The 288,358-nt window shown below is 40.4% G+C and overlaps 1 protein-coding gene and 1 long non-coding RNA gene across 5 annotated transcripts; one reads left to right on the forward strand and one right to left on the reverse strand.

Moving 5' to 3' along the window:
• Positions 1 to 3,945: 3,945 nt before the first annotated feature.
• LOC115520874 lies at positions 3,946 to 72,960 on the forward strand. 2 transcript variants are annotated; one of them, XR_004344020.1, is made up of 2 exons: positions 3,946 to 4,037; positions 72,463 to 72,960. It is a non-coding gene; the product is annotated as an uncharacterized LOC115520874 (long non-coding RNA). The 2 variants fall into 2 exon arrangements; XR_003970883.1 differs by lacking the exon at positions 3,946 to 4,037 and adding an exon at positions 71,461 to 72,098.
• Positions 23,303 to 228,300, reverse strand: CHN1 (chimerin 1). Of its 3 annotated transcripts, XM_030325608.1 has the most exons (13): positions 228,221 to 228,300; positions 181,220 to 181,258; positions 178,300 to 178,355; positions 158,599 to 158,630; positions 156,178 to 156,291; positions 112,516 to 112,804; positions 72,412 to 72,489; positions 47,433 to 47,517; positions 36,539 to 36,712; positions 35,703 to 35,780; positions 32,702 to 32,839; positions 25,580 to 25,685; positions 23,303 to 24,197 (listed from the first exon to the last, which is right to left on the reverse strand). In XM_030325608.1, the coding sequence occupies exons 1-13, from the start codon at positions 228,237 to 228,239 to the stop codon at positions 24,026 to 24,028; spliced, it is 1,380 nt and encodes a 459-aa protein (XP_030181468.1). In that variant the 5' UTR covers positions 228,240 to 228,300; the 3' UTR covers positions 23,303 to 24,025. The 3 variants fall into 3 exon arrangements, with proteins under 3 accessions (XP_030181468.1, XP_030181469.1, XP_030181471.1); XM_030325609.1 differs by lacking the exons at positions 158,599 to 158,630; positions 178,300 to 178,355; positions 181,220 to 181,258; positions 228,221 to 228,300 and adding an exon at positions 156,368 to 156,513; XM_030325611.1 differs by lacking the exons at positions 112,516 to 112,804; positions 156,178 to 156,291; positions 158,599 to 158,630; ... (1 more) ...; positions 181,220 to 181,258; positions 228,221 to 228,300 and adding an exon at positions 110,423 to 110,446.
• Between the last annotated feature and the right edge of the window lie 60,058 nt (positions 228,301 to 288,358).

Consider the following 288,358-nt stretch of genomic DNA (forward strand, 5'->3'; position numbering starts at 1 on the left):
CTGAGTCACTCCCATGGACTTTGTGTCAGGGAAAACAATCCATGCCTTCAAGAGGACGTGGGGCTGAAGGAAAACCCTGACTGCTTGGGGTGTGGTGGTGTGGGGGCTGAAGATGGTGCGGAGGAGGGGTAGCTGGAGAGACAAAGCAGGCTGGGAGTGAAGAGAAAACTCCGCAAGCCAGGCGGTGCTGGGCTCTCCGAGGACCCGTGACCATCCCGTGTTTTTCAGGTCCTGCATTTTCTCCTTTTCCAATAAAGTAACTCTTCTACCTGGATTGAATGGGGCGTATACATACCCTCGTTGTGCTCCCGGACACCCCCAAGGACAGGAGGCCGGGACAACTTGGTTGTGCGCATAAACTCTCATGCTTGATTCTTAAAACTCAGTTTCCTCACCCCAAAATTATCCTTGGTGTGTTCGTGGTGTGCCTTTATGCTCTCTGAAGTTGCCTTTTCAAAGCCAGGCTCTTCTCCAAAAATCCACTCTGGCAGGAGATCAAGGGAGGGCCCAATGCTCTCCAGCTACTGATAAAATTCCGAAGCGAAGCTTTCTCAGCATCACCCAGAGAAAGAACCCAGGATTAGCAATCTGGCTCTGACAACTGCAGCATATGTTCCCCCCCCACCCACCCCCAGGCCATGCACCTTGTCTGAGCAACATCTCTGTCCCCGGCCAGCAAGAGGACTCACTTGGCCTGGCATGGGCAGATGGCACCGGGTAGGACACGCTACCCAGGCCCTTCTCTGTTGTGGCCGACAGGCTGCTTGGCACAGCCCCCTCAGAGCCCTCCCTGTAGGCCCAGAGCCACAGCCTTGCCCCTTGCCCCAGTGATGGGGCTGCGGTTTGCTTATTTTGACATGTTCCTCCCAAACATGCAAGATGAAAGGCAGGAAATGTGCAGTTGTAGTTCCCACAGCAGGAGTGGTTTGGCCACATTGTATCACATTTACAGGCCCTTCATGGGATCTTGGAGGCCAGCGTGAGTGCAGGCGGACCTCAGGCCAGGGGCTGGTCTGGAGTCGCCCACACGGGTGCAGCCAGCCCTGTGTGGATCCCCTCCTCCCCGCCCACTCTCACAAACCCCTGTGGAAGCCATCTCCTCAGAAGGTCACGCCCCCTGGGGCCCCCTGCCGCCCAGAGGGCCCTGCCCTGGAGAGGGCCTGCTTCCTTCTGGGCCACTCCCAGGCCCTAGTGGCCTGTTTCTGAGCAATTAATGTGGAGCTTTCCCTGCTTTTCCATTTCCCTGCGAACAGGAAGTGACTCCAGGTCTTCCAGGCAGGGCTTTGGAAACCCCCAGTGCTCTAAAAAAGTGGCAGAAATTGACCTACTAAGACCCAAAGCAAAAAAAAAAAAAAAAAAAAAAAAAAGAAAAAAAAGCCAAGGCCTTGCTGTTTTCTCCTAGTGACCACTGGCCCTTCCTGCAATCACCCCAGTCAGATTCTTTTATAAACACACCATCTTTTTCCATGAGACGTAAGTAAGCATTGCTTCCACCCACACTCAGGATGTTAAAACATTGGAAAAATGGATTGTTCTGAACCAGAAAAAAAAAAAAAAACTTGCAGGAAGAATTCCATTTCTCTTCCTCCAGGTGTGTGCCATGTGGCTGCGTTATGAGGGCAGTGGGGACCGTAAGTGTCCATTTTCTGGCTTTGGTGCAGTTAAACCAAACCCTCCATCATTAGGCTGCAGGAAGAGCATTTGCGCATTTCATTTCCTCAGGGATGATTTTTTTTAAGTGGCTCAAATGCACCTGATCACATTCAGATGTGTTCCATGGGAAACAGGCAATTTGAAAGTGCAGTAAAGCCAGCTCATGCGGTGCCCAGATAGAGCTTCAACTTCTTGTTCAGCAGAAGTCACTAAAGGCAGGTACTCAGGGACGATAATGTCCTCTTGTGCCTTTGTCTGGGGGAGCTCATTAAGGTAGAGACCACCTCCGCGTTGACAGGACAGCCCCTTCCTGTGTGTTCCAGGAGAACATAATTGACTACAAAACCTTTTTTTCGATGTCACCACTGCCAGATACAAACCCAATTAGCAGCAGAGTTAACTCAGATGAATCCTGGGAACAAGGAAATAGCACGTTCTACAGCTAATCAGCCCCCTGGAATGCTGGCACATCTGGATGTTGCCGGGAAGGTGGGATCGTGGGGACCGCAGGGGGCTGGACTCTTGCAGAGTCCACATGTTCCATTGATTCCACAGCCTTGCCTTCTGGATGAATGACACAGCCTTCAGGGATTAACCATCAGAGACGGGCTTCTGTCTGCTCAAGGTCTCTGAGTATAGGAGTACCACAGTTTTATTCTGAGGCTGGAGATAATCCAAAAGAAGTCACCCAGGTCTTAATTCAAGTACAGCCCGTGACCTCTTCCACATCTCTGGATGGACTTCAGAAATCCTTTGTTTCTGGTTATTTGAAACTTCTCCCGAGGGCCAAGGAATCATACATTCTGAATCTACTGAGGAAAAGCAAACAAATCATTTTGTTTTGGCACCAGAGGGATGTTCTGGGCCACCCATGCCTCAGTGTCAATAATTAACATTGCCAGGCAGGTGTTAAAAGCTTGGGCAGAGAGAAAAATACCAATGCGAAAGAAGTACAAAAAGAAATGCTTGCCTAGTTTTCTTACTGTTACCATAAATGGGATTATGGTGATTACTAATCATGGCAATGGAGATTGTAATACTGGATTGTAACTCTCAGCTCTGGACACCTTGCTTTTAGTGATGAAAATCCCATTTAGAAATAACTTGGGACTTAAGCAACCGAGCTTGAATCAACCAGTCAGAAGCCAAGCCGGAGGCTGGTATGGGGGCTTCTTAGGAGGTCACACTGCGCATTGTTTCAGGGGTCCTCAGCTGCCTGTAAGACATGTTACTCCTGGTATTCAGCTGGTTTTGGGGAAAAGCCCCATGGGTAGAGGAAGCCTGGCTATCACGGTTGTTTGGAGGGAGGGACTAGTGCTTGATTTAGAGGCTTTTCTCCCTCTCATCTGATAAGTGGGGTGCTCGGTTTGTGTAGTGGAATGGGTCTACTCTGGCCTGGGGCAAGCAGAAAGTGTTTAGAAAGGAGTAGCTTGGAAGTCTCTGGAATCAGAGCCCAGAGGCCTGGGGAATCAGTGGGAGCTCTCACCTGTAAACAGCAGAAACCAAATCTGGCTGATTTAAACAGAAAAGGGTGTGTCGAATGGTGATGGGATGGCTCAGAATTACGGAGCAGGCTGGAGAGCGAGCCTAGGAAGACAGGCATGAGGGTCTGTCTCAGCCAGGCCCACAGGCAAAATCACACCAGAACCCTAGTCCCACAGGGACTGGGCAACCCCTGCTGGGGACATTGCAGCCCCTCCAGGTACCACTGGGACTGGACCTGGCCGTGTGCCTTTGAGCCCATGCAGACACAGGACTCCCTCACAGTGCCTCTTCAGGGTCCTGCCTCATCACAGCCCTGGATCCTTACTCAAGCCCAGGGGTGCCCTACTGCCAGGTGATAAACAGCCACACGTCTGAGTTCTGATGCAGATTCCTCCAGGTTCCAGAAGGGAAACTACAGAGCCCGCTTTTTTATCGTCCATGGGCTATAGTGAGGACGAAAGGAGACAACGTCCTGACCCTGGGAGGTTTGCCTCTCCTCTCCTCTCCCCAGCTGGCTTTGGTCCAAGCTTGATATTCTACTCGGTGGACACCCAGGCTCTCCCCTTTTCTTTCTCTCTTAGGCTGTTGCCATTTGTATATTTCTCCTTAGACTCTGCACGGGGAGCGGGGGGTATGAGGCAAATCAAATGTGCCATTGCTCTGGAGATAGCTTCGAGGGGGACAGGGTGGAACTAGCAGTCAACCAAGTGGCCAAGGCCCAGGTGAGACTTGGTTAGAAAATGCCAAGCACCTGTCAGAATTCTCAGGCCCAGCCTGTGAAACAGCTTCAGCTGGGGTCTGAAGCTCCCATGAAGAACAAGGGAGCCACGGCCAGAGAGACCGTCTTTCAGATGCGGCATGGAGCGGTGGAGGCCGGGCAGAGCTCCTCCTCCGACAAGGTAGGAAGGAAAATGGAGTGGGCTGGAGGACACGGGGAGATTTTGAAAGATTCTAACTCGACTTCTCTGTTTATCTTCTCCCCAGCTCTGCAGCCGGTCTGCAGTTAGGATAAATTCAGTACAGGAGGAAAAGAAAGCATTTCCTCCCCCTCTCTCCTCCCATTTTAGGTGAGAGGAGGAGGTGGCATGGGGGATAGAGAAAGATCTGGCACGCTCACCAGCTGGTGCTGCGGCTGGAATGAGCACAGCGAGCTTACTCCGTGCCCCCACAGAGAGGGGCCCTCTCTCTTATCCTTGTCCCCAAACTCCTTGGAAATCGGGATGGGCTCAGGCATGGCGGGAATAGGTAGCCCCCTACGCGGTATGATCCGAGGGTCCCCACAGCCAGCGTGCCCCCAGCAGAGCCCCGTCCACCCGGCTCAGGGCATGCAGCCTCTGGCGGGGGCCACGTTTTTGGAGGACAGTTTTGCTTTCGGAAGGGCCCAGGTGAAATGCAGTCGTGTTGCCTGAGCACAGTAATGTATAAACAGCTCAGTCCCCTCCACGGGGCTGGAGGGCTGACGGGAGCTGGAGAGACGGACGCTGATGAGGGGGTATGCGGAGGGCATGTAGGGGTGGGTGCTGCGTGTATAGGGGTCACACGAAGCTCTTGGGTAACAAGGGGCACTGGAAGATTGGAATGAGTGAGGAGTGCTGGACAGGGCACTGGGGTAACTGGTCAGGCCTCCTGACCCCACCTGTCTGTAGCACCGGGAAGAAGTGAATCCGGTTTTCCAAAGCCCTGTTAAAGCCTCTCACTAGAGCCTGGGTCTGGAGGACAGACTTTGTGCTGGCCAGGGAGATGAAGCTGGTGGGGCACAGAGGCTTCAAGTGGGCACAGCTCCCTTCGTAGTCTGGCTCCAGGGACGCGACAGCTAAGTAGAGTTGTATCGGTTCCATTTCCTCAATGCTTTGTTGGAGAATTTGGTTCAAGGCCTTGTAGCTATGGAAACGACATACTCTGTCTCGACTTTTGTCCTGTGCTTTCTCGCAACCATGCGAGGGGCGGTCACATCTGGCCTGGGTGGACAGTCACCCAGGCTTGCTTTGGAGACTGTCCCTTTGAGCTGCCGTGTCTGTACTCTGAGAGCATTAATGCAGTTTATTGCCCTGATGGTAAAATTCGAATTACTGTGTTAGTTATGGTTAAAGGATTGTTGCCATTGGGCTTTTCTGTGGATTGAACTGTACTGCTTATCACTATAAAAAGAGGTCAGCCGTAGCTTTGTTTTGCTTCATATACATACTTCTGTGTGTGGCTGAGCACAGAAACCAAAATGCAGCCACCAGCCATCTGATGAAGGAGGGCTGGTCCATTTGTCCTCTTGGCTCCTTATTGGGAAGTGTGAGATTTGGTTATTATTGAGCCCTGAGTGGATAGGAGGGTCGTTTTCAGGAAGCCCAGCCCAGGACCCAGAGGCCAGCATTGCCAGGGAAGCCCAGGCCACTGGGCAGTTTGAAAGCCTAAAAAGGAGCTATGGACCGGACCGGGCCGGGCCGGGATGTGTGCGCGCGTGCGTGCGTGTGTGAAAGCAATGTATTGCTATGTTCGTTTGTCTTGTTTTGGTTTTTTTGCTATGCTATTTTGATAAAGACTTTACAAACAAGTGACTTATTACATTGTATATATACACCTCTGCAATCATGCTCATAGAAATCTGGTGGTGGAACGCAGATGATTTTCTTTATGATCTATGATTTCTAGGCTTCTGCATTGAGAATATCTTCTCTTATAGTTGGAAGAAGAAGGCTGAAAATATTCGTAAAGAGAAGGAACTAACTTCTGTTTTCAAATAACATGTAGAGTAGGATTTTTTTCTAGAATTATATGTATCACTTATGTATCCATCTACCCTCCCACCCCTCTGTGTATTTGTACAGAAAGATATCTAGAGTGATGTTGACCAAAATGTTTGTGATACTTCTTTCTGGGTGGGGAGATTTCAAATGCCTTTGTTTCATTCTCTTTTGTACCTGACTATTGCTTGAAACTTGTAATAACGAGGTGCTTTTTGCAAAGGGTAGTGCGGCATCTCTGCTCTATTCCTGGGGTGAACCCCAGGCGCAGAGCTCAGGTGAACCCTCCCAGCTGGTGAGGCTGAGCGCAATTCTGACCTTACGCCCCAGCTCCCCTGGTCACTTGGAGACTGCCTGTTGAAGCCCTGGTCCGGGCAGGTGCACAGCTCAGCAGGGAGCAAAAAGGGAGCTTACAGGTCACACCTGGGCTCTGTTTAAGCCCGCAGGCAGTGGCTTCCTGAGGCTTTGATGTATGTTTTATGACCGGCTGGCTGGGTTTGTAGCTGGCTAGGGCTCTGTGGTTCACAGCTCCAGGGTGACAGCAACAAGCCCCTGCGTCCGCACCCCCCTCTCCCCCCGCCCCCGAGATTCTTATTCTTGCGCCGTGTCTCTCGTACCCCTGACACCCCCAAACTGGGGTCGGAGCTTCTCCAATAGTTTCCGGGGTTCGGAGGTGGCTAAGGTCAAGGCTGTCGGTTGAACGGTTTTAGCTCCAGTAGGATAGGACTGGGGGCCCCTCCTTGCGTGTAAATTTACAGAGCATTTTTTGAGTTGTTGGAGAGCTGGGATGCAGAGACACTGTCTCATGTGGGGTAAAAGTGAGACTTAGGAAAACGGGTTGGCATTCATTGTCTAGTAGAGGTGAAGGCATACGGACACCATGACCCCAGCAGTCCTGCTCCTAGGCAAATGCATAGGAGCGTTCTTCCTAACAGCCCCAAGCTGGAGAGAACACACTGTCCATCAACATTTATGGTGCACATGGTCTAAATAAATTGAGCTGTGCTGTACAGCGGAACGTTACAGTCTGTCCAGATAACCCACTCCAGCCTGGTGCAAGGACCTGGGTATGGCTCACAAACACGAAGCCAAGTGAAGCAAACCCTGAAAGAGTATGTGTGGCATCATTTCACTCGTGCAAAATTAAAAACAGGAAAAAATCATGCTTTTTAGGGATGTGTATACAAGTGGTAAAAATGTGAAGAAAAACCCAAAAAACAATTTTTATAAAATTCTGGATGGGGTTGCCCCAGGGGGAAGGGACAGGTCAGAACTGGCCTGGGTTCCAGGTTACGAGGGGTTCTTGGGGGCATTCAGTGTTCTTCTTGGGTGGTGGTGACCAGGATGTTGGCTTTATAATTATTTATTAAACTATTCACTTACATTTCATGTGCTTCTTGGAGTATGTTCTATTTCACAACAGGAGTGTTAAAAAGACAAAAAGCAAAATGTAGCAAAGAGATAGTCTAGCCTCTAGGTCCAGAAATGGCCTCTTCTGTTACCCACAGGCTTCCTTGATTTGGGGGACCCGAAGCAGCATCTTTGTCCAAGTCTCTGACCAGGGTCATAAATCAATATGCTCTTATTTGCCAAGTTCTGTGAGCTCAGTCTTGTGCCAGTTATTGGTGAGCGTCAGGGTGGGAAATGTGCTGTCCCCTGAGAGGACAAATCATTGGAAACAATAGTGAAAACACTAGACCGGGCTCTAGAGACCTCCGGGGCTGGGGAAGTCCTTAGAAAAAGGAACCGTGTGAAGGTGAGTGGAGACAGAGGCGGCGTGGGGAGTCAGGGTGTTGAGATGAAGGAAAGGATGTTGTGAAAGGTGGCAGGAGATGATGGGGTGTCAAGGAGGCAGTAAAGGCCTGCCTGCCGGGCCAGATGCCCAGGTCCCCATGGGTGAACAGTAGAAGCCAAGTATTGTGGGATTGACAGGGTGGCTCAAGAGAGTTTGGAAGACCAGGGAGATGAGTCTCCGCACCCCCACCCAAAGTTGCTAGTCTGTCGTCAATCAACAGATCATCAATCTGCTGCTGTCAGACACGTTAAAGTCTAAGCAGTCAATAGAAGAGAAGTGAACTAAGAAGACCTACAGACACCATGACCCTGGGAGAGAAATAGGCGAGTGAATGTGAGAGAATTAAAAGACAAAGACCGTGATGCTCCTTGCCAAACTTCCTTGGGAAATAATCTCCACCTGCCCCAGGAAACCCACTGATTGTAAGCCCGCAAAGTCTCGCTGTGAAAACAGCAAAAAGTTCAATAGAGAGTTGCCACATGGTCCCACAATTCCACTGCTGGGTATATACCTAAACAACTGAAAATAGGGACCCAAACAGATATCTGTATAGCCATCTTCCCAGCAGCATTGTTCGGAAACAACCCAAGTGTCCGTCGGCAGACGAGTGGATAAATAAAACACGGCCCCTCCATAAAAGGAATATTACCCAGTCATGGAAAGGAATGAGGTATTGGTTCGTGCCATCGCATGCCTGAACCTCGAGGGTATTACGCTAAATGAGATCAGCCAGTCACAGAATGACAAGTACTGCATGATTCCACTTCTCTGGAGTGCCTGGCACTGGCAAATTCCTAGAGATAGAAAATAGAACGATGGTTGCCTGGGATGGGGGGAGGCTTCGTTCAACGGGAACAGTTTTCGTGCAGCGTGACGAACACGTGGGGGCAACGGTTGCACAATCTTGGGAAGGTACTTAGGACCACTGAACTACACAGCGAAAGTGGTTAGAATGATACATTTTGGGTGTTTATGTGTATTTTACCAGAGAGAAGTTCACAGGGGCCACTATGTCCCCAGATTCATATGTTGAAATCTGAACCCCCTCGGTGATGGTTTTAGGAGGTAGGGCCTGTGGGAGATCATTAGGTCATGAGAATGGAGCCTTTCTGAATGGGATTAGTTCTCTAATAAGATGAGACCAGAGAGCTCGCTGCTTCTCTCTTCCACGTGAGGACATAAGAAGACAGTCGTCTATAAACCAGGAAGTAGGCCCTCACCAGATCTGCCGGCACCTTGATCCTGGACTCCCAGCCTCCAGGAGGGTGAGAAATTAATTGTCGCGTAAGCCACCCAGTGTGTGGCACTTTGTTTTAGGAGTCCAAATTGGCTAAGACTGGCTCAAAACAGTGTTCCTGCATGTTGAGCTAGAGGAGAGAGGGAGGGAGGCTATGGAGTCATTTACTGAACAGCAGGGAAGGTAGAAAACGAGGTAAAACTTCCTCAGCAAAGATGGCAAGAGATGAAAATGCTGTCCTTGGCTTGTCTCTAGAACTCCTCCCACTCTTGGGCCCAAATAACTGGGCAGACCTTGCTGCTTCCCGAAAAGGAGCCCCACGCTCTCCTTCCTACACTCAGGCCTAAACAAAGGCTGAGCCCCTGATACCCTCCAAGGACCTGTCCCCTGGAAAATTACCTTTCCTAATTCTTCTTGGAATGTACGAGCCCACTCTGGATGCTCTCTGAAAAAGAAAACGAATTTAAAAACTAAAGATGCTGCAATATGTTTACATACACGCAGTGGAAAATTTGCTCTCAAACAGCTTGAGCATAAAACCTCATATCCCCATGGCAACTAGATTCCACCGTGACCACGCATCTCTGCCAGGTCACCCACCCGTTTGTAAGCCTCAGCTCCTCAGTCGCTCCGGGAAACACATGGGGCCCAGATGATACCACCCACGGCGGTAGTTTGCTCGGCTCTGGGACTGCTGGCTGAGGGCTCTGTCCTCATCTGTAAGGGACATTCCCAGAGACCCATCTAACCTGGGGCAGCAGGGGACTCGGGGGCCCGCCGTCACCCTGTGGCCTCCTCAGGGTTTCAGAGGGCTGGGCCGAGTGGATGGAATTCCAAACAGGTGCTGCCGACCGGAAAATGGGCCCTTTGGTAATCACAGGAACTGCAGGTCCTGAGATAACAGCTAGATCCTTAACGCTTTATTCCCTTGACCATTTGCACCATCTTCCCTTTGCTCGATCAGAACAAGTACTTCTTTCAATGCGTATTCTCAGTGCCATTTCCATGTAGCATTTTTGGAATGGCGGACCGGCGATAAAGCCACGTTCCGCTTCCCTCCAGGAGAGGCTGGAGCTCTCTCTTGCCTGCTGCAGTAACCCTCCCCTCCACCCACAAGGGAAGCCTTGCAGAGGGTTTGGGTAGAGAAGAAAGCCTGCAATTTTGATGTTTCAGGGCCCTCAGCCCCCAGCTGACCACATTCCCTTCTCTCTCCTGTAATACAGTTTTTATAATCAGTAGGTTTTGTTTTTAAATTCCAGGCCTGAAGTCTCTTTCCACCCCCCCCCTCCCCCAACATTGTAGAAAGCTGTGGGCACTGCAAAAACTGATTTAGTATGCTTGTGCTTTGGATTATATTTGATTGGGCCAGGCTTTTGGTACAGGGAAAACAGACAACTATCCGTGCTGTTAGTGGATCACATGGGTTTTTTTCCCTTCACCACTTTGCCTTGCCTTTGAGCCGGTTTCCAATGTGCAGGCAGAAGGCCATGCTTCCTAACTGACTGAGTTTCTCGAACGCTGGCCTGGGCCAGTCCTCTGCTGGGCAGTCCCTCAGGCTTCTCAACACCCAACCATCAAGCGATGCAGGGCCATTTGGCATTCATTTCTTGTGAGAAACCCCCAGCTGCCCCTCAGAATGACCTTCCACTGAACACTTTGTCCCTCCCCATCCTAAAATTGGAAAAAGAAGAAAGAATAGTGGCTTGTGGGGGTGTAGGCAAGAAAGAAAAACTTTGGCATAATCCAAATTCACGTCAGGAGATCTGGAGTGGGATGAAAACCTCTGACTTCCCTCCACAGACAAGACCGCTATATGAGTGGAGAAGCTCCCCGTGATACAGAGAACATAACGTGGGTGAGGGATGGGGAGCAGTGTCCCCCAGAGCCCAGACCCTAGCCCAAGCATTTTTAGGGAATGCCTGCCTTATTTTCCCCTTTCCTTCTTTACATTTATTTATTTTGAGAGAGTGAGAGAGAGCACATGCACAAGTGGGAGAGGGGTAGAGAGAGAGAGAGAGTCCCAAGCAGTCTCCAGGCTCCACACGACCAGTGCAAAGTGCAATGCAGGGCTCGAACTCACTAACTGTGTGATCACGACCTGAGCTGAGTCGGACCCTTAACTGACTGCACCATCCAGGCGCCCCCTTTCTTTAAGACGGTGAAGCTTCTTCCCTTTAGCAGCTCTGTGTCCTCTTGCTCCATCCAGCTGGAGCCATAAGGATTCAAACCTGTCTTCAGATGTTTCCTCTTAATCACTATAATTCATATTAATGGTGATTAATTTTTAATGAGGACATGTCAAAGAGTACGCTGGCAAAATGCTCACTGGTAATTTGAATAACCTTGATTTCGTGAGGCCAAGCACCCTCTTTGTTTGGCCACCTGTTTCACAGGCAAAGCATTGGATCCTAGAATTCTCTGATAATTTATTAGTTTCTTCTCCCAGAGCTGGGAAAAAGCTGCAGGGTGTTTCCAGAGAGGACACGGCAAGGAAGTTAGGCTCCCCGACTGATGTCTCCTCCCACCTCTGAGAAGGCTGTGAAGTGACCAGATGGGGATTTCCTCTGATCTCTCCGTGGCACCACCAGGAGCAGGAATTGTTATCTGGCAAGAATTCACTGAGGCTCATGCTAGGCAGCGTGCACCTGCTCGAGTGGCTTTGGGGCTCCAAGACAAGAGAGTGTCCTGCCTCCCCCTGCCCCGACAGAGTGAATGGAGGCCTCGTTTGGAGGTGTCTCAGTGGAGAGCCCTCTGCACACACTGGTGGATTCCAAGAAACCTTCCTTCATTGATCGTGTAGAAACCACACATAATGTGGAAACTCCTCTCCACAGGACAGCTGGCCCAGCACAGAGGCTCTGATGTGTGAGGACACTTCCGGGAGGGGGAAGCCTGGGTGCCCTCTCGCTCACCGTTAGCTTCAGGATGTCAGGTTCATGCTTTATATGCTTGGTACTCCTTAGTTTATCTCAGATCACTCATGCCTAAATCAATGCTTTAAAACCTATGATTAGGGGGTGGGGGGGAATGTTCTTAGAGGAGTTAGTAGGCCTCCTGTGCCTAAGCTAGTTTGCTTAATATCCTGAAGTTTTATTTTTATTTTTTTAAATTTTTTAAAAGTTCATTTATTTTGGGGCACCTGGGTGGCTCAGTCGGTTAAGCGTCCGACTTCAGCTCAGGTCACGATCTCACGGTCCGCGAGTTCGAGCCCCGCGTCAGGCTCTGGGCTGATGGCTCAGAGCCTGGAGCCTGCTTCCGATTCTGTGTCTCCCTCTCTCTCTGCCCCTCCCCCGTTCATGCTGTGTCTCTCTCTGTCTCAAAAATAAATAAACGTTAAAAAAAATTTTAAAAAGTTCATTTATTTTGAGAGGGAGCATAAGCAGGGTAGGGGCAGAGAGAGAGGAGGACAGAGGATCTAAAGCAGGCTCTGTGCTAAAAGCAGAAAACCTGATGTGGGGCTCGAACTCATGAACCAAGAGATCATGACCTGAGCCCCCCAGGTGCCCTGTAAAGTTTTATTTTTTAATGTAGAATTTTCAGAAACTTTATTATGCTCACATGATTGCAATTGCCATAAACGTGGAATTAGTATATAGTATACTAGTATATAGTATTTCCCCAACAAGAGCCCTTGGCTCTTTTTTTTTAATTTTTTTAATGTTTATTTTTGAGAGAGAGAGAGAGGCTAGAGCATGAGCAGGGGAGGGGGAGGGGCAGAGAGAGAGGGAGACACAGAACAAGAAGCAGGCTCCAGGCTCCGAGCTGTCAGCACAGAGCCCGACACGGGGCTTGAACTCACAAACCGTGAGGTCATGACCCGAGCCGAAGTCGGGCGCTCAACTGACTGAGCCACCCAGGCGCCCCAAGAGCCCTTGGCTCTTGAAGTAACTGTTGAGCTTCCTAAAATATTGTCTGACTGCCTGCAACTAAAGCAAAAACTAAAGTTAATTGGAACTCAAGGCAGTAGCAGGCGCTCATACTGGGGAGTCAGAGCAGGATTTTGTAGGGTTTGAGGTGGTCTGGGCTCAATGGTTAAGACGTGTCTTTTGGGGCGCCTGGGTGGCTCAGCCGGTTAAGCATCTGACTCTTGGCTCAGGTCGTGATCTCACAGTTCGTGGGTTTGAGCCCCATATCGGGCTCTGCACTGACAGCACAGAGCCTGCTTGGGATTCTCTCTCCTTCTGTCTCTGGCCCTCCCCACCTCAAAAAGAAATAAACCTAACAAAACAAAAGACGTGTCTTTCGGGGTGCCTGGGTAGCTCAGTCGGTTGAGCATCCAACTCTTGATCTCTGCTCAGGTCATGATCTCAGAGTTCCTGAGTTTGAGCCCTGCATCAGGCTCTGCGTTGACAGTGTGGAGCCTGCTTGGGAGTTTGTATCTCCCTCTCTCTTACCCCGCCCCACCTTGTGCGTGCACTTTCTCTCTCTCTCTCTCTCTCTCTCTCTCTCTCTCTCTCTCTCTCTCTCGCACGCGCACACACACACACACACACAATAAATGAATAAACTTAAAAAACCCTATCTTTCATGATGCGGGGATATGGCAGCATTAAGACTGGTGAACATGGCAAAGACCTCATCGGGGCTCTTGATGGGTAAACTGTTGTTTGATAAGCAAGCTGTCTGCCCAGGTGAGCAGTCCTTTGTCTCGGGTAAACTTATGCGCAGGAACTTCTGAAGCAAGCAGTCTCGGCTTCCAGGGGCAAAGGTCTCCTGGGACAGACAGCTGAGCCACGTTGACAGGTCTTCTGCTGGGTGAGGCTGATGTGGGTTGTCCGAGTTCTCAGGACAATTTATATTTCTTACATTTTGTGTGATGCTCGTCTCATTAAGTGCGGTCCGAGAAATCGAAATCCTTGAAGTGATCCAACATGGTTCATGCTCGAACCCATCTCGTTTTTCTGACTTGACGTGTAATTTAGGTTAAGCTATGCAATCTAGAATAAAATTTGAGCAGAAGAAGGAAGGATTGAGGACACAGTCAGACTTAGATCATAAAGTAGGAGGTGAGACTCTGAAGGGAAGCAGAGGTAGCCAACTATTTGACTGTACTTTCTTGTTTTCTGTACTCTCGATGTTCTGGTTTTAGAGCCCTGATGCTGCTCCTCTCGGGGTAGCTAGTTCCTAAAGCAAAGGACGCCCCTGCACAAGCACGCGTGATACACTAACCAACCAACCCATTCCCAACAGTCTCCTTTATCAAACTCTCACACACCAAGCCGAAATTCCTCTGCTTGTGTCGGCCCAGGGTCCTGTACTGGACAACCAGGGACCATCCCTGTAGTCCGGAGCCTGCCAAAATTATTCAAACTGCCCAATCCTAAACTGACACAGAGAAAGTTCCAGAGAGAACCCCAGGAAAATTTCTGGGCCATGCTCTGACGTGTCCCTTTCTGCCTGGCCCTGGTCTGTCCCCATGTGGCCCTGCATGGCGTGATGCCTCCTGTTTCTAGAGGCCTAGGAGCGTTACCTTTCTCCTTCCTGACAATCATTTCCACGTCCGTGCGTCTTACCGTACGTGGTTAAGAACAAGTCCTGGGTACATTTTAACACACAGAAAAATGAAGCTGAATTCATTTAGCACAACAGGGACGCATTAGAATCACGTGGGGAGCTGCCTTCCCTGGCCTCGCCCACAGAGCATTTGATTTAATTGGTTTGCAGTAGGGCCTCAGGTGAATCTACTGGACGGCCACCGCAGAGAAACACTGAGCCAGTGGTTCCCAAAGTGTGATCCCGGGACCAGCAGCAACGGCATCCCCTGGGAGCTTGTTGGAAATGCAAATTTGGGGGCTCTACCCCAGCCCTCTTAACTCAAACTGTAGGTGGGGCCTGTATCAAGTTCTCCAGGTGATTCCGAAAGATACTACAGTTTGAAAACCGTTGCACTGGGTAAAGTGAGGTAGGGTTGGAGAAGCTGGCCAGCAATGGGCTGAGGGCCCCGGGCCCTCCGTTTATAGCTACACTGAATGCCAGCTCCTGGAGCTCATCGATAGTGTCTGTCCCTAGAATCTTGCTGTGTCCCGTAGATTTTAGTATGTTGTTTCTCCATTTTCATTTGTCTTGAGGTTTCTTGATTTTTCTTTTGATTTCTTCGTTGACCTGTTGGTTGTTCAGTAGCATGTTATTTAATCTCTACGTATTTGTGGATTTTCTAGTTTTCTTATTGATTCCTAGTTTCATACCGTTGTGGTCAGAAAAGATGCTTGGTATGCCTTAACTCTTCTTAAGTTTATTAAGAGTTGTTTTGTGGCCTAATATATATAATCTTGCCTGGGGAAGGTTCCATATGTGCTTGAGAAGAATGTGTATTCTGTTGCTTTTGGGTGGAATGTTTTATGTATCTGTTAAGTCCCTCTGGTTACGAGTCGTTTAGGACCAATATTTCCTTATTGATTTTTGGTCTGGATGATGTATCCATTGGTGAAAGTGGGGTATTAAGTCCCCTTCTATTATTGTATTGTTATTTCTCCCTTTAGCGTTGTTATTACTTTATACATTTAGGTGTTTGTGTTGGTGCATAAATATTTACAAATATTATATTCTTGTGTCGGATTAACCCCTTTATCATTACGGAATGTCCTTCTTTGCCTCTTATCACAGTCTGCTTTAAAGTCTATTTTGTTTGATATAAGTATAGCTACTCCAGCTTTCTTTGTGCTTCCATCTGCATAGAATATCTTTTTCCATCCCTTCATTTTCAGTCTGTGTGTGTCCTTACATCTGAGGGGAGCCTCTTAGAAGCAGCATATAGATGGGTCTTGTCTTTTTTATCCATTCAGCCACTCTGTGTCTTTCGATTGGAGCATTTAGTCCACTTAAATTCAAAGTAATTATTATTGGGGCGCCTGGGTGGCGCAGTCGGTTAAGCGTCCGACTTCAGCCAGGTCACGATCTCGCGGTCCGTGAGTTCGAGCCCCGCGTCGGGCTCTGGGCTGATGGCTCGGAGCCTGGAGCCTGTTTCCGATTCTGTGTCTCCCTCTGTCTCTGCCCCTCCCCCGTTCATGCTCTGTCTCTCTCTGTCCCAAAAATAAATGTTGAAAAAAAAAAGTAATTATTATTGTTGTTATTTTTAAAATTTATTAATTTAGAGAGCGCACATGCCCTTGTGTACAAGCAGGGGAGAGGCAGAGAGAAAGAGAGAAAGAGAGAGAATGAATCCCAAGTAAGTTCCGAGTTCCACACTGTCAGTGTGGGGCTCAAACTCAAGAACCTGAGATCATGGCCTGAGCCGAAATCAAGGATCAGTCATTTAACCGAGTCACCCAGGTGCCCCTAAAGTAATCACTGATAAGTATGTACTTATTGCCATTCTGTTAATTGTTTTCTGACTGTTTTGTAATTTCTGCCTTCCTTTCTTTTGCTCTCTTTATGATTTGATGACTTTCTTCGTAGCATGCTTTGATTCCTTAATCTTTATCTTTTGTGTATCTACGATAGGTTTTTGCTTTGTGGTTACCCGGAGGCTTACATAAAACAACTTATATTTATAACAGCCTATTTTAAGATGATAACTGCTTAAGTTTGAATGCATTCCAGAGCTCTACATTTTTACTCCCCCTTCCTCCACACTTTGGGACATCAAAAACAGTGTTCCTAGAATCTGGGGACAGAGAGCTGATGCGCTTGAACTTAACCTTCGTATGCCCAAATCATCTCCTTTCTCACATAGTTTGCATACAGTTTTTAAAAAGAAACAATAAATTCTTCAATATTATGAATTTTCTTTGGTTAAAAAAATAAAAACTGTCAGGAAAATGTCCACTCCTAGGAAAAGGCATCCAAATGATCAGCTCAGGCCTTGATTTTTATTTTTATTTTTTGGCATGGGCAAGGTTTGGCTTGTGCCCAAGTTGTGCCTGTAAACATAACAAAGGAAACTCACTGGTCTAAGATGGACACAATGAAAACCAAAAGATTTTTATGTATTTAAAACATTCCCAGTTTACAACATTTTACCTCTAGAAGGTCTTTTTTTTTTTTTTTTACTGTTTTTATTTATTTTGCGAGAGCGAGGGAGCCTGAGTGGGGGGAGGGGCAGAGAGAGAGAGGGAGAGAGAGAACCCCGGCAGGCTCCGCCCTGTCAGCACAAAGCCCCATGCAGGACTCGAACACATGAACCATGAGATCATGACCTAAGCTGAAATCAAGACTTGGCCGCGTCACCCAGGCACCCCACTGGAAGGACCTTTTTGCCAATTTCCTTCAGTGAGTCATTTTCATCTCTAAAAATGACCTCCTCTGCTTTTTGTGTTACCACAGTGACATGGGCAGCTAAGTAGTTGTTTCAGAACTAGAAAACAGTTTCAGGATTTGTAGCTTTACTTGCTGTTACCTTCTCCAATAATAATTGTGACTGTATCTGGACAACAGTAAAACCCCCAACACTTCCCCGCGTTCATGAGAGCGCCACAAACTAGGTCAGCAACATGGCACTTCATATTTCTTGTGTTGTTTTGTGCTGTTGGGTGGAATAAACAAAAAAAAGGAAAACAGTTATATTGTGAAATATATTACAACTGAAAAGATTATTAAAATCTCTCTTCAGTGGAGAAACAATGTGACTCCTAAGTCAGGGTTTCCTTACACTATATCGTAATGAATGAATCATAACTTTTAGCTTAGCTTTTCCTTGATTTAAAACAATTTTTTTTTTTAGTCGGTTCCACACCCAACGTGAGGTTTGAACTCGTGACCCTGAGACTGAGAGTCACATGCTTTACCAACTAAGCCAGGCAGGCGCCCCTGATTATGTGAAATATCAGCTGATGTGAGATCCTTGTGTGAGATACGGGACTAGTGAAATAATTTTACTTCAAAAAATTTTAAGCATTTGCTGAGAGGCTCTAATGACTTCAATAAGGTAGGAGAATGTGTTGAAACAAATGAAACCATAATAAAAGTATTAATATAATCTTCATTCATAAAATTGCTAGTTGGTCTCAAATAGGATTTGATGTGTTATAACCTAATTCCCTGACTGTACAAACCAAGGAAAAACAACAATTTCAGTGTTTTTTCAAATATGAAGATTGTCGGTCTGTTTTAAATGGTTTTTTTTTGGAGGGGGAGTGCCTGGGTGGCTCAGTCAGTTAAGCGTCTGACTCTGGCTCAGGTCATGATCTCACCGTTCATGAGTTCGAGCCCCACATGGGGCTCTGTGCTGACGGCTCAGAGCCTGGAGCCTGCTTCGAAGTCTGTGTCTCCCTCTCTCTCTGCCCCTCCCCCACTCATACTCTGTCTCTGTCTCTCTCAAAATTAAACATTAAAAAAAATAAATGGTTTTTAAAAATTTTTTTAATGGTTACTTAATTTGGAGAGAGGCAGAGCATGATGAGCAGGGGAGGGGCAGAGAGAGAGGGAGACACAGAATCCGAAGCAGGCTCCAGGCTCTGAGCCGTCAGCACAGAGCCCGACGCGGGGCTGGAACCCACAAACCACAGGATAATGACCTGAGCCGAAGTCGGACGCTTAACCGACTGAGCCACCCAGGCACTCCTGTCTGTCTTAGATAAATGGTGAGACTGAGCCGTCAGGTTGAGACCATCTCTTGTTCCAGTCTGACCACGAACCGTGCACAAAACTGGCCAAAGTACATGCACCTGGCTGCAAAGGACTGCTCACACCGCCGCCTAGAAGCAAGTGATGCAGGGAGTGAGGGGCTAGGGACCACGGCAGAGGACAGGATGGGCTCCTTCGTGCTCTGTCGTCCTGTTCCACATCACACACCTGCCCACAGGGAGGCAGCTGAGACCTTATGCTCTTGATGCTTCCAAAAAACTCAGACTGGGTATGTGTGAGGTCATTTTCGTATTCCCTTTTCCTATTTGTCAAATGAATGTTTACAGTCAACATGAAAGTATCCATGGGATTGTAAGAGTGTGGCTTGTGAACTCATGCCCCGCCAAGGCAAATACGTCCATGCTGTCTTGTTTTAGCTTTCTGCTGACAGCTAGTGCTGAGGCCCACAGGAGATAAGATACTCAGTGAAAAAAAGGACACAATCCAAGTTTGACTAGGCCCAACAGACCCATTAAGTTCCTTGATGGTTCCTCGAGAACGGGCACTGATCTTGTTCCCAGGCCTAGCACAGTGCCCATCCCCGGAGCAGGCAGGAGATGGGATGGGATGAGGAGTTGCAGACGCAGGGCTGGGCTGCACTTGGAGAGAGCGTGCAAGTAAAAACCAGATCTCTAAAAATTAGAGAAGCTGACGGATCCCTGACAATGCTGTCGTCGTCTTAGCTTTCTCCTGCATTCCAACACAGGGCATGCCTATCGAGGGCCAGAACTGCTCAGTGGTTCAGCGGGACTGTGATGTGTGATAACTAAGATTACTGTTACTTCAGCTCATGACAGGAAACGCATCTACTTAACACACACAAATGGGAATGCCATACAGGTGTAGGTAAATCAAGTTATAAAGATGTTGAGTTTTACAAGAAGTTAGTCCAATGGGTGAAACACACAGTTGGGAGAAGAGTTTTGGGTATCCTGCTTTTCCAATGTGCATTAAAAAATAAAAGCCTTTTGCTCTTTTTTTTTTTTTTTCAACGTTTTATTTATTTTTGGGACAGAGAGAGACAGAGCATGAATGCGGGAGGGGCAGAGAGAGAGGGAGACACAGAATCAGAAACAGGCTCCAGGCTCTGAGCCATCAGCCCAGAGCCCGACGCGGGGCTCGAACTCACGGACCGCGAGATCGTGACCTGGCTGAAGTCGGACGCTTAACCGACTGCGCCACCCAGGCGCCCCAGCTTTTTGCTTTTTAAATCAAATTAATTTATTTTGAGAGACACAGAGAAAGTGAGCAGTGGAGGGGTGGAGAGAGAGGGGGAGAGAGAATCCCAAGCCGACTCTGTGCTGTCAGCACGGAGCCTGATGTGGGGCTCAAACCCATGAACTGTGAGATCACGACCTGATCCAAAACCAAGAGTCAGACACTTAACCCACTGAGCCAGCCAGGTGCCCCCACCCCCCCCCCTTTTTTTTTTTAATTTTAGAATGCGAGCAGGGGAGAGGGACAGAAGGGTAGAGAGAGAATCTCAAGCAGGCTCCATCACTTAGCACAGAGCCCGACGCGGGGCTCGATCAGACCACCCTGGGATCATGACCTGAGCCGAAATTAAGAGAGATGCTCAACCAACTGAGCCACCCAGGCACCCTCTTTCTGTGCTTTAAATGGAGTTATCAATAATACCTCATCAGCTTTGGGGCTGTAAACTCTAAAATATTTTGTTGAAAACGAATAGTGTTGGGACCCTGAACCTAATTTATTCAGAGGTGTTCTATTTGAGCTCATTGAGTAACCAGAAACATTTTGATAAACATCCGTTCTTCCACTTAGAAACATTTTAAATATCAGTTCCGTGAAGAATGACTTCCTCTGGCCAGCTGGTATAACTAACTGGCATTAAAAACTAACAGAAAATGTAGAGAAGGGAAATTGATTTCTCAATAATTTCTTTAAAACTATATATAGAAAATTGAGAAGAAATGGATCTTACAGGGCAGAGTACGGAGCTGCCAAATCTGTGGGTGATCAGAGAGGTTTATTGGTTCCTCCTTCACTCCAGGGGTGGAAATAAATAGTAACTTTGCATCATAAAAGGTCATGATGTAAGAAATCTCCCATTAGTCACAGAGAGATGTGTATAACAGATTCTGGTAATCATGGAGTCTGAGCTCCTCCTAAACCAGTGAGGAATTGTCTCTTTATTTCAAGGAGTGTCACCCAGCAGTCCAGGAATGCTCACAGATGATGTAGCTGCCGTTTGAATCTGCGTGTCCTGAGGGGATGAACCACACATCCGTGTCTTCAGAAACCTACCGTGCTTGTTCACAGAGCTGGTAAACGATGACCTCGTCCGAAGACTCGGTGGTTTATCTAAACACCTGCTTAATACTTGCTCTGATGGGGTGTTGCTTGTGCTCCCGGTAGACCTCGGATTCTAACACGTGCCTGTCAGTTACCCTGGTGCATGCCCGTCCCCTGCACCCACACACTGAAGGTCGCCCTTCAGCCGCATGGAGAATATGCTGCTTTTGGTCTAAAATTGAAATGGGATTGATTCATCGGGTGCCTTAGAACCTCACAGTGCTATTCACACTTAACCCTGAATGCCCACGCAGTCATGTTGGGAGAAGGCTGCAGGGTTACCGCAGCACCTCGGAGCTCACTTCTACACTTACAAAGGGTGGAGGTGAGTTACACAGCATAATATATATAGATCCTTCTGTGGCCGCCTAACACTCGTTTGAGACCTCTTGAAGGCATGCACAGTGTTAAGTATTTCTGCTGCCTGGCTCTTCCTGGGTAACCCAGCAGAATATTTTGTTTTAATAAATCAGAATAAACAAATTTTCTCACAGAAAGAAAACAAAGTGCTTACTTGAAAGTCAACCATATCTGTTCCTTTGAGGAAAAGCACAGGGTGACCGTATCCCGATAGAGCAGATTTCTTTACAGCTGAATGGCTCCTTTAAGAGGGCTTTGTCCAAAGTGAACACGAGCCACGGACACACAGCCGTTCAGTAGCCTTACCCAATCTAGGGACAGATTTCCGTGACCAGATTTCTCTGACAAATGTACTTCGTGAGTCAAGGGCACCAACTTAAGTGTATAGTGCCTTTTAGGGGCCTCCATTTTAAGAAAGCTTCTATGTTACACAAATCTCTGTACTATCGTATGTATCTGATGTTCAGTGTGATATTTTCCCTGTGGTTGAGAAGGCAGCTGTGAGGGGCTAACTCTATTTAAAAAAAATTTTTTTTTAATGTTTGTTGATTTCTGAAACAGACAGAGCATGAGTGGGGGAGGGGCAGAGAGAGAGAGAGAGGGAGACCCAGAATCCGAAGCAGGCTCCAGGCTGTCAGCACAGAGCCCGAGGTGGGGCTCGAACTCACAGACCATGGGATCATGAGCTGAGCGGAAGTCGGTCGCTCAACCGACGGAGCCACCCAGGCGCCCCCGTGAGGGACTAACTCTTGAACAACCACACTTTTCTGAACATCTACATTAAAGCAAACTACCAACTTCCTACTATAGTCCAGGGGCACAAATATGGAAAAACTCATCTCTGTCAGTTACCATTTTCTTTGAGATAGTCTTAAAAGTATCAAGGATTGAAGTGGCAAAACCAAAAATGTATCTTACATTTTTTACTACTTTTTATTATAATTTTTAAATCTTTATTTTGAGAGAGAGAGAGAGAGAGAGAGAGCGCACGCGCCCAAGCAGGATCTGCGCGGCCACTGCAGAGCCTATGTGGGGCTTGAACTCACGAACTGTGAGATCATGACCTGAGCTGAAATTAAGACTCAGATGCTCAACCAATTGAGCCTGCCTTTTTTTTTTTTTTTTTGCCTAAAAAATGGCACTCCCCCCGTCAACCCCCGCCTTTTTTTTTTTTTTTTCCTACACATTTTAAAGCAGGACAGAACAGACAAGGAAACAGCCTGGAGGGAGGGTCATTAGTTCAAAGGCAGGCGGGTGGCTAGGCACAGTATCAGACCCCATCCAGGTTTCCTGGCATCTAGATGTACACAGACCCCCCTTGGCCAGGCGTCTGGCTGCTGACTCCTCTCAGGAAGCCTGGTCAGCTCAACTGCGTGCTAACAGCATTTCTGACAAACCAAACGTTTAGGAAGTCACTCTTTTTTTTTTTTTTTTTTTAATTTTTTTTTTCAACGTTTTTTATTTTTTATTTTTGGGACAGAGAGAGACAGAGCATGAACGGGGGAGGGGCAGACAGAGAGGGAGACACAGAATCGGAAACAGGCTCTAGGCTCCGAGCCATCAGCCCAGAGCCTGACGCGGGGGCTCGAACTCACGGACCGCGAGATCGTGACCTGGCTGAAGTCGGACGCTTAACCGACTGCGCCACCCAGGCGCCCCCGGAAGTCACTCTTTTCAGTCTTCTTTCCTGCTTCTGATGGCTCTGGAAGGAATGGCTGCCTGCCCTCCCCCCCGTCCCCACAAACAGGTGAGAAAATATTCTAGCTTTCTGCCGAAGTATGCGAGAAGAAAAATCCAATGAATGGGTATTTTAATTCTAAGCAGTTTTTAAGTTTATTTTTATTTATTTTGAGAGAGAGATAGAGAGCAAGTGGGGGAGGGACAGAGAGAGGGGAGGAGACAGAATCCCAAGCAGGCTCTGTGCTGTCAGAGCAAAGCCTGACCCGGGGCTGGAACTTACGAACCGTGAGATCATGACCTGAGCCGAAGTTAAGAGTTGGACAGTTAATCGACTGAGTCACCAAGGCACTCCTTAATTCTAAGCAGTTTTAAGTTATTATTTTAGGAACTCAACACAAAACCTTACTCAGTATTAAATAAATGGCCAAATACGTTTTCCCAAATATTCTCAACCATGGGGAAAAAGCAAGCTATCACTAGTTTTTATTTCTAAAAGCCAAATTTAATAAATTAATAAATGCATGCCAGGTAACGCAAAATTGCAACTGAAACCCAATAATAACAGAAAATGCTCTGCATTGTACTTTTTTTTTTTATTGGTGGATAATTTACTAAAGTAACAAATCTGAAAACACATTTTGCTTTTGCTGGAAAGAAAGGACTATGTCAGAGAAGAACAAAGAGAAACCACAAATAAAGCATCGGAGGAAAGGAGGCTTATGTTATAGTCTATGGCAATGTAGCAGTCAGAGGTGCTGTTTCATCCATTTGTGTGCATGTTTATAGAAGCGTCAGTAAACCAATGACATAGAACCCAAAAGCGAAGTCACGACAGATTTACTCTGCGAAACATGCTGAATTACAACCACAGACTACCCGGGACGAAGAGGCGGGTGCAGGCTTGTGATGTCTCCTTTGTATGGGGTTCCCTTGCCAAAGAGGGGGCTAATCATGCAATAGCTTGAGTTTCTCTTAACATGATAAACACCCGGGATTACTAGAACTGGAGAGCGTGTGTTCACTGTTTTACAAGGACAGCTGAGCGGTGCTACTAAAACAACGGAAAGTTCCTTCATTTTAAGCTGGCTATCTGCCATAACGTCTAACCGAGAAATAAGTCAGCTATAAGAGCCAATTAAATTACTATAAAACATTCCTTCATCTGTAAAACATTTCTTTTCTTTCCCCCCCACAAACTAAAATTTAAAATAAAATGTCTTCGTTTTTGATAAGCAGCTCCACCACCAGTCTCTGGTATCGTATATCGTTCAACGCGGCCATCGCGTCTAGTTCTGGAGATCTCATAAGGGTCGGGCCGAAAACAATGCCGAGGTTCTCTGCATTCATAAGATTCTCCTTTTCGTGGAGGGTCACTCTGAAAAATACAAGCAAAGGCGCGTGCCTTCACGTAAGCCACGGCGTTCCGCGCTGTGCTCGAGCGCTACGACAAAACCCAGGTCCACTTATCAACTTGTCCGCTAGCTCCTCTCTCTGTACTCCTCAACTTCCAAGTACGGACTTTCCTCAAAGCCGATTATATTAGTAAGTTAAACTTCCGGTGATGACCGAAGCTCAAGTCTGAGTTCGTGTGTCAGGCTGTGTGGGTCAGTTCTATCTGCGGATTCTATTGCAACGGCTGGCTGCAAGGACTGTGTTGGCGAGTAGTGGAGAAGGGGCTGGGTTGTCCTGATTATTCTATCAGCCCTCCTTCCACACTGGCTGCCTAGTCTGCTGAATTTGTGTAAGTTGAACAGTTTATTGAGTATCTGGGGAGAGTGGTGGCCACGGTATGAAGAGATGGCCGAGGGCATAGTATAAAGATGATCTGGTCGGCGAGAATTAGCATTCGCCTTCTCTTCACTGCTGCAGCAAAGGCACAGACTATAATTTGGGAGCTATTCCTTTGCCTTAGCGTGAAGGCCTTAATTGCATCCATATATGAAGCAAACTTGAATTTGCAAGTGAAGTTGTAAGCATATTAAAAGTTTTAGCTCATGGTGCTTTCAAAGAGGGAAAACATGTAAATGTTAAAAGCACCATCAGTTACATATTCATTTCTGAGTAACTCATGCTGAGAGGCATACAAAATAGACGTCAAGTTCTGTCTTTTTTGTTTCTAATTAGTTTTATATTTTGAAACTCCAAAACCACTAAAACTTGGTCATATAATTTAAAACCGTTTGCTTCAACTGGTAGAGATGGGAGAGCGACAGAGCAGGGAAATGAAGTTCTATCACCATCAATGTATTTAAAACATTAAACCAGACGTAACCAAAATATTTTACTTTCTATTCCTCCCTTTACCCCTTATTGTACTCCATCGTTTTTTTTATAGCAGTTTTCAGTGTTGGAGACCTGGATGCAATAGTCTAAAATCCTGTCACCAAGAGCGAAGTGCCTATTTTAGAGCAAGAAGGAAAGTGAGCCTTCTGGCGAGTTGCTTTGCTCTTTATTATGCTAATGCTAATGTCCTTACAGCTACAACCTTTTCTCTTTCCACACAAAAATCACTGCCTGTCCTTGGCAGAACACTAGTATTTCTAACCTATTTGCAAACCTACACGGGAACTGCAAATCCGTTTACGTCAGAATCGAGTCTGCATTCAGCGCTGTAGCGCAGAACATTTTTAGCATTCCTTCCCAACCTGTGCATTTCTTTATTCATGCAACAATTTGTCCTTTCTTTCACCTTTGGTTTCACTTGATTCTTAACACTTGGATACAGTGCAAGTATAAGCTTCAAAGTCTGTAACTTGCCTCTTTAGATGCGCCATGAGGTACCGCAGGGTTTCGCAGTGAGCGGGCGGCAGGAGCTTCAGTGCCTCGTGAAGGGTTTCTAATTGCTCATCGGGATCCATAATTTCTAAAATAGCAAGTTGAATACCAAGGAGAAGAACTTTAACGGACAATTGGTATAAATGGTTCACTGAATTCTATTCTTGTGGTGATCTTCTAAAACTGGTAAGAAAGGCTTTCTCACAGATCCTTGCCCACAGCTTTGGAAAATATTTTTAAGGTTCAAGTCTTGGATTTCCAAAAGGCTTAGTACCATTGTGGCAACACCATTTACTGGGACTTTTGGGGGCAGCACCCACTCGATTGTCTTAAGAGTCTGGTAACCGTGGAATTTGGACACTGGATAGATAGGATGTGACTATAAGGAACTCAGACACAGCGACACACAGATTAAAAACTCAGACATTTTGGGGCGCCCAGGTGGCTCAGTCGGTGGAGCGTCTGACTCTGGCTCAGGGCGTGATCTTGCGGTTCGTGAGTTTGAGCCCCGCGTCGGGCTCTGTGATGACAGCTCGGAGCCTGGAGCCTGCTTTGGATTCTGTGTCTCCCTCTCTCTCTGCCCCTCCCCTGCTTGCACGCTGTCTCTGCCTCTCAAAAATGAATAAATGTTTAAAAAAAAAAGAACTTAGACATTCAAATGAAGTCATCTTACAGCATTACAGACATTTTAAGGGATGCTAATTTACTCAAAATATTTTGAAAAACCCTGTTCAGCAACAGTACATAAGCTATGCCACCCCATTGCCCCTTGCAGCCTTTGCCAAAGTCTTAATTGATATTCTGTTTTCTTTTTAAATGAGAAATGTATCATCCAGTATTTATTTCCTTGGTTTTAATTTACTTTTCTATAAAAAAGTCAAATCTACCCTCAGAGCACAAAAATATTCTACTTCGGACATTCAGGAGAATGAAATGCAGAATTTGAAGGCAATTCCAAATGTTTGGAGTGACGACAGGGTCCCTGAAGTAAATGTGGCTCTTCCAAAGGTGTAAACTTTAAAGGGAACAATCTTCATTTGGGCATTTTAGTTCCGCTGTGTTGGCCAAAAACCCAGCACGCTCCTTTTGAGGTCGCAGATTGCGTTGAGTTCATCATTTCCATAATCAGAAACAACAGACATGTTTGTAATTCTGAGCTCTCAAAAAGAGCACCCTAGCACATTCCTGCTTCTCAAATGTCAGGAAGACAGGGTGCCCTTAAATGCTGGGTTGCAGGGCAACCGGAAGGGGACCCCAAACTGTTGCGTCTTAATCAGGATAGCAGCCTTGAAATTCTGGAAGGCCGCATCTGACCACCAGTATCATTCAAGACACAAAACCAGGATTTCTAGTTTTCTAACTCAAAAGACAAATCCAACTCAATGGCAATGCACTGGAGTCAGGTTAAAACTTGTATGGGGCACCTGGGCAGTGCATTTGGTTGAGTGTCCGACTTTGGCTCAGGTCGTGATCTCACGGTTTGTGGGTTTGAGCCCTGCGGTGGGCTCCACACTCCTGGTGTGGAGCCTGCTTGGGATTGTCCCTCTCTGTCCCTCACCTACTCACACGCATGCGTGCGCTCTCTCTCTCTTTCTCTCCCTCCCTCTCCCTCTCTCAAAAGTAAATAAACATTAAAAAGAGTGATATAAAATGAATGTGAAAAGTTCCTAGCATTGGTAGCACAGATCGATAAGCTTCAGAACATGAAGAGTGACTGAAGCTTTTTAACTCAAAGAAACTTCGGCCATTTTAGAATTTCTGCCCCGAGCTTATCCAGGGTTCCCGATTCTTAGTAATAAACAATGTATTATTTGCCATGATAATTGATGCATGGTCTTTGAAACTTTGGATCTTTAAAGAGCAATACTGTTTAAAGAGCAACTGATAACAGCAATACTGTATCAGATACTGAAATTCAATCATTTAATTTCTAGAATTAAATTCCATTTACTATCAAAAACTATTAGTATTTACTTAGTTTTTTTTCCTTTTTATCATAGGACTAATTAATTTGAAACTATACTGTTCTGGAAGTTGAAAAAAGACTAACATAGTTTCCTTTTAATTTTCATAATTAATCCTTGTAGGGAGAATCTTGAGATGGCATGAAATTAAGGACTGTGTTGGTGGGCTAGCAACAAACAAGACTCCCCATTCGTGGAGAGCTTACTTTCTCTCTTGGAGCGTGGCTGACAGTAAACAATGAACATATATCTTCTGGTTTATACTAGATTAGAACAAAGCCAGTGCTGTGGGGAAAAAAAACAGAGTAAGGAGCACTGCAGGTGCTGGGGGATGTGATTTTAAATGGGGTGGCCATGACAGACCTCATGAGAAAGATGGTCTTGAGTGAAGACTCTCAGGGCGTGGGGGAATGACCACATGGAGATCTAGGGGAAGGGGTGCCAGGCAGAGATGCAGCCGTGCAAGGGTCCGCAGGGGCGAGAATGCTTGCGATGTCTGAGTAAAGTGAGAAGCCAACCGTGGCTGTAGTGGAGAGAGCCAGAGGGGGATGGAAGGGAGTGAGGGCAGAGAGGTAACGGGGCACCGCATTGTGTCAGGTGCTGCAGGCTATTCCAGGGACTCAGCATTTACTGGCAGAAATGGGAAGGTTCTGAATGAGGCAGAGACGTGACCTGACAGCGCTCACAGTAGCTCTCCTCTGTCTGCCATGTGGGAAACAGACGATGGAAAGGCAAGAGTAAAAACAGACCATTCTGGTAACTATTACAAAAACCCAGGTGACGAATGACTCTAGCTTAGACCAGTGGTGGCAGCAAAGGTAATGAGAAGTTGCTGGAATCTGGGTCTATTTTAACAGTAGAGTCCATAGGATTTCCTGATGAGGGAGATGTGAAAAGGAAAAGAATCAAGAAGGAGCTAAGCTTTGGGCTTAGGCAACTGGGAAGATGGCGCCTCCATTAAGATTATGGATGGGAGGGGTTTTGTGGCAAAGGTCAAGGGCTCTACCTGAGGTGTTTTTCAGACATCTACATGATCATCCTGACTGTGGATTAATCCGGTGCTCAGGGAGAGGTTCACAATGGAGATATAAATCTGGGGACGTATGACAAACTGCATTTGAATATACTGACATCAAATCGACACAGGCTCTTCCCTGGAGTTCGTTTCTTTTTTTTTCTACTTAAAGGAGTATTACTCATAATTTTTTCAGAGAACACAAATCTTCTGCCCGACGAAGACCACAGCATAATTTAAGAGAAAGACAGACAAAATGGAACGTATTTAGAGACGAACAGCATCAGCTGTTTCAAATATGTGAAAGGCTTGCATGTGGAAGAGGGTCACATCAAGACCATCGGCAGCGGGAGTCGAGGACAGGCTGATTTCTGTTCACAAGGAGGCCTTTACGACGGTTATATCTGTCCACTGGCGGCTGTCTACCAAGAGAGGCAGTGATCCTGCAGTTACTGGGTATTTCAAAAAAGTGTGTGTCGTAGAAGGAAATCTAGTTAACGTGACCCTTTAGAATATCTAAAAAGTCTAAGATTCTATGGTTCTCAATATAAAATCATGTTTACTCATTTAACAAGAATTTATTGAGCACCTATGATGTAAATGAAAGGACTGTCACAGGTGCTACAGGAAAATAAAGCGACAGAACTCTCCCTTGTAATGGGGTTAGTCTAATGGGGCAGACAAGACATGAATACAGCCTTCCATCATGAAGCAAAGAGTCTGTGCCAAAGGGCCAGGCGAAGTGTGACGGGAACACAGAAGAGAAAGTTGGCCTGGGGGCTGAGCGGAACCGAGAAGAGGAAGAAATGGCCTCTGAGGAGGGTTTGGAAATGTGGATGTGGTGAGGGCAGGAACTAATAAGCATCTGAACCTGTGTCGACATTTAGTTAAAAGCTCTTTTAAGGTATGTACTGCCAGTTCCTCGTAGAGACATTCAAGTACAAAAAGAAGAAGACTCAGCCAGGCGTAAGGGGTGAATCAGAGGCAGAGCGGAGGGGAACACTCGGCGAGTTCTCATCCCAGACCTCCCTTCAGGACACTTGAAGTTGCTTGGGACAAAGAGCCCTGGGTTTTATGGCCGAGTTCATCTGACTCACTCAAGACTACATGCTGACTGAGTCATCTTTTCTGAGATCTTCTGGGAACAGAGCTCAGAGAGTTCTCGGCCAGAGAAAGATTTCCACACGGAGTCCTACCAGGAGTTGGGTCCCGGCAGTGCTGTTTTCCTCGGGGTCAGGAAGTGTCCATGCATATGCTGGCTTACCGTGCAGCCTGGGAGAGGCACCTTCTACATACACCTTGTACTGTCTGTAGGGCAGCGATCCCTTCACTGGTGGGAAGAGGCAGTGAGGAAAAAGGGCTAGGCGGTCCCAGACTTCCAGGTAGTTCAAGGGGGAGTTGCCAGGATATTATGAAGATCTTTAAGCCCTTAAATGAGAGGCCCCAGCCTCTACCACCATTGTGTCCTTTGTTCATTTCCTGTAGCCACGCACCTCCAGCTTCCCGGGTGCAGGTTGTCTGAGGGAGGCTGCAAGAGTGGAGCTCAGACAGCTTTTGCAGGAGAAAGCTTTAATATGCACTCTGAGTTTCTGTTGGCAAGAGATGCTGATAAGTGCCGGGGAATCCTGAGACCTAAAGAACAGGCCCCGAGTTTTCTAAGGGACCCAGTGATAAAAAGGCTCAAGAGCAGGTGCATCAGCTAACACTGTGCATCATTTGGGAGGGGTTCCTGCCCTCCTGCCTTCCCTCTCTGGGCAGGTCTTCTGTTCCTGTTCCACCAGTGGAGCCAGGCAGTGGGCTGCACGCAGAGAGCAAGGGCTGTGGTGTCAGACAGATGTAGCTTTGAATGCCAGTGCCACCTCCGCTAGTGACAAGACCTTGGACAATTCACTTATACCCTATAACATCTCCCTTCTGGTTTTTTTTTTTTTTTTTTTTTTTTTGAAGTTTATCTATTTTGAGAGAGAGCAAGAGAGACCGCACATCATGTGAGTGGGGGATGGGCAGAGAAGAGAGAATCCCAAGCAGGCTCTATGCTATCGGCGAGGAGCCCTATACAGGGCTTGAACTCGTGAACAGGGAGATCGTGACCTGAGCCACAATCAAGGGCTGGATGCTTAACCGACGGAGCCACCCAGGTGCCCCACGACATCTCCTTTCTAAAATGACATTGTGGTGGGGCACCTGGCTGGCTCTGTGTAGAGCATGCGACTCTTGATCTTAGGGTCACGAATGAGTTGGAACCCCACTGGGTGTAGAGATAAAAATTAAAATATCGTGGCTATAAAGTGCGCACCGTGATTCCTGGCACCCGGTATATGTTCTATAAATCTTAGTTTCTCTCATCTCCCTTATCTACCTATAAAGATAAGAGAATGGCTGTATCTCTGTGTCTAAAGAATGGAACAGACTCTACTGCTGGAGGAGACATGGACAAGGGCACGATGTTCCATAAACAATCAGATCAACAGCAAACACGCACAATAAACATTTATATCGTGTAGGAGTATTATGCCACGGTTTTGGTGTCATGGAAGTCACGCATCAAAATAGGTGACACTGTAAGAAGGAATTTCTACCTTGATTTAGGAAAGTTTCTACCTTGAGCTTTGAAGAGCTCTCTAAAGTAGAACGGGGGGGTTGCTGATGTCCGACGGGGGCTGTTTCGGACACAGACCTCAGAACGCTAACAAATGTTTTGGAAGAATAATAGAGGCAACTGACATGGGTGTGGGGAAAGAAGGTGAAATAATTTGGGAGTCTGGAGGGCAAAAGGCCTCGAAACCCAGTAAGGAAGGCTTGGATGTTTCTTCTAAGTAGATAAAGCGGCTGTCTAGAGTTCAGAATGCGGGTCTGAATTACCGCTTTGTCCTCAGCTATTGGGGTGCCTTGGGCTTGGGCACAGAAACCAAGTTTTAATTTTACTCCAAAGCGACACGGGGACAGGAATTCTGTCCGCTTGAGCCCCCACTGTCCTGAGGACCAGAGCAAACTGGGGACCGAGCAGCTCTCGGTGATGCAAGTGTGTATCAAGTGCTTTCGACAGGAGTGGCAATCAGACTTCTCTCTCTCGGGAGGAAGCGTCTGCCCCACGAAACAAGAACCCGTAAGCTCCCTCAGACGGTTTTCGTGATCAGCACTGAATACATCCCCAAATGAGAAGAGCTAAATTCCTACGGAGAGGATCTAGTCTTTCAGGCTCCTAACATGGAAATTTGTAAAAATCAGTGTAACTCTCATGGCTGTTCCCCACAAGAAATCAGGTCTCCATGGAGCCAACCACAAAAATTCTCAACAAAAGCACTGAAGGGGAAAGTAAAAATTAGAACAAAGCAAGTCTGTACTTCACGAAATTTCAAAGTCAAAAAGTAAATCAGCATTCTATGAAAGTGATGTTATTATTTAAAGATCAAGACAACATATGGTTTTTAAGAGAGAAGAAAAAAGGACAGAAATAGCCTATCTTTTCTTAAAAAATGGCAATGCCAACACTTAAAATCTGTTAAAAATTCCTTTCTTTAAAAAAAGGAAGTGTGAATTACAGGTATGATTTTTGCACCATAAATTTGGCAAATGAGCCTTTGCTTTTTCTCATTTGCATCTCAACTAGAACTTAAAAAATCACTTCTTCATCTAAAACAGTGCTCCTTAAAGTATGATCTACGGACCGGTGCCAGTTTACAAACTGTTTGTTAATGGTCTGTCACAGGATATGTATAGAAATTGAAAGTAAGAATTTAGAAACTTTTATGAGATCTGACAGAGTAACTTTTATGCTGAGCTGAATCTAATAACAAAATGGTTTGGTCCTGTTCTTCGATTTTATTTTCCTAGTTATTCATTTTTATTCTGCAGAAGCATTGGTGCATATCTAAGGGGCACTGGCATAAGCCTTACTTTGGTAAATGAGGGTTAGCACATTACAAAGAAGCTTCTGATGGCAGAAGTCATAAATAACCTACATTGGAGAGGAGTTCGAAATTTCTGTGAGTATATTAACCGAGGGGAGAGGCGAGGGGGAAATACATAATATGCATTCAAGAAACTCAGCAGGAAAAGCAGGAGAAGTGATTACCATGAGGAGGGAGTCTGTCAGGTTATTGGAATGCGTGCCTTCATACTTACTCGCGGACTCTATAAACTTAGGGTAGGCGTCGTATGTGATGAGCGGAATTGGTAGATCCCTGAAGTACAGTTTCAGCGCACCAGTGATAATGTTGATATCTTCATACATGTTCACAGAAATATCCGCTTTCTCGCCATCTTTGAAGGATGTTAAAAAGAAAAATACGAGTAACTATCTGGACGCACAGCACTGTTTTAGTAACACATTTTGTGTTACGGTCTTTCGAGATCATCAATGCGTCGGTTTTTTTTAATATCAAATTCAGTGTGCCGATATATACAAGTGACCAATTTTCTGTGAAAAGCCAAATCTGTTTTTCTGAATTTTCTTTTCTGAAGTTACTTAGCTTTCCAGGTCTAATTAAAAGGGGGGGAGTAGGAGAGGGCTGAGATCAACAGCAGTGTTCGTAACTTCCACGAGTACTTGAGACCTCCTAGGGGAGTAATGTAGGATTGCTTTCTCTTTCTTTTTAAAATAAACCTAGAGAATGTGAAAAATAACAACAGAGGCACTCCTAATTTACAAAAGGCCACCTTTGACTCACCCCAGGCTCCTGACACATGACGTCTGGATGTTGTCTGAGCCCTACGTGTAGGCACACAGTGAGAAGTATGAGAGTAAAACGAAACAAAACTTGAGAGTCTTGAAATAACAAGAGAAGAAGTTATAACACAGAGGAGTATTTTAGGGTTGCTGGGCCTTAAGACTTCTTTTACTCTCCTGCATTTAGTAACTGGTTAAAATATCTGAACGTTCATCTACTGAAGATTTAATTAGTGCCGACTCTGAGCTACATCTTATACTAGGCTTCTTTTATTCCATTTGGCTTATGAACGAGTGCTATCCATTAAAAAGCAGCCTCTCCCCTACACAGATATTAGAATGGCTAAAATGACAACTGATGACAAATGCTGGAGACGATGCAGGGACCACAGGAACTCGACATTGTTGCTGGTGGGAATGCAAAATGGGACGGCCACCTGGGAGGAAAGGCAGTGTCTTACATGTAATCCAGCCATCACACTCCTAGGTATTTATCCAGAGGAGATGGAAACTACTTGCGTCCACACAAATACGTGCACACAAATATTTAAGCCACTTTCATTCATGATTGCTAAAAACTTGGAAGTAATCAAGATGTCCTTCAATAGGTGAATAAACTGTGATATGCCCTGACAAAGGAATATTATTGAGCAACAAAAAGAAATGAGCTATCAAGCCAGGAAAAGGCATGGGAGAACTTTAGATGCAGATTGCTAAGTAAAGGAAATCAGCCAAAAAAGGCTACATATCTTATGATTCCAACTCTGACATTCTGGAAAAGGCAAAACTATGGAGTCTGTAAAAAGAACAGCGGTTGTCAGGGGTTCAGCGGGAGAAAGGGAGAACAGGTGAAGCACAGACGATTCTTAGGGTAGTGAAAGTGATACCTCATAGTGTGACACCATAAGGGTGGCTATATGACATCATGCATTTGCCAAAACCCACAAAACTGTACAACATGAAGACTGAACTTTAAACTACTGACTTTAGTTAATGTATCAGTGTTGGTTCATCAATTGTAACAAATGTACTATATTAATGCAAGATGTTAATAGGGGAAACTATGGGGGGGGAGGGGAATGAGAGGAGAGGTTATATGGGAAATCTCTGCACTTTCTGTGAAATTTTGTAACCTAGAACTAATGTTAACCTAAAACTGGAACCCTAAAACTACTTTAGCAAAATGTATTTTTCTTTAAAGAAGCCTCTTTTAAATGTGAAATACCATGGCCTATCAGACATTCACACTCCAGTGTGTGAATTAGATCACCAGTATCTGTTTTTCACACTTGTGTTGAAATCACATACAATGGCAGTGCAAATTGGGGTAGAATGCATTCTGGGAGGAAAAAGCAATTAGATCGCTCCACTGGGGGATCTTGGGGAAGTGTACAGGTGCCTAAAGACCTGGGGAAAGGGAGAGGAGAACATGAAGGCAGAAGAATTATAAAGACAAGTTATCATCTCTATCAAAACTTTTACTCAGGAAAAAAGAAAGAATGCTGGTATTCTCTCCTGCCACATGGTTCCTATTTCCACTATCTATTATTTTTTTATGAAAATCCAAATTTCAGATGTCCTGTCTCATTATAGGGTACATGTCCAATTTTGGGTTTGGAAAATAAAGTCACCAATCTTATAGTTCAGCTACATGATGTGTTAAACTGAATTTGGAGGTTGATCTGAGAACCTTCTACCATTCAACTAATTTTTTCTATAGTAAGATAGTGTATTCATTGTATATTAGTCCACTCTCCTTTCAGTTCCTGCTCTCTAAGTCCTAGCACTTTTCAGGGACTCGACAAAGACAGGCCTCAGGATCTTTGCACAGACTCTTCTGTTGCCAGGGTCTTTACATATCCTGTTTCTTTGCTATTCAACCATTGTACGGCCAACTTCTGTACTTCTCTGGAAAGCCTCTTCTGATCTCCAGCATCCCCCCAACCCCGCAGACTAGGTTAAGTTCCATAGTTATTAATACTTTCCTTTATGGCATTTATTAAAATAAAATCAATAATGATTCTGTGGTGGGGGAATCTAAGTCATTACACTGGGTCTCCACTCCATCAAATATGGTGATGGAATGCATGGACGACAGGCAGTTAGGTGGGCCAACTCCAAACTGGGAAATCTGAGATCTGCAATCACTTAGATTCCCCCAACCACCCTGCCCTATTTTCTCCATGGTATCCGGTAAATTTAATTGCTCTGTATATATTTTGAGGAACATGGACCAGCCCTGGATGCTCAGATACTGGTAATATAGTTAAATTTTATGTTTCTTTCTTACCTTGAAGTGTAACAGTTTAATATAGTAATAAAGTAAAATTACACGCTTTTTATTTGGTATAATAACCAATGACTTAGACAAATAATGAACAGAATAACATAAGGAACTGTGCCTCCTTGGAAGAGAGCATTGTTGTCCTAAGTTAACGGACATGCTAAAGAACATACCTCTGTCAAAAGCCATCTTGACATCTTCAATTAAGTCACTGAATCCTGATACTCGATACAGACCTTCAGAATTAAGACCTGTAAAAACAGAGCAAGAGAGCTAATTAGTTTCTTTGGAAATTATGTCTTTCCTTCTTCAAGTTTTAACTTCTTCCCATACTTCAGGCTAGGCAAGTAATGTGTCAGAAAGAATGATTAAATGTACTTGTCTAGAAACCTCTTCATATTTTCTCCTAAAATAAAACCATTTCACTCACAGACTTTAAACTCTGGCTTACTGTTGCCTGAATATCTGTAATCTGGCTCATCACTGTGTCTAATTAGATCAAATACGTTGAGTCTTCAGGGAAATCATTCGTCACCTCAATTATACCATAAATTCTTTTACATAACAGAAGACTAAGATAAACCATATTAATAGGCCTGTACCAGTCTTTCCCAAATGGGAAAGAATAATTAGGGTGCAGTTCTGTTTTTTGTTTTGGGACGGTTTTAATAGAGCATTTACACCTTTGCTTCTTGGACCTAAGAAAAATGCAAAAAGTGAAAAATGAATTGGTATCTACATGTCAACTTTTATAGACAAGAAGCATCATCATTCATAAAAAAATATTTAAGCATATTTCCTAGAACTAGCTCAATGTACCTTAAAATCAAGCTGGCGAATTATTTAACTTAATTCATTTCAGACTTTCAGATCATTTGACGTCTGAAATCCTCTCCCTCTAAACTTACTGAAGAAGACAACTGGGTTATGCCATGAGGTACCCAGAAGGGCATCAGAACTTGCATTCATGGTGAATTATGAGTGCTGAACCACACGGGCGACGCCTCACCTCTGGATTCAATTTCCCTGATGCACATGTCCACCACCATTGGCCGCTTGGTGATATGGGCTTTCACGAGTGTGGTAAGGTCACAACTGTACACCTTCTTGACATGTTTCAAGTCTGGCTTACAGTCGTTTGGGACCATCTTGGAACACTGCTTATGAACATTCAAACCACAATCTAAATAAAGAATATAGAAAGGAAAAATTCATCAATGTTTTCAGACTTTTGGGCATTCTGGAGTGTTTATTTTAGCAAAAGACACTCCCACCATCCAGCTTGAATTAGGCTTTGAAGGGGGCTAGCTTCCAACAGTTTCTGAAGAGTGGAAAAACATTCTTCCCATCTTTTCTCTTGGAAAATTTTGGTTTTAAGTCAGAAGACGAGAATTCTAGCTCGTGCTTCATCATTTATTTGCTGTGTGATCCCAGGAGAGAACCAATTCAGACAAAGTGAAATTAACATTTATTTATTTTTGAGACAGAGAGCACGAACGGGGGGAGGGTCAGAGAGAGAGGCAGACACAGAATCGGAAGCAGGCTCCAGGCTCCGAGCTGTCAGCACGGAGCCCGATGCGGGGCTCGAACTCGTGAACCACCAGATCATGACCTGAGCCGAAGTCGGACACTTAACCGACTGAGCCACCCAGGCGCCCCCAGACAGAGTGAAATTAATAAGTGTTTAGATATCTACAAAATGCAGGCGACTAAAAGTTATCCGTTTCTTTAAACTTACACAAAATTATATTTGATGTGGGATACAGAATTCCATTTTAATATATTTGATATGAAGAGAAATCAGACCTCCAAAAGTAAGAGCATCCCAGGGCCCTCTTAAAATTGTGCTACTCATATTCGTATCTGTTCATAACCCTGTAAATAATAAATTTGGTGGCTAGAAATAGCCACAGTTATTGTTTTATTATTAGCACCAGTTCACTGATGCCAAGTACTATTCCAAGTGCTTTACATTGTTTCCATCAAGCTCACAAGACTCTACGAAATAGGGATCGTCATTCTTCTCATTGTATAAACGTGATGAAACCAAGCACAGAGGTGTTATGTAATTTACCTACGGCCGTGCATTTGGCATGCAGCGGAGCTGAGATTTAAGCCTACGAAGGATTCAGGGTCCACGGGTTTAGCACCCATACCATGTTGCCTCTATTGAAGTTTGTCCTCTGCTTTGTAATTTTACTGGGTTATCGCGTCGAAGATGCCAGAACTCCAACATCTTCTAGTGAATATTTTGAGACCTTTGATTGTCAACAAGAAGAGCGCAGTGGAATTTGAGAAGGGACAGAGGAATACAAATATCTTGCCAAATTAGAACCAAGAGGGGTAAATCACAGCTGAGTAATTAACTAAAAGAAATGCCATCTTTAAGGTTTTAAAAACATAACTCATTGATGTTTTTCATAAGAACTTGATGCTGACCTCTTATAAATCTGATGCAATTATATCCAGGTCTTAATGACACCAATTTGAAAATCTTACAGTGACGTGACTGCTGCCTGCGGTCACCGGGCGAGCTCAGTTTTGCTTGCTCTCTCGGCAGAGAGGGGAGCACCGCATTTACCTCGCAAAACTGTTAATGGGCCAATGCATTCAAGATGCTCTGCACGGTATAGACCATGAGACAAACGTTGGTGACTCTCATCATCATAATGACTCGGTAAAGCCGCAACCTTGTTAGGTCATGGCAGGAACGATAAAAAGAGAGGTAAGGAACGTTAGCTGAAAAGTCATGCCCGGAATCGTTCTTTCGTTAACTATGCAGACACTGCCAAAGTGCAAGGAGAACTCGAGGCCGGTGGTGACGCCGAGTCACTAAGGGAGTGCATCTCCACCTCCTATGCGCAACAGCAGGCTAGGTGCAGAAGGAAACTAAGTTTCTGCACGACTGTGTGTAAGGGAGCAGAACTAGAGATGGCATGGCCAGTGCCAACAGGTGCGTGAACATGATCATCACTGAAGAATAACAGCTGCTTCCCTGAATACAGAAAGGCTGCCAGAGCAAAGAGTTTGATCTGTATTATCTGAGGAAATGACCGAACAACATTCTGCAATAGTTAGACAATGTCCAAATGACTGCACGACCCCAAACCCCAATTCCTCTTTATATCTGTTAGCCCCAGATAAGATTTCTGACTCAATCATAAGGCAAATCAATGGCAAAATGGCCACGGAAAAGACCTTCTTTCCCCTGAACGCTGTAATGTTTTATATAACCTCTAAAACTTAGAATTAGATCTATGATCTACTAGCTATGTGATTTCAAGTGAGTGACCTTTCCTGTGTGTCAGTTATGTAAAATAGGAATAATATTTATTATTAGCTCTATTATCCATTATTAAGTTCACGTAAGGCTCTCGTATTAGTAGATGTACTTTCTGACACGGAGTAGATTAGAAGTGTTTACCAGGACTATGTTGTCATTGTCATTGTCATTATTTAGAAGAATGGAAGTTTTTTTTTTTTTTTTTTTAATTTTTTTTTTCAACATTTATTTATTTTTGGGACAGAGAGAGACAGAGCATGAACAGGGGAGGGGCAGAGAGAGAGGGAGACACAGAATCGGAAACAGGCTCCAGGCTCTGAGCCATCAGCCCAGAGCCCGATGCGGGGCTCGAACTCACGGACCGCGAGATCGTGACCTGGCTGAAGTCGGACGCTTAACCGACTGCGCCACCCAGGCGCCCCAAGAATGGAAGTTTTTGAGAGGCCCTTTCTACCTAGCGCCCCAGGGTTTGCTACACGGTATTGTCACGATCAGCTTAAGGTCAGAAGCTAAGTTGAATTCTGGGCCGGTTCTGTTTGTCACATGTGAATGCCAGGTCCTGAAAAGGACCTGGGTGACTGGAGTTATAGCTGCTTCCTCATCTATACTGTTCGAATACATTTCATTACATAAAAATGTCTCCAAAGAAGTACTGAATTTTTCTCTGCTTTTACCAAATTTGAGTTGTTTTCAGCCACTAATTTTTCCAGTATGTTTTCAGTCTCTCTTTACCCTCTTCTGGGACTTCAACAACACAAATGTTAAATCTTTTGCTATTTGGCTACAGGTCTCTGGGGTTCAGTTCACTTTTTAAAGTCTATTTTCTTTCTCTTGTTTGCGTTGGATAATTTCTATTGATCTATCTTCAGGTTCACCTTTTCCTTCCTCTGTCTCTGGTATTGAGCCCATCTGGTGAGTTTACTGGTAATAAGGTTTTCAGTTCTAAAATTTCCATTTACAGTAGTTACTTTTTTATCTTTATGTTCTATTTCCTATTTATCACTTGTTTCAAGAGTGTTTATAATTGCTTGTTGGAGTATTATTATGATAGCTAATTTCCTTGTCTAATAATTCCAACATCTGTGTCATCTCAATATTGGTACATCTGCTGTCTTTTCTCATCCGAGTTGTGATTTGCCTGGTTCTTGGCATAAAGTGTAATTTTGAACTGAATCCTGGATATTTCGAGTCCTCCAGGACTCTGGTTCCTTCCATTGTAGCTGATAGTTAACCTCTTTAGATTTAGAATGCAAGTCCTGGCTCATTTTTGTAGGTCAGGGTTCAAATATCAAACTAGTTTACAAAGCCTCTGTGATGCGACTGCAATGCTATTTTGCCTACCCTACTTGTACGTCACCCTAATGGCAGGACTTTACCCCACATTCTGGGGAGGGAGAGGGTAACCTCCTAGTTACTGCGGGGTGCAGACGGAAGCCAGGGTGTGCCCAGAAACCTGGTTGAGAAGGAATGCCGTAGGCATGGGAGACAAGAACTCTGATCGTGGTCTCAGCTGCCTCATTACTGCAGGTCAGGATGAAGACAGGGCTCTACCCACAGGCTTGGGCTGACAGGGTGCTGCTCTTACTACAGGGTGGGGATGAAAGTCCAGGTCCTACTCACAGGCTGAGCCAGGAGGGGTACCTTCTCTTCCTGCAAGGTGGTGCTGAAACATAGGGCTCCACTCACAGACTACCAGGAGAGAGGTGTACCCCTGTTACTGTGGGGGCAGGGGTGAAAACAAGGTTCTGCCCATAGGCAACGGCTGCAGCAGCAGCACTGTGGCTTTTTCATGACGTTCACCTCGAGAAGGGCAGGAATGGCTAAAAGATGTCTGCCCTGGCTGGCCTACCCTTTTCCCAGGGCTTTGGCTAGGAAAAGCAGGCTTTACTTGGGATTATTTTGTGTCTGTGCTTGTTGGCATTTATGGGTTGTGAGCTTCTCTAGATACATGGGAGGTTAAAGAAAAACAAAGGCCACCAGGAAACTTGCTGCTGGGTTCCTTGAGTTGGCCTGCCTGCTTTTCTCCACTTCCAGAGTCTTCTGATAGTTGAAGTATATGTATTGTGTACAGGGTCTTTTGTTATTATTGCGAGGAATAAAACAAAACATATTTGTTCATCTTGTCCAGAAGCAAGTTCCGGAAGAACTCCTACATAGTATTTTAAATGTATAAAAGTCAGCAAAGCTTCATAATTTAATATTAATGTTGATGTACCTCGTACTCTGCACAAAGAAGCGACAGATCCAGTTGGAAAGGGCTGTTGGTAACAACCTATCCCAATGTCTTTACTGGATAAAGGCAACAAAGGTCCAAGAGGCTAAATGACTTGTTCAGATTACTCAGCCAGAAAGTGGTAGAACTGAGATGCAACCTTGGCTTCCAGATTCCCAGCCCGCGCTGCTCCCACTGACTGATGGATGCCCCTTCCCACCAGCAGTATATCATGGGTTCTGAGAGACGGTTTCAGCACTGAAGATGAATTTGCTCTTTTCAATCTCTTATTCAATAATGTTTATTTTATCCATTGTTTGTTGTATATACTTTTTAAAAGACGTTGTATTTTACTGTTATATATGTAGATATATGTACATATATGGCAAAGACTTTTTAAGTATCAGTGTACTTTTATTTAAGTTTTTATTTAAATTCTAGTTACTTAACATACAAGGTGACATAGTTTCAGGTATACTGTATAGGGATTCAGAGCCTGGAGCCTGCTTCAGATTCTGTGTCTCCCTCTCTCTCTGCCCCATCCCCATTCGTGCTCTGTCTCTGTCTTAAAAATAAATAAAACATTAAAAAAAATTTTTTTTAAAGCAGAGATGAAACCTACCCACTATACTTTGTTTTTGTCATATTCTCTCCCTATGTATACACTCTACATGGAAAACCATTAGAAAGCAAAACAGTAAAATTCTGATGCAGCTATACACCATCAAAACATGAATGGAACTAGTGGTCTGATATTGACACCAACTTTTTTCCTTTGAATATCTGGAGCTTTCTACTGCTTTTAAACATCAGGTTCCTAAGATGATTTGTGACTCATTGGAAAGTGCATCAAGTGACGATTGAGCTCAGATTTAGGAATTCAGGAAGAGGGAAATGTTTTGTAAATTGATATTCTTTCTTCCATTTGAATAAGATTAAACTATGGGACAACATATTCTGCCCAATTTTAGAAATAAATTTCAAAGGGCACATTTTTGGCAGGATTGGTTATGAAGTCCGTCAGATGACCAAAGGACAGGGCAAAGTCATGCAAATAAAGCCTCTTTATACCCTTAAGTCGTGGTGCAATATACCAGCTCTGAGCTTGCTCTGAAAATCCCTGCTGCAGGCACTGGCAGTATGTCAGTATTTCAGTTTACCATTAAGACTTTATTTGGTTATCATACTTATTTATTAAAGTCATATAACTCCTATATAGTTCCATTTCTCCCAAGGAAGCTCTACACTATAAACAACAACAACAAAAGTCCATAAAAGATCGTTTCATTTGTCGCATCTCTTGGTTGAGTAGGTAATTTTTATGTTACAATTAAACCACATTTCCCCCTCCCAGTCCTTCCAGTTAATAAGCATACACTAAACCATATGAAAGAAAAAAAGAAAAGATTCAAATCACATTTTATTCTGTCCTTTATAAATGCTCTATAAATTACTTAGACTACTAACTTTAAGCTACTCTCAGATTTCAGATTTCCTGGGGCTTGATTTCTCCAAAAGATATAACATGATTTATATCTAGAAGGCACAAAAATCTATCTTTTGAAATAAATAGCTGATATTATTTATATTGATAGGATTAAGGGGAAATGTTAATGTGTGTTTTGAAAGGAAAGATAACTTCTCATTCTTTTCTACGAGTGTTTGTATATTATTTATTTTAAAAGTCTTTTTTTAAGTAATTTCTACACCCAACATGGGGCTCAAACTCACGACCCCAAGATCAGGAGTCATATGTCCTACTGACGGAGTGTTCATATTTTTAAATTTTTTTTTTTTCAACGTTTATTTGTTTTTTGGGACAGAGAGAGACAGAGCATGAACGGGGGAGGGGCAGAGAGAGAGGGAGACACAGAATCGGAAACAGGCTCCAGGCTCCGAGCCATCAGCCCAGAGCCTGACGCGGGGCTCGAACTCACGGACCGCGAGATCGTGACCTGGCTGAAGTCGGACGCTTAACCGACTGCGCCACCCAGGCGCCCCATGAGTGTTCATATTTTTAATAATTGCAAATAAAAGTTTTATTCTAAAACCTATCTCTTAGATGTCCCCCCTCCCTGACTCCCCATCTAGGAAAAGTGGGAATAGTCTGATTCTAATATGTATCAGAAATCATTATTTTTAAAATGTTTTTTATAATTAATTTTTAATTTACATCCAAGTTAGCATATAGTGCAACAGTGATTTCAGGAGTAGATTCCTTAATGCCCCTTACCCAGTTAGCCCATCCCCCTTCCCACAGCCCCATCAGCAACCTGTTCTCCATATTTAAGAGTCTCTTATGTTTTGTCCCCCTCCCTGTTTCTATATTATTCTTGCTTCCCTTCCCTTATGTTCATCTGTTTTGTATCTTAAATTTCTCATTTGAGTGAAGTCATATGATATTTGTCTTTCTCTAACAGAAGTCATTATTTTCATAAGCAAAATTAAGGAATACTTTGCTCTTTGGGATATTGTGAAAATATCGCTACGTGAAACTTCTAGGCAAGTCTAATCAATTTCTCACTAGCTTGTAAGGACAGACAGAACTTTTTAGGTGCAGCCAATCATAGGAGTAATTAAAATAAATTACTTCCACTGCTTTTCTTCAACCTAAAAGCTAAGGGCTTATATACTTTAAGCAACGGATACACTTTATTACTAGAAAAGAGCAATTGCCGTTCTCTGTTGGGGGTGACAGCAGTGCCTATGACACACTGGAAAAACAGAGTCTCTTGAATAAAGAACCAACACTAAGTTGACGTGTGATTTACAACAATTATTATCTGGCTTAATTCTTAGAATATTCTGGCAAGGCTAAAGTGAAAACAATTCAGGAATGCTGGTGGAATAATCATGATCTTTTTGGTGGGAGGGGTGTTTGGCAATCTCAGTGATTATGTAACAATAGATTATTTTAACCTGTAAAGCTTACATTTCATAAAGAAAGGAAAAATGGCTTAGGGAAACTATTGTCTGAATGACAATCCTTTGAACTTTGCTTTTAAAAACTAGTGTGTTCATAAATATTTTAGTGAAAGGAGTACCACTCCCAAGCTGCAGTTCCATACTCCCCTGCAACATTACTTTACTCTCTATAAAGGATGTTGGAGGGAGGGAGACATTGTAGATGAAGAGGACGTTTAATGCCTGCCACTGAATCTCGGTGCCAGGTTTTAGAAAGACCATGTCCGCCCTGACTGGCCCTTGCTTGTCCTCTTTGGCTGCAGCGTGCTTAGCAGTGAAGCCCAGAGCTTTCAGTTCTGAAGGGCCAACTTGCCTGTTACTAGCTGGATACAGTCCGATTCCTACACTAACTTTGCCAGCCTGGTGACCGGAACACCACCCAATGCTTTGCATGATGTTTCAAAAAAGCGTTGGGGGGGCGGTGCGGGATACAAAACTGATGCTTTTGGCAAACGCTCCCTTAAAAATTCCTGACAAGCTCTTCTGTCTTGGTGGATTTTGTAAAAAGAAACCAGGACAAAATGAGCTCTTGCAAGAATCGAAAGCAGATAAGTAAATCTCTTTTCAGACGGGCAGTTCACCTGCCCTTTTTCTTTGGGAGTCATATCTTAAATGTTTAGTGGCTGGCGTATTTGTGTCCAATTGCTGCTGTAACAAATTAACTCAGTGGCTTACAACAGTAGGAGTTTACGTTACAGTTCTGGGGGGTCAGAAGTCTAAAATCAGTTTCACTAGGCTGATACCAAGGTGTTAGCACGCCTGTACTCCTTCTGGAGGCTCCAGAGGAGAATGTTTTCTTTCCTTGCCTTTTCCAGCTTCTAGAGACTGTCTGCATTCCTTGGCTTGTGGCTGCCACCTTCTATCTACGAAGCGAGTGGCATAGCATCTTCTCTCTTTTCTGACCACTGCTCTGTCCCTTTTTCTGACTCTGCCTCCCTCTTATAAGGACCCTTATGGCTGTGACTAATCTAGGTCCACCCCAACGATCCAGAGTCATCTCCCCATCTCAAAACCCTTAACTTTAATCACAGTCCCTTTTGCCATTAAAAAATGACATAGTCACAGGTTCCAGGAATCAGGAAGGACTTCTTTAGGGAGCCATTATTTAACCTACGAGAGTTCATTCTCTTTCTCTTTAAATTCTTAATTCTTTGTATTCTGTTTTAAAGTGGATGGCTCCAAGATCGGGATGAGCCACTGTGGATCTAAGAATTGTCACAGAAAACAGAACTAATTCAAATGCTAACCTCCACATTAAAAAAAAAATGAGTTGTTCTTATGCGTTAATATGGCTCAAATCACACAGAATATAATGCTTTTAAGGACAGGACGTAACATAAAAATGAAAAATCTCCTCAAGGCTTTTCTTTCAATTCCTGCCCTTTATGTACAAGATGTGGAGGGTACTAATGCGGGTAGGTAGGGGAGGGGACAAATGATTTTCTCTTTCCTTTTCCTTCATATTATTACTGTCATAAAGGTTCCAAAACATTTCTTTCAAACATGATTTAGGACCGTAGCGTATCATCAAAGATTATCTCCATATGTGTACCGATTTTCTGCTTATATAGCAAACTCAGAATTCTTATGTAGGTGGGCTTCACTATTTCAGAACATAAGTGATACACATCACTTCTCTAAGTAAAAGAAAAGCTTTTAAGTCAGGGACAGTCACAAAGTGTTTTATGAAACTGCTGCAAAGTCTCGGCTGGTCCATCTGGGTCATAAAGACAAAACATGCTATTACTGAGACCAACATTCCTTGAGCCGGGGATTTATGCTCTGGAAACTCCTCCATTTACCTTTGAAAACCCACAGTGTAGATGGTCTTAAGGACACTACTTTGTCAACACCTTAGGTGCTCCCCTCCAGTTCAGAGGCTTAGCCACAGCCCTCCTAATGATGGTTTTTCATCCTGACTCCATAACCACCAATTGGAAGGACGACAGGGTTGTCCTCATTCATTCTCTGGGCAGAGACTTGCAAACGGGGTTGTCATCCCTCTAGGATAATGGGAGTCAGACTGGATCTGAGCTGAGACTCTCCTTGATGGACACCTGTGCACAGTTCAAAGTCAACACATGGGGAATTCTTATACCCCCGCGTGGCAGGGAGGTCCTTGAACGGATCTGGCTAGTGATGTATGCCTGAAACCTGATCATGCCTTAGTAATGCCGACAGAATAGTAACTGACAGGAGAAGGGCTTGGAACATTAATGTGCAATGCATATTGTACCTTGCTATTAAAAATGCAATTTAGAAGAAAAATCAGACCCTAGAAATTTGTGCACATAATGGGGGCAACAAAAATATTCCATGAAACATCATGCCACAGGGGACTTCTGGGGAAGATGTCAGAGTAGGAGGATCCTAGTATACTTATTGTGATGAGCATTAAGTAATGTACAGAATTGCTGAATCACTGTATTGCACACCTGAAATTAATATAACACATGTATGTTAATTATCCTGGAATTACAATTTTTAAAAATCATGCCACAAAAGAAATGTGGGTTGTTTTACAGTGATAAACTTGACAGAATTACTACAGTTACCATTTTGAAATACATTACTCTTAGTATACATTTTTAAGTGTTAAGCTTCATGCTAAAAGACATGTTAAGAATGTAGTTTTTAGTTTTACAATTTAAATGGCAGAAATGTCTTTTAAATGTTTAAGTCTGTGTCAGAATTTAAAGTAGTCTGAATAAATGGCCAATTCTTGGTATAGTTGTTCTATACAAATGAATTTCACATGATGTGAATAACTTACTTTCATAAAGCATCTCAATAAATTCCAGAGTTGGTTCTTCATGTGTCAATCTTCACAGTTTCTAAATTTATATCTAAAAATACTATGGTCATATTTTATGAAAAGGATTTCGCATATTCACAATTTCAAAATGTCACAAACAAAATATTACTGACTAAGTGGTTTTTCAGAATTTGGAAACCATCTTTGAAGATAAATTCACAGATTTTTAAAGCTTCAATTTGATTTTGCAAAAAAGCAGTAAGGACAATCCAGCTTAACAAGTTATCCTTAAAATTCAGTTCCCAAGGCAACAATCATAGGTCCCTGTACACTGCTTAAAAAAAAATCATTTTATAAATTTAGTTACTGTATCATCAAAGGCAAGAGTTAAATATAACTGCCTTACTTTTATCTCCTTTTATCAGACCTTTTGAACAGGCCAACTTTTTTTTTTTTTTTTTTTTTTTTAATGGACTAATACCGGATCCCTAGTCTGCTGTCCATTAAGCACAAGAAGGTTAAAGGCAGACAAACTTCCAATTTCCGAAGCGGCTGCCTGAGAATCTAGCCTACCGCACGTGTGTTAAAGGCAAACCAGGATCCAGCCCGCGTAACAGCAAATCTCCTTACAACTTATTCCTTCTAACTTTGTAACTTATGCAATAAAGCAAAAAGGGAAGAGCTCTTACCTGCACATTTCACTCCCTGAGCGATAAGACCCCACATGAAATTGGCACAGTATTCACACCAGTGTGGCCCTCTGAATGTATGGACCTGAAAAAGAGTAGTGTGTGACAAAGTGGCCAGAGGGGAAACATACGGACGAGGAGATTGTTTTCTGTCAAAGCACTCAAATACAAGCCATGGTTAGTACTGGAGAGGCACGTTACGGTTACATTTAGAAAACCCTTGAGTGGAACCTACAAACCGTTAAGATTTCTTTCAGAGCTTGATTTCCTCTTTGTTTAAGAAATGGTGACAAATCAGACCAATATTCTGTGATTTACTTTGGAAAACCATTTCTACTGCGGTTTTCCAAATGGTCCCCTTTAGCTGTAAGCAGCCTCATCTATGTGTTATACAAATCCTGGCGCTTTCCAAGTGCTAATGCATGAAGGAGGATAAGGAACAATGTAGAGTGTGTTTGGGTCCCATAAGGATTTTGTCAGATGACCCGCCTTCTGTTATCTGTGACCACAGTTAGGGCCACAGATGGTGAAGGTGATACTGAATCATCAAAAAGGGCCAATTTCTGTTCAAAATGATTTGATATTTACTGTGTTAGTTAAGGGAAAAAAACGTATTTTAGAAATTGCAGAAGCTACAGTTAATCAGAAACCCTGAGTATAGCAATTAGGCACATGTCATTCCAGCCGCAAAAACGTTTTGCTGCATTTGATTCCTTTATCCTTAAGAAAGGAATCTCCAGGGGCGCCTGGGTGGCGCAGTCGGTTAAGCGTCCGACTTCAGCCAGGTCATGATCTCGCGGTCCGTGAGTTCGAGCCCCGCGTCGGGCTCTGGGCTGATGGCTCAGAGCCTGGAGCCTGTTTCCGATTCTGTGTCTCCCTCTCTCTCTGCCCCTCCCCCGTTCATGCTCTGTCTCTCTCTGTCCCAAAAATAAATAAACGTTGAAAAAAAAAAAAAAAATTTAAAAAAAAAAAAAAAAAAAAAAAAAAAAAAAAGGAATCTCCAAAGAAAGGGTTTAAATGCTAAGATACTTCTAGACTTTTATGTATAAGAGAAGCCATTCTAGTTAACTCAGATGAAAAAGTACTGGTAGAAAAGAGAAACAAGGACTCCAAACCCCAGAATAAGAGAAAACAAATCTGGAATATTATCAATAACACTCAGATTTCTGAGCACATATTGGCTGAAAATGCTCCCAAGAAATAAAAAAGAGGGAGAGGGCACAAGCAAGTCACTGATCTGTATTTCAAAGTACACTGACTTGAGATCATGTCTTACATGTATGTGTTCCTCCTGCAGAAGACAGGAATGTAAGAGGGTGAAAATCACTAAGGGTGATGATTTGGCTCCAACATAAATACCTATTGCAAATAACAAAATTCACCACTAAGATTGTCATTTTTGCTACTGTTCTATTAATGTATCAAATAGGTCTTAGAAACCAGGTACATGATTTTTAAGATAATATATAGAACATTTCTTCAAATTTAAGATGCTTTTGAATACAAGACTTATAATGAACATAAGGCACATATATTCCATTTAGAAAAACCGAGCCAAGTAAATTATGACAAACCATTGATTAGAAGATAAATCCCAATTCCAGAGATGTTAAAATGGAGAAAAAAAAAAAAAAGCATATATTAGAATTGGAGAGAAAAGGTATATCAGAATTCAGAATACTATAATACTGGCCAAAATAGCCATAAAGCTGTCATGGAAACTTGGTTTTGGTTCCTTCCAAGTAGGTATGTGCCTGTGAGTCCGGTCACCGCCACATGAGCTTGAGCACAGAACATGTTGATTTTGAAAAGCAGGCCATAATCTCGCCTATGTCTTTTAAGGAAAAGCATCAGGAATGCAGACACGGTTGCTTCCGGATTGCTAATGATGCTCAGTGCCTGTAAACTGAAAGCATTTCCTAGGGTTTCTGAAGCAGAGCCCAAGATCAACATTCAGATAGTCTGTGAGGTCTTTGTGTTCGTCTGTGTTCCTCCGAGTGAATAAAACCGGATAAAGGATGCAGTCTTGCTTTGCTTTGAGGGGAAGGAGCGAAACAGCACTGATTTGTATTTAAAAAGTTGCATAATCATGAAATAGCTACAGAATCACGATGCTGGTTTTGGGGAAAGTCTTTGGGATACCAACTGGCTTAAATGTTCCTGGATCTCGGATACTCCAGTATCACTTGACTTGGTGAGGTTAATAAACATGGACTAGAAGTGTAGAGGAAGTAAGTTCCAGTCCTGTACTGCCAGTTATCTCATGATACAGGATCTCGAAGTTACATTTGGGAGAGCAAAAACAGAGTAGATGGTGGGAAATAACTTAAAATCGGGCTCATGGCAAACAGCACGGAATAATGACAGGTTCTGGCACAACCAATTCTCTTCCTCGCCGTCACAAAAGCAGCGGTGAAAGTGGCATCTGGAAAATCTTGGGACATTTCTTCACATTATATATTGAAGGATATATATTCTTCACGATATATACTGAAGGAAGGGTTCAAAGTGTCTGAGCAGGCTGGCTCTCTAACTAAAGGACCACACGTATATCTCAGAAAGCAATCTTTAGGAAATTATTATTTACACATTTCCTTCTTGGATGGTGTTTTACAAAGGCATCCTGAGCCGCGTGGGGCTGGTGTTGTTTTCTTTTTGTGCAAACCACTTGGAAGGTAGCTTTTACAGCTCTCCAGGTTCTAGAAAGAGCATGGAAGCACCAGAAGCTAACTAAACTTCTATTTGTGTAACAGGGTTGAACTGGACTTCCTTTTGAATGTTTGTATCTAAAATTCATACATCTTAAATTCTGTTTTATGACCTCTAGGACTCCACGACAAGGGACTGTATCTGTAAAAATTGAAGTATTACATCCTTTTTGTCTTTTTCATTCCCCTTAGAGGTCATCAAAACGGTCATTTTTATTCATTCATGAACATTTTTAAATTTTTTTTTTTTCAATGTTTATTTTTTATTTTTGGGACAGAGAGAGACAGAGCATGAACGGGGGAGGGGCAGAGTGAGAGGGAGACACAGAATCGGAAACAGGCTCCAGGCTCCGAGCCATCAGCCCGGAGCCTGACGCGGGGCTCGAACTCACGGACCGCGAGATCGTGACCTGGCTGAAGTCGGACGCTTAACCGACTGCGCCACCCAGGCGCCCCCATTCATGAACATTTTTAAAGTGATGACATATACAAAGATAAAAAGGATATTGGCTCAAGGAATTCACCATAGGTTTCTCCCATTAAATACAGTGTGAAAATGCTCCAGAGAAAGTGCGAGGGAAGCTGGGGGAGGGGCACTGCTCAGGCTTAACCTGTTGGGTGACCTGTGGGGCAGGACTGGGGCGTGCGTGTTGGAGGGATTGCATTAGGAAAGGTATTCCGGGGGCACCTGGGTGGCTCAGTTGGTTAAATGTCTGACTTCGGCTCAGGTCATGATCTCATGGTTTGTGGGTTCAAGCCCCACGTCGGGCTCTGAGCTGACCACCTGGAGCTTGGAGCCTGCTTCAGATTCTATGTCTCCCTCTCTCTCTGTCCTCCCTCACTTGTGCTGTCTCAAAAATAGACATTAAAAAAAAAAAAAAAAAGCTGTTCCAAGGAAATCAACGCCACCCGGCTTGAACCAAACAATGGGATGTTTAGAGAATTAAAAGGAAGTTCAGCATGGGCACAGGTGGGGATGACTGCACGGCAGGGTCGAGAGAGGCACTCAGGGCCTTTTCCATGCCTACAGATTCATACTTTGCCCAGTGAGCCATGCAGGGCCTCTGAAGATCTCGAAGGTGAGTGACACGGTGAGATGGCAAGGCTGGCAGAAATCAGGTAGGAGGCTACATGTGGCAGTAGTCCAGGTGACAGATGGTGTGGGCTGGAACTCAGGCAGCGGTAAGAGAAAGGGGTGAAGGACTTCTGTGGGAGGCAGAATCAACAGGCCTTGGTAACCAACTGAATCAGAGGCACAGGAGAGGGGAAGAGGGCATTAACAGAGGGAAACAAAAGCAGAACAGGTTTGGAGATGAGGGGGGAGGGCAATGGCAGATTGAAGACTTCTGCAAAAGAGGAGGTAGCTGACAGAGTAAAGTTCCCAAAGGTATCAAATGGACGTAGGATCCAGGGCAGAGGGATTAGCTTTGAATTAAGAGGAAAATTATTTTTCCCATTCGCCAAGTTGGGAAAAGGGAAGGAGGGCAGTGGAGGGCTGTGCAGGAGTGATGGGGCCTGGAGGCCAGAAGGCTAAGGGAGTCTCTGCATTAGAACAGAAGTTTAGTTACTGAGCCAATGACGAGTTTGGTGGAAGGGGGGACAGGAACTGGAATTAGCCGGAAGTTCCGAGAAGCAAGTTCCTTTCCTGGATGACACTAAAGTCCCAGAGTAAATGTCAAGCACATGGAAGGAAAAGTGAGAAATATTTTTACAAGGGTGAATGTGCTCTACAGGTTTTGCTTTTACATGAAGTGTTACACAATCAGTGACGTTTAATTTACATCCTAATTTTTTACCAATCCTTAAGAAAAAGATACCTTAAAAAAACTAATTGCACAAGTTACGCAACTTAGAGCAGTATGACGAAGAGCTATTCCGTCCAGCACAATGGAAGCGGGCTGTTCCTGCAGACAAGGCCCTAGGGCTCTGACACCTGCAGATGACTGTGTTCAATAGATACGGTTGTGTTATGATTACCTGCCTTAAAATGACTGAATCAGAATGTATTCAAAATATAATCATTAAAAGGTCAAAGGTTGCACTTGGGGGATTTTTTTCTGCTTAGGAGGACACTAAGAAAGAAGTGGGACAGAATCTGGGAGAAGGGAGGGCTGGACCAGTTCTCAAGGGGTCCAGGGGCTCGGCCCGAAGGCCCACATTATACGAGATGGCAACTTTTGTCTGGAATGCCCTATAATATAGAAGATACCGCTTAGGGATCAGCAGCTGGTCGGCATTTGGGGCATCAGAATTATTGATGTCTTTACAGCAGAAACCACTAGCAGACGATCATTAAGTGACGTTTTCATAGGATTTTTATTCTAAATGGCTCCAGATTCTTATATTTCCGAATGAGAAATGAGTTTGAGTTTCTTCTCGTTCTCCAAGGCTGTCGTGTCAGCTCTTTCTCCTCCTCCTTGCCCCCCTCATCCCTTTTCCTATTCGCTGATTCTTAGCTGCGAATGGGGTAACCTGATGAGAACTGTGCTAGCACTGGATGTAAATCAAGAACATATGTCATCTATGTTCCTTTTGAAGGCCTTTTATTTTTTTTAAGCTTATTTCTTTTGAGAGAGCGCGCGCGCGCGAGAGAGAGAGAGAGAGAGGGAGAGAAAGAGGGAGACACCCAAGCCCCCATGTGGGGCTCAATCTCACAAACTGTGAGAACATGACCTGAGCTGAACTCAAGAGTCGGACGCTTGAGTGACTGAGTCGCCCAGGCACCCCTGAAGCCTTTTAAAAGAAAAACACAAACTTCTGGTTTCTTGTCTGTGTTTCTTGAAGGTTGATGGACAGTGGTCTTGAGATGCATGAGGTATTAATAGCATCTTACTTTATTCTGTGACATCCACTAATCTTTAGTTACTGTTTCTGCTGTTTACGCTGTGACCTTAATGACAAACACTGGCTTTATAAGGTGGGAAACTGACCAGACTATTTCTTTCTTAGAGTTATTTGAACAAATCACTTATTATTTTCCAAAAAGAAAAAAAAAAAAAAAAGGATTCCTTTGGGGAGAGTGTTTTGGTAAAATAATCCAAGAGAGCAGTCAGCATCGGTGTGTAACATGATCAGGGAGGTCAAGGATGGTCCGGAGAAAAGCAACCTTGTAAATTGGCCACAGGTTTTTTTCTAGGCCACGTCCAAACCTCGGGTACATCTTGACAAATGAAAGTGACACGGTACATGGCACGAATCATATCTTCATGGACAAAGGGCACTGCAACTAGTTTTAAGGTCCTTTTCTCTTCTGCAACTGGAAGAAAATGCAACACTATGGCCATGACATTTGAGATTGCTTTTCACCTGTGGACAACTCCCTTCATGTTAACACCACTGACATCATTTAGAAACAGAGATGAAGGACCGAGTTAATTAGTGGATCCCAAAAGTCTGTCACAGAGAAGGCATGATCAGGACCAGGCTGAGAAGGGCAGACAGGAAGGGAGGGAGGTGGGTTACTGAGGGGCCCACGTGGCATAGGCTAAGGGTCGCGTGCCTCCTGGACACGGGCCTAGGTAAAAACTGAAGTTCTTCTCAATTGGGCCTGCTGTTATACTGCCCACACCCCGGCTTCTGTAAGAAACCCAGCGCATGTTCTCCTCAGGTTTCCGACATTTGCATCCAATTTGAATGTCAGTAATAGAAAGAGAGGCAAAGAAATCTATGCTATGGGAAGAGACAGAAAATTTCAGCCTATCTTCATCACCCCTTCCAAGTCATAACACTCCCTCTAGAAATAAGCCTGAATGCAAACAGTCACCGAGTATGCCTGCAAAGCTTGCTGCAAATGTAAACTATGTTGGAGGCGATAAAAACATTTGGGGAAATGAAATTTTGCTTTGGGGGAAGGGGACTGACATTTGGGGAGGCTCTGGTGAGTCAGCTGTGCAGCCTGTACTGGGTGATGAAGGGAGAGAACAGATGATCAAAATCAAAACAAAAAGCAATGTAGGTAGATAGGCAGCTGAGCAGGAAAGGCTTTTTCTCCACCCCCCCACCCCCATTTTTATCTTTCGGGCAACCAGAACATAGTCTTTGAAGTAACCGCTTTTAGCCGCACCAAGATGCCTTAATTTTGATCCAAATATTTGAAACTTAGAATTTTGGTCCTCATTTTGCCACTTCAGTTAAAGTATTGTGATTTACACCATTAAGTCATGAGCAGAGCGTGTGTGGCATTGGCCATGAGCATTAGCAACAAATCTATAAAACTGTGTAGGGGCTCCCTGCAAAACAAAACAAAACGGAACAAAAAACAGTGGGGGTGGGTACTCAAAACAGGAGTATCTTTAGTATCAAGGCAACACCTTCTTATCGTCTCGTTAAATCTAGTCAGAACTAGTGGCCTCAAATTCTTTTGGAAAAGTCTGGAGCAGTAAGGTTTGGGCACCCACTGGCCACAGCAGGCAGATGCGCGGAGGCGCTGGACGACCTGTGAAGGGGCGCACATGCTAACGGCTTCTGTAACTCGCTGACTGAGCGGCACACGCATAATCTCACAAGACTTAACACAGTCCGAAGCATCATTTTGGAGCAGATGACCCATGACAGAACATCAGTGACCTAATGTTTCAAGAGTGAAAAGACACTGTTCAAAATTGAGGGAGATACAAAGTCTGCTAGACCTACGTTGGCCAGACCACGAGTCAGTGATGTCCCCTTGAACATGAGAAATAAGAGTAGGAAACACAGTACTATACTGTCAGACTACAGTAATCTAGTCTTACTTTACTAGTAGGGCAATATGATAATGCGATAATAATATAATGGGTTCCTCATCATACAAAATATTATACAATAAAAATGGTTTTTATCGATTGGTGTCTAAAATGGCACCTTAAGTGTACAGAACAAGAACAAATTCTTATCAATTCCACTCATATAATCCATTTCCCCCCAATTCTACGCAGGCCTTCTTTCGAGGGTTTAGATTTCCTTATGGCTTCCTTAATGATCCACCAGTCCTCACCCCACCTCCCAAATCAACACTATCTCAGTGAGGGAGAAATATCTCTAAAACCATAGCTGAGTTAATTGTGGTGTAGACAAGTGAACTTACTTAGAATCACACACAACCATATTAATGCTCGAACATACACACAGTTTCTTGTGTCCGTGTTCTGTTCTCAGCTGCCAGAGAGGCTACTTAACACAGAGCCAACAATTTGAAACCTAGGAATCAGGCAGTAGAAATTATCAAAGCTGTCAAGGCATTCCATTTATTTATTTACTTTTAGTTACAAGGTACTTTATAAGTTACAAGGTTTACTTTAGGTTACAAGGTACAGAGTATGTAATAAATAACATAAAGATAAATACAACCAGTAATTTTAAAACACTTTGTTTCAAAATATGAGTGTTTAAAATATCAGAAAACCCATGATTTTAACGTAGACTTTTTTTTTTTTTTAAGTTTTAGAAGCCAATCTCTTTCTAATTTCTTTTTTTTCCTCTTTCCATAGGAGCTTTAATGAGAACTCTACCTCTAAACTGAATCATGGTTAAAGTTTAAAATTGTCAAATGTCATAACATAAAACACTTCACTTTCGAAGCTGAGTTTCATTCCTTGGATGAATAAGTTTGCATTCAAATATCAGTAGTAAAAAATCAACACCGTGAATCAATACTTCAAAACATCAGTCTCCTAAAGTTATATGATGAAGGTTTGATAGGAAAATAAATACATTGGTTGTGCAATAAAAATCACTTACAATCCAGAGCCGAGTGACAGATAATCTCTACACACACATTTTAGATAGGTAAACTGAACACCAAGAGACAAACTAGCCTCAGCCCAATCCACATTATCTTATGACCCACAATTCCTTGAAGCCAAGACTGTCCCACATATAACCAGGTTTCAACTTCTCCTTGGCTTAGTTGTTAAGAATGTCATCTGAAGTTTACTGTTAACATACATTATATTATGAATGGAGGTATTCCTATCATCTATCAGGAAAAAGGTTAGAATAAAATGCACAAGAAATTATTAAACTGTAGTTAAAACCTTTTTTAAAACTCTAGTGAAAGAGAGTCAAATGTTCTTCATTGTTTTTCTTCTATTTCATGGGTTACTGCTCTTTAATATTTCTTTCCTTCTATTACTTGGTTTAATTGGGTCTTTTTCTAGTTTTAGGCAAAAGCTTATTAATTCATTGATTTAAGGCCTTTCTTTCCTAAAATAAGCATTTAGTGGTACAGATTTCACTGTAAGCACTATTTTAGCTATATTCCACAAATTTTGATTTGCTGTATTTTTCTAACGTCTCTTCTGATTTCTTTAATTCATGAGTTATTTAGCAATAAGCTGTTTAATTTCTAAACATGTGGGAAATTTTTCAGGTATCTGTTAGTTTGAATTTAATTCTGTTGTGGCAAAAGGATATACTTTGTATGATTTCAATCCATTTACATTTGCTGACACCTGTTTTATGGGCCAGAATATTGTCTATCTTGGTGAATCTTTCACGTTCACTTGAATAGTATATGCATTCTGTTGCTGAGTAGATAGAATATGTCTGTAAATATCAATTAGGCCAAACTGATACTGTTGTTCAAGCCTTCTATCTCATTAATTTTCTATTCTATATTCTATCATTAAGAAAGAAGTTTCTACCATTGAGAAATCCACAATCTACAATTGCGGATTTGTCTATCTCACTTTTTAGTTGTTGCTTTATGTATTTTGAACTTCTGTTATTAGGTGAATATAAATTTTAAATTATGTCTTCTTGATGAATTTTACCCTCTCTACTCCCAATATTCCTTGTTCTGAAAACAACTATATTTATTTAATATAAATATAGCCACTCTAATTTTCCTTGAATTACTGTCTACACGGTATCTCTTTTTCTTTTGACCCTTCTGGGTCTTTATACTTAAAGTGGGTTTCTGTGGATAGCATACAGTTGGATTTTGCCTTTTTATCCAATCTGACAACCTCTGCCTTTTAGTGGAGTGTTTGGGCTATTTCCATTTAAGGGAACTATCAATATGATCTGGTTTAAAATCTGCCATCTTGCTTGTGCTTTCTATATATTCCATTTGTTCTTTTGTTCCTTTTTCTCTCTTCTTCCATACTTTTGAATAAACTGCATATTTTTATGAATCCCTTTTATCTCCACTATTAGCTTATAATGATTTTATTTTTTAGAGTTTGCTCTAAGGTCTATAATACATCTTTAACTTCTCAGTCTACCTTCAAACAATATTAAACCACTTCATGTATAGCGTAAGAATCTTACAACATTAATTCCACTTTCCTCACCCTATATGTATGTTATGCTATTGTCGTCATTTATTTGTATAAACTACGTAATATTAATATATATATATAATATATATATACATTTATATATATAATATATATATTTGTTTTAGTCAATTATCTTAAAGACACTGAAAGGAAAAAAAACCCATCTTTTACATTTACCCACATGTTTACCACTTCTGGCATTCTTTTGTATTGATCTAATTTTCCACCTGGTATTATTTTCCTTTTGTCCTGAAGAACTTTTTTTTTTTTTTTAATTTTTAATGTTTATTTATTTTTGAGATAGAGAGAGACAGAGCATGAACAGGGGAGGGTCAGAGAGAGAGGGAGACACAGAATCTGAAGCAGGCTCCAGGCTCCGAGCTGTCAGCACAGAGCCCGACGCGGGGCTCGAACTCACAGACCGTGAGATCATGACCTGAGCCGAAGTCGGAAGCTCAACCGACTGAGCCACCCAGGCGCCCCTGAAAAACTTCCTTTAATATTACTGCAGTATAGGTTTCCTGGTGATGAATTTACTCAGCTTTTCTTTGTTTAAAAAACAAATATTTTTATTTTGGCTTCATTTTTATTTTATTTTATTTTATTTTATTTTATTTTATTTTTTTAAAAATTTTTTCAACGTTTATTTATTTTTGGGACAGAGAGAGACAGAGCATGAATGGGGGAGGGGCAGAGAGAGAGGGAGACACAGAATCAGAAACAGGCTCCAGGCTCTGAGCCATCAGCCCAGAGCCCGACGCGGGGCTCGAACTCACGGACCGCGAGATCGTGACCTGGCTGAAGTCGGACGCCCAACCGACTCCGCCACCCAGGCGCCCCTTGGCTTCATTTTTAAAAGGTATTTTGTGTTGGATATAGAGATCTGTATTTTTTTTTAGTTGTTGAGGACATTGAAGATGTCACTCTATTGTTTTGCATAGTTTCTGATGAGAACTCTGTTGTCACCATTTTGTCATCTATATGTAAAATGTATTTTCCTCCCCATCTCCCCTCCTGCCTTTTATAAAACTTTGTAAAATACGTAAGAGTACCAGTGACAAAGGAACATAATTTGTTTCTTCTGTTGACATATTTCCTTACATTAAAATGACCTTTAAAGATGTTAATAAACAGCAGTGTAAAAATCATTTCTCTTCTTTTTTAAAAAAATGTACACTGGATTTCTGTGTATGAGTGTGCACATGTAAGATCCTATAAAGCCATAAAATTATAAACACATTATGAAGCTGGAATGTGAAAATACAATTCAAGAGAAACTGAATACATGTTTAATTTCTAAACCCCAGAGACTTCCTTCCCCTACACATTTTGATATCATATGGGAGGGATGAACAGGCTGAGGTAGAGTGTCACTTTAGGAATAAAACTTTTCTTTCCCATAACCTGTGTTTTCTCCTCTCTGCTGCTCTGTTCTCTTTAGCATTGGTTTTCAGCAATTTGATTATGATGCGCCATGGTGTTTTCTTCATATATTTTTTTCTATTTGTAGTTCACTTGTAGTAGTTGGGTTTTCATCAAAATTACTATATCTTCAAAATTATTATATCTTCAAATAATTGTACTGTCCCCTGGGCCCTCACCACTGTTCCTTCTGATTCCAATTACACTTTGAAGTTAGAAGGCTTGATATTGTCACTGATGCTATGTTAATTTTTTTTTTTTTTTCTTTCTTTCTGGGAGCACCTAGGTGGCTCAGTGGTTAAGCGTCCAACTTCTGCTCAGGTCACAGTCTTGTGGTTCATGAGTTCGGGCCCTGCATGGGACTTTGCACTGACAGTGCAGAGTCTGCTTGGGATTCTCTCTCTCTTTCTCTCTCTCTGCCCCTCCCCCACTTACACACACACACACTCTCTCTCTCTCACTCTCTCTCTCAAAATAAATAAAGTTAAAAAGAAAGTATTCTTCCTGGGGCACCTAAGTGGCTCAGTCAGTTAAGCATCCGACTTCGGCTCAGGTCATGATCTCACAATTCATGGGTTCAAGCCCCATATTGGGCTCTGTGCTGACAGCTCAGAACCTGGAGGCTGCTTCAGATTCTGTGACTCCCTCTCTCTCTCTGCCCCTCCCCAGCTCGCACTCTCTTTTATTCTCAAAAATAAATAAACATTAAAAAATTGTTTAAGAAAGTATTCTTCCTTATATAAAAATATTCTTTCTGCCCTTCATTGTGGGTATTTTCTTTTGGTTCACTATTTTTTTCTTCTTTGATGCCTAATATGCATTAATACCATCCAATGTGTTTTTCATTTCAGACATTACATATACATACATATATATATATGTGTGTGTGTGTGTGTGTGCGCGCGTGTATATATGTATGTATAAATGTGTGTGTGTGTGTGTGTGTATATATATATATATATATTTTTTTTTTTTTAAGTAATTTCTACACCCAATATGGGGCTTGAACTCACAACCCCGAGATCAAGAGTACCATGCTTCATGGACTGAACCAGCCAGGTGCTCCCATTTCAGATACATTTTTAATCTCTAGCTTCAATTTCTTTCCTCACTGCTACCTCTAGTCTATTGCTAATTCAGTCATGCTACTAAGATGATAATGCTTTGAGGACTTTTAAACAATGTCTCATGCATTATCATGTTTTTCTACTCCTACTGCAGGACAAAACTCTTCTCAGCCCTGAGTGCATTTCAGAAATTGTTCAGCCTATTGATTTCTGGTTTTGTTTTTAAATATTCTCCTCCTTTCACGCATATGTAGATAAGTACTTGCGCTAAGAGTTGAGAAGATCCCAATGCAGATCCCTAGAGCCCTTATGTATAAGCTCTATAACTCCAGGTACAGTGCCCCCCAAATTTCAGCTGCTTTCTTGCCTCACCAAACTCCAATCTCTGTGTCTTCCACTTAGCTAGGCCACTGGGCTCTCTTTAGATTCTCTCCCCAGGTGTTTGGCCAAGAAACTGCCTCCAAACAATAAATGAAAACAACCTTACGACCCCTCTTGCTGAGTTCCTTTTTTCAGTATCACAGTACTGCACTACCTGTTCAATATCTGACTGTTGTCTTAGATGTTTTTTTCTGGTTTGTTAGTTGTTTAAGATGGGAAGGAAAATCTAATTTCTCCATGGTGGCCAAAAGTGGAAGTTCAGATTATATACTTATTTCTAAAACTGATCTTTCATGTGAGCTTGAACCTGGGACTTCTCTGGGCTTCAGTTTCTGCACGTGCAAAATTAACTTTATCAGTAATTCTCAATGTCCCTCATAGAAGCTCAACTTCTTCAGGATTCTTTTGTCATCATGCTCTAAGAATAGGCCTCTCCCAGCAATGTGTTACACGGACACCGTGGTATTCAGTAGGTTGTGTACTAGGATTGTGGAATTAGTGACCTCATTCTGTAATTTAATGTTGATGTTGGCATTTCTTATTTTTTTAGCTACACAGAATAAATGTCTTCTCTTTGGATACCAGTTCTCAACCCATATGAATAGTATGGAACTGACCCCAGTTCCAGGACAGAGTATGTGACCTGGATCTAAGCCAATCAACACATTCTATTCTCCTGCCCAGAGTTACTGGTTCAGAGATAAGCATATAAGATAATTGGGCCAATGTCTGCCAGGCCCGGACTTTTTTGTTCAGTCTCATTGTGAGCTGACTAGAGTCTGAGAATATTTAGAGCTGGAGCTTCCGCAGGCCATCGTGTCACAAGTGGGAGATTGCAAATGAATACAGAGCTGGGAGGCAGGGTTCTGGTGCCATTTTAAGCCCCTAAGTCAAAGGATACCAACCACCACCAGACTTTTCCTACTATAAAGGAAATAAAGCCAATTAATCCCCTTTCATTGGGCCTTAACAAGCATAAGAGTTGGGCTTTCTGACATTTGCCACAGAAAGTCTCCAACTGTTCCATCAAATGGTAAATATCAATCATGGGTTCCAAATAGGTTTTTAAAAAGACACTAATTGTGGAGTAATGAGCTATACTGGCAACCATCAAAACAAAATCTCATGCTTCCTAGAGATGGACCTTTTTTTTTTAGGAACAAGGGCACTATGCAAGCATGTCAGGCAGAGTCATAAGCAGTGGTCTGGGTGTGGCACATATAAGGGCTGGGGCTCTAAACAGAGGGAGTTCTATAAGAGAAAGGAGTGAACTTAACATTTTAGGCCTGATTTGGGCAAATCCATTTGCACAGCTAGCCGAAACAGGTCATTTCTAATACAACAGACTGTAGGATATCACCTAATATGACAAGAATCCCTGGACACCCATGACCTTAAAATAAATACATTTTTTGGTGTTAATTTTTATGTCTGCATAACACTTAAAAAAATTCACCAACTCTATTTTTCATCCCTTTATGTTCATCCCCCAACATAAAAATATTTTTTAAATGAGCACTTGATGATGTTTCAGTGTAATACCACTGGGCTATTTTTCCTTTCCTTTCTAGCTTTCCTATTTTGCACCCAGAAGAATCTTAAGATAATTTAAGAAGAGGGGTTAAGAAGCCTAAAAAAAACCAAAACAAAACACTACCAGCATGATGTTTGTTGGAAAAATAATTTGTAGTGGTTTCTCAGATACCAGTAGTACTAATAAAATATTTATGAAAGAAAAATCAATATTTTCATGTATTCACTTAAAATAATCTTTCCTAGACTTCTCTTCCACTTATGCATGTATCTCTTCTCTCTGTCCTTTGGTCCCTTTGATGAAGGCAATGATATTTTTGTGTTATGTACTAATTACATAAGAATACTGAATGCTGCCTAATCATGACAGTAAGTGTGCTGAGTACAGATAGTTACTGAGTAAGATGTTATGACCTGTGCATATTCTTCAGACATCTGCTTTGACCATCTTATTAAAGCCATGGTAGCCTTCACTCCCAGGGAAGACTTTCCTCTGAGGAACGTTGACATAGGGGGTCACAAAGAAGATGAAGTACGACTGTATAATTTGCTAATTAAACAAGGTTTAAAAATTAGAGACATAAAATATTACATCTGTGTCCTACTGGATTATAAAATAAACAGAATAGGGGCGCCGGGGTGGCTCAGTCGGTTGGGTGTCCGACTTTGGCTCAGGTCATGATCTCGTGGTTTAAGAGTTTGAGCCCCGTGTCGGGCTCTGTGCTGACAGCCTGGAGCCTGCTTTGGATTCTGTGTCTCCCTCTCTCTCTGCCCCTACCCAACTCACGCTCTGTCTCTCTCTTTCAGATATAAATAAACATTAAAAAATTTAAAAATAAAATAAGCAAAATACAAGTAAGACTCAATCCTCAATTAAATCGAAGGGGAGAAGGGAAGTATGATACAAGTTACTGCAAAAAGTTGCCTTTAACATACCAGTGTGACTCAGACGTGGGAAAAACTGATCCTTGAAAGTAAGATTATTATGTGGACACAAAAAGCATTAAGAACAGAATTTTGGCAGAGGTGACGTCATCATTATCGTCATTATTATTATTGTGTGTTCTTCCTATGGGTTTATATCCTTTTATTGTTATTGCAATGAGAGTCACATGCTGGGCTGATTCTCTGCTTTGAGATAAATTTTAGAGATGCCAATTTTTTTTTAATTGAAAAATAACTGACATACAGTGTTCTTTAGTTTTAGGTATACAACCTAGTGATCCAGTATGTATATATATTACAAAATGGCCACCACAATATGTCTAGGTGCCATCTGCCACTATATAAAATTGTGACGATATTACTTTCTAGATTTCTTATGCTGCACCCTTCGTTTCCTTGTCTTATTTATTTTATAACTGGAAAGCCATACCTCTTAACTACCTTTATTTTGTTCATCTCCTCACCCCTCTACCCTGTAGCAGTCATCAGTTTATTCTCTGTATCTATGAGTTTCAGTTCTGTTTGTTCATTTGTTTTGACTTATTTTTTTGATGTCTGATCTTATGTGTTACTTTTAGAAAATCTCATTTTTGATGGGTCTCAGACTTAGAGGAAGAAGCTCTGAGGACAGCCCCCATCTCTGGGAAATCTGTTCCTGGCACTTTTCTTTCTGGTTTCCTTCATTCTCTTGACCAAAGGTTTAGCATATTCTGCAGCCCCTTCCTTATTTTTTTTAGCGTGCTGTTTCTTTAGACTTCAGAGCAATATGTTGACTTTTGCATTGGAGGACACATGGAGTAACAAAGCGCCGAATCTTGGGTGCTTTGGTCCTAGGTTTCTTATCTTCTTTGTTTAGCGGATTTTTCACAACATACTGGCGGACATCATCTTTTTTAGGGAGACTGACAAGTCTGTCGATTCTGCTAGCTCTTTTGGGCCCCAGGCGATGAGGCACAGTAGTATCCGTGAATCCAGGAATATCTTTCTCTCTCTCTCTCTCTCTCTCTCTCTCTTTTTTTTTTTTAACAATGATCAAGTTGAAAACACTGAGGTTGGCATCCACAAGGCAACCCCCAACAGATCGGCACCTTCTTTCCCCAGTCCTCCTTGGTTTGTAGCAGGCATGTCCCTTACCCACCAACAGGCAGACATGGCCATGGATCAAGACACCCTGCTTCATGGGGAAGCCTTCTCATTGCCACCACTGATCTGGACCATGTAACCCTTCCATTGTTCACTCAGAGCATCAGAAGCAACTTCCGTGGCTGTTCGCTTCTCATAAAATGTTTGAAGTTTGCGTTCATCGTCTACTTCAATGAGTTTCTGGCAGCCCGTAACTGGGAAAGAGCTGTTCAGCTTCACCCTAAAGCAGGCTACTGCTGCTGAAGTGCCATGAAAAAGAGCTATTTTGATTTGAGCTTCCACATATAACGAAATCGTATAGTATATGTTTCTCTGCCTTGACGGACTTCCTTTCTGTGACTGATGTAGCATAATAATTAATTCATTAATTAACCTCTAGATCTATCCATGTTGTTGCCAGTGGCAAGATTTCATTTTTTTATGGCTAATGTTTTATTTTACACACACACACACACACACACACACACACACACTCCACCCCACATCTTCTTTAGCCATTCGTCTACTGATAACACATAACACATTTAGGCTGCCTCTATATCTTTGCTATTGTAGATAATGCTGCAATGAACTTAGGGGGGAATATGTCTTTCTGAATTCGTGTTTTAATTTTCTTTGGATAAACACCTAGAAGCACAAATACTTTATCGGAAGGTAGTTCTGTTTTTAATCTTTTGAGGAAACCCCTTACTTTTTCCCCGAAGTGGTCGCAACAATTTACATTGCCACCAACAGTGCATGAGGGTTCGTTTTTCTCCACGTGCTCACCAACACTTGTTATTTTTTCTTACTGATTCTAGCCATTCTGACAGGTGTGAGGTGATACCTCATCTCACTGTGGTTCTGATTTGCATAGAGATAGCAAATTTCTAAAACATTAAATCAGTAGGATGGACAAAAACACTGGAAATAGTACAATGTCAGATGTAGTTTGTTGGAGGATCTCACATTAGGATATTAGGAATATGAATCAGAACTGGTTTGGGGAGGCAGCCAGGCTCTCTCTTAAGATGTTTAAAAGTGACAACCCTACATTTTAATTTCAAGGCTGGCTTGAAGTTCCTTTTTTTTAATTGCTTTTTAATTACATTAAAAAAAACCAGTGCACTTAGTTCCACCAACAGTCTCTTTGTGAGAAAGACAAACTTCAAATCTCTCTCCAAATTTTAAAGCAGCATAATCAAAAACAGACAACTGGGACCACATCTAATGATAAATCTAATGCACTGCAAAGGAAACAATCAACAAAGTGAAAAGGCAACCTATTGCTGGATCATAAGGTGGTTTTATTTTTATTTTGGGGGGAACCTCCATACTGTTTTTCATAATGGCTACACCAATTTACATTCATAAACCATGTACAAGGGTTCTTTCTCCACAGCCTCACCAACACTGGCCATGTTTTGTCTTTTTGATAATAGCCACTCTAACAGGTGTGAGCTGACATCTCACTGTGGTTTTGATTTGCATTTCCCTGATGGTTCATGATGTTGAGCATCCTTCCACATACCTGTTGGCCATCTGTGTACCTTTTGAGAAATAACTATTCAGGTCCTTTGCCTGTTTTTAACTAGGGCTGCTCTTTGCTATTGAGTTGTAGGAGTTCCTTATATATTTTGGATACTAACCTCTTATCAGGTGTATGGTTTGCAAATATTTTCTCCCATTCCATATATGCATTTTCACCACGTTAATTATTTCCTTTGCTGTGCAGAAGCTTTTTTTTATTTTTTATTTTTTGGGTAGACACATTGTGTTTTATTCATTCAATGACATACTATTTAGCAACGAACATGAATAAACAACTGACAGAACAATATGGGTGAAATCTCATAAACATAATGTCCAACAAAAGACACAAGGACTTACACATTGTATGATTCTGTTTACACAAAAGTCAAAAACAGGCAAAACTGATACATGGTATTAGAAGGGGTACTTTTGAGGGAAGGGAGAAGAAGTGGCCAGGGCAGGAGGATGAACTTCCAGAGTCCTGGATGTACTACTGCAGAAGCTTTTTAGTTTAATACAATCCCACTTGTGTATTTTTATTTTTGTTGCCTGTGCTTTCAGTGTCCTATCTGAAAAATCACTGCCCACACCAATGTCAAGAAGCTTCTTTCCTACATTTTCTACTAGTAGTAGTTTTACGGTTTCAGGTCTTATATTTAAGTCTTTAATCCATTTTCAGTTGACTGTTGTATATGGTGTGAAATAAGGGACCAATTATTTATTTTTGCATATAGACATCCAGTTTTTCCAGCATCATTTATTGAAGAGATTATCCTATCCTTATTTAGTGTGCTTGGCACACTTGTTGAAGATAAGTTGCCTGAAGACACATGGATTTATTTCTGGGCTTTCTGCTCTATTTCATTGGTCTGTATGTCTGTTTTTATGCCAGTACCATACTGTTTTGATTACTGTAGCTTTGTAATATATTTTGAAATCAGAAAATACTGATGCCTCAAGCTTTCTTCTTGCTCAAGATTGCTTTGGTCTTTTGTGGTTCCATGCGAATCTTACGATTTTTTCTATTTCTGGAAAGAATGCCATTGGGATTATGACAGGAATTGCATTGGCTCTGAAGATCATTTTGGGTAGTGTGGACATTTTAGCAATATTAATTCTTCCAGTATATAAAAGATTAACATTTTAAATTCCCTAGCCTCATAAAATGGCTATGGAGAAGTATAAGCAACGATGTGCAAAACTTGCGAAACGTTTCTTTTTGGATTATTTCGTGGCGGTAAGTAACCTTCCCCATGACCTTTTGCTCTGGCCTTGTACTTGAGGCGTCATAACCAGCTCCTCAGCCAGCATTACAAACCGTAAGAAAGATCCATGGGGCCGAGGCTGAGGAGGTTACAATGCTGGGGGCAATGTAGAAGCCTGGAAATGCATGAGTCTTTGCGGTCCTCCCCACCACCGTTAGGGACAGAAATAAAAAGCAGAGTAGTATGTGTTATTTTTGGCTTCTGTAGCATCTGATAAGTACTATACCAAATAACAACTGAAACCGTGCCTACAGGGATCTTATCAATGGTCTTGTCCAACCTCCCACTTTCCTCCATGACTGCCCTAAGGAGACAGAGCCCTTGCTCTGCACTGAGCTTTGTTATTTTTATCTTCTCTTGCAAGTGACCCACATTAAGAACTGGGAATTTGTCTGTGTGGAATTACAGATACATGTATTTGTATAACCTAGAAATATGTATATATATGTATGTGTGTATATATGTATATAAAATTCAATTCAGTATTCTATTTGGAGGAAAACACTTATTCCTTTTTTTTTTTTTTTTTTTTTTTTTTAATTTTTTTTTTCAACGTGTATTTATTTTTGGGACAGAGAGAGACAGAGCATGAACGGGGGAGGCGCAGAGAGAGAGGGAGACACAGAATCGGAAGCAGGCTCCAGGCTCTGAGCCGTCAGCCCAGAGCCCGACGCGGGGCTCGAACTCACGGACCGCGAGATCGTGACCCGGCTGAAGTCGGACGCTTAACCGACTGCGCCACCCAGGCGCCCCATCACTTATTCCTTTAAAACGTCTGTTTGCTCCTCCTGTAGGTATGACATGGAGTGTCTACAATGTTTAACAGTGAGACATTCCAGGCTGCCTTTTACATCAGTCACACTGCATTTAATTTCTTTTATAAGGCTTTTATGACTCAAAACGATATTCAAATTTCTGACCACTTAAAACGTGAACACAGATTCTCCAAATATAAGACCGCATGATGATATCAGGAGTTTTCCTGCATTTAAACAACTCACATGAATCTGACTGAAAGATCGTAACAATACAGGTCTTAAAATCGCGTAAGATGCATTTTTACGTTGAAATGTCCTGCTGCCTAAGAAGTGATTTCAAAGTAACAGCAATCACCACCACCACCCACCACAACAGTCCCTCCTGTCATACTGTGTGCCCATTTAGTCCTTCAGCAGATGTTTCTGCTAAAGAAATGGGGCTGGCGGTGGTGCGACTGCTGGTGGGGATCATACAACGGTGGCCACAGTCCCTGACTGTACAGTGGACTGTTAATATAACTGGTTTAAAAAACTATCCCTCCATGGGTGCCAGGGTGGCTCTGGTGGAGCATCCGACTCTTGATCTCAGTTCAGGTTGTGATCTCGCGGTTCCAGGGGTCGAGCCCCACGACAGGCTCTGCCCTGACAGTGTGGGGTCTGCTTGGGATTCTCTCTCTCCCTCTCAAAATAAATAAATAAACATTTAAAAAATAGATTCCTTCATATATAGGTTATTTTAATTCTTTTTAGAAATCAACATATTAAAATTCTGTCCTCATATGGGCCTTAATTATGGGCCTTAGTAAAGCTTTAACAGTGGAAAACAAAGTAATTATATTAATAAATCTAATGATCTCGATATATTTAATCAAGAGAATTTTAAAGATTTTTGCTTTTATTTTTAAGTAATTTCTATATCCACCATGGGGCTCGAACTCACAACTCCGAGATCAAGGGTCACACGCTCCACCGACTGAGCCAGCCAGGTACCCAAAGAGAATTTCAGAGCTGTAAAAGACCTTCTAGATCATGTAGTTTAACCCCATGTTTCACACTGACTCTATTTTTATTTGCTGGTTCATTTTGCATCTACTCTCAACGGGTATCAAATGAAGACCACAGGGCTTGGACCTGTGTCCTTCAGAGGGAAGGAGAGACCACTTCCAGCAGGAGAGCTGGCCATTTCGATCCTTCAGTTTGTCAAATAGCAGAATGTCTGGTCTGTGTGCCAGGACTGGAGGTCTTCGATCAGTAATTTTATTAAATATTATAAGGCGCATGCTATAGTCTTATTTAATTATAGTATCAGTTCACATTTCGGGATTCATTGCCTGCATACTATCCCGGCAACATTCAATCCATTGATATGTCACATCTTTCATTTATATGCAGAATGCAAGTTATCTGAGACTCTAAAGTGAACCAGTCGCCACTTCAAGACTACCTTGAAAAAAAGGACTAAACTCCTATTTTAAAGTGTCCTCTCACTATAATCCTTAATGTTCTTTTCTTTTAATTATTTCATTTGCCTAAGTAGCCAGGTGTCTGTGGTTGTTTGCATCCTATAGAAGCTTTATTTTAGAGAGCTATTTGGATTATACCAAACGAAACACCAAATAGTTAAATTTGGAGGGAGGAAGAGGCATACAGAGGATTTCACTGTACTTGTTGGTGCATGAACATGCAACTGCTCTTACATAACATCTAACTCTGCCTGGGAGCGAAGAGAGAAGCAAGAGCTTTCGTTAGCCCCACAGTCATGCTAGGGTTCTCAATTGTATCATGACCTCCGTACCTGGGCAAGAAAAAGTCCTGGTATGGATTCAGAAAAAAATGCCCACTTAGGGGTCAGTTGTAATAACAAAAACAGGAGCTACCCTGTACCTCACGCATACCAGAAATTCAATTTTTCCGAAGTAGAAGCAGCAGTGGTTTCAAGAGAAAGCGGTGTGCCCAAGGTCATACAAATGATCAGCTCCTGAGGGTCAGGGCTGGGTCTCAGTTATCATTGTGTCCAGAGAGCCTCAGATGGAGGATGTAAGGATGTAGTCACGGCTGGTGGAGTGCCTGTGTTTTACTTTTAACGTCAGAGAATGTTTTGTTTAGTTTTTGGTTTTGAGTTTGCTCAAGAAATTAACACTTGTTTGTTTCATCTCTCTGTCTCTCCTTCTCGTGTGAGGATAGGGGCAGTTCTTAAAATGAGAGGTTTATCCAGGAAAGGGTTAAAATTATTTTCGTCCTATGTTGACAAGTTATAAAGTAATCAGTTTTAAAGGATGTGGTACATTTATATTTCAAATGATGACCTCTCTGTGAGAGACAACTATGTTACTTGTGATTGATTCTTCATCAAATCCTTACAAATAACAATAGAAAAAATTTAAAAGGCCATGTTACATAACAGTAAGTGGGAAGTCTTCCTGCTTTGTTTCACTTTTTTCTATTAAAAAAACAAACTCAAAAAAACAAAACACCTGTCTGGAGGAGTTGGGCCCGGTTGATTTTTTTTTTTTTTTTTTTTTTTTTTTGGTATCTCACCTCGGTGAGTTTCACCAAAGGGATAAGGCATTCTTGGCTTCACCTTCTGAAATGAGATTTGGCAGCTGGTCAACGCCACAGAGCAATGTTATATAACCAGGCAGTTCAAGAAGCAAAAAAGAAAAGCACATTGAAATGAGGCTTTGGAGAGTGGGCTTGTGGTCAGCAGAATCCACTTTTACCAACACAGAAAATAGTCAATGGCAAGGCCGTGTGAACGACTATCGCCATATAAATGCTCAGAGTTCTTCCCATTATAAATGTCTGAACTGCACAGACTCACATATCACAAGCGGTGACCTTCTAAGTGAACATCTGTGTGGGAGAGAAGTGCTCCTGCCACAGAGTCTGAATTCTTTCGGGGATGTTCTTGGAAGTCAAGTATGACTACCCCTCCCACCTTTCTTTTCTCTTTTTTATAATGCCTCCCCACAGAAATATTTTTTAAAGAACAAAGAGTAATTTCAATGCAAAGAATCAAATTGTGAGACTTCTGACCTTATTAGCAACTATAAAAAATATGTAACACAACTTCACCAGTGTGAACTCTTTCCTGAGCATAACTTAAAAAAAAAAAAAGCCCACTTGATTTTAATTTTTCAGCTCTGGTGAAGGAAGCAGACTTCTTTTTAATGTGCCTTCTCCTCCCCCCCCCCCCCCCGCCCCAACACAGTAACACAGTTTGGGTAACAAGCTAAGGGTCACAACTGGTCCCAGAGCCAGCACTTTCTGGCTGCTCAAAATTTGCTCATTAAAACCATGTATTAAATTAAAATTGAGAAATTACTGGAAGATAAAAACCAAACAGAGAGAGAATGTGCTTGTTTATGCAAATCCCTGAACAGACTTACTATTTGCTTTTAATCAATGAACTTGACTTAGCACTAAAATGGCTTAATAGGTCAATCTGTTCCTGCTGAACACACCAGAGGGGGCATCTTTGGAGATACATTTTAAAATCTCAGCCATTTCTGAACAGTATGCATAGTTTCTTGCTTAGGAACTTCAATGGCTATTTTTACCTAACATGCACACAACTTGATACCTGCAAAAGAATTTACTTGGGGTCATGCTCTTCATAAAAACCCCGTAAGACCAGTTTGTTGTGCAAGAAGCAGCCGAGGCCTACTAACTTGCATGTACTGTTTAGGTTCATAAATGGAAGATATGGTTGAGACTAGATACACATACTGAATGGTCTCAATCTCATTTAAAATCAAAGATACTAGTTGAAAGGTAAGTTCCCTAAGAATCTGTTTAAAGAGGGAGAAGAAAATGCTATTTGGTTTACCCTGAAATAGTAGCAGTCTTTATACAACCCAAACATTTTAGAATTTACCCTTTATCCTCAAATGGTCTGAAGATCAAAAGAATCTATTCCTCACTAAAAAAGTAGAGCATATTGGGGGCTTGGTATGTAGCATCTGAGTAAAATAAATGCTAGCGTTAAAAATCAGGATGAATCGCAAATCTGAAATGAAATTTTCTACTACAGAGCCTGGTACCTTCCGAATGAATACATCTGCTGAATAAATGAGTAAATGGAAGATCAGGGTTTCTCAGCCTATCACCTTTCGAAACCTCTTCGTATACCCTCTTGTATTAAAACGAGTGACATTCTGTCTACACTGAAAACAGAAAACTTCATCGTAAAGTTGTGTAACTACTGTGAAGTTACTCTAGCATTGCTGGTGCGTCCACCCATGGAGTGTCGCTGGCTGTTCTCGTGCACAGCCTCACACTAGGTTTTCCCAGCCAGGCTGCAAACGACTGAAGTTCAAGGCCTTCCATCATGCTACACACGCAGGCAACTTGAATCAACACACATACCGGCTTGACGAAAGAGGACTATAGTTAGTAAAACACATTAACACAATAATTGAAAACACATACAAGGGGAAAGCAGTACTCAAACAGTAAAGAGAAGCTGCTTGTACGAGCAGTGACAGCCCGATGGTGGCCACCCTCCTCTGCTCGTGGTCAGTGCATTAACAGAGGAGAAAAGACAGAAACCGTGGGAAATGCAGACCATCTGCTCCATCCAGATGCAAAAACACACGCCTCTTACAGCCAAAGCTTTTCACCAGAACCGGACGGAGATCAGATCTAATCCTCTCATGAAATATCCGACAAAGGTAGTTAGACAGATTTGCATCATAAAAATAGTGCCAAAATCATTACCGAATGAGACCTTTTAAATGTCAGTCAAGACTTTACCATTAACAGAATACTAAATCAGCATTAGAGAAAATGGAGTTGGATTCTATTAGCTTTAGTCAGCTATTCCTTAAATAAAATCATGCTTAAAACATCTTCATTCCTTAAATAGTAAGAATATTTTAGTCCAGTCATCCTAGTTTGAAAAAGACATCAAAAGCTATTCCTTTAATATTCAAGTAATGTGCATTTCCTTTCTTCTAAGAAAAGGTTAAAAACAAATATTCTTACCTTGAAATTGTGAACCTTTTCATATTTTGGAATTTGCTCGTTTTCTTTCAGAGTTGCTCTTCTAACAAGTGATGTCAACTGCGAATAAGCAAAGAGTTTCAGAGGTTGCCAGATTGTCACAGACGACTTTTGAGAACCCAGTTTCATTCCCAAGGCTGCTATCAATAAATCTTGCTGACGGCCCTCTTGTTTTGATTTGTGAACTGCAGCTCTATTAGTTTTCCTACCCGACCAAGACTCTTTGGATGGCATTTTGGAATTCGCAGGAAAGCAATAAAACCTATATTGATCTATGTCTGTCGATGAACTCTATTCAGCTAACAAATGAGCATTCTGCCAGCCAGCACAGAACCCTAATCTACAGAGAGCTGCAGAGAAACATCGCGGAGAGGTGGAGGAGGATGATGAAGCACTTCTTAAAAAGAGGTCGACTAACCAGAAAAATTCTTCTTTCTTCCTTTTTTTTTTTTTTAAAGGGCTCTATATTTAAGCTTCTGAAAACTTAAGAGTCTGAACAGAAATAAAGAGTCGATGCTAACATACAAAGCATTCAGCATCTCTCTGTCCCTTTTTAAAAGCCATGCAATTTTGACAAATGATACATTTCTAAAAGCTTTCTTCTCTATTCACTATATTACTGTCCATTCTGAATGAAAGATGCCTACATACTGCCTGTAGTCAGCTTCTAGCAACAGACACCCTGTGAAGCCCCTAGCAGGGAGGGTGGGGAGGGAAGGGATTTGACAAGGAAGGCTGGATTAGACTGGTCACCGTAAGAAAGGAGATAACCAATGAAAATCAAGCAACAGTATTTAAGTGTTGTATTCCTCAACTCTGTCTCTTTTCCTCCCTCCTCTCATGTAAGATTTCTTGCTGGCTCAAGGCAGGAAAAAAAAAAAATCAGTGGGAAGACAATGAGCAATGAATGAGTCATGCATTATTAACATATGGAATATTTCGTTTACCTATTAAAAGCAAAGGATGATTAACATACAGCACCAGAAGAATTTACCATCACTGCCTGGTAAATTTTGAAAGGCTAATCTATATCCTCCTTTGTGCTTATGGACTGAAGTTAGTTAACAAAAACCCAATTTTATTTAAGATGAGCAAAAGCTGGTATTTTGATGAAAAAGAAAAGGAGTTTAACTAGGTAGCATATTATTTTCATGCAGAACAAGGAGCGTGCATATAACACTGCTAACACACCCTGGAGTGGTCAGTTTAGTCTCCCTGCAAGGAGGAGTTTTGTTGTGAATCTGTACTTAAATGGATCCAATCTTTAATTATTAGTCTCAACATTCTTAATTCAAAGAGCTTGAGGCCAGGTCATCGTGGGAGACAGCTGGGAATAATTTCTCATGTACACAGGTCCCAGATGTAACTGTGCTTATAGGACCCATGGATGCTTGTTTGCTGATATAAAAAGGTGGGAGGGGTGCTGGGTAAGAGACTCAAACCCAGCTCCATTTAAGAGAAGTACCTATACTTTTTTTGCAAAACTGATAGAAGAAGCTCACATTTTCCCATATTGGTTCCCTAAACATCGCCCATCTGTTTCCTCAGGTTACAGTAATTGAGTTGAACCCATTATGATTCTAATTGTTACACACTGCATTTAAAGAACCAAAACCCATATTTAAATGAATTCAGTCCGTTTGCTTAGCACAGACTGTTTATCTCAGATTTCATAAGCGATAGAGGGTAGATGCCTGATGTGGATTCTAGTTTAATTAGGGCACGAAGTTGTCCTTAAACCATGCTGAAGATTAGAAATATTGAATGATTTTCTGAACATCCCCAAATATTTTTTTATTTACTTGAGTCTATAGTACCTTCTTTAAAAATGTCTTAACTCTTGGGGCACCTGGGTGGGTCAGTCAAACATCCAACTCTTGATTTTGGCTCAGGTTATGATCACACAGTTTGTGAGACTGAGCCCCACGACAGTCTCCATGCGCTAACAGCATGGAGCCTGCTTGGGATTCTCTCTCTCCCCCTCTCTCTGCCTCTCCCTTGCTTGTGCTCTTAAATACATACATACATACATACACACATTCATATTTTTAAAATGTCTTAATCTTAAAAAAAAAAAATTCTAGGGCATCTGCTCGGCTCAGTTAGAAGAGCATGCGATTCTTGTTCTCCGGGTTGTGAATTTGAGCCCCATGTTAGGTGCAGAGATTACTAAAAAAATATATACTTAAGAAAAAAAAAGTTAAAAAAAATTTTTCTAAGTGAATAAAAGGCAGAAGTTAATATTTATACCTATAGATGTTTCATTTCCACAAATTTATATCCTTATGTGATTAATAGAAGACAAAAAAAAAATCCCGTTCCAAGAGAAAATACAATGTAAAGAACTTTCCTTGCCTAACCTAAATTACTTTTCAGCTTAGACCTAGTTTGTCATGTGATGACTAAAAATATAAACGCCAGCCAACTCTTTAATCATGTACAATGCAAGGTGAAGTTTATCTGATTCTCAGTAGACCCCAGAAAAACAGATTTCAAGGGCAAACTGAACACTAATTTTTTTTTTCTCTACAGTGTTTAACACTTCATGTTTACATTACTAAGTTAAAGAAAACAATCACCCATGTACCCAAAGTAGTTTTTTGTGTTTTTTTTTTTAATTTTCCTGAGTATTTCTGATCAAGGTTCTTTATTGTAGACCATCCCCAGTCCTTCAGCTGTGGTAACCAGAGTTCAATCAAAGCATAAAAAGACTAATGGTAGAGAAAATTCTTGGCTGGGCAAGAGTGAACATTTGTCATTGTTCACTGAGTGAACATTTGACTTTGCACAGTCACACTGTTCTTCCCGAATAATTTTTGTGCCTCATTGGGACACACTGGGTTAACTGCAATTTGTGCAGCTACCTGGGGCAATAAGGAGATAGAAAACAACAGCTCAGGAAGAAGTTCTTAGCTACCCTCAAAGGGCTAGGGGTTTGGTCACTACTTGCCATAATGCAATTTCTGCATTAATTTTGCTGAACGAGCTCTCAAGTCATTAAGAACTGCTAATTCTAAAATTTAGAACGAATATCAATGCTCTGATGTCCCAAATATACACCAGTCATTCTTATATTTGGTCACATTTAGATACTAGAGCATTTGTTAATTATGGTTGTCTTTTATGAAGTATCCATGTTCCAGGCACCAATCTAAGCTAAGCACTTTACATACAGAAGCCCATTAAATCCACCGAAAGATTCCTATGAGGCACATATTATCCTCACTTTACAGCTGAAAGAACTGAGGCCTCCAGCAGTTGGTAGAAAAGAGTCGGGCTCTTAAGCATTATGTATATCCATCCAAGCAAATGAGAAAATGAGAGGAAATTTTAAAGTCTGGGTAGTTGTTTTCCTCGCAGATTCTCTTCAAGGTGGTTCCTCCAGTTATTTTCTCCTTTCGACTTTAAAGAGCGGCAATAGATGGTAAGACAGAGTAAGCAATGAGTAACAAGGGATGGTAAGAAAAAGTAAAAGCTAAGATCCCTAGATCTCAAGTTCAGTGCGCAGTGCATACAACAGGCAACGCAACCTGCAAGGCTCCGTCCACACACACCCTACTTCACTGAACCTGTGATGATCACCAATTAGATGTGATTTTACCCCTCCGTGCGCCTCAGGGGCCTTCACTTGTTCATTAGTTATGAGATGTACCACATTCTACCTCCTATCACAGTTCCTGTGAAGCTACTCACATAGATTGGGTCTTCTACATCTTTGTATAAACCCTGAATTTAGCATAGTAGCGTGCACAAATAAAGGTCCATTAAATACTTGGTTAAAAAAGCAAAACCAAATGAAGGGAGCCATTCTTATTGGCAGCCGGTACATTAGGGGGAAAAAAAGATAGGATTTGAAATCAGAAACACTATAGTTTAAATCCTGACCTTGGGAGATTTGCTTAGTGCCTTGGTTACCTCATTTACATACATACGCTGGGCAGTTTACAAGAGATGACATAAAAGAGGAAAAGACTTTCTGCAGATAGTTAGAACTCAGTAAATGACGGTATTATAGGGGTGCCGGGCCAAATATGAGCTGCAGGTTATGCTGTGGAGTATAAGACATAGGTTCTCGTCCTCGAGGAGTTGGTAGATTAATCTGCTTTTGGTTTATACCTTATAGACATGCTTGGAAACTCCTGACCTTCCCTATGGATTATGGTCTTTACCAAATCTCCCAAATTCTAGTCCTAATCCTTTTTTTTTTTTTTTTTTGAAAAAGAGAGAGAGAGAGAGAGACAGAGGGAGGGAGAGAGAGAATATAAGAGAATCTCAAGCAGGCTCTACCCCTAGCATGAAGCCTGACGCAGGGCTCAATCCCATGACCCTGGGATAATGGCTGAAATCAAGAGTTGGACACTTAACCAGCTCAGCCACCCAGGCACCCCCAATCCTATCTTTTAAAAGGGATCTGATAACATGCATATTAGCTGAGGGAGCGGGAATGGGGGGAAGCAGGGTGCAAAGTGTAAAAGATTATGAGCATTTGGTTAAGAAGTGACGAGCACTGTTTCATATTTCATATTGTCCTATTTATTCACAACAATCCCAGGAGTATGTTGTATAATGAATATTTTATAGATAAGGAAATGCTCACGGTCATAGTCAAGAAGTCAAAACTTTGTTATGTGAATCCCTGTGTTCAGTCTCCAAAGTCTGGAAGCTCTTTCTGCTAGCTTATAATGAGAGTGGGAGATAAATCCTAGGTGTTAGGGATACAGCCCCCTTACATTCTGGTTCGGTAAAGTGGCTTAGCTGGGTGGGGATCTAAACTGGCAGGGCACATCTCCCACAAGGTCATTCTTGCTGGAAACATCAGCAGTATTTAGCTTTTCATTTTGACTGCGACTCTCTGGCCTGCCTTAGACCTAACTCTGGCCATCCTTGATACTGATACCACTTTTGTACATTCACCTGAATGAGGGAGACTAACCTGGAAAAAGAAACCGAGAACAGGCAGATTCCACAACCCTCTCTGTTTCCACCTCTGTCCATACCATCTGTAATATGGAGAGGTGGACTACAAAAATGGCGTGTGTGTAGTGGGAGACAGTTGTGTGAGGAATAAGAAACAGAAGTGGGAAACAGGTGACCTTGGAAGGGAACACATTTGCTGTTTTTCAGAGAAATTTCCACCACTCACCCATCACACTGTTGTTTGTCTAGTAGTAATACTGAATTTATACTAAACTAGTCTCTCATTTCCACCAAGTGTAGTACAACAGGATCAGGGGATCAGAGCCAGACAAATGTGCTGATCTTAACCCTGTCATTTACTGGCTGTGGCCTATCTTGGTCACATTACTGATTTCTTTCAGTCTTTGTTTCCTTATGTGTAAAACTGACTAAAAATACTTCCGGAATTATGTGAAATAATATATGGGAAGCATTTTGCATTATTCCTGGCACAGACAGTGATCAATAAATAGAAGTTTCCCTCCTTTCTTTGTATCTAGGGACTTTTATCTCCAAGATCGGGGTTAGTCTACTGGGACTCTGAGACACACAAAAGGGCCAAGGCCACTGGCCTAAGCAATGTGAACTTCAGGTCAAATTGTAACGAGATGCTTTAAGGACACATCATAGGCATCACCGTTCTGCAATCCTTACACCTTATCCTGTCTTGGCAATCTCAACCCCCGGCTCAAACTCTGAGTAATCCCTGTTCTCTCCGCCTTCCCACCTCAACCTGCTTACAGGGAAGAGACTTATCAACTTATTCACACTAAGGTACAAATGACAGATTATACTTCTTTTTCCACAAATACCTGGTTTTTAATATGGGACCCACACTTATGCCAAAGGCATAAATCTGTAATTACTGAACGTCAGAACTCACTAAGAGTGTTCTCTAGCAAACTGGAAGGACCTCACACAGACAGCCACCTCCTCTGTAACATCACCACGATACCACAGACCCATGAACACAACGTTCTAGTTAACTAAGTCAGCATTTCATCAGAAAAGCACCATAAAGAAATGTTCTAGCTGGCATGGCCCAGAAGCTTGGAAAGGTGAGGAGGAACTGGATTAACTATTTGGTAATCCTGGTTCAGCTTTAGCAAGATTCTGCAAGTTCTATACAATGGTAACATTCAGATACTAAAAGCACAGCTTTGGATTTTGGGGTCCAGAATGGTAACATAGGAAGACCCTGAATGCACCTCATCCATGGACACGCCACATCTACACTTATTTATAGAGTGATTCCTCCTGAAGGACTGCGGACTGACAGAACAGCTTCAGCACAACAAAAGACCGCATGGAGAATAGCAAGAAAGACAGACAGACAGTGACGATGGAAACTGCTACCTCTGAAACTGTGTACTGGAGTGGGAAGGGACAGCACCAGGGACTGTGAGCAGGTTGGGGTTTAAAAACACACAACTAAAATAGCCCCAGGACTCAACTAAACGGCCGGGGAGCAGACAGAACCCTCTGAGTGGAAGGGGCTGGTGAGAGCGCCCACAGTTTACATTCCCCCTCCATCTCGTAGCACAGACAGGAGCGTAGCTGACCTGCCATCTCAGCAATGGGACCGGGCCCGTCTCACACCAGCCCAAGCTGTGCCATCAAGGTCCAGCAGGGTGTACCCCTGGTCAGCGTTCACTACAGCTGTAGCTGCCTTACCAAGGTGACACAAGCAGAGAGCACCCTGGAGCATACCAGGCCTGCACCACTTCAGCTCCAGATGACCTGTTAGAGCAACCCCAGTGCAGAGTGCGCAGGCACCTCCTGGCTCCCGCCTCCACTGGCTTCAACTGCCCTGCCAGGGTGCCCTCTGTACTGGGCACCCCAGGACACCCCAGGCTGCACCTACTTCAGCTTAGCTGTCCTGCCAGGCTGCCCTTCGCACAGTGAGCCCCAGGACAGTCCTGGTCTACGCTCACTTCGGCACTAGGTGTCTTGCCACGGCATCCTCTGTGCAGAGAGCCCCAGGACCTCCTGGCTTACACCTACCTCAGCTTCAGCTGTCCTATCGGCAGCCCTCTGTGCTGACAGCTCTGGGGCTGCCGCAGCCCACGCCCTCTTCGGTTCCAGCCATCCCACCGGGGAAGCCCCAGCATGAAGTATCCCAGGACCTCCAACCCATGGCAATCACAGCTCTAGCCAGCCAGCCAGTCACCAGGCACACACAGTATACACAGGGGGTGACCACACACAAGACCATTCCTGTGAGTTTAGAAATAGTTGTGCTGCCTAATTCATGGAAACAAAAGAAGTCCAGCAAAATGAGAAGACAGAGGAAGACGCTCGGAATGAAAGAACAAGATAAAATATTAGAAAAAGAACTAAATGAAACAGAGATAAGCAAATATGCCTGATAAAAAGTTTAAGTAATGATCATAAAGATGCCCATGGATCAGAGAGAAGGGTAGAAGAACTCAGTGAGAACTTCAACAAGAGAAAGAAAATATTAAAAAGAGCCAATCAGAGTTGAAGAATACAACAACTAAAATGAAAAATACACTAGAGGGAATCACCAGTAGGTTAGCAGATGAAGAACAGATCAGCAATGTGGAATACTGGATAATGGAAAGCACGCAAGCTGAATAGTAAAAAGAAAAAAAGAATTTAAAAAAACGAGGATACGTTAAGGGGATCTCTTAGACAACATCAACTGAACAAACATTCACATTACAGAGGTCCCAGAAGGAAAAGAGAGAGAGAAGGGAGGAGAAAACTTACCTGAAGAAATGATAACTGGAAATTTCCCTAACCTGGGGAAGGAAACAGACATCCAGGTTCAAGAAACAAAGAGAATTCCAAACAAGATGAACCCAAGGATGTCCACACCATGACAAATAATAATTTAAATGTTAAAGATTAAAGATAAAGAGAGAATTTTAAAAGCAGTAAGAGAGAAGGAAACAGTTACATATAGGAGAACCCCATAAAGCTATCAGATGGTTTTTCAGGAGAAACTGTGCAGGCCAGAAGGGAGTGGCATGATACATACAAAGAACCGAAAGAAAAAGCCTACAACCAAGAATATTCTACCCAGCAAGGTTATCATTCACAACCGAAGGAGAGAGACTGAGTTTCCCAACAGAAACAAAAATTAAAGGAGTTCATCACCACTAAACTGGCCTTGTAAGAAATGTTCAGGGAACTTCTTAAAGTGGAAAAGAAAAGGAAATAATTAGAAAAAACTTATAAATGAGAAGATGTAAAATAGGGATATATATAGACATAAAATGTGGCAGAGAGAATATAATAGAAGTTTTTATGTGTTTAGTTTAAACTAGGGGCGCCTGGGTGGCGCAGTCGGTTAAGCGTCCGACTTCAGCCAGGTCATGATCTCGCGGTCCGTGAGTTCGAGCCCCGCGTCAGGCTCTGGGCTGATGGCTCAGAGCCTGGAGCCTGCTTCCGATTCTGTGTCTCCCTCTCTCTCTGCCCCTCCCCCGTTCATGCTCTGTCTCTCTCTGTCCCAAAAATAAAATAAATGTTGAAAAAAAAAAATTAAACTAAAGTGACTATCAACTTAATATAAACTAATACATACTGAGGATGTTAATTACAAACCTTACGGTAACCACAAACCCAAAACCTATAATAGCTACACAAAAAATAGAAAGAAAGGTAAGAATAACAGTAAAGACAGGCATCAATCAAAAGGAAAGCGAGCAAGAAGAAAGGAGCAAGAAGAGCTACAAAAACAACCAGAAAGCAATGAATAAGAGGGCAATATATATTTAGCTATTAATAATTACTTTAAATGTAAATGGTCTAAACGTTGCAATTAAAAGACATAGGGAGGGGATGCCTGGGTGGCTCAGCCAGTTAAACGTCTGACTTCAGCTCAGGTCATGATCTTGTGGTTCGTGAATTCGAGCCCTGTGTCGGATTCTGTGCTGACAGCTCAGAGCCTAGAACCTGCTTCAGATTCTGTGTCTCCCTCGCTCTCTGCCCCTCCTCACTTACACTCTGTCTCCCTCAAAAATGAACATTTAAAAAATTAAAAAAAAAAAAAAGACACAGGGTGGTGAAATGGATAAAAAACAAGACTCATCTATAGGCTGCCTATAAGAGACTCACTTCAGTCCCAAACACACATACAGACTGAAAAGTGAAAGGAAGGAAAAAGATATATCGTGCAAATGAAAGTGAAAAAATAAAGCTGAGGTAGCAAAACTCAGACAAAGGAGACTTTATAAAATAAAGACTGTAACAAGACAAAGAAGGGCATGAAATAATGATAAAGAGGTCAGTCCAACAAGAGGATATAACAATTGTAAACATCTATGCACCCAACATTGAAGCACCTAAATATATAAAGCAAATAGTAACAGACATAAAGGGAGAAATTGAGAGTAGTACAATAATAGTACAGGACTTTAACATCCCAGTTACCTCAATGGATAGATCACCCAGGCATAAAATCAATAAGGAAACAGCATCTTTGAATAACACATTAGACCAGATAGACTTAACAGATATAGAAAGACCATTCCATCCCCAAACAATAGAATAACATTCTTTTCAAGTGCACATGGAACATTCTCCAAGATAGATCATATGTCAGGCTGAAAAACAAGTCTCAATAAATTTAAGAAGACTGAAGTGCTATCATGCATCTTTTCTGACTATAAAGCTGTGAAACTAGAAATCATAAGTAAAAAAACTAGAAAAAACTCACAAACATGTAGAAGCTAAACAACATGTTACTCAAAGACCAACAGGTCAATGAGGAAATACAAAATACATGGAAACAAATGAAAATAAAACACAATGGTCCAAAATCTTTGGGACACAGGGAAAGCAGTTCAAAGAGGGAAATTTATACTATTACAGGCCTACCTTAAGAAACAAGAAAAAGCTCCAAAAAAAAAAAATCTAATCTTATACCTAAAGGAAGTAGAAAAAGAAAGAACAACGTCCACAGTTAGTAGAAGGAAGGCAATAATGAGGATCAGAGCAGAAATAAGTAGAGCCCAAAATGCAATAGAAAAGATCAAAAAAATAAAGAGCTAGTTCTTTGAAAAGAAACAAAAACGATAAATCTTTAGGCATCAAGAATAAGAAGGAGAAGACCCAAATAAGTAAAATCAGAAATCAAAGAGGAAAAGTAACAAGGAACATCACAGAAATACAAAGGATTCTAAGAGGATACTATGAAAAATTATATGCCAACCAATTGGACAACCTAGAAGAAATGGATAAATTCCTAGAAACATACAAACAAAAGTGATCATGAAGAAATAGAAAATCTGAACATACCAATTACTAGTAATGAAAGAGAATTGGTAGTTAAAAAAACTCCCAACAAACAAAAGTCCAGGATCAGATGGATTCACAGGTAAATTCTACCAAATATTTAAAGAAGAATTAATATCTATTCTCCATAAACTATTCCACAAAATAGAAGAGAAAGTTTCCAAATATGTTCTATGAGGTCAGCATTACTCTGATTTCAAAGCCAGACAAAAGCACCACACACATACACACACAAATTATCGGCCAATATCCCCGACATGAAACATCCCTGAACATGAAAGCAAAAGTCCTCAACAAAGTATTAGCAAACCACATTATACAATACATTAAAAGGATCAGTCACCACAATCAATTGGGATTTATTCTAGGGATGCAAGGATGGTTATATATTCACAAATCAATCAGCATAATACACCATGTTAACAAAATGAAGGATAAAAATATGATCATCTCAACAGATGCAGAAAAAGCATTTGACAGAGTATAATATCTATTCATGATAAAAACCCTGAACAAAATCGGTTTAGAAGGAACATACCTCTAAACACAATGAAGGATATAAAAAACTCACAGCTAACATTATAGTCAGTTGTGAAAAACTGAGGTCTCCTAAGATCAAGAACAAGACACGGATATCCACTCTCACCCCTTTTATTCAACACTGTAGTGGACGTCCTAGCCACAGCAGACAAAGAAAAGAAATAAAAGGCGTCTAAGTTGATAAGGACGAAGTTAAACTGTCACTATTTGCAGATGACATGATACTATACATAGAAAACCCTAAAGACTCCACCGAAAAGCTATCAGAAGTAATAAACGAATTCAGTAAAGTCACATGATACAAAATCAATATACAGAAATCAGTTGTGTTTCCACATACTAACAACAAAATATCAGAAAGAGAAATTAAGAAAACAATTCCACTTAAAGTCGTACCAAAAAAAAATAATTAGGAATAAACTTAACCAAGGAGGTGAAAGATTTACACTCTGAAAACTATAAAACGCTGATGAAAGAAACTGAGGACGATACAAACAAATGGAACAATATTCCATGCTCCTGAATTGGAAGAATTAATATTGTTAAAATATCCATATTCCCAAAGCAATCTACAGATTCACTTCAATCCCTATCAAAATAACAACAGCATTTTTCACAGGACTAGAACAAATAATCCTAAAATTTGTATGGAACCATAAATGACCCCAAATAGCCAGAGCAATCTTGTGAAGGAACAACACTGGAGGTATCACAGTCCTAGATTTCAAGGTATACTACAAATCTGTAGTAATCAAAAGAGTACAGGACTGGCACAAAAACAGACACACAAATCAATGGAACAGAATGGAGAGCCCAGAAATAAACCCATGCTTAAATTGTCCATTAATCTATGACAAAGGAGGCAAGAATATACACTGGGGCAAAGACAGTCTCTTCAACAAATGGTGCTGGGAAAACCAGACAGCTACATGTAAAAGAATGAAACTGGACCCCTTTCTCACATCACACACAAAAATAAACTCAAAATGGATTAAAGATCTAAATATGAGATCTGGGGGGCACCTCAGTGTGAGCCACTGTTAAGTGTCAGCCACAGTTAAGTGCCTGACTCTTGCTTTTGGCTCCAGTCATCTCATGGTTCATGGGTTTGAGCCCCATGTCCAACGCTACACTGGCAGCACAGAGCCTGCTAGGGATTCTCTCTCTCTCTCTCTCTCTCTCTGCTCCTCCCCAGTTCACATGCGTGCACACGTGTGCTCTCTCTCTCTCAAAATAAATACATAAACATTTAAATGTGAAGTCTGAAACCACAAAACTCCTAAAAGAAAACATAGGCAATAATCTCTGTGACATCCGCCTTAGCAACATTTTTCTAGAAATGTCTCCACGACAAGGCAAACAAAAGCAAAAGCAAAAGCAAACTACTGGGACTATACCAAAATAAAAAGCTTTTGCACAGCAAAGGAAACCATTAACAAAATAAAAAGGCAACCTACTGAATGGGAGAAGATATTTGCAGTTGACATTTCTGATGGGTTAGTATCTAAAATATATAAAGAACGGATACAACTCAACAGCCAAAAGCCAAATAATCTGATTAAAAATGGGCAGAGGACCTAAATAGACATTTTTGCAAAGAAGATAGACAGATGGCCAACAGACACATGAAAAGATGTTCAATATCACTAAATCATTAGGGAAATGCAAATCAAAACCACAATGAGATATCACCTTGCACCTGTCAGAATGACTAGAATCAAAAAGACAAGAAATAACAAATGTTGGTGAGAATGTGGAGGAAAAGGAATCTTCATGCTCTCTTGGTGGGAATGTAAATTGGTGCAGCTACCCTGAAAAACAGTATGGAAGTTCCTCAAAAAATTAAAAATATAAATACCATATGATCCAGAAATTCCACTACTGGGTATTTATCCCCAAAGATGAAAACATCTAATTTGAAAAGATACATGCACCCCTATGTTTACTGTAGCATTATTTACAATACCCAAGCTGTGGAAGCAACCCAAATGTCATACATAGATGAATGGACAAAGAAGATGTCACACACACACACACACACACACACACACACACACACACACACACACTGAAGTACTACTCAGCCATAAAAAAGAATGAGACCTTGCCATTTGCAACAACATGGATGGACCTACAAGGTATTAGGTAAAATGAGTCAGGTAAAATGATTTCAATGACATGTAGAATCTAAAAAACAAAACAAAACAAAACAAAACAAAACAAACAAAAGCAGAAACAGACCATAAATACAGAGAACTGATAGACGCTAGAAAGGGAGGGGATGGGCAAAGTGTGTGAAGGGGAGCGGGAGATACAGGCATCCAGTTATGGAATGACTAAGTCACAGGACAGCATGTCAATGGTGTTGTAATACAGTTGTATGGTGACAGATGGTAGCTACACTTGTGTCGAGTACAGCATGACGTATAGCGCTGTAGAATCACTATGTTGTATACGTGAAACTACTGTCACACTGTAACTATACTTCAGTAAAAAGCAGAACAAAAGCAGCTTTCCTAAAACTTCCAATATCAAGTTATATTGGAAGAAGATTTGTGGATCCAAGCAAAGCTCACCCTAGATAAACAGATTATTCATACCTTTCCCCTGAATTATAATTTATAATCTAATTTCTCTCCATTAGAGACAAGAATGGAATATATTCCAAGGTGCTTGGCAATAATATGTCACCCTACATTTACTAACTGACAACTGCATGGCTCTACAGTAGGAAATGGTTTACATGGATGATGTAGTTGTTAAAACATTCAAAAGGTAGGGGCATCTGGGTGGCTCAGTCAGTAGAGCGTCTGACTCTTGATTTCTGCTCAGGTCATGATCTCGGAGTCATGAGATAGAGCCCCATGTCGGGCTCCACGCTGGGTGTGGAACCTTTTTAAGATTCTCTCTCTCTTGGGGCGCCTGGGTGGCTCAGTCGGTTAAGCAGCCGACTTCAGCTCAGGTCATGATCTCGCGTTCCGTGGGTTCGAGCCCCACGTCGGGCTCTGTGCTGACAGCTCAGAGCCTGGAGCCTGTTTCAGATTCTGTGTCTCCCTCTCTCTGACCCTCTCCCATTCATGCTGTGTCTCTCTCTGTCTCAAAAATAAATAAACATTAAAAAAAATTTAAAAAAAAAAGATTCTCTTTCTCTTCATCTCTCTCTGCCCCTCCCCTGCACACACATGCTCTCTCTCCCAAAATAAACAAACATTAAAAAAACAATCAACAAGCTACATATTATAATTCTTACTTTGCAGATGATGGAACAAAAGCTTTGAGAGGTTAAGTACCTTGCCCAAGGTCACTCAAAATGTGGCGGGAACAGGATTTGAACCAGGTCTATATGACTTCAAATTCTGTGTCTTTCCTCTAGAATGTCTTGCTCCCCATATCATCTATTGTTAAGATGCAATTCTGAAAGGCTATCATTGGAATAAATTTCTACATCATTTAAATTCTAGTACCCTTCAGATCACTAGCCATTTTAGTACTGCTTATATTTGAATTTATAGTAGCTACCATATTCATCACTTAATCAAAATTTTCAAATGCATTTTAGGTCAGGCAGTAACGACATCTTTACGGAATTCTATAAATTCCTTAAGTTACGTTGGGATAAATAACATTTTATGTTGCACGGGAAACTCTTACATTCTTCTAAGGCTGTACATTTTTATGCATCAGTCACGTCATAATTCCTAACTCGGTCTTCATTACATAGCTTTTCTAGCGTTAACATAATATCCAGCTAAACCAATAATGAAGCACATCAATGCATTCATCTCAGTGTCTAACAAATTTAAATCACACTATACTAACACCGACACCACCAAACTCTGTACACTCTAACAGGTTCCCTGACTGACTCGTATGCAGTAATTTTAAACGTAAGGCATTTGAAAACATAATGCAAACAAAACAAGGACAGCCTTGCATTCCTTAGAGACAACAGAAATGATCAAATTTTCCAGGCACCAGTTCTGAGGGAGTGTTTTGCACTCTGCACAAAGAGCACCAGGCCCCGAGAGGGGGTGGAGTGCTGCACAGCCTGGTTTCCAAGCCTGGCTCTGACTGATACCAGCCAACTCACTGAACTTTTCTAAGCCTTCGACTAAACGAACTCCATGGCGTTCTCTGTATTTGTAATGGAAAGCCAAGGAAAAAAGAAGGTTCATACTCCTTCAGAACACAGGGACATGAAGACTTGGTTGTGTCGATTGGGAAAGACCAGGTCGGCCATCTCCAGTGAGTCCCCACAAGGCAGCCCTGGCTAATTTGGTACAGGCTTTTGTCTGGTACCTAGTCTTGTAGGCTCAGAAACTCAAGGTGATCATATATATTTCTCGAGAGTGACATTATAATACCAAGTTCATAAAACTGATGGATAAAAGCAGACTGACAACAGTCTATAGTAAGTAGGAGATATAATGATCATAGAGTAGGTGACCAACACTCTCTTTTCTGGTAACATACCTATACTGGAAACGAAACATAATTAGGATGCTGATGAGAAAGAAACCAGAACAAGTGGAGTGGGTTAGGTGAACGGAGTACTGAATGCAGAGTTAAGCCATTTGTTGAATCCTCTACAATTAAGATGACGCTGCTAACTGACAAGAACATTAAATGTCTAGTTAGTGGGGGGCCCCCTCATTTCAAACCAGTGCTTAGATGGACCTGAGCAACTTCCACCTCTTTGAGTCTTTTTCCAGGTGTCTATCTCTCTCTCTCAGAGGGAAGAAAAGTGAGTGAGCTAGTGAGCAGAGGGAGAGACAGAGAGAATCTTAAGCAGGCTCTATGCTCAGTGCTGAGCCAGACGCAGGGCTCAATCTCACAACCCTGGGATCATGACCTGAGGTGAAATCAAGAGTCAGATGCTCAGCCAACTGAGCCAGGTGTCTCTTTTTGAAGGTTTTGCATATTTCTGTTCAGATATAAATGGTGATTTTAAAGTCACTTCCTAAGACACAGTCTTATTTTTTCATTTACAAGTTCTTAAAGGATACTAGATTACAGCCCCAGTATACTGATAACAATTTATATAATAGGTGCTTTGGGAAGATAAAATAAATGGGAAGATGTTTCCTGTCCTGAGTTATGGAACTACAAAGTAATATATACATGTGATATACATAAAATTACACAATAAAGCATTCTAGTCTGACACTCTCCAATATTCAGCCATTGGCAGTGATTGGTTAGATGGTAATGATTGTAACAACAGTCTTTCTTGATTCTTCCTAATCAAAAGCTGTAATCGGCCCCCATGGGAAATTCTCAACATGTTCTCCCTCCATAAACCTGAGGGGCTAATAGGAAATGTATCATTGACATTTTGATTTTTTTAACCCATATTTTTGGTATTTATTACCTGCAAGACTTAAAGAAACACTATTACTGTTCTGTAACAGAGGAGATGAAATTAGAGGAACTCTAACACCTTATGAACAATTAGGGATTTTTAAATCTACTGCAAAACTCTGGAATCACAGACATTTCACTTTTTCAGAAAGCTTTTAGTTAGAATGTATATTCGGAAAATACAACTAAAATGCCAACTCACAATGATATTAATAGTATTTTCAGATTTTAAACTGCCACGTGAGGTTATTTCAAGCTATTACAGTCCAGCGAACATTTTGCAATTACCTATTTAACAGAGGCAAGCCAGTGTATCACAATAAAAGCTAAGCATGATATTTTCAGCTTCCTCATTCTTCCAGTGACTTCTATGGATTAGGCTGGGATGAAGTCTGTGTGTTTTGGTTCTTTTAACAAGGGCCTGTTACCAACTTACTTAAATTTAAGTTATAAACGCTTATTTCCTATATGTGTAATTGGATGAAAATATTCAAATTGTGATTTATTTTAATATTGTTTTTAAGCCTCGGGGCACCTGGATGGCTCAGTTGGTTGAGCACCCAACTCTTGATATTGGCTCAGGTCATGATCCCAAGGTTGTGGGATCGAGCCCCACATTGGGCTTGGTGATGAGCATGGAACCTGCTTAACTTTCTCTCTCTCTCTCTCTCTCTCTCTCCTCTGTCCCTCTTTCCAACTTGTGTGGTCTCTCTAAAATAAAAAGAAAAATGTCTTTTTAAGCCTCAACAAAGATAAATGTTGATTCATGGTATAAAGTATACTTGTGAAGTTCAAGCATACCTATTTTGAAAACCTGTTTTTATTATTTGAAAATGGTAATAGTGGCCTGAAGGCAAAAAATTTAACTTTCATAGCAATTACCTTGAGAAGAAGTATAAACATGAGCATAATTTATAACCTCACTGTTGGACACTAACTTGTGTTTTCTTGTAACGACACTGCCATGTGGCATGTTTTACATCAAGACAATGATGTTAAAAAAGTAAAAATAGCCTGTATCTGGGCACTTTCTAAAATCAACTTTTTATATCATGTCCATAGTATTTCATTTTCTGAAATTCCTGTTAGTTCACAAGATCCTAAGGAAATTAAGAGAGAACTTTAACAACCCCTAACTTATAAAAGAGATATATATATATATATGTGTGTGTGTGTGTATACACGTATATATACATATGTGTGTATATATATATACACATATATATGTGTGTGTATATATATACGCACATACATGTATATATATATATGAAGTTTGACATCTTAAGAGTATTTGAAGCATCTGGACGAGGCCCAGAAATTATCAGTACATTAGTCAATAAGACACAGAAAGCCTGTGAGCAGGAAGAAGAAAAGATTAAAAAGGATAACTTAACATCTATCTTTCTGTGACATTTTAATGTACTGGGAAGGATCCACCCTGCCGCTTTCCTCTTCTACAAAGGATAGGATAATGGGGGATAATTTAAGTGAAGATCTTCAGTTGGTAAGGTCAAATGTTATTTAAGGCTCTCCAGTGAGCTTAGGCTAGAGCTTTACTACCTTTTCCACTAAAATGTCCCCAAGAGCAACCAACAGTAAGCAGGGGTGGAAGCCACCCAGGGGTGGCTAAGCTCCCCCATAATGCACCCACATAAAAATGTTTAATATAAAAATGTTTTCTGTCCATTACTACTGGGTAAAGGTGATGTTCTAGGAAGATGTTTAGCATATTCCTGTCTAGTTCAGGAGAGCAGGCCTGGGTGACCGAGGGAGATCCCTTCCAGCAGCAGGCCTGGTTCTATAGCCATGTGACACAGCACAAAGTAATCTGTGAGGTAACTGGCTTAATGATCCTATTCTAGCCTTACTTTACAAGAACTTTCATTACCGTATTCTTCTGCATATTTTGGTTAAAAAAATCCAAGTCTGGCTCTTATGCACTTTAGCACTTACACAGAGCTTTGGATTCTACAAAGCGTTCTGTCACACACTACTGCATGGCATCCCGACAATCCTGTTTTTCAGAAAGAAAATTCTGTGATGTTCAAGTATTTGCAGATAATCGGTAAGCAAAGCAGCCATGATGGAGACCCAAGACTCCTAAGTTCACACTCCATTTCTCTCTACTCCGCTCTGCTTCCCTGGGACCAGGCATAGGATCACTTAACATGTGATGAGACGGACTCTGACCTTAGGAAAGCCCAGGGTTACGAAGACCCAGAACCAACAGCAAGCAGAAATGTGGACAGGTGAACATGGCCACCCCCAGTTCAGTTCTAAACCTGACAAATGGTTTACCGAGAAGGTCAGATTGGTGATTAGTTTCTGGCAATTTAAAAGCTTTCTTGATTATTTTGATGGCGGTGAGTACAGTGATGTGTTGCTTTTAATTAGATGTATGCAGAACCTCTGTCCAATGTCTACCAAGCCTGCAATGAGAGTTATGGAGCAGCTTGCCTTTTTATTTTTATTTTTGTTTTGGCATTGGCTTTTCGTGTTCCTTAAATAAAAACAAATCAACAAAAGCACCCTCCAAACCAATGGATTGAGAGAGTAGTCAGTCTCCTGAGCAACTAATTAAGCTGTCTTTAGAAAGAGGTAATTAAACTTTCCATTAAGATTCACCAAACAGACATACATAATTTATAAGGTGGCAAGCCATTCCAATCTCATGGGTAAACAATTAACTATAAGTCTTATATTTATAACAGAGATTCCACAAACTGGCTAATGCAGGAATTTCATAATTAGATGCATTTTATCTTTAAAAGAATATAGTATAAATAACTAAGAATTTGGAGTTTTGGACATGTGGCCCAAGAGTGTATAAATACTTCATACAGCCCACTAATTCATTAAAAGAAAATACAGAAATGGTCAAAGTATATATGTACAATACACAGTTCTAAATAGTCTTCATTCAGAAGATATTTTATTGACCGACGCCTGGGTGGCTCAGTCGGTTAAGCATCCGACTTTTGATCTCAGCTCAGGTCTCTACCTCAGGGTCATGAGTTCAAGCTCTGTGTTGGGCTCCATGCTGGGCATGAAGCCTACTTAAAAATATATATACAAATAAATAGAAATAAATGAATAAGTAAAGAAGTATTTTATTGAATATCTACTATGTTCTAGGCATTAGTGAAACTGGTGAGTACCAGAGAATAGAGCCCTAGCTATTTTCATAAGGACCTGATATTAAACAAATAAATATATATTTAATGAACCAATTATAACTGGGGTAAGTACTGGATGGGTAATGGCTTTATTCCATCCTGTGTGAATCCCAAAAGTCGTATTTTCTAACAAAAGTTGTGTTTACTCATGAAATCTACGTCCATGTCCTCCTTCCAAGCTTCTTCCTCCTTTTACGAGAGGGTGACTTCTACACGTCTTTCCATCCCAGATCTCTTTCTTCTCCCAGCCTGGAGGTACCTTCGGCAGCCTCTAACAACCAAACCACAAGGCAGTTTGCTGGCCACCTCATAAGAGTCCTCTGATTGTCAATAACAGGCAGGGAGCTGTCGCTTATAAACCTTCCTCCTCAATCTGCCTAAAAGAGTTAAACAGGGATTCCTGGGTGGCTCAGTTGGTTAAGCATCTGACTCTTGGTTTCGCCTCAGGTCATGAACTCATAGTTTGATGAGTTTGAGCCCCACATCGGGCTCCTTGCTGACAGTGTGGAGCCTGCTTGGGATCCTCTGTTTCTCCCTCTCTCTCTGCCCCTCCCCTGCTAGCCCCCCTCTTCAAAATAAATAATAAAAAAATAAACATTAAAAAAATAAAGAGTTAGCAAAAACAAATTTTAACTGAAATTCAGTGTTATCTACAGTTAAATAGCTAAAAGCTTGGCTCTTGAATAAAGACTATCTTTAAAAGACCTCAGGTCCACTTACTATCGTTATGCGATCTCAGGGGAAATTTCAGTTTCTTCAGTGTAAAATTGAAATGATGACAGTATCTTAGCATTATTGGGAGGACAAGATGAGGTGAGATCACGTAGCAGAATGCATGGAATGAGGACACAGCACGCATTCTCAGCACCTAGCATGCAGAGAGCTCCCCGAGACTAGGTGTCGGTGGTTATACCGATAACTACTATCATCATTGGCCATCAGTCTTATCACCTAACAGTGTTTGGAACCCAGCAGGTGCTAAATGTTGAAAGCATGACCATAAATAAGGAGATAAATGTTGGAAGAAGGCGCACACAAAGTTGATGGCATATTTGCAAGCCTCAGTGAATTCTTCAGACTCCTAAATGAATGCCTGTCTGAAGGATTCTAGCCTCCTGTCCTTATGATACTGTCAGAATACATTTGACACAAAAACAGAAAAAAAAAACCCAAAAAACAACTGTTTTCTTCTAATGACCATTCCTTAAAATATCTTATATCATGTGTTTTAAAAAAGGAACCGTCGGCCAGGGGTGCAAAGAAGGGCAGTTTAAATGCTGTTTCCTCATGTGACAGCCAAACTGTATGCAAATGTGAACTGAAAACATGTTGGGAAATTTGTGACAACACAGGTATCTTAGCAACCATAGCTGACTAAAGGATGAGACTGCATGAAAACCACAGGTTGTGTGAGGAGAAGAGGTGCCAGCTGCAACAGAGAGGATGCTCGGGATTCACGGACTGCAGTTTTCAACTCTAAAGATGGCTGAAGCGCTGTGGTCTAAATGATATGCAGGAACAAAACAACTAGTGTTGAGGAACAAAGTGCAGTGAATGTTTCTGGATTAATAAAACCCTTCCGTAATGATGTTAGAAAGAAAAGGGAATTTGGACAGCATCTACCACTAGTAAACCTGGTTTAAAGTTTGATTATTTTCTTCCCAAGAACTCAAACCCACAATTTGCTATGAAACTGTAAGATGAAACTATTTTCAAATGCATGTCTTGATAAGGAAGACATTAAAATAAGAAGTATGATGTTAAAAAAAATAACTTGCCTAAAAATATCTCCTCCTGCGGGATGAGCTGTAGATTTTTTGCCTTTGGATGCTTTTGTTACATTTTTCACTGTTAGAAATATCAAACCATGTCATCAGTTGAATAATGTTTCCTTGTTTCCATTTTTAAAAGAACCAACTCTCTGAGATACTAAGTACAGCATTTAATGCAGTCTTTTATACCAAAGGTACTGGTTTTAATGAACAATAGTGTGTTAAATTAGTTATTGTGGGTCACACATTTAGATCTTTTCTCCCCCCACCAACTCTGTCTCTTCTGTTGTTTCTGCGGTAGATTACATTTAGAGTTTTACACCTCAGTATTTAAAAAAAATTTTTTTTTCAACGTTTATTTATTTTTGGGACAGAGAGACAGAGCATGAACGGGGGAGGGGCAGAGAGAGAGGGAGACACAGAATCGGAAACAGGCTCCAGGCTCTGAGCCATCAGCCCAGAGCCCGACGCGGGGCTCGAACTCACGGACCGCGAGATCGTGACCTGGCTGAAGTCGGACGCTTAACCGACTGCGCCACCCAGGCGCCCCTACACCTCAGTATTTTTAAAAAACTCTCCAAAAGAGAGTCTGCTTCACACAAAACGATGTAAAAGATATGTGGGTCCCTTTTAGGGATGGTTTTCTTGAGGAAAAGTATTGTTTGAGTTGCAAGCTGAGCTAGCTGCTTTTTCCACAGAATAGCATTTTTCACTTGGAAGAATGATTAACATAAATATTAGTTATTCAGATTTGGCATTTTCTCAAAAATGAAAAAAATGAGCCAGCCACCTCAAGGAAAACAACTGACTGTCAATGATAAAATTCAAACTGTCAAGTGAAAATAAGAATTTTGGAAATTTTGTATCTGCCATCCTGAACATATTACCAGCTTCCCACCACTTAAATGACTCTTCTGATAGGTCAATGATGATATTAACAAATGTGATTTTTTTTTTCTTTTTTTTTTCTTCAACTTTTTTTTTATTTTTATTTTTTTTTTTATTTTTGGGACAGAGAGAGACAGAGCATGAACGGGGGAGGGGCAGAGAGAGAGGGAGACACAGAATCGGAAACAGGCTCCAGGCTCCGAGCCATCAGCCCAGAGCCTGACGCGGGGCTCGAACTCACGGACCGCGAGATCGTGACCTGGCTGAAGTCGGACGCTTAACCAACTGCGCCACCCAGGCGCCCCAACAAATGTGATTTTTTGATATCGTATAAAGAAATGTGTCAATGTTTAGAAAACCTGTATAACTCTGTGAACCAGTATTTTCCGAATGGCCAATGCATGATACTATAGAATTAGGCACAGTTGAAAGATCCATTTGGAGTTCAAAACAGATCAAGGGATTTTAGTGTAATAGAATATAAATGCTTATTGTGAAGGTTTCAGATAATACCACTGCACGTTAACCGTTAAGAAACTACTACTTATCTAGGTGGACACACACACACACACACACGTATATATACACACACATATATATATATATATATATGTATATATACACACACACACATCTGTATACACACATACACAAGCACTTTAATATATATATTATATGTACATATAATATATATATATATATATATATATATGGAATATTAGTCATAAGAAAAGAATGAAACCCTGCCATTTGTGACAACATGGATGGACCTAGAGGGTATTATGCTAAGTGAAAGAAGTCAGAGAGACAAATACCATGATTTCAGTTATACCTGGAATCTAAAAAAAGAAAATAAATGAGCAAACAAAACAAAACAGAAACAGATTCATAAATACAGAGAACAAACTGGTGGTTGTCACAGGGGAGGGGGTGGAGAGATGGACAAAACAGGTGAGGGGAATTTAGTGGTATAAACTTCCAGTTATAAAATAAATAAGTCAAAGTAAACATAGGGAATATAGTCAATAATATTGCATTAACTTTGTATAGTGACAGATGGTGACTAGACTTCTCATGGTGATCATTTTGTAATGTACATAAATGTTGAATCACTATGTTGTATACTTGAAATGAATATTATTATATGCTAACTATACTTCAATTAAAAAAAAATTCCATTTATCTAGTTTTGGTGAGGTACCAAAGACAAATATCCACAACTATCTAAAAAGGCTATCTGAATACTCCTTTCTTTTCCAAATGCACATTATTTCTATGAGGTCAGATTCTCTTCATATGCTTCAACTAAAATAACGTATCACCACAGATTGAACACAGAAACATTTATGGGAATCCGGCTGTTTCCTAAACATTAAGACATTAAAAAAAATTTTTTTTTAGTGTTCATTTGTATTTGAGAGAGACAGACAGAGCATGAGTGGGGGAGGGGCAGAGAAAGAGAGGGAGACATAGAATCCAAAGCAAGCTCCAGGCTCTGAGCTGTCAGCACACAGCCCAACGTGGGGCTTGAACTCATGAACTGGGAAATCATGACCTGAGCCAAAGTCAGACACTTAACTGAGCCACCCAGGCACTCCAATATTAAGTAAGACATTAAGGAGAATAAGAGAAATGCAAAAAATGCCACTCTTCTAACTAAAGTTGTTCAACAAAATATGATCTTAATAATGCTATTACATTAATATGTATTGGGCTTATTGTTTTTTAAATGAATTAGCAGCACTGAAAAAATCTGTTTTAATTTCCAGTATAGTAAATATCAACAGATATGATTCATATAAATAAAAACTCTTCAGCGCTTCAACAATGTTCCAAATGTAAAGAGCTCCTCAGTCCAAAATGTTTGAGAACCACTAATCGAATCCATTAGCTGTAATCTTTACTGTGCAAAAGGATCTGTGCACTCCATGCATGCAGTTTCTCTCTTTCTCACTTGCTCACTCTCATATATTAATGGGTGTCTGGGCCCCACACTGAATCTACTAAATCAAAATTTCTGTAGCCATCTCTATTGCATATAAAGTTTCACTGATGAGAACTTTGATCTAATTTGACTATTTAACTTATTATTATTTTTTAATATAATTTATTGTCAAATTGGCTAACATACAGCGTGTAAAGCGTGCTCTTGGTTTCTGGGGTAAATTCCCGTGGCGAATTTGACTTTTTAATCAAAAACTCTTTATGACTTTGGGGCGCCTGGGTGGCCTGGTCAGTTGAGCGTCTGACTTTGCTCAGGTCATGATCTCACAGTTTGTGGGTTTGAGCCCCACATCGGGCTCTCTGCTGTCAGCACAGAGCCTGCTTTAGATCCTCTGTTCCCTTCTCTCTCTCTGTCCCTCCCCAGCTTGTCCTCTCTCTCAAATAAATACTTAATAACAAAACTACTTATGACTGCGTATTTTAGAACTTCCCCAAAGTTTTATTTTATTTTTTCAATATATGAAGTTTATTGTCAAATTGGTTTCCATACAACACCCAGTGCTCATCCCAAATCCTCAATACCCATCACCCACCCTCCCCTCCCTCCCACCCCCCATCAACCCTCAGTTTGTTCTCAGTTTTTAAGAGTCTCTTATGCTTTGGCTCTCTTCCACTCTAACCTCTTTTTTTTCCCAAAGTTTATTTTATATTAAAGATTTTTTCACTTTCTTTATTACTTTCTCAGAAGTATGATCATTAGCAATAATATCTTTTTATCTTTTATAGTCACGAATGCTAAACCTTATTGTTACTGATTTCCCTGCTTCTGAGAGAGAAGACAGAAAATGACAAATTGTCAAACTGTGTTAAGAAGATGAGAGGGTTTTGGTTTTTGTTTGTTTTTCTTTTTTTGCTTCTAAATTATAATAAACTCTCTATAGTAAGTTTTACATATGGTCTCTAGAGTATTGATTTGAAAAACCCTTCAACTGCCTTCACAATCTTATTTATTTAGGAGGTGACTGTCAACTCAAAGGTCTTTTGTCAGTTACAAAGAGCTAAGTAAGCTTCAACTTTGACAAGGGAATGCTAATAAGCACTTTGAACACTGAAATGATGAAAACCTCAAGATGTCAACGTGAGTCTTAGTCAACTGTTGAAAATAGAAAAGTGTACAGACTTTTCTTAAATATAATAAATACAAATGCTTTTCATAAATCTTAGTTGCAAGTATATTTCATTAATATACAAATAAGCTATGTTAATCATTTAATATAGTTCGATAATAAAAACTTTAAAGAAATTTATGCAGAGCTCATTCTATTAAGTACACTGTGATTTAAAATTCACATGTTGAATTGTTGACAGCTTTGCACATTTATGTATAATTTACACTATCACCTAAGTATAAAATCCTTTCTCACTTATTTTTGTTGTTGTTTCTATGAAAGGAACAAGACTATTTGGGTTTGTACATTTTTTGTGATGTAAAGAAAGGAGGTAGCATTTGACACAAGCAGCCCTCAGAGAAGTAAGCCACAATACAGGGAAGACTATTTTGTTTCATGTTTTTTATACTTAAAAACTCAATAGTTACAGGTTTCTTATTCTGTAAATTGGAAGCTTTTTAGTCTTTTAACATTGATAAGAGTTTCTTTAAAAACAGAACAAACAAACAAACAAACAAACAAAACAAAACCTAAACCTAAGCACTACAGTTCTAGCATAACATGCCTCAGTGGGTGAAGGGCCCATCTAGACCGAGCTTCAACTATCTCTGGGCAGGTTCCAAGGTGTTTTAATTTCTTCATTTTAAAAAACATTTTTTTAATGTTTTTATTTATTTTTGAGAGAGAGAGAGTAAGCAGGGGAGGGGCAGAGAGAGACAGGGAGATACAGAATCTGAAGCAGGCTCTAGGCTCCGAGCGTCAGCACAGAGCCTGACGTGGGACTCGAACTCACAAACAGCGTGTGATACTGTGACCTGAGCCGAAGTTGTGGGACGCTTAACCTACTGAGCCACCCAGGCGCCCGTAATTTCTTCCTTTTTGAGTAATCCAATTACTCACAATAAAGTGATCTACTTACTTTAAATACGAACATAGTCTATGGTTCCATCACTATGATGACACCAAAGGACATTTGGTGGATTTGGTTGTCCTTTGTGATTTCATTCTTAAAAATAAAGCATGCATTATTAAAACATGCCCCCAGAATCCCTTTGATAACGCCCCATAAACCAATCATCCGTAAAGATACCCATGTTATTATAATCCCTACCTTCAAAAGGATTGCTGTGAAAATCAAAGCAGATCCTCTGGTGAAACACTCAGCACACTTTCTGACGTACAAAGGCTCAATAAATGTTAGTTATGTTTATTATTATTTGTAGTCTTACAACCCTTAGACATGTTTATTGGGGAGCTACAAAAGACCTTCAATTTCCCGAGGCCAAAGGAAATTATGTCACTGGCTCGACAACTTACAATCCTAGTTAGTATGAGTCAAGCCTGTATTGAAATGTGCATGTTTTCAGCCTGTCTTCTTAACATAGTAAGTTCTCAGAAGTACAGAATCTTAAGTCTGAAAAATCTCTTGAGGGTTACAAAGAGAACTTATTAGTTGTGAATCATGACTGCTAGACGGGACCTGAATGGCATCTAATGAAACGGAAGCTGAGTTCTTCAACTCAGTCCTGAAGAGGTTAATGATGTGCTTAAAGTGACATCATTAAAGTCATAAGATGAACAGATATCCTGTCCCAAGGGGATGTCTAATAAAAAAATTGTTTTGAGTGTGTCAGAATGTCTGGATAAGTAGAAGATAATATGATAATTAAAGCTCCCTTTGAAATGCTTTTGTTTGAGGAGCAAAGGTACATCTTCCTGGAAAACAAATCTCAAAAAATAAGAAATTAAAGAAAGAAATAGAACAGATTCTAAATAAAGAGAACATTTGAACCAGATGCTGTGGACTTCTCCAAAGCTATGATCCAACACTAGCATACGTGGCTACAGAAATTCTTTGATGAGTCCTAACACCAGATCAGATGCTAAAGATCCATTACCATTTAAGTTCTGTCTTGAAAAAATAAATAAATTTAGCTTAAAAGTTTAGGGGCGCCTGGGTGGCTCAGTCGTTTACGTGTCCGACTTCGGCTCAGGTCATGATCTCGTGGTCTGTGAGTTCGAGCCCCACGTCGGGCTCTGTGCTGACCGCTCAGAGCCTGGAGCCTGCTTCAGATTCTGTGTCTCCCTCTCTCTCTGACCCTCCCCCGTTCGTGCTCTGTCTCTGTCTCAAAAATAAATAAACGTTAAAAAAAAAATTTTTTTTGAAGTTTAGAATATTTTTTGTATGAAACCAAAAGTGAAATATTCCAAACACTTGTTTATAATCTAATATCACTATGAATTAAAGATATATATGAAAAACTTACCCCCTCCTCAGGAACAATAAACAGTTTCCAAATAAAAGTATTTGTCACATTCACTAAGTAGGCAGGGGCATTTTGGGGGGCTTTGTCTATAAGGAGATGAAGGGAATTCACTATTCACATTTGAAATATACGGTAATTAGAATGTTACGTCCACAAGATATCAAAATAGTTCTTTCTGACTTAAATAATAGTTTTAGCTAATCCCACCTCCCCATCCTCCGGTGCACACTGCAGATATAAGTTATGGAAATCCTTCCCCCTCAAATTGCTTCATTAATTTAGAACCAAGTAACTTCAAAGAGCAGACAAGTGTGGCTGTGATTACATACGAAGCTAAGGTGCAACTCTCCATATTCAACAAGTGCAGAAATATGCTTTTCACATGAAAGTCTTCTCCATTTTATTTATTTACTTATTTTTTGCACGTAGATTTTTTTTAATTTTATTTTTAATTTTTTTTTTAATTTACATCCAAGTTAGCATATAGTGAAACAATGATTTCAGGTCTTCTCCATTTTAAAGATAAAGACTATTCCAACTGTGTATGTTTTTTTAAGTTACCCCCCAAATAACTTATAAATTTAAATTTTTTGGTTAGTTATCATTATTCCTGAAGAAATACTGATTTTTAGAGCATTAAATATTCTGAAAAAAAAATCTCATATTTGAAGGGGAAAAGCCATTTACAAGAATAAACAAAAATCTAAATTAGAAAATCTATTAAAATGACCAGTATAATCTAAATTATGCTAATCTGAATAAGCAAAGGAACCATTTTTATTTAATATTTTAAAAAAATACTTAAGGAAGATTCATTATTATAAAAACATAGCATGCAGGAAAAAAACCACTGGTTACCAATCACTTAACAACAAAATTTTCTGGCCAGAAGAATTTTCCTCTCTGAACCAACATATCATCATTTAAAACATGAGGATAATCTTCAAGTTTCTTTTTAATATTCTCGGTGTATAAGACAGAAAATTAGCTTCATGAGAAGATCCAAAGTTGTCTTGATTGGTATTGGGCACGGTAGCCCAAATGAGCTGTATTCAATAAATATTCACAAAATGAGTGAATGAAAAATATATTAAGAGATTGGTTGAATAATTACTGCATATAAACACAATGTAATGTTACACAGGGGCGCCTGGGTGGCTCAGTCAGTCAAGCGTCCAACTCTTGATTTTGGCTCAGGTCATGATCTCGTGCTTTGTGAGTTTAAGTCCCACATCAGACTCTGCCCTGGCAGCGTGGCGCCTACTTGGGATTCTGTCTCCCTCTTTTTTTGCACCTCCCCACTGGCTCTCTACCTCTTTCTCTCTAAAAAAATAAACATTAAAATAAAGGAATGTTATGCAGACATTTAAAACAATTGAGCATTATTTGCATGGAAAGATTTTTCATAACCTAATAGTAAAGCAAATTACAAAGGAGTTTGTATAGAAGAAACATGTTTTCTCTCTCTTCTCTCTCCTTTTCTCTCTCTCATACAGACACACACACACACACACACACACTCTAGAAGAATAAACAGAATATTGTTGGTTATGTTATCCATCAATAATGGGATTTGGTGTGAATTTAATGCTAGCTTTTAAATGTTTTTTTTTTTTAATTTTTGTAGGAAATGAACAAGGATTACTTGTACAATAAAAATATAAAAATTTAAAATAATCTGTGCACAGGAAGGCTTGAAGGAAATCTATCAAAATGTTGACATACACTGTGGATGGTGAGGCTATGAATAATCCTCTTTTTTTTTTAGTTCCTATTTTTCAGATTTTTTATAAAGAACGTGTATTTCCTTAAGAGTAGGGGAGAAAACGCTCTTAAATTCATTAATTAGATACATCAACACATGATTCCTTTTTTTTCAATTTAAGGACAGTTTTAGGTCACAGGATCGGACTGGTTCACAAATACCACATATACATATACAGGCATAACATGGTATACTAGTCAGTGTACATAACACATTTCTACAATTCTTCTCTACTCTGCTTCTATTCAGAAGTAGAAGCAGAAGCAGAACTCCAGTGCTCTTCCCCCTCCACCACTATACCCAGTCCTCCCAGCCTTAAGAAGCAGTAGACCTCAAAAAGGTGGCCAACAAACCATGCCGAATTCTAAGAGAGGGTCACAAGGTTTTTGAGTTCCTGGGGCTTTGAGAACAGTCCTGGTTCACTGGAGAGCCTACTCTAGTCAAACTGCATTGCAAGAGATTACTAAAATTCATATGTAAATTCTTAAATCTACTTTTAAGGAATTAGGGTGGGGTCAAGGTTCTGCATCTATTAACATTCCCCCCATTCACTCATATTCCAATAGTTTTGTCTGAGGGCGCCAGGAGAAAACTTAAAATCATTTCTCCAGGATTTTATAGAACCCACAGTCCACACATAGGAGCTTGTCAGACAAGAGATTATCACTCTTCACCTGGGAATGAGAAGAGGAGAACTCCAGTCTTCAGGATTCTTGAGTGGGTTGTACCTGCAAGCTTTCAAGGATCATAGGGAGACATGTCTAAATGCTCTAGTAGTCTCAATAAAGCTGGGGAAAAAAAAGCTTCAGCGGTATTCCATAGGGAATTCTGAAATCATACCACTGCCACGAAGAACGCCTTTTCCCATCTGAGCCAACTGCAAAGAGGAAGCAGAAACGGTAGTTTTTCTCATTGTGATACTTGGTACCATGTGGTACGCTTCCCACTCAGAGAGTCGGGGACACTGTACTTCCTATCAACTGTGACTGTGACTAGCATCTGCCATGGGACCTATTCCCGAGAGGAAGGGCCAAGAGATGGCAGTGATTAAAGGAGAGCTGGCTGAGTGCTTCTGGCTTAGGTCCAAGATCCCAACAGAGCAGAGAAGATCTTCCTCCCTAAGAATCCTCTCTCATTGTGTTCCCACATTTTTGAAGTTCTTATCATAGATGAAAAAGTGAAAAGCCCATAATGATAGGAGTGAAACCATCAACAAGTCACAGTGCCTTGCAATCGGTACTAAACATCAGTCATTCTTTTGTTGCCCATATTTCTCTAAAATAATATGACTTGAGAAATTTTACATCTAAAATCAAGATAAGAAGGTAGGTATTTATGGGCATCTGGGTGGCTTAGTCAGTTAAGTGTCCAACTCCTGATTTTGGCTCAGGTCATGATCACGTGGTTCATGGGATCGAGCCCCACAATGAGCTCCACACTGATAGGGCAGAGCCTGCTTGGGGTTCTTTCTCTCTCTCCAAAACAAAAACAAACAAAAAAAAAAAAAACAAAAAACTTAAAAAGAAGGTAAATAAGATGATGTACTTGTAATAAATAGAAAATGAAGGTAAAAAGTGCTATACATGTAGAAAACTAAAACATTAAAAAGAATGCCACCTTCAATCAACACTTATAAAAATAAGTTCTTGTCCTGATAGAGATCTAATCAGTGGTTGCACTAGGACTGGGGGAGGAGGTGCGATTTTCTACAAAGAGACACTAGGGGAACTTCATGGAGTAATGGCATGTTCTATATTTGATTGCAGTGGTGGTTACATAGGTATGTGTATTTGTCAAAGCTCATCAAACTAGACACATAACTGTGTGCATTTTATTGTATATAAATTATACTGCAATAAAGCTGACTTACAAAAAATTCTTAGAAAATAAGCCTATAAAGAGATATGGGCTTGTTCATTTGCAGTTTCCCCATTGCGAGGAAAAACAGGACTTTCTCCAGGGATAGGGGAACTATATAGTTTTTTTTTTCCTCACTATGAACTTGAGCAGCAACCCCAAGTCATTCTAAAGTTATTAAGCAAACTATACCCATGACGAGGATCTCCTTCTGCTGAGTGGGTGAAAGAAAGAAAGGTGTAAATCTCTTAGATGGTGCTACATAATCTGCAATTCATATAAAAGCTTCTGCTTTTGGAGAGGAATTTTATACTAAAGGTGGTTTGTTTGTTTTTAATCAAACAATGCTGGTCAATAAGTACAAACTGGAGTAATTTAGAAATTATCAAAGATAACCCTCATGCACTGTTGGTGGGAATGCACACTGCTACAGCCACTGTGGAAAATGGTGTGGCGGTGCCTCAAACAGTTAAACATAGAACTACTCCATGACCCAGTAATCACACTACCGGATATTTACCCAAAGAACACAAAAACACTAATTCGAAAAGATATACGCACCCCTATGTTCACTGCAGCGTTATTTACAATAGCCAAATTATGGAAGCAGCCCAAGTGTCCATTGATAGATGAATGCATAAAGAAGATGGAGTGTGTACACACACACACACACACACACACACACACACACACACACACTGAATATGATTCAGCCATAAAAAAGAATGAAACCTTGCTAATTGCAGTGATGTGGATGAAGCTAGAGGGCATAATGCTAAGTGAAATTAGAGAAAGATAAATACCATATGATTTCACTGATATGTGGAATTTAAAAAAACAAATGATCAAAGAAAAAAAAAGACAAACCAAAAACCTATAGAGAAACTATCTTTTAACTGTATACAACAAACAGATGTTTACGGGGGGGGGGGGGGGGGGGGGGGGGAAACGGGTGAAACAGGTGATGGGGATTAAGAGTACACTTATCATGATGAGCACTGAGTGATGTATGGAATTATTGAATCACTATATTGTACACCTGAAACTAACATGACACTGTATGTAACTATACTGGAATTAAAATTTGAAAAATAAAACCAAAAATAAAAGAGCTTCCTAAAACAGGAAAAAAAAGAAATTGCCAAAAATAATGTTTAAGTTGTAAAATTTTAGTTCATCAGCAAACCTACAGCATTTAGTGAATTTTCACTGGATGTCTTTAGAACCTGAGGAAATAGAGGATAATAGAGCTGATTCATTCAAGTTACTGAGCAAAACAATGAAATAACGTAGCAGCACACTTAATAGGAATCACATAAACAAGGGCACGATCAGTTGATTACAGAGGTCTAGAATGTCTTACTGAAAGAATCTATTTTTGCAATATAATGCTCAGGTTTGAGCATTTTTCACCGGGTGCAGTAACTCAAAGGAGACCCAAGAAAAGTTAAGGACTAACTTATGAGGCCATTTAAAACAATTAAGGTCTCACAACTTGGGTAAGGAAAGGCTCAGGGCATGATCTGTGAGTCTCTGAGAGGTCTAAATATTAGGGAAAGAGAAAGAACTCCAAGGATAAAGGGAAATAGGATAGAGCAAAAGGCCCAAGAAAAAATTACAGATCCAAATCATTTAGGATGAGATCTAATGTAAGGATTTATTGAAATTAGGGGCACCTGGGTGGCTCAGTCGGTTGAGTGTCGGACTTCAGCTCAGGTGATGAATTCATGGTTTGTAAGTTTGAGCCCTCGTCAGGATCTGTGCTGACAGCTCGGAGACTGGAGCCTGCTTTGGATCCTGTGCCTCCCTCGCTTTCTGTACCTTCCCCGCTCGTGCTCTGTCTCTCTGTCTCTCTCAAAAACAAATAAACATTAAAAATTAAAAAAAAAAAAAAGCATTTATTGAAACTGGAAAGTTTTATTTTAGAATTGCCCAGAGAATTGGTTTGTGGGCAACATGGGAAAGCCAGATGATTGCTTGATAGTCTCACTCACTCTGTACCCAAATGCTATCACTCCTAAAGCCACCAGAGCTGATTTCTGTTTCAGAGTTAAATGGAGAGGCCACCAATGATTATTTCCTCACCAAAATGCTGGAGACTCTGAAATAGCAATTGTGAAACAATCTCTAACAGCTTCCTTTTCCAACCCTCAAGCCAGTAATTTAAGACTTATTTTATTTGTTAAATTGGCTCATATACAGAGATCTTCCAAAACTGCAGCTGGCTTGGTAAATTACAATTTGGTCTTCCGTTGGCCTGGTTTTTGGAGCTGAGGATTTGATGTTTACTTCCGTTTTCATCTTTCCATCTGGTTTTCCCTAATGGCTTTTAATTACTAATCCTTTCTGTGGGTGATAAGATGGAGGAACAGAGGAGATTCATGCAACAGATGTCCGGGGCCCCCTTTGAGTTTTCTTCAATCATTGTAAGTATGAGATTCTCTGGTGGGGTCCACACTGTCCCAACACATGACTGATATAACCATGAGTTTGGGGAGATGCCACTTCTCTACCATTTTGGCTTCTTGGCACATATCCCCGAAGACGTGCATGTAGCCACCACATTTCACCAACTATTTCATATCACAAAGACAATTTTTCTGTTCCTCAGATGCTCTACCTATGGAATAAGGAATGGCCATCCCTACCTCACAGAGACATCCTAAGGATTCTGAGTTCTTAAAGGAAAAATAATATAAAGTATCAAATCAACTTGAGTGACTATATTTTTCTTTCTCGGATTTGGCTGAATTCATAAAATACACTCATTTGTTCATGTAGTCAGTCAACACCATTAATATAAAATCCAAAGTGCTGAACGAGAAGTGTAACAACACGGGGGGTTTAAAGCCTTGAAACTGGAGTGGAATGCCAGAATGTCCTATTAATTTCTGATCTATGATTCTGAAAAAGTAGTGTTCTTGTCTACAAAAGTGTTTTCTGTGATCTGCTGGGCTATTAGAGAAGCAAACTCACATCAGAGGAAGTCCAACTTAATACTTACTGAACTGCAATACTCTTCAGATGATATAGGCAGGTAGCCTCTTGCTATCAAGATGCCTAATTGCTAATTAATTAGGGTGGAAACAATGAAAACATTAACACATAAGGCAGGGTTTCTTTGAGGCAGGGCTTCTATCTTGTACATCTTTTATCCCTTCCAGAGTCTAGCCTGTTTCCTTACAAACAGGAAGCATGCAATAGATGTTGAATTAAATGCAATTAATTTTCATAGGAGATGAGTTAGTGTTCATGGATACTGAAGAAGACATGGGGATGCTATTTTTGCAATGCTCTTTAATTATTTATGTTCCAAGATAACTCTTGAGTAAAACCACAAATCTATTTAGATAGCTCATAGAAGACTATCTAGAAAGTGAAACGTGAAGATGTTAAGGCCAAGGAAGGAGAGGGTTTGCCTAGCTGGATTTGGAGAATAATCAGAAGTTCAGGGAAATTTGAGAGATGTTTGCTAATGGACTCAACATGGGATGCACCTTCAATAAAAGTTCACTGACAGGCAGAGAAGCAGAAGACTAATTGTCTTACATTAATGGAAAGTAGAGTTAAAATACTGGTCAATACTAAAATGCAAATACCATAAAAAATAACATATTCTAGGGGCGCCTGGGTGGCGCAGCCGGTTAAGCGTCCGACTTCTCCCAGGTCACGATCTCGCGGTCCGGGAGTTCGAGCCCCGCGTCGGGCTCTGGGCTGATGGCTCGGAGACTGGAGCCTGTTTCCGATTCTGTGTCTCCCTCTCTCTCTGCCCCTCCCCCGTTCATGCTCTGTCTCTCTCTGTCCCAAAAATAAATAAACGTTGAAAAAAAAAAATAACATATTCTAGCCTTAAAAATCCTTAGCATATTATTAGGCAAAGACATGCTTCCTGTTTAGACACAATTAGAGGCATCCTAGTATTTCTAAAAGAGAAACTCCACTGTTGGATGAAGCAATCTGGAGCTGTTTGATGTTATGTTGTGAACAAGGAGGACACTTCAAGCAATGAAAAGATGGATCCTGAAGAGAAACCTGAACGTGCTGTTTCCAGCAAAAGCTGGGGGAACAGTATTCAGACCCACGAATGGGCATCTGGTTGGTGATCGCTCTGATCCCAAAGTCAATAATGCATTAAATACGAGGAAGGCTACTTTATAAAATTTCATGAATATTCATAACCACCAGTATAACCGAATCCATAATCCTCATTTTAGAGACCGAGGCAAGTTGAGACCCAGGGAGACTTAGGGCTTGCTCAAAACCACACAGACAAATATATACTTATATACTGACTATGTAGGATTTTTTTTTTTAACTCTACTTGATTCTTAAGAAGGATACTTAGAGAAGACAAACCCACTATTAGATATTCTGTAGGGCAACTATAGTCTTTCTCACAAATGACTAAATTGGCTTCTTTATACAAATAGGTGACCCTGGGCAAATCTGGCAGTTCTCCGAGTGCCTGTTCTCCCCTGGAACAACTCATCCTAACCTTAAGCCACAGTGGAAGTGTGAGCATGTAAATCTGACCAGGGGAGAGAGGAATGGATATGGATAAAGGCAGGGTTAGGAAGCAGATGAACAACAGGAGCACAACAAGTTAGGGAAGAATAAGGAAGAAGAAGCAAAAGACAGGCTTTATTTTTTTTAATGTTTACTTATTTTTGAGAGAGAGAGAGAGACGGAGAGAGAGAGAACGAGCAGGAGAGTGGAAGAGAGAGAGAGAGAGGGAAATACAGAATCGGAAGCAGGATCCAGGCTCTGAGCTGTCGGCCCAGAGCCTGACGTGGGGCTCAAACCCACGAACCATGAGCTCATGACCTGAGCCGAAGTCGGTCTCTCAACCAACTGCGCCACCCAGGTGCCCCGGAAAAGACAGGCTTTAAAAAGTGGTAAAGTAGAAAGTCAAAGAACAGTTTTCTGTAGATTGCTTCATGGTACTCCCTCCTCTGATATGGTCACTTTTGCAATGATTAAGTATGGCTTTCCCCGCTGATTTCTACATTGAGATTATAGGGATACAAATAATGTGCTAGCTACATATTTTTTAAGCAAAGTAAAAACATTTAGGAGAGCTGTTTTGTGGGAGAATAAGACAATTAGCAGACCAGACTGCCTGGGCCCCTTTTGCCATTCCCAGGGACAAAGACTCCTATCATTTTATGGAGACGCCAAAAGAAGTCCAGTAGTTAGAGCAGTTTTTTGGCAGGGCCCTGATTACATTTAAACTTCAAACTTCACAAGGTTTTTCAGTACATATGCAGTCTGGTGATTCCCAAAGAAGTCTTTAAAAAGTGGAATTTAAATGTAAAAGAAATTCCTGAAGAATAAAATAATATGACAGTATGCCAAGCATTGCAATCATTCCAAACTTCCAGGAGAAGAAAAAAACACATATATACACACACAGACACATATAGGTTATCTGGCTTGGTGAAGTTCCATAAAACCAACAAATGGATTTTGCACCCCCTTGCCATCACAGGTCACTCTTACATGTGAGGCAGGTTTGGGACTTACAAGACTAGATTCTAAAGAAATGAGGTCCTGGCTAGATTCTGGGTTCTGACTCATAGCACAGTTTCTGAAATGCAAATTAATATATTTTATTTGGCAGTTTATATTATTAACAGTTATGAGACATGTTCTAAAGCAGGGCTTTGGAGAATTAGAAATTACATTATTAATAAGTATAAAATTATCATAAAAATTGTTGCATTCAGCCATTGGTCCAATATCTGTTGAAGCAAACATATGACATTTACTACTTGGAGAAAGAAACTATTCAAATACAGTTCCAAGATAAATTTTGAAAAAGTAACTAATAAAAGCTGGGTTCATGGCCAGTGTGGATACTACAGTTAAGCCATTTTAGAAGAGAAGGAACTCTGGCTTTTCAACAGGCTACCACTTCATGATTAAATTTCTCTTAATACTTTTTGAAAAGAAATTTAAGTTTCTGATTGATATTTCAAGCTAGAGAAGGAATTGGAGAGTTAATGAAAAAATGACACAGATGTCACTTGGAAAAAAAATCTCTGCCCTCAGAATATGCCACGAGCTTTCCTAGAGACAGCTAGGGACCTTCAGGATTCACTTCCCATGACAAAAAACTTTAAGACCATCACACCATCCTGATAACCTTCCACAAAGCTCAGATGCTCAACTTACACTTAAGGACTGAAAAATAAAATACGCATGGCATTCTCCTCCTTTAATTTTAGAAGGAGGAAAGACCTTAAGAGATATCTGATTCAGAATTTCCCCAAGTGGATTTCGTGAAATATTATTTTCCTGAATAATTTTCTAAAGAGTGGCGAGGCGCTTCAGGTAAGTCTGGGAACACTCTTGGAGAGTCATAACACATATTATTAGGTCATTAGCGAAACTGAGAAGCCTACAGAAAAGAAATAGGTAAGTTAAAAAAAATTTTTTTTCATCAAGCCTATTTGAGCACAGAGCCCTTTTTGCAGTAAGCAAAACTGTAACAATTGTAAAATTACTGTTTTAGCGAAAAACCCTTATCTGTGAAGAATCTGAAGTCCAGACAGGCTAGGGGATTGTCCCAAAGTCACACAATTAGTTGGTAGATAAGCTAAAAATAGATCTCACCTTTCAAGACCAGACTTCGGTGCTATTTCTGTCCTGTGTTCTCTGCCTCTTACAACACCTACACTCCTTGAAGGATCACAGACTATAACAAGAACCACATCTTGGAGATCATCTGGCCCAAAGCCCTCTTATTAAAGGCGGGGAAACACAGTCTCAGAGAAGTGAAGCAGTCTACCCAAAGTGACACAGGAAATCAATTCCTGTAGCAGAACTGGAACCTAGCTCTTAACTCCAATACCAGCAACCTTTCCATACCAGCATCCTAACTCCTGCGAAATCACCACTTTTCCCTCTGAGGAAAAGGTAAGCCCCTCACGGACAAGAGGGACTTTAGCTATTCAGGATCCAGTAAAATACTTATTAAATCATACTTGTGTCAAGCGATATTTGAAATCAATGAAACACGATTGTCTTTACTTACAAATGTCATCAACTGTGACAGGGAATCAATGTTTCAAGCTCCTGAACAGGTCATCATCCCTGTCCTGTTGGATGACACCTATAAATAAAATAAATCTATTTTTGAGTGAGTAGATTTTAAGCCAACTAGATTTAAGATGCATGCAGTTTAAAGCAAAAATAAAAAAAATTTTTTTTTCCATGATCCTTAACTATGTACCGCTGGAGAGAAGTACTTTCCGGAGCTAGCTACCTCACTCTATGTGGCCATCAGTGGCCATCAGCAGCAGGCAATCCAGACCATGTACCATCACAGGTGCCGCTGCCAGAATACATGGGGAATGACGGATCCTAGAGCTAAAAGGGTCCTCCAGACATCGTCTACCTCAGTCTCTTTCCTCTGTGAATGCTACTTTCACTTTGTAGGAGGGACAACCAAGACTCTAGGAGGTGAAACGACTAGCCCAGTGGGAAACAGCTGTGTCCTTAGTTCGAGTCTCTTGATTTTGAAAAGTATATCCAGAACACATTAGCAAAGGTCATCATTTGGCCGATCAACTCTAAAAACCTCACATGGACACGTTTTAAACACATTCACAAATGCTGACTTAGAATATTCTATCACACCTGCATAAAATGCATTGTCAGTATTAGAGATACTTAAATACGAGCATGACTGAAAAATACCATGAATAGAAAATAACCAAAAGTGAGAAAATGGGAATTAGAGAGTGAAAAGAACAATATTAAATACGGCAAGCAATTAGGATTCTACATTCTGGTTACTTCCAAAAAAGATTAGGGTTCCTAACAAACACGAATATATGAAAAACCTTTTTCTACAGATTTTCTACAGTCTGTAATTTAAAACGTTGGGTTCGCTGTAGCTGCAAAATGCTACTTTGAGTTAGCTTTGCCAGAAACTAAAATTTAGGCGAGACAATGAACATTTTAAATTTCCATTCTGTGCCTACATACTTCAAGATAACTGCAAGTATTTTAGGATACCGCCTTGAGGTAATATAGCTGTCACAGTAACGTTACCACCAAACTCATGAGTGCTTACTGTGTGCCTGTCGCTGTTTGGCTATTTTGCACCTACTATCTCCTTCAATCAATCCTCACAACAGTTTGATTATAATTTTACAAATGAGAACATCAAAGCACAGAGAAATTCAGTGACACAAAGTAAGTTCACACAACTAGTAAAATGGTAGAATTTGTGCACAGATCTATTTGGTGACACAATCCAAGCTCAAATCACTATGTAATACTGCATTTCTTTAATATGGCCGCGGGAGAGCCTCAAGAATATTAGAGTGAATAACACAATTCCAATTAGAATACATAAAATTCTCCCAACTAAATCCCATACAATGTAAAACATCAAGAAATTCTCTCACTCTTTTTCTGAGGGATAAAGAGGCAGCTAGGGATCATTTTCCAAAGCAAATAGTAATGCCAAGGAATTGAAACTTCTGATGTTAACTTTAAACATATTACAACTAAAATATGACAAAGGAAAAACTTAAATTGTCTCTTGTAATTAAAATACATCTTTCTGATTCAATTAATTCTTAAGAGTCCCGAAGGAGATAAACACTCCTGTTACTCAAGACTGACTGATTCCCAAAATAGTAAAAGTTATCGATAGACTGAATTTAATCCTATGTACTTTAAAGCATGGCTATATATCATTTTGCTAAAGAACGGAACTATTTATAAAGGGAATAAAAAAGTAGTTTTGATAGATTATGCGACCCCCTCAATTTCTCATGTAATACAGCTCTCTTTTCTTGACCGTAGTCATGCTTCTGACCCAAAGCCCTGAGCTTTTTTTTTTTTTTTTTTAAATCAGGGGACTTTTTTTTTCAACATAGTTTTAAAACCATGAAACTGATGAAATAGGAAATAATATGGAGCACAAATATATACCTGACATAACTGAACAAGAATTAGATATATGCAAAGTTCAGCACCACAGAAACCAGTGACATTAGGGAAACGCACATCTTTTTCAAAGCTCTGTGGAGAAGTCAATCTCTTCTGGCAATAATGGCTTTTTATACGGACCCCAAACAGAAGAAGATAAAGTGTGGTTTCATGGTAGCTTACCCTTTTCTCTGACACCCCATCCTGGCCTGTAGAATCTCTCTCATCATGTGTCTCTTTCAGGACTGGCATATGTTTTTGGTATGCTGGCTCTCTGTTTAAGGTTGTGTATCCTATGTGCTCATAAATTGGGTTTATCGTCATCTTGGCAATGTATTCTGCTGCCTTGGTTTCAATATAGAGAGTAATCAATCCATCAGTCACCAGATCGTGGATGGACTCAAAGCGCTTCTCCCCAACGAAGTGCTTTCCATCGTAGTACAGCCTGAAGTTTCTGGTTTGACTTCCAAATCTGCCTCAATGAAATGGGAAAGATGTTTTTAAGAAAAGTAAGCAAGTGAATTCTTTCTGAAAAAAAAAAAAAAAAAGAGAGAAAGAGCAAAAAAAACTATTGCTTTGTGTGTGTCTTCTTTGTTAAATAAACTGTGGCTAATCTCTATGAATCGTCTGGAATACAGAAAATAAAACTTGTGAACACAAAGAGTAAACTTGCAACAACTAGGGATAACTAGCTAAAAGCATGCCTACTCTAGAAGGGAAACAATGTTCTTGTTTATCTTTTTAAACCACTTCATTAACCTGTAGGAAAAGTGAAGGAAAATAAAGCTTATATCCTATTAGAGCACATTCTATATTCAATTAGTCAACTCCATAAGAGATTAAATTTCTTTATTAACATGTTCTCTTCAAGTCGATCAATAAAAATATTCAACATACTTTAGACCCCAGCATTCATGTCTTTTAATGAGAAAGCCCCATTTAATGGGCTCACGTAAGTACAATGCCAGCAATCATTTAAAGCACAGCTGAGTCCAGAACCTGAACCGCACAGTAAGGCAGGATGGCAACAGAAACATACTTTTGTGATTTCTAGCCATGAGTCAGTGACTTGCTCTTTCCTTTTATATAGTCGTTTTTCTGTGTCTGCATGTTGAGTGGAGGCAAGAAACGTCAGCAATATATATAAGGCACAGAAGTCATAAACGAATGGACTCTAGATCTGTTCTCACTTTTGGGTCATGTTTTGGTGACATACTTTAAAAAGTGGAGAATAATGGTTTACTCTTCTGATAATTTCAGTATTTTGCCTCCTGATTTTATGAAAGGGGATGCCGAAAGGCACCAAGAGCCAGTATCATGGTCTCCCAAAGGCAATCCCACGTGAGCCTAATTAAAAACAAAACAAGTCAGAGAGGATGTATTTAATTTCACTGTTAAAAATACACAGAACAACAACAAAAAAGACCCCCAAATACACAGAACAGAGGTGAACTTAAATACCAAAATAATGCCGTGTTTAATACCAAAGTAAAATGTTTAATTAGGACTCCAAACTTTCACAACAATATTATTCTGGTATTGATTATATTCCAGAAAGACAGGACTTAGCAACTTAAGATTCTACTTTTAATTTATCTTTAAAAAAGGAAACAAAATAATTTTTATAATGGCCTGAGGTATCTCTGTTTCTGTAGTTCAAATTGAACTTTAGTAATTATTGAATCTAGAACCTGGCATTCTATCCATGATGGTCCTTCTATAATAAAATTTATCCACCTTTAGTCCTTTAAAAGCAATTATATTTTGATTTATACTCAAGTGAATGATCCATATAATTCCAATTTCCCACTGGTCATTTTCCTGTAATGTTATAGACATACTTCTCCTAAGTAAATTTTCATTATAATGTAAGTCTAAAAAAGTAGAAGGTAAAATTTCTACACCAAAGTTAAATATAAAAGTTTCTTTCAGTTTAATATACTGCTTTTATTATTTCCTTTCTGTTAAGACATATTATCTGTTTTTTGAGTAATAAACATGGAAGGCCACTGTATAATTTTTGTAAGAGTCTTACAACAATAATCACTCAGCACTGTTTAACATTAAGTCCTTTTATAGCTCAGGTGTATTCAGAGGCATTTCAATGAGGGATTAGACCATTTTACTCCTTCAGAGGTTTATGATTTTACAGTGCATGTGCACTTAAACTAAAGACTATCCAAGCAATGGTGGTAGGCACTTGTCACTCATATTTATTCTAAAATCTGAACAGTATGGGAGTGTAGGGCAGAAGCGATAATGGCGTTCTTGGCCTCACTTGGGTGAGTGTGGGGAGACTGAAAGAGCTGGTCTAGGACGCTTCACAATGGGCCTATTGCTACCCCAGCTAAGGTGAGGATTTCCTGGCTACCTCTAGGCATCGGGCAAAAAAGACTAAGTAAGTTTGTGCTTTTCTGTTTATCACAGCAACCTGAAGAGACCCAGCACGAAACTCCCAATTCCTCCTCAACCTGCACGTCAGCTCTGGACTTCCGGTCCAGTCGAACTTCCAGTCTTAAGGAACCTGATCCAATAACGAAAGTAACTCATAATATGGGCTGATTAAAATGTAACCTCACAGGACAAGAAAATGAATTTCCATTTTGGAATTATGATTGACTTTTTAGGAAAGCTGCATTATTTTTACTAAAGGAGCCATACCCTCTCATTGCCTAGCCTGTACAGCCCTCTCTTTCCCTTGGGAAGTGACATAAAGAATAGCATCACAGTTTACATCAACGGAGTCTCCTTCCCTTCTGTGATTTGAAAGGCATGATAGAAAATCTTTGAGCAAGGTGGGGAATGGGTGTGTCTATTCTACAAAAGAGCCAGAAAAGCAGAGATGCTGAATCTAAAGGCAAAGAAAGGATCCTTTCTTGGAAAAGTTTACCACTTACAAACTATCATTCAACCACACACCCAGGAATTCTGTTAAATATTAGGTGGTTCATAATAAAGTTCCTGTTCCCTTGATTACCTCTACAGGATATAGACAAACACAAACATAAGATGAAATGATGGATTATATATATATATATATATATATATATATATATATATACACAAAACATAATATAACATATATATAACATTATAACATTATATATATATTTATATATATATAACATTATATATATATAACGTTATATATATAACATTATATATATATATAACATAATATAACATATATATAACATTATAACATTTTATATATATATAACATTATATATATATTTATATATATATATATAACATTATATATATAACATTATCTCTCTCTCTCTCTCTCTCTCTCTCTCTCTCAAGAGTTGCATGCTCTATCAAGCGCCCTGGAATTTAAAGAATTCATCTTCATTTATTTATTTATTTATTTGAAAAAAAATTTTTAATGTTTATTTACTTTTGAGAGAGAGACAGTGAGAGCCAGGAAGGGGCACAGAGAGAGAGAGAAGGAGATACAGAATCCGAAACAGGCTCCAGGTTCCAAGCTGTCAGCACACAGCCCCATGTGGGGTTCAAACTCACGAACCATGAGATCATGACCTAAGCTGAAGTCAGACGCTTAACTGACTGAGTCACTCAGGGGTCCCTAAGAATTCATCTTTAGTTTGTTTTTTAAATCTTTTTTGTTTTTTAAGTTTTTTTTTAAAGTTCATTTATTTTGAGAGACAGAGTACGTGCAAGCACATGCGAGTGGGGGAAGGGCGGAGGGAGAGCAAGGGAGAGAGAGAATCCCAAACAGGCTCTACACCAGCAGTGTGGAGCCAGACACAGGACTCAAACTCATGAACTGTGAGATCATGACCCGAACCAAAACCAAGAGTTGGATTCTCAACTGCACCACCCAGGAACCCCTAGTTTGCATTTCTAAAACATCATTGTAAAAAGGTACATAACCTTATTTAGAAACATTACATTTCTGTGCAGTGATTCATGAAACCAAGTGAACCCAACAACTCCCCTCACACTATGAAAACCAAGGAACTCACTGCTTACTAAGGTCTCAGAGCTACTGCTTATGTCCGGTGCAAAAGCACCTTTGCAGTCTCGAAACAGGGTTTGACCAGGAAAGGCAAGTATGGGTCCTGAGTGTTTAACAGAAAACCTCAGACTTTGGTATAAGAATAGGTTTAAATCCTGGATCTGCCACTTTTTAGCTGGCTGATTTGAGAAAATCATTCTTCAGATTCTGCATCTAGAGAACAGGAATAACATTATCTTTCTCCACATGGCTGGGAGGATTACGTAAGCGTATTTAAGTCAAAGCTAAGTACATACTAGATTCAATGAACGGTAGTTCTCTTTCTCCTTCTCTGTTAGTTAGGCCTCTGCAGAGAATGACAGAACATGTCATGAAACAATAAAGTAGAACAGAAAAGAGAAGCAATAAACATGCACTGAAGGGGGCTCAACAAACAACCGGTAACACAAATAACTTGTACCGGAATATCTCTGCCCTGGCTGATTTCACAGTCGACACAAGGCAAGGAGGAGCTCTTTGTGAATTGTCTTCAGATGTCCCTGAAAAGTTTATACTGCCTGGGTAGACAGACAGGAACTATAGCAGAATGCAGAGTGGGGGCTGGTGGAGGAGGGAAAAGCAATGAGTCTTTCCACTGTGACTTGTGAGTCAGGTCTCTGAATTCAAAGGCAAAAGGTCAGTCGATGTAACCATACTGACGGCAGGACGTGTTCCATGGATCTGGGGACAACTGCTGAACTCTACACTAGAGAGCACTGATATGTCAAAACTGTCGAAGCTAAACCATTTTCCTCCATTTTTACAGGAAAATCTTCTTTTCATCTTTTCTTGTATTTATTACCTGCATCTGCCCTCGCTTTTTAATAGCTGTTCATTCTTTGGTGAACATGTCTGAAGCTGTACAGGACCAACTCTCTCTTAGTTAGAGTTCAACAAAATTCATTTTCTCCAAAGTGGTACTGTAGTTAACGAATAGAAAAGAGAGACTGGGATCATCTGCTTTGAACTGCTACTGTTGTACATAATTACCACTTTCGAGAAGTGTCTTTTTCTCCTGTGATTTCAGGTTTTGGTTTTCATGTTTAAAAAAGCTGTTTAATGCTGTGCCCAATTGCATTCAGATGAATTTCAAAATATATAATTGTAACATCTAGCTTTCAAAAAATGAACAAAACCTTTAATACCATCCTTTCTATTTTTTAAAAGTAAATCGTACTCAAAACAGTCTAGAGGTACAAAGTGATGAAAATATGTGTAAAGAATAGCCTTTGGGATTTTACTTTACTTTTTCTAAAACCAAGATTACTTCTGATTTGAGGTCAAAGTATTGGGAAATAGCTCTTCAAAGGAAAGTTCCAAGTTAACAGATGTTTTCTGTTAAACAAACAAAGAAACATATACAACACACTTGTCTAAGTTAACAATAAGATGTTAGAACTATTTCCAGAAACCAACATACAAGAACAATTTTATTTGTCATAAATATATATTTGTGTTTTGTTTACCCAAATCAAAGATGGTAATCTAATGATGAAATACGAGCATCTCATAAATTTATCTAATCATAAACACACCCTTGAAAAGCTAAAACAGAAACGAGAATATGACGAGGCATTCACTTAAATACTAAAAAATGAAAGGCTGAGGAAGAGAAAACATAGCTATGTACAATTTAAAAATATTTTTTTCCATCTGAAGCCTTTGTTAGGGTACTACTTTTGTCTAACTGGTCATTGAATTCTGGATGGTGAAATGGGGCAAAAGTATTAAAATACGCGAACTCATGATGACATTCCCTTGGCACAGTAAATTGCCTTCAGTGAAAGAAGCAAGTCAATGTGCCTAACTAAACCTGGCACGCTCTGGAAGGTGGGATGAATACAGATGAATTTGTTGAAGGTCTGTTTAAGAAGCAGTGAGCCATTCCCCCCACCCTCTCCAATCCTGTCTCCAGTCCCACCCCTTCCCGGCTCTGGTGGAAGACTGAAGTCTGGTTTTCTGGATAGGGTAAAACAAGGAGATAGTGAACAGAGGGACACCAGACAGAGTTGAAGGCAGAGGTGCTATCCTGAAAATTAAGTGAAAAGTTTTTAACACTGAAGATTGAAACCTCCATCTTTCTTTGTCACCTGATTCTCAAAAGGGTTGTACCTTTTCATGGTAGGAGACTGGAGAATTCTGCTCTTAGAAGTCTGATCCGCCCAACTGAAGACTTAAGAATAGAAACATCACCATCTACTTGGCTGGTTTCTTTCAAGCTTTCAGAACTACCAGTCAGCTTTTTAGTGCCAAATAAATATGAACAGTTAGCCAAGGACCACCTGACATCTGAGGAAAGACTCTCTGATAAAGGACAAAGATGGATAAACAAAGAGAATCAAAGAGAGCTGAAGGAGAAACACTAGGATGCTGTAAGAAAGGGATGAATATAGAGTATGCAGAAAAAATATAGCATATTCAAAGGAAGAAATGGAAGATAAAGTTGAAAAAATTTTCAAGATCAGTAAGATAGAAAATAGGAGAGAAAAAGTAAGATAGAGAATCAATTCAGGAAGTCTAATATCTAAAAGAGTTCTAAAAACAGAGAACAGAGAAACTGGAAGGGGAAGAAATCAAAATAGACAATTCAAGAAAATTCATCAAAGTTGAAGGATACAAACTTATACAATGGACAAAAATAAGCCCACGTCAAGAAGGTAAACATGAAAAGGTGTTCAGTGAGTAATCCAGTAAATCCAAATTAAATCTTTAGATTGGTAAAATCTAACAAGTCTGACAATACCAAGCACCGGCAAGGATACAGAGCACCTAACATAACCAGTACCCGGCATACCATTTAACAAAAGGGTTTTGTATTTTCTAGTAAAGTTGGATGTATGCATTCCCTAGGAGTAGCAATCCTATTCCTAGGTAATATTCTAGACAATACGATTGATTATATGCACTAGGAGACACACACACACTCTCTCTCTCTAATAGTAATGCTCATTAACGCCTAAACCTAAAAACCACACATTTCCAGTAAAATAGAAAAACTGTAGTACACATATATGATAGTTAACTTTATGTCACTTTGGAGGGTGTTTTCAGAGAAGATTTGCATTTAAGTCAGTGCACTGTGGGTAAAGCAGATTGCTCTCCCATAATTGGGTAGGCCTCATCCAATCAGTTCAAGGCCCGAATATAACAAAAAGACTGGCCTCACTGAGCAAGAGGGGGTTTTCCAGCAGACTGCCTTTGGATGTACCTGCAACATTGGCCCTCCTAAGTCTCAAGCCTACCAGCCCACACTGCAGATTTAGACTTGCCAGCTCCCATAATCACATGAGCCAATTGCTTATAATAAATGCCCCCCCCTACACACACACACACACATACACACACACACACACCCTATTCGTTTTGCTTCTTTGGAGAACCTTGATTAATATAATGAAATACTAGGGGTGCCTGGGTGGTTCAGTCGGTTAAGTGTCTGACTTCAGCTCAGGTCATGATCTCACGGTTCATGAGTTTGAGCCCCATATCAGGATCTGTGCTGACAGCTCAGAGCTGGAGCCTGCTTTGGATTCCCTGTCTCCCTCTGTCTCTGCCCCTCCCCCACTATCTCTCTCTCTCTCTCTCTCTCTCTCTCTCTCTCTCTCAAAAATAAACATTAAAAAATTTAAAAATACATAATGAAATACTATATAGCAAGGAAAGCAAACATATACATGCAAAAACATGGATGGATTTTTACAAGTATAATGTGGGCAAAAAGAACAAGTCACAAAAGAATACATACAATGTGGCCTGATTATATAAAGTCCAAAGGCAGGCAAAATCTAAATATATTATACAGGAATATATATACAGGTGGTAAGACTATAAAGAAAAGCATGAAAAAGATAACTATAAACCGAGCACAATAGTTAAGTATTGTGTGGAAGTGGGGGATAATGACTAGCAAGAGAAATATGGGGAATTTCTGAACTACCATTAATGTATATTGATGTGGTAGGGATTACATAGATTTACATATATTTACATGTAATCAATTTTTAAATTGGGTATATCAGTTTTACATACTTTCCTGTATGTGTTATTTCACAATATGTATGTTTTTAATTATAGCATTCAAGGGGCACCTGGGTGGCTCAGTCGGTTAAGTGTCTGACTTCGGCTCAGGTCACGATCTCATGGTTCATGAGTTTGAGCCCCACATCGGGCTCTGTGCTGACAGCTCAGAGTGGAGCCTGCTTCCCATTTTCTGCGTCTCCCTCTCTCTCTGCCTCTCCCCCACTCAGACTCTCTCTCTCTCTCTCTCTCTCTCTCAAAAATAAATAAACATAAAAAAGAAAATTAAAAATAAAAATAAAATTATTGCATTCAAATGACAAAGACCTAAATCTGGAAGAAAAAGCAATCAGAAACAGATTCCCTCTAAGTGGTTTACACTATAGACTTTAAGGATATAAATTTTATAAGAGAATTCAATGGTGAGTTTTTAAAGAGAACGAAGTGAGAGTATAGAGCTAAGAAAAACAAATTAAATACCAATACAATTACTACAGATCTAATAAATAACTAGAAATGACAGGAAACGGGATGGATAGGACTGAAAAGCAAATCAATGGCATAGAGATAAGGCTTAAATAGTCAACTGGATGGCTAAGGAAAAGTACAAGAGTAAATCAATTAAGGCATATAGGATAAACACTGAAGACTAAGACAATCCACCATAAAAACTGTGCTTCAAGTTCAGATGCCAACAAATGGAATAGAAATACTATTCAGAAATAGAATTTGGGGACATATTCTAGGCAAGGAAGAAGGAACTGAATCTCAAGACCGAAAGAACACACTGTTTCATGGATGAGCTTATAAAAAAACTATCAACATTAAAACAAATCCTGGTTGGGTGCTTGGGTGGCTCAGTTGGTTGAACGCCCAACTTTGGCTCAGGCCTGATCTCACAGTTTGTGAGTTCGAGCCCACACTGGGCTCTCCACTGTCAGCATGGAGCCTGCTTTGGATCCTCTGTCCCCCTCTCTCTGCCCCACGTGTGCACGCACGTGTTCTCTCTCTCTCTCTCTCTTAAAAATAAATAAACATTTAAAAAAAGAGAACAAATCCTGGTTTAAATTACTAAATTTGAAGAGTAAACAAAGAATTTTTTAGACAACCAGGCAGGAACCAGTGTCACTTTCATATAAGGGGTTGGAAGCAAGATTGTTTTCAGACTTCTTTACATTAACAATAAATGTCAAGAAACAATGGATTACCATTAAGTACTAAGGATAGGAAAAAATACACTGAGGATATTCTGTCCAAACAAGCTGTTGTTTAAATTAAAGATAATAGGGGTTCCTGGGTGGCTCAGTCAGTTAAGCATCCGACTCTTGATTTTGGCTCAGGTCATGAACTCACAGTTCGTGAGTTCGGGCTCCCTGTTGGGCTCTGCACTGACAGTGTGGAGCCTGCTTGGGATTTCTCTCTCCCTCTCTCTCTCTGCCTCCTCCCTGCTTGTGGGCGCTCTCTCTCAAAATAAATAAATAAATTTAAAAAATAAAATAAGATAAAGGCAACAAAGAGACATTCTTGTTATAAAGTTATACCTTCTCTAAGTCTTTAGAAGTCATTGAAGAGAATGTTAGTCTTTTGAAATGCCTTTTTTTTCCTTTATAGTGCTGCACTTAGCAGCAGCAATTTAACATTTTAGCATACTGATGGCTTTAAGAAATGTTTCGAATTTTACTTAAGTTAATAAATGACCATTCTCTACAACAGAACTATAGTTACTAGAATTTCACTTCCATGAAATGCAGTGACTCTTTCTTGATCATGCACTGGTGAATGAGCTCGCTGTGTCTTTAGGATACAATGAACAGAACTGTTGTAATGAAACCCAATTCAGGTGAAAGCCTTGTGAGTGGAACCAGTCTTGATGACTTATGCCATTTTACACTGCATGGTCTTCATAGGGATCCAGAGGATCAAGCCTTGTAAGTGCCTTAAATTCAGGGAGAAGCTTATTCACTGCTAACACCTCTGTTGAGTAAAGAATTTGGTGAGACCACCTTGCATCTTTAAATTTATAAAACGTCTCCTAGACATGTCTTCTTCCCATACCTACTCAGTCTTGCCAACCCCCAACTTGCAGCCTTCTTCATTGCTATCATAATCTTTTAAACCACAATCGTTATACAGAAACAGAATGTCAAGGATAAGTTAATGGATGTCACCGCCAAATACATGAACAAATTAAAACTCACTGCTATACATTACTTGTAACACAGTCACTGATACGGTTTTATCTGACTAGTGATTCAGTAAGGTTAGGAAAGATCATTTATTTTTGAGCAAGTATGTCAGTGTCATTCCAAAAGAGAGGTTTTGTGCCATCTCAAAAACACACCTCATATTTCAGTGTACTATTCAATCTGACAGCTAACTAAGTTATAGTAAAAGATTTATTTTTTTATTTTTTTTTCAACATTTATTTATTTTTGGGACAGAGAGAGACAGAGCATGAACAGGGGAGGGGCAGAGAGAGAGGGAGACACAGAATCGGAAACAGGCTCCAGGCTCTGAGCCATCAGCCCAGAGCCCGATGCGGGGCTCGAACTCCCGCACCGCGAGATCGTGACCTGGCTGAAGTCGGACGCTTGACCGACTGCGTCACCCAGGCGCCCCAATAAAAGATTTTTAAAATGAGAACATGTTAGGATAATAAAATGCATATGGCCCAATCAAACATACGTGGAAGGAGAGAGATGACTTGATTTTCTAGAACCATAATACCTGGCAGAGCTATTAATTATGTGCTTTGTTAAACTTTACCTACAGCTGCTGGCTTATCTACCAATCATGAAATAAAACTGTATGTTGAATGAGTTAAAGTGTAAGGATTCTGTCTTCTCTTATTTTACAAAACTCTTGGGTCTAAAAGGGAAGACTCAAAAGACAGAAGAGATCTTTGTGATTGTCGAATTCTTTGTTGTAAATCCAGGCCCCCAGGCTCCATACCATCAGATTCAGAATCTGCATTGTTAACAAGATCCCGAGGTAATCCCTATATGGCTTAAAGTCTGGGAAACACCCGTCTAATCCAATCCCCTCACGTTATCGATGTAGCAAGGAAGATGTTCAAGTTCCTCCACAGTGAAATAGAGAGGCTCATAAAAACCCCAAAGTCCCAAACAAAACAAAATAATAATCAAAAAAATCCAACCCACTGTTTAAAGTCAAATGGTTCTTTATCTGCATTAGTACTGGCTGCTTTATAGCTTTTTTCTGGAAAGCCTCCTGGCTCAACATGAGTCCGCGTGTACTGTGCTCCCCACTATTGCTAAGCACTGTCAGACCAAAATGGTCCTCAACCAAATTCATCCTCTCATCTCTTCTCCCTTCAGAAAACTGTTCCTTCTCCAACACCCCTTAAGAGAACCACCACCCACACAGTCAACTCCTGCCTAAACTTTCATAATTATCTGAGATTCTTCAATCTCCCTCTACATTTAAACTTTTATTGATTGACTGATCTGAGTCCACGCAAACTCTGCCCATTCTGCCTACAGCCACGAGAGTTTGTTCCAAGAGAGATCCTATCATACTATTTTCCCTTTTGTCCCTTTTGAAAATTGTTAATCGTTCACTATTGCCATAAGAAAAAGTCCAAACACTTTAGCAAATCCTGAACCCTTGAGAATCAGTTATTAGTTTTATTTCGAAAGCACTAGAGACTGATATAGTGTGTTGCACATATTAGACCCTAACTAATCAGCTGCTGAATAGAATTATTAGAATAGAATTAATAAGGGCTTGATTAATGCTTTCATAATTTACCCCTAAGATGGCCAACTGAATGTAACAATAAAAAAGATTCTAAAAAATACATGTGAGTAGGGGCGCCTGGGTGGCGCAGTCGGTTAAGCCTCCGACTTCAGCCAGGTCACGATCTCGCGGTCCGTGAGTTCGAGCCCCGCGTCAGGCTCTGGGCTGATGGCTCGGAGCCTGGAGCCTGTTTCCGATTCTGTGTCTCCCTCTCTCTCTGCCCCTCGCCCGTTCATGCTCTGTCTCTCTCTGTCCCAAAAATAAATAAACGTTGAAAAAAAAAAAAATTAAAAAAAAAAATACATGTGAGTAAACACAGAATTGCCAAAATGTGAGAAGGTTATTAATTTTGTAGGGCATAACTAAGAAAGATGTGGTAATTATCAGGCATAGTGTTTGTCACTTACAGAACTGTAATGGTTTCCATACTGACAATTGGGAGCAAATAAATGAAAAACAACTTTTCTAATACAGTGAACCAATTAAAATAATTTCTACTACACTATTTTCATTTTACTATCAAAGAAACAATATTAAGTATTCTATCCAGCCAATAAGTAAATGCATGTGCACTTACAGAACATATTATACACACATTTTAATCTTTTTAAAACAGGATGGGTCCAGAAATGATGAGTGTATTCATATAATTAACAACAGATTTGGCTTATTCAAGAGCTGGTGCTTAGTGCCACTAAAAGCTTATAAAACCTTGTTTCCATGAGTCCACTACTTCAGGATATAAAAAAAAAAAAAAATCACATTACAACAGAAGTTTATAAGAGCATGGAGTTATATATGTGAGTCCTTGCAGAATTCTATACATATACATAAGTGTGTGTGTGTTTACACACTCATTTATGTGTTTTGCAGATTCCTACTACTTAATCCTCTTAAACAACAAAATGTTTTCTTTAACCATTTTTTGTATAAACAATTCTAGGTATCACACAGGGACTATAATTTAGTATTTTTTAAGTGTTTATTTTTGAGAGAGAGAGCACGCACATGCATGTGCACAAGTGGGGGAGGGGCAGAGAGAGGGGGACAAAGGATCTAAAGCGGGCTCTGTGCTGACAGCCCAATGTAGGGCTCAAACTCATGAATCACAAGATCATGACCTGAGGCAAAGTGAGACGCTCAACCGACTAAGCCACTCAAGCTCCCCTAACTTAATATTTTTTTAAGTTTCTTTCTTTCTTTACTTTGAGAGAGAGAGAGAGCATGAGAGGGGGAGCGGCAGAAAGAGAGGAAGAAAGAGAATCCCAAGCAGGTTCCACGCTGTCACTGCAGAGTCCAACACAGGGCTCAATCTCATGAACAGCGAAATCATGACCTGAGCCGAAATCAAGAGCCGGATGCTTAACCAACTGACCCACCCAGGCTCGGGCACTCCTATAATTTTTTATTATTTTATTTTATTTTTTTTAATTTTTTTTATTTTTTTTTTCAACGTTTTTTATTTATTTTTGGGACAGAGAGAGACAGAGCATGAACGGGGGAGGGGCAGAGAGAGGGAGACACAGAATCGGAAACAGGCTCCAGGCTCTGAGCCATCAGCCCAGAGCCCGACGCGGGGCTCGAACTCATGGACCGCGAGATCGTGACCTGGCTGAAGTCGGACGCTTAACCGACTGCGCCACCCAGGCGCCCCTTTTAATTTTTTTAAATGTGTATTTATTTTTGAGAGAGACAGAGACAGAATGTGAGTGGGTTAGGGGCAGAAAGAGAGGGAGACACAGAAGCAGAAGCAGGCTCCAGGCTCTGAGCTGTCAGCACACAGAGCCTGATGCAGGGCTTGAACTCACAAACTGCGAGATCATGACCTGAGCTGAAGAAGGATGCTTAACCGACTGAGCCACCCAGGCGCCCCTCCTATAATTTTTTAAATATTAGAGTTAACAATTAATACAATTTAATATTTTCTTAAATATTAAGTTTCATTATCATGAATATATAACTAAAAGTTTAGTGTCTGAATATGGAACTCTCTCATTGGCTATTGTGGTATATTGAGTGAACCTCCAATCTACATTGCCCTCAATTATTATTTAAAAAAAAATTTGTTTAATGTTTACTTATTTTTGAGAGAAGACAGAGCGCAAGCAGGGGAGGGGCAGAGACAGAGGGAGACACAGAATCTGAAGCAGGCTCCAGGCTCCCAGCCGTCAGCACAGAGCCCGATGCAGGGCTCAAACCCACAAACAGTGAGACCATGACCTGAACCAAAGTCAGATGCCTAACCAACTGAGCCACCTAGGTGCCCCTACATTGCCCATTACTGAACTTTCAGTTCTTGAATTGAGTTTTATATATATTTTAAAAACTATTTTATTTATTTATTCATTTATTTTTATTTTGAGAGAGAGCACCAGTGTGAGTTGGGGAGAGGGGCAGAGGGAGAGAAAGAAAATCTGAAACAGGCTCCGCTCAGCACAGAGCGCAATGTAGGGCTCGATCTGACAACCCGATGTAGGGCTCGACCTGAGCTGAAATCAAGAGTCAGATGCTCCACCGACTGAGTCAACCAGGTGCCCCTAGTTTATATTTTTAAATCACCTTGCATGTTATCGCATGTGTTCACCTTTTGTTACTTTTTATCTGCTGTAAGCTTGAAAAACAAAAAGGGAATTTTACCAATATCTGACAGAAAGCTGTATTAAGTAGACTCTAATGGGGATTACTGACCATTCCTTGGCCATCAACACATGGGCTCCATAGCCGCTCTTTAGCCACTCAAAGGCCTTTCCCCTCATTCCCAGCCTCCTGGCTGTATTTTAGAGACCTGAGGCTGCCAACCATCTGACTTCCAGACAAGTAGGATGTTGTTGTAGACGAGCAGAAACAGGCCTAAATTTGATTAAATATACACCTTTAAGTTTATCACCTAGTGGTTATTAACAATCAGCAAATTACTACAGAAAGTGTAGCATAAAAATGCCTCACTTTAAAAAATCAATTTCTTAATGTATAATTCATACACAACAAACTACCTCCATCTGAAGTGCACAATTCAATGAGTTTTGACAGATACTATCACAGTCAAGATTCAGAACATTTCCCAACATCCCCAAAGTACCCTCATGTCCTCTTGTGGCCTATTTCTTTGTCCCTTATTCTATTCAACCGCGTATCTGCTTTCTGTCACTATAATTTTCTATTTCATGGAAATGGAATTATGCAGCATATATTCTTTTGTGTTTGGATGTCTCAGTTTTTATAAAGCATCACTTTTAAACTGATGGATACTGTTCTTGTCAGATTTTGAATGCAACTAGACTAGGATTTCAGGCTGTGGCAAAGCAATAAATGAAATTTGTAATTGCTTTTTTTGTTTCTGGGGTTGTTCTGAAATAGCCTCTCATGTCTAATTAAGATGTAAGCATCAGATATAATCAACCTGTTAGTTGGAAACAAAGAATTATCAACATAGCCCTGGTTGCCACTCATTGACTTTTAATGCTAATAAGCAAAAGGTTTAAAATGTAATACACAATGTATCTGTGTGTGTTCATTTTTATAGTACTATTTGCTATTTTTGAATGTTCTGTGCTAGGTACTATGCATGCCGTATCCCAAATAATCCTTCAACTAGTATGAATTATTATTATTACATCCTCATTTTATTGATAAGGAAACAGACTTAAGGGAGGTAAATAATTTGCCCAAAGTTATGCAGAAAATACTGGAACCAGACTATTAATCTAGGACTGTCTGACTGCAAAGCCACATTCTGAACCACTGACCGTATCTACTGATTAAAAAAAAATTTTTTTATGTTTATTTATCTTTGAGAGAGAGAGAGAGAGAGAGAGAGAGAGAGAGAGAGAAAGCATGAGCAGGGTGAAGGGCAGAGAGAGAGGGAGACACAGAATCCAAAGCAGGCTTTAGGCTCCGAGCTATCAGCACAGAGCCCAACCTGGGGCTCGAACCCATGAACTACGAGATCATGACCTGAGCTGAAGTTGGGTGTTCAGCCAACTGAGCCACCCAGGTGCCCCCCATATCTACCGACTTAAAACCACAGGGCTGGGGTGCCTGCGTGGCTCAGTTGGTTGATGTCCAATTCTTGATTTTCAGCTCAGGTCATGATCCCAGGGTTGTGGGATCGAGCCCCACGTTGGGCTCTGCACTGAGCATGGAGCCTCTCTCTCTTGGGGTACCTGGGTGGCTTAGTTGGTTAAGAATCCAACTCTTAATTTCAGCTCAGGTTATGATTTCACGGTTCATGGGTTCGAGCCCCGCATTAGCCTGCTTGGGATTCTCTCTCCCTATCTGCCCCTCCCCCATTCGTGTGCACTCTCTCAAATAACTTAAAAAAAAAAAAAAGATTCTCTGTCTCTCTCCCCCTCTGCCCCTCTCCTCCACTGGCATGAACGCTTGCTCTTTCTCTCTAAAAATAAAAAAAATAATAAAATAAAAAATAAAACCACAGGGCCAGAAATAAAGCCCAACGATTGGGTTATGTATCTTTTAGAGCAAAACAGCAAAAGAAACATGAATCTGTCCACTTAAGATATCCTTAGTTAAGAGCAATAAATAGAATGAAAAATATCTTTCTTTAGTTCCTACTTATAAGGAAGCGTATCACAGGGAGGCATTCTAGGTCTGACAGTTCTCTAATGCAATTTTATTAAATAAACACAGTATGCACCAAGCAGTGCATGAGGTTCAAGGAAACCAAACAAATAAGACTTAGTTCCTGCCCTGAAGGAATTTACAATTCATTTGTAAAGACACACATGTAAATAGATTATTACTGTAGGTGGGAACTTGTTCTTAGGTATGCTCTGGGAACACGTGAAGATCTTTTCTGAAAATAAGTTAATAACCATGTGATCAACAGTACCTGGCATAAATATATTCAGTAGAGACTCAAATATAATCTTGAACATTAGGTACCATCCCTAAAAATAAAAACACCTGAGTCATGAATAGATTTCTAAGTGAGCCTCAAAATCTGACAGCAAACATCAATGGAACCCTTAAGAAAAATTTTGAAAGACTTAGCAGGATGAGCCAATTTGTAGCTTGGAGAATGGCCACAATTGAGAACAGAAGCAGGGCCAAAAGCTAACACAACTGTCTGAAATGAGCAGATGAGGAACAGGAGGGAGAAACATTCACGCAGAACAATGACAAGAGCCAGAGGGCAGCTATTTTAGCCTAAGGACATCATAAGATATTCATAGGAGATCTGTTCTACTAGACTCCAGGAAGACAGGACACTTCAAGGGGTCACGGGTGGGAAGACAAACCAAAAGAAACATGCAGTATATTTAATAAGATAAGGATAATGTATATAAAAGATACGTAAGAGCAAGATGGATGGAGAGGAAGTCCCAGACCGTACTCCACAGAACCACTGAATGAACAACATATGGACTAAGATTCTCTTATGACAACTCCAGAACCCATTTAAGAAATTGCAGTACCCCAGGCAAGTGCAAAACCATGACAGCCTCACTGAAACAGGTAAGAAGGGCTACTTCACCTTATCTATGAGTGCCCCTTCCCCAAGACAGCACCGTTGAGCTTGGCTTGTGGCTTCTCCCCTAAGGGTGGGTGTGGAGGAAAAAGAGTGGAACATGTTTCCAATATCCTGGCTTTTGGAGGGCTGCCTGAGGGACTGGTTACTATCTCACCTGATTCAGAGTACTAAGATAACTGGCACAGGTTAGATGCCCGTGGAGGCGGGGAGGTTCTGAAAACAAGGGAGAGTGTCCAATTTGTTACTTTTCCCTCAGGAGAAGGGAGAAGAGTGGGGCATGTATCCAGTGCTCTGGCTTTTCTGAGAGTTGCCCAAGGGAATGGTACCTGTCTTGCCTGATTTGGGAAGGTACACTTTAGATGCTTGGAGGCTGGTGAGAATAAGGAGAGACAAGCAGCTTGCTCCTAGAGTACCCAAGAACCTGCAGTACCAAAGACAGATACCAGATGGTACAAAAGATTACAAGGTCCTGAAAAAGAAACTGGCAAGCCTCTTTTTAAATTTTTTTTAATGCTTACTTACTTTTGAGAGAGAGAGAGACAGACAGACAGAGCAGAGAGAGGGAGACACAGAATCCAAAGCAGGCTCCACGCTCTGAGCTGTCAGCACAGAGCCCGACTCGGGGCTCAGACTCACAAACTGAGAAGCTGAAGTCGGATGTTTAACCAGCTGAGCCACACAGGCGCCCCGCCTCTTTAATTGAGAAATGCACATAGCCCTGAGAAGTTATACCCTCCAAAAAGTGTCAGAGGCCCTCCAAATCTCTACCTGGGCTGATTGGAGAAGGTCTTCCTCTGTATGAGGCCAGTCTGTAAAGACTGGAAGAAATGGTTGTATTTACAAATGCTCATAAAATTCAGAAAACAAACAAACAAATACAAACTACATGAAGAACCAGGAGAACATGTCCCAATCAACAGAACGAAAGAAATTCCTAGAAACCAACCCCAAGGAAACAGAGATCTATTAAGTATATAACAACGAATTAAAAGTAATTTTCTTAAAGAAGCTGAATGATTTAAAGAGAGCACAGACACAAAACTAAACGAAATACGGGGCACCTGGGTGGCTCCGTCGGTTCAGCATCCAACTTTGGCTCAGGTCATGATCTCACGGTTCGTGGGTTCGAGCCCCACCTCGGCTCTGTGCTGGCAGCTCAGAGTCTGGAGCCTGCTTTGGACTCTGTGTCTCCCTCTCTCTCTGCCCCTCCCCTGCTCACACTCTCTCTCCCAAAAATAAGTAAACATTTAAAAAAAAATTTTTTTTAAATAAAACTAAATGAAACAAAATCAGGAAAATGTTATGTGAAAAAAAAAAAGAGAATATCAACAGAGAGATAGAAACCCTTACAAAGAACCACACAGAAATTTTGGAGCTAAAGAATAATTAGAAAAGTTTGGTCAACTAATCTTCAACAAAGGATCTAAGAATACCCAATGGGAAAGCGCAGTCTCTTTAACAAATGATGCTGGGAAAACTGGAGAAACACATGCAGACCAATGAAATTGGGCCTCTATCTCACACGACTCACAAAAATTAGCTCAAAATGGATCACAGACTTAAATATAAGAACTGACACCAAAACCTCCTAGAAAGAAACACAAGGAAGAAACTCAATGATACTGGCCTTGGCAATGATTCTTTTGGACATGACACCAAATGTACATACAACAAGAGCAAAATTAACAAGTGGGACTATATTAAATCCAAAAGCTTCTGTACAGTAAAAGAAACAATTAACAAAATAAATTAACAAAATTAACAAAACAAAACAAAAAAATTCTGTATTCCTACAGAATAGGAGGAAATTTTTGCAAACCATATGTCAAATAAGGGGCCAATATCCAAAATATATAAAGAACTCATAAAACTTTAAAAAAACCAAAGAATCCAATTAAAAAATGGGCAGAAGAGCCAAAAAGACATTTTTCCAAAGAGGACATCAAAATGGCCAACAGGCAGATGAACAGATGTTCAATATCACTACCATCAGAGAAATGCAAAACACCACGAGGAGATGTCACTTCACACCTTTTGGAATGGTAGCCATCAAGAAGACAAGAGACAACAGGTGCTGGCGAGAATGTGGTAAAAAGGGAACTCTCACGCACTACTGATGAGCATGTAAATTGGTCCAACCACTACAGAAAACAATATGGAGTTTCCTTAAAAAAATTAGAAATCTACCATACAATCTAGCAATTCTGATTCTCGATATATACCCAAAAGAAATGAAAACAGGATCTTAACGAGATGCATGCACTTTCATGTTGACCCCAGCATTTTTCACGATAGCAAATATATGGAAACAAGTCAAATGTCCATCAAATGGATAAATGGATAAAAAAAAGAAGTGGTATATATACACAACGGCATATTATTCAGCCACGAGAAAGGAGGATTTCTTGCCATTTGTGACAACATGAATAAACCTTGGGCACACTGCAGTAAACAAGATACATCAGGGAAAGACAAATGCTATAGGAGATGACTTATATGTAGAAAAATTCAAACCCGTAAAAAGAGTTGAGCATCCTACTCTTGATTTTGGTTCAGGTCACGATCTCGTGGTTTGTGGGACGGAGCCCCACATAGGGCTCTACACTGACAGCGTGGAGACTGCATGGGATTCTCTCTCGATCTCTCTCTTTGCCCCTCCCACCCTCAAAAGAAATAAAATAAACATTAAAAAAAAAACAATTGAAAAACAATCAATGAAACAAACAGCTGGTTTTTTTGAAAATGCCATCAAGATTGACAAGCACTTAGCCACTCTAAAGACAGACATCGAGACAAATGGAACAGAATGAAGAACCCAGAAAGGAATTGGCATGTATGTCAAATGATCTTTGACAAGGGTGCCAAGGCTATACAATGGGGCAAGAATAGTCTTTTCAACAAACAGTGCTGGGAAAACTGGATATCCACATGCAAAAGAATGAAGATGGGCCCTCATCTTATACCATCTACACAAATTAACTCAAAATGGATTAAAGACCTAAACGTAATACCTGAAAATAGAAAACTCCTGTAAGAAAACACAAAGAAAAAGCTTCAGGACAGTGGAACAGGCAATGGTTTCTTGGCTAGAACACCAAAAGCACAAGTAACTAAAACAAAAATAGACAAAGGGGATTACATCAAACTTAAAAACTTCTACACGGCAAAGGAAGCAATCAACAGAGTGAAAGGTAACCTATGGAAGGAGAGAAAATACACACAAGCTGCATATCACATAAGGGGTTAACATCCAGAATATAAAAAGAACCCATACAGTGCGATTTAAGAGATAATAGCATGATTAAACAGTGGGCAAAGGACTTGAATAAACAGTTCTCCAAAGAAGACATAGACAACATGCATATGAAAAGATTCTCAACTTCACTAAACATCAGAGAAACACAAATCAGAGCCACAATGATGGTTCTGATTAACCACCTTATACCTGTTAGGATGGCCGCTATCAATAAAACAAAATGGCAAGGGTTGGTGAGGATGTGGACAAAGTGGAACCCTTGTGTCACTGTTGGCAGGATTGTAATGGGGCAGCCGCTATGGAAAAACAGTATGGAGGTTGCCCAGGAAATTAAAAAGAGAACTACCACATGACCCAGCAACCTTATTTTCGAGTACATGTCCAAAAGAACTGACAACAGACTTCCAAGAGATATTTGCACATCCGTGAACACTACAGCATTATTCACAGTAAGCAAGATGCGAAAGCAAACTCAATATCCATCAAAGATGAATGGATACAAAAGAAATCTGAGGCAAATACAAAAAAAAAAGCAAATACTACATAATTCTACTTACATCAAGTATCTAAAGTAATCAAACCGATAAAAACAGAAAGAAGATTGGCAGTTGCCAGCGTCTGGGGGAAGGAAGAAAGGGAGAGTCGTCGTTAGGTGAGTACAGAGTTTTAGTTATGCAAGATGAAAGAGTTCTAGAGAACCTATGTACAACAATGTGCACAAAGTAAGCAATAATGTACTCTACATCTGAAAATTAAGAGAGTTTAAAAATACATGTATGTGTCTATACATGTAGTTCAGGAAAATGAGGGTGTAAATTATGATTGCTAAAAAGATACTCCACTGAGACAAATAACTCTCTTTCTTAAGTAAATCCCAAAATATTTCTTCATATAAGACAACAGAAGTTATTATTCTTTTTTTTAAAAATTTTTTTTTCAACGTTTTTTATTTATTTTTGGGACAGAGAGAGACAGAGCATGAATGGGGGAGGGGCAGAGAGAGAGGGAGACACAGAATCGGAAACAGGCTCCAGGCTCTGAGCCATCAGCCCAGAGCCTGACGCGGGGCTCGAACCCACGGACCGCGAGATCGTGACCTGGCTGAAGTCGGATGCTTAACCGACTGGGCCACCCAGGCGCCCCAGAAGTTATTATTCTTAAAAAAATTTTTTTAACGTTTATTTACTATTGAGAGACAGAAAGAGACAGAGCAGAAGCATGGGATGGGGAGAGAGCCGGTGGGGGGGGGGGGGCAGACACAGAACACGAAGCAGGCTCCACGCTCTGAGCTGTCAGCACAGAGCCCGACGCGGGGCTCAAACTCACGAACTGTGAGATCATGACCTGAGCCGAAGTGGGTCACTTAACCAACTGAGCCACCCAGGCGCCCCTAGAAGTTATTATTCTTAACCGATATAATGTACATATGGCTATTTGAAAAATACAAAGTTTCTGAAATCTGAAAGATTCTACTATAATTATTGAGTATACATGCAGAGTTTCCATTTTCCCCTCAAAGCAATTCATGGAAATTGTTTATTTTTATTGACTGTGGAAGGCTGAATATGTATTTTATCTTCAGTCAGAAGACAGAAATGAATGTGACCAAAATCTAGACACTGGAACATTTCCGACACAAGGCGAAAACAAAAGGCTTCACCAATTAATTAAATCAACTCTAAAGCTACATCCACAAATGCTTTATGAAGGACATTTATGAAGTCCTTAACTATTTTTGGCTGCAATATTTTTTTACTCATAGAAGTTGGAAAATTTAAAAATTAAGAAGTCATTAAAGCCAAATCTAAAATTAAAAAAAAAAACACCATGCTCCTTTATGTAGGATATATGATATAGATAGATAGATAGATAGATAGATAGACAGACAGACAGATAGATTTCACCCCAATGGAGTATAAAGAACCTAGTTTATATTCCTGAGATAGAACCGGATCTGCTACATAACTCATTAACTTCCCTATTTATTGAATATAACAAAGATTAAGTTTGTAAGAGAAAAAACCACAAACCTCGTTTCTTCACATCTTCATCCATGTTCTCTTCCTTCTTCCCAATCATAAGTACAAATTTGATTTCTTTCTGTTTTCAAGACATAATGTCACCTACTTGTCATCTCTTCCTAACCTTTGTTGGAAGGTGACATTTGGCTGGGGCAAGGAGGGCAGTTTAATTAGATCGGTGCAGGAATTTAATATGTACCTGCTTCTAACATCACTGTACTTAATTCTGCTCATCAGTAAATCGTCAAAACTCATTATTTGTTGACCAAATGTCAGACTGAACTAGTCAAATTTTAGTGTATGTGCTGCTGAAACAAGCACTCAACTAGCTAAATTTTAAAGTATATCACCACCATATACACACACACACACACACACACACACACACACACACGTATACACACATACATACATGTATCACATAATGGTATAAATCATACTTAATCTGCACCATGTCAATATTCAAATCACATATATATACTTTAGTAAAATGGCTTATAAATAAATATGAAAGAATAGGGGAGTGAAGAAGGAAGCAGAGAAGATATTTTCCTTTCCCATTTTCTATCAATATATTCTGGCAAATTCTAAAATTGGTGTGTTATGAAATTCTGAAATCTGTGTTCTGGCAAAATCTGACTACAGAAAGTTGGAGAATTATTTGGAACTTTGTACTTATTCAAAGAATCTTTCTTATTCCAAATGGATGTTCCAGTTTCTGAAATCCACTGAAATTTAGAGAATAGACAGTTTTTCCTGAAAAAAATATTTTAATCACTTTGTACACTTACTGCATTTTTATTACTTTATACATTATAATCTGAGAGAACACGCATTCATTCTTTTGTATATTGGCAGAGGAGAAGCCTAGCCTTGGACAACTGGCAGGATAAGTGAAGAAAGATTGATATTTGTCTAAGGATCATGGCAAAATTATCTTTAGAGAAAGAAATCTGGGTATATGTGGGGTGGTAAGTGTGTGTGTGTGTGTGTGTGTGTGTGTATGATATACATATACCTATGTGAATTTTTTCCCCAGACATTTCTAAAATATGTTAGTGCTATTGGCACAAGAATTAAAAAAACATTAAAACACTCCAAAGCTCAGCTTCATCTCCCATAGTAGTTCATAAAGCAATGAAAAGTTTCATCGACCTATCTAGTGGCTATCTAGAAGTATTATGTACTTCTATTTTGGAAAGAAAAAAACCCGTAACTTGATAAAAATACAAAAATAATCACAGTAGAACTGAAAGCTTACTAGATGAGATAGCTCTGGCAAGCTAGAGACCAGGCTTCTCTGAACTGATCACAAAGTATTCTCTTCTAGGACTATCAACAAAAGGAGATGTGTGTGGTGAAAAGGGTAGGGGAGGAGGAAGGAAAGAAAACCCAGCTTTTCATATTTCCCAAAATGAACAATGTGCCTTTAAGACAAAATCTGACAACAACTCATCTTTTGCTTCTGCATCAAAGGCTACTGACGATCTTCCATTATCTTCCTCCATAACAGACCCTCACTCTTGAGGTGTGAACCTGGCTCCCTACACTGCAGACCACATCTCTCAGCTTCCCTTGCCTTGCTTTCAGGAGCAACCAATGAGAAGTGAAAGTGGTATGAATTTTCACCCCTTCTGCCTTCTCAGCGGGAATGTGGATGTGAAGTCTGGTGTCACGTGAGATAAACTTGGAAGCCACACACGGGAAAGCAACAGGATGGAACTAGTCTGTATCCCTTACCTTGTTAAAAAGGGCCACACCAGCCTTGAAATACCTCCAGATTTCTGGAATGTGGGAGAAAAATAACCATCTATTCTGTATAATACACTTCTTATTCAGTAACTTACAGTCAAACCTAAGCCCAATTCTCAGTCCTCGCTGCACAGATAGTCTACTTTTGTTTCTGGTATTTGGGGGATTCTCTTATATGAGGTTATGTTTTCCTGAGTATAATATAAAATTTTTAAAAAGTAATACTATGAAAAACTTTCTTCCAGCAGCTGCCACTACTGAGCCTTGTCTAAGAATTCTACAACAGTAACAAAGTAAGAGCCAAAGTAACATATAAACAGGAAGTCCCTACAATATTTTTCACTATCTGAATATTACCACCCCAAAATATGTTTTCGTTTTGTCTGTTATAATAATATGGTAAAAATCATAATTTATTTTGCTGGAATCAAATTCTCAAGAAATTTCCAGGGAGTCAGAACTTTAAACTTCTTGGCTTGTCACTGGGACAGGGTCCTTTGCCTCCTAGGCTCCCACACTTGTTGCTATTTTTCTCATTTCTTTCCAAATGTGCATTTAAGCCAGTAGGATCTTTTTGCATGAAAAAGTGTTACAGGAGGCCTAGCAGCGGAAAAATTTTGGCAGCTGAAAAGGTAGGGCCACAGGAGAGAACACACATGGTATATTACAAATTAGAGAGTCATGGTTTGGATGAGTTTTCAAATTACTGTTACTTGGTTTTAAAATCACTGATAAAAACTTAACGTGTTAAAATCACTGATAAAAATAATAGAAATTACATTTGAACAACAAAAGCAAAGTGAAAGTGAAAACATTAACATCCTGTAAGTATCTTCTCCTTGTGGCCCTGACCCAGTATGTGTCAACTCTAGAATGCACAAGGAGGCCAAAAATTGGCCAAATGTAGTGACGATAATACAGAGAGCAGTCTACATCAGGGGCCAGCAATATAGCTCACTGGCTAAATCCAGGCTCTTACGTGTTTTTGCGTGGCTAGTAAGCTAAAAATGGATTTTATATTTTTATATTTTTAAATGGCTACATTTTTAAATGGCTAAATAAGTATCTACATAACAAAATACTCTCAATTGGCCTGTAAAGACTTTAATATTTACTATTGGATCCTTTACAGAAAAAAAACAGTACCTGATTTACATGACTAACCATGTCTTTCTGACTAAGGTTTAAGGATAGTTAAATTCAGGGACACCTGGGTGGCTCGGTCAGTTATATGTCTGGCTTTAACTCAGATCATGATCTCAAGATTCACGAGTTCGAGCCCTGTGTTGAGCTCTGTGCTGAGAGCTCAGAGCCTGGAGCCTGCTTCAGATTCTGTGTCTTCCTCTCTCTCTGCCCCTCTCCTGCTCATGCTCTGTCTCTCTCTTTCTCAAAAATAAAATAAACATTAAAAAAAAGGATATTAAAATAAATTCAATTTTGAGAAGCTTGTGAAGCTCCATAGTACCATAGTCAGTATGATGTTCAGAATAATCCCCAACAACCATGAAAGAAAGTACTACTTAGAATTTGAACCACAATTAGCAAGTAAATTTACTTAGAATTATCTATGGTATTCTGAGATGTCAGTAAGTGCTATTTGTGGTTAAAAATTAGGAAAATACAAAAAGTTGAATAAACTATTGTTTTGTATGCATATGTTCATTTTGCTTTACTCTAAGACTTCTCAGAACCTTAAAATCTTCTAGGCAGGGATATAATATACACCAATTTCTGAATTTATTTTACCTTACTTCTCTGACTCATTCATATCTTAAAGTATTAGCTAGAATACAGTTTGGGAAACATGTGCCTCATTGATATCAAAATAAGTTAGTGGGCAATTAAAAAGTTAAATGTATAAAATACACCATAAAATCCCGAAGAGAACCAGTTTATCAAATATCTTATAGAGTTAGTACTTTCCACTAAAAAAAAGTGGAGTAAGTCATTAAGAAAAAGATTCACTGAAAATATGACCATGTACAATTAAAATAATTTCGTGTCAGAACCAAGAAAGAGGAGCCTGGGTGGCGCTTTCGGTTAGGCATCTCACTCTTGATTTCAGTTCAGGTCATAATCTCACGGTTCGTGCAACTGAGCCCCGTGTCAGGCTATACGCTGATAGTGTGGAGCTTGCTTGGGATTCTCTCTCTCCCTGTCTCTTTGACCCTTTCTCTCTCTCTCTCTAATAAATAAATAAATAAATAAATAAATAAATAAATAAATAAACAAACTTTAAAAAATGTTTACAAAGCAAGAAAAATAGAGAAAGCACACACAATACGATAAATGTTTGCATGCATAATATATTAAAGAATTAACAGGGCAATGAACAGGTCACAAAGAGACAATATAACAAGTAACTTGCTTGTGTTGCCTGAACTAGTGATCCCCTTTGGCTGTTTTTCCTACTGAATCCAAAAAGAAATTCAAACTTGGGCCATATGACAGCCCAGCTTAAAACTTGGTCCAGTTCCCCACGACTCTCGGGATAAAGAGCAAACTCCTTCATATGGCGCAGAGGAAGCAGATCAGGCAGCCTCATGCCTTCACTCTCGAAGCTCCCTCTCTGCCCTCCTTGCCACAGAGCCACAGGAGACTCCTTCTGCCCCGTCTTTCTCTCCCCACCCTCCTGCTCTTTTACCTTACTTCATTTGAACATAGCCTTCAGCTCTCACATCAGGCTTGCCTTCTCAGAAGGGCCTTCCATGACTGCAATTCCACGGACTTGGATCAGATTCTTCATACAGTCACAGCACCCTGCACTTGCCCTCCACAGCACTCACCTCCGGTTTTAACTATACATTTGTGAGCCAACTGCGTTAAACTGAATCCTCTACCTGATAAACTCCACAAGGCCAGGGATCTTATTTGTTGTGTTCATCCTTGTATCCCCACCACCCAGAAGAGTATCAGAACAACTTTTCGAAAACAAAGCAACAACAAAAAATACTTCTGAAAAAGGATAAAAATACTATTTATTTGGGGGGCAGCGAGACTATAAAGGTAATATTTTTCTTTTCCCACTTTTATGCATTTTACGTATTTTCTATAGTGCACATTAATAAAAAAAAGTTTATGATGGACCCAAATTTAAATAAGTAAATATAATAAGTGAAAATAAAAAACCAGGGGGTGAAACTTTACCTTATGAAAAATTAATTCAAATAGCAAACTTATCGTATATTTATTGACATGGAAAATGTTCCCGATGTACTGCTAACTGAAGAAATATACCATAAAATAGTGTACTTGACATGAAACCATTCAGTCATTATATAAATCATATAACCATTATATGATTATTTTATGATTTATGAAACCCTGGAAAGTACCAGAATTTCATACACCACAACTTTTAACAGTGATTATCTTTGGGAAGTGAAATTAAAAGGTTATTTTTTGCTTTTCTACATTTTTAATGTTTTCTGTATTGTATAGGTGTTAGGAAAAAACAAATGTCTAAACAGCTAGTTCTCTTGTGCATTTACAATATGGTTCAATTTGCAGCCCATTTTTAGGAACACATCTACCTTTTACTTTAAGTTTATTTATTTGAGAGAGAGAGTGTGTGTGTGCAAGTGAGTGTATGCATGAGTTGAGGGGTGGGGGACAGAGAGAGAAGGAAGAGAGAGAATCCCAAGAATCTCATGAACCCTGAGACCATGACCTGAACCAAAACCAAGAGCCACCCAGGCACCCCATCTACTTTTTTCAAGTAAGGAATGCTTTCAACTAACCACTCCTTACTGGGTCATATCAATTATTTTCTATAGTTTGTTTTATTAAAGCATATTTGACCTGAAGTTACTTCATATAAACTGGAATATTTTTTTAAAAGCTCATGGCCCTGATAACATGGTATTACATGTTTAAGTAAATTATCCTATCCTCTTTATCAGTATCAATTTTCTGATCTTGTAAGACTTCTAAATTCTATTGTTGTCATGTGATTTATCACCTACTCTTATATCCAGAAAATTTCCAAAAAGTGATCATAATCTTAACTAAGAGAAGCAGGAAAACATTTTTGAAAAATTATTCTGCAGAACATTATTTTCCACTTATTCCAAATAGCACAAGGTTTGCGGGAAATGAAATGAAACCATGGTAACCAACTAAACCTATCATGAGCTATCAGATCAAAAGAACACATAGTACATTACACGTCAACGCCTACCAGCAGCATAATCTTTCCCCGGTTCCTTTTGATCTTTCTTCCTATACATGAAAAAAAGCTTTCAACCAATTTTCATATTTAAAAAATGTGAAAGCCCCTTTACCAGTATCTACTGTAATTCTCTGACTTTAATCAGAAACTCTGGCTGAGTTCACTTTTAAGAGTCAACCTAATGCTCTGAGATTCAATTAAGAGTTACTGGTTTTTTCAATCACCAGCAAATTACATTTTTTACTTCAACGAATTTTATCATTTTCTAACACAGTAGTAATAGTTTCTTCATGCTAAATCTTCATCTTTGTAAAGATAAAAACACATTCTCACAGGAATTTCTTCCTCAACAGAATCTTAGCAGCATTCCAAACCCAAAGCCAAAATAAATCACAATCGCACATGATACAGAAGAGCCCCATTTTGTCATCTGGTCCATTTTATCACCAATCATCAACCCTCATCATAGGAACTGAAGCTAAATTCACGAACTCTAGCCCAACATGTTCTTAAATTACCAACCATCAGCTAAAACTAAATAAACAAGGTAGTGATGGCTTTTGTGAGACATTAACTGTTTATTCCACAACTTTTTCACTGGACAGACAAGAGGGCAGGCCTCTGCAAAGACTCGATGTGATCTTTACGGCTATGGTTAGCCACTCTCTAATAATGATCACTTAAAATAAAATACAGTATTTTTTTTTACATAAAAATATATGCATATGTAAAATATCATAAAATATAATGTATATCTGTCAGAAAAACATCTGTCTATCCTTCTGGAAGGATAGACAACTAATTGTGAATGACATAATCTCTAAGGAGTGGAACCAGAAGAATGTGCTGGGAAAGTAATGTAATTTACCACTGTATAAATTTCTCTTACTTAAAAAAAATTTTTTAACCACATCCATGTATTGGTTTCATAATCATAATAGATATAACAAATTACATAAATGCAAATAGGTATTATTTTAATAGATAACTTGCCATTTTTCTTTACCCAAGCTCATTACAAAATTATTTTTATAAGCACAAATGATGACCAAATGATTTTATATTAAAATTTTAGCCTAAGTAATGAAACTTTATATATACTTAATTTGGTTTTTCTTTTTTCTTTTTTTGAGGGGGGTGTCGTGGTGAAAAGTTAACCCTTGAGGATTAGAATAAGTCTTATCCTAAAAGGCTTTAAACAAGGTTGGTAGGCTTTATAAAAAAAGGCAATGTGTTCACTTAAAAGTCTTTATTAAAGGGGCACCTGGATGGCTCAGTCAGTTAAGCATCTGACTTTGGCTCAGGTCATGATCTCGAGATTTGTGAGTTCAAACCCCACACTGGGTTCTGTGCTGGTGGCTCAGAGCCTGGAGCCTGCTTCAGATTCTGTGTCTCCCTCTGTCTCTGCCCCTCCCCTGCTCTCTCTCTCTCTCTCTCAAAATAATAAACATTAAAAAAAGAAATGTCCTTAAAAAAATCTTTATTAAAAATTCATTAATTCAAAAGCTAAGAGTTTAGTTTTATGCCACACCCTTTGTCAGCTTAGAGAAAGTGCTGCATGGTTTATTATTATTTTGGATGCTGTTTTTAACAAGTTATATCCTCTATTTCTTAGCTTTTTGTTCTTTAGCAAGATAAGCCTTGGTTTCTTTATCTGTAAAATTCAGAAAATATACTATCTACCACATGGGCTTATTTCATAGATAAAACTGAGTTTTCCAACCTGTATGCCATTAATAGAGGTTGCAGGTTATAAGATATCAAAAATGTCCAGCCCTGGGGCGCCTGGATGGCTCAGTTGGTTAAGGTCTAACTTCAGCTCAGGTCAGGATCTCATGGTTTGTGAGTTCAAACCCCAAGTCGGGCTCTGTGAGGACAGCTCGGAGCCTGGAGCCTGCTTCAGATTCTGTCTCCCTCTCTCTCTGCCCCCTCCCCACTTGCGCTCTGTCCCTCTCTGTCTCAAAAACAAATAAACATTAAAAAAAAAAAAAAAAAGTCCAGCCTTTTCAGAGGCCAGAAAGGTATGATGCGGCTGAGGCCCTTGGGTTGGTCACATCTGGCCACAGTAAGGTAAATATGGTACATTTTTCATCAGGTGCCATGGTATGAAAAAGTATTAGGAGTGCCTGGGTGGCTCAGTCGGTTAAGTGTCTCAGCTGAGGTCATGATCTCCTGGTTCGTGGACTCAAGCCCCGCATCGGGCTCTGTGCTGACAGCTCGGAGCCTGGAGCCTGCTTCAGATTGTGTCTCCCTCTCTCTCTGCCCCTCCCCCACTCACATTCTCTCTCTCTCTCTCTCTCTCTCTCTCTCTCTCTCTCAAAAATAAATAAACATAAAAAATATGAAAGAGTAATAGAAAATATTAAAAGATAATGCACATAAAGCATTTACCATAGTGCCTGCCTGACACAGGAAATACTTAGTAAATGTTAACTCTTAATATATTTGTAACACTGTTAATCCATTAAAAAGATATTTATATATGCCAAATCATTCACAGGAAAGGAGGCGCATTATCAACACATTCTGGGACTGTATGTGGTTACCAAGGAACAGATCTTAAATTAAGAGAACCTGGTAGGTTTTCTAGCGCACCTTAAAGCAGATACATAAATCAGATTCCAGTTTCCTTTTACAAAGAAAGCAATCAGAGTCAGAGTTCTCTCTCTCATATCAAAGTTCCTGTCAATAAGCCCCAAACTGTACTTGAAATTCAACTCCACCCTAAATGAAATGCTCAGTGGAATTTGCCTTATGTTGTGCCTGAAGAATACAAAACCCAAAAATATCTTGAAATCAGCTTTTTTGATTTCTCTACCTTCGGTTTTAAATCCACTGCAATGTATGCGTATTTTTGAGATGGGAACTAAAGCTTGAACAGGCCGTATACTAGTGAATAAAAACCATACCGAGCAGAAAAATATGAGAAATGAAGTACCATTCAAGAGTAAGGTACAAATCAAAACCACAATGTGGTACCCCTTTACACCCATTAGGATGTCATACCTCCTGTTTAAATCAAAGACATAATAACCAGCGTTGGCAAGGAGTGGAACACTGGAACCCTCATACACCACGGGTGGGATTGTAAAATGGTAAAACTACTTTGGGAAAAAATTTGGCAGGTTCTTAAAATGTTAAACACAGGGCCACAATGTGATCTAGCAATTTCACTCCTAGGTATGTACCTAAGAGAAATGAAAATGTATGTATCTACACAAAAACCTATACCCAGCATTATTCATACTGGCATTATTTACAACAATGTGATTCTTTTTTTTTTTTTAATGTTTTACTTATTTTTGAGAGAGACAGACAGACGGACAGTATCCAAAGCAGGCTCCAGGCTCCGAGCTGTCAGCACAGAGCCCCATGCGGGGCTCAAACTCACGAACCGTGAGATCATGACCCAAGCCGAAGTCAGACACTTAACTGGCTGAGCCACCCAGGTGCCCCAACAATGTTATTCTTAATAGCCCAAAAGTGGAAACAACTCCAATGTCCATCAACTGTTAAGCAGAGAAACAAAATGTGGTATATATCCATGCATTGGAATATTCTTCCAATATTAGGTTAATAAAAAGGAATAAAGTGGTGACACATGTGACAACACAGATAACCTTGAAAACATGCTAAGGGAAGAAGTCATTCACACAAAAAAAGTATTATTTATGAAATACCCGGGATGTATATATCTATAGAGACAAAAGTAGGCCAATGGTTCCCTGAGGCTAGAACGGTTCAGAATAAGGGAGAAGTGACTACAAATGGGTATGGAGTTTCTTTTTAGGGTGATTAAAGGTTCTAAAACTGACTACGTTGCATAACTTTGTGAATGCAGTAAAACACACTGCATTATACACCCTAAATGGGTGAACTGGTGTGTTAATATAATTTTTAAATGGTTTTAAAAAAAGAGTAAGATGTAAGAACATGCAAAGGCCACGTCTGTAAATAAAATTTGGGGGGGGGGGGTTGCAATCTGTAATACATAGAAACTCCTTGGTTGCTATAGGTAGAAGTTTCAGAACACTCTTTGGACAGGAGGTAAATCTTTCTCGGTCCAGGAAAACAACAACAACAATGACAACAACAACCAGAAAAGAGGAAGAAAACAAATCAGTGAGTCAATTAGCCCTGAACTTTTTTTCTCTATCAGCTTAATACTTTAGCAAGAAGTCATTTAGGTTCATTTATCCAAAAGGGGTATGAAAAAGAGAAAAAAATGGGGTGGGTGTCAATCTGAACTCACCAAACAGAAGAAACCTGGTAGATTTTTTCCCCTTCTTTTTACCTCCTCTACTCTCAGCTTTTAATTGTAATTTGTTAACTGAAAATGAGAAATATATCAAAGGCTCTTAATACTGAAACTATGTATTTAAAGTTTTCTCTCCCTGTAGACAGATCACTTGAAAAGCCATTTAATCAGAGTGCTTGGTGAGCGTGGAGTCCAAAACAAGAGAAACTGAGTAAATCAAATATTTACTGGAATATTTCTCAAAGTGTGTTCCACAGAGAGATTTCATGAAGAAGGTCTCATAACCAAATGAATTTGGGAAATGCAATCTAGTTCTTAAGCAATACTCACAGGCTCTGAGAAGCACTGTAAGAAAGAAATCCAGTTGATTATGTTTAATGGCAAGACACTCACATGGTTCCTCAAAGTGATCGCCATAGTAGAGAAGAGTGCTGTCAATGTTGGCCAAGATTCCCCTGTTCCACAGACCCTGAACTCTAGAACACCATCTTCTAGAATTTCCCTCTTACCCCCAAAGCTGACCAATTCCTCTCCTGACCAATTATTTAAATAAGCTGATACATTCCATTGAGAGTGAAACCTTCAGAGATTTGGGACTCATTACCTTCCATTTTGACCCAAGGTTGCAACTAGTATCTCCGATTTTTCCCAAAATGAAAGTAACACTACTGAATTTTGTGTGTGTGACTGTAAAAGGGATATACATGCATTGTAAAAACAAAATCAGGCAACTCAAAAAGGTTGTTTTATTTTTTTATATTTATTTACTTAATTTGAGAGAGAGAGAGAGGGAGAGAGAGAGAAAGAGAGAGAATCTTAAGCAGGCTCCATGCTCAACACAGAGGCTTGACCAATGACTCTGGGATGGATCATGACCTGAGCCGAAATCGAGAGTCGGATGCTTAACTGACTGAGCCACCCAGGCACCCCAGAAAGGTTCACACATCTCTCTGCTTACATTTATACCTAACAGATACACAATTTTACTTAAGCAGTGTAATATCATACATATACGAAAAATGAATTTCATTTTTCAGATTAACATAGATGAATCCATATTTCAATATTTATCAGACAAAATGTTTTTAAAAGAAAATATAATACGTATGTTCAAACATAGTTATAATGGCTTTCTCAGTTTTTAAATTCTCATTTGTTCTCCATTATCAAAAGTTTTTCTAAATAATTCTTATCTTAATGATCAGCACAGAACTAACAGGAAAGTGCAAGAACTGTGGGTATAAAGCATTCTCTGGAATATTCAGATACAGAATTTGGGGATTATCAAGACTCTTGCACATACGTCATCTTGCTCTTCTCCCAATTTAGAGAAGCTAAAATGAGTCAGACTCAAAAGAAATGTCTTTGGAGATGCCAAATCTGTAGTTAACATTTCTCCTCAAAACAAGCCTTTCAAAAATCTATAAGATATCTAGAAACCCTTTTATTTTGGTTTTTTGTTTTTATTTTAAGTAGGCTCCACACCCAATGTGGGGCTTGAACTCACAACCCTGAGATCACAAGATGCACACTCCACTGACTGAGCCCGCCAGGTGCCCCTCTAGAAACCCTTTCAAAGGTCAGTTTTCAGTAGCCAAAGGAAAAATGCTTACTAAATTAATGACCGAAATGATTCTGGGAAAACTTAAGTCCCACCACACTTTCCACTCATTATTCTTATTGCTCTCACAATGACCCTTCCAAATTACAAATATAATCATCACCCTCTTCTATTAAAAGTCTTCAGTGACTCCCATTTCCTTCAGATAAAGTCCAAATTCTTAAGCATGAAATACCAGGCTTCCCTGGCACACTTCTTGCTCAAACTTCCTGCACCCCCAAGCCCTAGCAACCTGCCATACACCAAATGTTCCACGCTGTTCTATATATTACTTCCTTGGCTGATCTTCCCCAAATGCTTGTTTTTCGTCACATCCTATTCTTCTACCTGGCAAACTTCTAGTCTACCTTTAAGAGCCAACTAAAATGTCTTCCTTCTTGACCCATGTAAATAGCACTGGCAGAATACAGAAACTCAAAAAATGCTACTGTTTTTGAATATCCAGTTATCTGAAGGATTATTTTAATTCCCCCATTTAACAATGAAGACCAAGCCCCTAACAAAAGGCCTTGATACATCTGTGACACGCCAGGGATAAATATTTTAAGGTATATATTAGTCAAAGTATGATGGATTTCACTGTGCTAAAATTATATATTAACATAATTAGGTTTTCCAATCACCTTTAAAATACTGATTTTAAAGTCAGTTTGGAAAATATATATTTTTTTTAATTTTGAAAATAGTATAGCCAACAGAACATCATTAAAACATAATTTACAAAACTCTGGTGCCTGGCCTCATATAAAACTTTCTTTGGAGCTAATACCATATTTTCTTACTATTTACCAAAGCTAAAATTGGATATACTACTTTAATAAGAGACTGATCAGGATGGAAAGATTTGAAGAACTATATCATAGAATGATCTTCACTTTCTAACAAGGAAACTACTTTAATGAATACCTATTATGTCCTATTATGTAACTGGTATACATGTTCTCTCCCCACTCCACCTTCTTCCTTCTTTTAATACAAGAAAAGAGGGGCACCTGGGTGGCTCAGTCCATTGGGCATCCAACTGTGGCTCAAGTTGTGGTCTCAAAGTTTGTGAGTTCAAGCCCCGCGTAGGGTTCTCTGCTGACAGGTCAGAGCCTGGAGCCTGCTTCAGATCCTGTGCCTCCCTTTCTCTCTCTGCCCTTCCCCCACTCATGCTCAGTCGCTCTCTCAAAAATGAATAAACATTAAAAAAAATTTTTTTTAATAAAATAAAATAAAACAAGAAAAGAAAACCAGATTTTGTTTGGTCATCCAGACTTCCTCTCCAGCCTTATCTTGAAGAAGAGACTGACCCTATCTCCCAGCTCTAGAACCATGTGGTTAGACAAGCAATTGGTACAGCATTTCCCTGCATACTATATATCGGCTCAGGGATGGAAAAGGGAAACCTGGAGAGGTCTGGTCAACCTTAAAGGAAGGATGCATACTACCTGAGAAAAATGAAGTTCCCCTGTCCTCCCCTGCCAGGCATAAATAAGGAGGCATACAACTCTAAATGCCCTGACAACCACCTTTTGACCACAAGGAAAGCCAGCCTGAGATTGGAGCTGATGTTGTGAGTGGCCATGAACAAAAACAAAAAGATAATAAGTCCTTGATAACATCACTGGGATACTGATCATCCATGTTATTGCATTTCTGAATTTCTCATTATATGAGGTATTTCCTTAAGTAATTTATTGTTTGAGCCAGTAGAGTTTACCTATTTTGAATTTTTGTTTACATTTACTTATTTTTTTCTAATGTTTGTTTTTTTTTTTTTTTTTTTTTTTTTTTTTTTTTTTTTTTTTTTTTTTTTTTGAGACAGAGAGAGACAGAGCATGAGCAAGGAGGAGCAGAGAGAGAGGGAGACACAGAATCCAAAGCAGGCTCCAGGCTCTGAGCCATCAGCACAGAGCCCGATACAGGGCTTGAACTCACAGACTGCAAGATCATGACCTGAGCCGAAGTCGGACACTCAAGTGACTGAGCCACCAGGGGCCCCACATTTACTTATTTTTGAGAGACAGAGACACAGCACGAGTGGGGGAGGGACAGAGAGAGAATGAGACACAGAATCCAAAGTAAGCTCTACACTCTGGGCTGTCAGTACAGAGCCCAGTGCGGGATTATAATTCCCACTTCACAAATAGGAAACTAAAGCTCAGAGAGGTTAAATATATATCATAAGGTCAGGCAACTGGAACTCATGTTTGTCAAGGTCTAAGCTACTACAGCTATTTCCAAAATTCCAACAGTGAGAATAGGGAATTGCAATCATATTTTGTGACAGATGTTTTAAAATCTCAATTCCTTATTCCCTCTAACCGTCTTCTCTTTCAACCTATACTTTAACTGAAAAGTTTCCTGATTAGATCATTAGTGTTTTATTTATTTTTTTAAGTTTGTTTATTTATTTTGAGAGAGAAAGCACAAGTGGGAGAAGGGCAGAGAGAAAGGCGGGGGGGAGAGAGAGGGAATCCCAAGCAGGCTCCTCACTGTCAGTGCAGAGCCCAATCCAGGGCTCAAACTCACAAACCACGAGATCCTGACCTGAGCGGAAGTCAGCCACTTAACCAACTGAGGCCATCCCACCACCCCTATAATTAGCATTTTAAATGTTTCTTCTTCCAGCGTTATTTTCTAGTTTTAGTAAAATACAAACGTAAGATTATATATTTCTTGTTAGTAAAAATGAACAAATTTAGTACATCAGGCCACTGAGAAAAAGGGGTATTTCATATCAAAGGGAACCAATGTTATCAGAGAGCACAATAAATCAATGTAATGCATAACTTTAATCCCGACACCATATTAAATGCACAACATTGATATAAAGACGTGTTTTCATATTTCTAAGAAAATTCTTGGATGGAATCCAAGCGAGTGCGCCCCACATTAAATGAATAGCTTAGGAAGAATAATAGTAAGGTCCTAGAGTTGAGCAACGGCTCACCTCTCGTACACTTAATGCAGACAAGATAAACAGCTACTGGGGATCACAACATTATTTATAAATTTGTAGAGATAGTAAAGACCTTTTTGCATTCACATCAATGCCATAAAAAATATGTAATTTTCAGATAAACCTGTTGAAAAAACTAGTTTTGAATGTGTTGGGATTAGACCTACATACAGAAATTGTTTGCACCCTTATCAGCAGGTACAGCAGTGGCAATGAGAAAACAGATACCAAATATTTAAAAGATCATTTCATATGATCACTTATATTAGTCTGCACTAGTCTTTCACCTTCTTATTTCACTATTTCCAAGAATTCATGGTGCAGTACTCATGTAATTCTACATTATTTGCAGCGAACAACTGTTTTGATAAGTCATTACTCAAGAATATCCTGGAAAATATGGGAAATTTCATCTGAGAATTAGAACCTTAAAAAAAGAAGAATGAAAGAAAGAAAATTCTGCACCTAAGTAACACAGTATATGAAACAAGGAACTCAATGGATGGATTTAATAGCTGATAAAAACAGCAGAATACAGGACTAGTAAACTGAAAGGTCAACAGAAAATGTCCAAACTAAAGTTCAGAGAAATAAAAGTCAGAAATTTCGTTCAGAAAGCAAAATAATTTTAGAAAAGTCAGAAAATAATTTATCCTGAATAAACATACAGTTAGAGAAATACTAAAAGAGTTTTTCAAGCAAAAGGAAGGTAATTCTAAGAAAACACAAAATTACAGGAAAGAATGAAAAACAATGAGGGGGTAAATGTGAGTATATATGGAAAAATACTGACTAAATGTTTTCTGTTGAAACAATAATAAGGTACGGTAGGGTTTAAGATACATGTAGAAATAAAATATCTAAAAGTAACAAGACAAAAGGTAGGAGGGAGGGAAATGGAATTTAGAGGGACTTAATTTTCTGGCAGTATCGGGAAAGTGATAGAAGCCATCATTTATATTAAATATAAACGAGTCAAGGGCACATGTTTAACCATTAATCTTAATCATTAATCTTTTAACCATTAAAATAACAGTAAAATAATGTATAGCTCAAGTTAACAGGGAGAAAAAAATGGAATAAAAAATTGATTTATCTAATAAATCAACAAAGAAAAAGAAACATGAAACAGTTAAGTTAAATAGAAAATAAATATTTAAACCAAAATATATCAGTAATTACGCTGAATGTAAATGGATAATATACTTTATCTAAAATTAAAACTTAAAAACACCATAAATAGAAATAAGGGACAAGTCACAAACTTGAAGGAGACAAATTCAATTCATATAGAACCCAATGATTAGTATCCAGAACAAATGGACTTTCATGAGTCAACAGGAAAATGCCATGCAACCCAAAAGAAGAAAGGGCAGGGGGTTTGAGTGCACATTTCACAGAAAAGAAAATGTGAATAGTAAATAAACATGAAAAGATTCTCAATCTCATTTGGAATCAGAGACATTCAAATTAACCAGCAGATACCATCAGACGCACATAACGTCTGACGGTATTAAGTGAAAACAAAAAGGAAAACAACAGGAATTCTCATACAGTGTTGTGGAATAAACATCAGCACAACTACTTTGGAAAAAACTGTCATTATTTAATAAAGCAAAAGTAGCACTTTTACATCTAAGTAAATATTCTAGAGAAAATCTTCATGTATACCAGGAGACATTTACAAGATTATTACACATGGCAGGACTGTTTTTAACAGCACCAAACTAGAAACCACCCACCTGTCCACTGATAACAGGATGGATAAACAAATTATACTGTATTTATTTAGTGGCTATATAGCAGTAAAAATAAATGAATTATAGCCATATTCTACAGTAAGAAGAAATATCAGGAATACAATGTGGAGTGAAAAAAACTGAAGAATACATACTACGTTTTCTATTTACTTGAAGTTCAAAAATGAACAAATCTAAACAATGTATTATGTAAGGATACAAACATAAATTACAAGCCTTTAAAGAAAAGCGGGGGGCGGGAGGCGCCTGGGTGGCTCAGTCAATTAAATGTCCGACTTCAGCTCAGGTCCTGATCTCGTGGTTCATGAGTTGGAGCCCCGTGTCAGTCAGCTGGGAGCTGGGAGCTGCTTTGAATTCTGTGTCTCCCCTCCCCCACCCCACTACACCCACCTCTCTCCCGCTCACATTCTTTCTCAAAATAAACATTAAAAAAAAATTTTTTTTTTAAAAGAAAGGTAGGGAATGATAATCAGGGTAAGTTGGCTAGTGTGAGGGACAGGAAGCAAAAGGAAGGAATAGGGGAGGCATATACAGTACAAAGGAGACTCCAAAGGCAATGGCTTTTCTCAAAATATAGGCTGAGCATGTAACAGTTATAATAACATGTTATTTAATAACTTTTATATTTCTTGTAAGTATTCATTTGTATATGTTTACATTTAATAAAAAGGACAATATAAAACATGCGCTAGTCCTATCCCTTTTCATTTATCACTCTGTATGTACAACACTGAACCTAATTCTTTTCTTCTAGTAAAAAAAATTATATAATGACGTATGTTTTTAAAGAATTAGTTCTGGGGCACCTGGGTGGCTCAGTCGGTTAAGCGTCCGACTTTGGCCCAGGTCACGATCTCATGGTCCATGAGTTCGAGCCCCACGTTGGTCTCTGTGCTGACAGCTCAGAGCCTGGAGCCTGCTTCAGAGTCTGTGTCTCCCTCTCTCTCTGCCCCTCCCCCGTTCATGCTGCCTCTCCCTGTCTCAAAAATAAATAAATATTAAAAAACAAAAAACAAAACACAATTAGTTCTAAAACTATGAAAATCGTACAAATGTTTTCCAAATCAAACTCCTTAAATTATCTTAGATTTTTTTTAATAAGTGGCACTTGCCATATATCATTAAAACTGTAACTAATCTAAACGTCGTCAACATCAATACACAGAAAACTCCAAAGTCACTTTGAAAGACTTCATGCTTCATGATACATAATCTAGGCTTGGGCCAGCATTCTACCTTCACGTGGATGCCTGTCTGTATGCCTTCAGTGTATAAAAAACTTTCACTGAGCAACAATCATTTTTATGGAACCAAGGGGTCAACATGAGCAAAGGCCAAAAAGCCAGACAAACCTGGCCTGAAATTCAGGCTGGGACGGGGTGTGGGAGAAGATGCTGCTCAGGAGGAAAGTTAGATGTTAACTACGGAAGACCTCCCACGCTGTGTACTGGGAATCTCTTTTCTGATTACGGGTACGCTGGTATTGTGACAGCACACACACAGTACATGGTCCCCCTATGTAATACCTCACATTCTACACAAAGATCATCAGTGAAGGATTAGGCTCCACGGTAGTGGGGAGATGCCAGCGATGGAGGGAGGTATGTTCTTTGAAAGCTTGTGCCCCACTCGACACCACAACTTTGCTGACTACTGCAGCAGGTTTTAAGACTGGTCATGAATGATACTGTGTAAGACACATTCAAGGAAGCAAAGCTGGAGGGAGGGAGATTTCCAAGCAGTTATTGCACTAATCTTGAAATCAAAAAGAAGGGTAAAATTTGAGACACCTGAAAAAATAAAAGACTGTTGGGTTTGGCCGTGTGAGATGAGCAAGAAGGAAAAGTCCTCTTAATCATGAGATAATACAGGCACGGTACCTTGGGCTTTCCGGTCTATGAAAAGCTATGCAATACGAAGGAAAAAAAAAAAAAAAAAAAAGATGCGCTCCCAAATACAAAAGGTAAACTCGAAATTAAAGTTAATTTTAAAAGCATTAATTTTTTAAAAAAACCTAAACAGGGGCGCCTGGGTGGCTCAGTTGGTTGAGCATCCGACTTCGGCTTAGGTCATGATCTCACGGTCCGTGAGTTCGAACCCCGCGTCGGGCTCTGTGCCGACAGCTCAGAGCCTGGAGCCCGTTTCAGATTCTGTGTCTCCCTCTCTCTCTGCCCCTCCCCTGTTCATGCCCTGTCTCTCTCTGTCTCAAAAATAAATAAATGTTAAAAAAAAAAAATTAAAAAAAAAATAAAAAAACCTAAACAATCTTAACACCAAAAAAATATATATCTGATATGGGATATAGCGTTTGCTATGATGTGAGGGGAGGGCCTCTAAAGGGAGTAGTGCCGGGGCCTACAAACATCTTAAAATAGAGCTAAGAGAAAAAAGAAAAGTGATGTCTTGGTTTCAGTCTTATGGACTGACTAAATCATAGTGTCATCAGCTAACAAAGGGAGTATAGATGTTACAGCATATTTGGGAGTAAAACTGGTGAGTTCAGTTTTGGACACAATGAGGTTGAGGTGCCAATGGGGCAACTTGCGTTCAAGGACGTGTTCCAAACTTAAGGGCCCACGGTTAACGCAGTAAAAGCATAATGAACGCTGACGCCTGTAAATTATAAAACTGGTTCCCGAAGAAACAGTGCATTACATTAAAAACAAAACAAGCTGATGTGAATTGGGAGAAGCACCAGTTGAAACGGGGACTATCAGATACATCAATACGACTTATTTTCATATTCTCCTTAACACTTCCCTGCTGTACATCTAGCTCAAAGCAAGGAAGATCATATTTTAGCATATAAATTACTCACAATGTGTATTCACAAATCCCCTACTCCCACTACCGCCGCTTTTACTCATTACTATTTCTTTTCCATGTGACAATTTTATGGTCATTTTCAATAACAAAAGGAAGGCTGTAGGTTTCCCCAAGACATATGAGTTAAAAACATTCCCAACAATCTAATCTCCTCGATTCTCTATTCTAGGATTTCCTGGGCTGGAGTGGATGGAAAGTGATTCAAAAATGACAGTGAGGAGTAGCATGAGAGAGGGTGAGAGGGTGGGAAAGAGGTAGAGCTTGAGGGCTTTGGGTGCTACTTTTCTCTACAGCAAACCCTTGACCCTAGGGTATTTACTGATGTCCTTCAGTGAAAACTGAGTGACAGCCACGCTAGAAGATGAGTGGCACGATGGCATAATGGAAAGTACCTGAACCTGGCAATGACGCAAGACTGAGCTCAAATTCAGTTCTGTAACTTTCTATGTGATCTCAAAGGGATTTAGGGCAGATGGCAATAAAGGGGAAAGGAAGAAGAGTGTTGTGCAGACACCTGTCCCCCCCTCACCCCCACCCTTCCTTCTTTGTTATTCTGGTCTGTAAATCTTTACATGTACACTCGTTTACCCTAGACACACAGATGACCAGACTATTTGGAAATGGGGTGTTGCAGAATCCTAGAATCACAAAATGTTATGAGTGGAAAGAGGGAAAAACTGACTTTAGGAAGTTCTGTATGATTTATGCCGAATCAGTCTTTAGTTCATTTAGTGGTAATAAAATAACTATCTGAATTCCCAGCCCAGATTTTTTTCCCCTGTATGCCACAATGTAAACCTGAAGAACAATATAATTAAATAATTGAAGGGGGATTTACCATAAAAAGCCGATTTCCACGCATGCAATGAGCTTTATTCTGCAAGTACACAATTAATCCAGAATTCAGTACGAAAAAGTACTGAATTATATTGTTCTCCTTGTCAGAAAGATTAAGTCTTGTGGATGAAATTAAGAGCAGTCCCTGCTCGCTCAAACAGGCATAAGTGATTGGAGAAAGCATTCGACACGCTCATGTTACAGCAATAACATCATCTTTCTGTTCTCTCCTAGTGGCTACCAAAGGAAATTGTCATGTCTTTGACCTTTTTCTTAGGAAGTTTCTACTTTTAAGTCCTTTCGAAAGAATAGATGAATGAATGAACAAAGACAACGGGTAAATATTCCAGGCCTTTGGAGAGGCAGCAATGTAGAGTGAGTAAGAACACAGACTCTGAAGCCAGATTATTTGGGTTCACGTACCAGCTACACAAATTATTAAATGTATGACCTTGGCCAAGTTATTCAATCACTAGGTCCTCAGTTTCCTCATCTGCAACGTGGCGATAGTGACAGAACATATATCCTAGAGTTGCTGAGAAGTTTAAATGAGGGTCGAGGCGTGACATAAGGTAAGCCCAATGGATAAGCAAGCTACTGTATTACTGTTCTGTTTTTATTGCAGGGTTAATGGAAATATTTGTTTCTGGGCACTGTACTATAAGCTAAGAACAGCCAAAATACTAGGCAAAGTTTAGTCGACAGGAAAGAGCCAAGAGCTCTCAAGAAAAGCTGCTTCAGCCAAAAGCCATCCGAAGAGAAATGATATTGGCTTTAATTTTATGAGTTACAAAGATCTTTTCTTAGCTCCTTTCCTTATTCAAGAAATAGATGGGAGCTGACACAGCAGGACAGACGGGGGAGAATGGGTAAGATGAAATAGAAGAAAGCAGCTACAATAAAAATGCTTTAAAAGTTTTTCAATTCTTAATTACTGAGTGCTACCATTCATGAGGAATTTTTTAAGGGTCTCAAAGCTATTAAAATGGTAATTAGGTCCCAAGAAAACAAGAACCAATTCAATTACATGCTGGATGCTTTTAAAATTTAAAGCCCTCTATTAAGAGGGTTTTAAATGAAGCACAGTTATAATTACAGGTCCATGACCAACCTTAAAGCCAAAGTGTAGGTTCCTGGCTGACGCTGGCTCTCGCGAATGAGGTAACTCCCCTCAGCCACACTCAAGAGCTGGTCTGCTTCTTCTCGGGAGATCATGCCGTGAAACCTAAGAAAAAAGTCATTTCAGAAACTGAATGCTTTCCACCTTTCTCAATAAAGCAAGATAAAACAAAGCCCTCCACCTAGACAAAGTACTGCCATATAATCGAAGGGGAGCAGTTGGGTTTAACTCTGCTTGTGTTTCTCTGGGCCTGGCTCCTGGCCAGCTTCTCTGCGGCAACGAGAACCGCACCAAAGTAGTTCTCCAATCCATTTAACAATTGTGAAATCAAAATTCACATCCATCTAAGGGAAGATCAAACCACCTCTCTCAAGAGGACAATTTCCTTCTTATGTGGCCAGCTGACCATATGGACGTACTAAAAAATATACAGAAATGTGTCCCATTTCCTTCCTTCACGCTAGTGGCACTGCTCCAGATTTTGGCTCACAGTCTATGTTGGCAAGCTGCCAGGACCCTGGGTTGCCCTTAATTGGCATGATTGCCCAATAATGTGCATAATCTGCATCACTGGATACTCAAGCCAAAAGCAAACAACAGGAATACTTGCTTTCGCTCCCTGCTAAAACCCTATTTTTGATTAACGTGGAAAAAAAGCACGAAGAAAAAAACATAAATAACACATTCTTTACACAAAGGCAGTGGATTCATTTATAGCATTCGGACAGGAAACACTGACAAGAAAGAAAACGTTAGCGGTGACTGCTGATTAATACTAAAAACTAAAAACCACCTTGTATCTGTATGGTGACTTACAATTCACAGAGAACTTACACGGACATTACATCCTTTCAGTAATTCAAGGATAAGTGAACTGAGAGACTGCTCAAGTGAAACCGCGGTTTTTACTGGTATGAAAGAAACAAACGTCATTTGATTATGGAATGATACATTTAAAAGCCCTGAAACGGCACCTTAATAATTTAGGAACTGTACTAGTGGGTAAGTGCTGAGCTTCCGGAGTCTTTCTCGGGGGAACAGTTCTGTCTTTCTCAATTCAAGCCTTAAAACAGTTCATGATACAAATGTTCAAATCATAACAATCAGGGCAGCTAGGTCTGAAAGGAGATTCCAGGAATTTCTTATTTCCATATATCCTCCAGTCGTTCAGAACCAGGCCCATCAGACTCTGCTGGAGGCAAGAAGATGGTAACCTATCCCTGGTGGGTTGCACATTCCATTAGATTAGCATACTGGCATTTTGTTTTACGTTGAAATGACATTAATTTAATCAAATTAGTAAAGTTAGTATTTATTTGTTTTAAAAACTCAATTAATTTAAAAGAAAATCTCATTAAAGGACACAAATTTTGGAAAAGAACTTGACAACAAGGGTATTTAAAGAAACTGTAAAACTGTTCAGATCAGTTGAACCAAAATTTCAAACCCCAGAAAAAGCTTTATGCGCTAAGATGTTTCTGATGGTGTTATTTTAATAATATAGTTTAAAAGCAAACTAAATGCCAGAAGCAGCAAAGTGACGAAATCATGGTACAACTATAAAAACCAGCAGTGGCTCCCCCCAACTTATGTGTCTGTGTTCTAGTCACAAAAGTCTTGAAAACTTAGACAGAATTTTGAAAAAGTTTTCAAATATTTGCTATATACATCACCGTTTATCTGATACGATCATAAGTCTTGAAAAACAATGATTTTATTTGAAGAATGATGGGATTCTTCATTTTTAGGTGATTTTTATTTTTCCCAAAGGCCTATATTTCTTTTATATATATATATATATAATATATATATATACTCAGAAAACTAGTAGGACTTTAAAAATTATTACATTTTTCATAAAATAGAAAAATGCTCATTATTAATATTAAGTGGAAAAATCAGGCTGTAAAATTGTAATACCTAACTGTTGTAAAACCATTAGGAAGACAGAGCCTCAGAAGGAATATTTCAAATTGTGAACTTAGTATTCTGCACAGCATAAATTCCCTTTTAGAAAATTTGGACAATAAAGAAAAGTGTTACAGAAAGCCACCCATCCCACTGTACATACATATGTGAATATATATTGATAGACTTAATATATACATACACACACAAATATATACATTTTCCTTATACACATCTAGTATTACTTATCTATATGAATTGCATCTGTATTTTAACATCATTCCATATATACATTTTTCCATGCTCTTTTCTTCTCTACACTTATCTTTATTTTCCATATTTTCACTAATTAGAAGAATTCTATTTCTAATGAAAAAAACAATTTAACTCACTCAAACTTGAATACCTCCTTCATCTTGCTTTTATTTTTACTAAAAGCATCCATTTACCTGCCTCTCTTACATATTCCAATCTATAAAATGTTTTCTCATAATCCATACTCACTCTCTTCCATAATACTTTGGTCTGTTTTCAACCTATTTGGGAAGAAAAAAAAAAAGATATTTGTGAAAATGCAAATGTCCACAACCTAACTCAAAATTTTGCATTTTGTATTTGTGGCAAATTAAAGCATATATATAATTAAAGCATATAATATGTATAATTATGTATAATAATTGTATAGCATAATACTTATATATATAAATATAATTAAAGCATATTCATATATATATATATATATATAGTTACACACACACATATATATAATTACTCAGCCATAAAAAAGGATGGGATCTTGCCATTTGTAATACTATGGAGATATTATGCAAAGTGAAATAAGTCAAAGACAAATACCATATGATTTCACTTATAAACAGAATCTAAAAAACAAAGTGAACAGACTCTTAAATACAGAGATCAAATTCATGGTTGCCAGAGGGGAACAAAAGGGAGGGGACGGGTGAAATAGATAAAGGGGATAAAGAGGTGCAAACTTCCGGTTATAAAATAAGTCATGGAGATAATAGGGAATGTAGTCAATAATATTGTAGTAAGGTTGTATGGTGACAGATGGTGACTACACTTATTGTGGTGAGCACCGAGTAACCTATAGATTTGTTGAATCAATATGTTGTATACCTGAAACTAATGACATTCTATGTCAATTACACTTCAATAATTTAAAAAAATAAAAAAAAAAAATAGGGAGCCTGGGTAGCTCAGTTGTTAAGCAACTGACTTTGGCTCAGGTTGTGATCTCACAGTTCATGAGTTTGAGTCCCACGTCGGGTGAACTCGTACCGTGCTTTGGATGAGCTCCAGCCCCATGTCAGGTGAGCACGAGCCCCAGGTGAGCCCCGCTTCAATCCCTCTCTCTCCATCCTTCTCTCTCTGCCCCTTGTGGGATTCTCTCATTCTATCCCTCTCTCTCTCTCTCTGCCCCTTGGTCACTTGTGCCCTCTCTGTCTCAAAAAGAAAAAATTAAAAAATTAAATTACAAACATTTTAAAATTTTTACTAAAAAATTAAAAATGAAAATAAATATATTTATGCCAATATACACCAATAGAGGAATAAGTAAGCTAATTTATAGTAAATGCACAGCTTGGAGGAATGTGTAGCTCTACAGGGACTAACATGAAGAAGTCACCAAGACAAACCATTAAATACAAACATAAGTTAGGAAATAATTATACAGTATGACACCATTTAGGAAAAGCACCTTTACATGTAACGCTTTAATATATGTTCATAGATATATAGAGTTGTGGAAAAATATATACCAAATTCCAGTGGTTTCCTTCCAGGACGGTTGGGGAGGAAATGAACTGATAGGCCCATTAGAAAGGCAAAAGAGAGGTTTTAGTATTATCTGTAATATAATTTTTTATTTCTTTTTTATACATTAAAATTTTTTCTATTGGAGAGAGAGTGAGCACAAGTGGGGGAGAAGGGCAGAGGGGGAGAGAGAGAGAGAATCTTAACCCAGGCTCCATGCTCCGCATACAGCCCAACATGAGGCTGGATCCCATAACCCTGAGATCAAAACCTGACCCAAAATTAAGAGTCAGATCCTCAACCGACTGAGCCACCCTAGCACCCCTGTAATATAATTTTTAAACAAAGAATGCATTCATGCATTGCTGATATAGCCGATATCACCTTTAAAAAACAGAAATCAAGATTAACTTTTGTGTAATTTAATATTAGAGTCTTGGACACATTAGGATCTATTCCCTCTATGGAGTCCCTCAAATCGTAAGATCTTTGGCTGAAGGTAAAAGCTCTTTATCAAGCCTATGGGAATGAAGTAAAATGAAAGGAAAGTTCTTGAATACACCCTACTCATGGATGAAAATTCTCAACAAGTACAAAGTGGCGTGGCTGAGGAACTGGTGGCCATAAATGGTGTAGCAATCCAATGGTGTTACAACCCAAGACAAATAGTGATTATGTCCTACAAAATGCACAATAAGCTTCCACTGATTGCCTAAATAGTCATCTTTGTAACACAAGTGATTAGGTTTTACATTGCTGAATAATTATTTTGCTTTACTCAAAAATTTTTTGAATTAAAGGAAATTAGGTAATTTCCTTAGGATGATTAATATAACTGTTAAAATATGCAACAAGCCCAAAAAAAACTGACAAACCCATTGCACCTTGTCTGCATTTCTATAATGGAAATATCAAATAAAACAAGTTTAAACTAATTTTTCTCTCTTATCTAGATGGTGAAGGGGTTCAGAATATGCCATTTTAGGGTAAGGATTATTTTGCACTGAAGGCGATTAAGAAACAGAGAGCATGGAAAAAACAATTAGCCTGCCCCCTTTCCAACTCAAGGCAGGGCATAAATTTCCCTTTGTAAAGGGAGGGGATAGCTTTACAACAAGGAAGAGATAACAGGGAGAGAAAAACACAATGACTCAGGGAACAACTCTTATCATCTGAGGTGACTTGAGTCTGCATAATAAACCTTACCAAACAACCCTTATTTACTAAACATTTCCCAGTCCCCTTCCCACAACTCACCCTAACCCCTCTAAAGCCCAAAACACTTCTGTCTGGCCTCTTCAGCACACTTTATCATCCTTTGTTCAAGTGGTATAGAAGCCATTGGGTGAAACTGCCTCTTTGGGGTTTTCAATTACCTGCTGTGAGCCCCTCCTCCTGTGTGCATATGAAATAGACCTGTTGTATTGTTTTGCTTTTTTAAGTTTATTTATTTTGAGAGAGCGAGCAGGGGAGGGGCAGAGAGAGAGGGAGAAAGAGAGAATCCCAAGCAGGCTCTAGGCTGTCAGCACAGTGCCCAAAGCAGAACTCCATCCCACGAACTCTGAGATCCTGACCTGACTGAGCCAAAACCAAGAGCTGGACGTTTAACTAACTGAGCCACCCAGCCACCCCAGAACTTTTCTACTGTTAATCTCTTTCGTCAGTTCGATTTGTTGCCCCCAGGCATTGAACCTAAGAGGATAAAGGAGAAGTTTTTCATTCCCTACAACAGCATTTAGATTTTTGCTGATGTCTAAGATGTCAATACTTAGGTGGTGAGCTGGAATAGTCTCTTCAAACTCATAGGATAGCATTACTCTGATACATAATCAAATAAAAAAGGGTTAGTAATATAAGTAATGATTATTATTAATGATCCCAACTGATTTACTTTCAAATACATCAAACTGGGAATCTAAATGTCATATGCAATAATAGAAATGTATTTATATGCTTATACAAATGTTTGTATAAGCATAAGCTTCTAAGTTTCTAAAAAAATAATTAAAAAAAATTTTTTTTAACGTTTATTTATTTTTGAGACAGAGAGAGACAGAGCATGAAGGGGGGAGGGGCAGAGAGAGAGGGAGACACAGAATCAGAAGCAGGCTCCAGGCTCTGAGCCATCAGCCCAGAGCCCGACGCGGGGCTCGAACTCACGGACCGTGAGATCATGACTTGAGCCGAAGTCGGACGCCCAACTGACTGAGCCACCCAGGCGCCCCACTAAAAAAATAATTAAAAAAATAAAGTTCATAATAGTAGTTGAGGGACTTTTACAGTCTGACATCAATATGACTAAGTAAGACCTGATTTTAAATTAGTACTTATGTTGAATTATTTGCTTTGCTTTCTCTAATTTTCTGTTTAGTTAACATTTTTTTCATGATACCATATCATGGGTAGGAAAAATGGCAAACAAGGGGAACAAAAAAGATTCCAACTAAAAATAAAAGATGTTCATAAAATGCTTTGTAGCTTGGCTGTCATACCTCAGAGAAAGAAAGTTTTAAGTTAATCTACCATTATTAAATATGACATAAAGTGCAAAGTACAAGAATTCAATAAATAGACGCCATTTTACAATATTTGAAATATCAATGGAATTTGTTACATTAACATTTACTGTAGTTTTATAACTAATGAACTATTTTTTCTTTTTTTAATGATTATTTTTTAGTATACAGTGTTATATTTTCTTTACAATATATACATATATATACGTATACATATATACGTACACGTATATATCTATACGTATTATACATACAGATATATCGTATAGATATATGTATACGTATATATACATATAATTTGAGAGAGAGAGAGACAGAGAGGGAGAGGGAGAGAAAATCTTAAGCAGGCTCCACACACAGTGCAGAGCCACATGGAGGGCTTGATCCCATGACCCTGAGATCATGACCTGAGTTGAAATCAAGATCTGGATGCTCAACTGACTGAGCCAGCCAGCCAAGAACTATTTTCTTCATATGTAAAACATTTTAATCAAATTCACCAATCACACTCTTTCAAATTAAAGAAGTCTTATTTCTTATCTTATTTTCCACAAAAACAAGAAGAGCTTGTTTAATATATGTTTCTTGCTCTCCAAAGGAAATCTGGAAACTGTAGAAATAAACACTAAAAGCATTATAAATGTTAATTCCCCCCCCTCCTCCCCTACAACGTTATAGACTGACCTTTCAGATTAGTTTTTTTTCACTAAGGCAACTTTATCCCATGACTATAAATCAGAACAGTTGTTCCCCCACCCACAAATTTTTCTAATTTAAATTCAAATTTAAAGAACATGTAATTCTGAAGGCAATGTCACGAGAACAGTGAAGCAGAAAATTCAGAAAATTCCCAAAATGTTTAATGCTGCTCTTTTCTAACAGTGGTATTGACCTGGTTAGAAGTTACAGAAAATCATTATCTCTTTCTTGTTCCCACTGTAAAAATAGTACTTGGAGGCAGGTACTTTAAACCTAGTCTGGAAGTCTATACGATGCTTGTAAAAGTTAGGGTATACATATATGAAATTGTAAGAAATAACAGAACCCTGGCCAAATATTTACTATTTTTTTCAGGCAGCAGTCTAGAGTATATATATAAAGTCTACACACAAAGTACAAATGTTCACAAGTGTCAAGATTTTGTTTTGCATTGTTTTTCAAAGTGGCTCAGTTGTTTAGAGACATAGAAGAGGGGAAAAGGGAGAAAAATACACATTTGGTATTTGCTTCCTACAATGGTAGATTCTGAATTAGTAAGTCACTCAGTACTCTAACTTTGGATCTATTTTAGTTTCCTGTATTAGTCAGGCAGGAGGAAAGCGAGAAGGAAGTGAGAGGAAGAACAGGAGGAGGAATCTTACAACCGCTCAAGGACAATCAAAGACTAGAAATGGAGGGCGCCTGGGTGGCTCGGTGAGTTAAGCATCCAACTTTGTCTCAGGTCATGATCTCGCAGTTCATGGGTTCGAGTCCCACATCAGGCTCTGTGCTGATGGCTCAGAGCCTGGAGCCTGCTTCAGATTCTGTTTGTCCTTCTTTCCCCCCCCACACTTACTCTCTCTCTCTCTCTCTCTCTCTCTCTCTCTCTCTCTCTCCCCCCCTCCCCCCCAAATAAATAAACAAATATATACACACATACATACATACATACAAGACTGGAACTGGATAACCCGGAATGATGTGCTACATGTAAACAATGCACAGTTTTCCACTGAAGTACAAATTTTTTTCACTACGTTTTCTAAATTACTAGGTTTTTTTGACTGCACTTTATACCACAGAAAATATCAACATGGGTAATAGTTAAGCTTCAACAAGCCATAATAATTTAAACTTACAACAACTTAAAAAAAAAAAAAAAGCAAAACAGTGCCAGCATAGTGGAGGAGTAAGTACACATCAAATAACTACATGGCTGGAAATGACTTCTAGGGAAGAAGTGAGAAAAAAGAGATCAGAAATGTTATAGAACTTACAAAGACTGTTTAATTTTTTATCCTCCATTAACAGTAAGATAAACTTCTAGGTACCTGCCGCCCTCCTCAATTCTGCAGCATTCTTGATGATATTTAGATCAAAGTGAAAAGTGCTAAGAACGCAGCTTCCTTTTCATTGTATTTTAGACTTAGCCAAGAAAACCACTAACCTTCAGCATGCCAATAGGTTATTTCTCTATTTACTGTCAGATTTCACAAATTCGATGAAGAAAACGTATTTACAGGGGTTTTTTTAAAGCTCTGTAATTACTACTCAGTGACTTGCTAAACACCAGTTATTCAGCTTCCTGATATTAGTTTCTTCTTTTATTAATAGACTGAACTAAAAAAGGATAACAGATAATTTAAAAACACAAGATTCTTTGTTCACTACTTTCCCACCTTAGATTAAAGCAACTTGTAGGTTTTGGGAATAGAGAGGTAGAAACCACCAATCTGTTTATGTAACAGTTAATGTGGTAAAGGAGCTCTTTTTGGAATTGTAGTTGTGATCTCCAATTTTATAAATATACTTCTACATTAGGGCATCGCAGATTGTGACATCAAAGCATATCTTACTACCCAATTGCTTACGAACACTGAATTTTAAACAAGAGCAAAAAATGACACCAAAAAGGGGCCCTTTCAAAAGTAAAATAAGGTGAAAACAGGCTTCTGAGTGACAGGCTGATTTTAAAATAAATAGTTGGTTTTACTAATTCAACAAACAGGACTAGTCAGCATTCATAAAACAATACTTTCCAGCCGCATACTTTAAGTGTTAAATAACGAATGGTCACAACACCCAAGAGATCTATGAGCATGATAACCTTTATTTTTAGAACCCGAAGTTCTAAAGCTATATATAGCCTGTCAGCATATAGCAGCAATCAGTTGTGAAGCTACAATTGCAATTCAGGTGCTTTCTTCCCACTCCTGAAACAAACTCTTGTGCTCCCACCCAGCAAAATAAGTCCTCTAAAACAGAGTAAACATAAAACAAATGCTTTATACCCCCAATTCATTCACATAACCAATGTCTTCATTAAGCACCTACTTATGTGTCAAGCACTGTTCAAAGCACCTGGGACATACTGTTGAACAACACAGACCAAGATCCTACCCTCACGGAGCTTATATTCAAGGAAAAGGATATCGCAATAAACAATAAAGATAATAAATAAGTAAACTACACAGTATGTTACAAAATGAAAAGTGTTATAAAAACAACGTAGAATAAGTAAGAACTATAAATGCTGGGGGGTTGACAAAGTAGAATTTTAAATACAGTGGCTAGGATGGGCCTTACTGACAAGGGAAGACTTGAGAAGACTTAAAGACTACTATGAGGAGAAATATTAGAGAGAAGAACATTCCAGAAAAAGGAGTTGGTGCCAGGGCTTGGAGAGAGGAGCACAGTTGGAGTATGTGAAAAACAAGAAGGCTGGTCTGGTTGAAGCAGGATGGGGTAGAGAAGAGACAGGGAAACAGTAGGAGATAAGCACAAAAAGAACAAAGTGGATGGGGAGATTATATAGGGCTTCAGAAGCCCTTGTAAGGACTTGGCTTTTACTCTGGGTGAAATGGGGAGCCACTGCACGGTTCTGAGTAGAAAAGTGACGAGATCTGACTGAAGTTCTAAAAGGAAACTTCTGTGATGAGAGCAGACTACGAGGGGAAAGATCAGTTAAGGACTATTTCAGTTACACAACTGAGAGATTACTGTATGTTGGGGCAGAATAATTTACGATGACAAATTGGCTTAAATATATACCAACTAGACACAACAGAAGTTTATTTCTTGCTTGTATAACATCTCTAATGGATTAGCATTCAGGTCAGGAAGACCAAATCCAAGCAGCTTCCATCTTTTAGCTTTGCCACCATCTTTTCGAGATCCCCTGTTTTTATCTGAATCCAAGCAGAAAGGAACGTAGCACAGAGGAACTTAGATGGGAAGGTTTAACGGGTCCGGCATTCAAGTTCACTTCTATTCCACAAGAGAACTGTCATATAGATGAAGATGGAGAGATTTAGCCCAACCAGCTTTCTAAAGAAAGGAAGAATGAATTTAGGTGGGTGTCTAGCAGTTCTCACAGTTCATACCCAAATGGCAGCCGTGGAAGCAAGGGGTAGGATCTTGACGTATCGTGCACATATTCTGAAAATAGACCCAGTATGGTTTCCTGATTAATCATGGGTTGGTGAGAGGGGGGAAAAAAAAAAAAGAAAGAAAGAAGAAGAAAAAAACCTCAAGGATGCTGCATGGTTTTTGATCTAATCAACTGGAAGGAACAGCCATTAACCGACACGTGGGAAGCTTTGTTTGGTAAAGCAGGTTTGGGGAGGAGGGTAAAGTTCAGTTCTGTTTTGGATGTGTTATATTTGAGATGACATCAAGGGAGGATATAGAAGAAGCAATTGATTACATGGTCTGGAATTTGGGGAAAGAAGACTGGACTGGGAAATGTAAGTTTTATTAAAACCTGAAACAGCAACCTCACCAGGGAATAAATAGAGGCAGAGAAGAAATGAAGATCAAGGATTGAGCCCTAGAACACCTGAACACTGAAGCCAGGGAGAAGACAAACCAGCAAAGGTGACTGTGAGGGCAGGAGAAAAACCAAAAGGCTGTTGTCCTGGAAATGAAGTGAGGAGAGGGTATGGAGAGTCATCATCTGTACCACGTGCTGCTGACTGGACAAGCAGAACTGGCCATTAGATCGAGCAAATTGGAACTCATTGGTGACCTTGCCTTACGCAGTTCTACTGGAGCGGTAGTGGGTTAACAGCCTGACTGAAGTGGGTTTAAGAGAAAATAGGAGGAGCAGGATTGGAAGCAGCAAGTATAGGTAACAGTTTCAAGTGTTTTCTACAAAGGGGAACAAAGAAATTGGGCAGGGCAGGTGGAAAAAGTAGGGTCAAGACAATTCTTTAAGATGGGAGAAATAACAGGATGTTTGTGGGCTGATGTAAAAAGCAAAACACTGCTGATGATAAGAGAGGGGAGATTGCTAGGATTGAGTCCTCAAGGAGATGAAAGGAAATGGAATCGAGTGTAGTGGACAGCTTACCATGATTTAGGACAACAGGCAAGAATGCAGAGCACGTGGACCCAAACCCTGACGGCTGGGTAGATGTGGCACTGAAAGTTTGTGGAAATCCTCCTCTGATTGCTTCCATCAGGAATAAAGTAGGATATAAAATTATGAGCTGGGAATTAGGGGAGGAAGAAGGTATTGAAGGTTTGAGGGGAAAGCATGGTATGATTACCAGTGAGCAGGAAGTATCAACTTGAGGTTCATAAATTTCTTGTGAAGCCTATTCAGCACTTCGTTTTCCTCCAGCCACATACAGTTTCTTGGAAGTACATGAGGAGTAGGCAGATGTAGATTTTAAACAGGGTTGTGGTTTTGCCAAGCAAGTATGACATTAGAGAAGATTGCGAGAGGGAAGCAGACTGGCTCGCCATCATCTACCTAGACTTCTCTCTCATTCAGCTCCATGACTCTCTACTCACCAGAGTCCTGTGAATTCTACCGCTTCACCTATTCCCATTCCCGCCCCTCTTGGTTATTTTCAGGAACAGTGTCGTATTATGTGCCTTCATCACTTTCCCCTAGGATTATTGTAACCCCTCCTAAACCAGTCTTTTTGTCTCTAAAATGTCCATTTTCCTTTCCAGTCCATCTTCCACACTGCAGACAGAATGTGCTTTCTATGTCTAAGTCCAATCGCATGAACACACTTTCACTCTCCACAGCTATCAGGATAAACTCCCAAGGTCTATGCTTAGAACACGGAAGTTTTTATTAGCGATGCTTGCTTAGCTCTGCGGTCGCATCTGCCACACTCCCACAAGAACTCTGCACTTGCCCACAGGAACTGCACACGCGTAACCAGGCAACTGCCACCAGATCTGCCGTAATGCTGGATTCATTGCTCCATCCTCTAGCTAGACAGGAAGCTCCTTGAGGAGAGGGGACTTGCTTTATTTGACTTGAATCTTGAAGACTTAGCAGACAGAAGCCCCTCAGAGAATACTGATTCAATGAATAAATACACACAGGCCACAAAAAGAACTGGAGCCTCTCTAAGAGCTATAGGCATTAATATACGTATTTTTGCAAACCATATAACAAGAGCATTATGTTGCAAAATAAGGTATGCAACATATCATTCATCCAACAAACATTTATGAGCCTTTATTACGCAGAAGTCATCATAGCCAGGTGCTGAATATAATCTGCCGGGGTGAGACAGTAAGTAGAGAAATGATTACCGTCAATTTCATACTTCTGTAACCAGATTTGAAGAGAGACTTTTTAAAACATGTGCTGGCAAAATGTGTATCAAATATATATCTAACCGGTACTGTGACGAGAATTAGAATACAACGCGAAATGTGTAACTTTCTCTGTATTTCTCATTACACTAACAGCACTGAACTTGAGTTTGATGCATTCTGTCCAGCCTTAGCCTGCCTTACCCATTACCCTAGAAAACACAACTGGTTGTTATAATAAGAAGCAGCTTCCTCAGAAATGCTATCCAGCTCCCTGCAACACCAGCTCCAAATTGTGTCACAAAGAGCAGAGATTTGGTTTTGTGCACTTAAAAGTCGTAACTACATTCCCACTCTTGGCTGCCAGAAAAAATAAAAAGTGTATCCATTTTAAGACTTTGTGTTTAAGGATGCTCAAATGCCAAACTAGTTTGATTTATATCACATTAGTACAAATCAACTAAAGATATGGAAGTTCTTTGATATCTCTACTCAAATATACATATTGTGTACCTGTATAATTTATACCTGTATCTGTCTCTCTGTCTCTCTCTCTCTCTCTCCCCACCCCCCCCCCACACACATTTACTTGAATTCAACCAGGTGCTTGACATAAAATAACAAAATCAGGGTGTCTGGGTGACTCGGTCAGTTAAGTGTCTGACTTCAGATCCCCTCTCTCCCTCTCTTTCTGCCCCCCCCTGCTCGCTCACTCTCCTCTCTCTCCCCCTCAAAAATAAACATTTTTTAAAAAATAACAAAATCAGGGGCGCCTGGGTGGCTCAGTTGGTTGAGCGTCTGACTTCAGCTCAGGTCATGATCTCGCTGTCCGTGAGTTCAAGCCCCACGTCGGGCTCTGTGCTGACAGCTCAGAGGCTGGAGCCTGCTTCGGATTCTGTGTCTCCCTCTCTCTCTGACCCTTCCCCATTCATGCTCTGTCTCTCTCTGTCTCAAGAATAAATAAACATTAGGGGCGCCTGGGTGGCGCAGTCGGCTAAGCGTCCGACTTCAGCCAGGTCATGATCTCGCGGTCCGTGAGTTCGAGCCCCGCGTCAGGCTCTGGGCTGATGGCTCAGAGCCTGGAGCCTGTTCCGATTCTGTGTCTCCCTCTCTCTCTGCCCCTCCCCGTTCATGCTCTGTCTCTCTCTGTCCCAAAAAAAAAAAAAAAAAAAAAAAAAAAAAACGTTGAAAAAAAAAGAATAAACATTAAAAAAAATTTAAAAAATAACAAAATCACTTTACATAACTGAAAATCTCATAAGTATATATGTGATATATTTATTATAAGCTGTATTTCATTGCATATATTTATACATTTCTACATCGACCCAGAGCTGCATACACAAACATATACACTTTACAGGTGATAAGCGATTTCTAGGGGAAATTCTGATTATGTAAGACTTTCACTTCACGTGCTAAATTCTGAATTCACTCCACTATAAGATAAAACTGCACTCTAACAATATTATTAAGAATCATTTTCAGGCTTTTAAGTATTTGCTTAGTCTCTAAGGCATGCCTAAAATACTTAGTTGTGGACCTGGACATCTTTCCTTCAAAAAGAACTATTTATATTTAAATTTCAAAATTTTTCTCCTAACAAATAGCCTTTAATAAAAAACGTTCTATATTTCAGGGCACTGGGGTGACTCAGTCGGTCAAGAGCCTGACTCGTGATTTCAGCTCAGGTCATGATTTCACTGTTCGTGAGTTCAAGCACTGCATTGGGCTCTGTGCTGACAGCAAGGAGACTGCTAGGGATTCTCTCTCCCTCTCTGCCTCTTCCTACTTATGTTCTCTCTCTCTCTCTCTCTCTCTCTCTCAAAAATAAATATTTTTTAAAATGTTCTGTATTTTAACACTCATAATGGCAACTGGAAAGATCTTCTGAAATTAGAAAAAAAGCATTACAATTTTATTTTGTTAAATTATGTTATTTCTTACTACCAGATATACCGTGTTTTACAAGTTCTGTCTTCAATAATTTATGATTTGTTTGAACAGTAGAATTCAGGTTTTAAAATACAGTGTTATGTGTCTTAATCTGATGAATGCTAATAGCAATTCAGCTGAGAAAGTGCAGAATATGGAGCTCATCACCGGGTAAGGGCTTAGACCACAAGAGAAGGTCACAAAACATGGCTGGCAACTAAATGCATACTCCCTTGGGTGTGCCTAATTCCCCAGCCTCTGAATTGATAATCTGCAATACAATGCTACGGTTAGAAGAAAAGGGAAGGGAAATGTTCACGTACACATGAACAGGGTCAGTTCTCCCTCTCTTATGACTGCAGACATTTCCTTAAAGACAATGTCATTGGACCATTTTTATAGTTACAATTAGTGCCCATAGAATCTAATAACCTTTATTTAAAAGAACCATCAGTTTATCTACCGCATTAACTTTTCTCTTTTTCTCTCCCCATTCCGGTGGTAATTAAATCCTGTTTCCTTTTCCCCCTTAAAAACACAGTGGCCTCTTAGTGCTTAATGTCCCAAATCCAATTCCCCAGTTAAATATTTGAGGTTGAACATCAACTGGTTACTCAGTACATTTTTATCTTTAGTGCTCATCACTCCCAAGGACCTTTAATTCTCCCACACTATTTATCATTTAATCAAGACTAAGACTGAAACTTTCTTTATCCAAGAAGTATTTTTACATTAGCTCCATCTCACTGATGAACGCTTTACTTTCATTTCAAATAGATATCTAAGTTATTTGACTGTTTTGCAGGAATTTAATGAGATTGACTATTGCTCAAAGTAGGCTATTAGCGTTAGTGACATACTCTTGATATCTATGTTTATAAATTTAACATTACAGCAATATTGAGTGGGAATGTCATGTCTTTAAAATGAGACCATTTCCCACTATTTATTAATTGTCCGTTATCACTTGGTGAAAACAGAAAGATGTTGTTATTACAGAAATTGGTCACATACAGAAATATCACTACTGACTTGCTAATTAAATATGCATATTTTATGCATGCATAACTACCCTTTATTAAGCAAAGTTGAGTAGCTAACAGGTTATCAGTTTTGAACAATGTGTGAGGGTGGTTACAGTCTGATAGAAGGGCCAGTCCACAGTAAATCCTTTTGCACACAAAGCAGCATTCCTTGCCCACCAATTTTTAAAAAAATTTTTAAAGTGTATTTGTTTTCGAAAGAGACAGAGCATGAGCGGGAGAGGGTTAGAGAGAGAGGGAGACAAAGGATCAGAAGCAGGCTCTAGGCTCCGAGCTGTCAGCACAGAGCCCAAAGTGGGGCTCAAACTCACAAACTGTGAGATAATGACCTGAGCCGAAGTAGGACACCGGACCGACTGAGCAACCCAGATGCCCCCCCTTGCTCACCAATTTGCCCTTAGAACATGATTACTAACTTCTTGTGAAAGAAACCTAAGCAGACTGAAAACAATTTAAATAAGAAAATTTAGGGTCACCTGAGTGGCTCAGTTGGTGAAGCATCTGACTCTTGATTTCAGCTCAGGTCATGATCTCACAGTTCATGAGTTCAGGTCCGACATGTCAGGCTCTGTGTGGGCTAACAGTGTGGAGCCTGCTTGGGATTCTCTTTCTCCCTCTCTCTCTGCCCCTCCCCTGCTCACACACACTCTCTCTCAAAATAAATAAATAAAACATTTTTTAAAAAAGAAAGAAATTCATCTTTAAAAGAAAACGGGAAAATTTAAGTAAGAAAATCTCAATTGTATCCCTTGTTTTCCGGTACTTATATGCCTTCCTTTAACCAACAGTATAGAATATGACTCTCTTGTTTTTCAGGGCATGGCAGTATTTTGTCAACTACGTCACAAAACTAAATCAAGAGAAATTATTTTCAGAGACTCTAAGAGCCATCCAATCTCCTAGCATTCTATGTCGTCTCTTTGTATCAAGGTGGATCAACAGAAGGCTACAGTTTAGCCCTTTAACAATTAGCTTCAGTAATTTGTTGCTCCTTAATGTTATGCCAACTGCTACAAGAACCGATCATACCTACTTTTGCTGTAAGACTGTAGCTGCTCAATGTAAGTAACATCAACAAATGTATTTCATTTAGTAAGCTACATAATTTTTTTAAAGAATTTAGTTCAGGTAAAAACTGTATCTTATTAGCCTTTCTGATCCTTAAGAATTGCGTACTTTATTACTGTGATTCCCTTTTCACACAATTTTATTGATCCTTAATCAGCACTGCAATCAACCGGCATATATGTGTTTTTTATTTTCCTCAACTTTTCTTTCTGAATTCCTTTTCTTATGTCTTCATTTAGGTGGCCTCAAATTCTGAGAAAGGCAAAGTACAGATATTTCTCAATAAAGATAACTGCGTTAATAACACTTCCAGACTTTGCACAGAACTACTGCCAATATCTTCCTTTCTCTTAAAAGTTTAAAAAGTTGTGTCTCACCAGAGTATAACAGAATGAAACATTTTACTAGATAGCATTTATAAAAAAATGTTCACTACATACAAAATTATTTCGTCATGCTTGATCATGGCACAGTAGCAATAAAATGCAATCATCAAGCGCTACCCCATACACACAGACGTGCAGACTGGACGCCTACAAATACTTAAATTGCAGCAGGACACTTAAAAGATAATCTCATGAAATCCCTGACTAATTTGATAAATTAATTTTATGACTATACGCTTTCAGGGCTGTTCAATGTTTAGCCAGTTTTCACAATAACAGAATCCATTTCACATGTTTTTAAAAAATGGAGAAGCAATTCTTTTTAATAGTATATCATCTAAGAAAGTTATTAGGATTCCCTATTACCTAATATATAGTTCATATTCAAATTTCTCTAATTATACCCAAAATGTGCAGCCTTAAATAGAGAGAGAGCTCTCTGTCTCTACGACCCTCTCAAGGTAGGCATACTGCATACGGTGGTCATATCTCTTTAGTCTCCTTCATTTTAGAATGTTCCCACCACTGTTATTTCTTTTATGAAAAGGACATTTGCAGGACCGATGTCTTATAGAATGTACACATTTTGGATCTGATTCATACTTCACGAACAGATTTAAGTGAAACATTTTTGGCGTAAGTACTATCTAGATGGTATTGTGTATGCCTCATTACATCACATCCAGAGACACGTCAGTTTGTCCCAATACAGGTAATGCTAAAGTTGATCATGTAGATAAGGGTGAGCATGCCAGATCCCTCCACTATAAAAATATATCTTTCTCCTTGCAATGCATAATTAGTAGGGTGATGCCTTAAAACCATGTAAACGTTCTCTTCACCTACAGTCTTTTTACTCAATGGTTTTAATGTCCAGTGATGATCCTTGCTTGACTCAATTATCAGCACAATCATTATCACTCCTTCTACATGTTTAGCTATGTTTCTGCTGTAAAGGACTTTATATTCCGTCCCTCTGTTGTTGTTTTTTTTTTTCTTCTTTGTATTGGGGTAGTTTTTTTTGGTAAGCATCATTATGGACCAACAGATTATCTTTTCTGTGTTATCTGTGATAACCCTTCAAGTGGGCTCCTAGGGTCTTTTGACATGTCCCCATCCGTTTGAGTTCTTCTTGCTTTCCGATATAAAAGGTTCTAAGCAGTCATTGCCCCATGTTCTGGAATCAGGAATTCTTGTAAGGAACACTGGCTCCTTTCAGTAGGAGATAGTATTTGGAAACCAAATTTGGGCACTGAGTATGTTTACTCTTACGAGGGCATCACTGCTTCTAAGCCCTTTCCACGGACTGCGATAGAAAATATACTTTTAAAAATCTGTGAATTCACATTTATGCCTCCAACTCGAATTCAAAGCTCCATATTTATATCTCCCACGAACACTGGCTCCCCAAAATCTAATATAGTTACTCATTTTTTCTATCCTGTCTTACACACAAAATAATTTCAGAATTACCACACAAAGTGCTACTGACAACAACAAATTTCTAAGTATAAAGATCTCTTTGCAGGTTATGATTCTTAGTACATTTCCCTCTAAGTTTGTATGGTCAGAATAATTTATAAGCTATGTAAATTAATTTTGGGGTGAGGATGCTATGAATTTGTTAGGTTCATTTGTTTCTATTTGTATTCAATTTTAGGGTTTGCTTTTTAAATCATTTTTTACTTAATTCTGTTGTTTGAATATGTGAAATATTTGCATAGTTCAAAAGTTGCAACTATATAAAAACATCATCAGAGAGGTCTGACTTCCATCCTTATCCTCCCCACTCTGCCCCCCGCAGCCCCACCCCTGCCCCACTCCTACAGATAACTATTTCACCGGTCTCGGGTTAATCCTTCCCGTGTTTCTCTTTTGCACAAAACGCTTAACTTTTTTCCTATTTTTCCCTTTTTTACTACTAAAAAGGGACCATAATTACCATACAGGCACACCTCATTTTATTGTGCACTTGACAGACACTGGGGATTTCACATGTTGAAGGTTTGTGGGAACCATGCATCCAACAAGGCTGTTCATGCCATTTTTCCAACAGCATTTTCTCACTTTGTGTCTCTGTGTCACAATTTGGTAACTCTCATATTTCCAACTTTTTCACTATTATTAGTTTGTCATGGTGATCTGTAATCAAGGATCTCTGATGTTAGCATCATCATTGTTTTGGGACACCACAAACCTCACCCACGTAAGACAGCAAACTTCATCCCTACATGTTGTGTGTTCTGACTTCTCCACCAACTGGGCATTCCCCATCTCTTTCCTACTCCATGGGTCTATTCCCTGAGACACAACAGGATAGAAAGTAGGCCAATGAATAACCCTACGGTGGCCTCTAAATGTTCAAGGGAAAGAGTCACACATCTCTCACTTTAATCAAAAGCTAGAAACAATTAGGCTTAGGTGAGAAAGGCACGTCAAAGCTGAGAGAGGCCAAAAGCTAGGCCTCTTATCCCAGTTAGCCAAGCTGTGAATGTAAAAGAAAAGTTCTTGAAGGAAATTAAAAGAGCTACTCCAGTGAACACATGAACGATAAGAAAGCAATAATGGAGAAAGTTCTGGTCTGGATAGAAGATCAAATGAGCTACCACATTCTCTTAAGTCAAAGCCTAATTCAGAGCAAAGCCCTAACTTTCTTCAATTCTGTAAAGGCTGAGAGAGGTGCGGAAGCTGCAGGAAAAAAAGTTGGAAGCTGGCAGAGGTGGGTTCATGAGCTTTAAGGAAAGACGCCGTCTCTGTAAGATAAAAGTACAAGGTGAAGCAGTGAGTGCTGACGTGGAAGCTGTAGCAAGTTATCCAGAAGATAGAGCTAATGAATGAAGGTGGCTACACTAAACAACAGATTTTCAGTAAAGATGAAACAGCCTTGTATTAGAAGAAGACGTCATCTAGAACTTTGAGAGAGGAGAAGTCATTGCCTGGTTTCAAAGATTCAAAAATCAAGCTGACTCTTGTTAGGGGCTAATGCAGGTGGGGACTTTACGTTGAAGCCAATGCTCACTGACCATTCTGAAAATCCTAGGGCCCTTAAGAATTCTGCTCATTCTACTCTGCCTACGCTCTATAAATGGAACAATAAAGTCTGGATGACAGCACATCTGATTTACTGATTATTTTAAGCCCACTGTTGAGACCTACTGCCCAGAAAAAAAGATTCCTTTCAAAATATTACTGCTCAGTGATCATGTACTTGGTCACCCAAGAGCTCTGATGGAGATGTACAATAAGATTATGATGTTTTCATGCCTGCTAACACAATATCCATTCTGTAACCCATGGGTCAAGGAGTAATTTTGATTTTCAAGCCTTATTACTTAAGAAATACATTTCATAAGGCTATAGCTACCATAGATAGTGATTCCTCTATAGATCTGGGTAAAGTAAACTGAAAACCGTCAGGAAAGGATTCACCATTCTACATGTCACAAAGAACACTCATGATTCATGGGAGAAGGTCAAAATACCAACATTAACAGGAATTTGGAAGAAGTTGATTCCAACTTTCATGGGTGACTTTGAGGGGTTCAAGACTTCAGTGGAGAAAGCAACCATAGATGTGGTGGACACAGCTGAAGAACTAGAATTAGAAGTAGAGCCTAAAGATATGACCAAATTGCTGAAATCTCATGATAAGACAGGGGAGTTGCTTCTTGTACATGAGGAAAGAAAGCGGTTTCCTGCGATGGAATCTACTCCCGATAAAAATGGCATGAACACTGTTGAAACGACAAGGATTTAGAATATGACCTAAACTTAGTTGACAAAGTGGCAGCAGGGTTTGAGAGGATTGACTCTTGATTTTCAAAGAAGTTCTGCTTCTTTCAAATGCTCCTCAACAGCATTACATGCTACAAACCGTACGTGAAAGGAAGAGTTCATCAATGTGGCAAATTTCATTGTTGTCTTATTTTAAGAAACTGTCACAGCCACCCCAGCCTTCACCAGCCACAACTGATCAACAGCAGCCATCAGTATTGAGGCATGAACCTCCACCAGCAAAAAGATTACAACTCACTGAAAGCTTACATGACAGCATTTTTAGCAATGAAGTATTTTTAAATTCATGTGTGTAAATTGTGTTTTTAGACATAATGCTATTGCATGCTTAAAAGACTATAGTATAGTGTAAACATAACTTTTATATGTATGAAAAACAAAAAAAAATCATTTGACTCTCTTTATTGCAATATTGGCTTTATTGCAGTGGGTCTAGCCAAATCTACAATATCTCCAAGGTATGTCTGCGTATACACTTTCTACCTGGAATCATTCCGTATCGGCTCACAGAAACTTCCTTATTCCTTTTAATATCACAGTTTATTCAATCGGTCCCCTATGGACTGATATTTAGGTTTTTTCCCTAATATTCTGCTATTACAAATAATCCTCTAATAAAAAACTTTGGGCGTATATAAGTCCATACTTGTACAGGTAATTCATCAGGGTAAATCACTAGAAATTGGACTGGTAGGTAAATGCAGGTTATCGATTTGTCAGATATCACAAAATTCTCATAAAATATAACACTTCACATTCCCATCAGCAATATATGAGAGTGTTTGTTTCTTCACAGACTTACCAACTAAGCATAGTCTAATCTTTTGAACTTTTGCCAATCTAAAAAGGTGGAAATGGTCTCTCTGTGTATTTTAATTTGCATTTCTCTTATTGTTTGTGAAGCTGAACATCTTTTCAGTACTGAAAATACGGTGATAAGTACCGTTCATGTCTTCTGCTCATTTTCAAAACCACAATATAAATCTTTCTTTTAATGGAAAAGTTACTTCAATAATGCCTTCAAACTTTATTGAAGAATGTGTGACTTAACCGAGAAGAATACTAACATCACTTAAAACTACACTGTCACATTCTATACTCCAAATAGTCCATTAAAAAGTGACGGTTAGTGCAACTGAGGAGAACGTTAAGAAAGATGCATTCAAGTACAACTTTATGAAGCTAACTAACATAACTGGCCAATCCCACAAATAACCATGCCACGGGAGGAAGGTCAAAGTTTGGTAAACAGATGACCGACAGACATTTCGGTTTTTTGTTGGTTTGTGGTGGTTGTGTTTTTTTCAGATTTTAATTTAAATTCTAGTTAGTTAATATAGAGTGGAATATTGGTTTCAGGAGTAGAAGACAGTGATTCATCACTTGAGAGACACGTTCTTATAACAGTCGCATCACACCCACCTCATTAGTACAGGTAATTCTTCGAGGATGAGGGGCTTCCTGCTGCAGCTGATATACTGTAAAGACAGAAAGTAAATCATTCCACATCAGCTCACAGATATCTTCCTCGTTCTTTTTGGTGTTATAGGTTGTTCAGTTAACCTATGTCTCTCCTATGGCAGACACTTAGGTTTTTTCTAATATTCTGCTATTACAAACAATTCTAAATTGCCCTTCTGTAGAAAGCATAAATATATTAGGAATCACAAACTGGCTGCTTTTTACAGAAAACTGTGGTACAGTTCTATTTGTTATTAAATTAAAATCTGTTAAGAGCAACACGAAGAAAATAAAACAAACTAAACTTAGTGAAAGCCCAAAGGCAAGCATAAATAGAAAAATCATAATCCACACAAATGTCTTTTTACCTTGTAACAAATTAGTACTGGGTATTGGCTGTGTTCTCCAAAATCTGGCCCTTTATTTTCCTGAATTCTTGGTGGTTGTATTGCATAAGGCACGTCTCTAATACAAGCAATAACGGTTATATATGTGGTATATTTTTTAATTTTTTTAATGTTTATTTATTTTTGAGACAGAGAGAGACCAGAGCATGAGCAGAGGAGGGGCAGAGAAAGGAGACACAGAAATCCGAAGCAGCTCCAGGCTCTGAACTGTCAGCACAGAGCCCGACGGGGGGCTCGAACTCACAGACCAGAGATCATGACCTGAGCCGAAGTTGGACACTTAACTGACTGAGCCACCAGGCACCCCAATGGTTATCGATTTTTAAAGCACATTATTACATGTCAAACTTGAAACTAAATTAGGATTATGGTAGAAGTGACAGATGTGTTTTTCTCCCCTATTTATATTGCAAACATCTATCTTCAAAGATAATCTCCCCTAAAAACAAAATTTCTGAGCCAAAGTTACCACCACTTCTTCAAATAGAGTAAATGCAGCAAAGAAGGAATTCAGATACTGAAATAATTTGCCAAGGAAAGGATAATTTTCAGAGTATCTGAAAATGAATCAGTGAAAATTACACCAATACCACGACATTCTAGCCTCACTTCAGGTTGATTTGTAATGAAGAAAGAATGAATAGAACACGGCGGTCATCAGAGAAAGTATGTTTATGTATATCTAAGTTTATCTCTGGGAGGAATTTTTCTTCTCTTTCTACATATATAATTGCATATTATTGAATTTAAGCGTGCTTGGGTGGCTCAGTTGGTTAAGCGTCCAACTTTGGCTCAGGTCATGATCTCACAGCTTTTGAGTTCGAGCCTCATGTCGGGCTCTGTGCTGACCGCTCAGAGCCTGGAGCCTGCTTCGTATTCTTTGCCTCCCTCTCTCTCTGCCCCTCCCCCACTACACTCTTTGTTCTCTCTCAAAAATAAACAAACATTAAAAAAATTTTTTAATAAATAATAAAAATCCTCAACTTAGACTTCTTGCTATTCTATTTTCCTATTGGTTCATATTTGTAAAGTTTTAGAATTATGCTGGGGGGAGCTCAGGCATTGAGGTTACTAAAAAAAAACAAAAAACTAAAACTCAGTAGAATTGTCTCCAAAAATTAAAAAAAAAAAGAAATATGCCATTTTTTAAAAATGATGGCTACTAGGAGACATTTAGAGATACAGAAATACAAACTGCCTATACTACATTTAGTGATCAATATTCTTCAGAGGAAAAAAAATCACCACCATGATTCCATAACAGTGTGAGGCTTCATAGATGCTCTTACATAAAAAATGTGCAAGGTACAAGTCAGAACAAAGAGAACAAAGGTAAACTGAAAACCAGAAAAATGCAGACAAGAATTTTAAATAGGTTTCTAGCCAATGATATTGCAAGACAAAATATTTAAGAAGAACATTAGTCATTTTTATACATTCTTTGAACTATACTTCCCATAAACAAAAAAGGCACAGGCAGGGGTGGGGAAAAAGTCTCTATGGCAATATTTCTTGAGATATTCATATTTTGCTTACTATAAGTAGCCCAAAGTAGCAACCTGCTAAATAAACCTATCTGTTGTTCTGGGACGACAAAACCAGAATCTGAATAGCTGACCCTGCAGGCAGCAAATTTCGGCAACTTACAAATATCAAAATTAGGATAACTCAACACTTACAAAGATGTTGATAATGTATGTCTAAAGTACAGGTTTCTGAGGTTGCTTATGCCACTCCATACATAAACAAAAACTTACAGTGATGGCGTCAGCAGTAGTGTATTCATGGATTTCTTTTTAAGGCTACTTTGATTATATTAATCCCATTTCCATTTTTAAAAAATCTGAAATATCTTTTACTTGAAGAGACAATATTCTCAAGGACAAGGAAGGGAAAATAAAGGGCAAAGAGCCTAGACTCTTTTGAAAAGATTTTTATTCTAATGCCACAGTTTAAAGAGCAAAACAGAATTCAAAGGTCTCTCATATGCAGGAAAGCATTCCTAAAAAAAAAACAAAAACAAAAACAAAACAAAACAAAACCACTTTTGCCTGTTTTCATCCATTCATTCTATGAAGACAGCCTTCTGACTTATCATTTATATAGCCCATAGTTCTTTTCCATATAAAGAATTGGATCTGAGAATAATTAGATTGCTTGAATTCTCAGTTAGCTTCTCTTTTCATTAGTTTTATCAGCCAATGTCAACAAGTGGCCTCAAGTTCAATATGGAATTTCATGCAAGCTCAGAGAGATGAGATGCATTCCAGGCATGCAAACCATAGACAGACTTATGGAAACACTCCTGTTTTTCCACAATTACTACTTCTACGCTGTTTCCCAAACCCTGCATAAATAATTTTTCAATAATGTGTACAAAATGAAATGAATCTTCATATCTAATGATTTTAATATTTCTATACCACTTATTAAGCACTATAACCCACCCAATTTAAAATTATTTGTATACTTACAGTAAGATTTCCAAACAGGAGGTCTATATTCATCTGTATCTGGAAGAATAAACACCAAGTTTAACATTATTGATATTTATATTTTAATCACATATGGTTAATTACATTAAATTAAGTTATATTAATATATATTAATATACGTTTGTTGATGTCTATGTGTCCTAGGCATTGTGTAAGACTCTAAAGGACATTCATAGGCTTTTTTGAGTCTTGATCTTTATTTTCTTGGGAGCACAGTTTCACAAAGATGTTCAAAGAAAGGGACTGTATTTATTCAACTGTTTAGCACATAAAACACCAAGGTTAATTTTTACAGCATGCACTCATTCTCACAGCACTGACAGTCAATAAGTCTTTGTATCTTTGGGCTTAATTCTATAATTAAGGGATTCTCAGATCCCTGAAATTATTGGAATTTTTTCTTTTTCAGTCAAATTCACCAGATAACAGTTTAATCCTCAGAAGTGTATCTCCCCATCGTATTTGGAGGATTCCAGTGTAACTGGTTTACTAACTCAGGAGAGAAGAGCAGCAAGGGTACTTAGCGTCTTCATATCATGAACATCAAAACCAGAAAGGAGAAACACTTCAGTGGAGGAGAGGACCAGTATACAGAGCCACCAAAGACCATGAGGTGAACATCTGCTTTTCAAGTCCATTTCCCCTCACTCTGCTTGAATGAGGGTTTAGGAGACAGTGTAAAGATGGATGTGGAAAGAGATGGAAATAAAAACACTTGCGGGAGAGGGGGAAGGTTAGAAAAGGAGAGGTACAGTGTGGTCTGGCATCTCATCAGTAAAGCACGGCTCAGTAATAATGTTGCTGGTCAAAAGCTCTGCCTGCAATACCATGTAGCTAAATTGGCTGACATAGCGTCTCGGCTTGGGAATACGTGGCCGGCTACCTCACCTGGTTCTGCTACCACCCGACATGAACCCATTAAGGAATCTGGTCCAAAAAATCCTGGTCTCCACGGAGGTAAGTAAATTTACAAAAAGTTTATGGAGAAAGGCTGACTCTAGCATATGTAGGTCAAGTAAAAATGATCATAGACTCAAAACATCTCCTCAACCTGTAAAATGCCACACTTCACTTATGTTATCATGACCACACAATATTTGGAGTCAGAGGGGCTACAGCAGACTATTGATGATAGCATAAGAACACAAAAAGGAATTCTAAGTCATGTAGAAATGCTTGGCACCCAGTAGGAGTGTTCAAATATATTTTTTAATGAACAAATAAAAGATGACATGAATAAATGAGTAACAAAGTAAAGCAGCAAATACAGTTGCTTCTCGTTATTTCAAGTTCTATTCTACAGAGTCACCTTGAACACTCAATTAGTGAATACTGAACCACTGTTCCTTGGGGAAAACACAAAGTTAGGTTCCTATATGCCTCTGGTCACAACATTCTCATCAACCTATGAATACATAACCTTGTTTGTTTGTTTCTGTTTAAAGACACCTTATTTAATAAATATTGTGATTCATTAGCACTGAACTCACAGCCAACAGCTGTATACTGTAACTCATGCCTCAGTGAGTTATCCAACACATGTATCTTCTCCGTAAGAGGCATCACAGCCTTCTTGAGCTTCGGAACCTCAGAAAGCACTTCATCACTATGTGTGGGGCTTTAAACAGAGAGGACAAGGGGAGCTCCACATTTTGTCCTTCTCCTGGTCCTGGCTGTACATGCTTCTTCCCTTGGCTGATTACAATTTGTACCTTTCCCTGTAATAAATCCTGACTGTGAGTGAGTTCTAGGAGTCCTTCTAGTGAATTATCAAACCTGAGGGGGTGTCAGAATTAAGGAAGCCTTTGGGACTGTGCCCTCTAACTTTGTAGTTAGCCCTAATTCCTCACAACGCTGTACAAAGCCTGTACCCAAGCAGTGATAGCCTTCTGCAGATTGCTTTGACTTTGGAGAAGGTGAGAAAGAGGCTAATTCTCAAAATCCTGCCTCTGGAGAATTGTGTATCCAGTCCTAGATAAGACTTTCTTAGGGAAACATCAACTTTTACCTAAAGCTGTGTGGCTTTAGGAAATTTACTACCTCTCTGTATCTTATTCTTTATTTATAAAATGGAATAATATCATCATCTGAAATGGGAATAGTGACAATACAGGTTTCTTGTGAGGATCAAATTAGGTGTCATACATAAAGCACCCTGCACTTAGGAGAGCTTTAGTAAATGAGTACCCTCTCCTGCCCTCACCAATTTAAAAACATAATGATGTTACCATATTAGCCTCAGGCCACTGCCAATGATTTCAGCTGTGCGTTCTCTTCTTATTATTTTGTTCTTTCCTGTATACCTACTATATTAGAGAAGGCATTATTATTCAAGATGCTACAGATCACAATTATGTGGCCAAATAAACTGAGCATTTAGCAAATAACCAAGAAATAGTGGGAGAAAAGTTTGAATTTCCTTTAGTATTAAAACAATTCTAATGATTAGTGACTTTTAAGAGTGAAGCTTGGAGTTGTTTGAATTTTTTTAAGGTCTATTCATTTTTGAGAGAGCGAGACAAAGGGCCAGCGGGGGAGGGGCAGAGAGAAAGGGAGTCACAGAATCTGAAGCAGGCTGCAGGTTCTGCGCTGTCAGCACAGAGCCCAATGCGGGACTTAAACTCGTGAACGGGTTGAGATCATGACCTGAGCCAAAGTCGGACGCTTAACCGACTGAGCCACCCAGGCACCCCTTGAGTGAAGTTTGGGTTTTAAAAGTCTTTTCCTAGCCATGTATTTTTCTGCTGATGGGAGCGTCAACTGGCACAACCTCTCTGGAGAGCAATTAGCAATACTTATCCTAAGCCTTTCAAAGTGTTTAACAGGCACCTGTCATGACAGAGCTCAAATAAGATGCTCTTTGAAGGAAAACCCTTAAAAATTATGACAATCTTTCTAATGCTTAGGGAGCCTTAGGTCACCTTGGTCTTTTTGTGACCAAGTTAGGCAACGGGCAAGCACCACTGTCCTCAGAATCAGGGGAAAGCAGCCCATGGATGGGGCATGGCTAGATGACTTAGAGAAACAAGCCCCAACCTCTTGGTGGGCAGAGTTAGTTGCTAGAGTTGGGGAGACGGATTTTTCTAGGACCCTAAGTCCTTCTGGAAGGGAAGAAACATCACTCCAATCTTTGATTCCTCAGATTCAAAGTTAAGGAATTCTGCTCCAGAAGAAACTCATAATCCAAACCAAGTTCCACTGGCAAGAAAAGGCAGAGACACTCCTGAAGTAAAATGACCTGGAAAGTGGATTAACTGAACCGGTGATCTGGGGCCACACAAAAGGGCTTATGGGTTTATTGGGGAGGACAGATTCCGACCCATCATGAGACATGCACGAAGTGTCCTCATCCTCCCTGGTACACTGAAATCATTGAGTGTAAGAGCATGAACTAACAAACTGCAATCCGGACCTCCAAGTGGGGTCACTACTGTGACCGTAGCAGGATTCTCGCACAGAGAGTGGTGACACAGAGGCTCTTCTTCCCAGGAAGCAACTTTATTCCTGCCGGCATCGCTCAGTCGGGTTCGTACCCAAAGAACTGAGCCCCGAACGCCACGGGTGTAGTTTTTTTAATATATTGTTTACTTCTTTGTCTCCCATATATGGTAACACACAAACATGTAGTCTGATTAAGTGGCCTCATGTTACAAGGTCATGAAGGAAGTTGTCAAGTACGTGAATAGCAAGGTTGCCTTGAAGGTTTTTTTTCCTTTCCTTAGGGAGGGGACCCTACCACCTGACCTGGGCCAAGTCTGACCAGAAACAGGATCCCAGCGGCATTAGATAAGCAATTATCACAAACAATATGGGGCTGGTCTTCAACACTGACAGAAACTGATAAAAATAAGGAAGACAGAGAGTGTACTGTTACACTGCACCTCTCCTTCTGCATTTGGAAGAGGATGGGACCACTGTGGGACTGAGTAAGACTTCAGGGGCTCAAACCTACAGGAAGAGGCTGCCTAAAGAGAAAGACCCTGGACTTCCTGATAACTGGGGCACTGAATTACCAACACCAACAACAAACAGGGGGGCATACTTGGCCCCTGAAGTTATATAACAGTCATGTCAGTTCCTTCTGCATACCTTCTGACCCAGGCAGTTCTGTTCTCGTTCTAGGAATTTACTGTAAAACAATTAAGGATGTCTGGAAAATAGCAATATAGAAGAGTATCACTGCAATATTCCTTTAAGACTGAAAAACTGGACTCAACCTAAATGCCCAGCACTAGAAACCAGTATGTTCAATTACTGTATATTCCAGCTTGAAGACACCTTGACTACACCAAAAGGAGTTTATCTGTAATCTGTTAAAAGTCTGTTTTCTTGGGGCCCTAGGTGGTTCAGTTGGTTAAGTGACTGACTTCAGCTCAGGTCATGATCTCACAGTTCCTGAGTTCAAGCCCACAATGGTCCCTCCCCCATCAGCACAGAGCCTGCTTCGGATCCTCTCCCCCTCTCTCCCTGTCCCTGCCCCTCCCCCCCTCACCTCTCTCTCAAAAATAAAACAGACATAAAAAAGAAAGTCTGGGGTTGCTTGGGGTGGCTTAGTTGGCTAAGTGTCCGACTTTGACTCAGGTCATGATCTCGTAGCTCATGAGCCTGAGCTCTGCATTGGGCTCTCTGCTGTCAGAGCAGAGCCCGCTTAGGTTCCTATCTCCCAACTCTCTCTCTCTCTGCCCCTCCCCGGCTCTTGCTTTCTCTCTCTCTCTAAATAAATAAAACATCCAAAAAAAAAAAAAAGTCTGTTCTTCTTTAAATATTTTACATCTTTTAAACCAGTGGTTCTCAAACTTTGGTTTTCAAAAATCCAGATTCTAAAGAGCTTTTAATATCTACTGATATGAACCACATTATAGAATTAAAACAGATTTTAATTTGTTTTCATTTGTTTTAATAAAATTTTTAGTTGCTAATTTGTTAAATAATAAGGTCAGTATATTTTAACACTTTTATGAAAAATAGCTATTTTTTCAAAACCAAGTATTGTTTACATTTTGCAAATTTTTTTCGTGTCTGGTCTAATTGAAGACAGATTCTCATACCTGCCTCTATATTTAACCTATTGTAGTATCACTTGCCATGTACCTTCTGGAGATTCAAGTAGACACTTGTGAGAGAAGAGGAGTGAAAAAGGCAAAAATGTTGTCTTATTATTCTAATTTAACTTTGTGGAAACTGAAAAAAACTTGAGGAACCCCAGAGGTCCCCAAACCATACTTTGAGAAGAACTGTTTTAAATCGTGATCTTTTTGGCATATCTAGGATATGGGGTATGGTGGGCTAAGATACATTTCATCTAAGAAAAGAATACAAAAGGTAACGAAGAAAAGAGAGGAAATCGTGTGGTCTTTTAACACTTTAAAGTCCTTTCAGCCTGTTGAAAGGAAGTTACAGGCCAATAAGTCCCAAATGTCTGTGATCTGCCTTCAGCTGGCAGTCTCTAGGGCTCCCCTCCCCCCTTTTTGATTCCGTCAGGGAAACCACCCACACCAAGCTTATAAACATGACAGACTTCCATCACTAGAGCATGACTAAGAATGACAGCCAGACAACCTATGGTTCAGGGACAGCTCACCTTAAAACCATCTTAAAAACTCAGGGACAGCTGCTTAAAATAACCTTAGTATGGTATGGATGAGTCTTTAAATTAAGTACATACCTACAAAATCCATTAAAAGATTTTCTTCTCCATCACATTTAAGTGTCAGTAATACTTTTCTATCTACACAAAAGAAATTTTATAAGAAAAAAAAAGTTATGCTGCCACAGACAATGTTAAAATAATCAGGAAGTTTCGTTCACTCAGTAAATATGTATTAAACACCTTTGGGTAAGAATTCAGTTACAAGGTGGGTCCAGATGTAATTTATTTAGGAAAATAAGGTGGACATTATTACACAATAAGATAATAGAAGTAAAACCATGATTTTGTCAAAATTCCTGGCAAGAACAGGTCCCCAGTAAGTATCTGCTGAACTGACGAAGGAAAAGAAGGAAAGGAGTCGCCCTTTTAGCCAGAGCGCCAAGAAAGAAAAACAGAGATGGTATCCGCTGATGAGAGTTTTCAAAAGGACCGATGATTTTTAAAGTCAAGGAGCTAAGGAAAGGAGACTGGAGGTAAGAGGAAGAACACCATTCTGAACAGAGGGAATACAGTGATAAGGACACAGAAACAAGAGAGTTCAGAAGTGTTTGAGGAACCACAAATAATGCAGACTGGCTGAAATAAAAGACATGTTGAGGAAAGCTTGAGATGCAGGCACTGGAGGGATCCTGGGCTGAGTTGTCCAGGAAGCATCCACAAGTAATGAAATGTGTTTTCTTCTGCTGGTACTTACTTCCCACTAAATACTCAGATGTCCTGCCGCGAGAGGGGTGCTGTAGTCAGGCCCAGACCAATTCTCAATTCTCACGAGGTAGAAGAAATAGCCAGTAAAAAAAAAAAAGAGAAAGAAAAGAAAAGAAAGAAAGAAATAATACTTGCCAGTAATCTGACGGAGCAAAGATGCAGAGGTGGGGAATAATGGCTCAGAATTCACAGGTGCGTCTAAGCAAGTGAAAAGTAGAAAGGTTCTGTTCGAGACATTCTCCTACGTGACTATAAGCCAAATCTAAACAAATAAATGCAGAAAGCCAAAAGAAAAAAGAGAAATCAGTAAACTGTATGGAAATGAAGACCAAGTTGATTGGTATGTACCGTCTGATCGCACTTTTAGAAATGAAAGAAAAGATGTGTGGTGTACATACATATGGGGGCAGAGAGCCAACGAGACAGAATATGGAAGATCTAGATAACATACCATCATTTAAGTCACATTCATGAGCTCTACATCAGCCTTTCTCATTCAGGTTCCTCATCTGACCCACCTAGCACAGAAAACGTTCTGAGTGACTATTTTCTCAGTTCCCCCACGTATGGTAGATAACCAGTGTCTCCCTAGAAGCACAGGAGAGAAGTAACTATTACATACAATGAATGGATGCCCTAGGCTGTTGGACATTATTTTTTCCCAGAATCCGGAAGAATGAAGTTTCTCTAGATGGTGTTTTTTACTTGTCTTATAAGACTATGTGGTTTTTTTAAAAAAAAAAAAGTATTCAGGAATATATTACATTTGTGCTAAGGAGGAAAAAAAAAACTGTTAAAACTAAAAGTGTAAGTTAACTATCTGTAAGAAGAGAAAAACCGTGGAAACTGATTCAGATAAAGAAAAGTCCCATTCGGGGCGCCTGGGGGCTCAGTCAGTTGGGCGGCTGACTTCAGCTCGGGTCACGATATCGCGGTCCGTGAGTTCGAGCCCCGTGTCGGGCTCTGTGCTGACAGCTCGGAGCCTGGAGCCTGCTTCAGATTCTGTGTCTCCCTCTCTCTCTGCCTCTCCCCATTCATGCTCTGTCTCTCTCTGTCTTGCAAAAAATGAATAAATGTTAAAAAAAAAAAATTAAAGAAAAAAGTCCCATTTAACAAACTCCACAAGACTAATTTTTTGAGTGGGCTCTTGAAATGAACACACTAGCCTAGAAATCATACTCCCAGTCTGAGGCCTGGAATCAAATATAAGCTTTGTGGCAAATGTACACATTTTGAGGCATCATCTTCCTCTATGGTCTTTGAATTCCCCTCAGAATCTCGTTGCAGGTCCTCATTTCCCTCTTCTCCCTGTTCTAATCGAATCTGCTGAATGGGAAGCTTTCATTAAGAAAAAGAGAAGTTGCATAATTAAATTTTCTTTTCTTTTTGGTTAACTGCTAGAATTGTGAGTCAAGGAAATCTTACTTTTACATATTTTGTCATGTCTATAAAAAATTATTCCAATTTTTTCTTGCTTTTCAAAACTTGAAGATACAGATTTTAAGCAAGTCCTAATGTTAAACTTATCTTTGCTATAATTTTCTTCTGTGCTTTTTTCTCTAAGTATTAATATTTTCAGGACATTCAATTTTCCTTTAATATTAAAAATTTCAAAATGCTCATCTGTCTCTTTAAGCAATGATTAAAAAATCTTAAGAAAATATATCTAGGATAATATCTGATTGGATATAATTTACAATATTAGGGCTATTTGGGAGGTACTCAAAATGTTCACTTATTGACATGATTAAATAATATTTATAAAATATCTTAATATGCTGAATTTTTAGAATAAATATAAAACATTGTATGACTGGGGCGCCTGGGTGGCTCAGTCGGTTAAATGTCCGACTTTGGCTCGTGGTTCATGGGTTTGAACCCTGCATCGGGCTCTGTGCTGACAGCCCAGAGCCTGAGCCTGCTTCAGATTCTCTGTCTCCTTTTCTCTCTGTCTCTCCCTTGCTCGCACTCTCTCTCTCTCTCTCTCTCTCAAAAATAAACATTAAAAAGAAATTTTTAAACATTGTATGATTGAGTAAATCTTTGTGCTCTCTCCAACTGGATCCTATTTATATCCAGTATGTCTATGCATATTGTTGAAAATGACTGACTTTAGAAAACAAAACAAAATTTTTTCACTGTTTATATGAATAGTTTGTGTATCATTATATAGTTACGTTAAATGAATTCTTTGGTTTAGAACAATATTTTCTGTTAAGTTTAAATCTGCTTAACTTTTTATTTAAAAGATAAATAGTTCACCGTAGAACAGACTAGAATGTTAAATTTAAGCTGTTTGTTTTAGGCTCAAACCAAAAGTTTTTAACAATATGATGGATTTTTCTCAAAAAGGACTATGTTGCATTTTAAATGAGGTTTAGACTAATGAGGCATGAACACTCAAAAACTGTGATTAATGTTTTAAAGAACATTTGTTTCAGATTGTCTTTGGTTTGAAAATTAGCAATTTTGATTTCTGTAAAAAGAATGACATTTATTGACAAGAAAAAGAGTTTTTCTCCCCTTCAAATGAAGACCCACCTTTCAACCAACTGGCAAGAGATTCCCTGTCCTGCTTTAATCAGAAAATGAAAGGCATTAATGACATGTTGCTATTCTGTTTCTGTACCAAATTCTGGCATACTAAAATAATGAGATGCTTGTGATCACAAAAGTCTATTTTACTATAAAGTGATCTTTTTAAAAGAACAAGGGCATAAAATCCACAATAAATACCAAATAATTACTACTGCTATATTTGAGAGAGTCACAAAGAAAACAACCAAACTTCTTACTCTAAAAGAAATATATTTCTTAGAATATGAAAATTCAGAGGAAAAAAAGGCTCATAATAACATAAACAATTTCAACAAGGAACAAATAAAAAAGTGCTTCACTAGGTTTCTAGGTATCTCCTACCTTGACTAAACTTCTTTCCTAGAAAATGCTTCAAAACGCGGGAAGGAAGCATTTCAACTAAGATAATTAAAATTCACTCTGGAAAGTGATGGCCAAATCAGGTCAGTTAAATTCACCCTTAGAAACACAAAGTCATTTAAAACTGTTCCAAGTTGAGAACTGATGTGTCATGATACAATTCTGACAGAAATAAACTATTTTTAAACCCAAAGATAATTGTTTTTAATTCTTCAGAGAATAATGACCCAGAACTGCTAATACATGGAAGAAAATTTCTGACTGCAACTACAGTGCTCACATTCAGTTTCATCAAAGATCTCTAAAACCAAGTATTTTGCAAATGCAGTGTTCATCTCTTCACCATGGACCCACAGCTTGAGGCCAACAAAGCCTCCTAAATGAGATGTGAACCAAACTTGGAAACCTCTCCTTTTTAAAACTCAAGTTTGGCTTTTAATAAAGACCTAAGCAATGTTTCCTCTAACCAACTTGGCAGACCTCGCAAGCAGACTACACAAACAAAGTCTTTCTGCTTACTCAAAGTTTTCACTATAGGCTTGGAAACAAAAAGCTATACACGGGAACTGGGTCATTCAGCTCAATTCAAAGGTAAGGGTTGTCATTTTCCAACCTACTATTTCTTCTTCTAGACAGCAAGTCATATCTCTCTGAGGTTTTCTCTTTAAAGAATATGATAATTTCTGATACTGTTTATCCAACTTGTTGGCACATTAACAGAAAGTCCTCAGATAGGCCTACTTAACACCAGGTTTCTGACGGAGAACTTCAAGAGGAGACTTAGCTGCCGCCAAGCCTCCCGGTAACTTCTCAACATTCTCAAATGGCTCTCGTTTGGATTTCGTGAAGTAAAAAAACTCACCTTTATAACAGGACATATTTCCTAAAACCCTCTTCCACAAAAAATAGATGACACGAAACTCAATAATAGCAAAAAAAAAAAAAAAAAAGTATACCCTTCTACTTGATTTCTCTATAGCTCACACACCTAAAATCAGACGGCAATGAATTAACTTTTTATGAAGTCCTTGTAATTCATCCTTAAAGGAATATACCATATGGCATAGACATTTCACCACACACACAAAAATACACCTGATTAACACTTCTTCCAAATCCAATAACTTAGACTTTTAACCATCCACAGCACTTGAAGTTACAGACAATAAAAATGTAATCACATGAAAACTCCTGGCAGAATTTTTACTTTTTATAAATACAAGTTCTGGAAAACAACCAAGTAAAACTATACTTTTAGTGGAGATCTTCCCAGATAGTTATCTAAGAACCATAACCCTGTTGTCTCAAATGCTCTCATTTCCTTCAGTAGAAACAGTACAAAGTTGATCCTTGAACAACACAGGTGTGAACTGTGCAGGTCTGCTTATACATGGATTTTTTTTTTTTATAACTACAGTACAGTACTGTAAATGTACTTTCTCTTCTATGATTTTCTTAATAACATTTTACTTCCTCTAGCTTACTTCATTGTAAGGATACGGTATATAATACATACAACCTACAAAATATTTATTATTAGTAAGGCTTAGTAGTTAAGTTTTGGGGGAATCAAAAGTTACACTTGTATTTTCAACTGTGTGGAGGTGGGTGGGTCAGCACCCCTATCCCTGCAACGACCAAGGGTCCACTGTGTATCTTCCTTGTTCTTTTCTTACAGGAAAAGCTGCAATGTTTTCTCTTAGTTGTTATTCATCTTTCAGACAATTATTCCCAACCCACGCATTTCCCATAAACCAACATAGTTTGTAGCAAAGGAGTCTATCGCCATTTTCTTGGGCTTAGCAGTTGCACTAAAATGTGTTTATTAGAATGTGCATTTTTTTGGACACAGATTCATATAATAGTTAGGATTCCTTCATGATGAGAGTCAACATATCATTTTGCCAGCAAGCATTAAAACAGCAACCTTTCAAAATCTTGCCTTATATCAGTGTTTTCAAGCTTTATCAAGAAGACAGGTACTCAGAGCAGGGATGTAATAACCCTTAAGTGAAACTCTACTGGGAAAAGAGAGATAATGCTATTAGTAATAATTTGACATCACAGATAATGGAGATGGGAAAAGATAGCAACATATTTTATGATAATTTCCTACTGCATTTCTTTTAAACTGGACTTCTCTGGGAAAACCAGTCACCTAAAGAAAAAAAAAAGCGGATTGTGAAGAACATAGAGAAGTTTGCTTTAGATTACAAGACGTGGGGCCAAATGTGGAAGAAGGCAGCTCAGAGCTGTAGGAAAGAAAGCAGAGTCTGATATGGAAGTAATATTGTGTTAACCACAAATGAGCAGAGCTGGATAATTCTAAGCACATGCTAACTGTCCCAAGGTATAATAAAATGCTCAGCATGTTTTAATTAAATGTGCTTTGACTACACACATGACAGTCCAGGCTGCCAAGATGAAAAAACTCTTTGGAAATGAGAACTTGTGTTCCAAATTGATAGGTACCTATTTTTCTTCCTTTGAGAGCAGGACCTGGGGCATGAAAGCGCTCTCTTGTCCACAGCTGCATCCAACAAGGCCTGAAATGAACATGTAATAGACTTATTTGTCTTAAAAGTTCCTGCAGTGCAGGGACAGGAAGAGCAACTACCTGAAAGTATAATGGAAACAAAGGCCCATCTTTTCTCAATTCTAAAATCCAAGTGCTTTGAAAAGTAAAAGTATTTTTATAACTCATCTGGCAGCAAACACTGGTCTGTCCTAAACCTAAAAGTATTTTCATAATTCTTTATAATTCATTTGATGGCAAAAACCTCACCTGAATGGATACAAGAATATTTACAGTCTTAGGGCACCTGGGTGGCTCAGTCAGTTGAGTGTCCAACTCTTGATTTTGGCTCAGGTCACGATCTTATGGTTCGTGGGTTCAAGCCCCTCGTCAGGCTCCACACTGATAGTGTGGAGCCTGCTTGGGATTCTCCCTTTCCATCTCTCTCTGCCTCTCCCCCACATGCTCTCTCTCTTTCTCAAAATAAATAAACTTAAAAAAAAAAAGAATATTTACAGTCTTTACTTATTCTGTTGAGTGTGACTGTTCATTTCACTGCAGAAATATCAATGTATGACTACAGAGTGTTTTCTCAAACATTGCTGGAGTGTCATAAAATACATAAATACGAAATGTATTACCATTCTAAAATCTGAAAAATTCTAACACACATCTCTTGATAAGTGATTACAGATCCACTACTGTTACTATTATTTATAGCTGACCATGTTAAGACACATGTGAGAATAGGCCACTGTTCTGCTAGATTCTCTCCAATGGCTTCCTACGTCATGCAGAATAAAAGCCAAACTCTTTACAAATGCCTACAAGATTGCTACTCAAAGAGAACCACAACATTGACCTCACCTGGTAATTTGTTGGAAATGCGGAATTGCAGGACCAATTCCCATCTATGAGTCAGAAACAGCATTTTCACAAGACCCCCAGCTGATGTGCATGCATGTGATTTTTTGGAAGTGCTGACCCACAAGACTCTGGAGGGTTCTTCGTACCTTGCTAGGTTCACCTCTTCTTTCCTCTCACCTACTCCTCCCCAGTCTCTGGTTTCCTTGCCATTTTGTGAAACATAACAAGAAACACTTCCAGGTAGCTGTTTCCTAGAACTGGAATGTCCTCCCCGCAGGTATCTCTCCTGACTTGCTCCCTCACCTGCTTCAGTTCTTTCCTCTAAATGAGGCCTTCTCTGTCACCCTATCTAAATGCTCAAAACCCCCTGACAATTCATATTCTTCTATTTCATTAGTTGTCATATTTTTTTTCTCTTTAGTACCTGTAACTATCTAAAGTACCAACACTTTACCAAATTCTGTTGTTTTTTGTCTCTTCCCAGTAGAATGTAAGTTTCATGAGGGCAAAGAATCTGCTTTTCACAGTGCCTGGAACAGCAATTTTCAGTGTGGTGTGTGGACCTCGTGGATCTCTGAGACTCTTTCAAGGGGATGCACAAGATCAATTTTCGTAATTATACTAAGAGGTTATCTGCTTTTCTCACACTCCGTGCAAAAGCTGTGGTGGGTAAAACTGCTGGGCTTCAGTGCAAAGCAATGCAGTAGCACCAAACTATCAGTTGTCACTGTACCCTTCACCACCACATGCAATCGGGCTTTAAAAAAATTCAAGGGGCGCCTGGGTGGCTCAGTCTGTTAAGCGTCCAACTTCGGCTCAGGTCATGATCTCACAGCTCGTGGCTTCGAGCCCCGGGTGGGGCTCTGTGCTGACAGCTCAGAGCCTGGAGCCTGCTTTGGATTCTGTGTCTGCCTCTCTCTCTGCTCCCCCGCACCCCCACACTCATGCTCTGTCTCTCTCTCTCTCTCTCAAAAATAAACAAACATTAACATTTTTTTCTAATTCAATTTCACTTAATATTCTTGATGAAGGAGTTTAAAAAGCGTTAATTTTATTAAATCTTGACCACTGAGTATGTATCTTTTTAATATTCTGTGTGAGAAGAAGAGAGGTGTGCACAAGGCATCCCTACAGCAGGATATTATCTGGGGGAAAAGCATATGTGAGATCATTCAAGCTGTGAGGTGTACTAGCTGCAATTTTCTTCAACGCCATTTCACTGGAAAGAAGGACTGACAAACTGTGTCTATTCAGACCTGGCTATATCTGGTAGATATTTTCCTGAAAATGAACAAAGTTACTTTCTCACTTCAATGACAATAACTGACCGTATTTATTGCCAGGCATAAAATCCAAGCTTTCAAATGAACATTAGAATTTGGAGCAAATTGTATCCACCATTATGAGCCTGACAGTTTGTTAATATTTAAAGACTTATCTCATAAGATTGATAGTGATATTAAAGAATGTGATTTGTTAATACACTGTGTAGTGAAATGTGCTAACATTTGTAAAATCTGTGTAACTCGATGAACTAATGTTTCTGAAATGACAAAATACATTATAGTACAAAACCATGCATGGGTGAAAGATCTAGTCAGACAAGATAGACCAACGGATTTTTTTTTAAAGATTTTTTATTTAATTAAGTAATCTCTCCACTCAACGCGGGGCTCAAACTCACAACCCTGAGACCAACAGCTGCACGCTCCAACTGAGCCAGCCAAGCACCCCTAGACCAATGGATTTAATGTAACACCATGAAATGTTCACTGATACGGTTTCAGAGTCTACATTTCAACTGACCTTGAAGAAACTACCACTTGTTAAGTTTTAGTGTAGTATCAAAGAATAATCACTATTTTAAAAGATTATTGGGGCTCCTGGGTGGCTCAGTCGGTTAAGCGTCTGACTTTGGCTCAGGTCATGATCTCGCAGTCCGTGAGTTCAAGCCCCACATCAGGCTCTGTGCTGACAGCTGGGAGCCTGTAATCTGCTTCGGATTCTGTGTCTCCCTCTCTCTCTCTGCCCCTCCCCTGCTCGTGCTCTCTCTCTCTCTCTCAAAAATAAACATTAAAAAATTTAATAAAATAAAGATTATTAAATACTTCCCTCTTTTCCAACTACATACTTGTATAAGGCCAGATTTTCTTCATATACTCCAATCAAAACAACACATCACAACAAATGACTGCAGATATGAGCTTTCTTTCTTTTAAGCTAGACATTCAAAGAGTTTGTAAAACTGTAAAAGAATGCCACTCTTCTCACTACTTTAAACATATAGTTATTTTCATAAAATTTTGTGTTAACATGTAATGGGTTTATTATTATTTTAAATCAACTGATAATTTTTTTTTAGTTTCTCAATTCTATTTTCAAATACAGCAAACAGCAATACATGTGACCCACATAAACAAATGCTCCTTAGGTTCCGCGGTAATGTTTAAGAGCATTAAATGGGTCCTGGGATGAAAAAGTTTGAGAGCCACTGGCCTAAGACAATACCTAGTAGGTAGCAATAAATTTTGTTGCACTGAACACTTGCATTGTGCTTGGCTCTTACTAAATGCTTTCACACTTACTTCGTTTATGCCTCAAGAACAACTTTATAAGGTACTGTTACCATCACCATTTTCTAGATAAGAAAACCGGTACTTGAGAGAGACGAAGGCATTAGCTTAAAGTCGCAAGCAGTGGCGCCAGCACTTGAGCTGAGGTCACATGACTCTGGATCGCATGCTCCTGGCCGCTACCGATACTATGATAAAGGCATGCTATGTTAGAAACAAGACCAACGGTGCGAAGCCAGGTGACTAAACTTAAAAATATGAAGGCACTAAGAAGGAGTCAACATAAAAAGTGAAATGCATTAGGAGGAGAACATCTAAGGAGGTTCATGTGAGCAGAAGAAAGGCCAGGCCAACTTCTTGGAGGCAGAATGCAAATGTTTCAGGAAGTACTTCAAGCATAGACCACACGGGCACAACAACTATCACAGGCTGAAGAAGGACAATAAAAACCCTAAGATGTCTACTTTGTTTCCAGACTGGCTTCCAAGGATAATAAATCCCTTCTGGTCAGATTCACTCCTGACACTATTAAAGTCATCTTACTGCTGTTGGTTTCGCTGTAGCTCAAGCTTGAGTATAACCTTCAATGAAATGTTCAGCATGCTCTTTGGTTGCCACATCCAAACAGAGTTTCCACTAATCAATTTGGGTTGCCACCTATAAAGAGACTAAATCTATCAACTCCAAGAAGTGCCTCCTCTCAAGCCTACAGTAAAGTGATATCCTGAAGTTTTGTCATCTTTTAAAAATTTTTTTTAATGTTTTTATTTATTTTGAGACAGAGCATGAGCAGGGGAGGGGCAGAGAGAGAGGGAGACAGAATCTGAAGCAGGCTCCAAGCTCTGAGCTGTCAGCACAGAGCCCAACGCAGGGCTCGAACCCACAGACTGTGAGATCATGACCTGGGCTGAAGCTGGACGCTCAACCAACTGAGCCACCCAGTCGCCTCTAAAGTTTTGTCATCTTGATTGAATTAGTGACAAGAAGGGCATTTAATGTCTGCATTTTATGAAAAAGTCCTGTAAGGCCAAGAACAGTAATTTCTTCCCAGCTTCAAATTTTCCTAGGCTAAAAATTGCTGCTAGAATATGCAGATACACTTTTCCACAGTCTTGAAATTTCTACTTCCTGTAATATTTAAACCATGAATCACTCTTGCTAAGGATGATTTAAAAAGGAGTGAGCTAGGTTTGGGAAGGAAAAACAGAAGATGAAGTGGGTGGCACATCAGTAGCCATGATGTAGCGATGTAGCATTCAGATCGACAGTGGAAGTCAGGGGGGAAAAAGCAAAGTCAAGTCCTGGAACTGTTTTCCCCACTCTATTGGGACAGAGGTCAAAAGTCAGTTACAGTGTTCACTGCTGTGTTAATACGTTCAATGTTGACACTGTGACGAGTTAAGCTTGACAGCCCTAATCAGGAGGTTTGAAAAAGTTTGACTCAACTCTACATATGGAAGACCTGAAATAGAAAAGTATAACCTCTTAATATGTACAGTATCTGCAACAATGAAAAACAATGAATTTATAAGCATATTCTCAAAATTTGGGGAGATCCTAAAAAGCTCCTAGGATATAAGGAGGTAAGAATAATAACTAATGTTCTTTCTCTGGTCTTCTAACTTCATTTTAGTTCGGTGACTATAAAAGGAAAATGAAGAGGGCTTTCATAGCTTCACCAGTGATCTAGGATTACCCTAACACTGGAAACCTTCAGTTCCTCAAACACCAATTCTTCTACATGGGACCATCAAAGTAAAAGTCTAAGATCAGAAAGAGAATGCTGAATAACAGTGACGATGCTCGCTGGTATTTTCCAGAGTTGAGTGGGCTGGTGTCCAATGATCATGCCTCCTTCCATCACTGCCTATGCTTCAACATATGATATACAGGACTGCAGCAATTCAACATTTTGCTGGATCATAAGACAGAAAACATGTAAATGAAAGACAATTATTAGTATTTAAGATTCCACAGAATATTGTGGTCTTTTTGCACGACAGCAATGGACCAACTTAGACTGCTCAAAGCCCATTCCCAAAACACAATTTTCTTAGGAAGGGCAGAAACCAGGAACAGAAGCTAACATTATATCCACTAGTGTCTGGGAAACTAATGACTGAAACAAAGTTGCAGGATGTTTTTCTATGAATAGATCAAACACTCAAAAGAACCAGGATGGGTGGGTGCTTCACCCAAGAGTACTCAGGAGGAAGAGGAATGATACATTGTCTGCCAGGCCAGTGTTAAGTTTCAGAAAGGAGGAGAGGACCTGCCCTATACTAGCTTTGTCAGAACTGGTTACAAGTATGGACTCTGTCTGTTGGACTAGTGCTCACTAATTGTGTGTCTCACCCTGGGAAATGAATACTAGCTGTTATTATTAGAAAAAAAATTAACTTGATTACTGAGGTAACAGACATTAAGGAAATTCGCAGGGAAAGAAATGTAGATGTCACTAGGAAGATTTTCATAGACAGTCTTCAGAACATGTAAGATGCCATAACCTAAGCCATTACCTAATAATATTCCTTTTTGTCATTCTGCCACGAGCATTTCCTAAGCTACTGAACATCTTCTGTAGCATAAGTGGCAAAGAGTTTAACAGAAAGTGATCATCTGATTTGGAGTCAAAGATGTTTAATTCAATTCCAGCCACCATTTATCTGTTAAGACTTCACTCCCCATGAACATGACAATTATATATATGACAACCTATGACGTATATGCCAATATTACATATCATAAGTATATAGTTATATATATTACAAACATTTAATTTATATACATAACATATGTGTGTGTATTTATTTATATATATATAGAATTATTAATTATTTATATATATATATATATATATATATATATATATATATATATATATATATCAAGCATGGGCACAGTAAAAAACAGGTCCTGGTTAAAACTGTATGCAGAAATGTCTGAGTTAAACCGGTGGCAGGGATCCTTTATACAAAGACACCTAGGACTCCGTGAATTCCTACCAGCTCTGATGGGAAGTGAGGACTACTACCACGTAAACAGAGAACCTGGAAGTCTCTCAAGATACCACACTTTCAATGTCCTTATGTAAAAAATGTCACTTTTTTCCCTCACTTCTACTTCAGGATCAGAAAGAATACTGTGTCAATGCCCCCACACACTTCACACATGAAATGTTACAGTCCAATAGTTTTACCAAAATGAAAAGCAAGATGATCAGTTTATTTTTAAATATCTAAATAGAGTCTTCTTTTAACTCCAGACTTGATACAGCTTTCTAATAAGCAATATTATTTGTTACTCAAAAAGCAGACTGAATGATTTATGTCATGCAGCTGTGAACAAGCATTTTGTTGGAAATACTGTGCATGCTTTACTGCACTAACATTGTTAGAATGCCCTCAAGGATGCTGAATACTACGGATTGGAAAACAAAAGGTCATTGTCACAGGAAAATGAAAAAAGACTTATCTGATTCAAACCAACATCAAGCACAGAGAAATGACAACAATAGAAAAACATTTCATGTGCCTTTATCAGTCTGTAAAGGAGAGTGATTTATCTCTAATAAGACTTACAGTTCTTGTAATATATCATAACAAAAATAAATGAATTCATTTAATTGTTCACAAGTGACAATTAGATCACATTCTGTTTTCTCATAAATTTAAAAATATTTGGTATACCTTTGAAAGTCAATGCAAATATGCTGGTAGTAAATGTTTTCCCAACAGCAATGAAATGTTCAAATTTAAAGGTAATTTCATTTATATCATTAATATATACCCATACATGAGACCAGATTATTTCACACATACTGTATGTGTATATGAAATAAACAATTTCAGAAAATTTGAGTCCTCAGTATAAAATATGTGCCTGCGATTTTTTTAAATGTATATTTATTTTGAGAGAGAGAGAAAGACAGAGTGCGTGTGTGTGTGTGTGTGTGTGTGTGTGTGTGTGTGCGCGCGCGTGCGAGCGGGGCAGCGACAGAGAAAGAGAATCCCAAGCAGGCTCCATGCTTTCATGCTGTCAACACAGAGCCAGATGTGGACCCTGATCTCACCAACTGTGAGGTCATAACCTGAGCCGAAATCAAGAGTCCGACACTTAATTCATGAGCCACCCAGGCAACCCCTGTGCCTGTAATCAAAAACAAACAAAAAACAAAAACAAAAAACCTCTTGATTTTCTATGTAAATAGGCCATAAAAAATGATAAAAATAGGGGCACCTGGGTGGCGCAGTCGGTTAAGCGTCCGACTTCAGCCAGGTCACGATCTCGCGGTCCGGGAGTTCGAGCCCCGCGTCAGGCTCTGGGCTGATGGCTCGGAGCCTGGAGCCTGCTTCCATTCTGTGTCTCCCCCTCTCTCTGCCCCTCCCCCGTTCATGCTGTGTCTCTCTCTGTCTCAAAAATAAATAAAACGTTAAAAAAAAAATTAAAAAAAAAATGATAAAAATAACAGGTGACATACTGACAGAAGCTACACTGGCCACTGGGCATTAACTGTCCTAACAAAGTTGCCTAACAGACAAGGAAGGTAATTTCTGCATTTTACTAGTACATGTAATAGTTTCTGAAAGCACAGGAAGTTATTTTTTGATAACTTTTTTAATGTTTGTTTATTTTTGAGATAGAGACAGAGCATGGGTGGAGGAGGGACAGAGAGACAGGGAGACACAGAATCCAAAGCAGGCTCCAGGCTCTGAGCTGACAGCACAGCTCGAACTCACAGACTGCGAGATCATGACCTGAGCTAAAGTCAGATGCTCAACCGGCTGAACCACCCAGGCACCCCTGAAAACACAAGAAGTTTTAAGAAAACTCCTGGTGTCAAACAAATGCATGTTATTAACCTCACCATTTTATTCCCCCTACTACTCAGCAGTAAAAGGCTGATACAATCAGGAGCAAGCTAGACTAATAATTAAAAGGTATATATTTGTGTTTATTGTATAAATACAAGTCTTGCCTCTAAAAGAAAAGTGTGGGGAAGCAGGGGGAATGGTTTGTTTTTCATATATTTGAGAATTCTTATTTCTGTGAATTTTTTTCTCCATTTTTTTAAATTTTGAGAATATCCAAGCCTACAAAAAAATGAAAGAATAAGTACATTGTTTAGTGCATCTTTCATCTAAATTCACTAATTGCTAACATCTGCCCCATTTGTTACCTCCTCCCTCCTCTAACCCCCCAAAACAATTTCAGCGTAAGTTGCAGGCATCACAAAACTTCACTCATACAGTTTAGCATGTATATCCTGAAAACAAAAATTCTCCTATACGCACACAATACCATTCTCACACCCAAGAAATTTAACCCCTTTGTAAGCCAGGAAAACAGTCATTGCTATTTACTATATGGGTCCATGAAACTTTTATTTTACTTTTTGTGTATTTAAGTCATTTTTGAATAACCTACCAGTTCAAGACTAAAAGGAGAGTGAAAAACAACCTATTATAAATTTAATAAATATTTAAACATGGCAAGCCCAAATTTGATTCCATATTTTTCTGCTTTGAAAATAATACGTCTTGACATTATTTTTTGAATACAACTAGTTGCTCACCAACAGTCCTACGCAAACCCACATACTCATTTTGTAAGTACTGACTCCAGGTCTCAACTACATCTGTAATAGAATGTAGCTTCTCATTGAGCTGGCTCTTTTTCTTGCACTTACATTGTCAAAATGCAATATTTCATATTTTAAAAATATCTTCTTAATGTTCTAGCTTATAACTATTTCTGGTTCTTCCTCTTACACTTACATCTTCAAAACATAACACTTCTGAAAACTCAGATGGCTCACAGTTTTGTCGGAGAGAGGAAAGTCATCTTCTTTGCTCCATAATTGCAAAACTTTTTAGATTTGTAAAAACTAATTAAAATGACCAATCCAATAAGTTTGTCATTTCCACACCATCTCTTTCCTTCCTGTCACTTCTGTACACACACCTATCTTAAGCACCTGTCCAGTTAAGAACTGTACCAGGTGTATTCAAGTGCACAGGCATCGGGAAAGATGAAAAAACTAACACCCTCTCTGTCCTAATGGCAAAATGGGATGGTCCCGATTCTTGATGCAAAATATGATGCAATGAAATGTTTCCTGTTGAACGACTAACTGGATATTAATACCTGATTTCCTTTTTTCCTTAGACACATAGTGTTCATTGTCAATTCTTGAGTTTGAGAATATTCGCCTAACAATTAGTTGGCACTATTTTTTTTTTCCTATAAGCGGCCAGATAAGGAGCCAAATATCTTCAGCTTTGCAAACCAAACCACCCCTGTCTCAACTACGTAACTCTGCCTGTACAGTGGGAAAGTAGCCACAGACAACATTAAACAAATACACATGGCTTTTCCCAGTAAAATCTTACTTTGGGAAACAGGTGGTAAGCTGGCTTTCTGACCCTGGACCTTGGATATCATCACTTGGTAATTTACGTTCTTGGATTTCTTCTGTATGATAAATTTAACCATCATCAATAAAGTCTAGAGGACTATATGTTCATCTTCTCATTTATCTAAGAGTTGTGAAATGTCTTCCTCTGTCAAAATACTTTCCTTTGCCATTATGCGCAGGAAATAAAAAATTCTAAATTTCTAATTGTGTTCAGTGAAGTGTGTTCAGTGAAATTTTAAAACACAACTACAAAGATAGTGACTCCAAGCTTCTCTTATACCTTCTTAAAAGATGATGCAATACTTTGGACAGCACAGTAAGAAAACTGGACAACGACAAAACAGCAAGCATGTATTCCACAACCACAGTGTTCCTCTGTTCTCTTGTTAATTTTAGGGTTTTTTAGCATAATTGAGAATAAAACTGGTAGGTAATGATGAAATAATTCCTAGGATGAGAAAGTGGCAAAATGTTTCAAGATACAGGAAAGATAAGATCATAAAAATCCCTTAATGTATCTTAGATTTATAAAGAAACCCATATGGTAACGGCAAAATATTGTTCTATTTTTTAAAAGGTAAAATTTCCTTTGTTCTTTAGAAGATCCCTAACAAACAGTTAGAACTTCCCCAAAAAGAAACTCAGTAATTAATACTGAATAAAAAGGACCCTGACAGCATGTCAAGATTCAAACACATCATCAAACATACCCAACTACGTGAAAATGTCCTTTTGTTTTTTGATCCAGGATCCAAAGTTCATGCATCACATTTGGTTGCTATGTCTTCTTAGTGTTCTTTAAACAAGAACAATCTTGCTCTCTACCTTTTTAAAAAATCTTTCATGACAGTGACATTTGTAAGAAACCTGTAACTTGTCTTATAGGTGTCCACATTCTGTATTTCTGTGATTACTTCCTCACGATTCAGATCAGGACCTGTTACATACTTTTCCAGTCCCTTGTTTAAAAATTATTAAGAATTGCAAGATGGCAACGGCACAGCATTAAACCCAAAGCAAGGTTCTTCGGAGTGTGGAGCCGTGTGTGACTGCTCACCTCCACATACCCACCAAGCCAGTCAGGATTCGGAATAAGCATTTCTGCAAGCCTACCACACAGATGATGATTTAGACTCCCCACTGTATCACATAGGAGACATAGCCATTTTGTAAATATTAATTCCAGACTTCAAATACATCTCTAATCAGTTCTAGTTTATCAGGACTTCTGGTTCATTTTCTTAACTAGCATTTGTCAAAATGCAATAAAGACTCTAGATTTAAAATACATCTTAATAGGGGCGCCTGGGTGGCTCAGTCGGTTAAGCGGCCGACTTCGGCTCAGGTCATGATCTCACGGTCTGTGAGTTCGAGCCCCGAGTCGGGCTCTGTGCTGACAGCTCAGAGCCTGGAGCCTGTTTCCGACTCTGTGTCTCCCTCTCTCTCTGCCCCTCCCCTGTTCATGCTCTGTCTCTCTCTGTCTCAAAAATAAATTAAAAAAACATACAAAAAATAAAAAAAATACATCTTAATAAACTGTAGCTAATGTGAAATGTAGTTAATGATACACAGTAATTTTAAATTGCTCCCAGCATACTATCCTTACCCTTCCATGCTGACTGGAATAAATTCATAACATAAAATAAAATGTTTTCAAAATATCCTGGAAATAAAAATGATACCCAAACTTTTAGTGACTCAAGAAAAGAAAATGTGCATCATCGTCAATCAGATAAAATCTCACCCATCAAACACATACCAAGTGCCAACTATGGATGAGACCTTGGACTAAGTTATACAGAAAGGAATATGAGTAGAACACAGTCCTATACTGGAGAGTTCCATAGTTTAGGGCTGACAAAAGACATGAAATATTCACAACGCAGTGTGAGGAATGCTACAATAGAGTTACTAATACCAGGAGAGCCAATTTCAAGCCCAGACTCGGCCATTTACTAAATTTTAGGAACACCCAGCACATTTGGCATAGGATTCAGTGGAGTCACAATAAAAAAGGAAGAGCTCTGGAAACAAATTAAGTGATATAGAAAAATGACAGGTATTATCATTATCAAGCATAATAACTTGTTCTTGATACACAAAGTGATTATTTCATTTGATAACATACTCATGAGTCATGGGTGGTTTCCCAGATGATACGCTAGGTATGTGTTTTAAAAGAAAGCGAGATCAACTTAATAATGTCACCCAAGGGGCGCCTGGGTGGCGCAGTCGGTTAAGCGTCCGACTTCAGCCAGGTCACGATCTCGCGGTCCGTGAGTTCGAGCCCCACATCGGGCTCTGGGCTGATGGCTCAGAGCCCGGAGCCTGTTTCCGATTCTATGTCTCCCTCTCTCTCTGCCCCTCCCCCGTTCATGCTCTGTCTCTGTCTGAAAAATAAACGTTGAAAAAAAAAATTAAAAAAAAAAAAAAAATAATGTCACCCAAGCTAAAATCTCTGTCCTCTCTGTTCTTCTTTCTCTACAGTCAACCCAGATGGGCAGGTTCTGGCCACCAGTAACCCGCAGGGTATGAGGCAGTATTTGGACCGTACGTAGGATTAACGTGGCACATCTTTCTAAAGCAATTTGACGCCAAGATTTATAATTCTTAAATTTTTGTATTCCCAGCTGACTCTTGCTCTTCCCTAGGGCAAGGCGAGGTTACAAAAGCCCTAAGAATAGAAATGCTTCCTAACAAAAACATAGCTGGAACCGCTGGCACTTTTATGTTATTAGGGTATTATTCTTGCTGTCAAGTCTAAGTGAACAATAAAAGCTAATGCTCTGAGAAAAAGACAGACTAGTAACACTAACCCACACCACCTCTGCTATCTTCAGTTCACCAAGAAAGTAGAAGGACCCAACAGCAAGATTTAGAAGGGGAAAAAAAAAAAAAGTTTTCCCCTAGGAACCCATGTTTTGTTTGTTTGCTTGTTACTTGAAACAAAAACCCTCACAAAGTCCCACACATCAGTTCAATTTCCCGCTGCAACTACATTTCATCAGGTTTATAAACACTCCTTCTCTGACACTGTGAGTTCCTGTGGTATAAAAATAGCTGATGTCCTGTTTTTGCATGTGAAAATTTACAGTGTTATGATTTGAAAACAGTTTTCAAACGAGAGCATGGTTAAAAAGGAAAATTAAGCTTACAGTACATATGGAAGTACAAATGATGACCAAAAAAAAGAAATTCAGGGGCGCCTGGGTGGCTCAGTCGGTTAAGCATCCAACTTCAGCTTAGGTCATGATCTCACAGTTCGTGAGTTCAAGACCCACATTGGGCTCTGTGCCGACAGCTCAAAGCCTGGAGCCTGCTTCGGATTCTATGTCTCCCTCTCTCTGTCTCTGCTCCTCCTCGGTTCACGCTCTGTCTCTCTTTCTCAAAAATAAATAAACATTTTTGGGGCTCCTGGGTGAGCTCGGTTGAGTGTCCGACTTGGGCTCAGGTCATGATCTCGCGGTCCATGAGTTCAAGGCCCGCGTGGGGCTCTGTACTGACAGCTCGGAGCCTGGAGCCTGCTTCAGATTCTGTGTCTCCCTCTCTCTCTCTGACCCTCCCCCATTCATGCTCTGTCTCTCTCTGTCTCAAAAATAAATAAACGTTAAAAAAATTTTTTTAATAAATAAATAAATAAACATTTTTAAAAAAGAGAGAAAGAAATTCAGAAAATAGCTGGTTGTCTTTTTCTTTCTTTTTTTTTTTTTTAGTGCTTGTTTTTGAGAGAGAGCGAGAGAGAGAGAGAGAGAGCGAGAGAGAGAGAGCTTGAGCAGGGGAGGGGCAGAGACAGAGACAGAGACACAGAATCCAAAGCAGGCTCCAGGCTGCGGGGAGCCGCACGCGGGGATCAAACTCACAAACTGTGAGATCATGACCTGAACTGAAGTCAAATGCTTAATGGACTGAGCCACCCAGGAGCCCCTACACCTGGTTTTCTAATGGTGATTAGGACGATATGTTTTTCATCACCACAACTAATGAATCAGTCATAATTTGTAGTCATCATCTCAAAAGGCAGAAGATGTACTTAAAAAATGACTTTAAAATGGACAAATCGTTGTGAACAAATGAACCTGAATATTTATTTATATTTTCTATATGCACACCCTCCTTGACTTAAGATGGTTCATCTTACGATTTTTCAACTTTACGATGGTGGGAAAGCAACATGCATTCAGTAGAACCATACTTTGAGTTTGAATTTGGATCTTTCCTGGGCCAGCCATGTACAGGAGGATCCTCTCTCGTGATGCTGGGCAGTGGCAGCCGCAGCTCCCAGTCAGCCAGCGAGCACCAAGGGCAAACAACCGGTAAGCTTACGGCCATTCTGTTTTCCACTTTCAGTACAGTACTCAATAACGTACATGAGATACTCAGTGCTTTCTTATCAAATAGGTTGTGTGTTAAAGATTTCCACCCAACTGTAAGCTAATGTAAGTGTTCCGAGCACTTTTAAAGTCGGTGAGGCAAAGCTATGACGTTAAGTAGGGTAGGTGAATTAAATGCATTTTCAACTTACAATGGGTTTATTGGGAACAAAATCCTATTTAAGTGGAGGAATATCTGGATAAGAAATACCTGCAAATGAAACTATCACTCTTGGAGCACCTGGGTGGCTCAGTTGGTTAAGCGTTCAACTTCGGTTCAGGTCATGATCTCATGGTTTGTGAGTTTGAGCCCTGCATCAGGCTCTGGGCTGACAGCTCAGAGCCTGGAGCCTGCTTTGGATTCTGTGTCTCCCTCTCTCCCCGCCCTTCCCCCGTTCACTGCCTGTCTCTCAAAACTAAACATTAAAAAAAATTTTTTTAATCAATAAAACATTAAAAATGTTTTTAAAAATATCACTCTTGTAATGAGTTTATAATCACGTAAATTTGGCAGGAAAAACCTCAAAGATATTTTCCAACTAAACCACTAAAAACTGCCATAAAGGTCAGTTTAAGAATCATTGTGAAACGTAAAATTTGGCCAAACTCTGTGCATTGTGTATAGTTGAATCCACATTTGGCAAAAGGAGGAAACCAAGTTAGAGCAAGGTGCCATCATCAAATGACATCCTTCAATGTGCTCAAAGATCTATTTAAGCAGCTGGTTGAAGAAGCTAACCTGGCTCTTTAACTTCACGTTGGATAAGAATTTTAATAATCCGGTATTTGTTCATCTTCTTATAATAATATCTACACGGATATGTCATTTTGTGAAGTGCTTGATGACAGAGCACGAATTTTGAGACCTACTAAAAAATTCATGGGCATATATCCAGAAATTGGGCTAAAAAGAAGATAGGCTAAATTATGGAAAGGTTGTCAGCGGCAGGGCCATTGAACACCCCAGAAGCCACTTTATCATTCACAGAACCATCATCTTCAGTCACTGAGTATTCCTTTAACAAATATTTTTGAGACAATAAAGAATGTTAACTTACAAATAAGTGACTTTCAGTTTTCCATACAACAAAGCAGTTTACCTTCTCAGCAGATAACGCAAGTATTGAAACTCTTAATTGAAGCACAAAAACACTACCCAAGCTACTCAGCATCCTTCCTGATGGCCGCCTGAACACATCTCACAAAACAATAAAACAATTCATCCCATTTGAACAGATGTATATGAATCTGAACACTCTAATTCAATGCAGTTTTCCAAAAGTGACAATTCATCAGCATTTTGTCCATTAACTAAGGAAAGCAATAGTAAATACTTTTTTTCCAACAGGGAAGAACATTATATTAAAAATAGTCAATTATGGAGAATATCAAAATTCCCTAATGTTTTTAAATGTTTATTTCGAGAGAGAGAGAATGCACACGCACCCCTACCAGCAGGAGAGGAGCAGAGAGAGAGGAAGAGAGAATCCCAAGCAGGTTCCATGCTGTCAGCGCAAAATCTGATACAGGGCTCCATCCCATGAACCATGAGATCATGAGCTGAGCCGAGATCATGACCTGAGCCAAGATCAAGAGTTGGAAGCTTAACCGACTGAGCCACCCAGGTGCCCCCTAATTCTCCAACTTTTAAGATAACATTTAGTTCAAAGAAATATCATGCTTATAGTTACATCACTTTATGACACAGAAATGTCCCTCAGCAATCCCTAACTCCATGCATTCATTCTCCTCTACCTCTGGTGGCAAGTGTGAAAACAAATGTAAGGGTATGTTGCTTGCTATAAGTTACTTTTCCCATAGGCAACAGCACATCCCTTCACCTGGTACCAATCTCTTTCAGTAGTTTAAAATAGTTATATACCAAGGAATTCTACGTTCATTCGTCATTAAAAAAATTTAAAACACAATGTTCTCTTACATGTACATATCCCCTCCCATGATATTCACAAGTATTTTACTTGGTTGAACTGCATTCTACTAAAGACTCCAGTATAAAAAAAGCATTTCAACATCACCAAAAAGAGAAAAAAAGCTGTCTAAAGAAATAGGCAAAGCTAGTCTCTGCTGTTAGATGTTAGGATGGTGACAAACTTTGGGGAGACATGCTGGGATAGCCGGGAAGGAATTCCAAGGGGGTCTGTCTATGAGGCTGGTAACGTTCATTTCTTGACCAGAGTACAAGTTACATAGGTGTGTTCATTTGTAATAAAGCATCAAGCTTCTGACTTCTGTATTTTACTTGTTTACTTATTTGTGCATCTTATTTAAATATGCTCATGTATCATCTATTTTTAATGTATCATACACTTTAAAAATGTATCATGTAACATACACTTTAAAAATGAAGAAAAAAAATCCTTGAGGAATAAATAAATATGGCTCCTTACAGTTCCATTGTTCTTAGTAGAACATCAGTGGTTTCTACTGACCGAGTCTGAGGAGGGTGCCATAACTACCTCGAATAGTGCTTGTCACAGGCCAAAAAATCTCAGGGAGGCTCCACGCGTAAATTTAGCATTCCACAGTTACAGAATAGAAGAAGAAATAAGAAAAATGTACCTAAGCCTAGAATCAAGCTTCCAAACTCACGCATTCAGAAAAAACAAGTCAATCAGTCAACTACTTTAAAGGCAAATCCTTGCCTTGACTATTACATACATACCTACAATTTCAAAACATGGGATGAAAAAGAACACGAACACATTTCTGTTTAAGCTATTTAATTTTCCCTTGTTTTCAAATGTGTACTATGAACCTAAAGACAGAAGGAAAGAATTTTAGTCCTTTTTTTTTTCCATTTTCAGAAATATTTTAGAATTTAATTCTAGAAAAACAAAGTAACTGTTGTTTAAAAAAACCAACAGGCCTAAATGGAGTCACATGTGCTAAGTCCACATGACCAAACCCAGACTTAACACCTAAACTAACTGCCGTTTCAACCTTCCCCAAGAATGAAAACTTAACCCATCAGTCTGGAATTTTCCTGGTCAGCACTGGTTAGATAAACCATCTGATAGCCCCTATGTCCCCCGCCCCGCCTCCCAAAAAGGTGACCCTGCCGGAAATAATCCTTTTTTTTTTTTAAACCCATTTGTGACTTCCTGGCCCTACCCCTTTCTGCCTTTAAAAACCTTTCCTCTTCTGCAGCCCTCTGGAGCCTTTGTATTTGCTAAATGGTATGCTGCCTGATTCATGAATCTTTGAATAAAGCCAATTAGATCTTCAGATTTACTCAGTTGAATTTTGTGTTTTTAACACTGGAAACGGGCACATTTGAAAGTGCAATCTTCATTTTATCAATGGAAAATCAAAGCACTTTAAAAATAAAATCTTAGGATCTCAGTATTCAAAGATGCCAGTGGATGAATCAGCACTGTGTGCTATGTGTACATCCGCTCCATCTGCTCCCCTATTCCATTTCTCTGACCGATGTTTCTCAAGAAGTTCCTTAGCTCAGAAACTAAGTTAGCTTAAATTCAATGTTTACATAAATTCAGCGAAAATTATTGACTTTAAAGAGATTGTGTTTTATAAGCCCACGTAAAGCACATCTTGCGCAAAACAGTATGATGTAAATGATGGCAACATGAAACTCAACACTAAACCCTTGATACAGAAAAGGGCAAGCTAACAAAGGAATGGGTTCACTGTGCAGCCTACCCACAGAACATATTTATTATGCAAGCTTAGCAGCCAGCACATACAATAATTGTTTTAAAAAAGAACCCTTTAGTGATTCTTTCTTCACATATAATAGATTCCTTCTTCCCAAACCCTCACAAGAATGGTGAAAGAAATGACTACTTTCACAACCATCTAGAGTATTTGGTTTAAGCCTTAATTTAATTTTTCAAGTCTGACTTCCTTTTCAACAGAAAGTTCCTTTTATTGTTCTTATTCCATAACATGCCTTTGATTCTATTGCTTGACCACTTGTCTGATGAGGCTGAGAAAAATCAGACCAATGGAATGCTACAGACCTAAACCTAACTTGCTCTAAATTCTACTGGATATACCTTCCTGTCTTAGTGTTTTATGAATATAGCTCTTTTCGTTGAAATTATGATCAGGATTTCAGGAAACAATAAAAAAATATAAAACTGCCTTCGGCAAAAATAAATAAAACTTCCCTTAGCAACCTCAACACAACTTCAGTATAATTCCCTTCCCTGACAACGATGTTAATGTGACCAGTAAACATGTAAAATAGTGCTAATTACATGCTAAATATACAGGGGTAAAAAGGAGCCTAATGCAAACCGTGTTAGGATGGATTCCTGTTACCCTCCATTACTGTTCCACTTATTAAATTTCATTCTTAATTAGAAATTAGAAATTAGAAATTATATTCCAAGTGTACCTTCCAGATTTTAAACTGACAACAGAACAATTATTTTAGAATAATTACTAATGGCCAGGTCCTCATAAATGCCAATATTTTAAATGTTTAGAAACCATGCATGTAAACTACCTCTCATAAGTCATATATATTCTTTAAAATAAGTGTTCAAAGGCAAACGGAATGGAGGCAGCTCTTTGTATTACTCAGATGCTAGCATTTTCAAAATAACCTTAAAATCTTCAACAAGTACTCTTAATTCCCATAATAGAAATGAACACTTTTCAAAATGTTCAATTGAAACTCATCAATTTTAAGGAGTCAAGCCTTCTGGAAACCTAAACTTTGAGAATAAATTATTTACATGTTCCTTCTTATTTTGTTGCTGAATTTCCTTCCTTATGCTAAGGAAAAACTGAGGAAGCAGGTTGGGAAGCGCCATCTTGTGGGCTTCTTAGGAAATATTTTCACTCTATTCACCGGTACAGTTTCTAGAAGCAAATTATTGTAATTATTCAATACAATATTTTTAACATTCAAATGTTACTTGAATTTAAATCAAAGTATTCCCTAATGGTTAATTTTCCAGGGTCCAAATGCCAACAACTATAATAAAGTGGCATTTGTAGATTTGGGATAAGATCTTCCTTCTAAAGCACTTGATGATGATATATTTATAGCCAAACCATCACATTTTATCTTTACAACATCCTCAGGAGTTAAGGCTGGAGAGAGAGATATGTTACACAATAATGAAGCTTGAGAAATCTGCATACCAAAGGAATTAAAAAGCATCTAGGCAGTGGAGAACTTAGAATGAGTCTTATAATTTTGTAGTGTGGCAAAGTCATACAACAGTGCCTCACAAAATAGAAGCCTTTTGTTGTTTATAAAACTAAATCGAGAAAGTTATCAAGAATTCTAAAATTTAGTGGAACTAATAAATCCACTGTGTGTGTGTGTGTGTGTGTGTGTGTGCATGCACGTGTGCGTGTTATTTGTGTCTTATGTCCTGTAAGTAAGTTTACAAATTGTGTTAGGAGTTAAGGTACATAGTATATGAAGATGAAAAAAACACAGAAACAAAAAAATGAAAGACTAATAGGAAAGAAAATGCCCCCAAAGTCACGTTTATATGATTCTCTTTAGACTTTAGAAATAGTGTGATTCTCTCAGTTTACATATTAAGGAAGAAACATTAATTGATATTCTAAATTTACAAGTGGCCTGGAGTTGCCTTGCCACCAGCCCAAGGATATGTGTTCTTTGCCCCACACAGTGCTTTTTCTAAAGGCCCAAATCAAACACCAACATTTAAAATCAGGAACTTCCTCAGCATTCCCTATTGTCTGTTACCCATCTGCCCACTGAGGGCATCTGAGCTGTGGGCCCTGGCTTACATTTTTGTCTTTCTAACTTAACTTTTCCTTCAGGGTTCTTTTTCCTGGTACTTTTTGCTGGGGGAGTGCGTAATGACATTCAAGCTCGGGCTATGTCTGCTTGAGGGTTCTTCCCCAATTTTCTACGCGGGAGGGGCTTGTCTCAGTCCTGCTAATGGCTCCTGAAGCAGCAATGCCTGGAGGTTTACAGAATATTCATCTGTTTTAAACTACGTTCCGAGATGCAAAAGTTTGAGAGAGCTTTCTGCTTCACAAAGGGAAACCCAAGCCTACTGCTGGTGTGAAGGACTACGGAGATTTGTGTTATGGTTTGACATTTTCTTTGTGGGAGGGGGACGAAGTCCAACTACTTGGGGGAAAGAGGGGAGAACATCACTTCGGTAGAGCCGAGGCTGATTAAGATTTGATAGCATCTTAATTCTATAGCCTCCCACATCTGTTTTAATAAAATTAGCCCAGAACACATCATTTTGCTAATGTTGCTAATTATTTTTTCCATCAGCTTTTGATTAAGTGAAAATCATTCCCAAAAATTATTTCTAAATTTTCAAATGCCTCTGTTTCCTAAGGGCAATTACTATACTTCAAAAACAAGATAAAAGGAAAAAGTTTTGATTAGGAGAGTGAAATCAGAAGGCACCTTGAGCTGAATGAGGTCTCACCCCAAAGGAGTTACATCCTGAGACCCGTGTGCAGTCACTGCTCCCTCCCTCCAGTACCTGAGAGAGAGAGAGAGAGAGAGAGAGAGAGAGACAGAAGAGAAGAAGAAGGAGGAGAAGGAAGAGGAGGAGGAGGAGTGGGGGTGGGAGGCGGATTGAGGGACACTAAAAGAGAGCAAGAGCTCCTCTGTCTGGAGACACCGAGAACAGCAAGGGAGGGGCAGCACGACAAAGAGGCTCCCGTCTCTCCAGAAAACTGCAGAGCCATCTGTCTGAAAAATTCAGGATGACAGGCCTCTTAAGTATTCTGCAAGTCTCCCTTCTGTATAGTAATGTCTGTTTCCTTTTTTTAATTACTGTATTAATCCTTCTTGTTCCTTTTTCTTATTTTAAAATAACTTATCTTTTTAATTTCAACTAAGAGAGTGAATAGACAAGTTGACAATCCTTTCTCATTCAAGGAAATAACTGAAGTGTTCAGTCACTTCTAAATATTATGGATTGGATTAAAAACATGGATTTTTTTTATGGATTAAAAAAAAAACATGAATTGTGCTTTTGTGCTCTTATGTGTAACTATATATTTTGCACACATATATAATGAACATCTTTAAAACATTCAAACCTGAGAATATCAACAAATGCCATCCGAAGACTTAAACAGGCACTATCACCCAAAACAACTTATAGTAGTAGATACAGAAAGCAATCTCATCAAAAATTTTTTCACAGTTAAATAAAATACTATTAGCAATCTGTGAAATGTCCCATAAACCAATGATTTCATCTTTTGCGGGGGGGGAAGGGGGTTCAGCACATTCTGAAAAACAATCACTAACATGAGCTTTTGGTCCACTGCTTTGTGCTTTCTATTCAGCAACTTTAAAGACACGTAATGAGCCATTTTTTTTAATTTTTCAAATTATTTATTTTGAGAGAGACAGAAACAGCGTGAGTGGGGGAGGGGCGCAGAGAGAGGCAGACAAGAGAATCCCAAGCAGGCTCCGCACTGTCAGTTCAGAGCCCAACACGGGGGCTTGACTCCATGAAACTGTGAGGACTGTGACCAGAGCTGAAACCAAGAGTAGGACACTTAACCAACTGAGCCAACCAGGCGCCCCAATGAGTCATTTTTTTAATGGAAGACGAATATACAAAAGTCCTGTGAACTTGGCTAACCCACCAAGGTCTAAAGGGAGGCTCAAACGAGGAAAGGCATTCCTTCACACTTCCTTGCTAATAGCCTGAAAAGGTCTAAAAGAACAGAGAACAGATATCAAGCCAGAAGTACCCATCATTCCCTTACATTTAGTGCTGTCTGTCCAGAAGATGGTTTCTGTCTCCAGTTAAATACTGGACACCCAGCAACATTAAAAGGGCCAACAAATGAACCTGGATTCACAAGCCCTGTGTTTGCAGAGCCTGTTTAGTGTTCCTTGTCCTTTTGCAAAGTTGGAAGAAAGATGACGAGGCTTTTTTTTTTTTTTTTACCACGCTATAAAGCAGTATAAAGCCAACCAGAATTTCACCAGAAACTTTTCAAAAAAGTTAAACCGACAAAAGTGACCAATCTCTAAGTAAATTGTATGTCTGCCCTTGACATGCAACAATACTGCAGGAATATATATATTTCATCCTTTAAAGACTCAAGATAATTAGACAATAAAAACAATATGAGAGATTATGAGATATGTTTACTACTGCTAACTTGATTAACACATTATAAAGTTGTAGGAAAAATTAATGAGTGCTCTATGTTTCTACCCTGGAAATTGCTAAACTACAGAAGCACGGGGCTCCTGGCTTGCTCAGTCAGTGGAGCGTGCAACTCCTGATCTCTGGGTTGTAATCTGGAGCCCCACACTGAGTGTAGAGATTACTTACAAATAAAATCTTTAAAAAAAATAAACTACAGAAGTAATCATGGTTTAAGAACTACTTTATTCACTTAATTATTTTTTGAGCACCTACGACAAGCGAAGCACTGTGCTAAGCACTGTGAGTACAAAATAAGAGAATGAATCTTACCTTCAGACACCATCAGCCTAGAAAATTATAAGGATAAATACTGTGAGAGGAACACACTGGCCAATGTCACAGGAGATGTGCACATAAAATGATAACGAATTCAGAAGACAAGGGATTCCTTTTGAACGGGTGCAGGGGGCGGGGGTATGGACTGAATGAAGTACTGGAAAGAAGGGCAGAGTAAGAGCAGGAAATACAGAGGCAGGGACAGATATGGAAGAACTGGCAGGAGCTGGCAGCTGAATGGGTGCAGAGGCAAGGGGAGGGAGGCTGCTTGAAGAGGGAAAGCTAAGGATCTGGCGCTGGGACCGTGTGCTGTCTGGAGTCCGCAGGAAATCCTGACAGATTTAGAGGGGGGGCCAGGGCGGGGCTGGTGTCAGAGACTCGGGAATCACCCACGGAGCGCGCAGTATTGAAGCCGACATACTCCCAAGGGAGAAAGGGAGGCCTGGTCTTGAAAAGCAGACATTTTGGGCAGCAAACAGAGGAGACTGAAATACAGTGAAAGGGAAGAGAAGGAAGTAGCGGGAGAACACAATGCCCTGAGAGACAAGAGAAAGAAGATTCCAGAAAGAGGCAGTCAAAAATAGCAAAGAGTGCAGAACGATCAAATATGAGGACTGAGGGGAAGCCACTGATTACTGGCTACTAAGTGATAAGGCACTTCCGGCCCAACAGAGCCGAATATGAGGTGGTGGCCGTGACAGGAAGCTCCCCTTGAACAAACCTGAGTCAGGCTCTGCCAGGCCCTCTTCTTGACTAGCGTCAGCCTTGTCCCCAGGTCTTACCAGGCCTGCAACGACATTTGAGCATGAATTCTCCTATGTCAGTTTGGAAAGAACCCTCCCACCTTTGACATCTGATCAAATTCCTCACCCTCACCCTTGATATCTGATCACCCTGACCTGCCCTCATCAAGAATCCTGTTAGGTCAGGTTAGCAAGAGTTCCCCCTACCTTGTCTCCTCTTAGTACTTTTCATCCCCTGACATACCCTGCAACCTGCTCCTTGGCTATAAATCCTCTCTCGTTCCCATATTCAGAGTTAAGTTCTCATATTCCCTCTTTCCTACTGTGTTCCTACCACAATAGTCTTGATTAAATCTTCCTCATTGTTTGTTTTTTTGAGGAGGGGTAGGAAGGGCAGAGAGAGAGAGGGACAGAATCTCTGTCAGGCTCCGCCATGCAGCATGGATCCCGACATGGGATCGATCTCACAACTGTGAGATGATGACCTGAGACGAAATCAAGAGTCAGATGCTTGAGGCGTCTGGGGTGGCTCAGTTGGTTGGGCGTCCGACTTCAGCTCAGGTCATGATCTCACACTCTGTGAGTTCGAGCCCCGCGTCGGGCTCTGTGCTGACAGCTCAGAGCCTGGAGCCCGCTTTGATTCTGTGTCTCCCCCTCTCTGCCCCTCCCCTGCTCATGCTCTGTCTCTGTCTCAAAATAAATAAAAACATTAAAAATTAAAAAAAAAAAAAAAGAGTCAGATCCTTAATCGACTGCACCCAGGCGCCCCAAACAGGTGTCAGAAATTTTTTTTCTTCAGACTTGTCCTTTTCCCTAGTGCTGGATGACATTCCCAAACACCTACGTACAATCAAACACTGTCTAGGAAGAGATGGTATAGACAGGGTTAATGAGTAAACAGCCACCCAAGAAGAGGAGGTGGGACATACAGAATGTTCTTTCAATAAACTCTGTCAAGAGATGGAACACTAGTAACTCAGGCTGGTACCTAACAGGGTTCCAAAGCTGAGGAAAGGCTTTCTCACCCTGACCAGGAAAGCATGGCTCTAATGTAAGGGGAACGAGCCAGGGGAGAGGAGGAAACTAATGAGACAAGACGGAGAAAAACAATCCCCATGCTGATTATTTTCAGCCCTCTCGCATTATATATATATATATATTATATATATATATATATATATATATATATACATATATATACATACAGTAAATCACCTCATTCTTTCTGGAACAATGAGAGGTATTAATAAATAACAAATGAAATTTTCTTTTATGCATTCAGAAATATGAATGTTAAATCTGTAGCACATTTAATCTGTAGCTCATGTAGGACACAGATTATTATTATGGGAGAAAAGACTATATTGTTTTATTTTCAAGACCTCTAAAGGTTAAGTTAGCCATTTTCATACTGAATTCCTATTCAATTTGATTATGTTCCCTTCTGTGAGGTAAAAACGTGAACAAACCAAGCTAATTATGTGCAATTCCTTTGTACCACTGAAATGAAAAGGAACAATAGTTTAATGAAGTGGAATCTGTTATCTAATTATGCCAAATAAGTTAGAAACATCTGCTGATGGTTAGTAATACTATAGTTAAACCTCAAAGAATCTGCTCCCAGGGAGATTTCCATTTTATTCAAGCCCTTGTAAGCTTCCAGTTGGGAATCCATATTAGACTATGGAACCAGGAGATGACATAATAGCACCTTTACTGTATTAAAAAAATTAACAAATGAACAAAAAATAAAGAGAGGGTGTGCATCATATTGATTTGGGCCCTGACTTAAGTCCCAAATTTAAGAAACACAGTAGCCTACTGTAATATCCAACATTCATTCGAGTATTTATTGAGTAGCTGGGATGCATCAGACACTGTGGCGGCTGTTGAGGATACAAAGAAGAAAGCTACAACTTTCCCATTATGGAACTTCATCTAAAAGGAAAGACAAGAGAATATGTCTACCAACCACTATGTCATAATAAGTGGTAGGACAGAGATGTGCACAGGGTACAATGGATGCAGAAAGGTGTAACTAACTCACAGCAGCAGACTACTTAGAAGCCTATTCAAACTGAGTTTTGCAAGATGTGTAGAGATATGTGAGTGCAAAGAAGGGCCTCGGAAATGACTGTGCCAAAGGCACACGGAGTATAATCCTTTCTGGAAACTTCAAGAAGTTCAAGATGGCTGAAGCACATCCTCTTACAGAGGAGACAGTAAGAGATGAGACCAGACAGGTAAGCAAGGGTCTTATCCTAACAGCCTAATATGCAAACTAGGGAATTTGGACTTAATCTTAATGGTGATGGGGACCCACTGGAGAAGTAGGGAAGTAAATTGTTAGCCTAACCAAATTTTTAATTAGTTTTTAATTTGTTTAAATTGTTTGTTAATTAATTGTTAATTTGTTTAATTTGTTTAATGTTTACTTATTTTTGAGAGAGTGAGAGCACGTATGCACATGAGCAAGGGAGGGCAAAGAGAGGGGAGACCAGGCATCCAAGCTGACAGCACAGAGCCCAATATGGGGCTCGAACTCATGAACTGTGAGATCATGAACTGAGCCGAAGTCAGACACTTAACCAGCGAAAGCCACCCAGGCGCCCTAGACTAGCCAAATTCTAAGAGACAGGTTTAAATTTCCAATTCTGGACTCTAACATAAGAATAACCCAAATATAAAGTTAGAAAAAAAGATAAATGAAAGCAAATGTTTAAACTGATTCAAGGTTGCTCACAGGATAAGTATAGAGAGTGACGGCCCGCTAGGAATTCTTCATTCGTTCATTATTCACTCAGTAAACCTGGGCTGAGTACCTATGACATAGCAGACGTTGAGCTTACAATCCCTGATATATTTTAAGCGCTAAAAGGACAGGGGCTAGATCTGACTATAGTCTGGATTACTCCCCGAAGCAGCAGCACTGGTGAGTGTACTTTTCACAGTTTCAGAGTACAATAGGAAGTATCAAGCATCCGGCACTATTAGAAGTCCATCTGGTTGTTCAACGCATATCCCCGAACTGGGTCTCCACCGGAGCATCCTCAAAGCACAAAATGGCACATTTAGCAACACCCATAAACGGAAATATTGTAGAGCCACTTTCTCAAGTGGATCTTTCTCTTGTGGATCTTTGTCAACATCAACAATAACAGTGATACTGACATCAGCTACTGTCTATCTTCACCACCGTGTGAAGGACCTCACACACACGATCTCATTTATTTCCGCACAAACGGAAGGAGGGAATTACTCGCCTGTTTATATATAAGGAAAATGAGACCAGAACGTACAGCTGACACTGTATTAACCACAACTCTTTTCCACCCAAATCTGAGCACTTTCCTCTACTCCACGCACTACGGAAGTACCCATCTCACAGAGTAAAACCTGATCTTTGTCACAGCTTGTAGGCCCTGCATAATCTGAGAGCCCAACGCTCCTCCACTCCCCAGGGACAGCTCTGTCTCATCTCCCACTGCTTTCCCTTAGCTTACTCCGCTCCAGCCACGTTGCCCTTCGTTCTGTTCCTCAAAATCGTCAAGCGAGCACACCCCTGCCTCAAAGCCTGTTGCACCCAGGTGATGCCCCCACTTCACACGACTCATCCCCTTGCGGTCCTCGAGTCTCTGCTCAAAATCCACCTTGGCCGTGAGGCTTTCCCGGACATGTTGCTGGACAGCCAGCCCCATCTCCTCACCCTGCTCTGTACTTCTCCACAGCACTAGGCACCGGGCACACCATCCATTTTTTAATCGTCCGTCCGCCTCCACTGCGAGCCGAAGCTTCCTGAGACTAGGAACTAAATACATACCTGCACATTTTAGGCCCTCAATTCACTGAACAGATGAGTAAACAAATCACAAAATAAGAAAACACATCCCAAGCCTCAGAGCTACCCTCAGAAAAATTCTGAAATAGTACAGCTCTTGTTCCTACTCCCTTCTCTCACTCTACGGTCCTATCCTTTCTTGCCCTAATCCCAATGCCCTAGGCTTTTACGCTGTTCTGTTTATTAACTTCCCCTTCTTAGTCATTGCCTCACCCTCTACATAAAGGCCACCACTTTCTTTCTCTGACAGCACAGCTCCCTCAGTCAAAATGCTTGCCCCTGAGTACTTTAAGATCTTTAGTTCATAAATTAAAATCATTCTTTCATGCTATATGAAGACACGTATCTATATCTAGCATGTTCTCCCTCATAAGTAACAGGCTAAGAATCCATGCTTTAAATTGAAGTCTAATGGTGTAAAATTCATTCACCAAGGAAGGACTGCAGGGGAAACATTTCAGTCAGCAGATATTTACATATCCCTTAAATGAACGCCTACACCACTTACCCACTGTCTGTCCGACCTAGCACAAGCTACTTCAAATCCTGAAATCACTTCTCATGAAGTCATTCACGGCATTAAGGAGCTAAAAAATGATAACAAAGTTCTATATAAAAGGTAAAGATACAGGGGCACCTGGCTGGCTCAGTCGGTAGAACATACAACTCTTAATCTCAGGGTCGTGAGTTCAAGCCTCACATCGGGCATGGAATCTGCCTACATACATGCTCACATACGTACATACGTAAATACATATATACATACATAGATCTATTAAAGGAAAGAATATACCGTAAGGGCTGAAGACAAGTGCTAATGGCACAAATGGGAAATTAGATGTGATTAGCAGTTTAAAGGAGAGAAACGGTTGCTCAGTTTTTGAAAACGTTTGCGGTCATGAAAATCTATTCGTGCAGGGAGATGTTTCTTGGACTACATCTTCTCTTCTACTTGTTTACACCATGAAATATACACGGTCCAAAGAAATTCAAAGGTAAAAATCAGAGTGGAGAGGACAACCTTTAGTGTGGCCAGAGGAAACACAAAGAGGTGGCCCCCTGCCAGGGCAGCCGGCCACACAGGGGCCTGGGCTGACCTTCCCTTCTCCACAGATCCCCCAACTGCTGGCATCCTTTCCAAGAAGTGCTTACTTTTCTAAATTTAAAACAACTATTCAAACAGGCACGGGCATTTTTAAGCTATCAATTTTTGATTTGTTTTTTGATTCTTGGAGAATAAAAGAAAAAAAACTGTCTAAAAACATGAACACTTCTAAAACATTCCTGGATATAAAACCATTATTTTAAAAATAGTTAATTTTTGTTTTTTACAGTTTAAGTAAACCTTTCTTCTATTCAATCTGGCCTCCTTACTCCAGGTAATTTTTAAATTAATAACAGCTTCACTGAGATAGAATTCACATACCATAAAATTCACCCTTTAACATACACAAGGCAGTGGTTTTTAGTATATTCACAAAGCATTCATTATGGTTTTAGAAATAAGGAGCCAAATTAAGAAAGTATATTTATAACTCTATTTTATTAGACAGTTTTTTTTTTAATTCTATATGACTTTTCAGTGTAGAACACAGTCACACCATTGTTTCTTAATTTCTCCCTATTTGTTTTTTTAAGGATAGTAAGACTATATTAATAAATAAAAATCAAAGCTTGTAAGAATCATTTTCTATGTAAGAATGACTTATGGCTGGTAATTCGGTCCATAAGGCCAGGCTCAGGGACCTGTCTTGAGTTGGGTTTGCAAAGAAAGTTCAGTGACTTCATTTATATATGGTGGACAGGGGCGCCTGGGTGGCGCAGTCGGTTAAGCATCCGACTTCAGCCAGGTCACGATCTCGCGGTCTGTGAGTTCGAGCCCCGCGTCAGGCTCTGGGCTGATGGCTCAGAGCCTGGAGCCTGTTTCCGATTCTGTGTCTCCCTCTCTCTCTGCCCCTCCCCTGTTCATGCTCTGTCTCTCTCTGTCCCAAAAATAAAATAAACGTTGAAAAAAAAAATTTTATATATGGTGGAGCAAAAAAATGAAGTTTTTTAAAGGTGCTGTTACTGATATTTTATATAAGACTGAGAAAACATCAAATATCTCTATCAAAGGATATTATTACTAGAGGGACTGGACAAAAGCTACACAAAACCCAGCCTGGGGTTTCCCTAATAAAGATTTCCCTAAACCTTTTTTATGGCTGCTCTCAGATGATAGTAAATCAAGTTTACTTAATTCTTAGGGTGAACCCAATCCAATGAAAAATGTATAACTTCTTTTACTAACATCAATTCCTTCAGAACTATTATTATATGCCACACAAAGCATGACCAAACAGTATTTTTCTGCCTATTTCTCTTATGATTGCTTTAGATTAGTCTAAACATGTATTCTCATTGAAGGTACTTTGTTTTCAAGGGAGAAAAAATTAGCTTTTGGGGATCAAAACCTCACTCTTTTTGTGCGGTAGGCGATATACGACACTGTGTAAAGAACAGTGTACCTCTGCTTTTAAAAGTTTCACGAAGAAAACAATTAAGAAAAAAATGCCTAAAACTGCTTATGAAGGGTGATGTTTTTTTAAAAAGTGGACAATACTGATCTAAAGAAATTGCAACTCTTCTTGATAAATACGGCAAAGTTTTAATATACATATCACTCTATCTTCAAGATCAGGCTGCTTATAGGACTGTTACTTGCAGGGACAAATGTCACTCAAAAGACAGCATCACCAATAATCTTTTACATTGTACACAGATGGTAACTATCAGAGTTACAGCAACTATATTCTTTTATCTCTTGCATTATACCAAGTCACCACACATCAGAGAAAAATTTTAAAGGTGAAATATTAAGTTTTTGATACCAGGAAGAGAATATGCACAAGCATTTAAATAAGGATGGTGATTTTTCTTTAGAGAGAAAGAGTGAGCATGATCAGGGAGAGTGGCAGAGGGAGAGGAGAAGAGGAAAGAGAATGAGAATGGGACTGAGAGAGTGAGAGAAAGAGAATCTTAAGCAGTCTCGACGGTCAGCACGGAGCCTGAGAGGGGTCTCGATCTCATGACCGTGAGATCATGACCTGATCTCACCACTGCTGCTTAGGTAACTCCCTCTCATATTCTTGATGAGCAATGTCCGAAAAATAAAATGTTTAGCAGAGAGTGTATTCAAGTGGAGATGCCTACAAAATGGGCTTTGGGTCAAATAAATCATACTGAAGATGCATAGTGGATTTGTCTTTTTAAAAACCAATTTTAATGTCAGGGCAGTCACAGAAAATCAAATTTTCCTAACTGCATCACAAAGAATACACCATTACCATTTAACTGCTCAAAGGATCTCTACAAAGAGGCCCAAAGGCAGGTGTGTCCGGCAGCATAATAAAAGGTTTCTATGACGGTATAAAAGTCTGTGGAAAGGTCAAGAAATTACAGTGAAATCCTAAGTATTAGGAGTGATCTACGGCAGTGGATGACAGTGACAGGTAATGAAAGAAGAAGAAAAAAGAAAGGGGAGGGGAGCAATGCCAAAGCTAATTCTACACAGACAGGGAAGAGAGTTATTCAGGGTTTGGCCGCCCAGCTGGACTGTCACTGAGTTCCTAGCATTTGAGCTGTAAACCACAGCCCCATTTAGCTATAAATGACAGACATTCCCGCCAAAGGATAACCTGGCAGGATGCTTTTTCACCCAGCTCTGTCAAATAGGGTTTTACTGGTGTGGCCAGTCAGGGAGTTCTGTGAGGTAGACCAGCTAGAAAGTCCTAAATTAGATGATCTGAGAATTTCCTCTTGGCCCAGCAATAATTGGAGAACATGTGCTTCCCAGTCAGGGACGTTCTAACGAATCCTACTGGAGATAAGTAGTCCGGAGCTTACACTACAGTTCTGGAACGTAAGCTCTAATGAGACAGGGCCACGTCTCTTGAACGTGCTATAGAGGTATGTTGGACAAATGAGCAAGGTGAGTGAGCAAAGCATGAATTATATTTGGATTATTTTTAGGATTTGAGGATTTAAAACTTATTTGTATTGATGCTGATGATTGAGAGGTCTAGTCATCTACAAGGGGAGAAAAATGCTAACAAATTCCTGAACTCCCAAAATGCACATTTTCAACTCCCAAATGAGCCACAAAATCAGGAAGGATTGGGGTCTGGTTCTTTTGTCACAGATAAAACAGAAATTTGCACAAAAATATCCTTTCAAACAGCAAAGGTGATTAATAGTGACTATAAGAGATACGACAGTTTGTAACACTTCAGCTTAATTTGACAGGTATTCTGAGTTGCTACAACATACTATATGCTAAACGTATATAATGGAAAACTGTATTGGGTCATTTTAATGGCTCTCATTTTTTAAAATGAAGCTAACTAATGTCCCATAAAAAGAATATTCTTTACAATGATTAAAAAAAAAACTGAATGGAAATGTAAAACATAAAGCAAAACAGAAGAAAAAAAAAAAACGAGACTCTATGCTGGCTGCTAAGCACTGACTGTGTCTTCCATAAATTCCTGCGTTGAAGCCCTAACCCCCGAGGTGACAGTATTGTGGAACGAGGCCTCTGGGGAGTTATTACGTTAGATGATGCCATGAGGGATGCACTTCTCCAGAGGAGTTTAGTGCCCGCAGAAAAGACCAGAGACCTTTCCTACGACAGGCTGGTCTTAGAATTCCCAGCCTCCAAACTTCAGGAAATAAATGTCTGGGGTGTAAGCCACACAGTTTATGGTATTTCTCTCCAGGAGCCCAAGCTGACATAAGACACTCACCTTACCAACTAACACACCCAAGATGCACAAGATGGGATCCTGGCAGTGGTTAGGGCTTTCGTAGAAACCTACTGAGCTCTGACTTTGATGACTGCTTAGTTACGTTCGTCCAGTTTCTTGTTCCTATCTTCTCCTCACTGTCGTCTCACAGAACTTTAATACCTCATTGCTCCTCTGCTGTAAGTTGGTTATTAAGAGTAAATACAAAGGGACAGGAGGTACTTCTGACTAAACTAGTTAAAAAGTAGACAGGTGACTCTTGAACAATAGATATGAACTGTATGGGTTTCACTTATATAAGGATTTTCTCAATAAAACTAGTACCGTACTTATAAATGTATTTTCCTCTTCCTTATGACTTTCTTAATAACGTTTGCTTACTTGATTGTAGAGTATAGTGTATATAATACACATAACATAGAAAATACATGTTAATCAACTGCTTCTGTTATCAGTAAGGCTTCTGTTCAACAACAGACTATTATTAGTAGTTGCATTTTGGGGGAATGAAAGGTTAACACGTGGATCTTGGACTATGTGGGGAATCAGCCACCCCTGATGTTGTTGTTCAAGGGTCATGTTGTTCAAGGGTCAACTGTAAGTTTCAAAATAAAATCCATTTTGGGGGCACCTGGGTGGCTCAATTGGTTAAGTGTCCAACTTTGGCTCAGGGTCATGATCTCGAGGTTTTGTGGGTTTGAGGACCGTGTCAGCTCCATGCTGGCAGCTCAAAGCCTGGAGCCAGTTTCAGATTCTGTGTCTCCCTCTCTCTCTGCCCCTCCCTGGCTTGCACTCTCTCTCTCTCAAAAATAAATAAATATTAAAAAATTTTTTTAGGGGCGCCTGGGTGGTTCAGTCAGTTGGGCCTCTGACGTCGGCTCAGGTCACGATTTGCACTCTGTGGGTTCGAGCCCTGCATCAGGCTCTGTGCTGACAGCTCGGAGCCTGGAGCCTGCTTTGGATTCTGTGTCTCCTTCTCTCTCTGCCCCTCTGCCTCTCATGCTCTCTCTCGTTCTCTCTCATCACTCAAAAAATAATGAACATTAAAAATTTTTTTAAATTTTTTTTAATAAAATCCATTCTTCTAACTGTTGGGTGACTGCTCTTTATACCAAGGCTATTTGAATTGGGCAAATTTGAGAAAATCTCATATTTATCTTTAATACAATGGCTCTCAAACTTGAGAGCGGCAGAAGAAAGGGAATCCCTTTTTTTTTTAACATTTATTTTTGACAGAGAGAGAGAGAGAGAGAGAGAGAGAGAGAGAGAGACAGAGCATGAGTGGGGGAGGGGCAGAGAGAGAGGGAGACACAGAATCGGAAACAGGCTCCAGGCTCTGAGCCATCAGCCAGAGCCCGACGCGGGGCTCGAACTCACAGACCGCGAGATCGTGACCTGGCTGAAGTCGGATGCTTAACCGACTGCGCCACCCAGGCGCCCCATACTTCAGTAAAGATTTAATAACTTAGGAAGCCTTTTAAAAGAACCTTATCACTCACTGTGCTTATCCCCAATTTATCTGTTTTATTCACTGAGAACGTCAAGCATTCAAAAGTGGTTGATTGTAAACCTTACCTTTGAAAACCACGAAAATGCAGACTCTTTAGGAAGGAAAATGAATTTAGTAAAAAAAAAAAAAACAAAAACAAAACAGTTTAAGGGGATATTTACTTCTGGAAATATTACTGCTATGTATTAGCTACAACAGTGTAAGAGAAATGCTTCTTCGACAGAAAATATCAATTATGACTTAAGCCTTCCACCATTTTTAAATTTGTACAAAAAGTCCATACTTAAGAAAAAATGCTTCTTCTAAACGATGCAGATTAGACACAAGGTATTGGAAAACATAGTGAGATTTTTCTTTCAGAAAAAGAAGAAACATTTTTTAAAGCATCTAAAGAGAACTAACACCAAATAAGAAAAGTCATTTCTAGTACTGTGGGTATTTTGGCAAAGTAAACATAGTGTAGACTGGCAAACTGTGTTCTGGGGCTCAGTTTTGCCCCCAAAAAGGGCCATGTGACCTTGGAAAATAATCTCCCTGCATCTAATTAATTTATAAAATAAGATGATTAAATAAATGTAACGTTTTGATTCCAGCAGATTAGTTCAGTCTATCTACAGGAAAAAGCATTTGTGGGTATATTATGCCTACAATGTGCTTGATCAAATGACGCAATTAAAACGTAACTGGCAACTTGATATTATGAGTAACTTACTAAGACCATCCTTGCAGCTATCAGCTTCATAGTACTATATATCAGTACATATCATACTACTTTGAACCATCTAAATTTTCACATATTGAGTTTTCTTAAAGGAGGTACATGTGCACCAGACTGTTTCTGTAATAGGAAACAATGTATCTTTTCAGCCCTTCTTCCCAGCCCATTGTCATTACATACTCCAGGGTAAAAAACAAAAAAAAAAAAAAAAAAAAAAAAAAAAAAAAAAACCTTGAAATCTTAACCACTGAAACAATAGTGTTGCAGTAATTACATCATAGAAATAACATCTTTCCTAAAATACTCGAAGTTATTCTCCGAGATCACTTATCTTCCAGAAACCAACTTTCTTCTGTCTGTTTCCGTATTTGTTAGAACAAACATTTTCCATTTTAATAACTATTCAGTTCATCACTTATTCTTCTTTCCAACGAATTATGCCGACTCCAGAAATCACCCCCCAAATCCAATAAGAACTCAATACATGCATTGGCAATTCCGAGGAGGTTGGGATGCACAGACATCTTGTTCAAAATAAATAAACTTTGCAGGATCTTATTTACTGACTTGATTAAACGTAGGTTTGGAAACAACCAGCTAACTTCTCTCCCAAGTTCGCATCTTAAAGAATCCTCCGTTGACAAAACACCCAGGACCTCAGAGACTCCCAGCCCAGAAATTGGCCAGGGGAGCACACGCCCATCGGCCCTGCCTGGAGAGGAAACAATGGGAGAGGCGCGAGGGAGCAAGCCCGGCGCCCCAGGCGCCCCAACTCCGCCGCCCCGGCCCCGCGCCCGACTCCGCGCGCGGCATCCCCTCCCCGGGACGCCCCGGCCCCCCGCCCCCCCACCCTGGGCGCGGCCCACCTGCAGGGGCGCGGGTCCGAGGGCTGCACTTACCAAACAGGGTCAGGGCCATTGTAAAGGCGCTCGCCAAGTGCTCGCCGCCGCCCTCCAGTCCACGCGCTCCGCCCAGGCCGGCCGGAGATCACCGCATCGGCCCGAAGCGCTCACACCTCGGAGGGAGCGGGGAGTCGGAGGGGCGTGGTGGGGGCGCGGGCGCGCGGGGGAGGCTGCAGGCCGGGGCGCTGGGGGCCGCCTGCAAGAAAAGTTATTTACGCGTTATTGTCAGGCGCACCCGCACGGGGCAGACCCGCTAGCCCCAGGCGAGCCGGCACTTGTCGCTGCCATCTGTTGCACATGCGCGGAGCGCGCGCGCGGACGGCGATACCTGACGAGGCGGGGGGCTCGGCCGCGGAGCAATGGCAGGCGGAGAGGCGGCGCCGCAGTGGCGGGCGGGCGGCGGGGAGAAGAGCAGGCCTCGTCGCGGGCCCCGGCGGGGCGCGCTCACTCCGCATCCCGCGGCCTCGCAGACGCATCTTGCGATACCGTCTCCCACCGGATCTGCCCCTGCGCCTCCTCGTGTCTGCCCCTCGGGCGGCCGAACCCGCTGCGTTCCCATGGCAACGGGCGCGCGCGGGGGCCGGGGCGCGCGCCCCTCCTGGCCCGGGCCCGGAGGAGCCGCCCGGGTCGCGCGGGGAGGCGGCCTCCCGGAGCCCGGCGGGGGCGGGGGCGTTTTAGGCGAAATCCCAGGCATTTTTCTTGAATGGGATTTGCGGAGGCGCGGAGGGGAGAAAACCCTGAGCTGTTACTCGAAAGAGGAAGAGTGGCAGGAGGATGCTCCCTGAATCACGTCCCCAGCCAGGGTCATCCGGGGATCGGGTTCGTTTGAGGATAAATCTCCCGCCCGGCGCCCTCGGGGTTGACGGAGAGTCTGGAGCCCGAGACCTGAAGCTATAGGATTCGGTAAGGGAGCCTGGCGTCCAGTGGAGACCCTGGCTGTTGCCTTCCTTTCCCCTTGGATTTGGAGCCACTGGGGGTACTGCTCAGGTTGTCGTAACTGAGGAAACAGGGGTCGTTTAAAAAGCATTCTGGAATTGCCTAAAATAATCTGTTACAAGGCCAATGCTTAAACCTAATTTCCTTCCTTTTACTTTACACCTCTTTGATATTACCTCGGGAAAAATCAACATTTGTCACCGATTGGCACCTCTTCTTTACCACAAAAAAGTGTTCCCCTGAGCTTTTTGCATTTATCTGATAATCACTGGCAACATCTTTCTGTGATGTTCTCCTGCTCGCCTCTGTCTTTGCCTTAATTAACAAAAGCCGTGTAACGCCTTGAGATTATCAGCCAGAAGATGTTCTTGAAAAGCTCGGTAGTGGTGTTTTGGTGCCGTTTTCATTTAATGTATTCAAAAATTCAGCGTTCTCTAGTTGCTATGTTTTGTTCCCTGTGTAGAAAATGCCCCTGCTTTCCTTGTTTCTCTTACAGATCTGATACTGTTTCAGTATCTAATCATGTAGATTTTCTCTGTGGCTCTCATTTCTTCCTACGTGCATCTTTCCTCTTTCAGTTCCTCAGATTCCCTAATGTCATTTTCTGCTTCTCTCAAATCTCAACTAATTCTTTTAAGAACATTATATAAATACCTTCTATTTTATGTATCTTGAGGATCACATCGTTACAAAAATGAAAATTGCTACTACAAATAGAACCACAGTTAATTCATCATCATTTCACAGCAGATTCTAGCATCAGGAGAAAAAGAAAAGCCGGTTGAAGGAGGAGCCAAGCCTTTGTTTCATGTCAGTTAACTCAAGAAAAAAGAAATAGTAAAATAATTCACCATGAAGAGGCAAATGTGTAAGATGCTGTATGCTTGCAATTTTCTGAGGGAGTAAAATCGTTCTCCTCTAGCCACGAATATCAAAATAAATCTTGAAATCCCCACAATTTTAAATCTTTAATGAAAAGGACTTGATTTTGAGCAGCCTTCCTGCTCATGAAAAATTACAAACACAGCTCATGAAGATAAATGAGCTACTCAAGAAGGCTTGTGGGACAGATTTATAACCATGTAAAGATTGCTGATCTGCTCTGCAATCAGATAAATCAGAAAACTAAAGACACCATTTGCTGCCTCAACCAGTGATCTTCAACCTTCTGGGGGACTTAATTTCCCTTTAAGGCTCTGATGAAAATACATCCCTCTTCCTGGAAAATGCTTATGTATGCACACAGACTCACCAAAATTGTTTCACACAATTTCAGGGGGATTGTGGCCTATTCCGGGACTCTAGGTTAACCCCCAGATACCCTTTGTAATCTCAGAAAGTTATACTTTGTAACTAAAATGTTTTACTTCTCACATAGAAGCATGGAATTTTAACAGGAAGATACCCAATTCCCCTGATTTAGAGAGAGGGCAACTTGAGGGCCCGTGGTCAAAGATTTTCGCAAGTGTGTATATACCTTTTAGGGGCAGAACTAATAGGAAAATATGAGGCATCTGGTGTTCTCCCTGACCACCTCCCCCACTCTCCATCCCCCACCAATTTAGACGGTACATGGTTTGAATTTAAAAAGAAAATCTGTTTAGTATTAGAAGCAGAGTGGCAAGGGGGGTATTTTGTCCTCATTTTGATTGTTGGGTCTCTTATAGTTTGGGAAGTTGAATTTTGTCTCAAAGGGCCTTTATTCACATGCTTTTCAACTCAGAACTATGTGTCCAATCAGGTTGAGAGGAAAAGTGCTTTTCTCTTCTATTGTTAAACTCTCTGAGGGAGGGTACCAGAGCATCAGTGTTCGCTGGTAAGTCCTTCTGTCCCCTGGGGGTTCATCCTGGGGGGGGGGGAATGCATCCCAGGGAAATTAGCAATCCTGTGTTCAGACTCACACTCCCAATATACAGCCAAGCTTGAGCTGCTGGATCAGCTTTGCACCAGTAGTTGTGGCTGAACACAGCTGAATCTTAGTGATAGACTGAGCTCAGGCTCAGGTGGGGACATTGTACCCTCCCCTTCCTCTATCTATACAGTCTGGGCCCATATCCAAAACACAACACACACACCACACACACACACACACACACACCACACACACCCTCCCAGAGAGGTTTTTAGGATACTATTGAAAGAATACAGCTAAATGTTACTAATGTTTCTAGTTTTTCACAAGTGATTCCTTTTGATTGACTTCCTAATACAAAATGTTTCCTATATTTGATCAAAGTGCTAGGTCTTGAAAATAATATTCATTTTTATAATATTGTATTATCTAATGAGGAATGGAGTGTTGCTTTTCTCACCTTTTGGTGAGAAAGCAATAGCCTTTTGGCCACAGATTCAATGTAAGGAAGGGCGTTAAACCCCTTGGGGGTGATTATTATGGGCGGTACCTTGGATTGTTTATTTAAAAGGGTGAAGAATGAGATGACTTTTAAAACATTTATGTTTCATTGAAAGATTAATTTGTGCTGAACACATAAGCACCTAGAATGGCCAGATTGTTTGCTGTTACTTAGTTGTTAGATTTTCAAACAAATGTTTTATTCTTTCTGGTTCTTCCTCATTTGTAAATGAAGGGCTGGGGCTAAATTATCTCTAATGTCCTTTTTAGTTTGGCTGTCATCCTGTGATATTTTAAAATACTTAATTAACTTGATTATGGATAAAACAGAAGGTATTTTTATTTGAATATTCAGTATGTCACTTATTTATCTATGCATTCAATACATTTAAAGTCCTTGATATATCTGGTAAGTCTGAGTCATATGTTACATTTCATAAAGACCTAGTACAGTAAAGAAGTCATATTTATTAAAATATCAATACTGTGATGTCATCCTCAGTATGTTACTCCAATATTGTATTATTGTACACAGAGCAAACCCCTTTTCAGGTTTAATAGGATTAAAATTAAAAGTACGCACTGAACAATCCAGGCCAAATTTACTAAAACAGTTTCTCATTTTTTATATATTTATTTTTGAGAGAGAGAGTACAAGGCAGGGGAAGGGCGGGGGGGTGGGGCAGGAGATCTCAAGCAGGCTCCGCATCGACAGCAGTGAGCCCATTGCCGGGCTCAAACTCACAAACATCAGCTCATGACCTGAGCCAAAGCTGGTGCTCAACTGACTGAGCCACCCGGGCACCCCAAAGAGTTTCTCATTTTTATGTAGATTTTGTGGATTAAACAGAGTTAGGAAACGGTCTTCAATTTTTTTCTACATTTTAACTAATGACATATTGCAGTGTTTGGGGTTTTCTTTTTGTTGCTCATTTAGCTTGTTCCCGCTGGAAAACATTGATTTGTTCCTTAGTTTGAATGAAGCAGAAATTAATGAGGCGGTTTCTGCCTCGCGATAACAAGTTGAAATTATAGCACTTTATCATGTCAACACAGCTTTAAACACTAGGAATACCAGTGCTGTTAGCACTGTTCCCAAAATAGTGCAGAAGTTTGCTGTTGAAGAAAAACTTACATAGCATATTTCTGCTAATGTGATAGAAACATTTTTTATGCCTCAGTTATACTAATTAGGGTTTAAATTATTTATTTAAATAATCGCCATGTGTGACATTCTCTCCATCCAGTATTTATGTTACCAGTTAGAGTATTGTTTCCACAGTGAATTTGTTTAGAGTGGGTTTGGTCTGCTTTTAATGTTTTCCTAGTAATGTTTTCCTTAAGGTTTTTAATGTTTTAGTAATGTTTCCCCTAATCCAGATGGGTCCCCTGCTTTTATATTCTGAAGATAAATTAATCTTTATCTTTCTGAATTAATATCATACCTGCTATTTACATGGAATTTCATGACTTATAAATGACACTTTCATACGGCAAAGGCATATTCATACAAGTAATGGAAGCAGTATTTGCTTTGAGTGCAAAAATTTAGACAGATTTAGACTGTTGATGAAAAAAAGGTATGCAGGCTTATTTGCATAAACTGTAAATTTGGCCGTTAAGCTTAAATAATTCAAATTAATGTTTGGAGAGTTAGTTGTGTTTTACTGACCACCAGAGGGTGCCTGAATTATATCCATAGGAGCAATCTTGGATCTTAGAAATGAAGTAAAATTTGAAAATACATAAGAATCCTTAGAATTGAAAACTTTCTCAGCTCCCCTACATAGCGTTTCTTATGAAGTCGCAGAAAATCATCCCACCAAAATTATGCTAAAAGGGGAGGTGCCTTGTGACAGGTTAGGCACAGATTTGAAATTGCATATTACTGAGCAGTGTTTGTTCAATCCTTATTTTATCGCTTCCAAAGTGAGATGAAGTGTTTGTAGAAGGTGTGTGTGTGTGGGTGTGTTTGTGTGTGTGTGCGCGCGCGCGCGCACACACACATGTAAGAAGGGAAGGGAAATTGGAATTCAAAAGTTCTTCTATCCCTGACCCAAGATAATGGATTTCTTGTTAATTGCTGAGTCTGAAGAAGAAATTTTAGTTTAGGGGCACCTGGGTGGCTCAGTCGGTTGGGGTCCCACTTCGGATCAGGTCATGATTTCGCGGGTCCATGAGTTCGAGCCCCGCGTCGGGCTCTGTGCTGACAGAGCCTGGAGCCTGCTTCAAATTCTGTGTCTCCCTCTCTCTCTGCCCCTCCCCTGCTTATGCTCTGTCTCTCTCTGTCTCAAAAATAAATACAAACATTAAAAATAATTTTTTCAAAGAAATTTAGTGTAGTAGGTGATAGGACTACAGGTATTACAGGGTTAGAATCTTCTAAATGCACAGGTCCTTTTTTTTTTTTTTTTTAACTTTGTTATAGAATTTATTTTGAAATGTCAAAATGACACTGGTTTGGAGTGGCCAAGGAAAAAGAAAGGGTAAAAAGAGGTCTGTTTTTGGGGCGCCTGGGTGGCGCAGTCGGTTAAGCGTCCGACTTCAGCCAGGTCATGATCTCGCGGTCCGTGAGTTCGAGCCCCGCGTCGGGCTCTGGGCTGATGGCTCGGAGCCTGGAGCCTGTTTCCGATTCTGTGTCTCCCTCTCTCTCTGCCCCTCCCCCGTTCATGCCTCTGTCTCTCTCTGTCCCAAAAATAAATAGACGTTGAAAAAAAAATTAAAAAAAAAAAAGAGGTCTGTTTTTAATACCTGTTTAAGAGAATACTTATTTCCTGGTAAATACTGTAGCAGATCTTTTGGAATTTTTTTTATAGGCTAAAAGCAAATACATTTTCAAGCGCACATTAGCTAGAAGTACAGCAATTATGGCTGCCCTCAAGTAAAAGTTTTTGTCTGAACTATAATCATATATAGTACTTTAAGCCAGCATTTCCATTTGTGTGTATTTTTCTGAGGTCACTGGGCATATCTAATGCACAGTGTAAGCTAAATGTCTATTTGACTGAGCAGTTGGAGTTCTGCCAGATTTGTTTTCAAGAGGGTAGAAGGAGATTTGGCTGCAAATCAAAGCTCCCTAATATGGCCTGGTTCTTCTGGTTAATGTGGGTGTCCGAAATAAGATGACTTATTCAAGTTGATTACATTGTGAGTTATAAATCAGCTAAATAGCTATGAACTCTGGGTGAGAATTACACAATCTCTAATTAAATAACAGAGCTGAAAAAGAGAGAAGTGTATTTCCATGATTAAAATCACAATTTGAGCTCAAATCGTGTCTACTCCTGTGAGGGATTTTTCATAAAGCTCCTTTGTGTACTGTTGTAAAATAGAACGTATATCAGACATTTAGGACAATGCACCAATTGGAATTCATCCAATCATCCTTCATTCAGTCTACAAATATTTACTGAGGACCTGTGCTATATCAGGCATTGTGCTAGATCCTAGCAAAGGAGTCAAAGATGAACCAAACGTGTATTCAGATCTTTAAAAAATGTGCAGTCCTTTGGGATAATCCTTATAAAGGGACAATGACAAGAGCCATAAGAGGGGTACTGCTTAAATATTGTGGACGTTCAGAGCAGAGAAAAATTACTTCCAGCTGATAAAATGAATGAAGGCTTCATGAAGAATGAAGCTGTGCTTCGAGGTATGGACAGAAATTGGGCAAAGGGAACAGAGAAAAGGGAAAAGCAGGGTTTAGGTAAGAGAAAAGAACATGAAACATCTTGGGGAAAGAGGTGGGAAATCATGAGAGGAGAATTGCAGGCAGGACAACTTGGCTGTAACAAGGACTTGTGGGAGGAGAGGCTAGACATGTAGGTCAGGGACATATATAGAAGGCTAACCTGATGCCTTGATACTTACTACATTATCTGAACCCCGTGGGCTTTCTACACATTCTTGAGGCAACTGGGAATTTGTATTCATTATGCAAAAGTCTGGTCTCAAAGTTTTTTATGCCCTATTTTCCAGTAACAAGTTTTTGACTGACCACCAATACATGAATGATCCGTTCGCACACACACACACAAACGTGCTATTGTTATAAGCTAATAACTCAAGGCACAATATACCCTTAAGGTGACATCTGTCATTAATGATATAAATCCACGTTTTAGTCTCCCTGATAATTTCTAAATTTTTAGTCAACTCCTAGCCTGTTCTTAATATGATCATTATTTTGCTTCACAACCTGGCTAATGAAGAGCCTGCACCAAGTAGGCAAGGGTAGGAGGCATGTCAGTTCTGTCATTTCTCTTACATTTACTTGTGTTTATATTATTAGTATGCCTGTCAATGCCTGATTTCTTTGAAAGGACCTTTTAAAGACATCTATTCATTTGGTAGGTTTTAGTTTTGTTCAGAAGCCTATATATAACCCATAAAACCAATTAATTTGCGGGGCGCCTGGGTGGCTCAGTCGGTTAAGCATCCGACTTCGGCTCAGGTCATGATCTCACGGTTCATGAATTCGAGCCCCACGTCAGGCTCTGTGCTGACAGCCCGGAGCCTGGAGCCTGCTTTGGATTCCGTGGCTCCCTCTCTCTCCCCCTCCCTCACTCACGCTCTGTCTCTGTCTCTCTCTTTCTCAAAAATAAGTCAATAAAGAAAACCCCAACAATTAACTTGGCCGTGTAAATGACAGTGAGTTGGCAATGAGCCAAATGGGAAAAGATGGGTCACCTGTGCTGTCCGTGCCACCCTTTTGGCCCCCAGGGTAACTTGCACATGATGTGGGACTTTCCAACAAACAAATTGAGTAAGGGAGTCTGTGTTGACCTGTATATAAAATACTAATAAAGCTGAATTTTCTCCTCCCTTGTGACAATAGCTACTAACTATACATGGAAGTTCTTTTTCTTTCCATAAGACAATGGAAATCTTGGGGTATGCACACTACTTTGGAGGTTGCTGGTACAGACATTAGGAAACCAGGGCAAATATTTGTGAAGTGGTGTGGTCAGGGCTGACTCTCAGCAAGATGAACCTGTTATCTGTGAGTAGAATAGGTTGAAGGGAGAGGAACTGAATTACAGGGCTCCTGCTTCAAGCCCTACCTACCTATTACTGCAATTGTTCTCAAGTTCTAAGAATTCTGGTGTGAACTTTGAGAGAGCCTAGCCTTTAAGGAGCTCCAGGGGACGTCACCCAGCACCTCTGCTATCCTTGGAAAATGAGGCTAACGTTTAGAGAGTGAGGAACAAAAACTACTCGCCATAGAGAGAAGAAAGGGCTAGTACCAGAGTGGACCATTCTACAACTTAGAAACCAAGCATGATGAAAGAAGTTCTCTGAATGCTCTGTTTCCTCTTAATACTGAGTGGAAGCATAGCCTATAAAACAGCTTCTAAAACTGAATGTCAACGACTCTGCGGTTGAGAGTGGGGAGTTGTTATCTGCCCCCATAGTACTTCACCAGCGCCACACTACGTCCTGAAAAACACTGGTGAGAAAGATCTGGCTTCAAATGTTGGCTTCACCTCTCACTATCTATGTGACTTGAGGCAGATTTAAATCTTGTAGGATTTCAGTTTCCTCTTCTGCAAAATTGAGGCACTCTGTATCACTTGGTTTGCAACCTTTTGGTTGCAATTGACAGAAAACGGAATTCAACCTGGCTTGAACAGAGGAGATTTACTCACGGACAAACCCAGAGTCAGGGTGAGTTTCTGGGAAGGCTGATCGAGCAGTGCAAAAAATGTCCCCAAGGACCTCATTTCTCTATTTCTCCAGTCGCTGTCTTTATCTAACACAGAATCCTTCCCCTTTCACAGCATCTCCCTGACTCTCCCTTGTGGTAGCAAAATGGCTTCCGAGGTTCTAGACATCACATAGTCCCACCTCTCCATCTAAGGGAAGAGAGAGTCCTGGAACATCTCACTCTGTTGGCGTGAGTTGGGATATATGCCCATCCATGAATCATTGCTGTGGCCAGGGAGAAGGGGGTGAGTATAGGCCAATCACAAGTTACCCCTTACTCGAGTGGATTAACCCTTCCAAATTTCATGGCTGAGATGAATTCCTTAAAGAAAACCCACTACATAGCTTGGAGGACAGAGAAGGGGCTGGGCAAGCAACGCACACATATCTGCCTTTTAGGGTCACTCTGGGGATTAAATAAAGCACAGGTTGGACATGTAACAAATAATGGCTTTTCTTGCTCTCTCTGAGGATTATCTTCCTCAGTCCTCCATATTGAGGAGGATCCTCATCCTCCATTATTGAATTACTCAATATTCAGTAAAAGTCCAATTTTCTCTGAAAGTAAGCACCCAAGTCTTGTGCTAACAAGTCCTCTCCTCACTAAGCCATCTCTTCCCACATATAAAAACAATGTCCAGGGGCGCCTGGGTGGCGCAGTCGGTTAAGCGTCCAACTTCAGCCAGGTCACGATCTATCGGTCCGTGAGTTCGAGCCCCGCGTCAGGCTCTGGGCTGATGGCTCAGAGCCTGGAGCCTGTTTCCGATTCTGTGTCTCCCTCTCTCTCTGCTCCTCCCCCGTTCATGCTCTGTCTCTCTCTGTCCCAAAATAAATAAACGTTGAAAAAAAAAATTAAAAAAAAAACAATGTCCAACGCTTTAACCTCCTATATGTTTGCTTCCCAGATGATTTACATCACTGACACGACCTGCAGGGAGCTAAAATTGTAGTTGATTATTGTGCAAAATGTGCTTGTCTATTATGCAAGGCCAACAAAACTATCGGATTTTTTTTCTCATTAAATCGGACCCTTGTTTTGTCATCCTAGTTTCCAGTTTCAAAATAATTTAAATCTCTTGCAAAATATACAATTGATTCAACATTAGGGAAAGTCTTTTCTGGATGTCTTAGGATCTCCAGCTGAGCCTCAAATGGGATTCCAAGTCTGGTCCTATGCGGTGAACCAGTAGGCTTTACATTTATAAACACTATTCAGGGGTGGGTAAGTGTTCATTTATGTTAATAAATGGCTTAAAATGGCAGGGCTAATCATAGGATGCATCTCTTCCAGGATCCCAATGACCTAGTCTCTGCATAGACTGGTATTCTGAGCAAGAGTCCGTCTGGCCAAAGTGATTAAAAAGGAACGATAGTCTTTACTTGCATTTCATGAAAAATCTTATAGGGTAGCCACCACATCCCTCCCAGGAACACTTCTTGAAATCCCTTTTCCCCTTTTTTTGTCATCTCCCACAACCGTTTTGGAGCAGAGCACTCTTGAACCTCCGAAATTCCCTCCCACCCCTTACTATATGGGCTTCCCGCACTTTCCTCCGTCGCTATTTCCCACTTCGCAGACTGGTCTCTCTGTTTCTGTTTACTCTCCTTAACCTTCAGCTGGTATCTAAATTCCTCACTACTCAGAAGACCCAGGAACTGGCCCAGCAAGCAAGAATCTCCCTCCCTGTCCTCCTGCCTCTCAATTCTAGTCTTTCTCTAGCCACTAACCTTGATTCTAAACCACACACAAAAAGGCTGAGAAATGCAGATTTCTCATTAGAAAGTGAGACTGGCCAAGACAAAATTCCGATAAATTTTGTCCTGGCTTACGATGGCCGGCAACTGGCAGGCAACTCTGTGAACTGCTTCGCGAACATTTTCTCATTCGAAACTCCCAGCAACCTTGTGGGGTAAGGTGGAACTTTGAGTCCAGGATTCCTCCTCGGGGCTCCAACGCTTGGTTAACTAAAGCACACCACCATTCTCTATAGAAAGGTCTAGCTACAGATTTTTATCATTAGCATACTCACATACACTTGCTTAGTTTGCATGTTGAGGACCCTTTATGATAAAAGGTAGCCTGATAACCTAAACAAACATTTTGCTCTTTAAAAAATTGAGTTTAGAATTGGTGCTCCAATTTTAATCCAGTTTAGAATTTAAATATGTTTTCATTTGGCAAAACATTTAGTCATGATGATAATGTACCAGGAGCTCAGATACACAAGGAGACAGAGTCCAATTAATAAAGCAAGCAACGTGTATATCCCAAACACCTATTATGAACTCCATATTTGCAAGATGCCTTGACAGGAAGTTTTATATGTTTGGGGCAGATCAAATGAAAGAAACATTATATAATTGATGGGGAGCTACATTTTTTAAATGCCGGGAGAGGGTTAGCCTGCCCTGAAATCTTTCTGGGGATGGTGACCGGTAGGGGGGCAGCTGGCTAAGCAGTAGAAAGAAGAGGTAGAAGGAAAAGGGGTCCTTACAACCTGCCTGGTGGGGCGCCTGGGTGGCTCATTTGGTTAAGCAACCGACTCTAAAAGGTAAAAGCCCGATTCTGGCTTCTGGCTCTGGTCTCTCCTGGGTCGTGAGTTTGAGCCCCGAATCGCACTCTGTGCTCTCGGCACAGAGCCTGCTTGGGATTCTCTCTCTCTCCCCTCTCTCCTCTCTGCCCCTCCCCAAATCTCTCTCCTCTCTCAAAATAAATAAATAAACATTGAAAAAAACCTGCCTGGCGTTGGACTATCAATGCCACCAGAACACCCGGACATTGCTCGCCCGGTTACAAGGGGTCACTTTTAAAAACTTAAAAACATAACAGTTTTTAAAAGGAAAGTTAAGATTCTTTAGCAGATGAGGGTCAGGATGAAATTTATTTCGCTCACAAGTAAGATTTTACAATTTTAATCTGAGGTGGAACGAACAATCTCCTGTCGAGCGTTTATTGCATTCATGAGTGGCTTCATTAATTGCTCCTCATTTTCTGGGTTAGTCTGATTCCCAGGCTTTAAAAATGTAAGTGCCTATTACCTCTGGAGCTGGGAAGGGAAACCAGCCGTCTTAGGGTATGTCTTCCTGTGTTTCCTGTGTTTCTTGTGAAGAACAATGCACACTGGAGAAAGATAACCTCTAGAGACAGGGTGAAATAAAGCACTGGTCCCAACAAAAAGAAGAAAACATCCAGAATGCAAAACAGCTCTCCTCTCTGCTCTTCATCAGCTCTGTGCTCTCCACTCCTTTCATCCTCAAGCATTAGCACATTTAGTTTGTCCCTGCAAATTGAAGCAAAGTCTCCCTTTAGTCCTAAAAGCCTCCCCCGCCCCCTTCCCCAACTATGATGGGAAACATTAAGCTTTCTACCATTCAACATGCATTTTTATCCCATTACTTAATGGAATGAAACAGCTAATTCATTTCTCCAGCTCTTTCTTTCTTTCTTTTTTTTTTTTTTTTACCAGTAAGCTCTCCTTCAGGGAAGAACTGGTGTTTGCTTGTCTTACAGTAATCAGGGTCAGATAGATCCAGGGATCTCTCAGAGTCAGAAAGTCAAGCTGGAGAGTGTCCACATTCTACAGTCCTGTCCACTCTCCCAGACCCACCGGGCCTTAAAACTCCACCCTACTTTTCCCTCCCCCAAAGCTGGCGTTAGAGTTTTATTCAACTGAAAATATTTAATGTCACTTCTTCTTTAGGGCTCTCCTTTTAGTTTCCAAGCCTGTGCAGAGACCGTGGCGGTATAGTGATATGCTAATACGGATGCTTGGTTAAAACAAACAAAACCATCCAAACAAACATATAATGATATTGTTCAGCTGAGATCCCAAAACAATCATTTAAATTGAAATTCTCCGTGAAGCCACCCACCCAGAAGTAACCAATCCTTCTAATTCCCAGAGAACTGTGTTTCAAGTCCAGGTATGGGTCTAAATACATTTTACATTTTTGTACTAATTATTTGAATACATATATACACCCAAATATATAACATATATTTGTCAATTATATTTATGAATGATACATACACATGCATGCATTCTACCTTTCTACCTACCGGGTCCTTAGCTCATTAAGAGTAAGGTTCTGTTGTTTTTCTTTATCTTTTGCAGCACATGGATGGCCAGCAAACTCACCTGATGGTGAATACATGAACTAAATATAAAAGCTGATATAGGGATTCCCAATAGGCTTTCTGGGTGCTGGACCTCCTAGGGGGCAGCATGCAGGATATTGATAATATTCCCATCAAAGGTTCACGTTGCCCTGCTCCAGCCTATATTTTTGCAAAAGCAAATAGAAAGTTTTGTTTACAGTTTGTGCTTATGTGGTCGCACATTAGAGGATTAAGAAGCCCCCGTTAACATCTTAGTTTCTATTCTTTGACATTTTTGTCTGGCTTTATGGATGTGACACACGCCGGCATGGATTGGTCCCTTTTCCTGCCTCCTCGAACCCGTACGGTTACCACATTTTTATGCCACGTGCTTTCCCCCTCTACCATCGTCGTTTGGCAGGTCGGCGGATGGACACTGACCCAACCTGCGCCATTCTGAGTTACCCTCTTTCTGAGGATGAAGCTGTGAAGTTTAAATTAGGGGCTGCTGGAAACAATCTTTGACCATGTAGAGTAAGAACAGAAAACAGCCCAGAGTGGAAGAGCTGCACTGAAAACAGTAAAGGTGAGAGAGAGAGAGCCTGGACGGTACCCCAGTATCTGGTTCCAGTTATTCTAAGGCTTGGAAGAAGAAATGTAAACTTGAAGTTCTGTAGGTAGAGTCCATGCTGTGGTGTACTGTCCAGATCCTCCCACCAGGACTGAGGTATCGGTTCTCCCAGATGCCAGGAATGTCTGTTGCTGATGGCTCACAGCTGAGTCACTTCTCAGGCCTTGCCCTTGGACTGAAGCGTTGCTTGGATGAAGGTCACACCCCCCTCCGCCATAGGGACAGCCTCCATCCAATGATTGTGGGTATAAAAGCCTGGGTTCCTTGCCTCAATCTGGGACAACTCCAGAGCTCCCCATGCCATTGACTGTGGCATCGATCGCAACTGTATCACAGTTCAACTTTGCCCTCTGCCCAGTCCTCGTTTCCTCACGCTCTCACAGGTATTGATACAAAGAGCACTGCCCATAACTTTCTGCGTGAAAAGCTCTGCCTCCAACGGTTTCCTGGAGAGCCTTGACTTAAGACAGTGGGTGTGACAGAGATGTCTAAATGCCCCACATCATGCATTCTCCCTTTCTTCCTTTGTAACCTGGCGTATAATGTACTTTTGTAATAAATCACTCTACTGTTATTACTCAAGCTAGCCTGAGGGCTTCTCGTGTTTTGTCGCCAAAAAGGTTCTAACTAATACGTATTTCCTTATGATAAATTTCTAGAAGTAAAATTAATGTTATACAAGAGATACACATCTGTAAGGCTTTTGACCCCTGTTGCCACACCATCCTTAGAAACATCGCACCAATTTACATTCTCATCGATAGGGTGTGAAAGTAACGACTTCCCAGACTTGGCACAACACTGATATTATCCTTTTTAATTGGTTGATTCATTCAGCAAATACGGATTGAGTGCTTGCTACGTGCATGGCTGTGTGCTAACGGCTAGGGGTAAATCCCTGCCCCTGGAGCTGTAGTCTAGGTGTGAAGAGAAAGGCAATTAATGAGATTAATTGAAAATCTTGTGTACCAGAAGGTGGTGTTACAGGGACATGTGAAACACGGGAGGGAGGCAGGGGCTACAAGGGGTGAAGGGGGTCCACTGTAAGTATGGGGGTCAGGGGAGCCCTCACGGAGCCAGAGACTTTTCATGGCATGAGGATGTCTGGGGGAAGAGCATTTTGGGCAGAGGGGACAGCAGGTTCTAGAGGCTGAATCACACCTCGTGTGTTCAAACAACAACCTGGCGGGAGGCTGACGTGGAGGGAGCGAGGGCGGAGAGTGGGAGATGTGTTAGTGAGGTAATGGGGGATGCTACATGGTCGTGGGGGGTATGGATTTCTCTAGACAAAAGGGGAAGGAGGGGAGCCTGGGTGGCTCAGTTGGTTGAGCATGTGACTAGGCTCAAGGTCACGATGCCACAGTTGGTGGGACGGAGCCCCGCGTCAGCACGGAGCTTGCTTGGGACTCTCGTTCTCCCTCTCTGTCTGCCCTCCCCTCTTAAAAGAAAGAAAGAAACTTTAGAATAATAATTTTACAAAGACAGGAACCAGACGTGGGATTGGAATAGAAATGTGACTTGTTCTGACTCATGATTCAAGAGGCGCCCTCTGGCTGCCGTGTTTAGAAAAACTACACTGACGAAATTGGAAGCGGGAGGCTGAACGAAAAAATAGTGTCATTGTTGCTGTAGATTTTTGCACTTGAACATTTTATATATAAGTCGATAGTTGTATTTCTTCTATAGGAAATAGGGACCTATTTTTAGATCTTTGCTGATGTTGCTATTAACATATTAGCCTTCTGTTATGGATTTCTAACGATGTTAAGAATGTAACTCTTAGTCTGTCATATATGTAGTTCTCTGACCCCAGCTTTCTCCTAATTTAATCATGTTTCTGATTTTTTTTTTTATACAAAAATTTTTTCATTTTCACGAGGGCAAATTAGAAAACATTTTTTATGCTTATTTGTTTTGAGAGAGAGCAAGAGAGAGTGAGAGAGAGAGAGGCAGAGTGCAAGCAGGGGAGGGGCAGAGAGAGGGAGACACAGAATTCAAAGCAGGCTCTAGGCTCTGTGCTGTCAGCTCAGAGCCTGACATGGGGCTCGAACCCACCAGCGGTGAGATCTTGACCTGAGCCGAAGTCGGACGCTCCACCGACTGAGCCACCCAGGCGCCCCACAAGGGAAAAGTTTTTAAGAGGAGGTTCTGTTAGGGATTCTGATTATGGTATCTTACTTAGAAGGAATGCTGACAAGACTATTGCTTTGGTTTAGGCTGTTTTTATTTGCAAGCAATAGAAGCTGGTTTAATTAAAGGGAAATTCATTTTAATACTTGGGATCTAAAATGGAATCTGGGGGTAGGAGATTTAAGCAGGCCACATGAGAGTCAGGAGCTAGGAATTAACACCTTACCTGGAACCAAAACATCTTTCGCATTTCTTGAGCTACCTGTTCCACTCACTTCACTTCTCTGCTTCTCTGTGAGCAGCTGCTTTCTTCTTCCCTCTTCTTCTCTGATACGTTGTTCATCCATGCTGTGGCCACCCTAGTTTTGGCACCACGGAAAAATGCACTAGCATCTCTGTGCCTCAATTTTAACTCATGGGAAAGAGAAGCTAATTCATACAGTCTACCCAGTAGATTGACCTATTTTGCTTCCCTCTTTCCAATCCAAAAATACAAGCTATGTCCAGCGAGTGTGGGAGTCACAAACTATAAAGAGCTCGTCTTGAGGGGCATCGTGGAGAAAGGGCAGTTCTCAAAGGGAATAGGGAACGTGCGTTGTGCATATACCATAAAAGAAGTGTAACCAATATTCATCTATATTATTCTACTTTTTTTATGGCTTTAAATTTTCCATACTTCTGAAATCAATTTTTGTATAGATATGCTTTAGAAGAATCCTTTTATGGGGGGCCTGGGTGGCTCAGTCAGTTGAGCATCCGACTTCGGCTCAGGTCATGATCTCAAGGTCCGTGAGTTCGAGCCCCATGTTGGGCTCTGTGCTGACAGATCAGAGCCTGGAGCCTGCTTTGGATTCTGTGTCTCCCTCTCTCTCTGATCTTCCCCCATTCATGCTCTGTCTCTCTCTGTCTCAAAAATAAATAAACATTAAAAAAAATTTTTTTAAAGAAGTATCCTTTTATTTTATTTTGCAAAGGGTTAATTTTTCTCTATTAAATTTTGGGGATGAGTGTATCCTCAAAATTTAATAGAAAAAAAGTTGAATAGAAAAAAATTTGCTGTTGAAATGAACCAGATGTCTTATAATGCTTAAAGTATTTTGATGACTATTGCTATTTAAATAGTGTTATCTAATCGTTGCAAACTCTTGGTTGTATGTTTTGTTGTTATTGTTGTTCTTTACCAATTAAAAAGCATGCTAAAAGCATATGAAAAAAACACACAACCTGATTTAAAAATGGGCGGGGGGGGCACCTGGGTCGCTCAGTCGGTTAAGCCTCTGACTTCTGCTCAGGTCATAAGCTCACACTCAGGTCATGATCTCATGCTTGGTGGATTTGAGCCCCAAGCCGGGTTCTGTGCTGACAGCTCAGAGCCTGGAGTCTGCTTCAGATTCTGTGTCTCCCTCTCTGTCTCTCTGCCCTCCCCTGCTCATGTGCACATGCGCTCTCTTCTCTCTCTCTCTCTCTCTCTCTCTCAAATATAAATAAACATTTAAAAAATTTTTTAAATGGGTAGAGGACCTGAATAGACATTTTTCTAAAGAAGACACGCAGATGGCAAACAGACATAGGAAACGATGTTCACTATCACTGATCGTTGGGGAAATGCAAATCAAAAGCACCTTGAGATATTACCTTCCACCCATCAGAATGGCTAATATTAAAAAAAGATAAGAACTAGGTGTTGGCAAGGAGGTGGAGAAAAAGGAACTCTCGTGCACTATTGGTGGGAATGCAAACTGGTGCAGCTACTATGGAAAATGGTATGGAGGTTCTTAAGAAAATAAAAAATTGAGTTATCATATGACCCAGTAATTTTACTTGTAGGTGTTTACTCCTAGGAGTTATCAAACCCCTAGGTTATCAAAGAAAATGTAAGCTCCTAGGCATCAAAGAAAATGAAAACACTATTTTGAAAAGATACAGGCATCCTTGTGTTTATTGCAGCATTATTTACAAAGGTCCAGATGTGGAAGCAAACTAGCGTCCATCAACAGATGAACAGGTAAAGAAGATGTGAGATATATATGTATATATTCATACACACAATGGAATATTACTCAGCCATAAAAAGGGTGGGATCTTGCCATTTGTGACAATCTGGATGGACCTAGAGGGTATTGTGCTCAGTGATGTAAGCCAGACTGAGAAAGGCAAACACCATATGATTCCACTTAAATGTGGAATCTAGGGGCGCCTGGGTGGCACAGTCGGTTAAGTGTCCGACTTCAGCCAGGTCATGATCTCGCGGTCCGTGGGTTCGAGCCCCGCGTCAGGCTCTGGGCTGATGGCTCAGAGCCTGGAGCGTGTTTCCGATTCTGTGTCTCCCTCTCTCTCTGCCCCTCCCCCGTTCATGCTCTGTCTCTCTCTGTCCCAAAAATAAATAAACGTTGAAAAAAATAAATAAATAAATGTGGAATCTAAAGGACAGATGAATAAGCAAACAAAAAGCAGAATCAGACCTGGAAATACAGAGAACAAATTCATGATTGCCAAAGGGAAAGGGGCGGGGGATGGGCAAAATGAGTGAAGGGCAGTGGGAGATACAGGCTTCTAGTTCGGGAATAAATACATCACGGGAATAAAAGGGAGAGCATAGGGATTATAGCCGATGATATTGTAATAGTGTAATATTGTAATAGTGTAATAGATGATATTGTAATAGTATAGTGATAGTGTAATAGTGTAATAGTGATATTGTAATAGCGTTGTACGGTGACAGAGAGTAGCTACACTTTTAGGGAGCATAGCATAACATACAGAGAAGTTGAATCGCTGTTTGACACCTGAAACTAATGCAATATTGTGTACCAACTATAATCTTATTAAAAAAAATTTTTTTTAAGGCCAAAGGATAGCATTAGACAAACATGATTACTCTACCTAACGGTTCATTGGCACAAGGAAGATGGGAGCTATCATTAGGCCACCATGTTTGAGGAATCCTTGACCACACCTTTGTGGAAAAACACGGAATTCAGAAAGGCATTGTCAGTCGAGTGACCGGCCGTGTCCTTCCCAGCCGTTCCTCCTGTGGGAAAGGAGTGTCTCTAGACTGGGATATATACCGAGATCGTTGAAGAGGCCCAGAAATCAGGCAAACAACAACACCAAAATCTGTCAAGATAGAAATCTGTCAAGGTTGCTGTTAGCAATTATTTCGAAGGGGCTTGCCATTTGCCCATAAGGTAATTTTTAATTAAGTAATTATACCATGATTTTTTCACTAGCCAAATAACTGTAGGCGAATTATGTCTTTGATTCTCAGTTTTTCACTTACAAAATGTCACAGTTGAACTAGATGATTCTATGTTTCTACAAACATAAACATTCTAATTGCTGATTTACTAGTTCTTATGTAGAAATGTGTGGGCTGTAGGAAACCATTAACTAAATGATGTCTTCCCCCAAGGCATTTCATACTCCACTAGTGCCAACACTCCAAAGACCAACTTACCAAAGACATATTAAAAAATCAGCCTACATTTGGGCGTCTGGGTACTCAGTTGGTTAAACATCTGACTCTTGATTTCAGCTCAGGTCATGATTCTCACGGTTCATGAGTTCAAGCCCCGCATCGGGCTCTGTGCTGACAGCATGGAGCCTGCTTGGGATTATCTCTCTCCCTCTTTTTCTGCCCCTCCCCAGTCATGCTCTACCTCAAAAATAAATAAACAAAATGATGATACTGAATATCAGATTCACTGTTTTTTAAAAAAGAAATTAGTATGCTTTTAATAATTTTTTCCAATAGTGATGATTGGGAAAGGAAAATTATCATCTCTTTCTTTAAATCTGTAGTGGAGACTTTGTAGAGAACATTTGAACAGCTTTTTTGAAGTATAATTGACATATGACAAACTGTACATATTTATATGCCCTGATACAATTAAACATATGTATATACCCATGAAACCATCACCACAGTCAAGATAATAAACATGTCCATCAACGCAAAAAGTTTTCTTGTTCTCCGTACTAATTTCTTCTTCTAACTGCTCTCCCCAGAAAACTACTGATCTCTTTTCTGTCACTATCCAGCAATCAGTTTCATCTTTTAAGAATTGTATATACATTGAATCATATGCTATGCAAACTTTTTGACTGGCTTCTGTCATTCAGCATAATTATTTTAGATTCATCCATGTCGCTGTGGGCAGTAATAATTCATTCCTTTTTATTGCTGGGCAGACAGATACCATTTTGCTTATCCATTCACCTTTTGGTGGATATTTGGGTTGTTTCCCCTTGGGGGCTATCGTGAACAAAGGGCCATGAACATTCGTGTACCCGTCTTAGTACACACGCATGCTTCCATTTCTCTTTGGTAAATACCTACAAGTAGAATGCGTGGGTCAGATGATAAATGCATGTTTAACTTTTTGAGAAATAACGAGACTGTGTTGGCCAGGATTTGTGTGGTTTTGCACAAGTTCCCACCCAGCATGTACGAGAGCTCGTATTTCTCCACATGCTCGTCAACACTTGGCATGATCAGTCTTTTTAATTTTAGCCATTCTCATACGTGTGCAGAGGTATCTTACTAATCTTGAGTGAAGAGACACGAGGGGGGAGAAAAAAAGACTGGTGCTGACGCATTTCAGGAAAGATGCCTGTCGGTTAATGCCATGCTCCTCGAATTCCCTCAAGCTGCCTCAGTTATTGCTCCTGCTGACCCTGGTTCTCCAGCTGATTCGATGATTCCAAAAGCCACCCTATACCTTCTAATACTTCTTTTATCTTCAAGGTAGAGAATAGGCCTCTGTTGCTTGGAACCAAAGACCTCCGTCTGCCATCAGTGGCTTTGGTTTACGTCCCCCTGGCAGGCTTTCCCTCACCACTTTCTGGCAACAAGCCCCACCCATGCCCTAACGACAGCATCTTCACCTCCAATGTTTATTTATTTTTGAGAGAGGGAGAGAGAGAGAGAGAGAGCACATGTGCGTGCATGAGTGGGGGAGGGGCAGAGAGAGAGGGAGACACAGAATCTGAAACAGGCTCCAGGCTCTGAGCTGTCAGCACAGAGCCCGACGCATGGCTTGAACTCACAAACCGTGAGATCATGACCTGAGCCGAAGTCAGATGCCCAACTGACTGAGCCACCCAGACGCCCCTGGCATCTTCACCTCTAGATCCTATTGCCTCTAACCCAAGATCTATTCCTCTTACACTTCTGGATTTATGAGTCAACAAATCTCCCTTTTTCAGCCTCGTCTAGTTTGAGTCAGGTTTCTGTCACTGACAATTGACGGAAATCACCCCGTGCCCAGCCTTCGTCTTGTCTGTCCTGTACGTGTATACGCGGAGCTAAGCATAAGGCCTGGAAGTCAACAAGTGCTGAGCGAATCAGTAAACTACCGCATTCTTAAAAATCAGAGACGTTTTGGGGCGCCTGGGTGGCTCAGTCGGTTAAGCGTCCGACTTCAGCTCAGGTCACAATCTCGCGGTCCATGAGTTCGAGCCCCGCGTCGGGCTCTGTGGGCTGATGGCTCAGAGCCTGGAGCCTGCTTCCGATTCTGTGTCTCCCTCTCTCTCTGCCCCTCCCCCGTTCATGCTCTGTCTCTCTCTGTCTCAAAAATAAATAAAACGTTAAAAAAATTTTTTTTTAAATCAGAGACGTTTTTATAAAGCTGTAATAAGAAACGGGAAAGGTTGCTTTGAGAGGCTGAATGGTTAAGTAGACCGCTGCAGCCAGACTACCTGGGAGTGAATCCTAGCTCTGCCATTTAGCAACTCTGTGACCTTGGGAATTGATTATTTCTCTGTGCCTCGGCTTCTTGAACGCTGAGATGTGGATGATAATAGGACCTACCTCATAAAGTCATGAAGATTCAATTCGTTGATTTACAAAAAGCATTTAAATAATGCTTGATATATACAAGGTTTTTTTTTAAGTCTGCTTTTTTTTTTTTTTTTGTGATGCTGATACTCTTTTGGATGAAGAAGTCAATATTGAAAAAGACTTTGATGTGCTATTAGTTACCAGTGATGGGATCTTAGGTGAAATGCCTACTTTCCCTAAGAGTCACGTTTTTACTGTTTAACCAGGCACATATAAAGACCCACAATCTGACTCAAATAACTGACTGCAAGGTGGTTTAGCAGCAGTTCATGTAGTAAAGACCTTGAATTTGGGGAGTGGCACGGGTTAGCTGACTATAGGTTCATTTGGAGCTAGGAGAATGGCAAGGCTATCATAAAACGAACTCCCCGAGATTAGACTGAGTTACTAGCAGCAGTGTCCATTAAAGAAGATTATAACCCTTGGGTCCTTCGCTCAGCTCTCATCCAATGAAGAGTGCGTACTTAGCACTTGGTCAGGATGGAGAGCCTCTGATAGAGAGGGAGAGGAAAAGGAGCGAGGTGGCAAACGTGCAATTTGAAGAACAGTTGAGAGCCCTCAAACGGCTTGCTCTGAATACCAGGAGACTCCGAGAAGAGGACATAACAGTCTTCGGATACTTGAAGTGTCCTGTGCAGGACTTCATCTGACATGCTCCAGAAGCCCAGGGTGGAATGCCTTGGGGGGGCAGACTCCGGCTCAGGGAGGACGTGCTCTTTTCCCGGGGAGTGCCTGTCTGCTGATGGAGAGGGCTGCCTTGCAAAGTTGCATGCAAGGTGGGTGAAAGTGAGTTTAGGGACACATTTGCAAGGCATTGTGGGAGGAATGGAATATACAGGACTGATCTGTTTCATTTCACACTCTAAAAATAGACATGAGTCTATTTTTTGAGGTTTTTGTTATTTATTTCAGAAGAGAGAGAGTGTGTGTACTTGAGCGGAGGAGGGGGCAGGGGGGGGGGGAGAGAGAGAGAGAGAGAGAGAGAGGGAGAGAGAGAGAGAATCTTAAGCAGACTCCACGCTCCGTGCAGAGCCCGACACAGGCCTTGATCTCATAACCCTGGGATCATGACCTGAGCTGAAATCAAGATTCGGACGCTCAACGACTGAGCCACTCAGGCACCTCAAACGTTTTCAGATTTCTTACTTTGTACAATTTTTTTTTTTAAGGAGGTTCCATGCCCAATGTGGGGCTTGAACTCACAACCCTGAGATCAAGAGTTGCCCAGAGGCCCCACAGTACAGAAATTCTTTTTTTTTTTTTAATTTTTTTTTCAACGTTTATTTATTTTTGGGACAGAGAGAGACAGAGCGTGAACGGGGGAGGGGCAGAGAGAGAGGGAGACACAGAATCGGAAACAGGCTCCAGGCTCTGAGCCATCATCAGCCCAGAGCCCGACGCGGGGCTCGAACCCACGGACCGCGAGATCGTGACCTGGCTGAAGTCGGACGCTTAACCGACTGCGCCACCCAGGCGCCCCAGAAATTCTTAATTAAGTACGGCTGTGTATCCAAAGCAAGGCAACAATTTAAATTTCTTGGACCTCTATTGTTGCTTTTCCTGGAAATTTTGTTTTTGTTTTGGCGCTCGCTTTTTTTCTGATTTTTCTGATTAAAGTAACATATAGTGATTGTAAACCATTTTGGAAAATTTGGAAAAAAGTTATGAAAACCTTTCTAGATTCAGAAATTACATATAAAAGTTAAAAATGCACACTTTAGGCTGTTAGTTTTATATTTATTGGATGTGCTTGAGCTGTTTTTACTCATAACACTTCTGACACCAAATGTGTTGGGGGTTTTTTCCACATCAATTGATCCTCCAACTCTCTAGACATCATTTGCTTGTTCCACAATTCAATTCTGATGCTAGCTACCAGGAGTCAGCACAGAACTTATAGGACTGCCCAGTCAAAAGTCTGAGATAGTCACCAGTACTTCTGACCAAACAACCAGCTACAAATTGGGGGGTCCCATGATTCCTTCCTCAGGTTCGATAATTTGATAGAGTGGCTCACAGAACTCAGAAAAGCACTTCACTTACTGTTAAGGGTTTATTATAAAGGATACAACTCAAGAGTAGCTAAATAGAAGAGATGCATAGGGAAAGATATGTGGGAAGGGGTTTCCATGCCCTCCCTGGGAGGGCCACCCTCCCAGTGTCTTGATGTGTCCACCAACCTGGAGGCCCTCTGAACCCCATGGTTTAAGGGTTTTTATGGAGGTTTAATTATGTAGGCATGATTGTTGAAATCATTGGCCATTGGTGATTGAACTCAATCTCCAGCCACTCCCCCATTCTCAGAGGTCAGAGGTGGGGGGTGGGGCTGGTGGAGGTAAAAATTCCAACCCTCTAATTATGTCTTGGCCAACCCAGCACCCATCCTGAAGCTATCGAGGTGCCCCCCTCCCTAGGTACTAGTCATCTCTTGAGCGTACAAAAGACACTTAGCACACTCCAGAGATTCCAATGGTTTTAGGAGCTGTGTGTCAGGAACTGGAGACAAAACCAAATATATGTTTTTAATTATGTCACAGTGCTTCTTTTAAAAATGTTTAGGGGTACCCGGGTGGCTCAGTCGGTTAAGCGTCCAGCGTCCAACTTCGGCTCAGGACCCTGAGGAATCTCACGCTCTCTTAGTTGGAATCCCAGCTCAGGCTCTGTGCTGACAGTTCAAAGCCTGGAGCCTGTTTCAGATTCTGTGCCTCCCTCTCTCTTTGCCCCTCCCCTGCTTGCTCTCTGTCTCTCTGTCTCTCTCAAAAACAAAATGTTTTAAAAAACCTTTCTTTAAAGAAATAGAAATGCTTAAAATGCCCCAACAATAGGTGCTGACTGGTTCGTCTTCTGAGGATTTCAAAACAATGTACAAATACCACTTCTCTGACTATAAAAAGGTAAAATGGGTCTTCTAGTTTTTAAAAGCATACTGATTCTTTTGAGCTCTTTGGGTTTGTACTGATCTAATCTATGCTTATAACTTTGCTGGTCTCTTGGCTAGAAACAGACTGGATCATCAAAGAGTTCTGGGTCAGACAACCAAGGCCGGAATCTAAAGACCATCAGCCAAATACCTGGTTGACACATTTTAATTAAAATTGTTCTGTTAATGGGCTTTCCTCCTTTGTATGGTGATAAATACCAGGCAGCTTAACTAACATTTACTGGCAATTCCTGACTCCAGGGGTTCGCTAAGTGTGGCCCTGAAGGGCAGCATCAGTATTACCTGAGAACTTGTTAGAAATGCAAATTCTCAGGATGCCTGGGTGGCTCTCGGCTCAGGTCATGATCTCACAGCTCGTGAGTTCAAGCCCCGCATCAGGCTCTGTGCTGACAGCTCGGAGCCTGGAGCCTGCTTTGGATTGTGTGCCTCCCTCTCTCTGCCCCAACCTACTCACATTCTGTCTCTGTCTCTCTCAAAAATAAATAAACATTAAAAAAATTATTAAAAAAAAAAAAAAGCAATGCAAATTCTCGTGGCACCTGGGTGGCTCAGTTGGTTGAGTTTCTGACTTCAACCTAGGTCATGATCTCATTGTTCCTGAGTTCAAGCCCCGCGTTGGGCTCTGTGCTGATAGCTCAGAGCCTGGAGCCTGTTTCGTATTCTGTCTCCCCCTCTCTCTCTCTGCCCCTTCTCCACTCATGCTTGCGCGCACTCTCTCTCTCTCAAAAATAAATAAAAAATTAAAAAAAAAAAAAAAGAAGTGCAAATTCTCAACCCACCCCAGACCTACCGAGTCAGAAACTCTGGGGTGAAGCCCAGCGATCTGTGTTTTAACAAACCTTCCGGGTGATTGTGATGTACAGATAACGTTTGAGAACCACTCAAACTCCCTCCCCCCCCCCCCAAATCATGAGGAATTTGCTCTAATTGACTCACACGCTCAACTCCAGTCACATGCGTATCTGGATCCGGGTGGTGGTTACACAGGCACATAACTCCATAAAAACTCCCCAAGCTCTACACTTAAGATCTATAAATTTTCCTTGATTTAATCAAGCCTCGATTTAAAAAAAAAAAATCACAGTCAAACTGTACTTCTAGAAAGCTGGTTGGGGCTGGGCTTGTCCCTGTAAATGAAGGTCATCAGACCCAGGGACCTTGGCTAGAGTAGCACTGTTCTCTAACTTGCCAAGGTGAGCCATTCCCTGGTGCTGACAGCCAAGGAGGCCTGTCTGCAGCAACCTCAAAGGGGTTTATTGACGTCATTTAGCAGTGAGTTAGTCCCCAGGCGATGGCCTCAACTTGTTCAGTATCATCGCAGGTATGTCCCCGAGCCAAGACGTGAGCCGCAGACACAGGAAGCCCTAATGTGATCCTGGCAGCAGATAGGTGGAAGCACTGGTCCTTCAAGCAGCACAAGAAAAATAAGAGGAATCCAGGAAGCAGTGATAAAACACAGCTGATCGGGGCTGTACATACAAGTCTTGGGCAACAGAGAAGCCATGGCCATGAGTCACATAAGCAAGAAGAACAGACCTGCTGAGGCACAGTCCTCAGTCCTCTCCTGCTGGCAGAGTCCTCGAGAAGCTGAGATAGGGGGCGGAGGGAAGCACTGGCCAAGAAGTGTCCTGCAAGGCCACAGCTTCTAGCAGGCGACTGTCCTCTTTTCTGCTTGTAAAAGTGAGGCACGGACCCTGGAGAGCCATGATGTCAGTTCTGCACCAAGTCTCAGAACCACAGAAATCCTCTGCCCCAGCCCTGGGTTCCTTTTGTGTCCTGAAATGGAAACAAAAACACAAAAACAAAAACAAAAACAAAAACAAAAACAGCTTCCAGTGTCCCTGACCCATCAGGAACTGCCTTCTTGATTAACCAACCACCCCTCCTCCATTCTTATCTGGGGAATCCTTGCTACACTTTGCATCTGGACCCACTCCTGCTGATCCCCACACTGCTGGGAAATGCGAGTGAGCCTGGTGGCAGCGAATGCTCACTAAAAAGAAAAGCAGAAGGAAAACTGCACCAGCAGGTGGACCCAGAGTCCAAACTATGTTGTGCTCATGCGCGGGCACCTGCGGCTCTCCCAGCTAGCCCGGGTCCTCCCAGTTGCTTCTACAGCCCTGATCTGTCTCTGAGCCTCTTGAATTGTGTCAAATGTGACGTTTTTCATTCAAGTACTATGATATATATATATAAACTTATATATATATATATATATATATATATATATATATATATTTAGTCCAGCCTTACCCAGTTGAAATAGAAACAAATTTAAAGCCATTCCTATCTAAATCAGCGAAGTTCCCATTTCCCAGACCATTTCAGGCTGGGAAGCAGGTAGCCTAGGCAGGTCACTTTCCAGCTCCTTTTCAGTTTTGTTTCTGATACTTCCATTGCACTACTTTCAAATAAGCAAATGGCGAATGCTCATTTGTTCCTTTGGCCCCCCAGCTTCCAAACTTTACTTCTGTGTTGGGTGACTCTTTCATTGTCTTAAGTGTTGGGAGGGGGCGAAGGCTTCCCTCCCACTACAGAACCTGAGGTGGACAGGTCACCCCTGTCTCCATCCCCTGGGATTTAGCCTGGGCAGCTGGGGACCTGAGCTCAGCCAATCAGATGCTGCCACCGGCGACTTTAACTCTTGAGCAATAATGCGAAGAGGAAGGGACCACTGAGAAATTATTCACTGGGACAACAGAGCATTGTGCTGACGTGTGACCTTGTCAGGTAACTAGTCAAGGCTAGTTTCTGTCCTTGGTCTCTTTGGGCCACTTTAGTGTTTGCTGTTCACTCCCTGCTTCTGTGAGACTTGGGCTCGGAATCCCCAGATCCCATGGACACCAAATAGCATTGCCATCGCAGGCTCTGTAACCCAGTAGTGCAACCCTGGTGGGTTGCCGAGCCCGGTTGTGTAGGGGCTAGATTGCCTGGTGATTCCTGCTTGAATGAGGGCAGGGGAGGTGGAAATGCATTCATTTTACTTTTATTGATACTCACCTCCTTTCCTGTCACTTCTCATGAATACATTCAAGAGGTATTAAGGAGATAAAATCAAAGTAATTTTATGATTCATTAGATGTGCAAATCAAGATTGAGTCCCAGGACGCTTACTCAGGCAATTATATCAATGGCTAAAACTTCCTGAGAAAGCAATACATGCCAGGAACTATTCCTGGTGTTTTATGTGTATTCTACCATTTAAACTCACCACAATCTTCACATATAGGAAGTATAACCATTCACATTTTAGAGATTAGAGAACCAAGACACAAAGAAGTTAAGTAACTTGCCCAAGGTTATCAGCCAGAAGGTAGTGGAGAGGTGCTACAAACCTGATGAATCCGCTTTCAGAGCCATGGTGACAAATGGGTGCCATTTATTGAGATAGGGGAAATGAGAAGAACTGATTTTATGAAGGATGACAGTGGGTTCAGTTGATAAGCGTGTAAGTTTAAGGTGCCTGGGTCATGCCCAAGTGGGGTTGCAAATCTGGGTCGAGAGCTTAGGAGAGAGATCGAGATACAGATACAGACAGAGGAATCATCAGTGTATAGAAGTAATTGGAACCGTTAGAAGTGGAAATGATCCTCCAGGGAGAGTAGGAGAAAAGTTGAGAGCAGAAGAAAAACAAAGAGACTTTGGGAATATAAGAAGAAAAGTCTATCAAGGATACTGAGAGAGGTAGAGGAAAAACGAGGAGAATACAGTGATCTAGAAGTCAGAAGAAATGATCTTAAAAAGAAGGGATGGCCAGTGATATGGCACACTTCCAATATGCCAGTGTATTGAGTGGGAACTATTCATTAGATTTGGCAACATGAAAGCAGTTGGAAATCTTGGCAATAATAGGGATCAGTGGAAGGGCATCAGTAAAGGCCAGACTGGAGCGGGCTCATGGATATAAGGAGGACAATGGAAGATAGTAAAAGCAGATCACGTTAAAATTGTCTGATTAAGAAGGGGAGAAGTAACAGGGTGACAGTAGATCAGAACACTAAGAGAAGGCTTTTGTTCACAAAAAGAGGGAAGTGGAATTATTTAAATAATAATGGTGGTCAGCTAACACTGTGTTCATGAAGTCACAGGAACCAGCCTTCTCTGTGTGTGGAGCTTCTGGTCGTGCTCCCTAGGCCGGATGTCAGCATGTGGAGATGGGTGGCCATTGGAATGCAGGCTTGGAGTTCTGCCAGGCCGGGCAATGGAATTTAAGAACATGAGTTTAGAATCTTGGAAAGAGTGTGGTTGAAATGACAGGCACGGCATCTTAGAAGAGACGGTATAGGAACAGGAGGAGGGGCTGATCAGAAATACGTAAGGGGACCAAGTGTGGTTGGAGCAATTAAAGTGAAGTGCAGAGGGAATAGGAGGTTAAGGCCAGAGAGAAGGGTGTTTGAGCAGAAGAGTTCCAAAGTGGGGCAATGTGGGTTGAGGATGGCCCACAATGGGGCCATGGAAGGGTAAGCTGAGATCTCGGATGAAGGTAAGTCCCCCAGTTACCAGCCTACACTTTTGGGTTAGAAAGACAGAATCTTCATGTCCTGCCAAGAAACATAGTAATAAGATAAGGCAGCTTGGTGTATAGAGAGTTGATAATATCCAAAGACTGGAAGAGATATCGTTATGGGTTGAATTGTGTCCCTCCCAAGTTCACATGTTGAAGTCACTCCCAGTACCTCAGAAAATGACCTTATTTGCAAGTTTCGTCTCAACAGAAGTAACTGGATTACAATGAGGTCATGAGGATGGGACCTAATTCAATATGACTCGTGTCCTTATAGAAAGGGGGAAAATTGGACAGGGAGAAATACACAGAGGGAAGATCATGTGAAGACATGGGGAGAATGCCATATGAACATGAAGATGGCCATCTATGGGCCAAGGAGAGAAGCCTGGAACAGATCCTTCCTCATATCCTTCAGAAGGCACTAGGCCTGCCCAACATCTTGATTTTGGACCGTTAGCCTCCAGAACAATGGGACGACAAATTTTGTTGGTTAAGTCATCCGGTTTGTGGTCATTTGCTACAGCAGCCCTACCAAGCAAATACCGATGCCACCCCCAAACTCTCTCAGGACCTCCCCAACGGCCATTGCGTTATGTATTATCGAACAGAAGTTAGGCCATCACTGAAGTAACCACTGCCCAAGGGCCTGGGATTACAGTGATTGCTCTGGCTGGGGGCAGAGTTCCCTGAAGCACACATATGCCTGATTCCTGAACAAAGTCAGGACTCAATGGACAAAGAAGAGGGGTGGGAAGGCTAGTGGGTAGACAGCCATGGTGTCCTGCTGCATTACCTGAGGGTCTACGCCTTATGACTTGCTCAGCATGCTGGTTTTGGCATTGTGTTAAGCATCCATGTACCTTTGGGTCTCGAGGAATAAACACACACAGCTTTTTTACGCCGATGAAACCTTGAGTAAGGATACTCCTGAACATAAGCTAGAAGAGAGACTCAGGGTGTTAAGGAAGAACTCCATGGACACTGAGAGGTGAAGCCAGTTCCTTGTACTTTAACCTGAGCTGTTTGATTACATCCAGAAATAGTCAACAAACTTTCACAACCCACATTTCAAAATAGCTTTTAAACTTTGTTTCGTAATACCCAAAAAGCGTTTTGACACCCAATCTTCCAAACAAAGCGTAAATGAATAAAACCAAATTTAATATGAACCGCAGTGGTGAAAGTCCCACTCCGCCTATGTCCAGGTCAGGTGTCCACGAGCCTTCCTGTGATGGTCACTGCAAGGGACAAAGCAGGAAAACAAAGACAGCTCCAGAGGACAGGTGATATGGGGGACTTTTCCTTGATCCCACAGGTCCATGCCTAGAATTTTTATCTCACTCTTGCCTAAATTCCTCTGTCCTGAGCACCAGTCCCTGCTAAGTTTCTAGCTTTCCTTGGCATGTTCCAAAAGGTGGAGTGTTCCAACTTGCAGGGGATTTTCCCTCCTCCGTCTTGCTATTCCCAAGTGACTTTTTGGCTCAGGAGGAACCTTAAATTTCATAATGGTGATGATGAAGGATGGCCCAGTCCCTAAGCTGTCATCCTGTCTTTGTTGCTGTCCCCTGAGGTCTTGTCTCTCTTTTGGGCAGGGGTCACCTGGCCTTTGGCCACTGTACACAGACTTCTGTTGCTGACATTAGTGAGTCTTGCCTCCCATTGTCCCGACCCTACCACTTTTCTAGGCTTTCAAGCCTCTCAGCACTTCTGTGTCCCTCCTTTGTAGTCCCAGACCCCCTAGCTGCATTCCTTGTCCTGTTCTGGAGGGTCTGGGCCTCTGTGAAGCTTCCCTGGGGCAGGGGAAGTAGAGGGGCATCGGCACACCCATGCAAACAGTCCTCTCACCCACTGCTAATCCACTTCCTACTATTGAGTTGTTCCAGCACCATCCCAATCATGGGCATCTCTAGGAGGCTTACAACTTTGCCATGTCCTGGAAAGCAGGAAATGAACCCATCTGCTTTGAGTTTCTCTGAACCTCTTTGCCGGTCATCATCACTCCCTTACATCAGAATGTTGGCCCCAAAGTGGGGACCAAGGAACAGACCCTCACATGTGTTGAGTACTCACCTCCCTCAAATCTCTCCAAGCACCTTCCCAACCCAGAAACATGACCTGTATGTCCCATTCTGCAGTTGCTGTCCTCAACGGCTCTTCATAAGCTCTATGATTAATCTTCTAAGTTTAATTCTCGGCATTTGGAGGCATCGAGAGAATCCTGTCTCATTCAGGTGCTTCATTCTTCCAGTAGAAAGTCAGGCCTCTCATCACTATTTTTTCTGCATTAGGTTTTAAAATATCTGTTTTGAAAGTCAAAATTGAAGTGTAATTTCTTTGTTCTAAACTGGTTCCATCATTCCTCTGCAGGTCATGCACTTAGAAAACTATTCTGAGGGGCGCGCGGGTGGCTCAGTCGGTTAAGTGACCGACTTCGGCTCAGGTCATGAGTTTGAGCCCCGCGTTGGGCTCTGTGCTGATGGCTCGGAGCCTGGAGCCTGCTTCGGATTCTGTGTCTCCCTCTCTCTCTGCCCCTAACCCACTCGCATTCTGTCTCTGTCTCTCTCAAAATAAATAAACATTAAAAGAAAAGAAAAGAAAACCATTCTGAAGAAAAAAGAAGAAAGAAAAAAGGGCCGCCTGGGTGGTTTAGTTGATTGAGCATCCGACTCTTGATTTCAGCTCAGGTCATGATCCCAGGGTCGTGGGATCGAGCTCTGACAGTGCAGAGCCTGCTTAGGATTCTCTCTCTCTCTACCCCTCCTCCCCCTCAAAAAAAAAAAAAAAAAAACCCAAAAACTATTTTGCTTGATGGTTGGGGGAAGAGGGTCAGGGTAAAGAAATGAAAAGCATATAATTTAACATTAAACATTATCCCATTACAGAACCTAGCTCTCTTACTTTCTAACTGTGTGACCTTGGAAAACTATTTATCTGCCTAAAGCCTCAGTGATGATTTGTAAATAGAGAAATAAATAGAACTTTATCCATGAGTTTGTTGCAAGAATTAAATAATTCATTTCAAGTGCTCAGTGTAGTGAAGAAAAAATAAAGTGCCCAGTGTACTATGGAGTACAGAGTGCTTGCTTTTTGCACACACAGTTGCCCCTAAATTCTATTTTGCAACATTTTACAGCATATAAATGAACAATTAAAAGCATGTACTAGATATTTGGAACAACGATGAGGTGGTTATATATGTGACAAGTACTAACAGGTTGCAGACTCCTTCAGCCCTCCGGTACATTAGGCCACGTGAGTGGATTAAACACCCAGGGAAACGTATGGAAGAGTTGAAGCCCTTATCCAAGGCACAGAGAGATCCCTCAAATCTCCAAGCACCTTCCCAACCCAGTGACTTCCCAGTGTTCAAAGGGCAAGCAGACAAACAGTAAACTTCCAGATGAGAGGGGTGGGGGAAAGCAGGGGAGGGTGACATCATAGAAGGCAAGGCACAAGGGGAGCCTGGATGGCTCAATGGGTTAAGCATCCGACTCTCGATTTTGGCTCAGGTCATGATCCCAGGGTCGTGGGATTGAACCCCGCATTGGGCTCTGCCCGGACAGTGCAGAGCTTGCTTGGGATTCTCCCTCTCCCTCTCTCTCTGCCCCTTCCCTGCTTGCACACACACATACTCTCTCAAAATAAATAAACTTTGGGCGCCTGGGTGGCGCAGTCGGTTAGGCGTCCGACTTCAGCCAGGTCACGATCTCGCGGTCCGCGAGTTCGAGCCCCGCGTCGGGCTCTGGGCTGACGGCTCGGAGCCTGGAGCCTGTTTCCGATTCTGTGTCTCCCTCTCTCTCTGCCCCTCCCCCGTTCATGCTCTGTCTCTCTCTGTCCCAAAAATGAATAAACGTTGAAAAAAAAAATTAAAAAAAATAATAAAAAAATAAATAAAATAAATAAACTTAAAAAAAAAAAAAGTCAAGGCACGAAATCCTTTCAGTAAGGAAGGAGTGGCCAAGTGAGTAAATGCTGGAGAGGGGCCTTAGGAGCTCCTATTCCACCTGGCTAAGGAATGAAGGCAGATGAAGAATTGGGGACAGCAAGTGCTGACAACCTATAAAGAAGGAAAATAGGGCTAAAGAGAGGTGGTCACTGAGTCAGTCTGAGATTTGTCTGCTTTTAGGATGGGAGAGACATCCCATCCTAACGGTGCCCTGGATGAGCCAGAGGGGAGGGATCTGGAGAGGGCAGAGAGAGGACCATTCTGAGCTAGAGGGAGCAGAGAGAGGACCATACTGAGGCAGCCTGAGGAGAGATACCCAGATTCTGATGGGAGAAGAAGGTTCAAGCTCTAACTGGAGAGGGAAGGAGACTAGCTGGGTCCAGTTGTAAGCGTGCAGAGTCAGTGGCGGGAAGTTGGGTACGTTCCTAGCTGTTGGCTTCTCTTTGCTCTGTGAAGTCATAGGCAGAGCCATCTCATTCAGAGAGAGGGCGCGATGAATAAAGGGCTGGAGAAGGGTGGAGGGGACATTGGGGGACCATACAGAGAAGGTACACCGCAGGGCTCACTGATCTATCCAGTAACACAAAATATCATCACACGGAGCTTTGAAAATGAAAAAATTGAAATGTGGGAAGGATATTTTTGGAGGGCTTCAAAGTAGAGGGTGTATTTATGCCATCGGCTCTAAACACTATTTTGGAACACGTGCATGAAGGAATGATATTTAGTGACACGGGATTTTATCTGCCCAGTTTTTTTATGGTTGTAACCCCTCCCCAAACCCCAACTACGTAAGCTCTTTAATATTTTAGGGGTTTTTTTTAAAAAATATAATTTATTCTCAAGTTGGCTAACATACAGTGCATACAGGGTGCTCTTGGTTTGGGGTGTGGATTCCAGTGATTCATCACTTACATACAACACTCAGTGCTCATTCCAGCAAGTACCCTCCTCAATGCCCGTCACCCATTTTCCCCTCTCCCCTGCCCCCTCATCAACCCTCAGTTTGTCCTCTGTATTTAAGAGTCTCTTGTGGTTTGCCTCCCTCCCTCTCTGTTTGTAGCTATTTTTTCCCCCTTCCGTTCCCCCATGGTCTCCTGTTAAGTTTCTCAAGTTCCACATATGAGTGAAAACATGGTATCTGTCTTTCTCTGACTGACTTGTTTCACTTAGCATAATGCCCTCCGGTTCCATCCACGTTGCTGCAAATGAATATTTTAGTTTTTTAAACGTTTATGCATCTTTGAGAGGGAGACAGAGTGCGAGTGGGGGAGGTGCAGCGAGAGGGGGGGACAGAGAATCCCAAGCAGCCTCCACACTGTCAGCACGGAGCCCAACGCAGGACTCAAACACAAACCGTGAGATCATGACCTGAGCTGAAGTCAGACACTGAACTGACTCAGCCACCCAGGCGCCCCATAAGCTCGTTAATATTCTAATATTAAACGAAGGTTACCTGGTAAAATAAACTGATAGTGAATGGATTCCAAATTTTCTACAAGAAATTTCTGCTCTCTTCACTTACAAAATCTGTTTATTTACCACTAGGTGGCGCTTTGTTCAATTCGTTAAAAAGTAAAGTTTTCATTGGATTCCTACTTCAGAAGGAAAGTGTACTGAAAAGCAAACATGCTACCAGCTGGATTCCAGTCCTAATATTTACTTTCCAACTAGCTCCAGTTTTCTAGACTAGCTGTGGTATAAATGCAAACTGTGCTTTCCTCAAGTGTCACACACTGTTGTATTTGTCTCTGATGAAATGGAAATTTCATCCCATTCCCTTGAAAGGACCCCGGAATGAGATGATGCAGGAGGCAAGCCCTGTGTGGAAGAGAAGCCCGATGTGAATAGCGCCTGAGGGATCACTTTGTGTTTATAGTTCTCGTGCTTTCTTTTAAAATAAAAGTTTTGTAGGGCGCCTGGGTACTCTGGGTTTCGGCTCAGGTCACGATCTCACGGTTGGCGAGGTCGAGCACCTCATCGGTCGGTGCAGAGTCCACTTGGGATTCTCTCTCTGCCTCTCCCCGGCTCGCGCATACACACGCACGGGTACTTTCTCTCTCTCAAACAAACTTAAAAATAAAATAAAATAAAACTTGTGTATTAAAAACTCAAAGTCGGGGCGCCTGGGTGGCGCAGTCAGTTAAGCGTCCGACTTCAGCCAGGTCACGATCTCGCGGTCCGTGAGTTCGAGCCCCGCGTCAGGCTCTGGGCTAATGGCTCAGAGCCTGGAGCCTGTTTCCGATTCTGTGTCTCCCTCTCTCTCTGCCCCTCCCCCGTTCATGCTCTGTCCCTCTCTGTCCCAAACAATAAAATAAATAAACGTTGAAAAAAATTTTTTTTAAAAAACAAAAAAAACCCTCAAAGTCCCTTTTAAATGAAAAATATTGACTAGCTTTTTCATCCCCTTATTTAATAGTGCCTACCACCCCTAGTGCTAGACATACTTAGCTAAGTCTTCTGCAAATTCATTACTTCATTAAAAACAACTTTGTTAGAAACTGAAATTATGGCTCTCTTATGAAAGTGCTCCCAGCTAGAATAACTATTTAAGTAAAATACACGCCTTTTTCTCTCATTAGAAGTGGTAAAATGGGAATTTATGTATCAACCCAAAGACTTCCTTTCCCTCTGTGTCCAACCTGGGATGGAACCCTAATTCTGCTACTTACCCGCTCCATGACCTTGGACAAGCCTCTTCCTGTCTAAACAGAGGCTCTCCAGCCTGTAATACCAATATTTGTCTCCCAGGATTAGTATGGTGGGCAGATTTTTTTTTTTTTAATATTGTGAAGTTTTTGGTATGTAGCAGAATGCTTGGTAAATAGCAGATATTAAGTATCAATTTTAGATTGAGTTCTGCTCGAAAATTACATTACATACAGGAGCTTTGAGGATACCTTGTTTGCGTTCCCCCTTCCGTTTGGTTCAGGTGTGGATCAGACCCACAGGCGAGGCTCCCTCCCTTCTCCATCGTCCTGAGAACTGCCAACACCTTCCACATCCTGTGATGCTCTGTGACTTTGCTGAGGAGTGGGGGTGACATGGGCGGGGACGCCATAGCTTCCCACCAACTCCAGCCATCTTTACTGCCTCCCAAAGCCTGTTTTCCTCCCCCAGGGAGCCCCCGTTTTCTATCATCTCATGTCATCCAACTCACTCGCTCCCCAGCTCCCACTCTTTCTCAGATTGGAATACCCATGACAGCTCAGTCCGCTTTCCTCAGTCCCGTCTGGAATTCCAGGAAACAAAATCATCTGATCTCTTTACCCTTGGGGAAAACAGGCTTAGCAAAGTCCTGAAATCATACAACGTACTCCACATTTATGCTAACTTCTTACCTAATCTCGTTGACAGTGATGCCCATCCTATTCCACAGCAGGCGCCGGAGGGGTGCACAGTTTGGGAGCAGTTGGCAAGAAACCAAAGGGCTTTGAGATCCATACGTTTACCCCAGGACTTTACCCCAAATGCCAGCGTGGTGGACTCGGGGCTTTCCCACCTATGTACCCAAACGCCACTTTTACACAGTTTAAAGAGCTCTTCTAAATCCATGATTAAATACCTCTTCAGCCCCCTCCCCAAGTGAGCAAAGAACAAAATCTGGCTATAGGAGAAGCCTCGGCCCAGAGCTGTGGGCACTCTGCCCGGGGGCCTTTTCGTCTTGGAGCAGGACGCGGGCTGGTGACGAGGTCCTGGGCCCGGAGCCTCTTTGGCCCAGGGTGACGGCAGGTGACCACAGACCCAGAGCACCAGGCCCAGCCAACCGCCTATGGCACTGGAATCTGGTAACAGAGTCCAAAGAGGACTCAAGATGACAGGAAAGCTAAGAAGCCACAAGGACTCTCTGATGGTCACTGGCCACCTCAGCCTGCTAATGCCGGGCTGTGCTGTCGGGCTGCTGCCCTCCCCCTATACCAGCTTTGCCCCAGTCGCCCACAGTGAAGGCTGAGACCAGGCGGGAACATTTCAAAAGACTTAAGGGAGACTTTCTTGAAGGTCCGGCGATAATAGAAAAAGCACTATTCGGAAAAACCCAAAACGCACAAAGCGACCCCGCAGCAACAACAAAAACCTTCCTTCTACGCAGGCCCAGACCTTCCCAGGGCCCCAGATCTGAGTCCCCTTCCCGACTCTCAGCTCACCTGAGCCAGGAATAGTCCACCCAGGCAACTACACGCCTGGATCCCAGCCTCTGGTTTCCTGGGACACTTCACCCTCTAGCCCAAAGCCTTGTCTCTGCCCCGGGCTGAGCTGTTCCCGGGATGATGGACGGGGGGATATTCATCCTTTCAGGGAAAACCCGGTCTCCTCACAAACGCTTCAGAGACTCAAATGGGAATGGATAATCACCCAATGATTACGAATGCATTTCTCAAATTCTGGGCTAGTCTCCTGTATACGAGTATGCTTAGAATACCAAACTGAAACTGAGTTGTGTAAAGCTGAGTCCAATTTATTTTCAGTTTCTCTTCAAAAACTAAACATTCTTGTGATCTAGCTTATCCAGGCTTCGCTTTGTTACTACATATTTTGGTGATGTGTTCTTCAGAATGAGAGGGCTTGTTAACATTTTTGATAGCCCTTTACCATTTTTAATGGAATATTTTCATTTCAATTAGTACCTTAGACTTCGAATGCTAGCTTTCCTGATGTTAATATTTCTCAACCTCCAATTTGATTTTTTTCATGTTTTGAAATTTGTTTTTGAAAGAGAGAGCGTTAGGGGCGCCTGGGTGGCTCAGTCGGTTAAGCGTCCGACTTCAGCTCAGGTCATGATCTCACGGTCTGTGAGTTCAAGCCCCGCGTCGGGCTCTGTGCTGACAGTTCAGAGCCTGGAGCCTGCTTCGGATTCTGTGTCTCCCTCTCTCTCTCTGACCCTCCCCCATTCATTCTCTGTCTCTCTCTGTCTCAAAAATAAAACATTAAAAAAAAATTTAAAAAAAAAGAAAGAGAGAGGGTGAGTGGAGGAGGTGCAGAGAGAGAGAGGGGGACAGAGGATCTGAAGTGGGTTCCGTGCTGACAGCAGAGAGCCTGATGCGGGGCTCGAACTCATGAACCGGGAGATCACGCCCTGAGCCAAAGTCGGACGCTCAACCAACCGAGCCATCCAGGTGCCACTCAACCTCCCATTTTATTAGTTTCCATTTCCCTGCCATATCTCTTTTTATCTTTTTATTTTTAACCTTTCTTTTTGTTCGTATTTATCTCTCGTACAGATAATAGAATTGGAAGTTTGGTTTTTCACCCGACTACGTATTTATTATGTTCTATTGTTATTTTCCTCCCCTTTCACCCAATTTCATGATTTCCCCTGTATAAATGGTTTTCCTTTTCCCACACCATCGAAATTGCCTAAGCGTTCCAACAAGCTGATTTAAGTCTCTGTTTCTTCATCAATGTGTAATGACTCTGTGATTTCACGGGCCCAGGCCCTTCTGATAATCCCATTGCTTCACCATCTGTAAGATGTTAAGCTCATCTACCTGGTGGCCACAGTTCATCCCCACGTGGACACTGCAGCTGAGGACAGGGAAAAGAGGAAGGGCGTGACTCGGGAAATTGCACACGTGATTTCCATTCATTCAACGCGCCGGAACTTTATCACCGGTAGCAAGGGAGCCTGGGAAGAGCAGTTGTGGTAGTGACTCACTTGTCTCTCAGACCCATCCTCTACCCTTTCAAACTCTGGTTTTTGATGCTGGGATTCAAACTCTGCAAACTACGTTTCTCAGCTGACTTCGTGATAAGTTCTGCCAAGAAGAGACAGTAGAAGGAAAGTGGAAGGTAGGAGAAGGATGTTTATCTCCTCAGTAACGCTTGTGCGACCATATAAAAGGTAATTTGGACGTGGGGTTCTAGGGTCAGAACACTGTAAAGATTACTCTTAGATGTTAGCCGGAATTTCTTGTGTCTTTGAGAACCGTACGAGATCAACTTGAACTTTGGTGTCCCATCCTGTATATGTCCAGAGCGCTTCAAGAGCTCTTCAAATTCCCAGGGGATTTGTGTAGCATAGTGGTTAAGGGCGCGGGCTCAAGAGCCAAACTGCTCGTGTTCTAATTCCGACTCTGTTGCTTGTGTAACCGTGTGAACTTGGTTCCTTAAGCTTCTCTTGGCTTCTCTGTAAACTAGGAAAGTAATATACCAACTGGGTTGCCGTATCTTTTCAGTTCTCTACTGGTTCCCTTGTATTTAGGTCAAGCTATGAGACTAGTTGTTGGTTGTGAATAGAAACGATGTTTGTGATTGATTAGTACTGCTGGTTTGAGACCCTCAAGATTTCTCTCCCTATTTCCTCCCACTTTGGCACGGCAACAGGCGATATTCAAGATGCTAAGAATTGGCCAGGTCTAAGACCCAAGTACAAAAGGAAGTATATAGACCCGTTGTTTAGATATTTGCAGGTTACAAGCCAAGATCACAAACTATTACGTATCATAAAATATGCTCCTCTACCTTCCTTGGTCCATCCACCTTGATAAATCTATTTCCATAATGAAAAAAAGCAGCTAATGCTACTTTTTATGACTGAGAGTCAGCAAAATATGAAAGATCTCTGAATATAATAATGATTGCACATATCTGGCGTGTTCTTTGGGCCAATTATAATTACATGAGTAAGAAAATTAAGACACAAAATTTATGACATTTATTTATTTTTTTAAACGTTTTTATTTTATTTTTGAGAGAGACAGAGTGTGAGTGGGGGAGGGGCAGAGAGAGAGGGAGACAGGATCTGAAGCAGGCTCCAGGCTCCGAGCTGTCAGCACAGAGCCGGTTGCAGGGCTTGAACTCACCAGCCGGGAGATCATGACCCAAGCCGAAGTCGGATGCTTAACCGACTGAACCACTCAGGCGCCCCTATAACATTTATTGTATTTATTCTTGCCTTAATTTTAATAAAATCACTAATAGGTTGCTATAAGATTTTCATATAATTTCTATTCTTTTTGACAGTAGGGTTAAAAGAAAAGTAATTCAGCGGTGCCTGGGTGGCCTCAGGCGGTTAAGCGTCCGACTTCGGCTCAGGTCATGATCTCATGGATCGTGGGTTTGAGCCCCACATGGGGCTCTGTGCTGACAGCTCAGAGCCTGGAGCCTGCTTCAGATTCTGTGTCTCCCTCTCCCTGCCCCTCCCCTGCTCATGCTCTGTGTCTCAAAAATAAATAAACATTAAAAAAATCTTTTTTAAAGAAGGTAATTCGAAGTGTGCCCAATTTAAATACAATTTTATCAAAATGGAAAATATGTAAATGCATTTGATATTTAATTATTTTCAATAAATAAAATTTAAAAATTGTTTTCAAAAAACATTATTTTCTCCCCAAAGAGTAAAATTATCTTTGAAAAGGTCAAATAAAGTTATAATTAGTAAATATCAAACATAAATCAAAATTAAGCAAAATTAATCAAAATTGAAATTTTAGTTAAATTTTATGGGTATTTTATATTTTTTATTGCAATTCTGGTGTTGAGTGTTCACTGGTTGCCAATATAAAGGGAAATGGTATCACCTCATGCATGCAGCTGGACCTGATATTTGTAAATTTAAAAGTAACATACATTATTAACATTGCAAAATGTTTCTCAGACACCATGTACATCTTCTGACAATACTACAGATTGGAACAAGAAAATGGGCATTTGACATCACTGGGAAATAATACCTTTTGCACAACACGAATCTATTGCATTCATGTGGAGAGAAAGGATTTGACAAATTAATGTCTTTTTCGTAGCTAAATGCTTTTAATACTCAAATCTCCCTTGAATTACAAACTAGTGTTCATCCCTGACACCAGCAGTGACACAGTCCACAAAACTTCATGACAGTTACTTTTGTTTTAATGACAAATGAAAGAGATGCAGAGAAGTGTGTTTCTGGAGGCTGAATGGTATAAGTTATGAGAGCAGCTGTTTTAAGGTTATGGGTCAAGCTGTGCCAGGACTGAGTATTGGATCTCGAAAGTGTGGGCTGCTGCCTGGACCCCCTTTCGTCCAGGTCTGAGGGGACTAGAGTGGCACAGTTGAAGAAGCCACCTGCTCTTAAACGCCAAAGGAAAAAAAAAGTTGGAATGTGAAAAGCCAGTCAAGACTGAACCCAGCAACAAAGAAATGTGTCTTCTCACTTAAGTCTGATGATTTCAACTTGCCAGTGATTAGAGAGACAAAGGGGCCCAGGAGAGAGACATTGAGATGTTTGGAAAGATGTCTAGGAACAAATGCAGGGTGTGTCCGCTGGCTCATGAGACTGACTTGAAGCAAATAGATCATAAGTCAGTTGAGATTTTGAGAAAGTTACAATGCAGAAGAATCCATGAGCCTAGACTAAAAAGGCTTTAAGAGGTGAAACAGTCCCTGGCTGCCAAACTTATATAGGCAGGAGGTAGGCTGTGAAATCTTGAGTCTCCCAAGGAGAACATAATCTCCTACACCCACCAAAGATGTGGCCAAAGAGGATAATGAAGGTGGAAGATACCTCCAGAAAAGGTGACCTAGGGGCCACAGAGGATAGAAGAATTCCACGAATGGGCGGGATCAGGTCTAAAAAGGAAGTTCCCCAAATGGCAGAAAAGGGGGCCCTCAGAATGCCTCTCCCATCAGATTTGAAAATTGCTATAGGCTATGTGTGCCCTTCACCAGTCCTTTTTCTGGTGAGAAGTTTCTATTGTAATTATTTTGTCCTTGATTTGCAGTGGAATAGTGCAAGTGTTGGGGGTTTGAAAGAAAAGAACATGTCCATTAGTTCATGTATTGCTAGGTCACAAAAAGCTACATTCTTATCTGATGGGGGGGTCTGTGCTTCGATTTCCCCCATCAGCCATGGACTGTGTACTGGATGCAATAACTGGATGGGACTTTGGGTTTTCTTCTTTTAGGAAGTGAGATGTTCAGTGTGGGAAGAGGAGTGTGTCCAATGGTTGGTGGCCAAAGGGGTGGACTGTTGCAGAGATGGCCACCTTCCACTGGAAATTATGCTCTATCTCTATAGTGTAGAGATACTGCTGGAAAGATGCACAGTCAGTTCCCCTGCCAGTGAGTGGAGTTTTACTGGGATCACACTTTCCTGGCTCTGGCTTTATAATGGGAACCCAGTAGGCGCCTGGGTGGCTCAGTTGGTTAAGAATCCGACTTCAGCTCAGGTCGTGATCTTGCGGTTTGTGAGTTCGAGCCCCGCATCGGGCTCTGTGCTGACAGCTCGGAGCCTGGAGCTTGTTTCAGATTCTGTGTCTCCCTCTCTCTCTGCCCCTTCCCTGCTTATACTCTCTCTCTCTGTCTCTCAAAAATAAATAAATGTAAAAAAAAATTAAAAAAAATGATGGGAGCCCAGTAACAGCCTTTCACTTGCAGCCATGACTCCTCTGCCCATCTGACTGTAAGGTATATTAAAATTGTGCTGTATAAGTGAGCTCAGGTGAGCTCCAAAGGACATCTAACTGAATCCAGCTGTCTGCTGTGAGAATTGTTTTTATTTACGGCACTCTTCTTGCTTTATAGCTCAGCTATGTGTTGAAATATTTCAAATATTATATAATCTATTTTTATGTATGGGGAAGAGATAGGGTAGCATTCCACATTAGCCCTATCTGCGATCCTGAAGTTCTCCCCAACAAGAGCAAACATCCAAAATGAGAATTCCAAAATTCCAAAAAACTACTTACAAAAGTTAAATTATTGCGAAAACAGAAGCTTTTGTTTTATTAAAATATACTTATTGCATCTTATCCTATGCATCTTTTTACATGATTATAATTAGAGCTTAAATCATGATTTTAATGCTTATTTAATATTCATTGGGTTCCCTTGGGGTGCCTGGGTGGCTCAGTCGGTTGAGCGTCCGACTTCGGCTCAGGTCATGATCTCATGGATCGTGGGTTTGAGCCCCTCATGGGGCTCTGTGCTGACAGCTCAGAGCCTGGAGCCTGCTTCGGATTCTGTGTCTCCCTCTCTCTCTGCCCCTCCCCTGCTCATGCTCTGTCTCTCTCTGTCTCAAAAATAAGTTAAAAAAACCATTAAAAAAATTAAAAATATTCATTGGGTTCCCATGCAATGCTTTGTAGTGAATTTCTTAGTGGCTTCTGCTTGTTACTCAACAAGTAGAACATAAATATAATCTAATTTAGAGTTAGATAGATCTTAAGAACTTAAAATTATTTTTTAAAATTCCTAACTATGGCATTCCTTCTAAATATAATTTTTCTAATAGACTTTCCATTTGGGTAGATACAACATTTATTCTTCCAAGTTTTAGGAAGAAGTTCTATATTTTGAGATGAGTTGCTTAAATTGGGTCTATTTTGATTTGTCTTGAAGGAGTATGTGGTCCTAGATCAATATCTTTCCTCTGTCCAAAGGAGCATTTATATTTCACTCAAGTGAAAGAATGGACCTTAGAAGCACATGCTGAATATGAGAAAAACTGGTCCATAATGGTATTTTGCAGGACCAAATCGCTGGCCACTTATTTCAAAAACTAGTCAACTAAATCCACTCTTGCTGTAAAGATCTGCAAATATTTAAGATTGCAAATAGCCTCATGAGAAGTAACATAAAGAGACAGGAATTTGGCCATGGTGTTTCAAAAATTAGGTTATGAGAAAAACTGGCGATGAGCTACTAAAAAAAATTCATTGTAGTTTTAGTAAAAACACAATTTTATCTAGTGTTGCTGAACATTTTCTTTTCTTTTCTTTATTTTTCTATTTCACCCACCTGGCAACTACCAGAATGTTCTATGTATCCAGGAGTCTGGTTTTTTTTTTGTTTTGTTTGTTTTGTTTTGTTTTTTGCTTGTTTGTTCATTTGTTTTTTAGATTCCACATTTAAGTGAAATCATATGGTTTTTTTTCTTTCTCTGACTTATTTAATTTGGCACAATACCTCTAGGTTTATCTGGGTTGTTCCAAAATGGCAAGATCTCATTCTTTTTTATGGCTGAGTAAATATTTATGCCACTCCTTTATCCATTCACCTGTTATTGAATGGACACTTGGGCTGCTTCCATATCTTGGCGATTGTAAATAATGCTGAAGTAAACATAAGGGTGCATGTATCTGTTCAAATTAGTGTTTTTATTTTCTTTGGGCAAATACCACCAGTGGAATTACTGGATCATGTAGCAATTATATTTTTAATTCTTTGAGGAAATGCATACTGTTTTCCACAGTGGCTGCACCGATTGACATCTTCACCAACGGAGCGTGGGTATTCTTTTTTCCTCCACATCCTTGCCAACACTTGTTTCTTGTCTTTTTGCTACCACCAACCTGAAAGGTGAAGGTAATATCTCATTGTGGTTTTGATTTGCACTTTTCCGATTAGTGATTCTGAACATCTTTTCTGTCCTTTTTAAAAAGATGTCTATTCAGGTCTTCTGCCCATATTTTTAATTGGATTATTTGTTTTGTGTGTGCGAGTTGCATAAGTTCTTGATGTATTTTGAATATTATTCCCTTACCACATATATCATTTGAAAATACCTTCTCCCGAGCCAAAGCATAAGAGACTCTTAAAAACTGAGAACAAACTGAGGGTTGATGGGGGTGGGAGGGAGGGGAGGGTGGGTGATGGGTATTGAGGAGGGCACCTTTTGGGATGAGCACTGGGTGTTGTATGGAAACCAATTTGACAATAAACTTCAGATATTGAAAAACAAAAACAAAATGAAAATACCTTCTCCCATTCAGGAGGCCTTTTTGTTTTGTTTCTCGTTTCCTTTGCTGTGCAAAAGCTTTTTATTTTGGTGTCACCACAATAGTTAATTTTTGCTTTTGTTTCCCTTGCCTACAGAGACCTATCTAGAAAAATGTTAGGGCTGGTGTCAGAGAAATTACTGCCTGTGTCTTCTTCTAGGAGTTTATGGTTTCAGGTCTCATATTTAGTTCTTTAATACATTTTGAGTTTACTTATGAGTAGGGTGTAGGAAAGTGGTCCAGTTTCATTCTTTTGCATGGAGCTGTCTGGTTTTCCCGACACCATTTATTGAAGGAACTGTCTTTTCTCCACTGTATATTCTTACCTCCTTTGTTGTAGATTAACTGACCATGTAGTTGTGGGTTTATTTCTGGGCTCTCTAGTCTTTTTCATTGATCTATGTGTCTATGTTTGTGCCAGTAACAAAAACAGTATGGTACTGTAGCTTTGTAGTATAGCTTTTTAAAAAGATTTTATCTTATTTTCTTTTTCAAAAATGTTTATTTTTACTTATTTATGTTGAGAGAGAGAGAGAGAGAGAGAGAGAGAGAGAGAGAGAGGGAGTGTGAGTGAGCAAACAGGGGAGGGGCAGAGAGAGAGGGAGAGAGAGAATCCCAAGCAGGTTCCACACTGTCAGCACAGAGGCCAAAGGGAGGCTCGAACTCGTGAACCATGACCTGACTCATGACCTGAACCAAAATTAAGAGTTGGATGCTTAACCAACTGAGCCACCCAGTCGCCCTAAGATTTTAAGTGATTTCTACACCCAAGGTGGGGCTCAAACTTACAACCCCAAGATCAAGAGTCACATGCTCTACTGACTGCTGTCTAGCTTTGTAGTATATCTTGAAATCTGAGATTGTGATACTTCCAGTTTTGTTTTTTCCCCTCAAGATTGCTTTGGATATTTCAGATCATTTGTGGTTCCATACAAATTTTAGTAGTATGTTTTCTAGTTCTGTGAACAATACTGTTGGTATTTTGATAGGAGTTGCATTAAATCTGTAGATTGCTTTGGGTAGTATGTCCATTTTAACAATATTTGTTCTTCCAATGCATGAGCAAGGACTATCTTTCCATTTGTTTGTGTCACTTTCAATTGCTTTTATTGATGTTTCATAGTTTTCAAAGTATAGGTCTTTCACCTCCTTGGTTAAGTTTATTTCTAGGTATTTTATTTTTGGTGCAATTATAAATGGATTTGTTTCCTTACTTTCTCTTTCTACTACTTTATTGTAAGTGTATAGAAACACAACCAATTTCTGTAAATTAATTTTGTCTCCTGCAACTTTACTGAATTCATTTACTACTTCTAATGTTTTGTTGTTGTTGTTGTTGTCATTGTTGTTAGTATTTAAGGTTTTCTATGTATAGTATCATGTCTTCTGCAAATAGTGACAGTTGAACTTCTTCCTTACCAATTTGGATGCCTTTTATTTATTTTTCTTATCTGATTGCTGTGGATAGGACTTCCAGTACCATGCTGAATAAAAGTGGTGAGGGTGGATGGCTGTGGCTTGTTCATGATCTTAGAGGAAAATCTGTCAGTTTTTCACCATTGAGAGAGATGTTAACTATGGATTTTTCATATATAGCCTTTATTATGGTCAGGTATGTTCCCTCTGTGTCCACCTTAAGAGTTTTTATCGTAAACGGATGTTGAAATTTATCATGTGCTTTTACTGCAACTATTCAGATGATCATATGATTTTTATCCTTCATTTTGTTGATGTGGTGGATCACATTGGTTGATTTGTAAATACTGAACCATCCTTGCATCCTCAGAATAAATCCCACTTGATTGTGGTGAATGACCTTTTAATGTATTGTTGAATGCAGTTGGCTTCTATTTTGTTGAGGATTCTTTTGTCTATGATCATCAGGGATATGGGCCTGTAGTTTTATTTATTTTTTTATTTTTGTAATATCTTTGGTTTTGGTGTGATGGTAATACTGGCTTTGCAGAGTGTATTTGGAAGCTTTTTTCACCTATTTTTTGGTATAGTTTCAGAAGAAGAGGTATCAAATTTTCTTTAAATGTTTGGTAGAACTTACCTGTGAATCCATCTGATCCTGGACATTAGTTTGTGGGGAGTTTTTTGATTACTGATTCAGTTTTGTTACTAGCAGTTGGTCTCTTCAGATTTTTCTATTTCTTCTTGATTCAGTTTGGGAAGATTATATGTTTGTAGGAATTTATTTCTTGTAAATTGTCCAATTTTTGACATACAATTTTTTTTGCAATTCTTTTATAATCCTCTGTATTTCTATGGTGTTGGTTGTTGCTTCTTCATTTCTTTAAAAAAGTTTTTGTAATGTTTATTTATTTTTGAGACAGAGGCATGAGCGGGGGAGGTGCAGAGGAAAGGGAGGAGAGAGAGAGAGGGACAGAAGATCTGAAGCAGGCTCTGTGCCCCAACGTGGGGCTCAAACTCACAAACCATGAGATCATGACCTGAGCCAAAGTCAGATTTTCAACTAACTGAGCCACCCAGGCACTGCTCTTCATTTCTGATTTTATTTGGGCTTCTCACTTTTATTCTTGATGAGTCTGGCTAAAGGCTTATCAATTTTGTTTATCATTTCAAAGAACTAACTTTTGGTTTCAGCTTTACTGTTTTTTTAGTCTCCATTTATATCTGCTCTGATATTTATTATTTCCTTCCTTCTCCTAACCTGGGGCTTTGTTTATTCTTCCTTTTTTAGTTACTTTAGATGTAAGCTTAGGTTATTTTTTATTTTTCTTCTTGAGGTAGACTTGTATTGCTATAAATTTCCTTCGTAGAACTGCTTTTACTTTGTTCCACAGATTCTGGACCATTGTGCTTTCACTTTAATTTGTCTCTATGTATTTTTTTTTTATTTCTTTATTGACCCATTTACCCATAGTAGCAAGTTGTGTAGCCTCCATGTATTTGTGTGTTTTCCAATTTTCTTCTTGATTGATTTCTACTTTCATACCATCATGGTTGGAAAAGATGCATGATATAATTTAAATCTTCTTACATTTATTGAAACTTGTTTTGTGGTGTAACATGATCTATCCTGGAGAGTGTTCCATGTATGCACTTAAAGAATGTGTATCCTAGGGATGCCTGGCTGGCTCAGTTGGGAGAACATGTGACTCTTGATCTTACGGTTGTGAGTTCAAGCTCCATGTTGAGTATAGAAGTGACTTAAAAAATATGATCTTAAAAAAAAAATGTGTAGTCTATTGTTTTGGGATGTAATGTTCTGTATATATCTGGTAAGTCCATCTGATCTTTTGTGTTGTGCAAAGATACTGTTTCCTTATTAATTTTTTCCTGAATGATCTATTCATTGGTATAAGTGGGGTATTAAAGTCCCCTGGTATTACTGTATAATAATGCTTCAATGTTGGGTGCATAGATGTTTACAATTGTTATATCCTCTTGTTGGATTGATCCTTTTACCATTATGTGATGCCCTTCTTGTCTTGTTACAGTCTTTGTTTTATTTTTTTTCAAGTTTATTTATTTTATTTCTGAGAGACAGCGCACGCACATGAGCATGAACAGGGGAGGGACATATAGAGAGGGAGGGAGAGAGAGAGAACCCCAAGCAGGCTCTGCAATGTCAGCATGGAGCCTGTTGAGGGACTCGAACTCACGAACTGTGAGATCAGGACCTGTGCCAAAATTAAGAGTTGGATGCTTAATCGACTGAGCCACCCAGGTACTCTCATTACAGTCTTTTGTCTTATTTATTTATTTATTTATTTTTAAATTTATTGTCAAATTGGTTTCCATACATTTACACAGTGCTCATCCCAACAGGTACCCTCCTCAGTATCCATTACCCAGCCCCCTCTCCCTCCCACCCCCCATCAACCCTCAGTTTGTTCTCAGTTTTTAAGAGTCTCTTATGCTTTGGCTCCCTCCCTCTCTAACCTTTTTTTTTTCCTTCCGCTCCCCCATGGTCTTCTGTTAAATTTTTCAGGATGCTCATAGGAGTGAAAACATATGGTATCTTTCTTTCTCTGTATGACTTATTTCACTTAGCATAACACTCTCCAGTTCCATCCACGTTGCTACAAAGGGCCATATTTCATTCCTTCTCATTGCCAAGTACTATTCCATTGTGTATATAAACCAGAATTTCTTTATCCATTCATCAGTTGATGGACATTTAGGCTCTTTCCATAATTTGGCTATTGTTGAAAGTGCTGCTATAAACATTGGGGTACAAGTGCCCCTATGCATCAGCACTCCTGTATCCCTTGGGTAAATTCCTAGCAGTGCTATTGCTGGGTCATAAGGTAGACCTATTTTTAATTTTTTGAGGAACCGCCATACTGTTTTCCAGAGTGGCTGCACCAGTTTGCATTCCCGCCAACAGTGCAAGAAGGTTCCCATTTCTCCACATCCTCTCTAGCATCTATAGTCTCCTGATTTGTTCATTTTAGCCACTCTGACCAGCGTGAGGTGGTATCTGAGTGTGGTTTTGATTTGTATTTCCCTGATGAGGAGTGACGTTGAGCATCTTTTCATGTGCCTGTTGGCCATCTGGATGTCTTCTTTGGAGAAGTGTCTATTCATGTCTTCTGCCCATTTCTTCACAGGATTATTTGTTTTTCAGGTGTGGAGTTTGGTGAGTTCTTTATAGATTTTGGATACTAGCCCTTTGTCTGATATGTCATTTGCAAATATCTTTTCCCATTCCATTGGTTGCCTTTTAGTTTTGTTGATTGATTCCTTTGCAGTGCAGAAGCTTTTTATCTTCATGAGGTCCCAATAGCCCATTTTTGCTTTTAATTTCCTTGCCTTTGGGGATGTGTCAAGTAAGGAATTGCTGCGGCTGAGGTCAGAGAGGTTTTTTCCTGCTTTCTCCTCTAGGGTTTTAATGGTTTTCCTGTCTCACATTCAGGTCCTTCATCCATTTTGAGTTTGTTTTTGTGAATGGTGTAAGAAAGTGGTCTAGTTTCATCGTTCTGCATGTTGCTGTCCAGTTCTCCCAGCACCATTTGTTAAAGAGACTGTCTTTTTTCCATTGGATATTCTTTCCTGCTTTGTCAAAGATTAGTTGGCCATACGTTTGTGGGTCTAGTTCTGGGGTTTCTATTCTATTCCATTGGTCTATGTGTCTGTTTTTGTGCAAATACCATGCTGTCTTGATGGTTACAGCTTTGTAGTAGAGGCTAAAGTCTGGGATTGTGATGCCTCCTGCTTTGGTCGTCGTCTTCAAAATTACTTTGGCTATTCAGGGCCTTTTGTTGTTCCATACAAATTTCAGGATTGCTTGTTCTAGCTTCAAGAAGAATGCTGGTGCAATTGTGATTGGGATTGCATTGAATGTGTAGATAGCTTTGGGTAATATTGACATTTTAACAATATTTCTTCTTCCAATCCATGAGCACAGAATGTTTTTCCATTTCTTTATATCTTCTTCAATTTCCTTCATAAGTTTTCTATAGTTTTCAGCATACATATCTTTTACATCTTTGGTTAGTTTTATTCCTAGGTATTTTATGACTCTTGGTGCAATTGTGAATGGGATCAGTTTCTTTATTTGTCTTTCTGTTGCTTCATCATTAGTGTATAAGAATGCAACTGATTTCTGTACATTGATTTTGTATCCTGCGACTTTGCTGAATTCATATATCAGTTCTAGCAGACTTTTGGTGGAGTCTATCGGGTTTTCCATGTATAGTATCATGTCATCTGCAAAAAGTGAAAGCTTGACTTCATCTTTGCCAATTTTGATGCCTTTGATTTCCTTTTGTTGTCTGATTGCTGATGCTAGCACTTCCAACACTATGTTAAACAACAGTGGTGAGAGTGGACATCCCTGTCGTGTTCCTGATCTCAGGGGGAAAGCTCAGTTTTTCCCCATTGAGGATAATAGCAGCTGTGGGCTTTTCATAAATGGCTTTTATGATGTTTAAGTATGTTCCTTCTATCCCGACTTTCTTGAGGGTTTTTATTAAGAAAGGATGCTGAATTTTGTCAAATGCTTTTTCTGCATCGATTGACAGGATCATATGGTTCTTTTCTTTTCTTTTATTAATGTGATGGATCACGTTGATTGATTTGTGAATGTTGAACAAGCCCTGCAGCCCAGGAATGAATCCCACTTGATCATGGTGAATAATTCTTTTTATATGCTGTTGAATTCGATTTGCTAGTATCTTATTGAGAATTTTTGCATCCATATTCATCATGGATATCGGCCTGTAGTTCTCTTTTTTTACTGGGTCTCTGTCTGGTTTAGGAATCAAAGTAATGCTGGCTTCATAGAATGAGTATGGAAGTTTCCCTTCCCTTTCAACTTTTTGGAAAAGCTTGAGAAGGATAAGTATTATCTCTGCTTTAAATGTCTGGTAGAATTCCCTAGGGAAGCCATCTGGTCTTGGACTCCTATTTGTTGAGAGATTTTTGATAACTGATTCAATTTCTTCGCTGGTTATGGGTCTGTTCAAGTTTTCTATTTCTTCCTGTTTGAGTTTTGGAAGTGTGTGGGTGTTTAGGAATTTGTCCATTTCTTCCAGGTTGTCCAGTTTGTTGGCATATAATTTTTCATAGTATTCCCTGATAATTGCTTGTATCTCTGAGGGATTGGTTGTAATAATTCCATTTTCATTCATGATTTTATCTATTTGGGTCATCTCCCGTTTCTTTTTGAGAAGCCTGGCTAGAAGCCTGGTTTATCAATTTTGTTTATTTTTTCAAAAAACCAACTCTTGGTTTCACTGATCTGCTCTACAGTTTTTTTTTAGATTCTATATTGTTTATTTCTGCTCTGATCTTTATTATTTCTCTTCTTCTGCTGGGTTTGGGGTGTCTTTGCTGTTCTTCTTCTATTTCCTTTAGGTGTGCTGTTAGATTTTGTATTTGGGATTTTTCTTATTTCTTGAGATAGGCCTGGATTGCAATGTATTTTCCTCTCGGACTGCCTTCGCTGCACCCCAAAGCATCTGGATTGTTGTATTTTAATTTTCATTTGTTTCCATATATTTTTTAATTTCTTCTCTAATTGCATGCTTGACCCATTCATTCTTTAGTAGAGTGTTCTTTAACCTCCATGCTTTGGAGTTTTTCAGGACTTTTTCCTGTGGCTGATTTCAAGTTTCATAGCATTGTGGTCTGAAAGTGTGCATGGTATGATCTCAATTCTTTTATACCTATGAAGGGCTGTTTTGTGACCCAGTATGTGATCTATTTTGGAGAATGTTCCATGTGCACTCGAGAAGAAAGTATGTTCTGTTGCTTTGGGATGCAGAGTTCTAAATATATCTGTCAAGTCCATCTGATCCAATGTATCATTCAGGGCCCTTGTTTCTTTATTGATCCTGTGTCTAGATGATCTATCCATTGTTGTAAGTGGAGTATTAAAGTCTCCTGCAATTACCACATTCTTATCAGTAAGGTTGCTTATGTTTGTGATTAATTGTTTTATATATTTGGGGGCTCCCGTAATCGGCGCATAGACATTTATAATTGTTAGCTCTTCCTGATGGATATAACCTGTAATTATTATATAATGCCCTTCTTCATCTCTTGTTATAGCCTTTAATTTAAAGTCTAGTTTGTCTGATATAAGTATGGCTACTCCAGCTTTCTTCTAACTTCCAGTAGAATGATAGATCTCCATCCCCTCACTTTCAATCTGACGGTGTCCTCAGGTCTAAAATGAGTCTCTTATAGACAGCAAATAGACTGGTCTTGTTTTTTTTTATCCATTTTGATACCCTATGTCTTTTGGTTGGAGCATTTAGTCCATTTACATTCAGTGTTATTATAGAAAGATATGGGTTTAGAGTCATTGTGATGTCTGTAGGTTTCATGTTTGTAGTGATATCTCTGGTACTTTGTGGTCCTTGCAACATTTCACTCACAGAATCCCCCTTAGGGTCTCTTGTAGGGCTGGTTTAGTGGTGATGAATTCCTTCAGTTTTTGTTTGTTTGGGAAGACCTTTATCTCTCCTTCTATTCTGAATGACAGACTTGCTGGATAAAGGATTCTTGGCTGCATATTTTTTTCTGTTCATCACATTGAAGATTTCCTGCCATTCCTTTCTGGCCTGCTAAGTTTCAGTAGATGGGTCTGCCACTAGTTTTATGGGTCTTCCTTTATAAGTTAGAGTCTGTTTATCCCTGGTTGCTTTCAGAATTTTCTCTTTATCCTAGTATTTTGCCAGTTTCACTATGATATGTCGTGCAGAAGATGGATTCAAGTTATGTCTGAAGGGAGTTCTGTGTGCCTCTTGGATTTCCATGCCTTTTTCCTTCCCCAGATCAGGGAAGTTCTCAGCTATGATTTGTTCAAGTACACCATCAGCCCCTTTCTCTCTCTCTTCCTCTTCTGGAATTCCTATTACACGGATATTGTTCCATTTGATTGCATCACTTAGTTCTCTAATTCTCCCCTCATCCCCCTGGATTTTTTTATCTCTCTTTTTCACAGTTTCCTCTTTTTCTATAATTTTATCTTCTAATTCACCTATTCTCTCCTCTGCCTCTTCAATCTGCACTATGGCCACCTCCATTTTATTTTGCACCTCATTTATAGCATTTTTAGCTCTTCATGACTATTTCTTTGTCCCTTGATCTCTGTAGCAATAGATTCTCTGCTGTCCTCTATGCTTTTTTTCAAGCCCAGCGATTAATTTTATGGCTATTATTCTAAATTCTTGTTCCGTTATATTGCTTAAATCGTTTTTGATCAATTCGTTAGCTGTTGCTACTTCCTGGAGTCTCTTTTGAGGAGAGTTCTTCCGTTTCGTCATTTTGCGTAGTCCCTGGGGTGGCTCCAAACTGCAGGGCACTTCCCCTGTGCTGTCTGGAGTAAGTTGTGTTGGTGGGCGGGCCACATTCAGACCCAATGTCTGTCCCCAGCCCACCACTGGGGCCCCGCTCAGACTGGTGTGTACCTTATCTTCCCCTCTCCCAGGGGCAGGACTCACGGTGGAATGGTGTGGCCCCTGTCTGAGCTACTCGCACACTGCCAGGCTTGTGGTGCTGCTTTGATGGGATCTGGCATATTAGCCGGGGTGGATCCGCAAGGTGCACAGGGGCAGAAGGCGCAGGCTTAGCTTGCTTTGCCATAGGTGGTGTCCTGCGGAAGGGGCCCTGCAGCACCAGGAGGGAGGCTGACCCATTGGAGGGATGGATCCACAGAAGCACAGCGTTGGGTGTTTGTGCAGTGCAAGCAAGTTCAGTGATGGGAACTGGTTCCCTTTAGGATTTCGGCTGGGGGATGGGAGAGGGAGATGGCGCTTGCCAGCGCCTTTGTTCCCCGCTGAGCTGAGCTCTGTCTTCCAGGGCTCAACACCTCTCTCTCCCAGTGTCCTCTCACCCTTCCGCTCTCCAAGCAGAGCTGTTGACTTATAACATCCCAGATGTTAAGTCCTGCTGGCTGTCAGAACTCACGGAGTCCGGCCCCTCTGCTTTTGCAAGCCAGACTTCAGGGGCTCTGCCTTGCCGGGCGGGCTGCCCCTCTACCACCCCGGCTCCCTCCCGCCAGTCCGTGTAGCGCGCACCACCTCTCCGCCCTTCCTACCCTCTCCCATGGGCCTCTTGTCTATGCTTGGCTCTGGAAAGTCCGTTCTGCTAGTCTTCTCGCAGTTTTCTGGGTTATTTAGGCAGATGTGGGTGGAATCTAAGTGATCAGCAGGACGAGGTGAGCCCAGCTTCCTCCTATGCCACCATCTTCCGTGTTCCTCTCCCAGTCTTTCGTTTTAAAGTCTATTTTGTCTGATATAGGTCTTGCTACCTGGCTTCCTTCCACCACCACCCCCAACTTCCATTGGCATGGAACATCTTTTTTCATCCTTTTACTTTCAGTCTGTATGGGTGTTTAGGCCTGAAATGAGTCTCTTGAAGGCAGTATATGTATGGATCTTTTTAATTTTTTTAATTTTAATTTTTTAAATTTTTATTTAAAGATTTTTAAATTAATTTTTTAATGTTTATTATTGAGAGAGAGAGAGAGAAATCAGGAGCATGGGGGTGCAGAGAGAGGGGGAGACACAGAATTTGAAGCAGGCTCCAGGCTCTGAGCCGTCAGCACAGAGCTGGGTGTGGGGCTCAAACCCACAAACTGCAAGATCATGACCTGAGCCAAAGTTGGACACCCAGCTGACCAACCACCGAGGTACCCCTAAAGATTTTTTAATCTATACACTCACCATGGGGCTCAAACTCACAACCCCACGATGAAGAGTCGCATGTTCTGACTGAGCCAGCTAGGTGCCCTGAATGGGTCTTAAAAATCCTATGCCTTTTGATTGGAGCATTTAGGCCATTTACATTTAATTATTAATAGATATGTACTTACTGTCATTTTGTTGATTGTTTTCTGGCTGCTTTTTGTAGTTCTGTTTTTTTCTTTTCTTGCTCTCTTTGTGATTGATGACTTTTTGTAGTTTTACATTTGACTTCCTCTCTCTCTCTCTCTCTCTCTCTCTCTCCCCCCGTGTGCGTGTGTGTGTGTGTGTGTGTGTGTGTGTGTGTATCATAAGTTTTGGGTTTGTGATTGCCATGAGGTTCCTATATAACATCCTAAGTATATAGCAGTCTATATTGAGTTGATGGTAACTTAAATTTCAACACATTATAAAAGGACTATGTTTTTACTCCCTGCCCCCTCCAGATTTTATGTATATATTGTCCTATTTTACATCTTATTCATAATTTTCTTCTAAAATGGCCTCCCGCCCCCCCCCCACCCTTAAAGAAGTCCTTTTAAAATTTCTTATACAGTCAGTTTAGTGGTGACGAACTTCTTTTAATTTTTGTCTGGGGAATTCTTTCTCTCTCCTTCCATTCTGAATGATAACTTTGCTGGGTAGAGTATTCTTGGTTGTAGGTTTTTTTTCTTTCAGTTCTTTGAATTCCACTCTCTTCTAGCCTGCAAAGCTTCTGAAAAATCAGCTAATAGCTTTATGGGGTTTCCCTTGTGTGTGACTTTTTGCTTCTCTTTTGTTGCTTTTAAAATTCTCTTTTTACCTTTAATCTTTGACACTTTAATTATTATGTGTCATGGTGTGGACCTCCTTGAGTTCCTCTTGTTTGGAACCCTCTAAGATTCCCAAAATCTGGATGTCTGTTTCATTATCCAGGTTAAGGAAGTTTTCAACTATTATTTCTTCAAATTTCCCCTTTCTCTCTCTCTTCTCTTTCTACAATCCCTGTACTGCCAATGTGTATTTGCTTGATATTGTCCAAGAGATGTCTTAACCTATCTTTAATTTTTTAGGGGTTTTTTTGGAGAGTGGGGTAGGGGCAGAGAGAGAGGGAAAGAGAGAGAATATCAAGCAGGCTGTGCAGTGTCAGCATGGAGACTGATGTGTGGCTCCATCTCCCAACTGTGACATCATGACCTGAGCCAAAATAAAGAGTCAGACACTTAACTGACTGAGCCACCCAGGTTCCCCTAACCTATCCTCATTTTAAAAATTATTATTATTTTTTTTTCTACTGTTCAGCTTGGGTGCTTTCTATTATGCTTTCAGATTGCTGATTTGTTCTGCATCTGCTGCCCTATTGGTGATCCTCCGTAGTGTATTTTTAATTTTAGTTATTATATTCTTCAACTCTGATTGGTTGTTTTAAATATTTTCTATCTTTTTTTGGAGCTCTCACTGAGTTCTTTTACTCTTCTCTCCAGTTACTTAAACTTTTTATCAGGTGTATTACTTATCCCTGTTTCCTTTAGCTTTTTCTGATATTTTGTCTTGTTCTTTCATTTGGAGCATGTTCCTCTGTCTCCTCATTTTGCTTAACTTTCTATAATTGTTTCTATGAATTAAGTGGAATAGCTACTTCCCCTAAACTTGAGGGAATGGTCTCGTGTATAGCCATCCCTGTGTAGACTGTGTGTGTGCCTGGTAACTGTGGCTGGCTAGAGCTGTGGCTAGTGTGGGCTAGGGGGTCCCCCGATACTTCATGCTGGGGCTCCCTGATGAGATGGCTGGAGCTGAAGTGGGCATGAGGTGGTGCAGTCCCAGGGCTCTCTGTGCAGAAGGAGGCCTGACAAGACAGCTGAAGTTGAAGGGGGTGCAAACCAGGGGGTCCTGGGGTTCTCTGTGCAGAGGCACTTAAAGGGGAAATGGGATGGGGTTGTTCCCGAACTATCCATGCAGAGGGCTCCCTGTCAGGACAGCTGAACTGAAGTGGGTGAAAATAGGGGTTCCTGGGGCTCTATGTGCAGAGGTCTCCCTGGGAGGACAGCTGAAACTGAAGTGGGTGCAAGCTGATGTCCCAGGACTCTCCACGCAAAGGACACCTTGGCAGGATAGCTGAAATGGGTGCAAGTCGGGGGTCCTGGGGTGTTCTGCACAGGGGACTACTGCAACCCATTGGAGTTCATTAAAAAAGATATTATTTATACCTCTTTCTCCCCCCCCCACCCCACGGTTGCCCTAGGTTTTACAATATTCATCCTTTCTAATCAGTCTGTCTTTAAATGATATCCTACTACTTCACATGCAGAATAAAAACCTTGCAAATAGTATTATCCAAAATTCTCATCTTTTGAGCTATTGTGGTCATATATTATTTTTGCATGTGTTGTAAACCTACCAAACATTGCTATTATTTTTGCTTTAGACAGTCTAAATCTTTTAGAGTGATTAGACATAAGAAAAAAAATGTCTTTTAGATTGACATTCATTTTAACTATTTCTAGAAAATTTCATTTCTTTTTGTTAAGTCAAGTTTCCATCTGTTTTATTGCATCTTCTGGAAGGAGATTCTTTAACATTTCTTGAGTGAGACTCTGCTAGTAATAAATTCTTACAGTACTGGCTTATCTAAAAACATCTTTTTCCTTCAGCTTTGAAAGATATTTTTATTGGATATAGAAATATGTGTTTCTCAGTTTTCTCCCTAGCACATTAGAAGGAGCCACTAAAGAGACTTGCTTAGTTTGGGACTAAGGAATCTGCTATAATTCTTATCATTTTCCTCTGTGTGTAATTTTTTTCTGGTTCCTGTAAGATTTATATTTAATTTTCAACAGTTTGCATGTGATGTGTCTAGGTGTAATTTTTGTGGGGTGTTCTTGGTATTTATCTGCTTGGGTTTCATGGTTTAATGATTATTTTTGGAAAAATTCTTGGTCCTTATCTCTTCAGATAATACTTCTGTCAAATTCTCCATGTAATATTATCCCACAGCTCTTGGATGCTCTTATCTATTTTTTTCCTCATTCTTTTTCACTTCCTGACAGAGCCTATATAATACCCTCCTCTTGAATGTGAGTGGGACATGTGAATATAATGGGATATCACTCCTGTAGTTCTGTTACCTACCTGAGAGAAGGGATTTCATATATGTAATTATTGCCCCTAATCAATTGACTTGAAATTACTCAAAACTAAGATTATTCTGAGTAAGCCTGACCTAATTAGATGACCCCCGTAAATGAGGCCAGACAGATTCAAAATAAGTGAGATTCTCAAATTGGCCTTGAAGGAGCGAACTGCCATATTGTAGAGAGAACCATGTTGCAGGAAATGGTCTTTAGTTGACAGTCTTCAGTGGACAGCCAGCAAGAGAGCAGTGACCTCAGTCCTACATCTCTAGGAAGCTGAGTTCTGTCAATAAGCAGTGAGTTCAGAAGAGGATATAAAGCCTCAAATGAGATTACAGGCCCAGCCAACACCTTGAGTTCAGCCTGTGAGACTCAAGCAGAGAAACCAGTTTTGTTATGCCCAGAATTCTGGCCTAAAAAAAACAGATAATAAATAGGTATTGTTGTAAGCCGATAGGCTTGTGGTAGCTTGTTGTACAAATAGAAAATGAATACAACTTTTACCCAGGGATTTTTGTTTTGTTGAGTTATCATTGACATTTACCATGATACTCGTTTCAGGTGTACAACATAATGCTTTAATATTTGTACATATCACAAAATGATCACAGCAAGTCTAGTTAACATACATACTTATAACATTTTTTTCTTATAAGAACTTTTAAGATTTACTCTCTTAGCAACTTTCAAATATACAGTACAATATTAACTATAGTCACCATGCTGTACATTATATCCTCACTGGATTGGAAGTTTGTACCTTTTGACCTCTTGCACCCGTTTTGCCCATCTCCCCACACCCCTACCCCTGTAAGCCATCAATTTGTTTTCTGTATCTCTGAGCTCAGGGTTTTCGCTTTGGTTTTATTTTATTTTTTAAGGTTCCACGTAGATGTGAGATCATACGGTATTTGTCTATCTGATTTATTTCATTTAGCATAATGCCCTCAAAGTTTATCCACTGTGTCACAAATGGTAAGATTTCCTTCTTTCGTATGGCTGAACGGTACTCCATGGGCTGTATATATACACACTGGATAGACACGGGCATCCATCTATGAACACTTGTTTCCATACCTTGGCTACTATAAGTAATGCTATAATGAACATGAAGGTGCAAATGTTTTTTCAAGTCAGTGTGTTAATTTTCTTTGGATAAATACCATAAGTGGAATTGTGGATCATATGGTATTTCTATTTTTAATTTACTTTTTTTGAGGAACCCCTGTACTGTTCTCCACCACGGCCATACCAATGTACATTCCCAACAGTGCACAGGGGTTCCCTTTTCCGCACATTCTCACCAACACTTGTTATTTCTTATCTTTTTTGATGATAGCCATTCTAAAATGGTATCTCATTGTGGTTTTAATTGGCATTTCCCTGATGATTTGTGATGTTGGCCATCTGTATGTCTTCTTTGAAAAAGTGTCTATTTGGTTCCTCTGCCCATTTTTAGAACAGATTTTGGGCTTTTGCTATTAAATATGCGTTCTTGCTTATATTTGCTTTGTATGAGCTCTTGATACATTTTGGTTGTTTCTCTTTATCAGGTATGTGATTTGCAAATCTTTTTCCCAGCCCACAGATTGCCTTTTCATTTTGTTGATTTCCTTTGCCACGCAGAAGCCTTTCACTTTGACGTAGCCTGCTTATTTATTTTGCTTTCTATGTCAACTCACCAAGATTTGACACCCAAAAGCTCATCACCAAGACTGATGTCAAAGAGCTTACTGTCTGTTTTCTTAGAGGAGTTTTATGAGTTAATTTTAGTGTATGCTTAAATAGTGGTCCAGTCTCATTCTTTTGCATGTGACTCTCCAGTTTTCCCAGTCTCTTGAAGAGACTGTCTTTTCCCCATTGTACATTCTTGGCTTCTTTGTTGTAAATTAATCGACCTTATATCTGTGAGTGTATTTCTGGGCTCTGAATTCTGTTCCATGGATCTGTGTCTGTTTTTATGCCATGTCCTACTGTTTTGATTATTATAGCTTTGTAATATAGTTTGAAATCAAGGAGAATGCTGCCTCAGTTTTGCTCTTCTTTCTCCAGATTGCCTTAGCTATTTGGTG

The sequence above is a fragment of the Lynx canadensis genome, chromosome C1, assembly GCF_007474595.2.
Source record: "Lynx canadensis isolate LIC74 chromosome C1, mLynCan4.pri.v2, whole genome shotgun sequence".
Classification (NCBI taxonomy): domain Eukaryota; kingdom Metazoa; phylum Chordata; class Mammalia; order Carnivora; family Felidae; genus Lynx; species Lynx canadensis.

Coding starts and splice junctions, on each gene's coding strand:
- CHN1 (XM_030325608.1), bottom strand. Junction 112,805..156,177: donor ACCTACACTTTGGCTTTAAG/GTTGGTCATGGA, acceptor TCATTGAGGCAG/ATTTGGAAGTCAAACCAGAA. Junction 47,518..72,411: donor AAAAGGTTCACAATTTCAAG/GTAAGAATATTT, acceptor ACTCTTTTTCAG/GTCCATACATTCAGAGGGCC.